General features: G+C 43.0%; 1 protein-coding gene across 1 annotated transcript; it reads left to right on the forward strand.

Moving 5' to 3' along the window:
• Positions 1-4205: 4205 nt before the first annotated feature.
• LOC142844963 (doublecortin domain-containing protein 1-like) lies at positions 4206-156611 on the forward strand. Its single transcript, XM_075963735.1, has 21 exons — positions 4206-4262; positions 92122-92245; positions 99404-99582; positions 101980-102072; positions 105333-105432; positions 108363-108498; positions 110158-110317; positions 114865-115023; positions 116786-116986; positions 118406-118519; positions 122127-122220; positions 124406-124573; positions 126917-127099; positions 130594-130797; positions 132631-132832; positions 136093-136224; positions 136940-137041; positions 142948-143084; positions 144300-144476; positions 153576-153726; positions 155932-156611. Exons 3-21 carry the CDS (start codon positions 99452-99454, stop codon positions 156057-156059), a joined length of 2772 nt encoding a protein of 923 aa, XP_075819850.1. The 5' UTR covers positions 4206-4262; positions 92122-92245; positions 99404-99451; the 3' UTR covers positions 156060-156611.
• The last annotated feature ends 131747 nt before the right edge of the window (positions 156612-288358 follow it).

Below are 288358 nucleotides of genomic sequence, written 5' to 3' on the forward strand. Positions count from 1 at the left end.
CAAATGTCCTACAGCATAAACAAATGTAACAGTTCTTCAACTAATATTCCACAACAGGCTTCCTATTCTCTTGTTCCCTTTCCATGTCTTCACCTCTCCTAATATGTTATCTGCATTTTGCTTATGGATTGATGGTGATTATAAACAAATAACTTAATAAGCTTTGTAAATATTTTCTTTTAAGGTTGACTTTTGTATCTTTCATTTAAATTTTTATTTGGAAATACTTAGTATATAATTTCATTTTTTGCTAAGTGTAATATGTTACAGTTTGCCTTTGTGTCTTTATGTTCTTAACCAACTGAAAATAGACATGTGTATGTGTATATCTCTGTGTGCATCTATAATAATGAGATAGATCCCCTCCTTTTTCTTTTTAATTATAAAATGTTTGAAATGTACAGGGAAATAGGAATTTGTTTTGAGGGGACAGTGATAATTTTAGCTGGTGATTTCAAAGGATTCAGTTTGGTACACAGTTTCAGACTCTATGTTTTTGGGTCTATTGTGAGGCAGAACATCATGTTGGTAGGGGGTGTGGTGGATAGGTGACTTCATGGCAGAGAAAGGAATGTGGTTGACAAGCTGACTTTCTCCCTTTTCCCTTTGAATTCTCCTCAGTCCCCTAGCCCTGGTGATGGTGCAAACCCCCATTCGTCATTGTTGCAGATACATCTGGAGGGGTATATTACCAATCTCTTAGGTTATTCTAAATCCAGCCAAAATAACAATGAAGATTAACCACCACAGCTACAACTCTTATCAGTTCGATATCCAAATATATCATCTTTAACCTAACACCCTTCCCTGCCCTCCAAAGAATCGAGTCCTACTTAGAATACAAAAAGGGTTTAGTTGAAATCAGGAGTTTCTGCCATCTTACCAGTTCCAGCATTATTCAAAAGTAAGCTCAAAGTCTTCTCTCTGATTCATGGAAAACTCTCAGCTGTGAGCCTTTGTAAAACAAAGCAAATGGCATGCTTCCAAAACACAGAGACATAAAATAAATACTCCTAAATGAGAACAGCGGCAGGAGGGCTCGCTCAGCTGCTAAGAGCACTGGCTGTCCTTCCCAAGGTACTGTATTATGTTCCCAGCACCCACTTGTTGGTTTGCAACTACCAGTCACTCTGGTTCCAGGGGGTCCAATGCTCTCTTTTGGCCTCCCTTAGCACCGGGCACACACATGCACTTGGTACACAGATGTGTGTGCAGGCAAAACACACCTACACATAAAACTAAAATATATAAGTCCCTGCAATTTTCTTAAAAAATAAAATGTAGGGACAAGAAAACAATAAGAAAGAATTAGACCACAGTAATACTAAAACCCAGAAAGACAAACATTGAATTTTAGCAGTATGCACAGTATTGTGAGGTGACTGCAGTAGTCTTCCACAGTCCCACTCCTGCAGCCTTCTCGTGTGCAACCTGCACTCTCTCTCGCTCGCTTGCTCTTGCTCTCTCCCTCTCTGGCTGATTCCTCTCATGTCCTTGGCGGATTTCCCATTCTGTCATCACTAGCATCCTGGAGTCTCAGGTATAATGGTAACTTTGTTCTCACAGCTTCACACATTGCCTTCCCACGGGACCCGTATGGGGAATCCCATATTACCCCGCCTTCTAGGCTTATCGTTGGGATCTTGGTAAAAGCTTCCCTGGCTCCATAACTCATGTATTTTGCAGGCTTGCAAAACCAGCATCATGTGATATGGTTACAAAAGCTTAGTGGCTTTCTCTAAGAAAACGTGCAGCATTGCGCAAGCAGGGTACCCTGACATCTCTGTCTTCTCAAAGGAAAGTTTTTTAGATTAGATTACAATTTTATACCCTGGGGTGAAGTATGGGCAATTTCTTATTGTCCTGATGTAGAATGCCTGACATCTCTCTAATAACACTAGTCTCTGTAACAACCACAAGCTCCTTATCTACAACTCTGAACTTTCTCCTTTTCTGACCAAATGGCATGTCTTTTCAAATATGTCTTCATTGCTTTCTAAAAATTATCATTCTTACTGTAAAGACTAAGCACAGCCAGAAATAATTGCCACAGCCTAAACAGTTTGCTGTCTTGAGATAGACTTTACTAAATTATTAAGTTCATAACTTGTAGGTTCAGGCTTACTAAAACTCCAAGTGTTTGTTGAGTACCAGCTTTCTCTAAGACTAAAACCTTCCATTTTGGAAGGAAATGTTTTAAGACAGAATGTGTATAAAGAGGAGGTGAAAGTGAGATACTGCAGAGAACTCAATAAGACAGGAAGTCAACAACTTAAAATTGCTTCCAGAAGTTCCTGAAGCTGAACAGATTCACTAGGCTCCTCCCTCCTCAACAATATATAAACAGTAAAGACTGCTGAGAAAAGATGTCAGAAAAGTACAGCAGCTTATAAGAAACAGAATTCATCCAAACTGCCTAGAAGAAACGAAAGCTTAGCTGCATAGAAGAGGCCCAAACCAACCGAACCACCTGGAAAGGACATTCTTCAATCTGTTGAATAAACACCAGGTCTATTTTTGGGGAGCTATCACCCATGTTTTGGTGATCTTTGTTGATACACCTGTCTTTGAGTTGCTCCTGCTCCTGTAAGCGACTCTTCACATATAATCCTGCAAGTCCAACCAAGTTGGACTGCGGGGGCATTCAAATGTTTGCTTGTGGTGGGCTCCCTATCTGGGTGAGTAGATGTTTATTCGTGTCTTTCCAGGAAAAGTGGTCACAGAATACCAGAGCAAGGACAAAATACAGACAAATTGTTTGTCAGAATGTAACATAAAAGGTCTCTCATCCAGTTTCCAGTAGACTCTTCACAGGCAAGTGTCAGGAAGCCACATTTATCACTCATCAGCTATTCCATTTCAATGCAGCCTCGTTGCTGAGTCCATTATACTTTGGAATCAAGTTTCTTGCATTATCTGAGTTCTACACAATCCCTCTGTATCAGTGAGTGATTTCCTAAATCTCCATCTTTCTTGAATAGATTGGTTTCTGGAAGTATGCATGAAAAACAGATCATAGAGAGTTGAAATGGAAACACTGAGTGGTTTGCAGTGACGAGATTTGACCTAACAAAAACAGTACTCAGTAGGTTCAAGGGTCCCCTTTCAGAAGAATTGTGCTAACATGTTGGCCAAGTAAAAAAGAAAAAACTAATGAACATGGAAGATTCTTTAGAGGAATCAATGTATACTCTTAAAGTGAATAGAAGAAAAGATAGAAGTAATCAGAAGTGTTCAGGGATAAAGAAAATTTGTTTTGTAGAGCTTTGTGTTAGGTAGCCATGATCTCAGGGAGTCTTTTTGGTCATTGGTTGAAGTGAAGATGGAGGGGAAGGTTTGTAAGTAAGAGAAACCTTATATTGAACCCGATACTACTTCCTGCATTTCAGCATCACAGGCCAGTGTTTTGTCCCCTTTGGGGATTGTGCATTCTCTCTGGGTTATTTTCTTAGTCACTTTTCTAACACAGTAAGAACGTACCCACTAGAAGTTGTTCCAAGAAGGAAAGTCTAGCTAGGCCTGCATTATAACAGAGGGGGAATGGTGCCAGAAGTGACTTTGTCCCGCTTGAGAGCCCGAAACAGCTGTGGACCAGTGAGTGCTGTGTGATGAGACCTTCCCTGGGAAGATGCTGCGCACACGTCTACTCACCCCAAATAGGGAACCGACAGAAGACCAAAGTATGGATACCACCAAAGTCCAAATTAGTGAACCAAAGAGTATTATTGGGGTTACTCATAAGTGGTTGAGGGGTTACCTACAGGAGGCGAAGAGACTCAAAGACAGGTGACTCAGTTGATCTAAGCCTCTTCCAGGTATCTGGTCTGGTTTCTCTTTTTTCCCAGGCAGCTGACCTGATCTCAAGAGTCTTCTCTGTAGCTTGGCTTTGTTTATCTGAGAGGCATTCTCATTTTTTATAGCTCACTCTGCCAGAAAGGGGCTAATGAATCTGGCCAGTTGGGTTGGGGGGGGGGGCTTCCTGGTGCTACTTTTTGTTGTTTACCTTCTTGTTTAAGAAACTTCCTGTAGGATGGAATATTTCAATCTCAGATGAAGCTATTACACAATAACCAAGCCGCAGAGATCGGCTGGAACAAGGAACTGGAACAGAGCTAATAGCATTCAAATAGACACCCCTAGTGACCTGTTTTCTCAGCCAGGCCCCACCTCCTAAAGGTATCATAGCACCGCCAGCAGGAGACAACAAACATTCAAAGCATGAGTCTCTAGGGGATGTTTTGGAGTTGAACCATAAAAGTCGGGTGAGTATTCCTTTCAATCTTTTTCTGCTGGCAAGCTTTTCTGAATATAGTCTATTTTTGTTGATCTAAATGAATTGAGATAATTAAAGGACTGTTGATAATAGCATAAACCTTGCTGGAGATGGATCAGATGTATTTTTAGTGTGACAGATTGGAAGGTTCTGCGTTTTACATGGGTGAGGAAAGGAACAGAAAAAATGGAGAATAATTCACAGAGGAACATAGGTCTGGACAGCTAGTGGGGCCGTGTTGAGGTGGACCACACAGTCACTAATAGAACAATATTGCACATCCTCTTGCTAAATACAAGGGTCTTAATACTGTGTCAGATATGTTTTCTCCGTGTATCGAGTTTGTTTTTTCATGTAGCTTCCTTAAATCAATCATTCAACATTAGCTGAGTACTTCCTTTTAAATAAAAGCATCTTTAGAAGGGTGAATTTTTTTAATGAGACAACCAGCAAAAAACAAACAATAACACAACATTGAGAAAACATGAGTGAATAAGGCTTAGTTAACTGCTTGAAGAACAGAACATGTCCAATAAAGAAGTTATATAGGAATGACATGTTGTTTTAATTATGTCATTTAGCATAAATGTAATATGATATGTGTTGCATGTATATATTTATGTATGAAAAATAATAGAAAGTCAGTTTTGTATTTTAATTATATTGAAAATATGTCTAATATTGCACAAAGACCTTTATCAGATATCTAAAAAAAATATATTTTAGTATTTCTTCCCTCTCCTCCCTCTCAATCCCCTCTTCTCTCCTTTGCCGCTTCCCTTTTTCCCTCCCTCTCCCTCTCTAACTTTGGAAGTCTTGCTCTGTAGCTCAGGCTGGCCTTGAACTCACAGTTCCCCTGCAATGGCCTCATGGATGATGGTCCCACAGGTACATGTCTCCATGCATGGACTTGCTTTAATAATTTTTATTTATGCCTGAGCATGATAGGTTCAGGGAGAACCAAGTATTATTCATCCAGGCATGCTAGACATGTTTGGAAAATGAAAGGCATATATTCAATTCTTGTTAGCATTATTGAGCCCTTCTAATAGATTATACACATATTACCTAGTTTAAATTATACAATACCACAATGAGGGAGGTATTATCATTTTGTATACTCATGTGCATGTGTGTGTGTCTAATTGTGGAGGTCAGAAGTCAACACAGGGTTTCTTTTATTGTTCTTATTATTCTTTTAGACAGGCTCTCTAACCATGAGAAAGCTCACTGATTTGCTAGACCGACTGGGATCTGCCTGTCTCTACTTCCTCAGCAGGGGTTACAGATCTGCAGTGTTATGCCTGGCTTTTCCATATACGTTGGGGACTGAAATTCAGTACCCATGCTTGTGTGACAGACACGCTACCCACTGAGCGTTCTTCCCAACTGCTATTTGTTTTATTGTGTCTCACGTGTATGGGGAAACAGGCACAGAGTAGGAAAGACACATGCTAACAGTTACACCTGTACTAAAAGGAGAAGAAGGGACCTCAGCTTGGGCAGCTGATATGGTCTGCAGTACTAACTTTTAGAACAGTGTCCTGACAGCCTCTAGACATGGCATCCCACAAACACATACAGATCAAAGTCATGTCTTTCCACTCAGACATTCGAAATTAGTTTCTTTTTTTAAAAAAATTTTTATTGAGAAAAAAAAAGTTTCCGCCTCCTCCCAGCCTCCCATTTCCCTCCCCCTCCTCCGGCCCTTCTCCTCCTCCCCCACTCCTCTCCCCCTCCCTCTCCAGTCCAAAGATCAGTCAGGGTTCCCTGCCCTGTGGAAAGTCCAAGGTCCTCCCCCCTCCGTCCATGTCTAGGAAGGTGAACATTCAAACTGGCTAGGCTCCCACAAAGCCAGAACATGAAGTAGGATCAAAACCCCGTGCCATTGTCCTTGGCTTCTCATCAGCCCTCATTGTTCGCCATGTTCAGAGAGTCTGGTTTCATCCCATGATTTTTCAGTCACAGTCCAGCTGGCCTTGGTGAGCTCCCAGTAGATCAGCTCCACTGTCTCAGTGGGTGGGTGCACCCCTCGTGGTCCTGACTTCCTTGTTCATGTTCTCCCTCCTTCTGCTCCTCATTGGGACCTTGGGAGCTCAGTCTGGTGCTCCAGTGTGGGTCTCTGTCTCTATCTCCATCCATCACCAGATGAAGGTCCTATGGTGATATGCAAGATATTCATCAGTATTGCTATAGGATAGGGTCATTTCAGGTTCCCTATCCTCAGCTGCCCCAGGAACTAACTGGGGACATTGCCTTGGGCACCTGTGAGCCACTCTAGGTTCAAGTCTCTTGCCAACCCTAAGGTGGCTCCCTTAACTAAGAATTGTGCTTCCGTGCTCCCCTATCCAACCTTCTTTTATCCCAATCATCCTGTTTCCCCAAGCTCCCCCTATCCTCCCCTTCTCACTTTTCTCTCCCCATCTCCCCTTACCCCCATCCCACCCCACCTCCAAGATCCCAATTTTTTGTCCGGCAATTTTGTCTACTTCCCATAGCCAGGAGGATAACTATATGTTTTTCTTTGGGTTCACCTTCTTGTTTAGCTTCTTTAGAATCACAAATTATAGACTCAGTGGCCTTTATTTGTGGATCAATTTGATGTTCTGTATGCTGAACACAAATGTGGCAACAACTGACAAGATTTTGTAAACTATTTGGGAATAAAATTCTGTACAGCACATTTCATGACCGTGTGAGCATAAAAATAAGTATGCTTTTTCTTCAGCATTCACAATGACTCTCAGACATTGACCTCATAAAGGATTTGGGAGGAGTCTTGCTTATCCAATAAGCAATTGGACATTTACTTTGATACTCCCAAGAAATCCAATCTCAGTATTTTAAAACCCCACCTATTAATCCTCCAGAAGTTCCCACTCGCAACATCCACAAACTGGCCAAGAATGAACCTAGTTGCCATCTCTACCCTCCCTCACTCAAGCAAAGTCGATTTATGGGACAATGAAATCCATCTGCTTCAGTTTTTTTCTTGTTTTCTATTGCTTACCACCTCCCCACACTTAACACATTTCCCACAATATTACTTTGCCTAAAGCATAGCTCTTGTCTGTCCCTTCCCTATTTAAATCCACGGATGGCAATGGACAGCCTTACTCAGGCTGCTGGCTTCTTCACGCTGGCCTGCTGTGCCTCTTTCCCTGCCTTCCACTCTTCACGGCCCCTCTGCTGGGTGGATGCTCACTCCAGCCTTGCCCACAAAGATTTCCAGACCAGAGCCCGAGACATCGGGAAGCATTTGAATAAATAATGCACGCTCAAGGTTCTGTCATTTGTGCTTATCTCTATAATTTATTTCTGTGGCTCTAAGTCTAAAACAGTGGTGGGAAGTGAAGAAAAACACAGTGTAATTAGTACAGGGTTAGGAGGAACATGGGGTGCACAGCGTAAAAAGGGAGTCGGGGAAGCAGCAGGGGAGAAGATGATCCCGTGATTGACATCTCAGCCTGACCCGGAGGAGAAGCATGAGTTACTGAGACAAAAGGAGGAAAAGCTCTTGTCTGACAATCTCTAGGGGCAAGGTTGGCGTGAATCTCCTGCTATCAAATGGCAAAGTGAAGATAGTAGAGGGAGATGAGAATTTACAGTTAGTGGCTGCTAGTTCAGGGCCAGCCTCCATATGGCTTGAGCTTGCTGGGAACCCACAGGTCCCTGCCTTGGCCTCCCACGTTTGCTAGCACGCTTCTGTGCCTTCTCACGTGGTACCACTCAAGTGTGGTTAAAACGGAGACTGTGCAAGAAAATTGAAGAAATAGCCAAAAGTTGCTTAAGGCAAACACAACAATCACGGTCTACGACTTCCTGTAAACCGCAGGTCTCAATGTATAAGTAGTTCATTTGGTCAGGATGGAACTCTCTCTGTCATACTCCCCTCCTCTCCTTTGGGGACTATCATTATTGGGCTTTCATCCAATAGTTGGGCTCATAGTAGGCGTCCTTTGCTCCCATCTTGACTCCTGAAAACAACAGTTACTTTAGAACAACATAATTGTTTGATTCATTTAGTCTGTGATATAGCATAAAAAAATCTCCTATGAATAAAATGAAATAAAATATATTAAAATAATTTAGTTCTACGTTGAAAAGAACTATCCAATTCATAACAGCAACTAACGATGGAATATTTTCATAATTATTTCTTTATTAGTCAAAAATATTCCTTTCTCTCTTAATAACTCCAGTTGTGAAGAAAATGCTTTTATTTTGTATAATTTCCGTATCGTTAATATTTGAGGATAAGTCATAGATGGCCTTTAAGTTAAATAATGTTCAGACACGAGATTACACTTAGGAAATTAATTAGCCTGCTAAGCATTGCTTAGAGCGCTTTAAAGAAGTCTAATTTATACACGCTGCTGACCCTGCAAAGGCTATCCACGTCTCCAGTTTGCTCTATGGACACAACACTTGCTGGGCCCTGAAGCCAGTATTTAGGAGCCTGGAAATGCCCTGGGATCAGAATAGCTGCAGTGTGCAAATCAATGGACTGTGGCTGATTCTTTCATCTCTCCGAAGGGAAAGTGAGCTTGGGAGAGCCCGCTAAGCACCTTGTATCGGGCTGTCACCCTCGATGCACCTTGGCTATCCTGGCTGCCCGCGAAAGGAGAAGATGGGAAACAGAAAGTGTATCATTTCATTCACACAGACTTGTTCTGGAAGTGTGGCTGTGATATGATTTCTGTCAGAAGCAATCTGCTCGATTCACCTCTGTTTTTGCTTGGGAACACAGCGCGGCCTGTGTGTTTGCTAACCCTAGGTGCGCGGATGCGCTGCCTTGTCAAGCTGCATTTGTCTCCATTGCCTACCTGCTCGTTGAGCGGAGCTCAGCCTCGCTGCGGTGGCAGGGAGAGCCTTAAGGCTGCGCAGCGCCTGTCTCTTCATGTAATTAACTGTAGCCCCAGATAGAGAACAAAACAGAGATTTTGTGCTGGGAAAGGGTAATGTGTCTAGACAGGACTTTCTAAGCAGTGAAAAGATTTGTTAGCGTTTCTGTTCAAACAGAAGAACATAGTTTTTGCCTCAAAATATTCTGAAGGCAGTGTCGGTTTGCTTCCTAAAAGCAAAGGAAATTTTGGAAAAACCTACTTAATGTGGCTTAAAAGCATCTTCAAAATCCTTCATGATAATGTTAACCTTAATATGCTTTGAAGATAGGGAGCAGAAAGAATCTTCCTCAAATGCAGCCCTGGTTATTGTGTAAAGTGCTAAAAGGCTAAAGGGGCTGATTAACATAGGGGTATTTGAGTCAATATTGACAGATAAACGATCAATAAAAGACAGATGAGAGAAGTCCTCTTTATAGTAGAGTGTTAACTGATTGGTTCTGAGGGAGGATGAATTTAGGAAATCACCATTTATGCTGTGTCTACCAATAGGTGACGCAGAATTCACTAATGAATGTTACTGAGCGTTCATACACAGAGCCTCACAGTATCTCGGCACAGTCTTTATGCATCTGTGCCCTAGTGATTCTGGGTGAAGGACTTTGAGAAGCTTGTTGATGCAGGTTTTCTATGCTTGAAAATGTATCAACACTATCCTCCCCCCCAAATAGAATTCACACATTGTTTTTGGCTTCATCCTAAGTCATCAAAACACAAGTCAGTTTGGTTGCTGTTGTTTTTATCAAAACCCTACACAGACATGGCTTCTTTTTTAACCCGGCATTAGGAATGTTCATGCTGCCTACCAATGTGACTCGCCAGCCGCCAACACCTCATTACTATAGTAAACCACCCAATCAGCACCTGCTTTGATGGGGAGGAGGGCATCTGGCATGGTTACAGTTCAGACTCACTGAGATCCACCAAGATTTCCAAGTCCAACGCAAACATCTGTCTGTGAGCTTAAAGTTCCATTTGACGTCATAGAAAAGAACACTGACCTCTAGGGAAAGAGGGTTTGTCGTTGTTTCTGTGTCATTCTTGGTAAGTTTCCTTTGAAGACGTACACCAGTGGCCATGCCAGTGGAGCAGTGGGTGGCAACTGAAGTTCCAGCTGTCAGCCCTCCAGGAGGAAACTCTCTGACAGGCCAATCTTGGTTAGGCAAGGCCGCGGGATTGCAGACCCCGGGATGTCTTTTGCTTCTGCTGTGCCTTCACGTGTTGGCTGCAGCTCTGTTTCTCTGGTCTCTAGCTAGCGTGAGTAGGATGTGGGGAGATCTCCTCTGCCTGTAATATAGTGTGTTTATCTCTTGGAAACATTCCATTCTACTGGGCATTTTCACCTGTGGATTGTCAAGAAGAGGACTTCTCCCTAAGCTGTCCTGTCTAATTTGATAATAATAATAGCAGCCTATGCAGAGTTTTGATGGATAACAATAAATATAAAAATATGTTTCACAGCAAAGGCCTGTGAATTTTGCTTTAGGAGCTGCTCAGGTTAAAGAATGAAAGGAAAACATTTGAGTCCAGGAGCCAGGATGGTTCTAATTCCCTTAATGCTGAAAAGAGGCAGTCGTGTGCCATTAGCTAAAACAAAGCTTCAAAATAACTTCAGGTTGGGCCAGATGCGTTGCTAATAGTTTTAAGATAAAAAAAAAAAAACCCAGAAAATGAGCTAGATCACAAGGACACATAGCTGAGCTGTCTAACTCATTAGGCTAGGGTTGAAAATACAAAACGATCTGACTGTTGCTAGCTCTCCTTGCTAAGTCTGGTTAATAATGAAAGGTGATTAATTTCTTGCACCAATCCCTGCCCTCAACTTTTGCTGTTGATGAATGGGTGCGCATCCTGGAGACTAACAGTTCAGCGGACCAACAGGTTTTTATGTATAAAAGTTGAGGTTTGTGTCTCCTTTAAAATTTCTTGTAAGATTACCTTTCATCATGAAATGATTGATTCTTTCTTTGTAACCACAGCTCACAACCTGCCAATGCAAGAGTTGACTGAGAAAAATGCCTCTTGCTTGCTCATGATCTAGATATATTGTATGTGCAATATTGGGATGACTCTGTTTTTAATCATGTAAGAGAGACGAAAAACATGTTTTTACCTATAATCATTCACGTGAGAAATGGAATGAAACCTGCCTGTCACTCCTTCGCTGTCTGAAAGATTCTGTTGGGATATATAAGCTGTAGAAGACATGAGTTGGAGAGAGAACAGAGAATAAAGAAGGAGAATAAACCAAGAGAGTGAGTGTTTCTTTTCCTAAACTTCCCTCAGAAAGAAAAGTCTAGCTTACACTGACTCCATGGATTCCTCTCAAAATCGTGTGCTGCTGGAGGTTGGCCTCCCAGACAGTGGTGGATGTAGAAGGGAAAGTATGCTCACCTCAGAAGATGCTGTTGTGTAGCCATAGTAACTCCAAACTGCTTATGAGAAAGAGACTAAAATATTGTAATAAAGAGTAAAAACAGGATCGAAGACAATTAGCCTAAGTTTTCTTAGATATTTTTGATCTTGATTTAATATAGAAAATGTGACGGTGAATAGATTCATAATTTAACACAGTAGAATTAAGCAATCCAGTGTGTATGTGGAAGAGTCATCACTAACCGAGTGAGCAAGGGCACTAGCATGTGTCTCTCACTGATAAGTGGTGATGGGTGTGAGCACCCTGCATGCTGGATAGACAGGTCCTCTTAGCGAGAGCTGTTGTATGTGGCCAAGCATGTCCTTCCGGCTGGCAATGAATGAGATTGGGTTCACTTCACAACTAAGAGAACAATGAGTCCTTAAGCTTCAGTCCTCTGTGGCTTAATCTGCCTTGCCAGTGTTATAAGACTATCTCTGTGTCTTCTTAAGACAGCTTGTTATCATTCATGAGATTGAGATATATACATATTATATCACGAAGTATTTTGAGTTCTCATGCTTAGGAAAATCCATTATCCCCGTTTACTATGAAGACTGAAGAGGTATATAGGAGTCATAGTGTCTAAAGTCTTCATTGAAATTCTGAGGAAATTGAATCCCAGGGGTTCCCCAGCTATTGGGTTGTGGGTAGGACTAGAAATCATAGTTAATTCTTGGTTTCCAAGCTCATGTTGGGTTCACAGGTTGTCACATTGATAACAATAAAGAATTTGTTCACTATCCTGGAAATGAAAGCACAATATCTTTTAATTAGACCACCCATGGAAATTAAATTGTAAGCAATATTTTAAAATATCTTCGTTTATGTAATTTTGGATTCACAGAATTGTAAAGGTGGTATGGGTTCCTTATATCTTTTCATGAAAACTCAGAAAGCAGTGAAAATACAATAGTGTTAATTGTGGACTTTATAATTTTAATAGTTTAGTTTTTCAAATGATTTAATTTGTTACTGTTGTATATGTGAGATGATGTCTCACTGTTCTAGTCAGGCCCTGACCACCGGACCCTTCTGCCTCAGTGTCCCTAATGATAGGATTACAGGTGTATGATCCTATGTCAAGCAAATTTCTTTTTCTGCTTTTAGGCCCCATACACACATATGACACACTACTTTTACTATCCATATTTTCTTAATCTCTTCTAATCTACTGTAATTTATCAACAATTTGTCTTCCCTTGCCCCTTTGATAATGGTCAGATGTTGTATAGAATGCCCTTCTATGTGAGTCTACTAGAAAACCTTTTCATGGTTACACCGAAATGATGGATTAGAGACAATACATTAGAGACATATTAGAGACATATGTGCCATTCTCATTGTAGTATGTGATGGTGGATGCCCTATATTGGCGTCACATCTCTGAGAGATGTTTGCTTTGATCTTGGTTTGCATGGTGTCTGTCTCCCCTTCCCACTCTGAACTTAACTTCTCCTTTGCCACATTTGCTTAAAACAGGCCGTTCAGCCCACTTTCCAGCTAAGAGGAACTTGGATGAAGCTCCTAGGGACTTGAGCAAGAATTTGCTAATGTTAGTTAAGATCTCCTCTGCAAGTTTTGCCCGTTAGCTGAGTGTTCATCACTGTGTTTCACAATGATTAGTTAAGTCCAAGGCTAATTTAACTACCATTATTTTTTGTATTTATTAATTAGATTATTTTGTTAAGGAAGATATACTTATCTCCACTCATTTACTTGAACAGTTTATTATTTATATCCAAACGATTTGCATTTACTCTTTGAGAGATAATCTAATACTATAATTACTCTGATTTGCTCAGGTTGCAAAAGGTGTTAGCCCCTGGGAGCTGCTTTATGTTGGATTCTATTCCTTTTGATGCTCATTGTACTTTCCCTCTCTTCTATTTGAGATCATTCTTTTTTCAGATACTACAAGCTGCTTAGGTCCATCTCATATGTTCCCTGCTACAACAGTAGGATTCACCATTTTGCCAATAAATTTTCTGGTTTGTTTTACTGGAAAAAAAACTATTTAGAAACTACACTCTGAACAGTGAACGTGCTCATTGCTACTGGAGTACATTTCTCTTAGACCTTAGACAGAAACACACATACACACACACTTTGTAAGTGTGTACATTTAGGTTTATTTCTGTGTCTATGATAGCATAATCATGAATTCATACTGCTATGTTTGACTCTAATCCAGCAACTCAGGGGCCTATTCTAACTCGTGTTATTTGGGAAATTATTTGTGACCTTTTCCCCTGACAATTGAGCAAGAAGTTAGCTATATGCTTTGATTGCTGTGCTTGTGGTAAATACATTCCGTCCTGTCCTTTAACTGCATCCTATTCTGTCGATTATGTGCCTCTTCAGTCAGACTTGAATCCAGACCCACATTGCTCTTACACAGAACTCTACTCTGGCTAGTCTGGTTTCTTTGATGTTCTAAATAAATTTAGAAGCAGTTTGTCAAGATCCTCAAAAATATTTGAATTTTTATTCTAATTGACATCATATTGACTCTGTAGATCAAATTGTAAAATAATCAGCACTTAGCAATGTTAACTTGTCTCACTCATAAATATGTTGTATCTTTTCATTTACTTAGATCACTTCTTCTACTGGTGTTTTGTAATTTTCATCGTATAAACACTGCATAAATTTTAAAAGATGTGTTTGTAAGTATTTTATCTTAATATTCTGTGTGATTGCGAGTGAGCTATTCAGTTTGAAATCAGTTTTTCACTGCTGGTCTGTAGGAATATAGTTGGCTTTCATTCTTGATCATGTCTTGCAACCCTGTGAACTCTTGCTAGCTCCAGAAGCTCTGTTGCAGATTCTCTAGTTTTCCATGTAAACTTCCTTGCTGTCTGTGGGAAGGGATCATCAGGTCTTCTAAAATGTTTACCTCTCATACCCGTCTCCCACTGGCCTTAGAAAAGCAACCCCAGTGCCGCACTGGGTAGTAACAATGAGGGAAGAAATCGGTTTCAGCTTTGATGTTAGGGGAAGATCATCACATTCCGGACCAGAGTATGATGTTAGCTCTAGATTTTGTCGTTATGATAATAACATATGATAAATAATTCTCATCCTATTTCTATTTTGTTAAAAACTTTTATCCTGCATGAATTTAGAATTTTAATGGTTTAGAAAACAATTTTATTGTATTTACTTATTTTATTTACTTACTGTGTGTATGGCATGTGCACTGTCATGTATGGGACACAGATGGAGGTTAGAAGACAACTTACAGGAGTCTGTTCTCTCCATGCACCGTGTGGGTCTTGGGGATCAAGATCAGATCCCAGGCTTGGCAACAAGTTTCTCTATCCACTAAATCATTTCATTAGACCCTCAAGTTGAGACAGTATAGCACGTTTCTCTTATTAGTCTAATACAGAAAATTACGCCAACTGTGGTAGTTTGAATGTAATTAACTCCCCATAAGCTCCTGGGGAATGACACTATTGGGAGATGTGGCTTTGCTGAAGTAGGTATGGCCCTGTTAGAGAAAGTGAGTTACTGTGGAGGTGGCTCTGAGGTCTCATATATGCTCAAGCCACACCTAGTGGCTTAGCTCATGTCTTATTGCTGCCAATCAAAATGTAGGACTCTCAGCTCCAAAACTATGTCTGCCTGCATGTCACCAAGTCCCACCATGAGGATAATGGACAAAACCTCTGAAACTGTAAGCCCCCACATTAAATGTTTTCCTTTATAGGAGTTGATGTGGTCATTGTGTCTCTTCAAAACAATACTAACCCTAACTAAGATGCTGACTCTCAGTGTTGAATCAGGATTCCTATAGTGAATCATATCTTACAGAAATTTTGATCACCACTTCCCTTTTAAACATCTGGATCTGCTTCTCAGTTTTTTGTTGAAGATTTTTCCATTTTGCATCTCTGTCCATGTTGGTCTTCAGTTTTCTGAGATTTTGTTTTGCTTGTTTGTTTTTCGTTCCTTTTGCATTTTGAGACAGGGTCTCACTGAGTTGTACAGGTAGTCTTGACTTCCATAGCCCAGGCAGGCATTGAACTTGGGGTTGTTCTGCCTTAACTTCCCAAGCAGCAGGGATGTTTTCTGTTCTTTGAAGATCCTTGCTGAGATTTGGGATTGAGATGATGCTGGCCCTTAGAGACTATATAGGAAGTTTTTTTTTATCACCTTTAATTTTCTGAAAAAGATGATAGCATTGGAGCAGTATTTGGTAGATTTTGAAGTCCTATGAGTTGATTTTTTTTTTCATTTACCAGGAGTGCTCACTGCCTTAAGTAGAGATATGAATGCTGTGTATTTCGTCTTGAATGAGTTCCATGGTTTATGTTATTCATTTAGCTGGCACATCCCGTCTAAATTGTCAGATTCATGGCTGTAGAGCTTCACAGTGTGTATTTACACTTTCAGTGTCTGTAGGATTAACAGCTGTGCAGCCACTTAACGTGTGATATTTTTGTGTATTAATTTTTCTTGTTAGTCTAACTAGACATGCGCTGCTTTTAGAATGAGGCTTTTACCTCATTCATTTTTTTTTTCTGTTATTTCGTTGGTCCGTGCCCTAATTTTTATCATTTCCCATATCTGCTTGCTTGGAATTAATTTGCTCTTCTTTTTATAGTGTCTTAATTTGGAAGACTTAATTATTTACCCTATTTTTCTTTAGAAATATAAACATTGAATGCTATTAATTTCTCTCAGATTTTCTCTTTATTATTTGTGTTTTCGACACTTGACGTTTTTATTTTCATTTAATCATCTCATCTAAAAATTTTTATTAGCTTGAAATATTTTACTTCAAAATATTTTAAAGTTTCTTTTGACACTTTTTCTTTAATCTGTAAATTCTTTAGAAGAAAAATGCAAACTGTGTTGTGAAGGTACAGCATTTAATATGGATTTTTGGCACTTGGTAGTTTTTAGACAACTAAATAATATTTTTATGTGGAATGCCATCTTAGCTTTTAATAAATAAAACATTATTTATGAATCCTTCTTGAAAAAAATCAAAGTTAACTTACCTGACAAAAATAAATGATCAAATTTGCTCATTCAATTCAATTCACTATGAGCAGTGCATTACACTTTAAATGAAATTCAGACTCAGCCTCCATCTTCTTAATATTCCTGTGTATGACGGGGGTTCTGTTATATTCTTTGTAGCAAGACTAACACTGACAATCAAGCAGTAACATTATCCCTAACTCCATTGTAGTAATATGAGCCTTGGGCTGTGTCCCCGGCACCCGGCCGCCGGCATGGCTAGCTTATGCCCCAAAATAATTACACAGAAACTGTATTCTTTTAAACACTGCCTGGCCCATTAGTTCTAGCCTCTTATTGGCTAGCTCTTACATATTGATCTAACCCATTTATAATAACCTGTGTAGCCTACGAGGTGGCTTACCAGAAAAGATCTTAACTTGTGTCTGTCTCAGGTGGGAGAATCATGGTGACTGCTTGACTCGGCTTCTTTCTCCCAGCATTCTGTTCTGTTTACTCTGCCTACATAATTTTCTGTCCTATCAGGCCAAGCAGTTTTCTTTTTTTTTTTAATTTATTTATTTTATTATTTATTTATTTATTTATTAAGGATTTCTGCCTCCTCCCCGCAACCGCCTCCCATTTCCCTCCCCCTCCCCCGATCAAGTCACCCTCCCTCATCTGCTCGAAGAGCAATCAGGGTTCCCTGACCTGTGGGAAGCCCAAGGACCGCCCACCTCTATCCAGGTCTCCTAAGGTGAGCATCCAAACTGCCTAGGCTCCCCCAAAGCCAGTATGTGCAGTAGGATCAAAAACCCTCTGCGATTGTTCTTGAGTTCTCAGTATTCCTCATTGTCCTCTATGTTCAGCCAGTCCGGATTTATCCCATGCTTTTTCAGACCCAGGCAAGCAGTTTTCTTTATTTAACCAATGAAATTAATACAAAACAGAAGACTCTCCCCCATCACTCCATACATTGTCTTAGTGACCGCACCACCTCTTGCTTTAGGACTTTTGCTGTTTCAGTCTTCTTGGAGATTAACACATTTGTCTTCATCAGGCAAGTACATCTCAGCCTAAGGATGCTCCACGAGTCTTTAAAGCACACTTCTGGGAACTGCCAGGACATGAATCATCCATTCACCGTGGAGCAAGGGTGGGCTAAGAGCCTGGGTTGTGGCTGAGCAGTCACTGGGAGGCTGCCCTCCTTCAGAGTTGACTGTAGCCTGGGCGAGTTTGGAGACTTACCTCAAGCAGGCAGAGTTTGAGAAATCAGGTTGGTCCCTGTCTTGGTCTGTGTTATCTCACTTAGCCTGGGTTTAAAGGTTCCCTGGAGGTCAGGATTTTATCCCATGAGTAGCCTGTCTCACTTTGTTGTTGGTCATGAGGTTTTCTTCACAATGAATTGACCATTATTCCGATGGTCACCCTGACAGGGTTTTGATCTTTTTGGATGTAATATTTATAACTCTAACACACAAGTAAATTTGGATTAAAAGGACAATGTATCATTTTATTTTAAGTGAGCTGATGTTTGCCATTTTCATTTCACAGTTAAAATATATTCAGCTGAGGTGGAATTTTGTTGTTTGTTTGCTTGCTTGTTTGTTGTTGGAGATAGGTCTCACTGTGTAGCTTTGATTGATTTGGAACTCATTATTAGATCAGCATGGCCTCAGCTCACAGAAATCCATTTACCTCTGTCTCCCAAGTCCTGGGATTAAAGATACGCTTCACTGTGGTGAGCCTCAACTTAGATCTTATAAAAGTAAGCATAATTTTATTTATGTTTTTCTTCTGGATCCCTAAAGGAAGGCATTTTATAATGCATTATATTTGTGTAAGTAAGATGAAAAGCATATCTTTTAAATTTTATTTTTAATTTTTTTTGCAATAATATTCAGTAGTGTAGAAGAAGTCCAGGTATCTCTTGCTGAATGAATAATACAGAGACCAGTGTACTGTTTTCTTCTTGTTTTGTCCAAACTCTTCATTATAGTAAGTTTGAATTATTAACCTCCTAAAGTTAAAAAAAGTTTTTCTAGTATCATATTTATATGAGAAAATTGATTTTTCCATTCATATTCTGTAGAGAAAAGTTACTTGGATATTTGTTGGAAAAATATTTTCCAAACACACCTCTCTTGGAACTATGCCTAGCAAGTCTTCAAATCCCCGTGAGACAGCTTCAAGACAGGTTTGTTTGGAAAATATTTTTATGCCGGAGAAGACAGAGGCACCAGGAGAAAATGGGGAGGAGGTTTCCACCACTGGGTTACTGTGGCAAGTTTAATGACCTCTGCAATGAGTGACAGTCAGACAGCCAGGTCCACACCTCCTGCTTCCAGCCCTCCTGATTTGTGCTCTGGGCCTTCCGTCTTTCTTTCCAGTTATCATTACTATGTGTATTATTGTGTTTTGATACTCATCTGCCTAATGCTGGCCCTTCCGTGACTGCGCCTCCCTCCTCCTCAAGGAGCAAGGCAGCTTGCTCATGCGTTCTTCTGTCTGCTCTCGAAGGTCTGAGCTTTCATTACAGCCAAGCACCTGCTGCTTCAGGCCTGCCTCCTCCGGGTTTCAGGGATGTCCTTAGTCTTCCCTCAGCAAGCCCATTTGTCATCTGCCTCATCCTTGGCAGCACCTATTCTTATACCAGTGATATTACAGCTTGCTCACATCAGCTTCCCCTCGGATTCTCACTTAAGTGTGCCTGTATTATCCTAAAGAGCTTCCCACCCCAGAGTTATTTTCGAATGGCACAATTTCAAGTCCACTGGCCCGGAAAATGTCACAAGAATGGAAAGTTCTCACCCATGCCACTTGCTTGAAAGTAGGTTTGCCTCGCTGCACTAACGCAGTTAATGTTAGTGAAACTGTCTACCCGTGGCATGTCCCTACTCAATAACCGCTGAAGTATAGCTCTCCCGTGCAAACAGCTTAATGCCATTAGTGAGAACCAAATAAACATGGAACTGTACATATGAACACATGCGTTTTGGTATGACTGTGACCCTCATGTCCTCGGTCCTCTTTAGCCTGAAGTCAAAATAAGGTCACCCAGCAAATGCTCGTGTTTCCTGGCTAAGGGCCTCACCTGCATAGTTCCCCAACCTTTTGTCTGTCATAAGATCATTCCCTAGGTCACCTGGGTTGTTCCTGATGTTTCCTAGTATGTGTGGGCAGTCATCTGGTGGTAGCCTGGTCCTCTGTGAGAGCAGGACTCAGAAGGAAGATGTCCACTCCCCTTCTGAGGAAGTCCCTCCTTCACACCTGATTGCATGATAGATTTGGGGGCTGGCTGGAGGACTCATACTTGATACCTTTTTCTCATTTCCATTATCTTACACTCAAGTGCACACACATTCACACCAGCCATGCTCAACTATTCAAACAAGAGACCCAGGTCTTCTTTGTGCCTCCTCTTCCCACCAGTCACAACTTCCTGTCCATCAAAACCCAAATGCCTAAAGGTTTTCTACTTCACCTTATAAGATTAATTGCAATCTAGGTTTTCTTTTTCATTTTACAGCAACCAATTTTAGTAAATTGATTCTTTATAAGATAGGAAATAACATGAATGTACAATATTATGTATTACTCAAATAATTTTTCCAAGATTTATTTTATTGGATATGTTTAAACAGAAATAATTTATGCTACCTGGTTCTATAGAATTGAAAGGTACGAATATGCTAATTCCTGCTGTGTCAGTGCTGAAGAGAACACATAGCATTTTTTACTGTCTCTTTATAGATTTTTTATTATTTTTCATTTTTTAAAAAATTTTAATTGTTTTATCGAGCTATGTATTTTTCTCCACTTTCCTCCCCTTCTACCCTCTCCCATGGTTCCCATGACCCCGATTTACTGAGTAGACCTTGTCTTTTTCTACATCCCATGTAGATTAGATCCATGTATATCTATTTTAGGGTTCTGGAATTGTGAGTTGTAGGCTGGCTTTTCTTTGCTTTATGTCTAGAAGTCACTTATGAGTGAGTACATATGATATTTTTCTTTCTGGGTCTGGGTTACCTCACTCAATATGATGTTTTCTAGATCCATCCATTTGCCCACAAATTTCAAGATGTCATTATCTTTTTCTGCTGTGTAGTATTCCATTGTGTAAATGTACCACATTTTCCTGTTCCATGCTTTGCTCAAGGGGCATTTAGGTTGTTTCTAGGTTCTGGCTATGACAAATAATGCTGCTATGAACATAGTTGAGCACATGTCCTTGTAGTATGATTGAGCATCCTTTGGGTATATACCCAAAAGTGGTATTGCTGGGTCTTGAGGTAGGTTGTTTTCTAATTTTCTGAGAAATTGCCATATTGATGTCTAAAGGGGCTGTACCAGTTTGCATTCTCACCAGCAATGCATGAGCGTTTGCTTTACCCCATAACCTCTCAGCATAAGTTGTCATCAGAGTTTTTTATCTTGGCCAATTTTACGGGTGTAAGATGGAATCTCAGAGTTGTTTTGATTTGCATTTCTCTGATGGCTAAGGATGTTGAGCATTTCCTTAAGTGTCTTTCAGTCATTTTAGATTCATCTGTTGAGAGTTCTCTGTTTAGGTCTGTACCCCATTTTTAAAATTAGATTATTTGTTCTTTGGATGACAAGTTTCTTGAGTTCTTTGCATATTTTAGAGATCAGTCTTTTGTCTGATGTGGAGTTGGTGAAGATCTTTTCCCATTCTGTAGACTATTGTTTTGTCTTGTTGGCTGTGTCCTTTGCTTTACAGAAGCTTCTCAGTCTCAGAAGGTCCCATTTATTAATTGTTTTCTCAGTGTCTGTGCTACTGGGGTTATATTTAGGAAGTGGTCTCCTGTGCCAATTCATTTAAATGTATTTTCCACTTTCTCTTCTATGAGGTTCAGTGTGGTTGGCTTTATGTTGAGGTCTTTGATCCACTTGGACTTGAGTTTCGTGCGTGATGATAGTTATGGATCTATTTTCATTCTTCTACATGTTGATATCCAGTTTTGTCAGCACCATTTGTTGAATATGCTTTCCTTTTTCCATTTGATTTTTTTGCTTCTTTGTCAAAAATTAGGTGTTTGTAGGTATGTGGATTGATATCTGTGTCTTCAAGTTGGTTCCATTGTTCCTCCTGTCTGTTTTTATGCCAATACCAGGCTGTTTTCAGTACTGTAGCTCTGTAGTAGAGTTTGAAGTCAGGGATTGTGATGCCCTTAGAAGTTCCTTTATTGTATAAAATTATTTTGGCTTCCTCAGTTCTTTTGTTTTTCCTTATGAAGTTGAGTATTGTTCTTTTGAGGTCTGTGAGGGATTTTGCTAGGATTGATGGGCATTGCATTGAATCTGTAGATTGCTTTTGGTAAGATTGCCATTTTTACTATGTTAATTTTATCTACCCAAGAGAATGGGAGATCTTTTCATTTTCTGGTGTCTTCTTCAGTTTCTTTTTCAAAGATTTGAAGTTCCTGTCATACAGGTCTTCCACTTGTTTGGTTAGAGTTACTCCAAGATATTCTATGTTATTTGTGCCTGTGGTGAAGAGTGATGTTTCTCTGATTTCTTTCTCAGCTTATTTATCATCTGTGTAAAGAGAGGCTACTGATTTTTTCAAGTCAATCTTGTATCCTGCTACGTTACTGAAAGTGTTTATGAGTTATAGAAGTTTCTTGGTAGAATTTTTGAAGTTGCTTATGTAAACTATCATATCATCAGCAAATAGTGAGAATTTGACTTCTTATGTTCAGATTTTTATCCCCTTGATCTCCTTTTGGTGTCTTATTTCTCTAGCTAGATCCTCAAGTACTATATTGAGTAGCTATGGAGAGAGTGGACAACATTGTCTTGTTCCTGACTTCAGTGGGATTGCTTTGAGTTTCTCTCCATTTAGTTTGATATTGGCTGTTGGCTTGCTGTATATTGCCTTTATTATGTTTGGGCTTGTTCCTTGTATCCCTGCTCTCTCCAAGACCTTTATTATGAAGGAATGCTGTATTTTGTTGAAGGCTTTTTCAGAATCTAATGAGATGATCATGTGTTTTTTTTTCGGTTTGTTTATATGGTGGATTACATTGACAGATTTTTGTATGATGAACCATCTCTACATTTCTGGGATGAAGCCGACTTGATCATGGTGGATGATTTTTCTGATGTGTTCTTAGATTCGGTTTGCCAGTATTTTATTGAGCAATTTTACATCAGTGTTCATGAGTGAGATTAGTTGGTAATTGTTTTCTTAGTAATTTATTTGTGTGGTTTAGGTATCAGTGTAATTATAACCTCATAAAAAGAGTTTGGCAATGTTCCTTCTGCTTCTGTTGTGTGGAACAATTTGAGGTATATTGGTAGTAGTTTTTCTTTGAAAATCTTATAGAATTCTATGCTAAAACCATCTGGTCCTGGGCTTTTTTCAGTTGGGAGAATTTTGATGATTGTTTCTATTTCTTTAGCAGTTACAGGTCTGTTTGCTTATCTGGTCTTGATTTAATTTTGGTCAGTGATATTTATCCAGAAAGTTGTCCATTTCCTTCAAATTTTTCAATTTTGTAGAGTACAGGTTTTTGAAATATGATCTAATGATTTTCTAGATTTCCTCCATGTCTGTTGTTATGTCCCCCTTTTCATTTCTGATTTTGTTAATTTAGATATTCTCTCTTTGTCTTTTGGTTAGTTTGAATAAAGGTTTGTTTATTTTGTTGATTTTCTCAAAGAACCAACTCTTTATCTCATTGATTCTATTGTTTTCTTTGTTTCTATTTTGTTGATTTCAGCTCTCAATTTGATTATTTCCTGCCATCTAGTTCTCTTGGGTGAGTCTGCCCTTTTTGTTCTAGTTTTCAACTAGAACTAGTTTTGTTAACTCACTAGTGTGGGGTTTTTCCAGCTTCTTTATGTAGGCTTTTAATGTAATGAACTTTCTGCTTTTATTGTATCCCACAAATTTGGGTATGTTGTATTTTCATTAACTTTTAGGAAGTCTTTAATTTCTTCCTTTATTTCTTCCTCAACCCATTGATGATTCAGGTGAGAATTGTTTAATTTCCATGTGTCTGTGGACTTTCTGGAATTAGTGTTGCTTTTGAATTCTATTTTAAGCCATGTTGATATGATAAGATACATCGGTTTATTCCATTTTTTTTGTATCTGTTGAGGTTTGCTTTGTTACATAGTATGTGGTCAATTTTTGAGATGTTTCCATGAGGTGCTGGGAAGAAAGTATATTCTTTTATGTTTGGATGGATTGTTCTATAGATGTCTGTTAAGTCCATTTGAGTCATAATATCTGCTATTTCCCTTATTTCTTTGTTAATTTTCTGTCCGACAGACCTGTCCAGTGGTGAGAGTGAGATATTGAAGTTTCCCCAGTATTAGTATTTAGGGTTTAATGTGTGATTTAAGCTTTAGAAGGTTTCTTTTACATATGAGGGTGCCCTTTTATTTGGGGTATAGATATTCAGTATTGAAATTTCCTTTTGATGTGTTTTTCCTGTGACTAATATGAAATGTCCTTATTTGTGTCTTTTGATTGATTTTAGTTTGAAGTCTATTTTGTTAGATATTAGGATAATTATACTAGTTTGTATCTTAGGTCCATTTGATTGGAAAAATTTTCCCAACTCTTTACTCTGAGGTGATATCTGTCTTTGAGGTTGAGGTGTGTTTCTTGTATTAACAGAAGGATGGAATCTCTTTATACATCCAATCTTTTAGCCTTTGGTGTTTTTATAGGTGAGGTGAGTCCATTTATATTAAGCGATATTAATGACCAGTGATTGCTAGCTCCTCTAATTTTACTTTTCATTGTTGATGATGTTATTGTGCATGGCTTTCCCTTCTTTGGGATTTGCTGCTGTGAGATCATCTATTGTTTGTGTTTTGTGGATGTAGCCAACTTCCTTAGGTTGGAATTTTCCTTCTAGTACTTTGTGTAGGGCTGGGTTTTTGGCTAGGTATTGGTTAAATCTGGTTCTGTCATGGAATATCTTGTTTTGTGCATCTATGGTGATTGAAAGTTTTGTTGGGTATAGTAGTCTGGGATAGCATATGTGGTCTCTTAATGTTTGTATAACACAGGACCTTCTGGCTTTCATTTTTTCCATTGAGAAGTTGGATGTAATTCTGATAGGTTTGCCTTGTTTTTTTTTTCCTTTGCAGCTCTTAATATTCTTTCTTCATTGTATATATTTAGTGTTTTGATTATTATGTGACAAGGGAAGTTTTGTTGTTGTCTATTTGGTGTTCTATAAGCTTCTTGTATCTTATGCATACCTTTCTTTAGATTGGGGAAGTTTTCTTCTATGATTTTGTCGAACACATTTTCTGAGAACACATAGCATTTGAATGAACCTTGAGTGAGCACAGTTTGAAGTGATTTGGAGTTGCTGTGTAATAGAGAATGAGAATGAAAAGAGCATCAGAACCTCAGTGTTCTCCACCATACTCAAACTTCCAGGGAAGGCAGCTGACAGCCAGACTGACTTGGGAGGAGAGGGAAGATCTGTGCCAGTTTAACTTCCATGTTTCCTCAGGATTATGAGTGACTCACCTTCTGGATAGGTGTTTCCATCACATCCATTTAAATACAGAAACCCAAAATAACCACTCAGTCTTCGTCTGACATGGGCTCTCTGCAGGTTCTCTTCTGTTCTTACATTTCTTGATCGTTAAGACACCTGATTCATTACTCTCCTCCTGCTTATGAAATGTTTTCCTGTGCACCTCACAGGACAGTCCTTTCCAATCTCTTTTGCTGCACTGCCCCTGTAGAACTTTAAGACAATTCTGACACCATTTCTGACAATTATGAACCCTCTCAGTCTCAGCAGTAATGCTCCCCTGGGAACCAAGGACCTAACAATTGCCCACACACATACTGAAAAGTTGGGAACTTTCCATCACCTCCCTAAGTCCTTGTAAATGTTCTCCAAATAGAACTCAGTTATTGAATAGGGGCAAGATACCCTTAGGTGTTGACTCAGTTACTGATGTTTTCACTTAGGCCCTGGGAAAGGGGCAAAGTGACCCTCAGATGTTTTCCCTTACCTCATCTGATCTGGCAACCACTCTCCAGCCAATTATTGGTAATAGCCCTTTTGAATAAGCCAATCATAATAGTTAAAGAACAACCCCTAGACACCCCCTTCCTTCCATGGTTTTTTCCTTTAAAAATAGCCTGTACCAGCCACTTGGGGCCTTTCTAGCCTCCCAAATGCTGAAATACCCTGTCATGACTGAATTAATAAAATCCTCATGCTTTTACATCAGCTGTGGTGTGAGAGATGGTCTCTTGGGGTTACTCCTCCTCGGTGATTGGACTCTAGGGTCCAACACCCCTTTGTTTGTAATAAATCTAAATGTCAGAACCCCCAGGGCTCTCCAACCTCCTTCACTCTACTGTCTACATATCCTAGATGTTCTCGTCTGCTTCTGTGTTTGAAAGGCCATTCAGATAGCACTGTATCTCAAACCCACAGCCCCAGTTCCCATATCTTCACATCCACGAATGCAATGTCATACCAAATAAATATTGGGAAGTGCAGTAGAGATTCAAGCTGAACACATCCACATGCTAATAGCATTTCCTTCCCTTAAATATACTCTGCTCATTCCATTCATGTTCCCCTCGGGCAGAATAGCTGAGAATTTCCTTGCTGTCTGTGCTACTTCAGCAATCATAACCAAATTCCTTGTTCACTCACTCTCAAGTTCAACAGGACAATCTGTTCATCATTTGTTATTGTTGTTCAGATCCTCATCCATTTATTTTCTTATCCTAGCCAAGACAGTTTGCTCTACAACAGTTGATAATTAACTGATCTCTGCTTCCTTTACCACCCCTTGGCCCATATCCCTTCTTCACTCAGATTTCAGTTACTGCTTTTGAATGAAAACCACACATTTCCCTCATGCTGGACACTTTTCATCAGGTTGAGAATAAAATTTCCTTACCTTGGCTCACAAGACACTCCATACTCTTTCCCACCAGCTCATCTGGCCTCACTGTCCTACTTCTGATGGGCTTTTTGCCTTTCACCTTCCTCTTGAGCACTGAGTTCTCTCTCCATCGAGAGCTGTCATGTAGCTGGATCTCCAGCCCCACAGGAACTCGGCCTTCCTCCTCCTTTCTCAGAGATCTTTGGTGTGTGAGAGCACTCACACAGTTTCTGTCTGGTATGTTGATTTAATTCTCTGCATAACAGCATTTTCAGATGTTTGTTTCTTGATGATCAACTCCCAACATGAGTAGGATGCGTTTTGTTCATGCCTGTATTCTCAGTGCTCAGGACAATTCCTGAAACTGTAGACATTACAAAATATCTGTCAAGGCACACCTTCTTATTTGTGAATTTTCATTCCCTTAAAACAGACCAAACAAACAAATCCAACAAATAAAACCCAAGAGAAACAACACACAACATCCAGCATCCCGCTTTTTCAGTCATTATTTTTCCTATTTTAAACAGTAAGAGATACCTGGGCTAGGTCAAATCAGAAGGCATGCCAAATGATGAGTGTGTTTGTGTTTATGTTATCTGTAAAAGTTCCTGCAGAGTCCAGAAAAGGGTATTGGACCCCTCAGAGGTAGCTTCAGGTGTTTAAGAGCAACCCAATGTTGGCGGGTACTAGAAACCAAGGTCTAGTTTTCATAGCTGAGAAGCAAGTGCTCTTTACTGCTAAGCCATATCTATGTTCCCTAAAAAATACCATTTAAGAGGTGTGAACCTCATCTGGGAAGCACACTAGAGCTGATCCTGTGGTCGGAGACACAGGTGAGCCAGCTCACATGAGGGCCTGAGGGCAGGAGAATTAGCCCTGCCCCTCACCAGCTATAACAGGTAGGCAACACAGGCAACTGTACCCTGCACCCGACCTTCAAAATACACTACAATAGGCACTGTTGTTGAGGGCAAGTAAGCCAGCTCCTAAGGCATGGGAGTAGAACGGATCCTGCCACTCCCTCATAGTCTCCTTACAGCAATCAAGAGAAAGCACCCTGTTCTTTGTCTGAGCAAAACAGCAGAGCTGGCCTTGGCAATGCGAGTGAAGGGGTTGCAGATCTGGGGGCCGGAGAGCAGGAGAACTGGCCTTGCTGCTCCTTGCTGTAGGCTGCACTGGGCAAGCAGAGGCCATGCTGGAGAACTCGCCTGGGGAGAGAAGATGAGGGAAAGCTAGCGAGCCAATCAACGCAGGCGTCACTCAGGCTTAGGATCAGGGCTATGGGTTGGTCCACCCCCCATCTACTGAATCTATGAACTATGAGCATGTGAATGGGATGAACCTACAGATCCAAAACCAGCAGGGTCTCCAAGACACAAAACAACAGGATGTCAAAGAGGAGCCCCTGTGAGAACCCATTATCGGTGGTGGAGCAGAAACCAGAGGCCTCAAGTCAGACCAACGACTCTAATGGACTAAACGCTAAACTATGTGACTCAATGGGTCACACTATACTTTCCATAAGAAGATTCTTTTATTTTCTGTTTTTGTTTTTATTTCTGTTTTTTGGTTTTTTTTTGTATTGTTTAACTTTTGTTTTTTCATTTGGTTTTGATTTTGGGAGGCGGTTCCAAGGGCAGATCGCAGATTTGAGGAGATGGGAGTAAGTGGGATCGAATGCCTCATGTGAAATCCACAAAGAATCAATAAAAGGGAAAAAAGAAAGAAAAGGGCATTGGCTCCTCTGGAAGAGAATCACAGGCAGCTGTGAACCACCAGAGCTGTGTTGGAAACCAAACAGGAGTCCTCTGCAAAGCAGTGAGCATGCGTAACTAATGAGCCATTCTCCAGCCCCTACAGACCATTCTGGTGTTTTTGTTTGTTTGTTTGTTGTTTTCAGTGCAATATGTCCTGGTTATGAACAGAACTGTTTATTTTCTAGTTACAGTTTCCTGTATTTATATCCCTCCAATTGTTTACTTGTGTACACTTTCTTTTCCTGAAATGAAACTACTAATTGTCTACCAAATTTCTACCTTTTTTTTTCTTGCCTCTTTAAGATTTGAATTCAGTGTAGTCAAAAATGCTAGCTGCTTTGGTGCCCATTGCAGATATAGATTTCCTATGACATAAAAAGTGGAACCCATTATGTGCCATCTTTGAAAAGAGTATTTGAAAGGTATTGACTAAACGATTAGGGGGATATTCTTTGTCATTTGCATCTTGTCTTGCTGCCTCGGACTGCAGCAATGGCTGTGAGGCAGTAGGAAGAAGAGAAAGATAAGGAAATGGTAGAGAGAAAAGAAGACACATTTTCAGTCAGAATAAGTCAATGTCATACCAATTTTGGGCTGACAGTCTCTAGGTTTATGGGTAACAGGAAAGCAACCCAATCATGTTTAATCCCCCATTGTTTGAGTTTTCTCAGTTCACTGCAGCTGAGACTCATACTGATTTCTCGGTCCCAAGGAAAGCATGGTATTTTCTGGAATGTAGAAACTATCAGAAAGTCAGTCTTAGTAAATTGCTTTATAAAATGTTCTTGTTAGTCATGTGACATAATTTGGTGGTGCAGCTTATCCCTGTAAGTGCTGATTTTTCCTGACCTCTATTTTGATAAGAGACTACAGTTTAGAGAAGGGATTTGTGCTCTAAGGACTAACAATCATACATATGTTTAAAACTTACTGACCTTTGACAAATTTCTTAATTTATCCAGATCTTACTTCTTGATATCAGCTCATATAATTTTAATAGCATATGCCTTTTGGAGAGTATGCAGAAATGATGGAAATTATCTCTTGCTTGAGGTCACACCTCTCCATACATGTTATAAGGAGACTGCTTGTTGATTCCCAGCTGCTCAGCAGCTCAGACCCGAAATAATCACACAGAAACTGTATTAATTAAATCGTTGCTTGGCCTGTTAGCTCTAACTTCTTATTGGCTAGCTCTTACATATTAATTTAACCCATTTCTAGTAATCTGTGTATCACCACAAGGTTGTGGCATACCAGCAAAATTTCAGCACATTTGTCTCTGGTAATGGCTCCTCCATAGCTTCTCTCTGACTCTACCCTTCTTTCTCTCAGCATTCAGTTTAGTTTTCCCCACCTAGCTAAGTTCTGCCCTGCTATAGGTCCAAAGCAATTTCTTTATTCATTGATGGTAATTACAGCATATAGAGGGGAATCCCACATCACACACATATATAAATGTGTAAAAGAAAATCACTGGATTACAATTCTAATATTTGTGCGTTTTACTTAGGTAAATAATGCCTTAATTAAACAGATATCATAAATAGGTGTGCTATAAATGGAGAACAAGGAAACTTCCTTATTTCAGTGTTTGAACACGATGCCATCATTTCCTTAGTGAAGATGGGGCGACTTATTCAGAGGGGAGGAGAAATTCACAGGTATTTTAAACTGAAATTCAGAGACAGAGGGTTGCATTCTACTAGGAGTACAGACAAAGTACCATATCTTGCTGAAGTTTTCTTTCCTACTCTTGGATTGTCCTGTTAGTGAAATTCCTGATACCTTTGTGACATTAATTGAAGAGTCACCTTGTGCTAAAGAAGACAATAGGTGATCCAAATATGAAAGGCCATGACCCAGACACATGGGTTCGGATTGGCTTGATCACACTACGCTTGTGGAAGATGTTCCATGAACATTGATAATCACAGAACAAAAGAAAAATGTAAGGCAATGCATTTGCCACATACACTGCTAAAGACATCTGGTAGGCAGGGTACCGGGCAGCTGGGGAGCTGCAGATGCCAGCCTATGATAATCTTAACTTTAAAGTTGAAGAGAGTTAATGGTCCGCATTTCAAAGTTTTCCTAATGCACGCAAACAGAGAGTTTGGTAATAAATGGTTATCAAGCTATTAAAGATGACCCAAGATAATTCTGGCCCTATATCTGCAGCATTCCACATCTCCACCCTCACGATATTTCAGTCAATCTGTATGTATGTATGTATGTATGTGTGTGTGAGTGAGTGTGTATGCATGCATGCGTGTCTTCAGTAGTCTCCATGGAGATGTGGATTCTTCAGAGAACATCAGCCACTTTCCAATGCTGAGACTTGAAGTTTAGGAAGCAGCTTCTAAAGCATTTCTCATTTAAAATGAGGTATTCGTGTTTCTGGCCTGGGGAAGACCTTTAAAGAAGGGATGGCTTCAAAACTGGAAGAGGCATCTCTGTGAGGAGAATTTCTGCCAAAGTCAAGTGCATAGGCTTTGAAGCCTCCTGAAGCTCTCCAGGGTAGCCCCTTCTTATAGGACCAACAGTATTCCTTGCCTGAGTTTGTGAGCTCCTTTCTGTAGTTGTTTTTTCCTTCTCTCATTGACCCCAAACGTATGTGGCACACGTGGGAGCAGCTTCCCCATCATTTGGAGGTGCCAATTTGCCTCTGTGAAGGACAGACTGCCTTTCACATTGCACATTATCCTGGACTTTAAGGAAGCAGCTGTGTGGCAGTCAGATGACCTGCATTTAACCAAACAGCTGCTGCCCAGTCCCCAGTGGAGCTTGTGGGTCATTGTGGATGGAATCGTGTCGTACCCACGCTTGTTTGTGAACGTGAGTTGTTGTGATTCTGAATGATGGCTGCTTCTTCTCCCAAATGGATCATGAATCATAGGGGATGGGGATCTGTGCTAGCTGGTTCAAGGCAAGTCACCCAAGATCAGACTAAATAGATCTGAGGTATAGGAACTGCCTGTTTTTGCTCATTGTTTGCTCATCGGACAAAAATTAATTGTTTTGTAAGCAAAAAAAAAAAAAAAAAGATCTTGTCTCCTTCTTCAGGTTATTTCTGAAGCGAGGATACTGAAGTAATGGCTTCATTACCTGTGCAGCTGAATGGCACATTTACTGATAAGGGAAAGTACCCAATGACACTATTCAGTAAACACACGGGAGCACATGCACACACACACACACACACACTCAGAGCCCTCTCTCAGGGAGCGACTACAACTACGGATTTAGACATCTTTATTTCTGTCTTTGTGAAATAAACTCTAAAATCCATGGAATAAACTCCATTTATTTTTGCTCCCTTTACCCCCTCACCTGTACCCTGCACAGTAATTTTACTCCCCAGGACAGCTTTTAAGATTCTAATCTTGTTCCTGTCCAGCACTTTTCTCACAGCAGTAAGGAGAGGACTGGACTTCCTCCAGTACTGTATGGAAAGGAGAATCTGTCCCTAGAAATAAGAGCACTGTTTATGTTACGATTCCCTTAGCTTAGCCGAACCTCCGATTATGTCGCCCATTCAGATAACCAGATTTTTACCCCCTGTGGTCTGTTTCCATTCTCGGAGAATTGTCAACAATTTACTTCTGCTCTGGTGATTATTTTCATGACACACACAGAGAGAGGGGGAGAAAGAGAGGCACAAATTTTGATAACTGAATCATGTATACAAAACTCTAAGTGCATTTTAAAAAAGATAGGATGCAATAAAATAGTTTTCTCTTAAAAATGGCAAATTGAGCTCCATTAGTACTTGTAAGCCAGGCCGATGTTTAGGTATAAATCACACTGCTAGCTTCATTTCAGAAAGCATGGAGAAGACCTTTATTTTTAGTTCAGAAACTGAAGAATACTATAATGTTTAAAATTGAATAGGATTTTACAATTTGAATGGATCCCGATCGTGAGCCAAATAATCCTATTGCTTGAGTGGGAACTGTACAACATAGAACTAGAATGGATGGACTCAAAGTGGCTGATCAGTTCAATGCAAGAGAAAACCCACAGCGTAAGCCCTCTAACCTCGGGTGGTTTGCACACTCTAGGGCATCCTGTTTGCTCTAGCTCTGCATTCTTGCGATACGCATTCATCTATAAGCAGTGGAACATTGGTGGAAATGTGGTGGTCAATAACTCTTGTTTCCTAGGGGAGACAGGGTTATCTCTTCTGAAACTTGGGAAACAGTGCTTCATCCATGTCCTTATCACTACTGAATGTTTCCAAGGACCAGAGAATATTCAAAGCAGAGACACATTGTTTCGGACTGTGTTAAGTTCCCCATGTATGGCACTGTACACGGGATGCACACAAATGGCCTGTTTTCATCTACTCCTGTTATATTCGAGAAGTCCACGCCCCGCTCTCGGCGTTTTCCAGCACAGCTGTAGTTTAAAGCCTATTTTTTAAATAAGTGATGCTCAATTTGTCTTTGATGATCCGGATGATTCAGGTGAGATGGGAGCACGTTGGGCCCTTATTTGCATAAAAATTAATCACAGAAAAATGTAAATTGATAAAATTTTGCCTGGCTTTTTCCCCCTATTTGAGAAGCCGAGGACGGCTCCCAGAAGCAATCATCTCAGCATGGGGCTGCATTGGATGCTGTACAAATGATCACATTTGTGTTGAATACTCACTCATTTAAATGTCAGCCCTGATGGGGCGGTGCATCAGTGGAAAAAATGAAAACTAAATACACAGCAGCTGAACACTCTCAAACCCGTGGGCACTCTTTAGAGATATATGATCTAATGTGAAAAAATTGCAGATTAATTATCCTTTTTGCAAAATGGTAATTGTTTTAGTATCACACCAGAAAAAAAATCTGCAATTTATTTGGAATCAAACAAAAAACCCATAATGTTAAATACGTCATTACATCATTGTGTTTATTAGAAGCCTACAATTAATTCCTGAGGCTTCTTTGGTCTTTAAAGATGTGTAATATGAAACAAAAGAATGTTGCTATTAATTTTCAGACAAATGCTTATCTTCTGAATGAGTCAGACTCCCATGAGAGAGAAGCCAGGTTTATGGAGTTTGGTAGATACGGGGTGTTCACTTTGTTGGGTTGCTGACACTTATGATAATATATGCATGGATCCCTTTGAAGCAGTGAGGTTTAAATGTGAGGGTTTTGTACAAAGTGCATGTAAGTTTAACGCACCTTGGAAGAAATTTTGGCATCTTCTCATTGGCAGAAGCTTGCAGAACAACCACATTGAGACAAACATTGAAGTTCAAAACCTATTCCCAGAACTCGCCCAGGAGAAGGGTGGCTATACACCACTCAGCTGCATGAAAATTTAGGCATGTGGCTTCTCTCTGTTTGAGATCAAGAATTAGAGACACAATAGTAAGGAAAGTTATAAAACCTTAAAGCATGTGTTAAAATGTGTACAAGCAAGGCCATTGTAACACTACATAAAAGATGACGAATGGCTTTTATTGATATCACCACAGTGATTCTCCAGTTCGCACAGGTTAAGTTTTGTGCTTCCAGCCGGCTCTCCATGGCTTCTGTATTTCTGCTGGTCAGTGTTCTCATATAGACTTTCTGGACAGTGTTACAGCAGCGATGGAGAGGTGTGCTCTATTGGAGCATCCGCTGCAAAGGACTGAAACTCTGAACGCGTCTGAATTAGAGAAGGAAATCAAGGTGAGAACCCGGTGTCTCCACCTGCCAACTTAGACATTTCCTATTTACTTCCTGTTCCTCTAACTTGCCTCAACTCTGGCAACCTAGTCCAAACATTTTTCAAAGCTTGAAATCTTTTTCTTGGCAGAGTTGTTTTGCTGTTAGTTAGCTTAGTGGCTAGTCCTTAAAACTGAAAAGGACCAGCATCTTAGAGACCAAACCTGTTGGGGATATGGACAATGACATGTTCTCTAATAATAACTAGTACCATGAGATATATATTATTCCTATCATTTGCCAATGTCACATTCTAATCTGGAAGTTAGACATTCAAGGCAGCTCTCTGTGAGCCAGACACTGTCTTTGCCTTTACAGTTAAGGATGTCTTTTTAATAATCTGTGAAGCAGAAATAATCTTGCCCTAAGTGTACCATGCCCAAGGTGAAGCCTTGGAGAATAGTTGAGAAGGTGAAAGAGGCACAAACTCCATGTAGAGCCTTCCTCTAGCTTCCCTGCATTCATTGCCCACTGATTAAAGTATGGGCCCAGGACAGCTCCAGCTGCCTAGCCTGGTGACTAGTGTTGACCAATGTTTTAGGAATTCATGTTGAGTGTTGGCTCTATGGTAGACATTGTTCTAGGCATGGGGGACATGCTGAAACAAACCTCCAGACAAAAACAGAGACAAAAGTTATTTCCTGCAGGCCGAGCCCTGTGATAACCACACCAACAAGCTGTGCAGAAAGGAGGGCTGTTTGCTGTAGTCATGGAGAGCTTTGGTTTTGGAGGTAAAGCAATGCACCAGGGAGCAAATGCAAAGAATGCCTTGAGAGGCACCAAGGCAGTGAGAGGCGCTGCGGCTCCTTGTGTCTCAGAGCAAACCAACATCACCTACTTGGCTTGGCCTTAAAACCCTAACTAGAGGTGGCGAGGAAATGAGGAAAAACAGATACGCAGGCACACGTACAGCAAAGCTGGGGGGCAAGGGAAGTGTGCACACTCTGAGGGAAGACCTGCTGCATCTGTAACCCGGAACCCCAGCAATATTCACTTGGTCCACCACCAGCGTGAGGTTAGCTGTTTCCGGAGATCTTTGTAAGCAAACAGTCTCCGGCTGTAGGCAACTGGTGCAGGAAGCTACAGCTGCTAGGTTTTGTACATGCCTGGCATTTGCTCACGCTCCTTGAGGAAGGCTTTGACCCCATCTGAGCCTCGCTCACATGGGGAAATGGCTTAGCCAGTGTCCCATGGTCTGAGGCCTTTGGCACAGCCGTGACTGTGTCAACAACACTCAGGGCTGCACTGACTCTGAGCCTCCTCTGATCCCTGCCAACCAGAGGGAGGGGCTCGTCTCACAGTCTGATTGCAAGCACACCTGACAGTCATTTACTGACAACAGTCCTATCTGTCACCTAGTAACAAGAGAGGCACTCAGACTCTTGATGTGTGGCTGGGAGGCTCGCCTTCTTGAGGTCTGTATAATTTGCCGGCTGTAGCAGGAGAGCTGAGTTTATCATGAACTCTTCCTGTAACCACCTGGACAAGTCTCCCTGGACCTCAAGTGTTAGACCACATACACCAAACAGTAAAATCCTTTCAGTCTAACAACAGAATCATCTGAACCTGACATTAGTAAGCAAACGTTTTCCCTGTCCACCTCTAGTAACAGAAACAAAGAAGACAGACAGACCACACATTCTCTCGGCATGCATGTGTCCCACATCTGACCAGGCCTGAGGGGTGATTCTGAAGTACAAGATTATGCAACCTCCCAGCTATCCAATACAGTAACACAGGCTAATGGGGCAGCTAATCCTACAATAAATACCTACCTCACTTTAAGAGTCCTCTCCTAATCTAGCTTGGAAAACAATTTGATGGGAAAGCTCTTGAGAGATTACTGCCTTCTCCGTGATTGGCAGGGTACCTGCCGGCCTCAGGCTCAGGACACGGGGCGACACCATAATATTGCACTAATTGCAGGGGGTAGGATGGGAGGCTATAGAAGGAAAGAAGGAATCAGTTGCCTTTACAGCTAGAGCTGGTCAGCTCTGATCCCGTAACACAATTCTGCTGGGAGGCGATGCAGCTAAATAGTTGTTACCAAGAAAGTGTAAGTTATGGAGAAAAAGAATCTTGAGTGAAGACATCCCGTGAGTTATTGCTGAAGATTTTAGTCACACAGTAGTCAAATAGAGGTCCACGTCAGGGATTATGGCCTTCATTGGACAATCAGTTTCCACTCTAACTGCGGCTTATATTCTTCAACGCATTTCTACTAAAATATTGCCTAATCTTCCTTGGTGTGACAGTCAGCTCAGGTTGAAAGTCTGCTGTGACGTCTGCCTTCTGCCAAGAGCGAGCTGTCTGCATTCCTGGCTCAGAGCTGCTGACTCTTGTCGTGCTGTGCTGCAGCACAGACAGACTTAGTTGACTGAAGAACGAATTTCACTGTTTAATTCAAATGCATGCAGCTTTGCATTTCAATAGCCGTGTTTAGCTGGTGAAGACTACTAGACAGCCAAACTGCCTGGTATCACTAGCTGTTCCCCTGTCTGTATCCCACCTTCCTACAAACAAGAACATCAAGACTACCTTTTCTTCCTTCTCTTTTCTTTTTTCTCCTTCCTTCCTTCCTTCCTTCCTTCCTTCCTTCCTTCCTTCCTTTCTTTCCTTCCTCTCTTCCTTTCTTTTCTTTCCCTTCCTTCCTTCTTTCTTTCCTCCATTCCTTCCTTCTCTTTTCCTCCTTTTTCTTGTATGTGTATAGGTGTTTATGATTGGCCCCAAGTTCTCATTTATAACAGTCAAGTGTTTTACTACTGAACATCTTACTAGATCTGAGCATCACTTTCTTTTGTTTAGTGAGGCAGGGGTCTCACACATAGCCCAAACATTCTCAACAAAAGAATTAAATTTAAATTTTTAAATTTATTTATATATAAAATATATATATATATGCTTGTGTGTATGTTCTTTGGTAAAGTGCTCCTCATTATCCTCTCTCCTTCCCGCCAAATACCTTCTTTCAAAGTCTACCTCCTACTTCCGTGTCTGTTTTGTCCAATGTTGTACTTTTATAATTCTTTTTAGATTCCCCTAATGCTTAGGAGAATTCTTTTTTAAAATTACATCCCAGCTTCAGTTTCCCCACCCTCCTCTCCTCCCAGTCCCTCTCTCCCACCCCTCCCTGTTCTCAACCCCTAATCCATTCCCCTTCCATTTCAGTTTAGGAAAGGGCAAGTCTCCCATGAGTATCAACAAAACACGGCGTATTAAGTTGCAGTAAGACTAAGCATTTCCCCATGTATTGAGGCTGGGCAAGGTGACTCAGTATGAAGACTAGGGTCCCAAAAGCCAGTAAAAGAGTTGGAGACAGCTCCTATTCCCTCTGTTGGTGTTCCCACAAGAACACCAAGCTTTACAACTGTAATATATACACAGAGAGCCTAGGTCAGTCCCATACAGGCTATCTGGTTATCAGTTAAGTCCTGTGAGCCCCTAGGAGCCCAGATTAGTTGATTCTGTGAGCTTTCCTTTGGTGTTCCTGACCCCTCTTGTTCTTAGAATTCTTTAGGTGTGGTATATATAAATGCTTGATGATTTGTGCTTGTATTAAGACATTTTGGGGAAAGAAGTACCTTCAAATATAGGGATAGAACTCTAACAGTAGCGCTTCTAAATCCTGAGTTTCAGGAATGTCCCACTAACTTTCATCCTTCTGCCATGTACAGAAGTTTCTTCAGTACCTACTGTATGCTGTGAAATATTAGTTTAAGACACATTGCACTTGTTTATGCTGTGGAATGTTTGTTTAATGATGCAGAAACCTCATGCATTCTTTTATGTTACATTTGTTAAAATCTGTGAAACTGTGTTACTTTGCCTGCCTCAAATGCCTGGTTGGTCTAATAAAGAGGTGAATGGCCAATAAGTAGGCAGGAAAAAGGTGGGGTAGCCAAGCAGAGAGAATAAAAAGAAGGGAGGAGCAAGAAGTGAGTAGGAAAGAAGGACATCAGGGCCAGACACCCAGCTACACAACGAGACACAGAAGAAGGAAAGAGAAGATATACAGAAACAGGAAAAGGTAAAATCCCAGAGGCAAAAGGTAGATGGAATACTTTAGGAAAAGCTGGCTAGAAATAAAGTAAACTAACGCTGGACATTCATAAGAAAGAATAATTCTCCATGTGATTATTTGGGAGCTGGGTGGTGAGCCTCCCCCCCCCAAGAGTAAAGAGTAAAGAAAATTTAACACCTGTTGTGTTTCAGATGGCATACTAGACTCTGAAGATGTAGCTATGAGCATGAGGGTTAAGAAATTAGTTCTCACCAAACTTACATTTCAGAAAAGAGAATAAAAATGATCATACAGTTACCAGTGGAGTGGTAAGTGGTACTGGTGAAAACTGTCTGTAACACAGAAGAACCTAATCCAGATGGGTCGGAGACAGTCTTAGAAAGTCTCCTGCCCACATCAGAATGTCTAAGACACTCACAAATACTTAAATACCATGGAGCTTTGAAAGAAGTTCATATTTTTTTTTAGTTGCTTCTCAAATCAGAGTTGAGAGTTTTTAAACGATATAGTTAAAAAACAAGTATTGGCCTAATAATATCTTTAATAGAAATTTTCAGATCTAGTACTATTCCTTTACAAAATGAAATGGAAATATGCATATATAATTTTAAATAGTAATATTATTTATATCAGCCATTGCATTTCTAAATATTCAAGGCCTAAGGCAGTTATGATACAGACTGAGAAGGTGAGAGTGCGTGAGTGAATATATTCACTTTGATGTTTTATATAAACCTAAATCTTAGAAGCACCCTAAGTGTTTAAATATAAAGATTTAGTTATGAAATGTGCAGCATGCTTTCTAAATGTTATTAACGTTTGCGTATTGAAAATTCCATACATGTATACAATGCGTCTTGCTCATACTCATTCCGTACTTCTCCGTTCAGCTTCCCCCTCAACAAATCCTTGATCTCCCTTCCACATTCTTGTCTTTGTAAACAGTGATCCAAGAAGCCCTATTAGTGCCTTACGTGTGGGGGATCATCCATTAAATCATAGACTAGCCACTCCTCCTAAAGAAAACTGACTGCCCCTCCCTCAGAAGCAATCAGCTGCCATTAGGTCTTCAGCTTGGAGTGGGACATCAGGAGCTCCTCCCTGGTGTGGATGAGAATTTTTAGTTCTCTTGATCCCATAGAGGACTGATGAGAGTAGCCATAGTGGCTCTGAACTCATGGTGTAACAGCCACGCCATGTTGACAGACCAGCTTTGCACAGCCTCCTTCTCTTCTCTGTCTTGTCATTCTTTCTGCCCTGTCTTCTGCCCCAGTCCCTGAGCTGAAGGTTGAAGCCATGACATAGAGTTCATTCATGCCTGAGCCCCCACACTCATCCTCATTCTTCTGAAGGGGTTCAATACTCTGCATTAACCATTACCCACTGCAATAAGACATTTCTTTGACCAAGGATGAGAGCAGCATACGACTATAGATATAAACATTAAAATATTTAGAAAGTTTGAAAACATGAGTGTTAGATAAGCAGCATTCCTAGGTTCTCTCCTGGGGCCTGTGACTGCCTGACTCATGGAATTTGGCCATGTTTACTATAACAGGAATGAATGCCTCCTATGAAGCAGACCTCAACCCCGATTAGGAGAGTGGCTGGTTACCCTACAAACAGTATTGCCTCTATTGCAGCATTGGATATATCCTGCCTAGTAGGACATCCATTATTGTAGCCTTTAGGGTTCAGTGCAGGTCACTGGTGTCTTTTCTCCCCCTCACAGTCTGTGCAGCATTTTCTGGCACTGTGAATGCTAGCTAGCAGGAAAAATGTTTCCTGGTCAGTTCAAGATGGATTCCTAGACGTCCCACAACTGAAAAGTGTGCTATCTTCACAGAGAGTGTCTTACCAACTACTTCTGAAGCACGATTAAGAACAACGGTGATATTCTGTCTGCAAAATGAAATTTGCAAACAAATGGGTGGAACTGGAAAAAGTATACTTGGTGACTGGGTGACTGGGGGTTACCCAGACCCCCAAAGACAAATGCTACATGTTCTTTCCATATGTGGACTCTTTCTTCATCACCTCAATGTTTGTTTCCGTGGTTACACTATTCTCTCATTTTTGGTACTGCCAATTTTTCTTCTGCTTGCCTCTTTTGTTTGGTTGGTTTATTTTGTTTCAAGAACATGTTTCATTATCCCAGATTGGTCCAGAATGTTCTACGTAGCTGAGGATGACCTTGAACTCCTAATCTTCCTGTCTCCACCTCCCAATGCTGAATTACAACCATGTACTAATATATTCTGTCCCTCTGCTTTTCTCTTATGAAAATATTTGTATTTAATTCAAGGTCCATCCAGTTAAGCCAAGACAATTTTCCCACCTTAAAGTCCTTAGCCATGTTTGAAATTTTGAATTTTGCATCATCGCGTGATGTTCATAAATTCCGGGGATTGCCTAAGGGTGTCTGTTCAGAGGCCATATTGCACCTGCCACAGATGATAATGGCTATGACACCCTGCAATGGCCTTGAACAAATGAACAAATCTTTATTTTAGAATAAAGATATTGATTGTTCAATGAGATGTTAAGATTCAGTTTTGGAAAACATCTTGAGTAGGCCTTGCAATCCATCTCACACAGGGCATCCCTTGCTGTACTTAGGTAATGTATAATTCTGTGTTTGCTCATCTTGGGTTTAAGGTTTAAGAATTCAGGGATCTTGAGGATCAATATATATTGAATGGGGAACTCACAATTCTCAGCTGAATTTATTTATTTATTGTGTATATATATGAGGATAGTATGCATTGCTGTGTATATGTTTGACTATGAATAGGAGTGTGGGTATGGGTGGGTGTGTAGCATTTGTGTGGAGGTCCAGAGTGGCGACAGGGCATCTTCCTTGGATCACTCTGCATTGTTGTTTTGTTGAAGCAGGGTTTCTTACCAAACTTGGCAATACTCACTGATTCAGCTAGCCTTAGCTAACCAGCTTGCCCAGGGTATTCCTATCTCAGCCTCCTGAGTCCCGGTGCTACAAGTGACCTCCAAGCCTGTCAGGTTTCTACATGGGTTCTGGGAATTTGAACCCTGCTATTGATGCCTGCTCAGCAAATGCTTTATCTACTAAGCCATCACCCCAACTAGCCCCTTGTTTATCTCTTATAGATGGAGCTGCGGGCTGCATTCCTGCCACCTGGCTCCCGGCTGCCTGGCTAGCTTATGCCCCAAAATAACAACACACAAACTGTATTCATATAAACACTACCTAGCCAATTAGTTTCAGCCTCTTATTGGCTAATTCTCACATCTTAATTAACCCATATCTATTAATCTGTGTAGCACCACGAGGTGGTGTCTTACCAGGAAGATTTTTAGTGTATGTCCATCTTGGGCTGGAGCTTCATCATGTCTGCCTTGGAGAGGAGAGGCATGGCATCTGGCTCACTTCCCTTCTTCCCAGCATTCTGTTCTGTCTACTCCACCTACCTAATTTTCTGACCTATTAGACCAAGCAGTTTTCTTTATTGATTAACCAATGAAACAACAGATTAACAAATGACCTTCCCACATCAATCTCTCACTCTTGTATTGTGAGTTCATGTGCACACAGGTGCATGCATGGAGGCATGCACATATGTGTAGGACAGAGAAAACTGTGGGTCATATTCTCTCTAGAGACACCTTTAAGATGGAGTCTCGCTAGTATGGAGTTCAAGAATTAGACCAGAGCCCCAGGCATCCCTCTGCCTCTGCTCCTCTGGCACTAGATCACAAGCATGTGTTGGGCAGTTTTAACAAGGTTTTGGGACTCAGACTCAGGTCCTCATGCTTACAAGACAAATACTTTACTGCCTGAGCCATTCTCCCATTCCTCTCTGCCTGGATTTTAAATCTAGTTCCTTAGTTCATCCATGTATTCGATACATAATCAATGTACCTCTAAGTGGAGCAGTTCTCTCTTCTGAGACCAGAGGACTAACTTCCATTTCCTCTTCATTAACCTTTTCAGCTCCTCAGAGGGAATCAGGGAGCCTTTGGCTAGGTGTCTGCAGATCTGTGCAAACATCATGCTTACACTGAACCTCCCCCCCTCCCCCCCCGTCCCTCCTCTCACCGTCCCCTGGAACTTCATCTATTGTTCCATTCTTTCCAACAAACTGGGACTTTCTTTCTGACAAACTGAGGCTAGAAACTGCCTCACTTCCTTAATCCTTTGCATTATAAATACAGACGCTAAACACATGGTAGATGGTGCTTGCCAAAACCAACTTTAGACAGAGAACCCTTGTTACTTCATTATGTTTATAGACTTCCATTAATATATGTTCTTCTTCGGCTGTTAGAGCTTTCCTACCCTATCTTTTCTCCTTTTTAGATAGCTAATTTTTGATTGACATGGAACCATTACTATGGCCTTCTTTCCTTCTCAGTTTCTTAATGATCTTTGTTACATCTCTTTTCTTGTATCTTTGGCTGACAGAGAACTAAATGGACGACGGATTATCTACAGACTTCCAAAGCTATTTGGAGAAATATTTTTCAAGACAAGGTGCTTTCCGAAAGCTATTCCTCTCTTTCTTCATGTCTGTCAAGTTGCTGGGACATAGCCTGAGTATCTTGGTTAGAATCCACCCCACAGTTCTCTGGGTATGCAAACAGACCCACCTTAGAATGATCCCCAATCCCAGACATCAAGAAACCACCTTTTTCTTCCTCCAGTTTCTATGTAAGGAGCATATCATTTCTTTTCTTCAAGACCATCTGCTATACTTCTTGTCGAATATGTCATTTCTTTCCCCCTATAGTTTGTCTTACATTGTGTTAAAACCATTTTCCATGTGTGAACTCTTTTTGAAATGCTGTGATGTTGAGGCTGGAGAAATGTCTCAGTGATAGAAGACTTGCTGCGGGAGCTTAAAGACATGAGTTCGAATCGCTAGCACGTCTATAAAAAGACCAATGTGGTCGCACATGCCTAGAACCCCAGCACTGTGGGGAAGGCAGAAGACAGGAGGATTGCTGGGCTTGCTGGCCCTCAGCCTAGCTCCAATAAGCTAAGCTGAGGCAGCTTCCTCTGTCTCAAATAAGAGAGAGAGAGCGCGGTAGAGAAAGACAGGCAATGTCCTCCTTTTCCCTCAGCGGGTATGCGTACAGAAACTTGCTCACCTGCACACACACACGAGCATGTGTACAGAGACTCACTCCCCTGCACACACACATACACGAGTTTGTGTACAAAGACTTTCTCACCTGTACACACACACGTACACATGAGTATGCATAGAGGCTTTCTCACCTGCACACACACACACACACGTGCGTGCGTATAGAGACTTGTTCATTCTCGCACACACATGCACATGAGCGTGTGTACAGAGACCAACTCACCTGTACACACACACACACACACACGTGCCACACAATGCACCATATTCCATCCAAACACATACAAGATAAAAAATTATAAATTATAAAAATAACTGTAACTTTCCAGATGGTTGAGCTACTCCAAAATTCTTTGCATTTCCTGGGACGTCCATCTAACCTAGGCACAGGAGGAGAGCAGAGGCTCACTCGACAATATCATCTCCCTTACTTGCAGAACATGGATAGGGAAACTTCAGAGGGTTCATCACAAAATGTGACAGACCCAAGCTATCCTAAGTGAAGCCGACCCAGCAGGCCGGCATCTCCCAGAGTGCTGCCAGCACAAGCAAGCATTCAGAAAAAGAGCTTTTATTTTATTTTATGTTATTTATTTTTCTTACAAATCTTGCACTTGGTAGAGGCTTTACCATCGCTGCAAAGAGAACTTGCTTTTACACCAAGTATGAAACCCCTGAGCACAGGAGATAATGATAGGGTTTTAGAGCTGAATATAGATTACTCCTATGGATCCAGAATCTAAATAGCCAGGAAACTCACCCAACTAGAAAAGCAACACCGAGCAGGTAAAAGACATTTTCAAAAACCAAACTTCCAAGAGATGTTACGACCAGCTTTGTATCCATTTTTTCCTAGACTCAATACATGTGTGATGCTCACGAAATCATTAATAAGCCCTCCCGAGCTCCCACTGCACGACACAATCTTTGAAAAATAACTGCAGTGATCTTTAATTGAATATGATATAGAGACAGAAAAATTATAATGAAATAAATATCCAGTGTCATAGTTGAAACAATTCGTCTTCCTGTAAATCCTAAATTCCTCCAGGTGGATCATGATCATGTATTTATTATTCCTACCTATTAATTGATACTAAAGTCCAGCTTCTCCTTAAGCTAATTATCAAAATAATGTAACAAACAAAGCAAAGGTGCATATGGCATAACAGATGAGGAAAGTTCATATCTGTTATTAAAATAACATACTTAAATAACATAAATGCAAAAAACCCAAAATAAAATAATATGTAATATATGAGCTACTTTCTCTCTGAGCTTTTGAAGCACAGAATAACAATGCTTCATTCTTCAGGGTCTTGTTTCTCCTGGAATAAATTACTTAAAATGAATATCCTAAAAATAATTATTAACTTAAGCCATTATGTTTATCTTTAATAATCAGTGTAAATTGCAAAGTAAATATAGCTTAAAGGACTTCGTGTGCTGTTCTAGTCAAAGACTGAAGAGTCACATTTGAGTTTTCAGGTGTGCGGCTAGTCTTCTAACCCTTGGGTGGGTTCAGGGTCAGCTTGTGCGTGGGCTCTCTTTTTCTGAATGATTTCTCCCATATGTAGAAGACTCAGACCTTACAGTGCTTCTTACAGTTCAAATTAATGGGATTTTGTTGGGCTGTTATCAAATCTCATCAAAGTAGGACATTATTGCTATTTCTTCCACAACCCATTTCTGTTTCTTTTTTTTTTCTTCTTTCAGAAATTGGGCACTTAATGTGGGTCTCATAAAATGAACTCTATCAAAATCCGAGTGTGGAGTTATTGTGTTGTACGGAATCATGCTGTTCACTGTCTCTGAGGAACCAACCGTGTCCTTCTGCCGTAGTCAGAGATGAGTTCTAGGCGATCTAACCTAGCGGCTCAGATAATCTTAGAAACAGAAGCGGGATCAGCTGAGAGGATAACTGTGTCTACGTATCAAGCAAACTGTTAATTGATTTCTGTGAGAGCCATGGCACACGAATCCACATCGGGCATGCTCGTTTGTAAGATGCTCCCCATTTGGGTTGGAGTTTGAGCACCTACTGTTTACTGAATCCGATCCAAATTACATATGCATCGTTTTATTTCCAAGTTCACTGTGTTGTTTGAAAATGTTACTGTGTCCTGAGAGGATATCATGAGAGAAACACATTCAGGTCTATTTTATTCTGTTCCGAAATCCCGAGAGTCTCTCTCACACACATCTATGATCAGTCACAATATCGTAGCTTTGCCAGAGACGCTGGACTCTGAAAACATGAGCCAAAGTGTTACTACTTTCTGTTCTTTCGTGAAAAGCATTCAACAGGCCCCTATGTTGGAGCTGTGCCTAAATTGATCAGGTTAGAATAAATAGAGTCAGTTCTGGACTTCATTTTTGAGAGGCAATATCATCCAACCAAAATATTAAAGAATAGCCCCATATTTTGTTCCTTTTGGCTTGAAAGAATATTATAACTTTGGAAGTTATATAAATTTGGAAGACTATGATAACTTCAGCTGTATTTTTGTGCCTGGAGAAGATAGCCACCAAAGCATTTTAAGTAGAATTTTGCCGTGAATAGAAAAACAGTCCTCAGATCATTGACAACCACACGGAGTTGGTGCCCATGTGTGTTTTCGGTTCGGTTCTTCCATATCTTGGAAGTTTGTTTTAGATGATTCCTTGAGTAGAAATACTGAGGGGGGAAAAAAAGGAAGATGTTAAATAGAAACTTTCCAAGCCAAGAAGCCTGCTGCAAGCTTTGCACGAGACGCTGTCTCCACCTAGTGGCATCTTCTGAAACTGCGGCTCTGAGCATTTTCTGATGCTGGGTTCTAATTTATGTTATGCACATGCACTGTCATTATAGCTGGGCCTGCTAGTGCCATTACAGCTAAGGGTCTGTCAGCGCTTCATTTATAATGCAGAATATTAAGAGGTCTATCGCTTTTACATAAAAGCTCATGCTGCGTTAGAACTCTGAAGTCTAATGGCTTCTGCTCTGTGGGAATGTTTAGCGGTAGATGCTGAACTTGGCCAGCTCGTTTTAAAGATACCCTAATGAGCTGAAGCTACAGAGGCACTACAACCAGAATGACAAATCTTTTTCCTTGCTTGAGAAACTTCAGGAATTGACTACAGAGTGATATTTTTAGAACCAAGCATATCTATAGGATGTAAGCACCGTATGTGTGTGGAGTCTTCACACTTGAAGATTAGATAGTACTTAGTAACTTAGATGTTGCTTCTCACTTGGACAAAAACACATGACATAAACAACTTCAGGAAGGGAAGGCTTATTGTGGGTTCACATTCCAGAGGTTATCAGTCCACCCTGGCTGGGACAGCACAGGGACAACGGCAGGTCACTCAACGGTGGCAGGAGCATGTGTCTACTTGTATCACAGTGGTCAACAAGAAGTGGAGAGGCCAGATAGGGGACAGCCATCAGGACATGACTGTATGGTACTACATCCTCCAGCTAGGACCATGTCTACAAGTTTCCACAACATCCCAAAGAAGCACCGCTTGCTAGGGACCAAATACATTAATCGGTGAAAAACATTCTACATCCAAACCATAATATTCTATGCAGGACTCCATATGCTCATGGTCACCATATACAACAAAGTACATTCAGTCCAAGTCCATAAGCCTCCACATTCTTAACATTCCAACACTGATGTATTCAAGTCTTCAAAGTCTCTACTGAAACTCAAGGCACTCTCTTAACTGTGAGTCCTTGAAAGCTCTAAAAAAATTAAAAAATTAGATACTTGTGATATACAATGGCACAGGATAAACAGTCCCATTTCAGAAAGGAAGAATAAAACTTTAGAAAGATCAGACCAGAAACAAGGTAAAAACTCAGTAAGGCAAGCACCAAGTACTCTGGTTCTGTGTCTGGTATCTAGGGTTTGTTGTAGTCAGCCATGTTCTGGTATTCTTGTGAAGCTGGCCCTCAGGCACTGGTGGCACCCATGGGTTCTCTCTTTGCTGACAGAGATTTCTGTCCCACCCAGTCCTGCAGCTGTTCAGTCCCAAAGAAACACACAGAGGTCTACATTAATCATAAACTGGTTGGCCTATTAGCTCAAGTTTCTTATTAACTAAATTTTACATCTGAAATTAGCCCATAATTCTTGTCTGTGTTAGCCACATGTCTTGGTACCTTTTATCAACGAGGTATTCTTATCTTGCTTCCTCTGTGTCTGGGTTACAACTGTAGACTCAGCCTTTCTTCTTCCCAGAATTCTTGTATTCTGGTTGCCCCACCTATACTTCCTGCCTGGCTACTGGTCAATCAGCATTTTATTTAAACAATGTGAGTAACAGGGTACAAGACCTACAGCAACCACCCTTTTTTCCTTTGGGACTGACTGGCTGCGGGACAGGGTGGGACAGAAATCTCTATCAACAAATGGTGCCAACGTGCAAAACTAAATCCACTTAAAACTTGAGAGAGCTTGGGAAGTAATTCTAGACGCAAAAGAACAGAGTTAAGCATGGCTTCTTGGTAGCAGCATTTTCTCAGGTGAGCTCTGTTTGTTAGAGGCAAGTGCATCTCATTTAAGATAAAATTCCTGACTTACCTAATTTAGCTGCAAAAACTTTGCAGCTGTTTCAAGAGGACCCACCAGCAAACACTTAAAAGGTGTTTATGAATAGCCAACAGCATGCTTCTCGGTGATGGCAGGTACCTTGAAACTCCATAGAGTTGTGATAATAAACATGACACCTGCCAGTACCTCCACCATGAAGCTAGACTCTCAGAAAGCTAAGGAATGGGGTGGATCCAGCTGTCAAAGCCACGGCTTTAGTCCTAGTCATATTGCTTAGCAAATTAAAGACTTGTGTGGTCAGAAAAAGAGATATATAGTAAAGATAGATTCAAAGATGAAGAAAACCTCTAAATGGTTTACAGTGTATTTTAAAATATATGTAGGTTTGGGAGAGAAAAGAAAAAGGATAAGGAAGGACCTGAGAGAGAGAGAGAGAGAGAGAGAGAGAGAGAGAGAGAGAGAGAGAGAGAGAGAGAAGTTGGGTGTGGTGGTACAACCTTTAATCCCAGTTGGGTGTGGTGGCACACACCTTTAATCCCAACACTGGGAAGCAGAGGCAGGTGGATCTCTGTGAGTTCAAGGACAGCCTGGTTTACAGAGTGAGTTCCAGGACAGCCAAAGATACACAGAGAAACCCTATCTCAACAAGAATTAAAAAGAAAAAGAAAAGAAATAGAGTTTAAAATAAAGCCATGTAAAGATGGAAAATACACAGCGTATCTGGATATTGTATGTTATTGTGTTGTCTTTGAATTGTTTGATGACTAAGGAAAAAGCAACAGCTGCTAAAAGATATTTGATAGAATCGGGGGGGGGGCTCTCAGTGAATACTGAAGATTTATTTCTTACAGCCCTTTTATACCCAATGCAAAATTCCTAATCACTGCCCATGTATGAATATATTTACACAACTCTTTTATCTACATGTTTTTTCAAAGTGCCTGCCTTCTTGAGTGATGTTTGCCACTGTCATTCATAGCTATAGGAAGTGGGAGCACAGAGCTCCAGTGCAAACTGAGAAGGGCTATCATGGCATATTAACCTGTTTGTGAGCCAGCCATTGTGAGTCGGCTGAGTCTCTATCAGTAGCTGAGGTTTTGCGGGACTTACTGTCCTAGAATAAAATCCTTACTTAAGATTACCTTCCCATCAACATCAGTAAAGCTAGTCAAATGAAAATAGCTTTAAAGCAAAAGTATTGCACTATCACTTCCCTAGGCAGAGTTCCTCGGCGTGCATGTGCTTGCCCCTATGCAAGGACTCTCTTGAGTACGGGAATACAAACACTGAGGGACGCAAATGTGTGGTATCAGTAGCTCAGATATCATGAGGGCAATAGATAGAGAATAAAACAAGAGTGGCTGTACCGGCAGACTGTGAGTCTTGCATGGGTGTGAAAGGAACTGCTGCTTTACTCAGAAGGTTGGGAGAATGAGAATGTAATAAATGCAATGGTTTGGGATAGCTGGTGTTTCTAAATATCTGGGATATTTGGGGGAGAGGTGTATGCAATAGATTAATATAGAAAAGCTAGGAAGAATGAGATCTACAGGCTTCCTACCTCTGTGCCTGGGGTGGTATGATGTGTGGGGGATAAAAGTGCCACATAAAAATGTGTCAAAGAAACCAGGTTCTTAGAGATGGCCAGGTATTCAAAACAGAAAATAAAATTGATATGAGTTAAATACACATGTTCTTACCATCAGCTTGAGACAGCAGGAGCTTACTACCATCTGGGGTTGTTCTGTAACCCTTGAACTGTATTGTTCAGTCTCTAATTCTCTTTAGACTTCCTTCCAGGTAACTGGATGTCTGCTGTCTTTTATGTAGCTAACCATCTGGGATCAGTATGAGGAAGATGATAGAGAATGTTCAGACAATGCATGCAAGGTTCCGCCAAGGAAAGGGGGGAATGTAAGATGGATGGAAGCTGCATCCCATCACCACCCTGGCTCCTGAGAACTAGCTCCCAGCTTGACGCCTCTTGGTTGGTGGGAAATGTTGTCATCTCTTGGTCTCTGGCTCTTCATGTTTGCTGAAGGATGGCTGAAAAGCTGGGCCCTTTTACATAAGATAGATATTACATAGATATTACATATAGTTTTGATGGGGTTGGATGACCTTAGAAATTTCCCGGTCTCTACAGATCACCATCTCCGCTTGAAAAGTATGGATGGTGTACTGTTTCTGTATCATTTACTCTCAGTAATGCATTAAATTAAGAACTGTCCATAATTTTATCCTTGAGATCAGTTTGACTTATATACAGTGATTAGTCTCCTGCCATAATATTATATTTTATTAATATTGATTTAGAAGTGCTATATCTTTAATTATAAATAACATTGTTGTATTTCTTCTTAAATAACCAGTGACTGAATGTATTATGAAGGTTTTCAACCTGTCATAGAAATAATTAATTGGCTTCCCCTATGCCGTGGTTTAGAATGTTTATATAGCTCAGACATGCTCTTTTCCATGACCTGTTAAATTATGTGGGTGAGAACATGCATGCGTTCTACTTCCTATATCTGTATTTATCTGTATTTCAAGACTGAATAATTTCAGAAATTACATGATTAGAATTCCTCTTGACTTTCTTTTTGCTTATTCTTTGTCTTTCACTTCATTCATCTTGATCCCACTCAGATCCCCATCCCTCTGTATCCACCCTTTGGCTTTACAACCTCCCCCGCAAAATAAAATACAATTTAAGAGAAGAAAAGAATAAAGAAAGAAAACATTCTCACCATGGAAGCTGTAGTGTGACACGGTCAGTCACACAGTTTACTTTCTTGTCCATGTATCTTTGAATGCAAGTGTTTGTGGCAGGGAGTCATTGGTCTGGTTTGAGACCTCTGGTTTCTGCTACGCTATCAATACTGGACCCTTAATGGTACTCCTCTTGGATAGTCTGTTGCTTCCCTGTGTCATGGAGATCCTGCAGCTTTGGGTCTGCAGGACTGGCCCCTTCATGTCCTCCAGCAGATCATAGATGGAGTGGATATTGGGGTGAACCAACTCATAATCCCGGTTTGGGCCTGGGTAGTTTGCTGGGTTGGTCAGTCTGCTAGCTCTTCCCTGTCCTCATGACCAAGGTGAGCTCTCTGGCATTACCCCTTCTAGTTCACCCCTTGCTGCAAGGGGCGAGGAGCAGGGCCAATTCTCTTGCTTTCATGCTCTCGGGGTCAGCTCTTCCGCATCTACATCAGCAGGGCCAGCTCTACTGTGTTGCTCAGCCAAGGTGCGGTGGCCACTCTCCCAAGTGCTGTAGCTGGTAAGGAGCAGGGACAGCTTATGACTTCCGGACCAACTCTGCCACCTACCACAGACAGTAAGGGATGGCAGGGGTAGAGGGCATCTCTCCCCAACCCATACCACCACATGGCAGATGAGGGATGGGGCAGATCTCCCAAGCTCATACTCTCGGGGACTGTTCACATGTACCCCTGTCAATAGGGTCAACTCTACTGTGCTGCCCTGGTGAGGTGCAGGGCCTGCTCTCCCAAGTGCTGCAGCTGGCAGGGTCCGGGCAGCTCTCCTGCTCTTACGACCTCAGGGCCAGCTCTTCCATCTGCCACAGGTGTTGAGTGGGTGGTAGGGCATCTTTACCCCACCCATGCTGCTGTATGGCAGATAGAGAGAGTGGCCAGATCTCCCGTGGTCACCTTCTCAAGACTGGCCTTCCTGCTCCCCTGTCAATAGTGCCAGCTCCACCGTGTTGCCCAGATGAGGTGCAGGGCCTGCTTTCCTGAGTGCTGCAGCGGATAAACAGGAGAGTCAGCTGCCTCGCCAGCTGGAGGCAGAAGGGGTGAGGGAGGATGGCATCTTTCCCTTGCCCCTACTACCAGACAACAGACGAGGGAGGAGGTACCAGCTAGCCCAATCTCTTGCCCTCAGAGCTGGCTCACCTGCACCCCTGTCTACAGGGTGAGCTCTACCATGCTGCCCAGGTGAGGCACAGAGCTGGTTCTCCTTGAGCGTTGCTGCCGGTGAGGGGTTGGGTCAGCTTCCCCCCTGCTGCAGGTGGGGAGGGGCAAGGGAAGGAGAGCAGGTTTTTCTCTCCCATGTTACCACGTAGCAGATGAGAGTGGCAGGACCCACTCTCCCATTCTTATGCCCTCAGAGCCACCTCGCCCATGCCCACAAACAAAGTCAGGTCTATTGTGCTGCCCAGGTGAGGTGTAGGGTCCTCTCTCCTGAGTGCTTCAGCAGGTGAGGAGCAGGACCTGCTCTCCCTAGTGCCGCAGCCAGTGCGGGGCCAATTCTGTTCAGCACTATCCTCTCAGCCTTTGGTGGTTCAGGAGCCAAGAACATCAAGGCAGACGGCAGCTGCATCAAGGCCATGAACCCAGACGTGGGCCCCACAAGCAGCCCTGGCATAGACGGCACCACAGCCATGGGTGGCCATCAAGTTACCCACCTCAACCTGCTCTTAACCGCTTTCACCTCTTCAGATACGCCATGTCCATGGGACACGGACCATTCTCTCCTTCTTTCTCTCTGTGAGGGCCACAGTTCTGAATCTGTTCCATTTTGACCAAAGGTCAGAGTGGTCAGATCTAAGTTTGATTAATCAAGAGTGTGGCTACTCTCCAAAGGCCAGTCCACAGGATGCTTCACTTAGGCCATGGTTATCGGGTGTTTTGAGATGTGAAGAGGTAATTGTGCTTGCTTGCTCATTGTGTCATGGAAGTCCTGTGCCCTTCCCTTTTGATTGGGGTATATAAGAATGTTGAGTAATAAACTTGGGGCTGGTCACTGGGTGGTAGTGCACGCCTTTAATCCCAGCACTTGGGAGGCAGAGGCAGGCAGAGCTCTGTGAGTTCGAGGCCAGCCTGGTCTATAAGAGTGGGTTCCAGGACAGCTAAGGCAGTTATACAGAGAAACCCTGTCTCAAAAAAATAAAAAAAAAATAATAATAAATTTAAAAACAAAACAAAAAAAACCCTTGGGGCTGGTCACAGTACTCCCTTGATGCCCTTCCGACTCTATCTTCTGTTTCTCTCTTCAATCTACACCCCCTTCCTCTGGAACATAGGGGCCCGGACCTATCAGGCACCACACCTCTCCCTCTCTCCCTCCTCCCCCCTCCCCACCCTGCCATACCACTCCCTACATTTGCTCACTGTAATAGTTCTTGTGGCACCTGGCACGCCTATGCTTTCTCCTTGGAGCCCAGGACAGACCCTGGCATGTATGTGGGTCTCCCTGTCCAACTCAGTCTATCATGGAGCCGAGCAGGACCATGCTTCCTCCTAGTTAACAGGGTTCTTATACCAGCAATATTCACATGCACACTCTACCCTCACTTTTAATCTTTTCTATAGCAAATGTTTAGTTTGATTTTCTATTTTATCTTTATTGCAATTTTATTAATCTGTACTTATTTGCAAGAGATGTAAGAATTCTAGTTTTCTTAAAAGTAATTATTTCTCATGCTTAATATTTAAAAAGACACTTACATTAAAAACTAATTTGGGAATTTAAGAAACTATAAACAATTATCATAATTAAAGATTTTGTTACTTTTACTATATTTTTATTTAAACATATTTGTTCAACTATTCTACTGAAGTTTTATTTTCTAAATTTTTTAGTTGTATTTGAATATTATATCTTCCTAAATATTTTCTATGGTACAATTCAAATTTTTAAAAGATAATTATTTAATGGAGTGCTTTATTGATTTGCCTTCTCTAACTCTTTTTTTTTTTGGTTAGATTTATTTAACTTTATTTTCTGTGTACGGGTGTTCTGCTTGCATGCATATCTGTGCACCACATGTGTACAGAGACCTCAGAGGTCTTCAGAGGCCATTGGATTCCCTGGAACTGCTGCTAGCCTCAAATGGTTGTAAGCCACCCTGTGGATGCTGAGACTTGAACCCAGGTCCTTAGGAAGAACAGCCATCTTCTTAACTGCTGAGTCATCTTGCCAGCCCCTCTACTGAACTCACAAACATGCCTTTAGAGTATAAATTTGCTTTGGCTGTAATTCTAGGTATGTCCTATAAGTTTTCACAGACATAGTTTCAACTGCTTACCATATAGCTGTTGGTCATTTTTTTTTCTCCAACTGTCAAAATAGCATTTGGAGAAAGATACCATGCTTTTAAAAATAGTATGTTGTTGATATTGTAAAAATTTGTACTTTCGTGTGTGTGTGTGTGTGTGTCATTTACCGTGATACACGTAAATTAAAGAATGTTTTGTTTATTATTGTGCATGAATGAATGAAAAGTAAGTGTGTGTGTGTGTATTTGTTCATATATGAGGGCATACACATGTCTCCACGTATAGGTGTAGAAGTCAGACTGGGTGTTGGTCTCCCCTCTTACACTTTAGGTGGGGTCTGTCTTGTTTCCTCCTGTACTATGTACTCCAAGGAGCTGGGTTGCAAGCCTCTCGGGGATGCCCTGTGTCTGCCTCATCTCTGTAGCAGTGTTGGGTTTGAAGCCATGGGCTACTATAGAAGTCTTGGGTTTACAGCCATGGGCTACTGTAGCAGTGTTGGGTTTACAGCCATGGGCTACTGTAGCAGTGTTGGGTTTACAGCCATGGGCTACTGTAGCAGTGTTGGGTTTACAGCCATGGGCTATTGTAGCAGTGTTGGGTTTACAGCCATGGGCTACTGTAGCAGTGTTGGGTTTGCAGCCATGGGCTACTGTAGCAGTGTTGGGTTTGCAGCCATGAGCTACTGTAGGAGTCTTGGGTTTACAGCCATGGGCTATTGTAGCAGTGTTGGTTTACAGCCATGGGCTACTATAGGAGTCTTGGGTTTGAAGCCATGGGCTACGGTAGGAGTGCTGGGCTTACAACCATGGGCTACTGTAGCAGTGTTGGGTTTACAGCCATGGGCTACTGTAGCAGTGTTGGGTTTGCAGCCATGGGCTACGGTAGGAGTGCTGGGCTTACAACCATGGGCTACTGTAGCAGTGTTGGGTTTACAGCCATGGGCTACTGTAGCAGTGTTGGGTTTACAGCAATGGGCTACTGTAGGAGTCTTGGGTTTACAGCCATGGGCTACTGTAGCAATGTTGGGTTTACAACCATGGGCTACTGTAGCAGTGCTGGGTTTGCAGCCATGGGCTATTGTAGCAGTGTTGGGTTTACAGCCATGGGCTACTGTAGCAGTGTTGGGTTTACAGCCATGGGCTACTGTAGCAGTGTTGGGTTTGCAGCCATGGGCTACTGTAGCAGTGTTGGGTTTACAGCCATGGGCTACTGCAGCAGTGTTGGGTTTACAGCCATGGGCTACTGTAGGAGTCTTGGGTTTACAGCCATGGGCTACTGTAGCAGTGTTGGGTTTACAGCCATGGGCTACTGTAGCAGTGTTGGGTTTACAGCCATGGGCTACTGTAGCAGTGTTGGGTTTGCAGCCATGAACTACTGTAGGAGTCTTGGGTTTACAGCCATGGGCTACTGTAGCAGTGTTGGGTTTGCAGCCATGAACTACTGTAGCAGTGTTGGGTTTACAACCATGGGCTACTGTAGCAGTGTTGGGTTTACAGACATGGGCTACTGTAGCAGTGTTGGGTTTGCAGCCATGGGCTATTGTAGCAGTGTTGGGTTTACAGCCATGGGCTACTATAGAAGTCTTGGGTTTACAGCCATGGGCTACTGTAGCAGTGTTGGGTTTACAACCATGGGCTACTGTAGCAGTGTTGGGTTTACAGCCATGGGCTACTGTAGCAGTGTTGGGTTTACAGCCATGGGCTACTGTAGGAGTCTTGGGTTTACAGCCATGGGCTACTGTAGCAGTGTTAGGTTTACAGCCATGGGCTACTATAGAAGTCTTGGGTTTACAGCCATGGGCTACTGTAGCAGTGTTGGGTTTGCAGCCATGGGCTACTGTAGGAGTCTTGGGTTTACAGCCATGGGCTACTGTAGCAGTGTTGGGTTTGCAGCCATGGGCTACTGTAGCAGTGTTGGATTTACAGCCATGGGCTACTGTAGCACTGTTGGGTTTGCAGCCATGAGCTACTGTAGGAGTCTTGGGTTTACAGCCATGGGCTACTGTAGCAGTGTTGGGTTTACAACCATGGGCTACTGTAGCAGTGTTGGGTTTGCAGCCATGGGCTACTGTAGGAGTCTTGGGTTTACAGCCATGGGCTACTGTAGCAGTGTTGGGTTTGCAGCCATGGGCTATTGTAGCAGTGTTGGGTTTACAGCCATGGGCTACTGTAGCAGTGTTGGGTTTACAGCCATGGGCTACTGTAGCAGTGTTGGGTTTGTAGCCATGGGCTATTGTAGCAGTGTTGGGTTTACAGCCATGGGCTACTGTAGCAGTGTTGGGTTTACAGCCATGGGCTACTGTAGCAGTGTTGGGTTTACAGCCATGGGCTACTGTAGCAGTGTTGGGTTTGCAGCCATGGGCTATTGTAGCAGTGTTGGGTTTACAGCCATGGGCTACTGTAGCAGTGTTGGGTTTACAGCCATGGGCTACTGTAGCAGTGTTGGGTTTGCAGCTATGGGCTACTGTAGCAGTGTTGGATTTACAGCCATGGGCTACTGTAGCAATGTTGGGTTTACAGCCATGGGCTACTGTAGCAGTGTTGGGTTTGAAGCCATGGGCTACTATAGAAGTCTTGGGTTTACAGCCATGGGCTACTGTAGCAGTGTTGGGTTTGCAGCCATGGGCTACTGTAGCAGTGTTGGGTTTACAGCCATGGGCTACTGTAGCAGTGTTGGGTTTGCAGCCATGGGCTACTGTAGCAGTGTTGGGTTTACAGCCATGGGCTACTGTAGGAGTCTTGGGTTTGCAGCCATGAACTACTGTAGCAGTGTTGGGTTTACAGCCATGGGCTACTGTAGCAGTGTTGGGTTTGCAGCCATGGGCTATTGTAGCAGTGTTGGGTTTACAGCCATGGGCTACTGTAGCAGTGTTGGGTTTACAGCCATGGGCTACTGTAGCAGTGTTGGGTTTACAGCCATGGGCTACTGTAGCAGTGTTGGGTTTACAGCCATGGGCTACTGTAGCAGTGTTGGGTTTGCAGCCATGGGCTACTGTAGCAGTGTTGGGTTTGCAGCCATGAGCTACTGTAGGAGTCTTGGGTTTACAGCCATGGGCTATTGTAGCAGTGTTGGTTTACAGCCATGGGCTACTATAGGAGTCTTGGGTTTGAAGCCATGGGCTACGGTAGGAGTGCTGGGCTTACAACCATGGGCTACTGTAGCAGTGTTGGGTTTACAGCCATGGGCTACTGTAGCAGTGTTGGGTTTGCAGCCATGGGCTACGGTAGGAGTGCTGGGCTTACAACCATGGGCTACTGTAGCAGTGTTGGGTTTACAGCCATGGGCTACTGGAGCAGTGTTGGGTTTACAGCAATGGGCTACTGTAGGAGTCTTGGGTTTACAGCCATGGGCTACTGTAGCAGTGTTGGGTTTACAACCATGGGCTACTGTAGCAGTGCTGGGTTTGCAGCCATGGGCTATTGTAGCAGTGTTGGGTTTACAGCCATGGGCTACTGTAGCAGTGTTGGGTTTACAGCCATGGGCTACTGTAGCAGTGTTGGGTTTACAGCCATGGGCTTCTGTAGCAGTGTTAGGTTTACAGCCATGGGCTACTGTAGCAGTGTTGGGTTTACAGACATGAACTACTGTAGGAGTCTTGGGTTTACAGCCATGGGCTACTGTAGCAGTGTTGGGTTTGCAGCCATGAACTACTGTAGCAGTGTTGGGTTTACAACCATGGGCTACTGTAGCAGTGTTGGGTTTGCAGCCATGGGCTACTGTAGCAGTGTTGGGTTTACAGCCATGGGCTACTATAGAAGTCTTGGGTTTACAGCCATGGGCTACTGTAGCAGTGTTGGGTTTACAACCATGGGCTACTGTAGCAGTGTTGGGTTTACAGCCATGGGCTACTGTAGCAGTGTTGGGTTTACAGCCATGGGCTACTATAGCAGTGTTGGGTTTACAGCCATGGGCTACTGTAGCAGTGTTGGGTTTGCAGCCATGATCTACTGTAGCAGTGTTAGGTTTACAGCCATGGGCTACTGTAGCAGTGTTGGGTTTACAGCCATGGGCTACTGTAGCAGTGTTGGGTTTGCAGCCATGAACTACTGTAGGAGTCTTGGGTTTACAGCCATGGGCTACTGTAGCAGTGTTGGGTTTGCAGCCATGAACTACTGTAGCAGTGTTGGGTGTACAACCATGGGCTACTGTAGCAGTGTTGGGTTTACAGCCATGGGCTACTGTAGCAGTGTTGGGTTTGCAGCCATGGGCTATTGTAGCAGTGTTGGGTTTACAGCCATGGGCTACTATAGAAGTCTTGGGTTTACAGCCATGGGCTATTGTAGCAGTGTTGGGTTTACAACCATGGGCTACTGTAGCAGTGTTGGGTTTACAGCCATGGGCTACTGTAGCAGTGTTGGGTTTACAGCCATGGGCTACTGTAGGAGTCTTGGGTTTACAGCCATGGGCTACTGTAGCAGTGTTAGGTTTACAGCCATGGGCTACTATAGAAGTCTTGGGTTTACAGCCATGGGCTACTGTAGCAGTGTTGGGTTTGCAGCCATGAGCTACTGTAGGAGTCTTGGGTTTACAGCCATGGGCTACTGTAGCAGTGTTGGGTTTACAGCCATGGGCTACTGTAGGAGTCTTGGGTTTACAGCCATGGGCAACTGTAGCAGTGTTGGGTTTGCAGCCATGGGCTATTGTAGCAGTGTTGGGTTTACAGCCATCGGCTACTGTAGCAGTGTTGGGTTTACAGCCACTGGCTACTGTAGCAGTGTTGGGTTTACAGCCATGGGCTACTGTAGCAGTGTTGGGTTTGCAGCCATGGGCTATTGTAGCAGTGTTGGGTTTACAGCCATGGGCTACTGTAGCAGTGTTGGGTTTACAGCCATGGGCTACTGTAGCAGTGTTGGGTTTGCAGCCATGGGCTACTGTAGCAGTGTTGGGTTTACAGCCATGGGCTACTGTAGCAATGTTGGGTTTACAGCCATGGGCTACTGTAGCAGTGTTGGGTTTACAGCCATGGGCTACTGTAGCAGTGTTGGGTTTACAGCCATGGGCTACTGTAGCAGTGTTGGGTTTACAGCCATGGGCTACTGTAGCAGTGTTGGGTTTACAGCCATGGGCTACTGTAGCAGTGTTGGGTTTGCAGCCATGGGCTATTGTAGCAGTGTTGGGTTTACAGCCATGGGCTACTATAGAAGTCTTGGGTTTACAGCCATGGGCTACTGTAGCAGTGTTGGGTTTGCAGCCATGAACTACTGTAGCAGTGTTGGGTTTACAGCCATGGGCTACTGTAGCAGTGTTGGGTTTGCAGCCATGGGCTATTGTAGCAGTGTTGGGTTTACAGCCATGGGCTACTATAGAAGTCTTGGGTACATCCATGGGCTACTGTAGCAGTGTTGGGTTTACAACCATGGGCTACTGTAGCAGTGTTGGGTTTGCAGCCATGAGCTACTGTAGGAGTCTTGGGTTTACAGCCATGGGCTACTGTAGCAGTGTTGGGTTTACAGCCATGAACTACTGTAGGAGTCTTGGGTTTGCAGCCATGGGCTACTGTAGGAGTCTTGGGTTTACAGCCATGGGCTACTGTAGCAGTGTTAGGTTTACAGCCATGGGCTATTGTAGCAGTGTTGGGTTTAGAGCCATGGGCTACTGTAGCAGTGTTGGGTTTACAGCCATGGGCTACTGTAGGAGTCTTGGGTTTACAGCCATGGGCTACTGTAGCAGTGTTAGGTTTACAGCCATGGGCTACTATAGAAGTCTTGGGTTTACAACCATGGGCTACTTTAGCAGTGTTGGGTTTGCAGGCATGAGCTACTGTAGGAGTCTTGGGTTTACAGCCATGGGCTACTGTAGCAGTGTTGGGTTTACAGCCATGGGCTACTGTAGGAGTCTTGGGTTTACAGCCATGGGCTACTATAGCAGTGTTGGGTTTGCAGCCATGGGCTACTGTAGCAGTGTTGGGTTTACAGCCATGGGCTACTGTAGCAGTGTTGGGTTTGCAGCCATGAGCTACTGTAGGAGTCTTGGGTTTACAGCCATGGGCTATTGTAGCAGTGTTGGGTTTACAGCCATAGGCTACTATAGGAGTCTTGGGTTTGTAGCCATGGGCTACGGTAGGAGTGCTGGGCTTACAACCATGGGCTACTGTAGCAGTGTTGGGTTTACAGCCTTGGGCTACTGTAGCAATGTTGGGTTTGCAGCCCTGGGCTACGGTAGGAGTGCTGGGCTTACAACCATGGGCTACTGTAGCAGTGTTTGGTTTACAGCCATGGGCTACTGTAGCAGTCTTGGGTTTACAGCCATGGGCTACTGTAGCAGTGTTGGGTTTGCAGCCATGAGCTACTGTTGGAGTCTTGGGTTTACAGCCATGGGCTACTGTAGCAGTGTTGGGTTTACAGCCATGGGCTACTGTAGGAGTCTTGGGTTTACAGCCATGGGCTACTGTAGCAGTGTTGGGTTTGCAGCCATGGGCTACTGTAGCAGTGTTGGGTTTACAGCCATAGGCTACTGTAGCAGTGTTGGGTTTGCAGCCATGAGCTACTGAAGGAGTCTTGGGTTTACAGCCATGGGCTACTGTAGCAGTGTTGGGTTTACAGCCATGGGCTACTGTAGCAGTGTTGGGTTTGTAGCCATGGGCTACTGTAGGAGTCTTGGGTTTACAGCCATAGACTACTGTAGCAGTGTTGGGTTTGCAGCCATGGGCTATTGTAGCAGTGTTGGGTTTACAGCCATGGGCTACTGTAGCAGTGTTGGGTTTACAGCCATGGGCTACTGTAGCAGTGTTGGGTTTGCAGCCTTGGGCTATTGTTGCAGTGTTGGGTTTACAGCCATGGGCTACTGTAGCAGTGTTGGGTTTACAGCCATGGGCTACTGTAGCAGTGTTGGGTTTGCAGCCATGGGCTACTATAGAAGTCTTGGGTTTACAGCCATGGGCTACTGTAGCAGTGTTGGGTTTGCAGCCATGGGCTACTGTAGCAGTGTTGGGTTTACAGCCATGGGGTACTGTAGCAGTGTTGGGTTTACAGCCATGGGCTACTATAGAAGTCTTGGGTTTACAGCCATGGGCTACTGTAGCAGTGTTGGGTTTACAGCCATGGGCTACTGTAGCAGTGTTGGGTTTACAGCCATGGGCTATTGTAGCAGTGTTGGGTTTACAGCCATGGGCTACTGTAGCAGTGTTGGGTTTGCAGCCATGAGCTACTGTAGGAGACTTGGGTATACAGCCATGGGCTACTGTAGCAGTGTTGGGTTTACAGCCATGGGCTACTGTAGCAGTGTTGGGTTTACAGCCATGGGATACTGTAGCAGTGTTGGGTTTGCAGCCATGGGCTATTGTAGCAGTGTTGGGTTTACAGCCATGGGCTACTATAGAAGTCTTGGGTTTACAGCCATGGGCTACTGTAGCAGTGTTGGGTTTGCAGCCATGGGCTATTGTAGCAGTGTTGGGTTTACAGCCATGGGCTACTATAGAAGTCTTGGGTTTACAGCCATGGGCTACTGTAGCAGTGTTGGGTTTACAACCATAGGCTACTGTAGCAGTGTTGGGTTTACAGCCATGGGCTACTGTAGCAGTGTTGGGTTTACAGCCATGGGCTACTGTAGGAGTCTTGGGTTTACAACCATGGGCTACTGTAGCAGTGTTGGGTTTGCAGCCATGAGCTACTGTAGGAGTCTTGGGTTTACAGCCATGGGCTACTGTAGCAGTGTTGGGTTTACAGCCATGGGCTACTGTAGGAGTCTTGGGTTTACAGCCATGAGCTACTGTAGCAGTGTTGGGTTTACAGCCATGGGCTACTGTAGCAGTGTTGGGTTTGCAGCCATGATCTACTGTAGCAGTGTTGGGTTTACAGCCATGGGCTACTGCAGCAGTGTTGGGTTTGCAGCCATGGGCTACTGTAGCAGTGTTGGGTTTGCAGCCATGGGCTACTGTAGCAGTGTTGGGTTTGCAGCCATGGGCTACTGTAGCAGTGTTGGGTTTACAGCCATGGGCTACTGCAGCAGTGTTGGGTTTACAGCCATGGGCTATTGTAGCAGTGTTGGGTTTACAGCCATGGGCTACTGTAGCAGTGTTGGATTTACAGCCATGGGCTACTGTAGCAGTGTTGGGTTTGCAGCCATGGGCTACTATAGAAGTCTTTGGTTTACAGCCATGGGCTACTGTAGCAGTGTTGGGTTTGCAGCCATGAACTACTGTAGCAGTTTTGGGTTTACAGCCATGGGCTACTGTAGCAGTGTTGGGTTTACAACCATGGGCTACTGTAGCAGTGTTGGGTTTGCACCCATGAACTACTGTAGGAGTCTTGGGTTTACAGCCATGGGCTACTGTAGCAGTGTTGGGTTTGCAGCCATGAACTACTGTAGCAGTGTTGGGTTTACAACTATGGGCTACTGTAGCAGTGTTGGGTTTACAGCCATGGGCTACTGTAGCAGTGTTGGGTTTGCAGCCATGGGCAATTGTAGCAGTGTTGGGTTTACAGCCATGGGCTACTGTAACAGTGTTGGGTTTACAGCCATGGGCTACTGTAGCAGTGTTGGGTTTACAGCCATGGGCTACTATAGAAGTCTTGGGTTTATAGCCATGGGCTACTGTAGCAGTGTTGGGTTTACAACCATGGGCTACTGTAGCAATGTTGGGTTACAGCCATGGGCTACTGTAGCAGTGTTGGGTTTACAGCCATGGGCTACTGTAGGAGTCTTGGGTTTACAGCCATGGGCTACTGTAGCAGTGTTAGGTTTACAGCCATGGGCTACTATAGAAGACTTGGGTTTACAGCCATGGGCTACTGTAGCAGTGTTGGGTTTGCAGCCAAGAGCTACTGTAGGAGTCTTGCATTTACAGCCATGGGCTACTGTAGCAGTGTTGGGTTTACAGCCATGGGCTACTCTAGGAGTCTTGGGTTTACAGCCATGGGCTACTGTAGCAGTGTTTGGTTTGCAGCCATGGGCTACTGTAGCAGTGTTGGATTTACAGCCATGGGCTACTGTAGCAGTGTTGGGTTTGCAGCCATGAGCTACTGTAGGAGTCTTGGGTTTACAGCCATGGGCTACTGTTGCAGTGTTGGGTTTACAACCATGGGCTACTGTAGCAGTGTTGGGTTTGCAGCTATGGGCTACTGTAGGAGTCTTGGGTTTACAGCCATGGGCTACTGTAGCAGTGTTGGGTTTGCAGCCATGGGCTATTGTAGCAGTGTTGGGTTTACAGCCATGGGCTACTGTAGCAGTGTTGGGTTTACAGCCATGGGCTACTGTAGCAGTGTTGGGTTTACAGCCATGGGCTACTGTAGCAGTGTTGGGTTTGCAGCCATGGGCTATTGTAGCAGTGTTGGGTTTACAGACATGGGCTACTGTAGCAGTGTTGGGTTTACAGCCATGGGCTACTGTAGCAGTGTTGGGTTTGCAGCCATGGGCTACTGTAGCAGTGTTGGGTTTACAGCCATGGGCTACTGTAGCAGTGTTGGGTTTACAGCCATGGGCTACTGTAGCAGTGTTGGGTTTACAGCCATGGGCTACTGTAGCAGTGTTGGGTTTACAGCCATGGGCTACTGTAGCAGTGTTGGGTTTACAGCCATGGGCTACTGTAGCAGTGTTGGGTTTGCAGCCATGGGCTATTGTAGCAGTGTTGGGTTTACAGCCATGGGCTACTATAGAAGTCTTGGGTTTACAGCCATGGGCTACTGTAGCAGTGTTGGGTTTACAGCCATGGGCTACTGTAGCAGTGTTGGGTTTACAGCCATGGGCTACTGTAGCAGTGTTGGGTTTACAGCCATGGGCTACTGTAGCAGTGTTGGGTTTACAGCAATGGGCTACTATAGAAGTCTTGGGTTTACAGCCATGGGCTACTGTAGCAGTGTTGGGTTTACAACCATGGGCTACTGTAGCAGTGTTGGGTTTGCAGCCATGAGCTACTGTAGTAGTCTTGGGTTTACAGCCATGGGCTACTGTAGCAGTGTTGGGTTTACAGCCATGAACTACTGTAGGAGTCTTGGGTTTGCAGCCATGGGCTACTGTAGCAGTGTTGGGTTTACAGCCATGGGCTACTGTAGCAGTGTTAGGTTTACAGCCATGGGCTACTGTAGCAGTGTTGGGTTTGCAGCCATGGGCTACTGTAGGAGTCTTGGGTTTACAGCCATGGACTACTGTAGCAGTGTTGGGTTTGCAGCCATGGGCTATTGTAGCAGTGTTGGGTTTACAGCCATGGGCTACTGTAGCAGTGTTGGGTTTACAGCCATGGGCTACTGTAGCAGTGTTGGGTTTGCAGCCTTGGGCTATTGTTGCAGTGTTGGGTTTACCGCCATGGGCTACTGTAGCAGTGTTGGGTTTACAGCCATGGGCTACTGTAGCAGTGTTGGGTTTGCAGCCATGGGCTACTATAGAAGTCTTGGGTTTACAGCCATGGGCTACTGTAGCAGTGTTGGGTTTACAGCCATGAGCTACTGTAGGAGTCTTGGGTTTACAGCCATGGGCTACTGTAGCAGTGTTGGGTTTGCAGCCATGAGCTACTGTAGGAGTCTTGGGTTTACAGCCATGGGCTACTGTAGCAGTGTTGGGTTTGCATCCATGAGCTACTGTAGGAGTCTTGGGTTTACAGCCATGGGCTACTGTAGCAGTGTTGGGTTTGCAGCCATGAGCTATTGTAGGAGTCTTGGGTTTACAGCCATGGGCTATTGTAGCAGTGTTGGGTTTACAGCCATGGGCTACTATAGGAGTCTTGGGTTTGCAGCCATGGGCTACGGTAGGAGTGCTGGGCTTACAACCATGGGCTACTGTAGCAGTGTTGGGTTTACAGCCATGGGCTACTGTAGCAGTGTTGTGTTTGCAGCCATGGGCTACGGTAGGAGTGCTGGGCTTACAACCATGGGCTACTGTAGCAGTGTTTGGTTTACAGCCATGGGCTATTGTAGCAGTCTTGGGTTTACAGCCATGGGCTACTGTAGCAGTGTTGGGTTTGCAGCCATGAGCTACTGTTGGAGTCTTGGGTTTACAGCCATGGGCTACTGTAGCAGTGTTGGGTTTACAGCCATGGGCTACTGTAGGAGTCTTGGGTTTACAGCCATGGGCTACTGTAGCAGTGTTGGGTTTGCAGCCATGGGCTACTGTAGCAGTGTTGGGTTTACAGCCATGGGCTACTGTAGCAGTGTTGGGTTTGCAGCCATGAGCTACTGTAGGAGTCTTGGGTTTACAGCCATGGGCTACTGTAGCAGTGTTGGGTTTACAACCATGGGCTACTGTAGCAGTGTTGGGTTTGCATCCATGGGCTACTGTAGGAGTCTTGGGTTTACAGCCATGGACTACTGTAGCAGTGTTGGGTTTGCAGCCATGGGCTATTGTAGCAGTGTTGGGTTTACAGCCATGGGCTACTGTAGCAGTGTTGGGTTTACAGCCATGGGCTACTGTAGCAGTGTTGGGTTTGCAGCCTTGGGATATTGTTGCAGTGTTGGGTTTACAGCCCTGGGCTACTGTAGGAGTCTTGGGTTTACAGCCATGGGCTATTGTAGCAGTGTTGGTTTTACAGCCATGGGCTACTATAGGAGTCTTGGGTTTGCAGCCATGGGCTACGGTAGGAGTGCTGGGCTTACAACCATGGGCTAAGTAGCAGTGTTGGGTTTACAACCATGGGCTACTGTAGCAGTGTTGGGTTTCCAGCCATTGGCTACGGTAGGAGTGCTGGGCTTACAACCATGGGCTACTGTAGCAGTGTTGGGTTTACAGCCATGGGCTACTGTAGCAGTGTTGGGTTTACAGCCATGGGCTACTGTAGCAGTGTTGGGTTTGCAGCCTTGGGCTATTGTTGCAGTGTTGGGTTTACCGCCATGGGCTACTGTAGCAGTGTTGGGTTTACAGCCATGGGCTACTGTAGCAGTGTTGGGTTTGCAGCCATGGGCTACTATAGAAGTCTTGGGTTTACAGCCATGGGCTACTGTAGCAGTGTTGGGTTTACAGCCATGAGCTACTGTAGGAGTCTTGGGTTTACAGCCATGGGCTACTGTAGCAGTGTTGGGTTTGCAGCCATGAGCTACTGTAGGAGTCTTGGGTTTACAGCCATGGGCTACTGTAGCAGTGTTGGGTTTGCATCCATGAGCTACTGTAGGAGTCTTGGGTTTACAGCCATGGGCTACTGTAGCAGTGTTGGGTTTGCAGCCATGAGCTACTGTAGGAGTCTTGGGTTTACAGCCATGGGCTATTGTAGCAGTGTTGGGTTTACAGCCATGGGCTACTATAGGAGTCTTGGGTTTGCAGCCATGGGCTACGGTAGGAGTGCTGGGCTTACAACCATGGGCTACTGTAGCAGTGTTGGGTTTACAGCCATGGGCTACTGTAGCAGTGTTGTGTTTGCAGCCATGGGCTACGGTAGGAGTGCTGGGCTTACAACCATGGGCTACTGTAGCAGTGTTTGGTTTACAGTCATGGGCTATTGTAGCAGTCTTGGGTTTACAGCCATGGGCTACTGTAGCAGTGTTGGGTTTGCAGCCATGAGCTACTGTTGGAGTCTTGGGTTTACAGCCATGGGCTACTGTAGCAGTGTTGGGTTTACAGCCATGGGCTACTGTAGGAGTCTTGGGTTTACAGCCATGGGCTACTGTAGCAGTGTTGGGTTTGCAGCCATGGGCTACTGTAGCAGTGTTGGGTTTACAGCCATGGGCTACTGTAGCAGTGTTGGGTTTGCAGCCATGAGCTACTGTAGGAGTCTTGGGTTTACAGCCATGGGCTACTGTAGCAGTGTTGGGTTTACAACCATGGGCTACTGTAGAAGTGTTGGGTTTGCATCCATGGGCTACTGTAGGAGTCTTGGGTTTACAGCCATGGACTACTGTAGCAGTGTTGGGTTTGCAGCCATGGGCTATTGTAGCAGTGTTGGGTTTACAGCCATGGGCTACTGTAGCAGTGTTGGGTTTACAGCCATGGGCTACTGTAGCAGTGTTGGGTTTGCAGCCTTGGGCTATTGTTGCAGTGTTGGGTTTACAGCCATGGGCTACTGTAGGAGTCTTGGGTTTACAGCCATGGGCTATTGTAGCAGTGTTGGTTTTACAGCCATGGGCTACTATAGGAGTCTTGGGTTTGCAGCCATGGGCTACGGTAGGAGTGCTGGGCTTACAACCATGGGCTAAGTAGCAGTGTTGGGTTTACAGCCATGGGCTACTGTAGCAGTGTTGGGTTTCCAGCCATTGGCTACGGTAGGAGTGCTGGGCTTACAACCATGGGCTACTGTAGCAGTGTTGGGTTTACAGCCATGGGCTACTGTAGCAGTGTTGGGTTTACAGCCATGGGCTACTGTAGCAGTGTTGGGTTTACAGCCATGGCCTACTGTAGCATTGTTGGGTTTACAGCCATGGGCTACTGTAGGAGACTTGGGTTTACAGCCATGGGCTACTGTAGCAGTGTTGGGTTTACAGCCATGGGCTACTGTAGCAGTGTTATGCTTACAGCCATGGGCTACTGTAGCAGTGTTGGGTTTACAGCCATGGGCTACTGTAGCAGTGTTAGGTTTACAGTCATGTGCTACTGTAGCAGTGTTGGGTTACAGCCATGGGCTACTGTAGCAGTGTTGGGTTTGCAGCCATGGGCTACTATAGAAGTCTTGGGTTTACAACCATGGGCTACTGTAGCAGTGTTGGGTTTGCAGCCATGGGCTACTGTAGCAGTGTTGGGTTTGCAGCCATGAACTACTGTAGCAGTGTTGGGTTTACAGCCATGGGCTACTGTAGCAGTGTTAGGTTTACAGCCATGGGCTACTGTAGCAGTGTTGGGTTTACAGCCATGGGCTACTGTAGCAGTGTTGGGTTTGCAGCCATGAACTACTGTAGGAACTTGGGTTTACAGCCATGGGCTACTGTAGCAGTGTTGGGTTTGCAGCCATGAACTACTGTAGCAGTGTTGGGTTTACAGCCATGGGCTACTGTAGCAGTGTTGGGTTTACAGCCATGGCCTACTGTAGCATTGTTGGGTTTACAGCCATGGGCTACTGTAGGAGACTTGGGTTTACAGCCATGGGCTACTGTAGCAGTGTTGGGTTTACAGCCATGGGCTACTGTAGCAGTGTTGGGTTTGCAGCCATGGGCTACTGTAGCAGTGTTGGGTTTACAGCCATGGGCTACTGTAGCAGTGTTGGGTTTACAGCCATGGGCTACTGTAGCAGTGTTGGGTTTACAGCCATGGGCTACTGTAGCAGTGTTATGCTTACAGCCATGGGCTACTGTAGCAGTGTTGGGTTTACAGCCATGGGCTACTGTAGCAGTGTTAGGTTTACAGTCATGTGCTACTGTAGCAGTGTTGGGTTACAGCCATGGGCTACTGTAGCAGTGTTGGGTTTGCAGCCATGGGCTACTATAGAAGTCTTGGGTTTACAACCATGGGCTACTGTAGCAGTGTTGGGTTTGCAGCCATGGGCTACTGTAGCAGTGTTGGGTTTGCAGCCATGAACTACTGTAGCAGTGTTGGGTTTACAGCCATGGGCTACTGTAGCAGTGTTAGGTTTACAGCCATGGGCTACTGTAGCAGTGTTGGGTTTACAGCCATGGGCTACTGTAGCAGTGTTGGGTTTGCAGCCATGAACTACTGTAGGAACTTGGGTTTACAGCCATGGGCTACTGTAGCAGTGTTGGGTTTGCAGCCATGAACTACTGTAGCAGTGTTGGGTTTACAACCATGGGCTACTGTAGCAGTGTTGGGTTTGCAGCCATGGGCTATTGTAGCAGTGTTGGGTTTATAGCCATGGGCTACTATAGAAGTCTTGGGTTTACAGCCATGGGCTACTGTAGCAGTGTTGGGTTTACAACCATGGGCTACTGTAGCAGTGTTGGGTTTACAGCCATGGGCTACTGTAGCAGTGTTGGGTTTACAGCCATGGGCTACTGTAGGAGTCTTGGGTTTACAGCCATGGGCTACTGTAGCAGTGTTAGGTTCACAGCCATGGGCTACTATAGAAATCTTGGGTTTACAGCCATGGGCTACTGTAGCAGTGTTGGGTTTGCAGCCATGAGCTACTGTAGGAGTCTTGGGTTTACAGCCATGGCCTACTGTAGCAGTGTTGGGTTTACAGCCAAGGGCTACTGTAGGAGTCTTGGGTTTACAGCCATGGGCTACTGTAGCAGTGTTGGGTTTGCAGCCATGGGCTACTGTAGCAGTGTTGGGTTTACAGCCATGGGCTACTGTAGGAGTCTTGGGTTTACAACCATGGGCTACTGTAGCAGTGTTGGGTTTGCAGCCATGGGCTACTGTAGCAGTGTTGGGTTTGCAGCCATGATCTACTGTAGCAGTCTTGGGTTTACAGCCATGGGCTACTGTAGCAGTGTTGGGTTTACAACCATGGGCTACTGTAGCAGTGTTGGGTTTGCAGCCATGGGCTACTGTAGGAGTCTTGGGTTTACAGCCATGGGCTACTGTAGCAGTGTTGGGTTTGCAGCCATGGGCTATTGTAGCAGTGTTGGGTTTACAGCCATGGGCTACTGTAGCAGTGTTGGGTTTACAGCCATGGGCTACTGTAGCAGTGTTGGGTTTGCAGCCATGGGCTATTGTAGCAGTGTTGGGTTTACAGCCATGGGCTACTGTAGCAGTGTTGGGTTTACAGCCATGGGCTACTGTAGCAGTGTTGGGTTTGCAGCCTTGGGCTATTGTTGCAGTGTTGGGTTTACCGCCATGGGCTACTGTAGCAGTGTTGGGTTTACAGCCATGGGCTACTGTAGCAGTGTTGGGTTTACAGCCATGGGCTACTGTAGCAGTGTTGGGTTTGCAGCCATGGGCTACTATAGAAGTCTTGGGTTTACAGCCATGGGCTACTGTAGCAGTGTTGGGTTTACAGCCATGGGCTACTGTAGCAGTGTTGGGTTTGCAGCCATGAGCTACTGTAGGAGTCTTGGGTTTACAGCCATGGGCTACTGTAGCAGTGTTGGGTTTGCAGCCATGAGCTACTGTAGGAGTCTTGGGTTTACAGCCATGGGCTACTGTAGCAGTGTTGGGTTTGCAGCCATGAGCTACTGTAGGAGTCTTGGGTTTACAGCCATGGGCTATTGTAGCAGTGTTGGGTTTACAGCCATGGGCTACTATAGGAGTCTTGGGTTTGCAGCCATGGGCTACGGTAGGAGTGCTGGGCTTACAACAATGGGCTACTGTAGCAGTGTTGGGTTTACAGCCATGGGCTACTGTAGCAGTGTTGTGTTTGCAGCCATGGGCTACGGTAGGAGTGCTGGGCTTACAACCATGGGCTACTGTAGCAGTGTTTGGTTTACAGCCATGGGCTATTGTAGCAGTCTTGGGTTTACAGCCATGGGCTACTGTAGCAGTGTTGGGTTTGCAGCCATGAGCTACTGTTGGAGTCTTGGGTTTACAGCCATGGGCTACTGTAACAGTGTTGGGTTTACAGCCATGGGCTACTGTAGGAGTCTTGGGTTTACAGCCATGGGCTACTGTAGCAGTGTTGGGTTTGCAGCCATGGGCTACTGTAGCAGTGTTGGGTTTACAGCCATGGGCTACTGTAGCAGTGTTGGGTTTGCAGCCATGAGCTACTGTAGGAGTCTTGGGTTTACAGCCATGGGCTACTGTAGCAGTGTTGGGTTTACAACCATGGGCTACTGTAGCAGTGTTGGGTTTGCATCCATGGGCTACTGTAGGAGTGTTGGGTTTGCAGCCATGGGCTACTGTAGCAGTGTTGGGTTTACAGCCATGGGCTACTGTAGCAGTGTTATGTTTACAGCCATGGGCTACTGTAGCAGTGTTGGGTTTACAGCCATGGGCTACTATAGAAATCTTGGGTTTACAGCCATGGGCTACTGTAGCAGTGTTGGGTTTGCAGCCATGAGCTACTGTAGCAGTGTTGGGTTTACAGCCATGGGCTACTGTAGCAGTGTTATGTTTACAGCCATGGGCTACTGTAGCAGTGTTGGGTTTACAGCCATGGGCTACTGTAGCAGTGTTAGGTTTACAGCCATGGGCTACTGTAGCAGTGTTGGGTTACAGCCATGGGCTACTGTAGCAGTGTTGGGTTTGCAGCCATGGGCTACTATAGAAGTCTTGGGTTTACAACCATGGGCTACTGTAGCAGTGTTGGGTTTGCAGCCATGGGCTACTGTAGCAGTGTGGGTTTGCAGCCATGAACTACTGTAGCAGTGTTGGGTTTACAGCCATGGGCTACTGTAGCAGTGTTAGGTTTACAGCCATGGGCTACTGTAGCAGTGTTGGGTTTACAGCCATGGGCTACTGTAGCAGTGTTGGGTTTGCAGCCATGAACTACTGTAGGAATTTGGGTTTACAGCCATGGGCTACTGTAGCAGTGTTGGGTTTGCAGCCATGAACTACTGTAGCAGTGTTGGGTTTACAACCATGGGCTACTGTAGCAGTGTTGGGTTTGCAGCCATGGGCTACTGTAGGAGTCTTGGGTTTACAGCCAAGGGCTACTGTAGCAGTGTTGGGTTTGCAGCCATGATCTACTGTAGGAGTCTTGGGTTTACAGCCATGGGCTACTGTAGCAGTGTTGGGTTTACAACCATGGGCTACTGTAGCAGTGTTGGGTTTGCAGCCATGGGCTACTGTAGGAGTCTTGGGTTTACAGCCATGGGCTACTGTAGCAGTGTTGGGTTTGCAGCCATGGGCTATTGTAGCAGTGTTGGGTTTACAGCCATGGGCTACTGTAGCAGTGTTGGGTTTACAGCCATGGGCTACTGTAGCAGTGTTGGGTTTGCAGCCATGGGCTATTGTAGCAGTGTTGGGTTTACAGCCATGGGCTACTGTAGCAGTGTTGGGTTTACAGCCATGGGCTACTGTAGCAGTGTTGGGTTTGCAGCCTTGGGCTATTGTTGCAGTGTTGGGTTTACAGCCATGGGCTACTGTAGCAGTGTTGGGTTTACAGCCATGGGCTACTGTAGCAGTGTTGGGTTTGCAGCCATGGGCTACTATAGAAGTCTTGGGTTTACAGCCATGGGCTACTGTAGCAGTGTTGGGTTTACAGCCATGGGCTACTGTAGCAGTGTTGGGTTTGCAGCCATGAGCTACTGTAGGAGTCTTGGGTTTACAGCCATGGGCTACTGTAGCAGTGTTGGGTTTGCAGCCATGAGCTACTGTAGGAGTCTTGGGTTTACAGCCATGGGCTACTGTAGCAGTGTTGGGTTTGCAGCCATGAGCTACTGTAGGAGTCTTGGGTTTACAGCCATGGGCTATTGTAGCAGTGTTGGGTTTACAGCCATGGGCTACTATAGGAGTCTTGGGTTTGCAGCCATGGGCTACGGTAGGAGTGCTGGGCTTACAACCATGGGCTACTGTAGCAGTGTTGGGTTTACAGCCATGGGCTACTGTAGCAGTGTTGTGTTTGCAGCCATGGGCTACGGTAGGAGTGCTGGGCTTACAACCATGGGCTACTGTAGCAGTGTTTGGTTTACAGCCATGGGCTATTGTAGCAGTCTTGGGTTTACAGCCATGGGCTACTGTAGCAGTGTTGGGTTTGCAGCCATGAGCTACTGTTGGAGTCTTGGGTTTACAGCCATGGGCTACTGTAACAGTGTTGGGTTTACAGCCATGGGCTACTGTAGGAGTCTTGGGTTTACAGCCATGGGCTACTGTAGCAGTGTTGGGTTTGCAGCCATGGGCTACTGTAGCAGTGTTGGGTTTACAGCCATGGGCTACTGTAGCAGTGTTGGGTTTGCAGCCATGAGCTACTGTAGGAGTCTTGGGTTTACAGCCATGGGCTACTGTAGCAGTGTTGGGTTTACAACCATGGGCTACTGTAGCAGTGTTGGGTTTGCATCCATGGGCTACTGTAGGAGTGTTGGGTTTGCAGCCATGGGCTACTGTAGCAGTGTTAGGTTTACAGCCATGGGCTACTATAGAAATCTTGGGTTTACAGCCATGGGCTACTGTAGCAGTGTTGGGTTTGCAGCCATGAGCTACTGTAGCAGTGTTGGGTTTACAGCCATGGGCTACTGTAGCAGTGTTATGTTTACAGCCATGGGCTACTGTAGCAGTGTTGGGTTTACAGCCATGGGCTACTGTAGCAGTGTTAGGTTTACAGCCATGGGCTACTGTAGCAGTGTTGGGTTACAGCCATGGGCTACTGTAGCAGTGTTGGGTTTGCAGCCATGGGCTACTATAGAAGTCTTGGGTTTACAACCATGGGCTACTGTAGCAGTGTTGGGTTTGCAGCCATGGGCTACTGTAGCAGTGTGGGTTTGCAGCCATGAACTACTGTAGCAGTGTTGGGTTTACAGCCATGGGCTACTGTAGCAGTGTTAGGTTTACAGCCATGGGCTACTGTAGCAGTGTTGGGTTTACAGCCATGGGCTACTGTAGCAGTGTTGGGTTTGCAGCCATGAACTACTGTAGGAACTTGGGTTTACAGCCATGGGCTACTGTAGCAGTGTTGGGTTTGCAGCCATGAACTACTGTAGCAGTGTTGGGTTTACAACCATGGGCTACTGTAGCAGTGTTGGGTTTGCAGCCATGGGCTTGTAGCAGTGTTGGGTTTACAGCCATGGGCTACTATAGAAGTCTTGGGTTTACAGCCATGGGCTACTGTAGCAGTGTTGGGTTTACAACCATGGGCTACTGTAGCAGTGTTGGGTTTACAGCCATGGGCTACTGTAGCAGTGTTGGGTTTACAGCCATGGGCTACTGTAGGAGTCTTGGGTTTACAGCCATGGGCTACTGTAGCAGTGTTAGGTTTACAGCCATGGGCTACTATAGAAATCTTGGGTTTACAGCCATGGGCTACTGTAGCAGTGTTGGGTTTACAGCCATGGGCTACTGTAGCAGTGTTGGGTTTACAGCCATGGGCTACTGTAGGAGTCTTGGGTTTACAGCCATGGGCTACTGTAGCAGTGTTGGGTTTACAGCCATGGGCTACTGTAGCAGTGTTGGATTTACAGCCATGGGCTACTGTAGCAGTGTTGGGTTTGCAGCCATGATCTACTGTAGGAGTCTTGGGTTTACAGCCATGGGCTACTGTAGCAGTGTTGGGTTTAAAACCATGGGCTACTGTAGCAGTGTTGGGTTTGCAGCCATGGGCTACTGTAGGAGTCTTGGGTTTACAGCCATGGGCTACTGTAGCAGTGTTGGGTTTGCAGCCATGGGCTACTGTAGCAGTGTTGGGTTTACAGCCATGGGCTACTGTAGCAGTGTTGGGTTTACAGCCATGGGCTACTGTAGCAGTGTTGGGTTTGCAGCCATGGGCTATTGTAGCAGTGTTGGGTTTATAGCCATGGGCTACTGTAGCAGTGTTGGGTTTACAGCCATGGGCTACTGTAGCAGTGTTGGGTTTGCAGCCATGGGCTACTGTAGTAGTGTTGGGTTTGCAGCCATGGGCTATTGTAGCAGTGTTGGGTTTACAGCCATGGGCTACTGTAGCAGTGTTGGGTTTACAGCCATGGGCTACTGTAGCAGTGTTGGGTTTGCAGCCATGGGCTACTGTAGCAGTGTTGGGTTTACAGCCATGGGCTACTGTAGCAGTGTTGGGTTTACAGCCATGGGCTACTGTAGCAGTGTTGGGTTTACAGCCATGGGCTACTGTAGCAGTGTTGGGTTTACAGCCATGGGCTACTGTAGCAGTGTTGGGTTTACAGCCATGGGCTACTGTAGCAGTGTTGTGTTTGCAGCCATGGGCTACGGTAGGAGTGCTGGGCTTACAACCATGGGCTACTGTAGCAGTGTTTGGTTTACAGCCATGGGCTATTGTAGCAGTCTTGGGTTTACAGCCATGGGCTACTGTAGCAGTGTTGGGTTTGCAGCCATGAGCTACTGTTGGAGTCTTGGGTTTACAGCCATGGGCTACTGTAACAGTGTTGGGTTTACAGCCATGGGCTACTGTAGGAGTCTTGGGTTTACAGCCATGGGCTACTGTAGCAGTGTTGGGTTTGCAGCCATGGGCTACTGTAGCAGTGTTGGGTTTACAGCCATGGGCTACTGTAGCAGTGTTGGGTTTGCAGCCATGAGCTACTGTAGGAGTCTTGGGTTTACAGCCATGGGCTACTGTAGCAGTGTTGGGTTTACAACCATGGGCTACTGTAGCAGTGTTGGGTTTGCATCCATGGGCTACTGTAGGAGTGTTGGGTTTGCAGCCATGGGCTACTGTAGCAGTGTTGGGTTTACAGCCATGGGCTACTGTAGCAGTGTTATGTTTACAGCCATGGGCTACTGTAGCAGTGTTGGGTTTACAGCCATGGGCTACTATAGAAATCTTGGGTTTACAGCCATGGGCTACTGTAGCAGTGTTGGGTTTGCAGCCATGAGCTACTGTAGCAGTGTTGGGTTTACAGCCATGGGCTACTGTAGCAGTGTTATGTTTACAGCCATGGGCTACTGTAGCAGTGTTGGGTTTACAGCCATGGGCTACTGTAGCAGTGTTAGGTTTACAGCCATGGGCTACTGTAGCAGTGTTGGGTTACAGCCATGGGCTACTGTAGCAGTGTTGGGTTTGCAGCCATGGGCTACTATAGAAGTCTTGGGTTTACAACCATGGGCTACTGTAGCAGTGTTGGGTTTGCAGCCATGGGCTACTGTAGCAGTGTGGGTTTGCAGCCATGAACTACTGTAGCAGTGTTGGGTTTACAGCCATGGGCTACTGTAGCAGTGTTAGGTTTACAGCCATGGGCTACTGTAGCAGTGTTGGGTTTACAGCCATGGGCTACTGTAGCAGTGTTGGGTTTGCAGCCATGAACTACTGTAGGAATTTGGGTTTACAGCCATGGGCTACTGTAGCAGTGTTGGGTTTGCAGCCATGAACTACTGTAGCAGTGTTGGGTTTACAACCATGGGCTACTGTAGCAGTGTTGGGTTTGCAGCCATGGGCTACTGTAGGAGTCTTGGGTTTACAGCCAAGGGCTACTGTAGCAGTGTTGGGTTTGCAGCCATGATCTACTGTAGGAGTCTTGGGTTTACAGCCATGGGCTACTGTAGCAGTGTTGGGTTTACAACCATGGGCTACTGTAGCAGTGTTGGGTTTGCAGCCATGGGCTACTGTAGGAGTCTTGGGTTTACAGCCATGGGCTACTGTAGCAGTGTTGGGTTTGCAGCCATGGGCTATTGTAGCAGTGTTGGGTTTACAGCCATGGGCTACTGTAGCAGTGTTGGGTTTACAGCCATGGGCTACTGTAGCAGTGTTGGGTTTGCAGCCATGGGCTATTGTAGCAGTGTTGGGTTTACAGCCATGGGCTACTGTAGCAGTGTTGGGTTTACAGCCATGGGCTACTGTAGCAGTGTTGGGTTTGCAGCCTTGGGCTATTGTTGCAGTGTTGGGTTTACAGCCATGGGCTACTGTAGCAGTGTTGGGTTTACAGCCATGGGCTACTGTAGCAGTGTTGGGTTTGCAGCCATGGGCTACTATAGAAGTCTTGGGTTTACAGCCATGGGCTACTGTAGCAGTGTTGGGTTTACAGCCATGGGCTACTGTAGCAGTGTTGGGTTTGCAGCCATGAGCTACTGTAGGAGTCTTGGGTTTACAGCCATGGGCTACTGTAGCAGTGTTGGGTTTGCAGCCATGAGCTACTGTAGGAGTCTTGGGTTTACAGCCATGGGCTACTGTAGCAGTGTTGGGTTTGCAGCCATGAGCTACTGTAGGAGTCTTGGGTTTACAGCCATGGGCTATTGTAGCAGTGTTGGGTTTACAGCCATGGGCTACTATAGGAGTCTTGGGTTTGCAGCCATGGGCTACGGTAGGAGTGCTGGGCTTACAACAATGGGCTACTGTAGCAGTGTTGGGTTTACAGCCATGGGCTACTGTAGCAGTGTTGTGTTTGCAGCCATGGGCTACGGTAGGAGTGCTGGGCTTACAACCATGGGCTACTGTAGCAGTGTTTGGTTTACAGCCATGGGCTATTGTAGCAGTCTTGGGTTTACAGCCATGGGCTACTGTAGCAGTGTTGGGTTTGCAGCCATGAGCTACTGTTGGAGTCTTGGGTTTACAGCCATGGGCTACTGTAACAGTGTTGGGTTTACAGCCATGGGCTACTGTAGGAGTCTTGGGTTTACAGCCATGGGCTACTGTAGCAGTGTTGGGTTTGCAGCCATGGGCTACTGTAGCAGTGTTGGGTTTACAGCCATGGGCTACTGTAGCAGTGTTGGGTTTGCAGCCATGAGCTACTGTAGGAGTCTTGGGTTTACAGCCATGGGCTACTGTAGCAGTGTTGGGTTTACAACCATGGGCTACTGTAGCAGTGTTGGGTTTGCATCCATGGGCTACTGTAGGAGTGTTGGGTTTGCAGCCATGGGCTACTGTAGCAGTGTTAGGTTTACAGCCATGGGCTACTATAGAAATCTTGGGTTTACAGCCATGGGCTACTGTAGCAGTGTTGGGTTTGCAGCCATGAGCTACTGTAGCAGTGTTGGGTTTACAGCCATGGGCTACTGTAGCAGTGTTATGTTTACAGCCATGGGCTACTGTAGCAGTGTTGGGTTTACAGCCATGGGCTACTGTAGCAGTGTTAGGTTTACAGCCATGGGCTACTGTAGCAGTGTTGGGTTACAGCCATGGGCTACTGTAGCAGTGTTGGGTTTGCAGCCATGGGCTACTATAGAAGTCTTGGGTTTACAACCATGGGCTACTGTAGCAGTGTTGGGTTTGCAGCCATGGGCTACTGTAGCAGTGTGGGTTTGCAGCCATGAACTACTGTAGCAGTGTTGGGTTTACAGCCATGGGCTACTGTAGCAGTGTTAGGTTTACAGCCATGGGCTACTGTAGCAGTGTTGGGTTTACAGCCATGGGCTACTGTAGCAGTGTTGGGTTTGCAGCCATGAACTACTGTAGGAACTTGGGTTTACAGCCATGGGCTACTGTAGCAGTGTTGGGTTTGCAGCCATGAACTACTGTAGCAGTGTTGGGTTTACAACCATGGGCTACTGTAGCAGTGTTGGGTTTGCAGCCATGGGCTTGTAGCAGTGTTGGGTTTACAGCCATGGGCTACTATAGAAGTCTTGGGTTTACAGCCATGGGCTACTGTAGCAGTGTTGGGTTTACAACCATGGGCTACTGTAGCAGTGTTGGGTTTACAGCCATGGGCTACTGTAGCAGTGTTGGGTTTACAGCCATGGGCTACTGTAGGAGTCTTGGGTTTACAGCCATGGGCTACTGTAGCAGTGTTAGGTTTACAGCCATGGGCTACTATAGAAATCTTGGGTTTACAGCCATGGGCTACTGTAGCAGTGTTGGGTTTACAGCCATGGGCTACTGTAGCAGTGTTGGGTTTACAGCCATGGGCTACTGTAGGAGTCTTGGGTTTACAGCCATGGGCTACTGTAGCAGTGTTGGGTTTACAGCCATGGGCTACTGTAGCAGTGTTGGATTTACAGCCATGGGCTACTGTAGCAGTGTTGGGTTTGCAGCCATGATCTACTGTAGGAGTCTTGGGTTTACAGCCATGGGCTACTGTAGCAGTGTTGGGTTTAAAACCATGGGCTACTGTAGCAGTGTTGGGTTTGCAGCCATGGGCTACTGTAGGAGTCTTGGGTTTACAGCCATGGGCTACTGTAGCAGTGTTGGGTTTGCAGCCATGGGCTACTGTAGCAGTGTTGGGTTTACAGCCATGGGCTACTGTAGCAGTGTTGGGTTTACAGCCATGGGCTACTGTAGCAGTGTTGGGTTTGCAGCCATGGGCTATTGTAGCAGTGTTGGGTTTATAGCCATGGGCTACTGTAGCAGTGTTGGGTTTACAGCCATGGGCTACTGTAGCAGTGTTGGGTTTGCAGCCATGGGCTACTGTAGTAGTGTTGGGTTTGCAGCCATGGGCTATTGTAGCAGTGTTGGGTTTACAGCCATGGGCTACTGTAGCAGTGTTGGGTTTACAGCCATGGGCTACTGTAGCAGTGTTGGGTTTGCAGCCATGGGCTACTGTAGCAGTGTTGGGTTTACAGCCATGGGCTACTGTAGCAGTGTTGGGTTTACAGCCATGGGCTACTGTAGCAGTGTTGGGTTTACAGCCATGGGCTACTGTAGCAGTGTTGGGTTTACAGCCATGGGCTACTGTAGCAGTGTTGGGTTTACAGCCATGGGCTACTGTAGCAGTGTTGGGTTTGCACCCATGGGCTATTGTAGCAGTGTTGGGTTTGCAGCCATGGGCTACTATAGAAGTCTTGGGTTTACAGCCATGGGCTACTGTAGCAGTGTTGGGTTTGCACCCATGGGCTACTGTAGCAGTGTTGGGTTTACAGCCATGGGCTACTGTAGCAGTGTTGGGTTTGCAGCCATGAACTACTGTAGCAGTGTTGGGTTTACAGCCATGGGCTACTGTAGCAGTGTTGGGTTTGCAGCCATGAGCTACTGTAGGAGTCTTGGGTTTACAGCCATGGGCTACTGTAGCAGTGTAGGGTTTACAGCCATGGGCTACTGTAGGAGTCTTGGGTATACAGCCATGGGCTACTGTAGCAGTGTTGGGTTTGCAGCCATGGGCTACTGTAGCATTGTTGGATTTACAGCCATGGGCTACTGTAGCAGTGTTGGGTTTACAGCCATGGGCTACTGTAGGAGTCTTGGGTTTACAGCCATGGACTACTGTAGCAGTGTTGGGTTTGCAGCCATGGGCTATTGTAGCAGTGTTGGGTTTACAGCCATGGGTTGCTGTAGCAGTGTTGGGTTTACAGCCATGGGCTACTGTAGCAGTTTGGGTTTGCAGCCATGGGCTATTGTAGCAGTGTTGGGTTTGCAGCCATGGGCTACTGTAGCAGTGTTGGGTTTGCAGCCATGAACTACTGTAGGAACTTGGGTTTACAGCCATGGGCTACTGTAGCAGTGTTGGGTTTGCAGCCATGAACTACTGTAGCAGTGTTGGGTTTACAACCATGGGCTACTGTAGCAGTGTTGGGTTTGCAGCCATGGGCTTGTAGCAGTGTTGGGTTTACAGCCATGGGCTACTATAGAAGTCTTGGGTTTACAGCCATGGGCTACTGTAGCAGTGTTGGGTTTACAACCATGGGCTACTGTAGCAGTGTTGGGTTTACAGCCATGGGCTACTGTAGCAGTGTTGGGTTTACAGCCATGGGCTACTGTAGGAGTCTTGGGTTTACAGCCATGGGCTACTGTAGCAGTGTTAGGTTTACAGCCATGGGCTACTATAGAAATCTTGGGTTTACAGCCATGGGCTACTGTAGCAGTGTTGGGTTTACAGCCATGGGCTACTGTAGCAGTGTTGGGTTTACAGCCATGGGCTACTGTAGGAGTCTTGGGTTTACAGCCATGGGCTACTGTAGCAGTGTTGGGTTTACAGCCATGGGCTACTGTAGGAGTCTTGGGTTTACAGCCATGGGCTACTGTAGCAGTGTTGGGTTTACAGCCATGGGCTACTGTAGCAGTGTTGGATTTACAGCCATGGGCTACTGTAGCAGTGTTGGGTTTGCAGCCATGATCTACTGTAGGAGTCTTGGGTTTACAGCCATGGGCTACTGTAGCAGTGTTGGGTTTACAACCATGGGCTACTGTAGCAGTGTTGGGTTAGCAGCCATGGGCTACTGTAGGAGTCTTGGGTTTACAGCCATGGGCTACTGTAGCAGTGTTGGGTTTGCAGCCATGGGCTACTGTAGCAGTGTTGGGTTTACAGCCATGGGCTACTGTAGCAGTGTTGGGTTTACAGCCATGGGCTACTGTAGCAGTGTTGGGTTTGCAGCCATGGGCTATTGTAGCAGTGTTGGGTTTATAGCCATGGGCTACTGTAGCAGTGTTGGGTTTACAGCCATGGGCTACTGTAGCAGTGTTGGGTTTGCAGCCATGGGCTACTGTAGTAGTGTTGGGTTTGCAGCCATGGGCTATTGTAGCAGTGTTGGGTTTACAGCCATGGGCTACTGTAGCAGTGTTGGGTTTACAGCCATGGGCTACTGTAGCAGTGTTGGGTTTGCAGCCATGGGCTACTGTAGCAGTGTTGGGTTTACAGCCATGGGCTACTGTAGCAGTGTTGGGTTTACAGCCATGGGCTACTGTAGCAGTGTTGGGTTTACAGCCATGGGCTACTGTAGCAGTGTTGGGTTTACAGCCATGGGCTACTGTAGCAGTGTTGGGTTTACAGCCATGGGCTACTGTAGCAGTGTTGGGTTTGCACCCATGGGCTATTGTAGCAGTGTTGGGTTTGCAGCCATGGGCTACTATAGAAGTCTTGGGTTTACAGCCATGGGCTACTGTAGCAGTGTTGGGTTTGCACCCATGGGCTACTGTAGCAGTGTTGGGTTTACAGCCATGGGCTACTGTAGCAGTGTTGGGTTTGCAGCCATGAACTACTGTAGCAGTGTTGGGTTTACAGCCATGGGCTACTGTAGCAGTGTTGGGTTTGCAGCCATGAGCTACTGTAGGAGTCTTGGGTTTACAGCCATGGGCTACTGTAGCAGTGTAGGGTTTACAGCCATGGGCTACTGTAGGAGTCTTGGGTATACAGCCATGGGCTACTGTAGCAGTGTTGGGTTTGCAGCCATGGGCTACTGTAGCATTGTTGGATTTACAGCCATGGGCTACTGTAGCAGTGTTGGGTTTACAGCCATGGGATACTGTAGGAGTCTTGGGTTTACAGCCATGGACTACTGTAGCAGTGTTGGGTTTGCAGCCATGGGCTATTGTAGCAGTGTTGGGTTTACAGCCATGGGTTGCTGTAGCAGTGTTGGGTTTACAGCCATGGGCTACTGTAGCAGTTTGGGTTTGCAGCCATGGGCTATTGTAGCAGTGTTGGGTTTACAGCCATGGGCTACTGTAGCAGTATTGGGTTTACAGCCATGGGCTACTGTAGCAGTGTTGGGTTTGCAGCCATGGGCTACTATAGAAGTCTTGGGTCTACAGCCATGGGCTACTGTAGCAGTGTTGGGTTTGCAGCCATAGGCTACTGTAGCAGTGTTGGGTTTGCAGCCATGAGCTACTGTAGGAGACTTGGGTTTACAGCCATGGGCTACTGTAGCAGTGTTGGTTTTACAGCCATGAACTACTGTAGGAGTCTTGGGTTTGCAGCCATGGGCTACTGTAGCAGTGTTGGGTTTGCAGCCATGGGCTATTGTAGCAGTGTTGGGTTTACAGCCATGGGCTACTGTAGCAGTGTTAGGTTTACAGCCATGGGCTACTGTAGCAGTGTTGGGTTTACAGCCATGGGCTACTGTAGCAGTGTTGGGTTTACAGCCATGGGCTACTGTAGGAGTCTTGGGTTTACAGCCATGGGCTACTGTAGCAGTGTTAGGTTTACAGCCATGGGCTACTATAGAAGTCTTGGGTTTACAACCATGGGCTACTGTAGCAGTGTTGGGTTTGCAGCCATGAGCTACTGTAGGAGTCTTGGGTTTACAGCCATGGGCTACTGTAGCAGTGTTGGGTTTACAGCCATGGGCTACTGTAGGAGTCTTGGGTTTACAGCCATGGGCTACTGTAGCAGTGTTGGGTTACAGCCATGGGCTACTGTAGCAGTGTTGGGTTACAGCCATGGGCTACTGTAGCAGTCTTGGGTTTACAGCCATGGGCTACTGTAGCAGTGTTGGGTTTGCAGCCATGAGCTACTGTAGCAGTCTTGGGTTTACAGCCATGGGCTACTGTAGCAGTGTTGGGTTTGCAGCCATGAGCTACTGTAGGAGTCTTGGGTTTACAGCCATGGGCTATTGTAGCAGTGTTGGCTTTACAGCCATGGGCTACATTAGGAGTCTTGGGTTTGCAGCCATGGGCTACGGTAGGAGTGCTGGGCTTACAACCATGGGCTACTGTAGCAGTGTTGGGTTTACAGCCATGGGCTACTGTAGCAGTGTTGGGTTTACAGCCATGGGCTACTCTTGGAGTCTTGGGTTTACAGCCATGGGCTACTGTAGCAGTGTTCGGTTTACAGCCATGGGCTACTATAGAAGTCTTGGGTTTACAACCATGGGCTACTTTAGCAGTGTTGGGTTTGCAGCCATGAGCTACTGTAGGAGTCTTGGGTTTACAGCCATGGGCTACTGTAGCAGTGTTGGGTTTACAGCCATGGGCTACTGTAGGAGTCTTGGGTTTACAGCCATGGGCTACTGTAGCAGTGTTGGGTTTGCAGCCATGGGCTACTGTAGCAGTGTTGGGTTTACAGCCATGGGCTACTGTAGCAGTGTTGGGTTTGCAGCCATGAGCTACTGTAGGAGTCTTGGGTTTACAGCCATGGGCTACTGTAGCAGTGTTGGGTTTGCAGCCATGAGCTACTGTAGGAGTCTTGGGTTTACAGCCATGGGCTATTGTAGCAGTGTTGGTTTTACAGCCATGGGCTACTATAGGAGTCTTGGGTTTACAGCCATGGGCTACTGTAGCAGTGTTGGGTTTACAACCATGGGCTACTGTAGCAGTGTTGGGTTTGCAGCCATGGGCTACTGTAGGAGTCTTGGGTTTACAGCCATGGGCTACTGTAGCAGTGTTGGGTTTGCAGCCATGGGCTACTGTAGCAGTGTTGGGTTTACAGCCATAGGCTACTGTAGCAGTGTTGGGTTTACAGCCATGGGCTACTGTAGCAGTGTTGGGTTTGCAGCCATGGGCTATTGTAGCAGTGTTGGGTTTATAGCCATGGGCTACTGTAGCAGTGTTGGGTTTACAGCCATGGGCTACTGTAGCAGTGTTGGGTTTGCAGCCATGGGCTACTGTAGTAGTGTTGGGTTTGCAGCCATGGGCTACTGTAGCAGTGTTGGGTTTACAGCCATGGGCTACTGTAGCAGTGTTGGGTTTACAGCCATGGGCTACTGTAGCAGTGTTGGGTTTGCAGCCATGGGCTACTGTAGCAGTGTTGGGTTTACAGCCATGGGCTACTGTAGCAGTGTTGGGTTTACAGCCATGGGCTACTGTAGCAGTGTTGGGTTTACAGCCATGGGCTACTGTAGCAGTGTTGGGTTTACAGCCATGGGCTACTGTAGCAGTGTTGGGTTTACAGCCATGGGCTACTGTAGCAGTGTTGGGTTTGCACCCATGGGCTATTGTAGCAGTGTTGGGTTTGCAGCCATGGGCTACTATAGAAGTCTTGGGTTTACAGCCATGGGCTACTGTAGCAGTGTTGGGTTTGCACCCATGGGCTACTGTAGCAGTGTTGGGTTTACAGCCATGGGCTACTGTAGCAGTGTTGGGTTTGCAGCCATGAACTACTGTAGCAGTGTTGGGTTTACAGCCATGGGCTACTGTAGCAGTGTTGGGTTTGCAGCCATGAGCTACTGTAGGAGTCTTGGGTTTACAGCCATGGGCTACTGTAGCAGTGTAGGGTTTACAGCCATGGGCTACTGTAGGAGTCTTGGGTATACAGCCATGGGCTACTGTAGCAGTGTTGGGTTTGCAGCCATGGGCTACTGTAGCATTGTTGGATTTACAGCCATGGGCTACTGTAGCAGTGTTGGGTTTACAGCCATGGGCTACTGTAGGAGGCTTGGGTTTACAGCCATGGACTACTGTAGCAGTGTTGGGTTTGCAGCCATGGGCTATTGTAGCAGTGTTGGGTTTACAGCCATGGGTTGCTGTAGCAGTGTTGGGTTTACAGCCATGGGCTACTGTAGCAGTTTGGGTTTGCAGCCATGGGCTATTGTAGCAGTGTTGGGTTTACAGCCATGGGCTACTGTAGCAGTATTGGGTTTACAGCCATGGGCTACTGTAGCAGTGTTGGGTTTGCAGCCATGGGCTACTATAGAAGTCTTGGGTCTACAGCCATGGGCTACTGTAGCAGTGTTGGGTTTGCAGCCATAGGCTACTGTAGCAGTGTTGGGTTTGCAGCCATGAGCTACTGTAGGAGACTTGGGTTTACAGCCATGGGCTACTGTAGCAGTGTTGGTTTTACAGCCATGAACTACTGTAGGAGTCTTGGGTTTGCAGCCATGGGCTACTGTAGCAGTGTTGGGTTTGCAGCCATGGGCTATTGTAGCAGTGTTGGGTTTACAGCCATGGGCTACTGTAGCAGTGTTAGGTTTACAGCCATGGGCTACTGTAGCAGTGTTGGGTTTACAGCCATGGGCTACTGTAGCAGTGTTGGGTTTACAGCCATGGGCTACTGTAGGAGTCTTGGGTTTACAGCCATGGGCTACTGTAGCAGTGTTAGGTTTACAGCCATGGGCTACTATAGAAGTCTTGGGTTTACAACCATGGGCTACTGTAGCAGTGTTGGGTTTGCAGCCATGAGCTACTGTAGGAGTCTTGGGTTTACAGCCATGGGCTACTGTAGCAGTGTTGGGTTTACAGCCATGGGCTACTGTAGGAGTCTTGGGTTTACAGCCATGGGCTACTGTAGCAGTGTTGGGTTACAGCCATGGGCTACTGTAGCAGTGTTGGGTTACAGCCATGGGCTACTGTAGCAGTCTTGGGTTTACAGCCATGGGCTACTGTAGCAGTGTTGGGTTTGCAGCCATGAGCTACTGTAGCAGTCTTGGGTTTACAGCCATGGGCTACTGTAGCAGTGTTGGGTTTGCAGCCATGAGCTACTGTAGGAGTCTTGGGTTTACAGCCATGGGCTATTGTAGCAGTGTTGGCTTTACAGCCATGGGCTACATTAGGAGTCTTGGGTTTGCAGCCATGGGCTACGGTAGGAGTGCTGGGCTTACAACCATGGGCTACTGTAGCAGTGTTGGGTTTACAGCCATGGGCTACTGTAGCAGTGTTGGGTTTACAGCCATGGGCTACTCTAGGAGTCTTGGGTTTACAGCCATGGGCTACTGTAGCAGTGTTAGGTTTACAGCCATGGGCTACTATAGAAGTCTTGGGTTTACAACCATGGGCTACTTTAGCAGTGTTGGGTTTGCAGCCATGAGCTACTGTAAGAGTCTTGGGTTTACAGCCATGGGCTACTGTAGCAGTGTTGGGTTTACAGCCATGGGCTACTGTAGGAGTCTTGGGTTTACAGCCATGGGCTACTGTAGCAGTGTTGGGTTTGCAGCCATGGGCTACTGTAGCAGTGTTGGGTTTACAGCCATGGGCTACTGTAGCAGTGTTGGGTTTGCAGCCATGAGCTACTGTAGGAGTCTTGGGTTTACAGCCATGGGCTACTGTAGCAGTGTTGGGTTTGCAGCCATGAGCTACTGTAGGAGTCTTGGGTTTACAGCCATGGGCTATTGTAGCAGTGTTGGGTTTACAGCCATGGGCTACTATAGGAGTCTTGGGTTTGCAGCCATGGGCTACGGTAGGAGTGCTGGGCTTACAACCATGAGCTACTGTAGCAGCGTTGGGTTTACAGCCATGGGCTACTGTAGCAGTGTTGGGTTTGCAGCCATGGGCTAAGGTAGGGGTGCTGGGCTTACAACCATGGGCTACTGTAGCAGTGTTGGGTTTACAGCCATGGGCTACTGTAGCAGTGTTGGGTTTACAGCCATGGGCTACTGTAGCAGTGTTGGGTTTGCAGCCATGAACTACTGTAGGAGTCTTGGGTTTACAGCCATGGGCTACTGTAGCAGTGTTGGGTTTACAACCATGGGCTACTGTAGCAGTGTTGGGTTTGCAGCCATGGGCTACTGTAGCAGTGTTGGGTTTACAGCCATGGGCTACTGTAGCAGTGTTGGGTTTGCAGCCATGAGCTACTGTAGGAGTCTTGGGTTTACAGCCATGGGCTACTGTAGCAGTGTTGGGTTTACAGCCATGGGCTACTGTAGCAGTGTTGGGTTTGCAGCCATGGGCTACTGTAGCAGTGTTGGGTGTACAGCCATGGGCTACTGTAGCAGTGTTGGGTTACAGCCATGGGCTACTGTAGCAGTGTTGGGTTTACAACCATGGGCTACTGTAGCAGTGTTGGGTTTACAGCCATGGGCTACTGTAGCAGTGTTGGGTTTACAGCCATGGGCTACTGTAGCAGTGTTGGGTTTGCAGCCATGAACTACTGTAGGAGTCTTGGGTTTACAGCCATGGGCTATTGTAGCAGTGTTGGGTTTACAGCCATGGGCTACTGAAGCAGTGTTGGGTTTACAGCCATGGGCTACTGTAGCAGTGTTGGGTTTGCAGCCATGGGCTACTGTAGCAGTGTTGGGTTTACAGCCATGGGCTACTGTAGGAGTCTTGGGTTTACAGCCATGGGCTACTGTAGCAGTGTTGGGTTTACAGCCATGGGCTACTGTAGCAGTGTTGGGTTTGCAGCCATGAACTACTGTAGCAGTGTTGGGTTTACAGCCATGGGCTACTGTAGCAGTGTTGGGTTTGCAGCCATGGGCTACTGTAGCAGTGTTGGGTTTACAGCCATGGGCTACTGTAGCAGTGTTGGGTTTACAGCCATGGGCTACTGTAGCAGTGTTGGGTTTACAGCCATGGGCTACTGTAGCAGTGTTGGGTTTACAGCCATGGGCTACTGTAGCAGTGTTGGGTTTACAGCCATGGGCTACTGTAGCAGTGTTGGGTTTGCACCCATGGGCTATTGTAGCAGTGTTGGGTTTGCAGCCATGGGCTACTATAGAAGTCTTGGGTTTACAGCCATGGGCTACTGTAGCAGTGTTGGGTTTGCACCCATGGGCTACTGTAGCAGTGTTGGGTTTACAGCCATGGGCTACTGTAGCAGTGTTGGGTTTGCAGCCATGAACTACTGTAGCAGTGTTGGGTTTACAGCCATGGGCTACTGTAGCAGTGTTGGGTTTGCAGCCATGAGCTACTGTAGGAGTCTTGGGTTTACAGCCATGGGCTACTGTAGCAGTGTAGGGTTTACAGCCATGGGCTACTGTAGGAGTCTTGGGTATACAGCCATGGGCTACTGTAGCAGTGTTGGGTTTGCAGCCATGGGCTACTGTAGCATTGTTGGATTTACAGCCATGGGCTACTGTAGCAGTGTTGGGTTTACAGCCATGGGCTACTGTAGGAGTCTTGGGTTTACAGCCATGGACTACTGTAGCAGTGTTGGGTTTGCAGCCATGGGCTATTGTAGCAGTGTTGGGTTTACAGCCATGGGTTGCTGTAGCAGTGTTGGGTTTACAGCCATGGGCTACTGTAGCAGTTTGGGTTTGCAGCCATGGGCTATTGTAGCAGTGTTGGGTTTACAGCCATGGGCTACTGTAGCAGTATTGGGTTTACAGCCATGGGCTACTGTAGCAGTGTTGGGTTTGCAGCCATGGGCTACTATAGAAGTCTTGGGTCTACAGCCATGGGCTACTGTAGCAGTGTTGGGTTTGCAGCCATAGGCTACTGTAGCAGTGTTGGGTTTGCAGCCATGAGCTACTGTAGGAGACTTGGGTTTACAGCCATGGGCTACTGTAGCAGTGTTGGTTTTACAGCCATGAACTACTGTAGGAGTCTTGGGTTTGCAGCCATGGGCTACTGTAGCAGTGTTGGGTTTGCAGCCATGGGCTATTGTAGCAGTGTTGGGTTTACAGCCATGGGCTACTGTAGCAGTGTTAGGTTTACAGCCATGGGCTACTGTAGCAGTGTTGGGTTTACAGCCATGGGCTACTGTAGCAGTGTTGGGTTTACAGCCATGGGCTACTGTAGGAGTCTTGGGCTTACAGCCATGGGCTACTGTAGCAGTGTTAGGTTTACAGCCATGGGCTACTATAGAAGTCTTGGGTTTACAACCATGGGCTACTGTAGCAGTGTTGGGTTTGCAGCCATGAGCTACTGTAGGAGTCTTGGGTTTACAGCCATGGGCTACTGTAGCAGTGTTGGGTTTACAGCCATGGGCTACTGTAGGAGTCTTGGGTTTACAGCCATGGGCTACTGTAGCAGTGTTGGGTTACAGCCATGGGCTACTGTAGCAGTGTTGGGTTACAGCCATGGGCTACTGTAGCAGTCTTGGGTTTTCAGCCATGGGCTACTGTAGCAGTGTTGGGTTTGCAGCCATGAGCTACTGTAGCAGTCTTGGGTTTACAGCCATGGGCTACTGTAGCAGTGTTGGGTTTGCAGCCATGAGCTACTGTAGGAGTCTTGGGTTTACAGCCATGGGCTATTGTAGCAGTGTTGGCTTTACAGCCATGGGCTACATTAGGAGTCTTGGGTTTGCAGCCATGGGCTACGGTAGGAGTGCTGGGCTTACAACCATGGGCTACTGTAGCAGTGTTGGGTTTACAGCCATGGGCTACTGTAGCAGTGTTGGGTTTACAGCCATGGGCTACTCTAGGAGTCTTGGGTTTACAGCCATGGGCTACTGTAGCAGTGTTAGGTTTACAGCCATGGGCTACTATAGAAGTCTTGGGTTTACAACCATGGGCTACTTTAGCAGTGTTGGGTTTGCAGCCATGAGCTACTGTAGGAGTCTTGGGTTTACAGCCATGGGCTACTGTAGCAGTGTTGGGTTTACAGCCATGGGCTATTGTAGGAGTCTTGGGTTTACAGCCATGGGCTACTGTAGCAGTGTTGGGTTTGCAGCCATGGGCTACTGTAGCAGTGTTGGGTTTACAGCCATGGGCTACTGTAGCAGTGTTGGGTTTGCAGCCATGAGCTACTGTAGGAGTCTTGGGTTTACAGCCATGGGCTACTGTAGCAGTGTTGGGTTTGCAGCCATGAGCTACTGTAGGAGTCTTGGGTTTACAGCCATGGGCTATTGTAGCAGTGTTGGTTTTACAGCCATGGGCTACTATAGGAGTCTTGGGTTTGCAGCCATGGGCTACGGTAGGAGTGCTGGGCTTACAACCATGAGCTACTGTAGCAGCGTTGGGTTTACAGCCATGGGCTACTGTAGCAGTGTTGGGTTTGCAGCCATGGGCTAAGGTAGGGGTGCTGGGCTTACAACCATGGGCTACTGTAGCAGTGTTGGGTTTACAGCCATGGGCTACTGTAGCAGTGTTGGGTTTACAGCCATGGGCTACTGTAGCAGTGTTGGGTTTGCAGCCATGAACTACTGTAGGAGTCTTGGGTTTACAGCCATGGGCTACTGTAGCAGTGTTGGGTTTACAACCATGGGCTACTGTAGCAGTGTTGGGTTTGCAGCCATGGGCTACTGTAGCAGTGTTGGGTTTACAGCCATGGGCTACTGTAGCAGTGTTGGGTTTGCAGCCATGAGCTACTGTAGGAGTCTTGGGTTTACAGCCATGGGCTACTGTAGCAGTGTTGGGTTTACAGCCATGGGCTACTGTAGCAGTGTTGGGTTTGCAGCCATGGGCTACTGTAGCAGTGTTGGGTGTACAGCCATGGGCTACTGTAGCAGTGTTGGGTTACAGCCATGGGCTACTGTAGCAGTGTTGGGTTTACAACCATGGGCTACTGTAGCAGTGTTGGGTTTACAGCCATGGGCTACTGTAGCAGTGTTGGGTTTACAGCCATGGGCTACTGTAGCAGTGTTGGGTTTGCAGCCATGAACTACTGTAGGAGTCTTGGGTTTACAGCCATGGGCTATTGTAGCAGTGTTGGGTTTACAGCCATGGGCTACTGAAGCAGTGTTGGGTTTACAGCCATGGGCTACTGTAGCAGTGTTGGGTTTGCAGCCATGGGCTACTGTAGCAGTGTTGGGTTTACAGCCATGGGCTACTGTAGGAGTCTTGGGTTTACAGCCATGGGCTACTGTAGCAGTGTTGGGTTTACAGCCATGGGCTACTGTAGCAGTGTTGGGTTTGCAGCCATGAACTACTGTAGCAGTGTTGGGTTTACAGCCATGGGCTACTGTAGCAGTGTTGGGTTTACAGCCATGGGCTACTGTAGCAGTGTTGGGTTTACAGCCATGGGCTACTAAAGAAGTCTTGGGTTTACAGCCATGGGCTACTGTAGCAGTGTTGGGTTTACAACCATGGGCTACTGTAGCAGTGTCGGGTTTGCAGCCATGAGCTACTGTAGGAGTCTTGGGTTTACAGCCATGGGCTACTGTAGCAGTGTTGGGTTTACAGCCATGAACTACTGTAGGAGTCTTGGGTTTGCAGCCATGGGTTACTGTAGCAGTGTTGGGTTTACAGCCATGGGCTACTGTAGCAGTGTTAGGTTTACAGCCATGGGCTACTGTAGCAGTGTTGGGTTTACAGCCATGGGCTACTGTAGCAGTGTTGGGTTTACAGCCATGGGCTACTGTAGGAGTCTTGGGTTTACAGCCATGGGCTACTGTAGCAGTGATAGGTTTACAGCCATGGGCTACTATAGAAGTCTTTGGTTTACAACCATGGGCTACTGTAGCAGTGTTGGGTTTGCAGCCATGAGCTACTGTAGGAGTCTTGGGTTTACAGCCATGGGCTTCTTTAGCAGTGTTGGGTTTACAGCCATGGGCTACTGTAGGAGTCTTGGGATTACAGCCATGGGCTACTGTAGCAGTGTTGGGTTTGCAGCCATGGGCTACTGTAGCAGTGTTGGGTTTACAGCCATGGGCTACTGTAGCAGTGTTGGGTTTGCAGCCATGAGCTACTGTAGGAGTCTTGGGTTTACAGCCATGGGCTACTGTAGCAGTGTTGGGTTTGCAGCCATGAGCTACTGTAGGAGTCTTGGGTTTACAGCCATGGGCTATTGTAGCAGTGTTGGGTTTACAGCCATGGGCTACTGTAGCAGTGTTGGGTTTACAGCCATGGGCTACTGTAGCAGTGTTCGGTTTACAGCCATGGGCTACTGTAGCAGTGTTGGGTTTACAGCCATGGGCTACTGCAGCAGTGTTGGGTTTACAGCCATGGGCTACTGTAGCAGTGTTGGGTTTACAACTATGGGCTACTGTAGCAGTGTTGGGTTTGCAGCCATGGGCTACTGTAGCAGTGTTGGGTTTACAGCCATGGGCTACTGTAGCAGTGTTGGGTTTACAGCCATGGGCTACTGTAGCAGTCTTGGGTTTACAGCCATGGGCTACTGTAGCAGTGTTGGGTTTGCAGCCATGGGCTACTGTAGGAGTGCTGGTCTTACAACCATGGGCTACTGTAGCAGTGTTGGGCCTACAGACACAGGTTACTGTGTCCGGCTTCTACGTAGGTTCTGAGGATCCAAATTTAAGTCATCAGGTTTGTACTGCCCTTATGTGACTATATTGAAGTTTACATTTTTCATTTGATGCAAATATTACTAATACTATAAGAACTGTTGAGAAGACATTCTCTGAAAGCAGACTATAATACATATAAGTAGTAACAAATACATTTACTAATTGCAATGATAGAATAATTAATTTTTGGTTTCAAGACAGGATCTTGCTGTGTGGCTTTGTGATCCTCCTGCCCCAGCCTCCTGAGTGCTGGGGTAGCAGGTGTATGCCTTATTGCTTAAAGACTACAGGCTGCAGATTTGCCTAGCAAGTGGAAGTCCCCAGATTCAACGCTCACTACTATAAACACTCACGCATGCGTGCGCAAACACACACACACACACATAATTAAGAGTCACCTAATAGTTTGAAGTCTGCTGGCAATATCATAAATTCCTCCCACAATAAGTGTGTGCACATTAGTTTTCCTTTGACCACCTAGGAGTTTCACTGAATTTTTCGATTTCCACTGGTTCTTCTACCATTGTACTATTATGTATGCCATTGTCATTGTAAATGACTTTGATACTTTGTCTTTTGCCTCAGATTTTTTTTTCTATAATGGCGTTGCCAACTTTGGCTCAGTTTAATCTGTTTCCTTCTTTTTACAATTAGTTAATTTATTTCTAAAACGTTTATTTATATTCTTAGAAATAGCAAATGACCAGACTGGGACTCTTAATTCCAACTGATTCTTTTCCTGGCACATAGCAGATATTCAGGGAGACTCGGACTGTGGAATGACCTTTAACCTTGCTACATCTCGCTTTTATTTTCTGGTTCATTCTAGGTGGACCATAAAGCATAAGGGGACCAGGAAGCCCAGCCAATGGAAACACTCCAAAGCTGAGACCCCTCTGTGGAGCAAGCTCAGGTACATGTGACCAGTCCTTCCCAGTGGCTAGCTTAATGAGGTTGTATGACTTTATCTTATGATTTTAAGATCCGGTGTCTGGTCAGGCTTCTGAAAATGCCATTTTGATTTCAATATTTAAAAAAAAAAATCTTGTTAATTCTGCTGATTACTGAAAAGAGGTGTGTGAATCTTTCACTGTGGAAACAAACTGAGCTGGTTTTCTCTTGTGATCCCCCATGTTTTAATTTCTAAACTTTGAAACGCAGGCCCTAGGCCCACATGTGATCAGAGTAGTATATTTAGTCACTCTTTTCATCATTTCGAAACTGTCTGCTTCTAATAAAAAGATCAGTATTCAGTGACATTGAAAGCATTCCAAAATTTTGGTTGTTGTATGTCTTGTATGTTTTCTTTCCATCATTTTGCATTTTGGTTTTGTATATTCTTGGAATGTATGAGTCCAAGTTAGGAAGTTTGTCTTCTGTCATCCTCTCTAAACTAAAGCGTCTAGCCTTGTCTGTCCTAACTACATGTGGACCTGAATTCCTACTTTCTTTCTGCTTTTTATGCCTTATCTTCCCTTCACCTCGGTCTTGTATTCTATCATGGCTTTTTTTGGGGGGGGGCAGTTTTATTGTAACTATCCTGTGAGTTCTAACTTGCATAAATAAATGACCAAAATGAAAAATTAATAAACATGTTGTATCTTCTCTCAAGTAATAGGATCATTAGAATAGTTAGCTTCAACCTTGGGATTTCTGATATGAGGAATTATTTATTGCCATATATTTAAGTTGTATCTTAAAAGTCTCCACAAGATATTGCCATTTTTGCATGCAGTTGATATATATTTCCACTTATTCTAAAGTTTTCACCTTACAGCTCAGGTCCTCCACCTAAGGTTACTTTCATTCTGGCCTGCATGCCTTTCATTTAGTTAGTGCCTAACAGCGAAGTCTCACCTGTCTAAAAATGCCTCTACTGCACCCTTGTTCTTGTCAGACTATACCCCCAAATTCTTTGGTCCTTACTTGTAAAATGGAGAGAAAGAACTGAGGCATTAAATTAGCTAGAGTTAGATGGATGGACTGCATCTTCCAAAATGACTGGGTTTTGGGGTCCTGCTGCTTCTTGAAATGTTTGGAGAAAAAAGTACTTAGCAAGCAGGGAACTCAAATTAAACACAACCCATTTCACTTCAAGCCTGCGTCCATTTCATTTGAAAGACCCATATTTCCAAGTCCTTCTTCACATAATTGATTTGGAAGTTTGACATTCCTATTGTGGAATTCAAAACACTTTGGGCATGTGTTCATTAATTTTATTCTGGATCTGATCTCCACTTTTTATGTTGTATCTATTGTTTGTTATGTGTTTTAGTGTCAGGAGGAGAATAGGAAAATAGATGTGGTCTTTGAGTCCCAAATCTTACAGTTTAAGGATAGGCTGTAAGAGAAGAGAAAATAAGGCAGAGAAAGAGTAAAGAGAGGGACGAAACCTATGTAACAAGCTTTGTGTTAAAGTAGTGAAGGCTGCCTGTCCAGGAAAAGCGAGCCAGGCTTCATAGCCTGGAGGGGCCTGAACATTGAGTCACAATATTGAATCTAGGAAAAGCATCAAACAATCACTGAACTGAATGAATATCCAGTTACTTTTTTTAATCAAGTTCTTTTAATTTCATGGCAAGAGTTATTCAACACACAGTGATGATGACCAGAAGAGGTGAGAAGCATAAGCCCTGTGGGAAGGCAAAGCTGTCTTCATTGTGTCTCAGGCTGCATACGTGCTGGACCAGAGAGCTGATCTGAGAACCCTTCCAATGCAAATGCCACTTCTGGATACCAATTATCCTAAAAGGAAATTAATAACATTTAATAAAATCTAGTTAGTAAAGTACAAAATTTCATGCATAGAGAATATCATTGTTTTATAACACTAAACATAATAAAAACACAGAGAACTAACACATTCTTTTGGCTTATTCTAAACAAACCAATGGTTTTAGTATGTTTATTTTATTCAGGAATTGTTTAGTTTATTTAGAAACAGTTTATAGGAATGCAGTCTCAGGTTATTTTCTCAAACCTTGAAGAAAAGTTATAAATTGAGAAAATAAGTTTTAAATCTCCAAAGACAAGGAATAATGAGATTTTCCTGTTCAAGGATGACATCATTAGAATTAGCAAGTTTAAAGAGAGTTAAGATTTTGGTTCGTATAACAGGATAATGATCTTAAAACTACTAAATTAAAATACATCTATTCAGATAGATCAATGATAGAAGAAAATTAAAAGTACATGTTTTATTAATCTGATGAGATACGACTTTTCAGTGACCAAAGACAATAAAAGATAAACATGATGGGTATCTGAAGATGAAACACAGGGAGATGTGTCTACACATGGACCAGGAACTCTCTTACTAATGATGTACGGTCTTTCAACATGTCAAGCAAACTCAGAAACAATTTTTAAAAAAGGAAAGGGGGAGGAATGCAACCTTAAATGAACAAGCGAGAGAGACAAAGATTTGATTATTACTCACCGACAAAGAGGGGCCAGTATTGTAGAGAAGGCGAAGTCATCGGTTAGGAGCTCACTTCTGAACCCGCTCATCTGTGTGTGAGATGAGTTAAAGCAAGGGGAATCACCCACTTAAAGGAGCACCAGGGCCCCTCAGGGTTCCCTGACAATGCAGCCGTGCTGGAGAAAGGCCTAAGCACAGAGAAGACCAATAAAGAAATGAGTGGGAAGACCAGAATTTCAACCGAGAAAATGGACGGGGAGAGACAGCCGCGGCCAGTTTAATTAAGCATATTCTTGTTGTCCATCATTATCCCGAGGCCATATTTCTCTATTTGCATGAAGGACTAAGTAGATGTCTTGAATGGGAAAGCAGACATAATGGCAAACCCCTATGATCCTAGCACTTGGGAAGCTGAGGCAGGAAGAGTGTGACAAGTTTAAGAGCACCCCGGGCTACATAGATGATCCCATGTCAGCCAGGACTACATAGTGATGCTTTGTCTCAGAAAAACAAACAAAAGCCAATTAAAGAACCTGTAAGGACAGGAATTAAGATATTTTATTTTTTTGTTACATTTCTTCGTGTGTGTGTGTGTGTGTGTGTGTGTGTGTGTGTGAAGGTTCCATGTGTTTGCCACATTGTCCTATGAAAATCAGAGGACAACCTGTGGGGGTCACTTCTCTCCTTCTACAGTGTGGGTCCTGGGGACTGAACTCAGGTCATCAGCTTTGGTGACCAGCACTTTTACCCGATGAGCCGTCTCACCCTCTTGAGAATTAAAGTATCATAAAAAAAAGGAAGAATTGATGTTAGTAGCTCAGATTTTTAGAAAGCTAATTTTTCATTTCTGGATGTTCCTGTGATATTTTACACTGAGAGAGGGGCAGGAGAAAGTTATCTTTGGGGTTTCTTCCTACTACCTAGAAATCAGAGAACCCACTTGAAGGCAGCAGGGCATCCATGGAGCTGAACAAATGTCCACAGTGACTACCACGGTCAGGGGCAACGTGGAGGCTAAATAAGTCAAAACTATCACACCTCAGATTTGTTCTGCAGAAATATAATTTTGAAATTACTGTGATATTGCTATGATAATAACCAAGGCAACTTAAAAAGAAAACATTTGATTTGGCTTTACAGTTTCAGAGGGTGAGAGTCCGTAATAGTCAAGGATCAGATAAAGGAATAGTTGAGCACTCATATCTTGAGCCGTAACCGTAAAGCAGAGAGAAAACTAACCGGGAATAGGGTTGACTTTTGAAATCTCAAAGCCCACCCTCAGGTATGTCTTCTCCAACAAGAGCATACCTCCCGCTCCCTCCTAAACAGTTCCCCCAAATAGGAACCAAACATTCAAATATATCACCCTATGGTGATAGCCACTCTCATTCAGTCACAGTGAGGTGTAGAGAAACTCATAGTTCCAAACCCTCGTTGTATAAATTGGCAAGCACACAGGCTAACAGTGAGTGAGAATCGTTTCTCTTGTTTTTCCCTTCCATGATTCAAAAAAATGAGAAATATTAGTAATTTTACACTCAAATATCAATGTGAAATGAATCTGTGTTTGCATATGTGATGTGATGTGTGTGTGTGTGTATGTCTGTGTGTGTGTGTGTGTCTGTGTCTGTGTGTGTGTAAACCAAAGAATAACCTTGGGTTTTTATCCTCAGGGGGTTTCTATTTGTTCTTTTTATAGACAGGGTTTCCCATTAGCTTAGAATTAAGAAGCAGGAAAAACTAAAAACTAACAAAAGCAGCATTCAGTTTATGGGGTGAGGAGAATAACACGAAGGATGAACTGTTAGGGATTAGGTAGTGGGCTAGAAATGTAGCTCGGTGGTAGAGTACATTCCTAGCATGCATAAGGCCCCGGGTTTGACCACCAATACCGCAAAATATGCAAAAATTAGGAAGAAGGAAATAAAATAAATTATAAAATCCAAAGCTGACAGACCAGACTAGATGGCACATATACACAGAAACATCCAACCAAAAGACAATCTGTTCTTTGAAAATATTAATAAAAAATATATGCATAGACATACTTATATTTACTTATATGGACATGAGGCAATTCAATTGCCAAGAAGCTTTCTGGAAAGTTCCTAAAGTGGTTGACAAACAAGGATAAGGTAGCTCCCTAGCCAGAAGTAAGCCAGCTACCACTGCTTGGTTCCAGAGAGTAAGACAGCAGGAAGGAGGCTGAGCCAGGTAGGAAGCCATGGCCCACTACCAGTCCTGTCCGGGCCAAACGAACAATCACCAGTGACCTCAGACTGGGAGCCCAGGAATAAGATGATGTATGTCCCAAGTTCTTTCCTTTCAGCCAAGGGAGGGCTCTGCAGACTAGAAAGTTCTAAAGCCCTGCCTAAGAGATTGATGACATAAACAGATGGTACAACATTAAAACATGATTGGACATCTAATCCTCTTTCCTTGATGGGAATGCATGGGGCTCACAAATTACATATCAATTCACATCAAATTCATTCGAATTTGTAAAAAATGAAGTAATTTTAAGAATAAAAGAAGATATACATGTATAGCTGCTTAGGAAGGTAAAGGGATATTATAAATATGCTAATAATTATAGTAACTAATAAGATGGTCAAATTTTTAAACAAAGAATATTAAAAAGGAGTCAAGAAGAGAGCAAAGGGGCTGGTGGGCTGGTTCCCACGTGGCCTAGGGAGAGAACTGCACTTCCTGGTGAGCTGTTCTCTCATCTCTAGCACAGCACTGCGCGCACACTGCACCCTCCTGATAGCAACACAAATTTAATTAAAGGGAGACAGACAACATGAGTGATCCATCAGCCATGGGAAAAAAAGTTAACCCCACAACTCCACCATGGCCTCATTTTTCTAATTCATTGAACTAAGCTCATAACAAACACAAAATTCAGAAAACAAAATGCAAAGAAATATCTTTCAATTCATTTCACAAGAGTAGGAAAACATTGATATCACTATTGATGAAGATCCTAAAAGAACTTTAGATGCTAATTCCATTTACAAATATCTGCAAATATCTTAAGGAAATTCTTAGCTCACTGAATTTAGCAATCTATAGACTCTGAAATACACCGTGGCTGGTTTGAATAGATGTCAGTTGACCTTTATGCAGAAATGTAAGCTTAATTTAAAATGAGAAAATTAATTAATGGAATTGACAAGTAATATAAACACAAATCCATTTAAAGGAGCTTTGTATGGCCCAACATATGCCTAGCACTTTAATAGAGATGCTTCAGATTGAAGCTAAGCTCTCCTCCAGGCTACAGTTTCCGAGCTACCACCACGCCGCATCTTACATCCTAAAAACGAAGTAAAATGGGGCTTTCCTAACTGTACATAGAACATCTGTATACCAAACAAATTGTGAAAAACTGACTTATATGTACAAGAAATGGTAGAGGGTCAACAAAAGCCAATATGCAAAGAAGACAGGATACCGAGATTTACCAGATGCGTGTCGCCAGATGGAGTGTACTATGCATGGCGGACAAACTGACATACAGAAGGGAATGGCACTCCCAAACCAGTTTTCAGGATGGGCATGATGTCAGCAGGCCAGTTGTTAATGCAGGAGGAAGGACAGAAGAAAGAATGACAGGGAGGAAGGGAAGGGAGGGGTGGCAGCAAGCTTGTCTTTTGCTGGACGTCGTCTTTGACCATGCTCTATTCCGTTTACTCTGCTTGCTCCATTTAATCTCTGTAGAGAGCAGTTTGATCCGCAGCCACCCAGTGCGCTTCTGAGCCATCCTTAGTTTCCTTATTTCGCACACTTCAGCTCCACCAATCTTCATATCTGATAAGCACGCTACTACCAATCCTTTGCTGCATGGAGACCAGCACTCTTACCAACAGCGCTGTGCCCCCCAGCATCCAGACAAACAAAACAAAATACCCCAATTGGATTGACACAGTATCACAGCTATGTCCTAAGGCTTCAGCACTGTGGTGAGGTCTTACTGAGTCAGGGTCTCCTCCTGTGAGGTCCCCTGCAGCTCCTGCCTTCATTACCAGGATTTTCATGCTGATGTCTAAGTAAGCCTCTGCTGTCTTCAAAGTATAGATTATTCTGTCCAACTTACAATTTTACTTCTGTTCCCCAAATAAATAATCAGTAATTATTGAAGAGTGGATGAATTAATGATATGAATAAAAGTTTAGTCAAATAATATAAAGTCACTAAACTCCGCAAAGGAAATGTCTGAAATGTGTTTGTTATTACTTCATCATCTTAGTCTGTTTCTTAACACCCCCTCCCACCCGTGTAATCTGCCCTGCCGCCTTGATCAAGTTCAAGATAATATAATTTCAGGCTATTGTAAAATTATTTTTCACGCATTTTTCATTTCCTTCACACTGGCTAAAAATACTTCACACAGAAGCAAAACCAGAGATACTTGAAGTTAACTAACTTCTGCTTTTCTAGAATGTTTCTTTCCTTTGATACTTTTAAAAAAAGATCAATTTTAAATTTAAAAAGTTAGATACTTTTAAAAAAGTGATCAACTTTAAATTTAAAAAAAATCATTGGATTTTTTATGCAAAAAATACCTACAGTTTTTTTTTTTTTTTGGAATGGCTCAGATGTCCAATTTTTGCTGAACGGATGAAGGATTGAAGGTCCACAAGACTCATTATTTATTGTTCTTATATTCTTTCATTCATTTTTGAAGGCATTTGATTGGCCAATAGAAGGTCCACTGGTGCCAAACATCCCTGCCATGAAGAGGCCGGTTTGTAAGACACCAGAGCAGTGTGTCCCTGTGAGACTCCAAATCCTGAGGAACGGAGACAAGGGAAAGAGCAGATCCCTTGTTATGGGCCCAGATGTCTTACCGGGATGGAGATTGCGGTAAGAATAACACCCATTCCAACCGACCTTCCAGAACACTCTCCAACTTCTACAGGTGCCAGTCTTCAGCTTGAAAGTTTTCTGGAAGGATTATATGTTTGTGTACAAAAAAGGGTCCTATTCAAAGATAAAAACAGACAGGGTTTGCTTTAGTTTCTTTGTCAGGAACTTGAGTTGTTCTCTTCTGTTTTCATCCACACATGAGCAGAAGACTGTGTTAGACAGGAGAAGTGGCTGCGATTCAAACAGCTCTCTCTACATTTTCAGATAGTGCTTTTGTTCGAGTTCTACAAGTGTATGTAGGTATAAGTAAATTTACAATACGCTTGTTAAATTTGGATTTTAAATTGCTTCCTGATAACTAGTCTCCTATCTTTGGGTTAAGACACACAGTTCTCTGAAGTATAGGAAAACACTGATCTGCAGTTGAAAGTTACCCTGCAAATAAAGCCATCCCTGACAGCTTATGTTTCTCTACCACTGGAGACCAACCGCCTGCCATATGTTTCTATTTTATGGATTGTGGAAGAGCTTTGATGGGAAGAATGAGTTAAACACATTGTTTCTCATATAATTACCAGCAATGTTACCTCTTGACCTTTCTTCTGAGATATTTAGAATATCTGAGGCTGCTGATAATATTTTAATATTACTCTCTTCACATCGATTAAATATACTTCATACATCACTGAACAATGAGTAACTTTCAGATTGGCTGTCCACTGAACTGCCTGTAAAGATGATAAAGTAAAAAATTAATCTTCAAAGTAAAGTCAAGCCTGAAATTGAAATCTTTGATGCATACATCTCATAATTAGCTCATTCTGCTCAATGTAAGATGTGAGGGTAATGCCCTTAAAGAGAGTGTGACTTTTCTCTCACACCCGAAGCTAACACATCATTTCATTCCCTTTCTACATTGACGCTTTTTTAAATCTTATTTTGTACCTTTAATTGTAATTATAATTATACACAGAAAGCATCTTTTACCTTAGTTTTTAAGGTGCTTAGCTCAGTCATGGAATTCGGTAGTATTTTGAGAGATTAGCAAATTTGAACAGCTATCCTGGCAGAGAGGATGTGAACTGCCCATTGTCCGAATGCTCTGCTCGTAGAACGTGCCGAGCCATCAAGTGTGCAGAGAGTGGCACGTCACTTTGTTCACCCCAAATTACTTTTGCCCAAATAATTAAAATAACCTGACATTCCCTTGACAAAATTATCCTCCCAAGGAGTGCCCAGTCTTCCTTTGCTGACTGAGACAGTTTTGTGCAGGATCATCTATAGCAAGTCCCAGAGCTGCGTGGAAATACTGGCTGACAAAAGGTTTAGATAGAAAGGCACAGCTTACATGAGAACATGGTTAGGTGGCCCCATCTCCAGGATGGACATAGTAGAGTCTGTGTAATGGCAACTTATTGGGCTCTCTTTAATAGACCCAAGCTCAGTATCTTCCAGAAGAAAAGATTTGACTGGCAGGTGAAATGTTTTGCTCACATTCACATGAGATATATTTATTTTTATAAAGTTGATCCGTACATACAAAGTGAGTATGTATGTACGGATGTTTGTATGCATGTGTATCATGCTAGAATAGAAATCTATTTTAGCTCCATTCTGCTCTGGCTACCTGCTATCCTTCAGCTGTGTAACAACCCACTGAAGATGGTTTTGAGGGTTTGCTGATGCTGTTGGCTCCACCATTGACAAAGACTGAGGAAGACAGCCCTGCCTCTCGGTGTCGTGATCACCTGCTGTGCTGTTGCTTACCTGCTGTCACATCAAGGATTAAAGCACTAGAGAGCCACTTTAATACAACCGTTAAAGGCCTACAGGGGGTGCCACCACAGCACTCATGAGTGATTAACCGTATTTGATCCATTTTTCATTTCCTAAAATACAGAACAGGTCTCTGACTTGAAGATTCGAAGGAAGATCTTTAAGCATTCCAATATCTCTATCAATATCCTTTTTCTGATCATCATCATTTAAAATTTGTTTAAAATAATAAAATTATTCAGTAAATAAAACATTACAGAGAAAAATGAATGTCATCTTTAAGTTTCATTTAATTACATTTTGGAGTTTTCAGCACCATGAAAAAAGGTTCAAAATATTGCAAGTAGATTTTCTTTTACAAATCCTTCACAGAATACATGCTTCTTTAGCATGCCATATCATTCAGTATACAGTATTAAAATTTATATTTAATTATAAAACATGAAGTTTAATATTTAATTATATTAAAATTTGAAATTGTATCTTTTAAAGGAAGGCAGATTATTGGCAGCAAATCATTATCAGTTAAGGTCTCACCACTTTCCCACATGTTAAGACACTTTGTCACTAATCAACCATGTCACATAACATGTGCATGCCTTGAATTATTGGTTGCAGAAACGTTAGTGCTGAAAGAAAGGAAAAAAGCCACACTGCAAACTATTCTGAAGCAGAAAGAAACCAGACTGAACTTCACCACCTTTTGGAGAGGTAAATGTTTACTATTTGAAATGCAAGTGTGTTTTCCATGAGAAAGCTTGAGTGGTCACACTTAACAGAGAACACACAAAACATTTCTATACATAAATTGTGAATATAATGATTGTAGACATTTTAATCACATATAATACATTATACATACTACATATAACATATATAGTATATATTGAGATAGGAGGACAAAGCTAATTTATAAAATCTCCCTCAAAAATGCAAGATTGGAAAATTCCAGAAACCAGAATAACAGAAGCCTGGCATTTGAAACTAGATAATCTGAGTCCGGAAGACATATTCATCATAAGGCGTTAGAGGCCAATTGTTTTCTGCTCTATACTTTGATGCTGGCTAGCATGGAAACTAGAAAGAGGAAGGAGTGCACAGAAAACTGTTTGTCTCAGCCCTCTGCTGCTTGCCCAGAAGGGCCAAATTCGGCTCCAAAGCTAGGGCTTCAAAACAGAACAAAGGGTAAAGACAGATTAATTAGCTATTCACCCATCCCTTCTGCTGCGATCCAACTGTCCTAACGCTGGATGTTCCCACAGGAGAGAATTCACTCTAAAAAAAATACGAGTGAGGGACAAATGTTGCTCTCCCACAGGCTTTGCCATAACCACGCTGATATGTAAGGATATCAGTGCAGGAAATGAGAAGGCATTGCATTAGCTGTTGTGGTCTCAGCCAAACAGAAGCAGGGCAATCCCACCCACCACTGCAAGTGAGGGATCTCACCCAGTGTACACCGCTTCATCAAATAGAGCATGAGACGATGTACTTTCTCCTGGCTTGTTTCCTTTCAAGACCACCGCAAGGACATCCCTGGTCTCGATATCTGCTTAATTACTATATGCTGATGTAGGAAATAAGAGTTAGAAAGTTCCGTGCTCAGTCTTGCTGAGGAGCACAAAGTCATTTCTGGCTCACTACAGTGGTACAGGTATCACCAGCAGTGTATGGCAAGACCTTCATCCCAACAATATTCTTTAGAAAATGCATGACCCGACATAACTGTTAGCTCTATTTCTCCCTCCCTAAGGTTTAGGCATAGCTAAAGGCAAGGAAACCTATGCTCCTATCCCTTCAGTGACTCTCCATGAACTAGAACTCAGGTATGCTATTCTAGAATCCAGAATGCCTTCAAGCTGCTCCTGTCTTCTTTATAGGCTCATCAGATCCCCCAACCCGTTCATATACCCTGGCCCAGCCTGAACTCTTCTATTTTATTTTTAATTTAATTTTTTATTTCTTGAGAATTTCATTTCTACCTTCCTCTTCCCCCCAACTCCTCCTCCTCATCTGTCAAGTTCAACCTTTCCTCTTCTTATTGTTTTGCACACAAACACACACACACACACCTGAGTCCCTTTAGTGTTTTTCATATGTGCATGTGTTTAACAATGACAACTTGGTATTGGATAATCTGTCTGGGGGCTCATCCATCGAGAAAACTGATTCTGCCTCTCTCAGCAGATAGTGATTGGCTTATAACTCTTCATCTGGGGTGGGACCTCCTGGAATTTCTCCCACCCGTGTTGGCATGTTCATTGATAAGGTCATTATGCAGGTATTGTTTAAGCAACTATATTATTGCTATACCATGAGTGCTGCATTGTGGTCAGATCTAGAACACACCATTTTAGCAGGCATCCAAGTTCCCTGACTCTTATAGTCTTTCTGCCCCCCATATTCCATGGCATTTGCTTAGGTTGTGCCTCACATCTCCCAAATGGGGCTAGACACCCCACTGTCACTTACTCTCTGAATTTTTCCTGGTGGTGGATCTTTGTAGTAGCCTCTGTCTACTTCAAAAAGAAGCTTCTCTGATGGCGGGTGGGCACTGCGCTTATCTTTGGGTATGAGGTCTAGTATTTAGAGTACAGTTAGAAATTATGTTGGTGTAGGAAAATGGCAGTAGTGGGCTCTCCTCTAGGGTCCATGACCTCTCCAGCCCTAGCAGGTTGGCTAGGTTTACAATACTAAGCATGAATTCCCTCCTATTGAATGGGCTGTTAGTTATCCCCCCCACCATAACAGTCCCACTGAAGGCATCTTACTGGCCAAGCATTTGTTATAGCCAAGGCTTTATAGTTGGATGGGGTTATTAATGCCTTGCAAGTATCTTCTGATATTATGAGAGCTAGCCACAAAGAGGAGGCTTCCATATCAGTTGCAGCTTGATTCCTCCAAGTTCCGTGTCTGAAGTGTGAGGTGTCTTCTGTAACAGGGTCTTACTTTTGATTTCTGAGGAAATCTAGGGCTAGGGCAACAGTCTATGTTGTTTTTAGCGTCTCTTGGAAAACCCTGGCCAACAACTCGAAAAGGGGTTTTCAGTGCCTGGAATAGGGATTTTTGTTAGATAGTCTGTGACTCTTGGGGAAACTATCACCCCACTTTGTATAACTACATCTGAACTATATACATGCATATATGGGTAAATGTATGTATGTTTGTGTTTTCAAGTAAGCCTATAAAACAATATGCTCCCCTTATGGGCTTCTTATACATCATTAGTGTTGATCCTTCTTCCTCTTTCCTTCTGTACTCACCTTTCCCCTCCACAGCCACAGTCTTGTCTGCCCCCCTTTCTTCTTTCTCCCTCTGTAACACCCACACCCTGCTCTTAAAGAACGATTCATGTGTTCAAGTTCAAGCCAATGTCACTTCCTTAGATAAAGCCCCTGCAGGAAGGGATCCACTGTTTTCCTTTGCTCTTGAAAGACACTGACCATCGCCGACAACAGTACCCGCTGCACCATGCTGAGAGTCAGTGGATGGCCTGTCTTCACTCTTGGCTGGGTAGGCGACTCCTCCAGGAGTCAGGAGTGTATGGCATTCATTTCAGTGCCCACAAAATACTGTGTGAAGCTTGGGGGGTGGTCAATGATAACATTTAACCAGGCAAACATCCTGGCTGCAATCACTTCTGGGGGAGGAAGATGAGGAACTGCTTGATGCAGGTGTGGCTTTGGTGACTTTGGAGAGCACATGGAGCTTCAACTGAAAATGCCAAGAAGCATATTTGAGATAGAAGGACGAACATGAGTTAAAGCCAAAAAAATGGCCAGATATATGTAAGACACAGACTGAGAAAGTCTGAATTTAAGTCCACAAACCAGAGTCAGGAACTGAGAGTCAAAAGGACACGCTGGCTCTTGAGTAGCCATTAATGGCCAGGCTTTGGTTTCTTCTGTTTTCTTACGTTACTCCCGCAAGCCGCTTGTATGCAAAATTAATTTCTACGTCTCTTGTTGCAGGTGCACTGAAATTTTAGATTTACCTTTTGCTGCCCGGAGACTTTTCGATGAAAAAGGGAAGGAAATTTTTTCCCTGAATGACCTGCAGAGAGATGAACTGGTAACCAGGGGAGGGTGGGGTTGGAACTGTGAGTAGCTGAGCACACGCTGAGAAAGAGCACCCTTCCGTGCAAGGCTGCCATGCTCACCAAGCTTACTCTTTCTCAGAAGTCCCCCCAAGGTGTCAATCATCAAAAACCAATGCTAACCGATAGCATTGCTGTCTTCCTAGGCAGCGGGTCAGGCTTGTGTGACTCAAGATGATAAATAAATATGTGTTTATCACACCTTTTTAAAAAGGATACCTTTTCCTCCACTACAGAGCCTACGGCAGGCCAGTTATTCACCACTTCTGATTTCTACATCTGTTGCTGAAGGAGAGAGACCCTTAACTCTTTTTGAAGTCTATCTATAGTTATTTAATGATTTCCTTATTAATGACTAATTTCTTTGCTTTCTCAGATTAAAAAAAAGTACACATTTTCATCCCCTCTAATTGGAGTCTAGAGAAAGCTGAGAAATGGAAGGCCTTGCACGGCCTAGTCTTGCCCACCCCCTCCTCTCTGGAATTAGAGATATCTGTGTAGGTGGAAACATTCCTTGCCCTGGCTGATGCCTGAAGCTCTTTGAATAAAATCTCCAAGCTGAGCATGGTGGCTCATGCCGGTAACCCCACTACTCCTAGAGGCTGAAACAGGAGGATTGTTGTGAGTTCAAGGTCACTATTGGCTTCATAGTAAGTTCTGGACCCATCCGATTTGTGTAGGAAAACACCATCTCAAGGAAAACAACACCCATGCACACATATGCGACCAATACAAAATAAAACAACTTGGTTAGTGCTCTGAAGCTGAGAACCTCTTGAGCGTTTGAAAGCCACATTCAGTGAACAGTGTGAGAGGCAGCAGGTGAAGAGGCCTTGCTTTGTTTCGGCAGGTTTTATGTGGAATGCGAACTTTATCACTTCTAAGAGTTTTGTTTGTTTCTTATGTTTCTGTTTGTACATGATGCTGGGGTTATTCGGTTGTTTCTGTTTTCTTTCTCGCAGATGGAATTTTGGGCAGTCAATAACAAAAGATAGATGTAGCCCGAAGATGAGTATAGAGGAGGCACCAGGGCAAAGGGAAGATGGGCGTGAGGAGGGTGGGATGATGGTGTCGGAAGTGCATCTCTCATCACCAGGGTTTAACTCACTGCGCTGTGAGGGGGAAAATTGTAATGGGGCCAATTGCTAGACGTAGTGTCTGTCAGAGAATGGGAAGTCTGATGTTCAAGAAGGGGACAACCTAAGAGGATCCTTCCTGCATCCTCATGCAAAGAGCTAAGTGATGAGTGTATGATGATGGCAAGAGGGGGCACTGGGGTTCTCCTCCGCCTGGGTCTCAGCATGTTCTTGTTCTTCCTGTCTTTAAGGGAATATGTGCCAGGTGTGGTGACATAGTCCCACCCTCCCAGCAGTCAGGGGACTGGGACTGGATGATCTTGAAGCTCAAGGCTAGCCTGGGCTATATAGAGGGACTCTGTCAATGAGGAGGGTTGGAAGGTTGGGAGGAAGGAGAGAAGAGAATGTATTTAAGGGCATTTAAGAAACCGATTCATGGAAGGAGGGACAGTGCTACCTCACTATTATTATCCAGAAATTACACATCAATATCTAGTGCACATTTTAACATTGTTCAATAAGCTAAAGCTACCTTAAAGGAGAAATGTTAATTCTACATCATTTTAATTGAAGAACTCTTTACAGTTTTTAATTAAAATAGAATTCTATTACTTTCTCCCAACCACTCTCAAGTTGGTGGCCTTCTTTCTTTGATTATTTTTATTTTATACAAATATATATGTATGTACATATGTATGTATGTATTATGTATGTATGTATATGCATAAACAAGACCAGAGCAATGGCAATATCAGCAGACATGTTAACATGGAAGGGAACAATTTCATAGAGTCCCATCCCTAGGCAAAGAACCACAGGTAACTCAGGACTACTGAGAGCAGGAGAATTAGCTTCTCCTAGGGATGAGCTCTTATTGGTTGTCAGATTCAGAGTGGCCAGCCTTACAACCATATACACACAGACAGCAAAAACATATCCAGTAGTATGTATGTATGTGTGTTTTAAAAGATCTTGGTTTTTAATTGTGTGTACACTTGTGTATGTTTATACACATACATGCAGTGCCTCCAGAGGCCATAAGTGGGTGTTGTATCTCCTGAAGCTAATTTACAGGTGGTAGTGAGCCACCCAACATGGATGCTAGGAACCTACTCCAGTCTTTGCAAGAGTGGTACATGTCTTAAACTGCTCGCCATATCCCCACATTAGTATTTTGGTGTTTATATAATACTACAAGTCCATTTCTGCAAGGGATCTTAATCTTTTTTTCATGAAAGAGCAGGTAGTGGAGATCTTAGGCTTTGGTAACTATGTGGTCTCTACAGAAACACCAGCCATTGGCTACATGTAAACAAATCAGCAAGTCTCGTTCCCAGGAAATCTGTATTTACAAAATGTACCAGCAGCTCCCATCTGGGCCATGGTCACATTTGGCCAGCTTCTGATTATCTCTTCATTTCAATCCTTCCCCCTTACCTTCCTTTCCATTAAAAAAATTATTTGAATTTTGTTATTTGTAAATGACTATAGACTTATAGGAGTTGCAAAAAAGATGTGGAATGGTTTTGTTTGTTTGTTTTGCTTTGTTTTTTCCGTGGTCCATGTTGTACTACATGAGAGGCTGGCATCACTGGCCAGCCATGGTAGAGTCTAACAACATGCATGCAGTTAAGGCTGTGCCGCCTGCCGGGCACTCTGCAGAACCAGTGCCTTTGTCGGCGGCTTGTTCCTTTTCATTACTGGGTGGTACTCCATGACACTGCAGTTTGGCTGTTCGCCCTCCGTATGGTCCTGACTGCTGGGACTGCTTCTACTCGGAGCTGTTTCGATCCCTTCCACACCATTTCCCAGACGCATCTCTTTGATAGGTTTATGTTTCATGTGGAGAAGCCTGGATTAATCCTGACCTCTCCATCGCTCAACAAAGGAAGCAAGTCCTCCTCAGGAGCCTTGAGTTTGACGTTTCCAAGATTAAAACCTTTTGCAGCTTGTGCAAGGAGGAAGGTAAGCTTTGACGGTACCTTACTTCGATACCCCAACACATCCAATGACATGGCTTTATATTTAAATCATGTTTATTCAAACAGTCCATGTTTGAGCTCTGCATCTTGCTGTTTGGTTCTTTAGCCTCATTCATTAAAGTGTATTTAACATGGTTGCATATTTTATTACCTACTATACTTCGGAAGAGCCAACGGTTAAAAAAAAAGACAACTCAACACGATTCCTCTTATGTTTTACAGATATGTAATTTGTGAGCCCCATGCATTCCCATCAAGGAAAGAGGATTAGATGTCCAATCATGTTTTAATGTTGTACCATCTGTTTATGTCATCAATCTCTTAGGCAGGGCTTTAGAACTTTCTAGTCTGCAGAGCCCTCCCTTGGCTGAGAGGAAAGAACTTGGGACATACATCATCTTGTTCCTGGGCTCCCAGGCTGAAGTCTATGTCTACAATCACTTGTGCTTGTTCGTTTGGTCTGGACAGGACTGGGAGTGGGCCATGGCTTCCTACCTGGCTCAGCCTCCTTCCTGCTGTCTTACTCTCTGGAACCAAGCAGTGGTAGCTGGCTTACTTCTGGCTAGAGAGCTACCTTATCCTTGTTTGTCTACCACTTTAGGAACTTTCCAGAAAGCTTCTTGGCAATTGATAGGTCAGCTGCATGTCCAGAAAGTCAAGTCCATATGCATGTAGCCTTGCGGTGCTGGGAGGGGTCATGTCACAGAGTCCTGATGCTTCCCTAGTGTTTCCACAGTGACACCAGTAAGGGAAAATACAACTCCTTGCACTGGTTTCTGGTATTCTCCACCTTCTACCTCTGTCCCTGCAGGCCAATACTGAAAGGTAAACTCTTTATACACTAAGTAGGAGAGAAAGGCTTGTGGGAAACACACACACCAGTTGCTGTATTTCTTGGCTTATATAGTTGTCATCTCGGGACAGTATGCTGTTTGAATGTCAAAAGCTGTTGTTAGCATCTGGGAAGTCAACTCAGTCAGTAAATCGCTCGTCACTGGGCCTGATTGCCAGCACGCTTGTGAAAAGTCAAGTGTGGTTACAAGAACCTGCCATCCCAGCACTGGGGACAGAGACAGACTCACTCACTAGTCGGCCTAATCAGCCAGGCTCAGTTCCCCGTAGGGAGCCCTGGCTCAGCAAACAGGATGGGCGGCGGCCGAGGAACAGCGTAACAGAATGTGGTTGATTTCTGCCACCCCTACCCTACTCTTGTCTTTTGACTTTTGAGTTTCTCTTGTAATATCTCTCTCTCTCCCTTGTGGACTTCCCCTTTCCCTTACCAAGGTAAGGAAAAACCATTATCCCCCACAGTTTTATACACCTTTCGCAGTACTGGATTTCATGCTTGAGTCTGAATCTCAGAGAACCATCTAAAGACGTATATGGAAAATGCTATAGCTTGTTTGAATAATTGGAATAGAGAATCATTAAATTAACCTCGGAAATACCTACTATTAGTACTTTTGTCTAAGTAAATCTCAAGAGGAAAGAATTAGCAAGCATCCAGTTAAAGTCCAACTTCTTCGTTTAAAGAACGCCCAAAGGCTGAAGGTTTTGCCGTTCATTGAGTATGTGATTTTGAATTCCTGGTGCTCTTCAGTCGTGACTAATATGTCTTTGCAATTGGTTCATTTCTTCTCAGCTCTCGTTTTAGAAGTCCAAAGTGACCTTGTGTCTGGGGGCAAGCTCGTTGTGCATAAACCTGTAGTAGTTGTTGAAGAAGAGAAGCAAGAGAAAGGACCAGAGGGAACTCAGATGCAAAATGATGCTTTAATACCAGGAAATGCTCCCAGAGACGCTCTGTAAGTAAGTCATCACTGTGGCTGGAGAAGGGGCCAGTGCTGTGTGACTGCAGCTCTTCCACCTGAGGCAGTGTGGAGCCCATGCAGGGAACTCAGAGACTTTCTGAAGCTCCATCACTTGTCATACCGTATTCACTTAGTTTCTGACAGACCAATAGAACCAGGGCTTTAACCATCACCTTCCACTCCTTTTGGCGATGCAGCTACATTATCTTAGCATGGTACTTTCCTTTCCTCTTCCTTCCTTCTTTCCTTCCTTCCTTCCTTCCTTCCTTCCTTCCTTCCTTCCTTCATTCCTTCCTTCCTTCCTCTCTTTCTTTCTCACCATGTTTTGTCCCAGTAAACACTGAATCATTTTGAGCCACTGAAATTGCTTTCTGGAAGATCGTCATAACACCATCCTTTTAGGCTCTCTAAGGTCCATCTGTGGACAGTTATCTTACCTTCAGTGCTTCCGTGCGAGCCTAGGCTGACAAGCTGAGTGATAACCTGCCCTCTTATGGCCCTCAGCCCTGCCTGACAATGGCCCCGCTTTTACCTCATGGTCACTTCCATTTGACACATCTCTTCTTGCTGTCTAGCATACCGGCTTCTAATAGGTGACAAACTATGGCCTAAAGATACCCAATGCTCACTGCAGATACTTCTTTCTTTCTGCCTCAGGTTCTCTTTCTTGTCACACACCTATCTGTGGTGACTTCACTAAATTTAGACAGTGCTGTACATGGAGATGTTAATGTCGGGCTTCTTCGCCCAACCTGGGGCCTCGGTGTGGCAAAGGACCCCACCCCCATGCTCTGCATAGGCAGAATAAGGGTATGATGAGTTTACTCCAGACTTGAGCCCAGCGATTGCCAAACTCACTTATCCTTGTTACAAATTTATTATTTTGCCTTTATTAATTTTGAACGTGTGTGTGTGTGTGTGTGTGTGTGTGTGTGTGTGTGTGTGTGTGCGCGCGCGCGTGCGCATGCAATGCATGCACCACACTGCAGGTGCAGAAGTCAGAAGATAAGGACTTACTTCTCTTCTCCCACTGTGGCCTATGTGTATCAAACTCAAGCTGCCAGTCCCGGTGACAGGTCCCTGTACCTGCTGAGCCACTGCTGGCCCACCTTGCTACCAACTTGTAGGAAGCTGGTTTTAGGAAGCACTTTTCTTAATCTGACAAGTGATTCATTCACCTAGTCCAGGTCTCCAAACAATACAGGCACTGGCAAGCAGTTTTTTTGCATTCGGAGAGTTTCTTCTCCCATGTGGTATCTCCTATAAAAGCTAGGGAATTGGACACAAACTCTCCTAACAAGCTTTCCATTCTTCTGAAGAGTGTTTCCTCCGGCCTCTAAATTACCAGGCTGCACTCAGACAAAACAGAGTGAGGAAAAAGGAGTAACCTTCTAGAGCAAAGATCTGCTTTGTGGATCAGTCACGACAAGGCCTGGAGTCCTTAAGGTGTGGGAACTCATAGCTCCCAGCACACAGGGTTGCTGGTTCTTAACCAAACACCCCAGGCAGGTTTTGTGACCCAGACTCTCAAAGATTCCCTGAGTCCAGGTGCCACTGGCTCACAAGGAAGCTCATTCTGCTTTGATGATATACTGACTGGTTTTGTGTCAACTTGACACAAGCCAGCGTCATTAAAGAGGAAGGAGCTTCAGCTGAGGAAATGCCTCAATGAGATCCAGCTGTATGGTGTTTTCTCATTTAGGAATCATTGGGGGAGGGCCCAGCCCATGCTGGGTGGTGCCAACCCTGGGCTACTGGTTCTGGGTTCTATAAGAAAGCAGGCTGCACAAGCCATGTGGAGCAAGCCAGTAAGCAGCATCCTCCATGGCCTCTGCATCAGTTCCTGCCTCCAAGTTCCTGCCCTGTTTGAGTTCCTGTCCTGACTTCCTTCAGTGGCGAACAAGAATGCTGAAGTATAAGCAAAATAAACCCTTTCTTCCCCAACATGCTTTTTGGTCATGGTGTGGCTTCGCAGCAAGAGAACCCTGACTAAGACAGATGACCAGCTCTCAGAAATCTCTGTCCCTTGAACTCATGCTTCCCTGTGATGAACTCTACTTCAGGCTGGCAGACCTTCAGTCCTCACTTATCAATGTACTTGGATGTCCCTCTTTGAACATAACTTTCACTAGTTCTTTGAGCTGTGTCCAAAGACAATGTCTTCTGTATCTGTTTAATTGTGTTTTTAGTTATCTCTTTTTGAGTTGGCATGAAAAGTCATGGGTTTTCATAGTCCATCCCACTATGAGTTACCCCCACTGCCCTCCTCCACCTTCCCTTCTGCTCTGCCATAGTCACCTTCTTCCCAAATGCCCCCGCTGGGCTTCCATGTCGCATATCCTTCATTGCCCTCTCTCATGTTCCTTCCTCCCTGACCGGTAAGACATCTTTGATGACAAAACTCCACGTTAGGACGTCCTTGTGTGATTTCTCTGGAATCCGTCAGTCTGCATCTTTGGAGGATTTAGCTTGTAAGAACTGAGGTGATTTAAGAAAGATGATTAAGAAAGGTGATTCAAGCAAGTTTTGGGAACATGAATCTAAAAGGGACCTTCTCTTCTCTTTTTGAGATTATTATTTGATTCCAACATTGCTTCCTCCCCTTCCCTCCATCCACACCCTCCCATTTACCCTTCCTTACTCTCTTTCAAACTCATGACCTCTCTTTTTATTCTCACATGCATATATGTACATACATATAGGTTCCTAAATATAACCTGCTCAGTCCATATGTTACTTGTATGTATGTTTTCAGGGCTGAAAGGCAGGCTTTTTTAATTGCTGGGTTCTGTGGAGAGATGTGTGCCAAAGCCTGTAAGGAGCAGTGTGGGAAAGAGCCTGGGCACTGGGTCTACATCCCTGCTGATGGGAAGCAAGTACAGAGCACAGAACGTGGGGACGGCCTTCTCACTCCTCACAATATTGCAGAGACTGTCCCTTCCAAATTCCTGAGCTCTGTGTGGAACCACCTCCCTGACTACTCACTCTGACATGTCAGCATCTTCCTGTTCCTCAAATGAATCAATGCATTCTTGATGTTTTCAATTGTATTTACTTATTTGCTTTTGACTAGAATGTTCTTCCTCAATAGCAAGATTCTCTGGGCCCTCAGTTTTGAGCTGGCCTCAGAGAGGAGTCTGGCTTCACTTCTAAAGCACTGCAGATGGCAGCAAAGCAACTCCTCGCTGCAGTGTCCTGTTTTCTTCTACAGGGAAGCTAGCTGTGGCTACTCATTTCCTTGTCTGTTATCGTTCGTTTTCCCAACACAATGGGAGCATAGTGAATGAAGACCTTACCTGTCTTGTTCATTACTGTACCCAGCACAAAGAGTTCTATACCTGGCATATACCAGAAGTTAGATAAATATTGGTGAAAGGAATACATAACTAGTGGAATATGCATCTTATGAATAAGAGATTTGGTTGATTAATTATTTAAACAAGATAGATTTTAAAAATGCTTTCCTAGAATTGACTTGACTGCGTTTGTCTTGCCAGGACTAGCAAAGGCTGGCGAATTCCAAGTAGACTATAGGACACTGTGTGGTGAGGTTGGAGGAGCTGTGTTATCTGTTTCAAACACAAGATGGCGCTGGCGTCTTTTCAACAACTGGGGATATGCTGACCAGGGAAGCTGCCTGGGCTCGGAAAGAGGCCTTGGTTGCGCTCCAACCTCTTACCCATATGCAGCACTGGCCCTGGCATTGAAACGTGCGAAGCCAGATGTATTAACACCAGAGATGCCCTGGAAGACTTCAGTCATTTGATAATGCTGGTGCTTACACCAAATTATCACCACTACCTTGTTGATCGCAGAGAAAGAACTTTATTTACCCAGCTGCATATTAGGACTGAAATATTCATGCTGCTTTGCCTGTGTTTATACCTCCCTCAGCATAACCGTCTTCGTAATGCTGTGGACTGATCTTACTCAAAGCAGATGTGTTCTAAGAACAACCTGGAGTTCAGAATCCACGGATCGGAACAGTGGCTGCTACTCCTGCCCCCTTTGTCTTGAGTTTTCAAAATCACTATTCTATTCTAAAGTTTTCATGTGTTTTTCTCAATTAGAAAACATGCATGCAGCTGTGATTTGAGTCACTTTTGGTTCCTCTATTGAGAGGAAGATTCTATAATATCATCTTCAGAATAAATATCTGCAATCTGGTTATCGAGCTATACTGCTTTGTACAAAATCAGGAGCCACTTAAGCACCAGTGTGAGGAGTGTCATTTCGTGTCCACTATGAGTTGCTCAAACTACTGTTTAATAGCTTTAATAGAACTTTGAAATATAATACATGGGCCCACATTCTAAACTAAAATAACAAAGATAAATGCTGTGGACTATGGCATTGAGGGATTTTATTTGTAGGCATCTACCAATAGAGGTGCATTAGTGGATTTCCCAGTCTAGGCAGCCTATGAAAACATGATCTAGAGAAGTGCCAGTATCCTGCAGGCAGTGGTCAGGCTACAGCTGGAGACTCTGTGAACATGCATCAGCACTCTTAGACTTGACTTTGCCCCTGCATCTTGACAGAGATTCACATGCGAGAGCCCATCTCCGCATGGAAGCCTGTCGCAGGATGCCCAAGTATGCCTGGCAGGACCCTTCGTTCAACCTTGCTGATGGCGACAGCCTTCCAAAGAAAACGGACAAAGAGCTCCTGGAAAATGTGCAGCCCCAAAAGAAGCACAGGTAAAGTTTGCATGGGATTCTTGTTGGAAGGTTCTGTCTGGTCTTAGCTCTCCTCCTGCGGCTACATGCACATTCCCTAACATCTTTCCTTTGGCTGCTGTGTGTGCCCGCGTGCACATTCTTCTCTTGTGATGCTAATCACAGCATCTGTGACATGTAGGATGGACATGTTCTTTACCCCTCAGCTCCTCCTGTGCAGGCTGACATGATGTTTGGGTGTCTGATGGACTCTTTCTACTAAACGGTAGTTCCAGCCACCTTTGACTCCTGAGAACTTAGAATAGAATCGGAACGCTTGTATTCATTGGATGAGCGTGTGGATAACTTACTAAAGCCTTAACTAGGATGTTCTTAATATCTTAAGAAGCTAGGAAAATAGAATTTTTCCTTTTAAACATTTTTGTTCTAGTTGTCATCCAATGAAATGTTAGGAATATAACATACATTGTATTTTTCCACAATCTTTAGATATTTGCTTGATGTTATAGTGGCTATTAGCACATGTGAGTTAAAGAGTTGCCACAGATTTAGCCATGACCATCAGAGCACACACACAGTGGAGGCTTAATAGAGCTTTTGGATTAATATGTCAGTGTATTTCGATGTTGATGATATGTCACACATATGCTTAATGTTTTGTGGTCCTTAAGTAAGAGATTTCTTTAAATCAACTTCCTGGCATTTCCTTATTCTGTAATGATAGTTCTTCGCTGAAATTTTGGAGCCCAGAACCCAGCAGCAAGAAGAAAAAATATTTCAGTTTGCACAGAACACAATTACTCCCTGTTTTCATTCGGCACGCCTCTTCCCTGCCTCCTCATTTTGCTTGAATTTCACCTTTTCTTCCTTAGCTATCCTGCTTTCCATCTGAACTTGCTTTCTTTTAGCTGGCAAGTTTTTCAAATGATCTCTTAAATAAACATTTATTTCTTTTAAAAAATGAATTCAGGATTCTACTTTAAATTTTTTAAATTAACATATCTCTCTCTCTTTCTCTCTGTGTGTGTGTGTGTGTGTGTGTGTGTGCCATATCTGAGTATAAGCTGGTGGAGGTCAAAAGAGGATGTTGGATCCCTGGAGCTGTGTTGTGAGAAGCTGTGGGCTGCGTTCCTGCTGCCCGGCTCCTGGCCGCCAGCAGCTTATGCCCTGAAATAATTACACGAAAACTGTATTCTTTTAAACACTGCCTGGCCCATTAGTTATAACCTCTTATTGGCTAGCTCTTACATATTGATCTAACCCATTTCTAATAATGTGTGTAGCACACGAGGTGGCTTACCAGGGAAGATCTTAACCTGCAGCTGTGTCCGGTGGGAGAATCATGGCGACTGACTGGCTCGGCTTCTTTCTCCCAGCATTCTGTCTGTTTACTACACCCACCTAAGAGCTGGCCTATCAAATGAGCCAAGGCAGTTTCTTTATTAAACGAAAGTAACTCCTCCATCAGAACTGGGGTTAGAGGTGTCTGTGAGCTAAGTGTTGGATGTAGGTGCTGCAGACCGAGCTCAGACCCATTAAAGGAGCAGCCGGCACACATCACTGCTGACCCATCTCTCCAGCCACAGGGTTCTACCTTCCACCCCAGCTTAGAAGCACATTGCTGATGGATGGCCTCACTACTTACTGTTCTTTGGTTCTATTCATCACTGCAAGTTAACACACAGCCCACAGGCAGCTCTGACCAGCAGAACGTAGCATCTCCAGTGCATACACTTCCGGGGCCATTTTCGGGTCACTAACAAGCTTTTTTTTTTAACCTTAGCCATTTCCCAAAGCACAGTAAATTGCAGAAGCTGCAACATCAGGAATTTGAATACAGAAATAGGCAAATCATTAGCTTTGCTGCTCCTCAGCTGGTCCTGGGTGTACAGGGCTGCAAACCCCGATCTGGCACAAGAGTCGTTTTGGTGGAGAAGAAATCTGACGATGGGAACCAACGCTGGACACATAAGGAAGAAAGCAGGTAAACCCGCTGAATTTTGAGGTTTATACACCAAACTGGATGAACAATGGCTCAGTGGTTATGAGCACTGGCTATTTTTCCAGAAGTCCTGGGTTCAATTCCCAGCCCCTACATGGTGGTATACTGCCATCTGTAACTCCCAGACCGAGTGCACGTGGTGCCTTTGCAAATACTCAATGCACATAATATCCATCTAACTGTGAATGAGACCCTAAGATTTCTGCCACGCTCTCCACATAGCAAGCAGGAATATAGTTGAGGAACTGGGTTTTCTATTTTACTTGGTGAAAATTCTTTATTCTTGTCAAAGAAGAGACAGAGACATAAACAAAAAATTTAGGTAAGCTTCACACAACTTAACAACTGCTAGATTAGATAAGACATCATTTATTTCTGAGTTTCACCTAGCCATTGCCTCAAGACTAGATACTCATCTCATTTCTCTTTGTGACAGGAAGAAATCAGATATGAATTCTAAAGTATTCCTAATTTTTAAGTATTTTGGGACCTTTGTTTATTCAATCCCTCTCCCTGTCTCTCTTCATATGGGTATCCTCCCAGTTTTCATTCATAAAAGGAATAAGTGATTTCTAGTCATACAGAGAGCATTGATTCCTGCTTTATCAAATGTATTAGCCTAATTCAGTATCTGACCATGGCTCTATATTCAAAATGATCAAACATTTTCTTGAGAAGATCAGAAAAAATCAGACAATTTGGCTACTTGATTATAGTAAGAAAATATTATTAATCTTGTTGCATATCATAATTGGCCAATGGCTGTGTTGAGATAAAAAGAGGGCCTTGGCCAATTAAGTTTATATTCTATTTAGAGATAAAAATATGAGCTGTTAAATGAGCTTTATTTTAGGCATTCTAGCAAGGGTTTAGAGAAATGGCTCAGCAGTTAAGAATACTTGCTGTTCTTGCCGAGGACCAGAGCTCAGTTCCCAGCACCCACAGAAGAGTGGGCCCCAAACTATCTTTATTTCAAACTCTGGGAGAGCCAACATCCTCTTCTGACCTCTGTAGACACTTGAACGCACATGTGCATGCATATAGCAGACGTGTATTTATTGTGTAAACACAGAACCAATGATAAATAAGTCATAAATTCTAGTAAATATAAAAGTATCAAAAACTGAGATATAGATGGAACAAGATAAAATGTTGACAGTGTTTCGGTTCATGTTTTATTACACATTTCTCTTTGTTTTGTGTATGTTTGAACATTAATTTAACCAGAAAACATAACTTCCTGTTTTTTTGGACTATTCTACCTAAAATTATACTATGACATATCGTGGAGCTCTAGTGAACTCCTCAGCCGTTTTTATAATGTACAGGATATATTTTTATATTATGCAAAATATTTCTTAATGGGAAGGAGCTGCGACTTTCATTGTATTCTTGGAGCAGACTGCCCGTGGTTTGGGTTCTGTGCCTTGAGGGAGACAGAATAACCTTTGGGAGGCAGCATCAGGAATCCTGGCATGGCAGGAAAGGAGTTAGCTCTGCCCCACCATTTCCAGGGTGAGTACAACAGACAGCAGGGAATGGTCATTGGTTGTGTGTTAAGGGAGCTGGAGAGTGATCTGATGGACAGAGCTGTTGGCCTGTTTCTTCACCCCATCCACCAAGGCTATGCTGCCTGTGATGAGGAGCTAGGAGAATAGGCTTTTATTCCCGCAAACGACTAGTTATATGAACCACAATTCACTCATTCAGTTGACACTATGTGTTTATTAGAGGGAAAATCTACCACGATGTTACAGCCCTTAACATTTACAAACTCAAATGTGAGGCACCCAGTTTTATAAAAGAAATGCTATTCCATCCAAAATTGCCACCGACCCTGACACAGTGATGGGGAGTGACTTCAGTTCCTCACTCTCACCAGCAGACAGGCCACCCAGACAAAAACTGAATAAAGAAATCCTGGAGTTCAAGATTATCATAAATCAAATGGGCCAACAGACATCTACCGAGCATCCCACCAAACACTAAAGAAACCAGTTTCTTCTCAGCAACCCATGAACCTCCTTTTAAACTGACCACATATTAGAATACATAGCAACTCTAAGCAAAGTTAGGAAAACTGAACTACCATCCTGCATCCTGACCACCACAGATGAAGGCTATGGGTCATTGAAAGCATTGTTTTAGGGGTGGAACTTCAGCAAAGAACTAAAAAGATCAAGATTCTTGTTCCTCTGGAGCTAGACACCTAGAGTACAAAGATATATGCACTATATTTAGTGGTTCTTTCTGCCTTGTTTTTCTGGATTATAGTAAAGTTCCTGTGATTGTTTTTTTAAAAAATAAAAATAGATTTTTTATATGATATATTCTTAATATGGTTTTCCCTCCCCCAACTCCTTCTAGATCTTGCCCAACACCCAAGCTACCCACCTCCACACCTTTCTGTCTCTCTCCCTTTAGAAAACAAACTAGAATAGAATAAAACAAACAAACTACCAAGAGAAGATGGACCAAAGTAAAAACATATGAAACAAATATAGACATAGACACATACACATTTACATGCACAGAAATCCCATTTTAAAATCCAGAATTTTCTTAGATCTGGATGCAGGCATGACTGAGTGCAGGTGAACATGGCGCGGGGGGGGGGGGGTGACCATGTGACTCTGACTTGGGCAAGCTTGGAAGTGCTTCCGTGGCCGTTGTGAGAGAGATACCTGTGGCTCTGAGTCCTGGTTAGCTAGTTCATTTGTTCTTCTGGGTGCTGGAGAGAAAGGAGCCGAGAAGGCGGTTAAAAACAGGAAGAAAAATTTGCCTAAAACTGTTAGCTGATGGGCTATGAGCAGCTCTGAAAACTCTAGCCATGGGTAATACTAAAGTCTGTTTTAGTCTTCTGGAACTCTACAACTTGACCATCTTGAGACTATCCTGTGTCAAGCCATGGAAATGAGGGGTAGTTGAGGGGATAGTTGGCTGTTATAATGCTTTTGTTTTTCCCTGTTTTGATAGTACCATTAATTGGTACTTACCAATAGCAGAGAAGTATTTCCTTTCTATAAGAAGCATGTGCTTATGAAACTTCCACATGAAGCCCCTATATACAAAAGAGCAAGGTGGAAACAATGTGCCCCAGTGATCTCAAGATAAATGTAATTTCAAGCATTAAGTCATAAGCGGATCTATTCTGGGTAATGTGGACCCTAAGGTAGTGACATCTCAGGGGGTTGCTGCAGGAAATCAGCAATCATCTGATCATTTGAATATTATTGAGTGCCAATATACATGTAAGAAATACACATGTATGAAAACAGCTGAGCCCACAGAGGTGAGGTCTTGCAGGACCAAGCCCTGACAAATGCTGAAGAGGCATTTCAAAAAATTAAATATCCATTTTGGAAATTCAGTGGTACCCCATTAACTAACTATGGAGGAGAAAATGGATTGTAAGATTAGATGACCATCTTTCACCCATATGATGGGCTTTAAGTTTTCTATTTTCCAGAACTTTGTGATTCTTTACAATAAAGGTGTGATGTTTTTATTCTCAGAAAATTGAATAAGCTATCTGAACGTATTTTAAGTCTTTAAAAAATATATTCTATATTATATATGTATTATATATATATAATCCCCATTTTCTCTCTGTCCTTTTATTCTCACCATTACATTTTATATTCAAGGTAGGTTACTTATATTTTCAGTGACAGAAATGCCTTGTCTCTAATGTAACCATGTTCAGAAAAATAGAGACAAAATCCAGAGTAATAATCTTTTGTTTGAATATTCGTTTTAGTTTTTCAAAGTGATATAAGAAAAATGACATGAGGATTTCCACTCAGTCATTTGAAATTAATTTCTCAGGATCTGTACTAGCTCTAAGATCTCTTTCATATTTCAACTGAGGGGCGGAGAAATGGTCCCATGGTTTAGAGCCCTGGTTGCTCTTACAGAGGATGTTGGTTCTGTCCCCAGCACACACAGTGGTTTACAACCATTGATAACTCCACTTTCGGAGGATACAGTACCCTCTGCTGACCTCCATCTGCACCAGGCATGCAAATGGCATATGGAAAAACATGCTGCAAAACACATGTGAAAACAAATGAATAAATCTTAAAAAAAAAAACTGAACATAGGGGCTAGAGAGAGAACTAAGCAGTTAAGAACACTCCCACTCTTCCAGAGGACTAAAGCTTGGGTCCTAGCACAGACATCGGATGGCTTACAGCCCTAGCTCCATGGTGATTAGCTCCCTCTTTTAGCCTCCAGAGGCTTGCACACACACATGAACATATACAAGTATACACACCAATAAAATCTTTAAAATGCTCAACATATATCTTGGGTTTTAGAAAATCTCCTTTGGAAACATGAGAATTTAATAGAAAAATACATATTAAGATTTATTTTATCCGTTATGTGTCTCTCTGTGTGTAGGAATGAGCATATAAATGCAGGTGCCTATGGAGGTCAGAGAAGGTACCCAAGCTCCCACGACTGGAGTTACAGGCGGTCGTGGGTCAGTGTGGCGGCTGGGAACTGAACTTGAGTCCTCTGGAAGAGAAGTATGTGCTCTCGACGGCTGCACCATCAATCCAGCCCCAGAAAAATACTTTAAAAAGCCAAGCAAATGCACAATTACAACTAACGGTTTCCCTTATGGTATTTACTTTTATATGCATTAACTCACTCAACTCCCACAGCGTGCACACTATTCCAGTGCACAGATGGATAAATTGAAACATGGAGTTTGTTAATGCCATACAGTACTAAGAGATGGTCCCAGGATTCCATCACATGCAGCAAAGCTATAAACTCCATTTCATCATCTTCAGTGCTTCTCAGTAATAGCAAGCGTGGGCGATAAAGATATATCAGGGCGGGTTGAATCTAGAGACAGAAAGCGTACCATAATTTAAATAGGGTACATAGACTATGAGGAATTATTAAACATGATAAACACAAACTATTGTTTATACATTCTACATAAATTATTATATGGATAATATCTATATTGGACTATCATAACTTATTTGTTCTGATAAGATGGTGAGACCTAAAGAAAACTGGGTTTCTACATAGCAGAAATGTATAGAAATTCCAATTATATTAACCACAGTCTGTTACATAGTGGGACTAATTCTGTCTTCTTAAGGACCTTTCACCTCGTGAGTAACCCTGACCTTGTACTGGCAGTGTCTATGACCAAGGCTCAGAATGAAGCCCAGGGCTATCCAGTTATCATTCAGGTAAGATACACACAGGCCAACAAGAAGCTATTCCCTTTCAGGAAGCTGCAGCGAGACGCCATGCCCCCTTGTTACAGAGCAAAGGGATAGCTGTCCTAGAATGTTGTTTGGAATGTCACTGTTAAAATACTTTTTGTAATACCCTGTCTAGACTTCAAATTGAGTATGTTGAGATACCTCAGTTGGGTTCATTCTGGTCAATGGTGAATATAGGCTTGCTGGTAGTCAAAAGTGGGGACAGTTATTACAGTCACACACTGGCAAGCAGGAGAAACTGTCCCTATAGATTTCCAGAAGCTTACAACCTCAGGGAGTGATGGCTCTTTGGTGCACCTAAATGTATTGATGGGGAACACAGGCAAGGCCCTACGGCGTAGATATTGGAGGAAGAGACCTTGTCCTTCTTTTGGGAGGTCATGAGCCCACAGTCGTAATTCTGCTAAGAAACTACTTGCAGTACCTCTAACGCAGGCTTCATTTGAGTTTGGGGCAGAGACCCTGAAGCTCTTTCCTGTCACCCCTCCTTAGAACCAAACACTCACAAATGGACGTGTGATGCTCCCTGATAGGCCAAGGAACAGCTTAGGAGCGTCCTAGCTCTGCATCCACCTTCTGGAAGCTGTACCCTGGTTTCCACCAAACAGCATAATCATCTCCACATAACATTTGGTTTATTCTGTGTTTTTTAATGAGGAAACTTGTTTTGCAGTTTGGAATCCCAAATCAGGACACAGCAATCTGGATAGATTCTGAAGTTCGCTTAATTAAGTTTTCTGTCCTTGTGGTAAATAGGAACTAGACATTTGTGCTGAAGACGCAGCACACATGGCCTTTCATGTTTCCTATGGGGGCCTCCTCAACACGGGCCACAGCTAGGTGAAGCCTCACACGGCTGCACATTCCATTCCCTACTCATTTTCATAACAGTTGGAGATATGAATGTCACCCCCAATGTGTCTTAGTTTATAAAGAATAAACTTAATCATAAGGTAATTCAGACTAACTTCCAAGGTATCTTCCCATTATCAGCGCTTCCATTTTATGTACTAAATAATAAGTTTTTGAGAAAACATTCATGTATCTATAAGTGGAAACAAGTCCCTTCAGGTTAATACCACTAGATCCTTTCCTGTTGCTTGAGAATTTAGCCTTTGGTTCTCCAGATCGTGGAGGGACCTCTGTTATCTGACCCACTAAATTAGTGCTAAGAGCTTCAATGCTGTTTATATCTTACCAGGCACAGTAGTTATTATAAATTATAAAGTTCCTTGAGGCATGATATGCTTTCCTGTTGCTAACCTGCCGGCTTATGTCTATTTAATTACACTTGAGATAACTCATAGAATGCTATAATCAAATAACAAAATTACTTTCCAGAATAATGCAAGCAATAGAATTAAAACACATATCCTGTTTCTATTGCATAGTTTAGCTGAATTTCTAAAGCTGGGTTTTAAAAAACTCACTTCCTTTAATATCAATCAAACGCATATTGAGATGTCGACAAATTGTGTTTTCATTCAGTGAGTTGGTGTTTAGGGAGATATTGTGCATGCATGTTGGGCAAGAACATAAAAACAATAGGTAAATTCAAATACAGTTGGAAAAGCAGAAAGTCAAATAATGTTTCTAAAAAATGCTGTTCTGGTCAATATCATAATCTTTTAAATGATCTAAGCAATAATCATTCTAGGAACGTTTTTTTAAAAATATTTTCATGATTTACACACATGTGCACACACAGAGAGACACACAAACACACACACACACCACAGATATGACACATGCACACATGGTCATTTATTCTGCCAACTTATTTATTAGAGGGAATGTTTAAAAAATGTCCTGCATTTCCCTAATTTCCTAAGTATTATTTTTCTAAGAAGAAATAATTAATGTTCCTTTAAAATGTCAGAAAAAAACCACAAAATAGTGTTAAGAGTCAAAAATAGTGGAATTACAAAATTTTAATTAGTTTGTTTTTTGGGTTTTGGTTTTGAGAATCAAGTATGTTTAATGTTATGTAGCTTTGTGTGTAATTCCTAAATATTGACAGTAACTCTCATTTACAGTAAGTTCTGAGTAATTGTATTTCTAAATTTATCCAGTAAAGAACGCCTGCTCCACCATCTTATAAGCTTGCCTGTCTCCTGAGTCCATATTTTGTCACTCTTTCATTTTTTAGAAATACAAGCCATACAGCAATGGGGCTGCCAATCAAAAGTGGCATTACGTGGCAAATACAAGAACATTTATAGCCTTTCACAGCACTGCCCTGGATCGGAAAATCACAGCAGCCAATTCCTCTGGCCTTTGTACGTCATCTGTTACTAAAGAAAACATTGATCAACCTGTAAGTAGTTCTCTCTTCCCAAAGATGGAAGAAAACTAGGGTCAATTAATAAAGCAAGAGGTTTTTCCCCCATGGGAAAGCTTAAGTTCATATAAGGCTGAACACTAATTTGCTTGCTTCAGACAAGGTCTTGCTACAGAGGCCAAGCTGGCTTCTGACTGGCAACCCTCCTCTCTCAGCCTCCAAGGGTGGGATTACAGGTGTGCACCACCGTGCCTGGCATGAATGCTGATTTTTGATGAGATCACTTAGACTCTGGGATTTTTAATAGGAAAGAATGAAATGAAATTATGAAAAGTAGAATAAATTATATCCTCTATCTAAAACTACTTGTTTTACTGTGGAAAATTTTATACATATTCTAAAGTAGACACTAGTACAGTGAACCTTGATTGATGCATCACATTCATTAAGATTTGGACACTTTTGCTAGTCCTAGATATGATACTATTTTACCTCTAATTAAGCATGCAGTTTTATAATTTTGATCATTTTTGACAAAATCATCATGCCATTGTCATGATTAATAAAATGAACAGTGGCATTTGGGCAGTATAATAAACTATTTTTTACCAAATTTTCTAGGTTGTCCTAAAAATTCATTTTTATCGTTGGTAGTTTGAGTCAGTCAAGGCTGAGAAAAGACCCTCAGGTGGGATCAGGTTCACAGCATGGTCCATAGGCAGGCAGCACGCTCTGACTTGGGTACCATTTGACTTGGTTCTCTTTCTCCACGATCTCTGTAAATAGGATTCACAGTAAAGTTGTTGTTAAACTTATGCTTACCATTTTCTATAGAGCCTTCACAGATTGCCATGTGTTCTTCAGATACTCAGGTCTCTGAAGCCTATACCTAACTTCCATTTTTAATGATGCTTTAATGGTTTGAAGGAATTTCTCCTCAGCCCAATACCTGAAAATTTCTCAATGTCTATTCATCTAATGTCATCATTTTGCTTCAAATCAGTCAATTTTATCTCTACATCAATTAGCTAAAGATTTAATAAGAATATTACCTCATTATAATATTTCAGTAGTCAAAAATATGGTTTGAAAGAAAAGGCAGAGGAAATGCATGATTCTTTCTTGCACATCTACTTAATCAACTGAAAAAAATGTATATTCCTTGTGAGGTGGCAATTTGGGTTGAGCTCTGCCGGGCAGCTCTGCTGGTCTTGACAAGGGCTGCAAAAGTGGCTCTCATCATCTTGTGGATTTTTAGTGTATGAGGACTGGAGAGTCCAAGATGGCGTCTCCCACAGGTGTTGACTCTCCAACCTTTCTCATGAAGCATGGTCCAGTGAGTTCTGTGTGACCTCAGGGCTCCAACTGTAGCTACAGAGCCAGGCGCTACAGTGCAAGCTCCTTTCATGCACCTGCTTGCCTCTTATATCAGCTGTCATTGGGCCAATGTCAAGGACATAGCTTGCTCACAAACACAGAGGAGAGAAGAAAAGCACCGTACCTGCTGACCAAGGAACGGTAATATCACCAGTTGAAAGGACATGTGAACCGCATTGGAATGGTTTTACTGTAGCCACCTTTAGAAATAATTTGCTACACTAACAGCCACATGGCTAGTTTTCAAGTCAGTGCCTACCAACCACAATTATTTTCGCATGATGTCAAATGAGGTCCCACCCCAGCTTCATTTTTTACTTGTATTAGTAGCCTTGTTATGAACTCCTGTGAGCTTACATACTCAAATCCAGTCAAACTTTTCAAATAGTTCTTTCTAGTCTCAAATTGCCATTCTTTGAGTCAGTTAGGACATTTATTTTTGCTCTTGCATTTTGTCGATTTTATTCCTTAACTCCAGGATCGATTAGTTTCTGTGCACAACAAGATATCCCTTATATACAAGATGTTATATTGTAGTTTTTTTCTGCCTCCGAAGAGGTACTGGTCATTCTTCAAAGAAATCTTGATTTTGTATAGAAGTTAGGGTTCTCAGTATTGCATAGTCATTGTAAAGTTAAGGAATACTTTTAAATTTTTTAATTACTGGGGCTGGTCAGCTAGCTCAGCAGATAAAGCATTTGCTGGCAAACCCGAAGACCCAAATTCAGTCCATGCAACCCACATGATGGAAAAAGAGAACCAATTCCTGCAAGGTGTCCTCTGACCTCCACCCATATGTACCCTGCCCCAGCATACACACACCAAATAAATAAATGCATGTAAAAACTTAATTATTGAGAAGCATAATAATGCATTTGGGTTGTGGTTTTAATTTAGCATTTGATGATGACAAATGTGTTTTCCTTGTGCTGTGAAGAGTTCTGCAAAAATGCCTTCATGGTTTAGGAGCCCCACATGGAAGCATCTTTTCTGGTGTTTTAGGGATACTGTTACCTCTCACCCGATGGAAAGAAAAAACTGATGCTCTGCCTGGCTTGCGGACAGTCCATGCGGGCAGAGAAGGGGTTGAAACAGCTGCTTCCGGGCGCTCCATTCTTCTGTGTTTCTGGCTCCGAGCAGAAGTCCTTGCCACGAAAGCCATTCAAGGTCATCAGCGTTGCCAAGGTACTTCCCCACTTATCCAGCTGAGCTCTGCTACTGCCCACGCGACGATGATTTGGAAACTTGGGTGCATTTAGATTGGCCTCACATCCAGGTTCACTTCCACGCGTGCACTTCATCTTCCTCAGAGGCACCTTCCCATCCTGCCAACATTGATTCCTTTATCCTAATTGCAATTTAAATTGCATTGTCTTCTAATAGTTCTGTTCAGCCTTTGGAGTGAATGGGGCACTTTTGCTGCTGTAGGCTGCTGACACCTTTCCCTTCTCTTTGTGTAGCCTTTAGGTCAGGAAGTGACTTTGAGTCTTTGCTTAGCACAGCAGCATTTGCTCTATGTGGATAGGAGAAGCTCCTTTTTTATGAGCATGGTGCATTTCAGGGAGGATTTGACACGTTGTTGTTAGTAGCAGTTCAGGCTAGGTGGCAGAATTCATGCGTCCATACCTAATACCATTTAGAAGCCCTAGGGGTGACGGTAGGGAACTAACTCTGCCACATTCTGTGACCTTAATTTTAAATGACACCATTTTAAAAAAGAAAATCCTCCCTTCAACTTGAACAGTGTTGTTGGAGGCTGCTTATTGGTTCCCAGCCGCCTGGCTAGCTTGGACCTGAAATAATCACACAGAAACTGAATTAATTAAATCACTGTTTGGCCCATTATCTCTAGCTTCTTATTGGCTAACTCTTACATATTAATTTAACCCATTTCTATTAATCTGTGTATCACAACATGACTGTGGCTTACCTGCTAAAGTTTCCAGCTTCTGACTCTGGCAGTGGCTCCATGGCTTCTCTCTGACTCTGCCCTTTTTTCTCCCACCATTCAGCCTAGCTTCCCGTGCCTACCTAAGTTCTGACTTGCTATAGGTCCAAAGCATTCATTAATGGTAATCACAGCACACAGGGGTGACTCCCACATCACCTCCCCTTTTCTGTTTAAATAAAAAGGAAGGTTTTAATTTTAACATAGTAAATTACATATAAAAAGCAGGTATCAAACAAGAATTACAATTACAATATTTATATCTACTTTATCTTTTATCATAGCTAAGGAAAACTGTAACTATAATTATAAATTCTTCAACTCCATCAAAGACTCCAGAGGATATAATATTACCAAAGTGAACAGGAAGTGCATTGTAAGCAACTTCCGAAACTCTAGAATTGATAGAGACATCTTGCTACCTGGACAGTCACCCAAAAAAGTTCTTCTGTATTATTGGGGCATCCATCTTCAGCCTACAGGCCCACAGTATCCAGCAGACTTTTTCACAAAGCAGGAGATTTCAAAGACAGTTCTGCCTATATTGGCAGTTTGTCAATCACTTTTTTTCTATGTCCTGCAGAATGTCTAGCAGACTCTTTCATGAAGCAGAAACCCCGAAGGATCATCTCACCTTTAGGCAAGTTCAGCAGTCATTTGTCTGTGGGTCCTGCATGTCCAGTTAAGCAGTCCAGGCAAGAACAGTTTCTTGCCCAGATGGCTAACCAACTCCATAAGAAGTCTCTTCAATGCCCATCTTTCTCTTGAAGTAATTTGGTGCTTCCAGGAGCATATGTGTCTCACGGTCATGAAAAGTACTAAATTCTTAAAACACTTTAAATGCCATATTCTGCAGTCTTTGAAAGATTTGAAGAATTCCTATCCATCTGAAATACTTCTCTGTACATCTGGAAAATCTAACTTACATGACTACAAGCTTGACTACTACAAATGATTCTCTATTTATCTGTATTTCTTAATTATACATTACATTTTTAAATGAGATGTACAATCACAATACCTTAATCAAGAGCAGATATATATATATATGCATATATATACTCTATCTCTTTAAAGACTTTATACTTTTGTTAAAAACCATTTACTTCTTTTCCAAATATCTATACTCTTTGTCTTCTTTCCTCCAAACCTATGCACATTTATCTAACATTGTCACCCATTTTGACGTCTTTTATGTCTGAATCTGTCCTACTATGTATCTGTAATTGTGTATCTGTGTATCTTTATTTTAAAGGAGTGCTTTTTTTTAATTTTAGCTGCTTTTCAATAGCTCAGGGTTATTACTGATTTAGCTCTTACAGCTTAAATTAAACCATTTCTATTAATCTATGGTCTGTTACATGGAGTTACCTTTCTTTCATGTTTATTTTTATTTTTATCGAGCTCTACATTTTTCTCAGCTTCCCTTCCTACCTCTCCCCTTCAACCCTCTCCCAAAGCCCCATGCTTAAGGAATGCTTCTTAAAATGCTAAGTGCTTTTTAAAACTTAAGCTGCACCATTACAAGGGTATATACATTACTACCAGCTTGCCCAACCCAGCCCAGCATGGCAGAGCTGCTTGCTGCCTCTGAGAGCCATGCACAATGCCACATCTCTAGGCATACAGCTGGTCCATGTTGTCACCAAGCAAGCTGTAGCATATTGCTCACAACTCCAATTCAAATGCTTGGTTTCTCCAAAGAGTCAGAGTTCATGCTAGCAGCACTGCCCACAGCCAGGAAGCTGCTGTTTTGAAGGTGCAAGTGGCTGCTACCACTGAGTCAGTAAGACCTCTCTTTAAAAAGCCATGCTTCTGCTTGCTTCTAGCAAACAGAGCCCACCCAAGAAAATGCTGCTACCAAACCTGCCTACCTAAGTTCTGCCTTGTTATAGGTCCAAAGCAGTTTCTTTGTTCATTAATGGTAATCACAGCACACAGAGGGGACTCCCACATCACAGTGTAAAGAACTGGGGATGGGGTGGGGGAAGGGTGGATTTAAACAGCAGAATAAAAAGGAGGTAACACTAAAATGTGGCAGCCTGCCAGCCTGGTGTGCCCCTCAGAAGTCACCTGCCTGTCTCCAGACCTCACTCTTCTGTCTCCCAAAACTGGTTTTATACTAAAGATGGACAGTGTCAGGTTGTAGTAACCTGGAAAGAGAAAGGAAGCAGTCATCTGGAAGCCAGAGGGTATTTGGTTTTGCAGAGGTAACTGGGAAGGACCCTCTACATTATAATAGTTCAGCCAGGGCCTGTGCATCTTGGCAGGCTCCTAGTCAAGACACTGGGGAAAGCTTTCTAAGGGATGTTCTACCCTCCTCCTTCATCTTTCACCAATGGATGACCTCCTTCTAGAGTTGTTCATTAAGAAAGTATCTGTAGTGTTCATATTCCCTTACTTCTATCCCAGGTTCTCTTTGGTCCTGGTCTCCTTTCTTCCACAACCCAAACAAACATACAGCAACATTTAAAGAAAACCAAAGCAAGTCAGAAAGACAGACCAACTGCTCAAAAGTCAGTGAGAGGGCTAGAAAGAGAACTGAGGAATTTTGGCCCAACACTCTTCCTCCTCGACACCAAGTATCTAGAGTACATAAAGAAGACACTATAAAACGTACGTCTACCACATACACACATATGCAGACTTTAAAGGGGGAGTAGAGATATGCCAAGATAACAAAACAGAAACAATTCAATTTGTGTAAATGATTATTTTTTAAACAAACCAGGCTGATTTATCTTCTTATGAAGCTGAAAACACTCTAAGATATTATGAAGAGCGTCTGTCATCTTTATGGATGAAGGCACGCACATGCACTACATCCCACAGTGGCGTGGTACCTTCCTACCAAAAGGCAGTGAAAATAATCGCATACAAAAATGGGGATGGATATCGGAATGGGAAGTTAATTGTGGCTGGAACATTCCATGGGGTAAGTGACTATTAATAAAATGTTGTATGTGTCCTTAGAAGTAATGGTGGTTGCAATTCTGGACAAGAAGTACCTCAAAGCTGAACAGTAAGCATTCCTGTTTACATCCACCAATTTAAGCTAATGAGTTAAAGATTTCCATTCTCCTAGAAAATTTTCCAACAAGATGGCTGGGATTCTTTCTGATGGTTTTTCTCTGAATATAAAGTTAGAAGCAATGTGAAACTAGCACCTTGGTTTTCAAGGGACCCAGAACAAGATGTAAAGGAAGTGGGAAAATGGAACCACCAGGCTATCTTCACCCTCATGGTAAACAGAATGCCTTTTTCCTCCTTGTTCCCTTGCACTGCAAGTTGAATATCACCTGAATGTTTTTGTGTTTTCTTTGGTTTGTTTTTTAATGCCCCTCACTTGGACATTAAATGCCCCTCATTCAGAGCTTCTGAGCATGTGTTTGTTGACAAGGCCTTTCACTTCACTTTTACATGGGGGCTGCTTAAGTTGTTAGAGACTATGTAACTGCCTTAGAGACTGTGCAGTCACGACAGGAGAGCCCCCAAAGTGATAATTCTGTCTCAACAACCCTTCTAATACTTTTAATAACCTATTTTATAGGTTTATACAGTATGGTGTTTTTTATGCCAACTCCTCCCACCCCCTTCTTGTCACTCACCTCTGGGGTTGGAAATAATTGGCTTTTCTTATTCAGGTCTGGAGAGATGGCTCAACATTTATGAGTATTTACTACTCTTGCAGAGGACATCAGTTTGGGTTCCACACCCCTACGGGTAGCCCACACAGTCTGTATGTAACTCCAGTTCACTAGGATCTGATATACTCTTCTGGCTTCCTGGGGCATCTGCACTCTTGGGCACACAGAGATGGACAGCCATAAACATAAAAACAAAAGTGAATCTTTTCCAAAATGAAACTATTGCTCAATGAACCAAGCAAAGTACAAAAGTTAACCCCAAGATTTACCCAAGGCTACAAGACTGGCCTCCTCTCTCTCTTTCTCTTTCCATCTGAGGAAGATGATACCCTCCTCCCAGTACATAGATCCCAGAGATTGAACTCAGGCCTTCTGGTCTGTGGCAGGCATGCTAAGTCTGAGCCATCTTGTTGGCCTATAAGACCAGCTTTTAGATTTGTTTTCCCATCTGCAAAGTGGAGGGGATAATGTGTGAGAGTTTTGGTTAGAAAATTAATTATTTGTTTATTTAAAACTATTCACCCATTTGCAGTATTGCCACTTTATATCTTATAGTGTAACAAAAAGGAAGGAGATGTTACACACTTTAAGTATAACAAAAAGAAAGGAGATGTTACATGCTTTAAGCAAGAATGTCTCGTGGAAAAATGTATCACCCGTATATAAGCTGCTGGGCTTCAGCTTTAGAGCAAGGAATGTTCAAAACCAGGTGCAGCTCATATTAACTTAGAGAAAACAGATGTAAAAATTGCCTGTAATCAGAAATCAACATCCTAGTCATTCAGCATCTGTTTTCTGAAAATAAGGGCTTTACAGATTTCTACAGTGGCTGACAGCTTGTTAAATTTCAATGTCATCGTTATTTTTATTAGTGTTTTTAAAAAATTGTTTTTATTTTTCTGTGCTCTGCCTGCATGCAAGTGCACTTCATGCATGTTTGGAACCCTCAGAGGTCACACAAGGGCACTGGATGCCCTGGAATTGCAGTTATCTGTAGGTGGAAGCCATCACGCAGGTACTGGGAGCAGAACCTTGGTTCTCTCAAAAGCAGTAGGTGCTTGTAACTGCCCAGCCAGCTCTCCTGTGCCTCCTATCCATTACTTACAACTCGTAGTTTGCAGCTTCTTGCAGAGTGCACGGAACGACTTGGACTCACTAGAGCAGCCACCAAAATCTACACCAGAGATGGAACCAACATACTAACTTTGCGTGGCTTGGTTCTGTGGGCCGTAGGTGAGACCCTCACCCAGAGATACCCTGAGACACAAGAGAGAAGCACGGAGTCTTTTGGGACAGAACAGACAGCTGTTCAAAATACAGAAGGTTGGTGAGCTTCTATGGGCATTAGTTGGTGATGTTTATGCTCTGTTATCAAAAAGTTAAATATGATTCATCCAATCACCACAGCAAGGATTTCAAAATTATACCAGGGACTTTTGTAAATGGTTCAAAGGAAGTGAGGTTCTCATAGTGTCCTTACCTTTCTTAATAAGTAAGTAAATAAATAATACATATTCTAGTTTTAGAACTGAACCAATAAATCAATTCACAAAATTGACAACAGTAGGTAATTTAACAACTTTGTAAAGTACTAACATTGTTTTGTTCTAAAACTCAGACCCCAAATCACCTGGGAGTAGTGAAGAAGTTGTTGCTAGACCAGCGCTGCTCTCTTCCCACTGTTGATGGGAAGGTCTCTGTCTTCTACTTTTCTTGCCCTCTTTTCCCTCCCTGACCTTGCTGCGCTCCCCCTGCTCTGTGAAGCCCTAGAAGCTCTAGTGGATGTTTTTTTCCTGCCAGATGTGATACAACAGTGTGCTTCTCAGTGTGAGATTTTCTACTCGGGTCCTGAGAGGCATGGTTTAGAGCTTATAAATTTTGGTTTGGGAGTCAGAATAGCAGGTTTCTAAGCTGAATGACATTGGTCAAGGTCTTGAACTCATCTCTACCTCAGTCCTTGAATCTCTATCTAGATTTACCAATAATCACTTTTCTTACAGACTTTTCATGAGAAGCAAAGGAATTAAATGCTGATTAAAAGAAAAAAACTTATCTTAAAGGGAATAAGAGATAGTTTATTCTGGAGTTCTTTTGAGTAACCAAAGCTAGGGAACATAGTTTTTTGTTCCCCCAAATTCTATGTTCCAACATGGAAGCCGTTTTATGGTTTCACAGGACAAAAAAAAAAAGTCATAAATCAAGTCAAGTTTAAAATACATTGATGGGGCCGGGTGGTAGTGGCACACGCCTTTAATCCCAGCACTCGGGAGGCAGAGGCAGGCGGATCTCTGTGGGTTTGAGGCCAGCCTGAGAAACCCTGTCTCAAAAAATCCAAATATATATATATATATATATATAGATGGGTATATCAGAGATGTGGTAAGCTTTTTTATAAATCCAAGATGCTTTCTTGTGACATTTTTAGCTTTGGATTGGTGCAAGCTAATAATCTTGGTCTGTTAATAGCCTTTTAAATGTTTTTACCTACTGTCCACACAATGTTAGTTCAGACACTAACTGGCTGGGTGAGGAATGGCTGTTCTGGAGGGCTGGAACAAGCCCAAGATAAGATAATTACCCTCTGGACCTGCAGTTCTCCAACCCCTGCACAGTACTGACGTTCTAATTAGTCAGTCCAGCTTTCTATTCAGGAGCTTTTGCTCACAACAGAGTGTATCTGCTTGTGATTTTTGGTTTTTTTTCCTTTTTGTTCTATTAAAATAAAACACTACAGTATGAGAAACATTTTGTTCTACCAAAGATGGCTGGCCTACCAAAAGTCTATAAATTTCTCCCATCTTGTTTGCCCCCTGCTGGATATCAGACATTTCTGTGCCTTGACCACACCCTTCCTTTCTTCACCAGCAGTGAATTAACCAGGCTGTGGGGTCTAGCTCCCACCAATGGGGCAAGACCACCTGAGTCAGAATAAGAACTAAGTGAACCCAATGTACTCGCTCACTCAATTCGGGTCATCTCAAACCTGGTTGCCAAAGTAAATAACCTACAGACTAGACTGTGTTTCTCTGTGCAGTTCTGGGAATATTCTTTTCTAATGGATGAAGCAATTCTAAAACCAAACTATGTTTTTCACAGAGACCAGGAGGTTCAAATCTAGGCACTGGCAGGTCTGATTCACTGGGAAGATCAAGAGCTGTATCTCCCACAGGGCAGTGGCGCTGGTTGTCACCTGGCTGAAAGTTGATAGACAGGAGAGACAAAAGCTGTGTGGAGCTCCTTTAGAAAGGACTCAGTCCCAGCCACAAGAAGAGCAGCTCTCCCAATGTAATGGTATTTTTAAAAACCCCATCTCAGGGCAGGGGAAATGGCTCAAGTGGGTCAAATGCTTGCTGTGCAGGTGTGAAGACCTGGGTTCAGGTCCCCAGCACTCATGGTAGTACACAACCATAACCCTATGCTTGGGCGGTGTGGGCAGGTAAATTTGGGGCCTTATACGGCCAACCTCACTGAAAGATCAATCAGCAATGTCTGTGAGAGAGCCTGTTTCAAAATTAAGATGGATAATGATAGAGGATGATATTCCCAAACCAGCCTCAAGCAGACACATGTACCTACACAGGCAATCATGCCTAAACATATGCACATGCCATATAAATGAATAAAGAAGTCAATGAAAGAATCCAACCCTCTAAGGACATCATGTTGACCATTAATTTTCTCTACTTTAATTTATGAATGGACACATTCAAAACACAAATGGGTAAATATGCACATATATGCATGTTTATGTGCATATTTACTTGAATGAATATTTAATATTTTTTCATATGATTTATATTTGGTCCTTGTGAATATAAACATATATTAGACCAGTGCTTGGCTGGTATCTATCACACAGTCATGACTTTTATTTATTGTAAATGTGTATATTATGTTGTTTGATTTTTCCATGAATTTTAAGAAGCAATGATTTGAACAACTTGTACCTGGATGGTTTTCAAAGCACATGGCTCTCCCTCTACTTAGTGTTAAAAGGGTAATCATCTCAAATGCAGTTCTCTCAAATTCCTCTTAAAAGTCTTCTTGAAGAACAGAGTAGTACATCTGCTCAGGACTGTCAAGAGGATGCCACTCCTCAGGACGACCAGAGGTCCTATCTAAGGCATCCTTTCTTCTCCCATATTCTAAAGCGCATCCTGGGGCAAGGCAGCACCGTTTGTGGTCTGCTCCTGTTTGAAGTTGAGTTTCGGCATTATGCCACTAATATCCACAGAAGAACTTTAAAGAAATAGCTGAAGTGTTTCAGCACGGTGCTTACAGGGCAGGAAGCAGGAAGAACACGTCTGCTAATATCACTCAGCTCTGCTGCAACCCAGCAATGTCACTAAACTTCATGTGTTTCAGTCACTTTTTAAAAAATTTTTCCATTTTAAAGTATCTGGAAGGATGTTCGATTCTTTGGTTGTCTGTGACATTTCTGACTAAGTGTGTGTGTTGGCTCCAGTTTTCATAATAATTAAGGAAGTCATCAATGAAGAAGAAAATACTTTGAGCAAATGAATTCATAAAGGATATTCGTTCATTATTAACTGACAAGACTAAACATGTTGCTTCTTTCCCAGAAAACTCAAAAATGAAAATGGGAAACAGATTGGATTGTTTGGAGGGCATAGATAAATCTTTGCTTGCCCAGATCCTCAAAAGTCCCATTGCAATTTGGGTATCTTGTGGTGAGCCATTTCTGCCTCTAAATGGTAAGGTTTTTCTGTTTTTGCTTCCTTTTAAACAGCATGTCAAAAGAGGGGGAAATTAGCTTTATGTCATGAAAAAATGAATAAAGTGTGTCTAATGTCACCATAAGGATATTGTATTTATGCAGAGAGCCAATCAGTCAATTAATACTTGTGCAAAGACAGCTATATGCACATATTTACACAATTGCTTGTTTTTCTCTTACTGGAATGGCTTATTCTGCACGGAGAAGTGTCTAATTTAGTTGATAAAGAGATGCTTGGTCTATAAGGCGGAGAATAATGGTATCCATTAGAAAATAACAAATGAGTTTAATTCACACTGAGGACGACCTGTCTGCACATTTTCATTTTTAGGAATTGTACCCTTTAGGCAGTAGGTGGATGTTTAAAAAAATGAATGGTCCCAAGCCAGGCTTTCATCACCACCAAACAGTTAGTGGAAGCAGAAAATGAAATATGGCCATTGCATATGGTAAATCTATACAATAAAGCAGTTTTGATCGCCTTCCTGGCCAGCCTCTGTTCCATACAGAAATGCCCTAAGCTTTCTCATCTTTCAAACAAAGCTTCTTTTAACAGCCCTTACCTCTTTTAATTACATCTTTCTAATTCAATCTGTCTCTCGAAGCAGAAAGTTCTTTGTAAGTTATTGGTAGCTATGATAAGTTATTCTTGACAAAAGAACACTATGCAAAACATTATTTCTTTACCGTAGCTCCACAGAACTCAGAAAAATTAAAGAAACAAAACTGGCTAAAGAAGGACCAAATTTTGGCTGATTTAGACACCCTGAGACACAAGATGCGGCAGTTGAAAGGTCAGTGTGGATGAAGTTAGTCATTGTGTTTAATTCCAAATGGAACAACGGTTACCAATAATTCTTTTCTACTGCTTGATACCAAATAGTTAGCCAATACATGCTACAGAAACATTATGCTGTGTAAATTAGAACAAGGTGTAAAATCTAATAGCATAGCCATTTGGTACTGGTTTTATATCTGTAAATTTTATATTAAAAGGAATACCCCATGACTTGCATTTGCACTGAGAAAAGTAAGGGTTGTCTGTCCTTGCGTTTGTAATGCTCTCTTAACTGACACTATAGAAACTTTAGGAATAAATAAAACAAGACCTACATATTTAAGCAAAATCTTGCTGTTATTCCTTGGTATTTTATTACTGGAGATAAAGTTTATTTATGGGACATTTTTCATTTTAGCAATTAGAGCAGAGCAGTTGTGAAATCCTCAAGGTCATGTTCAGTGAGCCAAGGACTCTCTTAATACAGCACGAGATATGCTTTTCATAGTCAAAGCTAACAGTGGCCAGTGTGTGTCCTTGCCTCTCATTCTCCCCGCAGAATCTCAGGTTCCTGACTTCAGACTGTTTCAAGCACTTGAGATGCAGGTGATTGTTCAGAGAAAATCAGTGTTCTGCGGACCGTAGTCTAGTAAGGAATGCATTTCAATCTTCATAATCACAGAATTTTAGCTCCTCATTATAAACATTGGCTTGTGTCTTCAGCCCTTGAGTCTTACTTCAACAACCGTGCATATAGTTCTCAATGTAGAAGGCAGCTCTGGCTTTGGGATAGCCAATATCCATTCCTTACCTGAGGAAGGATTCCAGCTATGAGAAAACTTTTTGTGACTCCTCCAAATGTCTGCTATCCAACTACTAGACATTGTGACCTGAGTATTTGGGGCCACGTCCAGACTCAAGCTGGTATGTCACCAAAGTGCCAACGCCTCTCTAGTCTCCTCTACCAGAAATTCTGCACCATTCATCCAGGCATTCTCTACCAGGAAGCTGCAAGTTGTCCTTGTTATCACCCCCTCTCTCATTCCCCAAGTGAGTCTTTAGAAAATCTTGTCCCCTGTGTTGCATTGAGCACTAGTGAATTCCAACCCCCTTAAGTCAATGTGCTGGTTAGTTTCTGTCAACTTGACAAAAAGTAGTCACCCAGGAAGAAGGAACCCAACTGAGGAACTGGCTCCATCAGCTGGGCTTATAGGGATGTCTGTGGGGCACTTCGTTGATTAGTGACTGGTGTCTGAGGGCCTGGCACACTGGGGCTATGCCACCCCTGGCTAGGTGTTCCTGAATTTTATAATAAAGCAAGCTGAGCAGGCCACAGGGAGCGAGCCAGCAAGCAGCATTTCTTCATAATTAATGCTTCCGCCTTCTGCCTTGAGTTCCTGCCTTGTTTTCCATCTAGAAGACTATAACCTTCAAGCCAGATAAACTCCCCAGGTTGCTTCTGGTCAGTGTTTTTATCATAGCTACAGAGAAGCTAACTGGAGGAGTTTCCCCTGCCTTTATCCAAATTCAAGCAAAGACTCTATGACTGGGTTAGTAGAACGGTTTCTCACTAACTGATCTTCCGGCTTCAAGTCTTCACAGCATCCATCTGATGGTTACCAGCTTCCCTCATGTTGTTTTCCAAAAACTGGGTCCTTTTCCCCTCTCACAGTTGGGAACTAAGAATAATACCGAGCACTGACTCATAATTGAAGAAGGCTTTCCTTCCTGGCCAAGAATCTGAGAAATGGGAGATAAACCTCCAATAAAGTCTTGCAGTTGGGGAATGACTGATAGAGTAAGATAAATGGAGGCGGGTGTGAGGAAGGAGAAGAGTCACTAGTGAGAAATAGTCCTGTCTTTCCTGGGAGCGAGCGGAGATTTTCCTGGAACTCGGGCATCATTTCCTTTCCCTCCTATGATTTCTTCAGGTTGTTACCATAGCAACTATCTACTGTACTGGCACAAGAAGGTTGTCTTTTAGCATGCAGATGGGATTATAATAAAGACAGAGATTGATGGGAGGGACCATTCTGGCAGCCATCAATTTCAGTAAGATTAAAAAAAAGATGTTGTAGCCTACGGCTATACATACCAACCTCAAAGAGAAGCAAGATTACAGTGGCTCAGCAGTCAGACCACCAACTCAGTACTCAGGCACTATGAGCAAGGGTGAGACTCTAGAGTTGAAACGATCGAGTGAAAACACAAAGGTGTTAAGGCAGCCCAGATACACAGGCTACTGAGGCTTCCTAGCCCCCTTCAAAACAAGTCTGGGTTGTCTTCATGTGGGCCTCCATGATCCCACTGTCTATAAGGTCTCTTGTTTCCTTGCTCACTCCACCCATGACTTTTCTACATTTGTCATATGCTTTCAAAATTTGGGGCGCTTGAGAAAATTTAATTCCCTCTACTTCAAGTTTTCCCCCTCGGACCCTCTTGGATTCTCCCTCGTTGTTATTTTTACTTCTTTTCCAGGGGTCCCCCCACAATGCATTCTAATCCTGGGGTAAAGCAGTTTGTCACATCTTGAACTCCACCCCTATGGCCCTCAAGATATTATGGTAATTCTTTGTTCCCGGGACTATCCTCCTCAGATGAGAAATGTTCCACTCTTCCAGTGTGTTCCTGACTAGTTTTAGAATGATTGAAAGGAAAAAAAAATGAATGGAATTTCAATTCATTCACTGCAGGGAATCTTCCAAGCTTTACTGCCTTAAATTTGTAGAAAGCAACATTACTGAAAATAGCATCTGAAAAATCGCCTTTGCTAAATTCTGGTTTTACATTATGCCTCCAACTTTAACTCTAATTTGCAAAAAGACATTTAAATGTAATTTGGTATCAGCCACAGCACCAGCACCTAAACAGTTGATGCTTTGTTTGTTGGTGGAAGGCCATTATGGAGTTATCCACAGATGTCCTTTCTTTTCAGATTCAGTGCTAGTTCTTGTCTTCCCCTAAAAACTGGCATGTATTCTGCTGTTACACATAATTATATGGATTGCTCTCACGAAAAGCCTAGACTAGCTACAAGGATTATCAGAATAAATGGTAATCAAGTCTTAGCTGAAGCACAATTCATAAAAACTTGGAATGAGGAGAGAGGGAAGGAAGGAGAGAAGGGGAGGGAGAAGAATAGTCTCTAAATCATGATCTCTAGGCCTCAGACTCCTAAATTCTGGATTATAGACATCAACCACTGCTTAATTTTATACATCTTGAGGGTTGCCTAGAACAGGAGGCATGAACGTTTGTTGGTCATTGCAGCAAATACTATGTACAAAAAACTATTATCAAGCGAATTGGTTTTCATTTGTAAGTATGATCAGTACTATTAATCATAGTAATTATTTTGTAACAATCTTGTGATTGTGTAGCTTTTGTCAAATAGTTATTGCATGATTAACACATAATAGAAAATAAATATTGATACCTGCGTTTCTGAGAAGAAAATATATTTCCTAACTTGGTTTTTTAAATTAATTAATCTCAGTATTACAAATCAGAGCAAGTATTGCCTTTGCTGCATACGAACCAGGTGGATCTGATAGCCAAAATCCCTTCCCAGACACAGATATTGAAAAGGGTGGGGGTCCCAATAAGGGGTGGAGTGCAGAGAATTGATGAGCAGGGCCATGTGAAACAGCAACAAAGCACTCACACTCTCTAGCTTCTAAGAGAAAACCGAGAGCGGAACAAGAATCCTCTGCTTGTTTTTCCCAACTTTCAGTGGGACAAGACATCTGCTGTCAGGAGAGCTCCACCTCCTTCAGATGGAACAGTAGGAGCAGGAAAGAGTCATGTCCCCAACAGCCTGCTCATTGCTATCCCCCAATCTCATGTCCCTAACAGCCTGCTCATTGCTATCCCCCAGTCTCATGTCCCCAACAGCCAGCTCATGGCTATCCCCAGTCTCATGTCCCCAATAGCCTACTCATCGCTATCCCCCAGTCTCATAGAAAATAAAGTAGAATATGTAAAAACCATAACAAGGAAATGAAATAATTTATACAGTACCCCTTTGCTTGGCTTCAGTTTATGCTATCTTTACATATGTAAATGACAATAGATTATGAAAAAGTTTCCACTGACTGAAGCCTTTTGTGCATTTTCATGAGCATTATGGTGCTAATGTATTTGTTTGCTTAGGACCTCTAGAAGCAAGGTGACAGAACTGAATGCCATGTAATCTAGTTCTCGGGTTCCATTTTTCAGCTACTGCCCTCCAGCTGTGTAAATGAGAAGCAATTGCTCAACTCTGTGTATCTGAACAAAATTTGAATGTCCACGGTGCATTCTAAATATGACATTTGTTAGGGTATAATCCATTAAAATGTATGTTTTGTAAATTAATATTATCTGCACTCTGAGAATAAAATTGGATGAAAACTGACTGTTTTTAAGGATTTGTGTTAAGATTGCTGTGGTTCGAAGCTCGTTACCTAGCGACGCCATCCCTGTGACTTACGGACCGCTCCAATGATGCTCTTCCACATTCACAGACAGCACATGAAGCCCGATGAGGCATGTTGTGTGCTTGCTTCCTGGAGAAGCCATTGCCATCACTTATTTTTATTGCTAGACCATCTCATCAGTTTTAGCTGTAAAGACACACGGTCTTTATCCTCCGCAAGTCCTCAATTATTTTCAGAGTTTTGTTTGTAGCCATCATCTGAGAATCTTCAAATTGACAGGGTCTTGGCAGCAAAGTTGAGACTTTCATTCATTTTCCGGGCTCTCTCATTTACTCACTGGTTTGGCCTCCTTAGAGACCCTTGTGGAACCTTGGGTCAGCAGCTCTTGCCAATGCCTCCTTTCTCAGTTTGTTTACTAAGTGTTGGGAATCGAATCCTGAGTCTTGAGTGTGTGAAGTAAGCATGACAGCACTGGACTGTGCCTTCAACCCTTTTTAATTTAGATTTTTAATTTTTTTTTAATTTTGAGGTGTGCTAGAATTGCTCTAGCTAGCCTGGCTTTTACTCAGACAGGCCTCAAACTTGCCATCCTTCTGCCTCAGCCTTCATGGAAGCTTGGGTTTCTGTTATCTATATACCATTCACACATTCACAGTTCATAGGTATAATCATTTTCTTACCATCTTCCTTCCCTACTGAACTTGAAGTGAGAGCTCACTGAAACAAAAAGTGCAAATTACACAACATAAAACATGGCTTTTTTTATTTCAGAAGTTTAGAAAGCAGTAGGGGACTCGGAGCCGTACTCACCTTCAACTCAGAGAGAGAAAGCAATATCATATAAGCATGACTGAAAATCCTATATAAAGATTCAAAGTGGTCGAGAAGGAATGCAAACATCCTAGTTACCACACTTAATAATTTATGCCTGCAGTTCTTCAGAACACAGTATTCCAACAAATACTTTCTCTTCCTCCAGCTTTTCAACAGCAGAAAGGACTCCGCAGAGGCATCAGAAGCAAATTGTGCTCAGGGGGTGTTATTAGATAGAAAAAAAATGGGGCTCCCATCTCTTCTGTTAATATTATTGTAGAAATACTTAATCCCCAGGCTGTGAGGCTAATTGTGGGGGAAGGCTTGTTATTAGTGGAAAGAACAAAACATATGCTCTGAGACTGGAAGAAATGATGGGAACCGAGTGAGGTCGTGAATTCTATTTGACTAAATTACTGCTGAACCAGATCGCAGATGCTGTGTGGGGGCCAGGTGGAAGTCAGCACGCTGTCTTCCTTTCCATCTATACAGCCACGGCCATTTAAAGCCTACACTTGAATATTGCTAAATATTATCACCTTAGTCATCTTGGCTTCTATGATATTTTTAGCATTTTATAGCCTATTTACTGCCCCTGGGTGGAACAATTTATGCCTGGAAAGTCAGTCCAATTCCCCTAAAACTTTGAAACCTACCTTCAGAAGCAGCATCTTTTCGTTCCTCTTTCCAGGGCGGCGAGTGGCAGCCCATCAGCCAGCCACCATGGTGCCCACCCAAAGCCCTCTGCAGCCGGTAGTGATGGAGGGAGGCTGGACAGAGCAGACTCAAGAGGAGATAAAGCTCATGGAACGTATCCGAGAGACCGAGGTATGCTCCTTGGGGTCCCAGACATTAAGGACTCTGCCCCTGTTAGCAGCATTTGTAAGTATCATCTTGAATTTTTAAATCATGCTATTAATATGCTCTCAGCAGCTAGGCAGTTATGACCACCATAACCATATGCCAGGCAATGAGTTGGCATTTGGAGAGTAGCTATCCCGGAGACAGCCAGCTCACATGAACGTCTGTTTTATTTGAATGGAGACCAGAAATTATGACCTTAGCAAAGATGAGAGAAAGGCCCAGTGGATATGTACAAAGGTAATTACACTAAGTGTAGTCAAGTTGAACCTTATGGCTTCATCGCTCATCATTCCTGAGGGTACTACGCAATATGTAAAAAGAGCAAGCAGCACAATGCCAATCACAATGGAGATATTTAGAAGGAAGAAGATGAAAAAGTGGTTTCGGCCAATTGGTTAATCAGTCAAGATTGCCAGACATAAAACATTTGAAAAGAGAAAGGTCAGCAGTTGAGGCAGGATCGGGGATACAGACTGGGGGAAGCCTCATGCTTCGTGGAATTCTTCATCCAACTCTTGGCCGCTATTTTAGCGGGGCTTATCCAACTCGTGACGTGTGTTCAGTGCAAATTTTAAGTGTATGTCTAAATCAAGGTGCCTGGAGTGAAGAAGCTGACATTGCTAGAGACTTGACTCCTTGCCAAGCTCAGAAGGATCAGTCCGTAGTCAGGGAATGAACAAACAAGCACTGGGCTAGGATATGCTTGAGTAGGACGAGGGGCTGCCAGGCGAGGGCTTGGCAAAGCAGGAAGGTGGCAGCTGCATTTCAGAAACCAGTGAGCTAGGACTTGCTACACACAGTCCCCTAAGCATCGCTGAGCTAGAGAAAATGGAGCTGTGGTTCTGCATCAAAACCTCACTCGTTAATTGCAGAGACGTCTCCTGTAGGAGAAACACCACACGCATGTCCAGAAACATATCACCCTTCATTCCTCAGCATTGCAAATCAGTTAAATGCTTCGTCTAAGTGAGTTTGTGTCTGTTATTACCCCAGTAGCTTCATGGAAGCAAGGGGAATTCACCCAAGTCTATGGCAGGAGAGGTCTGGGCATGCCACACTTATTAGAATAAGTATACATTGGTTGACATTGTGATTACATGGCATTGCTGGCTTCCACCAGATTCCCTTTGCACACCATTCGTTGTCCATATGCAATATTCTCTGGGCTTTCCTTAACAGGCACAACTTTCTGAAAACAAAGAACTACAGCCCAGGTGCTCCCTGACTGCAAGTCAATGTAAAGTCACCCAGCAGCACAGCCTGCACCGGGTTCCGCGTGTGAAACGAGTGTGGGCCTACCAGAACGGAGGCAGACCTGACGATGGTGCTTATGTCTGGGCCAGCACTATTTCAGAGGTAGGTCTAATGTGGATGTCTAACAGGCCTGGAATCAGACCCTGACTTTGACTTCTCTAGGTTGGCAGATCAGGCAAGTTAATGAACTTTTCTCATTTGTCCAATGGGAATAAAACTGCCCTCGTAAGGCTGGTCAGGTCATTGAACAAGCTCACCCGTGTGCACACGTCTAATGCTATCTGACAGGTGTGTGTGTGTATGTGTGTGTGTGTATGTGTATTAGAATAGGACACATGGCCAATTGCACACACTCCAGACCAAGACTACGCTTTAAAATCACTTAAGAGTGGAAGTGGTGGCACAAGCTTCTAATCCCAGCACTTGAGAGGTGGAGGCAGGAGGCGAGGAGCTAAAGGTTGTCTTTAGCTACAATGGTGAACTTGAGGACAGCCAGGGCTAAGTGGGACCCAGTTTATTTTACTTAAAATGGTTTTTCTCATTCATCTTAAATCTATCTCACAAAAGAGTCGTTTCTACTCCCTGTTGTGACTTATTCCCCAGAGATGTTCTTTATGGAAAAGCGGCCGTGGTTCTTACAGAGAGCCTGTCATAGTCTCACTACCTGCTATCCTGGCCCGACAGAATTCCTACTCCCCAGAGATAAACACTGGCTTGAGGAGACAAGCAGCTGCTCCTGAATTGTTTCCAAATTTGAAGAATATAAATCTAAAGTTTGGCGTTTTGGTCTTAGTCTTTAAGTGGAAAAGAAGCAAGCAGCAAGGAGGTTTAAATAGTAGGCATTCCCTAAAGTCTTTCCTGCTGCAATGGTAATGCTAATACTGCTTTGCCTGTTTTCCTCTGGGAAGTGTTTGCATAGACTTTCCTGGGACGAGAGACAGAAATGATGCTGGGGGTAGGGGTGGGGTGCAATAGAAAGGTCTAGGAACTTCACAGAGTTGATGAAGGTTCTGGAACAGCAGAGGCATCTTAGCTGGGCTGGCCTCCAGGGATGCTCCAGGCTCAAAGCCTTTCTTCACGGAAAGACCCCTGAGTGCAGCCACATCTCAGAAGCCGATGGCTACCTTGCTGCACTTGAAAAATGATGTGAAAATGTACAACAGTCACGATGAGCAACAAAGGGAAAATGGTTATTTTCAAAAAAGCGAAAGCCAACTTCCTAGAGAGACTCTGAGGAGTGGCTGTTCTCTTCAGAAGCAGTCAGCCCAGTGCTTGGCTGAGGAGCTCTGCATCTGCTTTCATCCCTTACTGAGTGTAGTAAACTCTATGAGGACAATTAGGGCAGTCAGGGCCAGTTCAAGCTCTGAGGTGTGGATGGGGGTGGGATCGGAGGGAGGTGGGGGAAGATGGTAGAGGGAGGGGAGGGGGAACTGGAGTTGGTATATAAAATGAAAAAAAAATCTTTTTTAATTAAAAAAAAATAAAAAAGAAAGAAACCAGAGTCAAATGTTGATGCTGCTTCCGAGAGAGCACTTAGCCTTGGCAACTAAAAGCAACAAAGTAGTGAAAGACTAGGCAGTGATCAGCCAAGAGACAGAGAGAGGAGCGTGGAGAACAGGAAAGTCGCCTATTAGACGGTGTGGCGAAACTCACAAGGGATTTTCCAGAGATGACACATGGGTCTATCTAGTCAGGAGCTGGCTTTCTGATTCACGTGGCTCTCACTGTCTGGAATGGAAGGCACTCCCTAACTACAGTTCCATGATGGTATAACTTTCATGAACTTTCTATATGGAGGCTACAGTGCTGGAAGCTGGGAAGTATCATTTTAATTTACGTCTGTGAGCAGACATTTATAAACTCTGAAAGCACCGTGTAATTGACAAGTTAACATCAGTAGTAGAGAGTGTGTGCCGCAGGATCTCATTAAATTATGATGTCAGGATGACAAAGACTCACTACACTCAGAGGCAAGTTTTTTAATGTAGATTATTATATTCTAGAACAAAGCAATCCATTATGTCAAAACAAGTATATGTGCTTTAATGACATTCTTGGCAATATTGACTATATTTGACAGGTTTCTTTAATATAAATTATATATTGGTCTTTGTTACTGTCTTTAAATTAATTTTTAAGTTAGCATAAAAAGTATTGGGTTGATTTCTTCAGGGAGTTTTTTTTTCTATTTTTTTTTTGATGGTGGTGGTGGTGGTTTTTTGTTTGGTTGTTAGTTCAGTTGGTTAGTTTTTGGTTTTTTGAGACAGGGTTTTTCTGTGTAGCCCTGGCTATTTTGGAACTCCTTCTGTAGACCAGGCTGGCCTTGAACTCACAGATTCACCTGTCTCTGCATCCAAGTGCTTGGATTAAAGGCCTTCACCACCACCTGCCGGCCCTCAGGGAGTCTTCAGATATGTGTGTTGTACTTTGTTCTCAGTGTTCCCCTCCACTGCCCTCTCTCTCTCTCACCAGGTCATATCTCTACTCCACTCCCCTGGTCCCCGTTCTTCCCAGTAGTCCTGATTTGTTTTCCTTTCACGTGTACTCTTTGCTCTCTCTATCTTCTGTATCCCTTAAATTCCACTACTTCCCTCTCCTGAGCCCCTTCTAGTTCCATGATCTACAAACCTAGACACATACATATACGCATCCTAGTATATAATTTAAAAATTAGATTCCATGTCTGAGGAAACATGCAATACTTGCCTTCCAGGGTCTGACATAAACTTGTTTAATATGATTTCCACTTGCATCCTTTATTCTGCAAATGTCGTGATTTCATTATTCTTTATGTTTGCATAATATCTCTTTGTGCGCATGTGCTACATTTTCTTTATCCGTTCATTTGATGATGGGTGGACACCTAGCTTGGTTCCATTTGCTGGCTTTTGTGAATGTGGAGGTATAAGCACCTCTGTGGTATGCTGACTCAGTTTCCTTTGGCTGTATACCTGTCAATGGAATAGCTGGGTCATTTTGTTCTAATTTCAGTTTTGTGAGGACCCTCCATATTGATCTTCATAGTGGTTTCACAAGTTTATGTTCCTACTGGTCATATATAAAGGGTCCTATCCACCCACCCCCATCTTCTCCAATGCTTGCTGTTATTTTTTTTTTCTTGGTGGTAGTTATTCTTCCTTCCCTGTTGACTAAAGATATAAAATACATTATATGGTATTTGCTGGTCATTTATATTTCTTCTTTTGATAATGGTCTATTGAATTCATTAGCCCACTTTTTGGTGGAAGAATCTAGTACCTCAGTACTGGGGTGGGTGCAGGCAGAGGGCTTGCCTTTGTACTTTCGGGGTCTCCTGACTACCAGTCAGCCTACAGGAGGGATGTTGGCTGTGTGGGTATATACCCCTGCAACACCAGAGGATGACAAAGAGTTGGCTCCAGAATTTGACCCACCTGCTGGCTCAGAGCTATTAAACCCCAGGGGGATTTTCGGATCAGATCTGTCTCAGGTCACTTTTGGTGGGCCTGTTTTTCTCTGTGTACTTCCCAGCCAGGGCCAGCCCCCTGCTACCTTCATCTTTCAGCTCACTGATGGCCTGTACTCTACCACTGCCTCGCTGAGCCTCCTTCCACACAGGTTCTGTGTCCAACCAAACCAAGGCTCCCTATCCTGAGGATGTGCCCTACCCTCAGGTCCACAGGGTAGCCTGGTTTTAACCATACATCCTGTTTCAAAATAGCCCTAGGCCACTAACCTCTGAGTCACATGATGTGATCAAATTGGATTTTTCCCCACGGTGGAACACATCCTACAGCTAGACTAAAGCCAGTGAAGACTGTGTGGGCTTGCTCTGGGTGTAGGACTGACTGTTTCATCCGGGTTACCTTTTGGAAACAGCTTCTGAGTCCTCTTCTTGACTAAGGCTGTGCCATGGCAGCTGTGTTCAGCTTGCTCCTCTGAGTACAGACTATACTGAGTATACCATTGTATATACTATACTGTCTTCGCTCTTTCCAGGACCCTCTACTTCTTTTGTAAATTTCAGAATCAGCTTGCCTCTGTTCCTTTCTTTAGATAAAGTCTTGTTTTTTGTTTTACTCTTCTTAATCCTCTTTCACCAGCTCTCATGGAAGTATCCTCTAATCTGTCTCCTTCTAGGCTGTCTCCTCAAGTTGATAAAGAGTATGAAAATATATCCAGGCTTTAACTGGGTACAGAGAAATAGGCACTCTCACATTGATGGAAATTGAACGTTTAGAGAAGACGCACTTGGTTTTACATCTCCTAAGTAAATGCACTTCTGAATGCATCTACATTAGCTTCTTTGTCACCGTGACAAAATAATGGGCAGGCTCACTTCTGAGAGAAAGACTTGGTTTAAGCACATGGTTGAGTCCATCAGAGCAGAGGTCCATCATGGAGACCATGGTGACAGGAGCATGTACATATTATTTCTTGCATTTCAGCAGATAGGGAAGCAGAGAACTTTCAAAGGCCCACCCCTAGAGCCCTACTTCAGCCAACAAGGCCTTGCTTCTTAAAGATTCCACCAACTACAGCCACCAGTTGCAGAACGGTGCTAAAGCCCATGAGACTGTGGGGGTGGTATTTCACACTTGAACCTTAACCTGCCCCAAGATCATTTCATGAACCTATGCAAAGTTTGTTTGCTAGAGATATTAATCACAGAAGTGTTTTCAATAGAGATAAACTAGAAGCAATTCTAAGTTTATCAATCGGAAATTGGTTAAGTGAATTATAGCACGTAGGAAGGAATATCATAACTCAATTAAAATCAACTTTAAGAGAGAATAAAAACAACAAATATGGCTGAGATACACTAAATAAAATAAACATAATGTAAGGCACACGGAATTAGATTCTATACGCATATACACTGTAAATTGAAAGCAGCGAGGAAGGACTTAACTGCTCTCAGTATTCATTTTTGATTGGGCTGGATCATGGGTTACTTTTATTTTTCTTTCTCATGTGTTTGTATGTTCTGGGTTTTTATGATGAAGTCAGATTGTTCTTCTGTGATAAGGGAACTGATCACCTTCTTGGAGAGGGCTAACAAAAGAGATAAAGGTCGGGTTAGTGGAAGTTCAGTTCAGCCATCAAGGGAAGGAAACTTTATCCCTCAGATAAGGGACAATAATACAAAGGAGTCTGTTGCCACCTCTGACAGACCTGAGAAAGGAGTTGTGCATCAGCAGCTTAGGCAAAGGAAGTGTTGATGAGGAGAAGTGCCAAGCACAGGCATGAGTGTTGGCATTGATGTGGTGTGGTAAGCAGACGACACTTACATCAAGGAGTAGGGAGATGGATGACTGTCTTCTTGGGATGTGTTGTAGTTTTTGCCCTCTCAGGCTTAGGTGTTTGGACACCTGGTCCCTAGCAGGTGGCACTGTCTGAGAAGGTTGTAGAACCTTCAGACACCTGGTCCCTAGCAGGTGGCACTGTCTGAGAAGGTTGTAGAACCTTCAGACACCTGGTCCCTAGCAGGTGGCACTGTCTGAGAAGGTTGTAGAACCTTCAAGAGGTCCCACCTCCTGAAGGAAGTAGGTCTCTGGGGATGAGACTTTATAGATAGCTTGATTTCCTGTTCAGCTTTTCTGACTGTCGTTCTAGCATGACTAGCAACCTCCTGCTTCTGGCAACATGCCTTCCCACTGCTTGCTGAGGGTCCCCTTCTAGCTCTGTTCTTGCACAACCTTTTCTTTGTGTGACTGAAAAAGGGGCTTTGTTGTTTCTTATAAAGAAACCATCCCTGTTAGGTTAAGCCCCTCCTTCATACCCATGTTTAACCTCATGTGTCTCTTTGAGGTTTCATCTTCAAAGATGGTTGAAGTGGGAATTAAGACTGTTAGTGTCTGAGGGCCATGCTGCCACAGGGCAATACCAGTGCCATGGAATGTCTGGACTGAGTTGTGGTTGAGGACCATATCTGGGTCTGTGGTCCTATAGCAGCTGGAGTCTGTGTTGAAGTCAGTGCCCCATATTATCACTGGACACTATGGAAGAGCTAGCCATAGTGGCCTGGGCATGGGGCAACTGGTCTTTCCTCTCACCAGCTGCCTCCGTGTGAGAGCTCCCAACCCTCAGAACTGGCCCCAGTGGTGCAGGCACAGGAGAGCTGGCCTGACCTTCAATGGCCCTGGGAGAACTGCTCCCCAACCCCCACTGGCTCCCACAAGGAAGAACTGGTCTCACCTCCCACCACAAGGAGAGCTTGCCCCAATGGCGTGGGCATGAGAGAGCTGGACCTGCCCCTTGCCTGAGTGGGGCAGTCCTGTGGAGGCCCATACTGACTAACTCAGCTACCATCCTGGCCCACATCCAAGGCTTTGAGTTGGCACACTCCAGCTTCTACTCCATCTATGACCTACTGGGGTGTGTGAGGCGTAGCCACAGGAGCTCCAAGACTCAGGGCAATAGCAGGATATCTGGGAGAAGTTTTGGTGAGGGTCCAGTATTGATGGTGTACCAGAAGCTGGTGGTCTAAAACCAGACCAACAGCTCATTACAATGAACATTTGAAAGTAAATCTGTTCGGACCAAAGGGTCTACTCTGTGACACACCACAGATCCCAAGGCCACTATGACGAATATATGATGGAAAGGCAGGAAGGACAGAGAAGTGAAATGTTTTTCTTTTTTTTTTCTTTTAATTTTCTTTTTTGCGGAGAGGCTACAAGGGCAGAGGGTAACCATGGGAGAACTGAGAAATGAGCGGGATTGGGGTGTACAGTGTGAAATTCCTGAAGAATCAATAAAAAGTTATGTTAAAGAAAAGTTGGGAAGTGACAGATTGCATCCAAAGTTGGCATCTGGTTTCCACACATGGGCACCTATGTGCATTTACACACACACACACACACACACACACACACACACACGCACATGACTGAAGAGAGATGGTAGAGGCTGATATTAGCTTATTTGTCTCAGTGACTTATACAGAGAATATTGACAGGTTTTGTGTTTTCAATCATAGCATTCTGTTCTGAAGAACAATATAACACCACGAGTTCTCCAGGTTTCTTATGAAATTCTGAAGTTTGCTATTGGATGCATTTTGCATGTTGATGAGAGATGCCTTTTTCTGTTGTTTCATGTGACCATCAGACCCATGATGGCATGCATCCGACTTTCCACTTCTCTATGTTTTTTTGTTGTTGTTGTTGTTTTTAGAAAACATATAAGAAGTAATCAATGATATGTTTATTTGTTGCTTTTAAGATTTTTAGATAATTCTTCACCATATCAAAGTTATAACGAGATTAAGTGATTTTTATTTTAAATTTTATGTTTGTTTTTCTTTTAACAACTATGTGGACTTTTTTCTGGTGAAATTTTTTTTTTTATTTTTATTTTTCGAGACAGGGTTTCTCCGTAGCTTTTGGTTCCTGTCCTGGAACTAGCTCTTGTAGAGCAGGCTGGCCTCGAACTCACAGAGATCCACCTGCCTCTGCCTCCCGAGTGCTGGTATTAAAGGCGTGCGCCACCACCCCCCGGCTCTGGTGAAAATTTAAGTGAAAATATTTTCATTTTTGTTGGCTTAAAATGACTCTCTCAGTTTTTGTTTACTGGCTAGCCTTGTCCCCGTAGAACTGCAATGCCGGTTTAGAAGGCACACACTCTTGTAGAGATCATCCTGCTGTTAAGTGGGCTGCAGCACTTTATGCTTTTAAAACTATTGTCAATTTATAACATAGTTTGCTACCTGAAAGTGACAGTTACTCACTATTTCATTTCGCTATCATATTTTACTGCAGTATTATTATTTATTGAATCTTGTAAACAAATCATGGAAGTCCTTTTCCCCCCTATAAAATCATCACATGGGCATTTTGACTGCAGCTGTACAAGACTATTAATCAACTTCATGAAAATTGACAACTTTTGTGACTGACACCTTTCACAGTCAGATTTGTGGCAGTTTTATGTACATAGAATCAGATTTTTGGTCCATCAGTAAAATTGTATAGGTCTTATAAAACAAACTCACATTTTAAAAATAATTATTTCTCTTTGGTTTTGTTTGGGTGATAAATTTTCGTCCACTGTATTTTCTGAATGTCTAATATTAGTAAACAAAAACACTATTAATGCTCTAAAGTTTACTATTTACCTTTTCGTTTAAATGCTCTCGTTTTTATTATTGATTTCGTCGTTGTTTGATTGACCAAAGCTTCCTAAGGATAAAATTATTCCTACCCACTGAGAAAAGCTACTTCTTACACTCTGGAACCTGCTTTGAATGTCATCTCCGTTACAGAGTACATTCTATATCAAGATTTCTCTCATTCGGTGATTCTATGTTTATTTAGTGTTTTGGCTGATAAAATATACAACCTCTACCAATTTTCCAGACCTTCTGTTTGTGAAACAAAGGCTAGGGTCTGGGTTTCCTCACTATTTGTATGTCTAGTTCTTTGGTCATTAAGCAAAAAAAAGGGGGGGAGGGAAAAAAATGAAGCTATTTTGTCATGTCCAGATTCCTAATCCAAGATTTGCTGTATTTATAATTTTGTTAAACACCAAGATGCCTTCATCTGTGAAAAAAAAAAAATAGTGCCTACAAGGAAACTTTCCTGAAGACTTCTGGAGTTCCCTCACTTTAAAGAAAGTCAGCAGACACTCACTGTGTGCCGTTCTTCAAAGCCCTCCTTACCGCCTATGTCCTAAAAGTATAACTGAATGAATGTTTAAGTAAGGATCGAACTCTCTGAAAAGCATTGCTTTAGGGCAGTGGTTCTCAATTGGGGAGTCGTGACCCCTTTGGGGTCATACATCAGATATCCTGCATATCAGATATTTATATTACAATTCATAACAATAGCAAACTTACAGTTATGGAATAGCAGTGAGATAATTTTAGGATTGAGGCTCACCATAACATTGTGGAACTGTATTAAAGGGTCACAGCAGTAGGAAGGTGGAGCACCACTGCTTTAGAGGATTGAGATATAGTTCCTTTGGTAGAGTGCTTGCCCAATATTCATGAAGCCCTGAGACTGCTAACACAGAAACCCAGCCTGGTGGTGCACACCTGTAATTCCAGGGCTCAAGAGGTAGAAGAAGGAGGATCAGAAGTTCAAGGTCATCTTCAACCACGTAGTGAGTTGGAGGCTAAGAGCCTGTGTTACATGAAACCTTATCTCAAAACCAAACGTTGTAATAACTATTTTGCGATATTTGTCATTCAAATACGGCTGTCCCCTTGTGTTTCAGTTGCTGGATGAGTGCACTGCTCGTCTGAAAATGTCCCACCCTGCCAAAACCCTGTACACCTCAAACGGGGAGCTCATTCAGTCCTGGGACAGCATAGAGAAGGATATGATTGTCTGCGTGTCTGCAGGACGTGGCTTTATGACCTCAAAAGGTATGGGTGACACCTCCTCTTTTATCAAGGTCTTGAAGAGTTTAGAGCATTTAGCCTTCTTTGCAGAGTCCTTGCCTGCTGAACTCTGAACACTGTTGGACGATTTTAGTAATCACCCTTCTCATGCGGTGCTATTCCACGTGATGAAGGTGACGTTCACATCTGTGTGTGCCTGAAAAACCATTGTCACATGCCAGTTCTAAGAAATGGCAAAGTTGGTTGTCGCTTGTAAAAGTCGGCAGCTTTCTGTATTCTCAAAGTGTACACCCTGTCAGAACTATATGCACAAGACTTCCTGTCCTGAGAGGCTCCAGTTTATTTGTGAATGTAAACACACCAGTTACTTTCCTTATTGCTGTGACCAAATGCCTGGGGGTAGTACCCACATGGCAGAGAATGCCCTGAAGCAAAGGTCATTGCAGGTCACTTTGCAGCTACTGCAGCCCGGAAGTTGCCCTCAATATCAGCCATGACAGTGAGCACCTTTCAAATGGTGACAGTAAGGAAATGGGTCTAGTGACAGCAGGCATTGGCTCGGTCCCTCTTCCTCACAGCTCAGTCTTTCCTGAGCTTCATAGTGCTGAAAAAGTCATGAGCTTCATATGAAGCCTCCTGGCTTCATAGTGCTCGCTGGGTCTGACTGATCAATGAAGCTATGCCTGCTTCAGGAGAGTTATCACAAAGAGTATCCAACACCCTCCCTCAACACACCACACACACACACACACACACACACACACACACACACACACACACACACAGGAAAATCCAGACTGCCTTCCGGGGAGCAAGTAAATCCCCAGAAAAATCTTCCCCAGTAAAATCTGTGAGGAAGAGGGAGAAAATTAGAAATTCAAATAGTAGTCTCCCTACAAACCTTCATTTTCAAATCTTCAGTTTTATAAGCACCCATTTCTGTGATGTCAAACCTGGCTCCTGGCCTGTGGAAATGGGTGCTCCATGTCGCCTTCCTGGTGAAGGGTTTGTGGCTTCCCCCAGTTGCCTGAATTCTTTCCAGTAAGTCATGACTGTCTAAGCAATATGATTGGTCACAGAAGTGAGTCATGTCTATTCTGGGCAGTATGATTGGTCACAGAAGCAAATTTAATTATTCCTTTAAACCTGATTTTTTTGAGGCCATTTTGTTGTTTCCATGAAGTAAAATAAAAGTATCATCTAACAGGAATCTACATTTTCCAAATACTTGAAAAACAAAGAGAAATGCTTTTGAATATATTTTATTCACTATGAGATGTTTAGCTAATTAACCATTCCACCTGTGACTTTTTTCTGTGACCTACTAGCTAAAGGGTGTGTGAGAAAATAAGACATTCTGACAGTCTCAAAACATGATAATTATTTATTTCATACACAGTCATGCAAAAATTAACAAGCAGATGTACTATATTGATTTTTTAAAATGAATTTCATTGGCAAAACAAAACAGAAGCTTTCTGAATGGCGTCTTTTTCTCACATCCTCAACACTTAAGAATACTTGTGTCCTTTGCAGTAAAGGCCAAATGCTGTTCACAATGCCTGGATTTCCAGCTTTTCAGTGGACTTGGTCTTTGTACCACACTCCAATGTGAGATTCCTATTCAGACATTGTATTGTTTGGAAAGAAGTCTTCTCTAATGTACTGTAAATTCTAATTGGTTTTAGCAACAAAAATCTCGAATCAGAAATTTGGGTAAATGCTGAAAGATCAGAGAGACAAAGGAGCATGCCATAGCCACTTCTTACCCGTCAACTCCTCAACCTGGAAGGGGACGAACTCCTGGCTCCTCCCTCCTTATATTTCTCTCTGTGCCCAGCGGTATCTCTTCCTGTCTCCATCTTTCCTAGTGCTGGGAATAAAGGCATGTGCCTCCCAATTACTAGGAGCAAACGCATGAGATCCAAGTGCTGGGATTAAAGGTGTGTGCCACCACTGCCTGGCCTCTATGGTTAACTAGTGGCTAGCTCCACACTCGGATCTCCTGGCAAGCTTTATTTGTTAGAGCACAAACAAGGTATCACGACACTCTAGTGCCCCTGATTGCACAGACATCCAAAGAACAGCAGCTTGTACCTGACAGTGTGAGCGCAGGAAGTGTGTGATGAGAACGCAAGGATTGCCAAGGGAGCCTGGATGCCCTCACCACCCGGCACGTTAATTCTATACTTGAAGTCTCTAAATAGCTCTGTGCTTTTCTTTGAACAGAAAAGCAGCAGCTGGTGGAAATCAAAGCGAATTATGCCAGAATCCGGAGGCAGCGGGGCCGCGAAGCCACAGACATTGTGGTATCACCATCCATGAAGTTGCTATCTCTCCTGCAGCCACACAACTAATACAAGCAGAGCTTCAGATCTTGTGCTGTATTTTATGGATATAGCTATGTGTAGATTCTCAGGGGCTAGTTATGCCATGACCATTTTTGTCCCTTTTAACCTATACACAGTGTCCCTTTTATTCCCACCATCCGCTGAGATTTGAACCTAGCTGTTGGACATACACTTGAGTGGTGTGTCAAGCGTCCTGAGCTATGCCTCCAGCTCCCTCGGTCTCCTTCAAAGGTTATTAGTTTCCACATTGTATGTGAAGTAGCATTGGATGCCTCGAGTCTGCTGTTGTTGAACAGCAACAAAACAAGACAAATAATGCAAGGAAGATGACTGTCTTAGGTGAATTTTCTTTGAGAAAATAAAAGTTGCTGAAAAGTAACAGAAGGATCAAGGAACATACATGTATGTATGTATATAGCTAGGACATTGATAATAAAATGACTCTTGATCACTGAACCCTAAATTCAAGTGGCATTTTCTGGCTCCATTACTCTGATTTTGGGGCTTCTGTTAGAATCCCTCACATACCCAATAAAACTGGAATGGCTGGTGGCTACCAAAAACACAGACCTCTGTCTCTTCTTCCCCAGTTTTTCTGCAGTTCTGCAGGCCTCTCTCGGGGCAGTTAGGTGTCACTCAGGAAAATGAAGGTGGGTGGTTATAGTGACTGATTGGTAGTAAGAAGTCATAGACTATGTCCTCAATATAAATGCAGGAAGGATCTAAACACAGTATTTCAAAGAAAGTTCATGTAAGGAAGAGGGGTGTGAATATGTGTGTCTCTGAAGTCTGAATGCCACTTCCACAGGACAAGAGGCATTTACCTGTTCATTTGTTCCTGGGAAGAGGAAAGACCATTTAGAAAACAAATAGCCAGTCAGTGTCAGGCCTGAGTTTGGCTCTGTTGCTGGTGGGATGTGTCAGGGAACCACCCCTCCTCCCTGTCTTCCTCCATACCAGCCACAGTTCTGCCGGAACAGCTAGGTGTGTACTCACACAACAGCACAGCCAGGCTCCTCGCTCAGTCCCCCACTTTAAATGGTACAGAAAGGCAATGTGTCATTTCTACTGAAGGGGGCTCTTGGCAACTGTTGCGAAAGGCCTGGTATTTAGTCTCGGTCTGCAGATCAGCCGGGCTGCATGAATAAATCCCTGCTGCCTGGGACACCATGCCGGCCGAATCTCAGGCATCAGGTGAGCAGCAGTTCGCCCCCTGGCAGACATTTCTCGTATGATGTGACAGAAGCAAACGTGGCCCAGGGCAGCTGTGTGCCACGGAGGAGGCACACCACATGATGCTTTTACTTTGCTTTTCTTTCTTCTGTTTTGCTAACAATCCTGAAAGAGAACAAGAAAGGTTAGAGAACTTGCCCACGGCCTGACAGTGGCCCATCAAGACTCTCACCAACTGGGTCTTTCCTTGCGGTGAAATGACTTGATCACAACCCCCATGAAGGAAATAAACCTTTTTCTCTTTTTTTTCAAAATTCTGTGAAAACACATGCATTTCTTTAGGTGCAGAAGCTCCTATCATTTACTGCCAGGGAAAAGTTGCCTCGTTGTAAAAAACGGTATCGTTCGCCCGAGATCAAATGTGCAAATTCTTGTGAAGTCTTCACTGTTGCGTGAGAACGGGCCAGAAGCGAAAATTGATAATATCACACAACGTCCTATCAAGCACCAGGAGACATCGGGCAAAAGCCTTAAGTGAACTTCTCTGTTGCCAGCAAATGGGATTTTAGATGTAACCTAACAGCCATCAACACATCACATCTTCCTAGCGAGGCAGTCACACTCACACTGTAGATGACAGCTTGCCTAGAATATCTGCAGCATTCCTAGTCAGGGCTGACTTCCATAAAGCTAAAACACTCCGGAGTTTTCCCTTCTGATTGCCTCTCTATACTGGCTTGAGTCTAACCGGGAAGCAGTTATTACCCCTCAGCGAGGACTACTGGAAAAGGCTATTTTAACTCGGTGACTTGTCCCGAGCTTCTAATAAATGCAGTCAGTTCCTCTGGAGACATGTTTATCAAATTTAAATCAATTTCATACCTATGTCAGATTTCAGTATTGTTTTTTATCAACTGAGAGGCATTTATTATCAGATACTAAAGCAGAGCCCTCCAGGCCATAGCCTTCCCCAGAAACTTAGTCCCTGTTGGCTCCCCGGGTGAGCCAGGAGTCAGCCACAGACACCTGCACTGGCAATCACCTTCAGGAGAACTAGAATTCTAACAATGCTGATAGCACATAGTCCACAGGTGAGGTTACATGACTGTAACTGAACCTTCCACCTGAGTGCATCTGTGTGCCTTGTGAGACAGGACTGTGCAATGCTTCAAATCACCAAGGTATTTCAATGTAGTTACTACGAATTTCTATTTTTTTCTTGATTGCTCATAATAACTAAATATGATTTTACAAATCAACAAAATAAAGAGAAAGCAAAACCAAAAAAAAATGAAGGTAAATTTGTCCTCTTTTGCCACAAATTCCCTTAGAGACTATGGCCTCTGGGTGATGTGACCTTTCTAGGCTCACCTAGGGACAGCTCTAATGTGCTGAATGTCACCTAGAGATTTTGTGATTTCCCAATGAGCTGTCCAGGAGGTGGCATCATTTGGGAGGATACAATCAGAGCATCCAAGTCTGTGTCATTCTAGGTCTAACAAAATCAGATGCAAATCTTCTCAACAAAACAGAATCTGAGCCCTTGGACAGTGATAGTTGTGTCTCTTAGGCCAGGGACTCCAGTTTCCTCCTGGCTCTGAGCAGACTTTCTTCCCTCCCAAAGCTAGGTAACCTGAACCAGAGAGCAGCAGTTTCATTCTCAACACGATAAACCAGAATTCTGCCTGCATGGCTTCGTGTGGGGCTGCAAAGTCATAAGGAACTGCAAATTAGGTTCGACACAGCCCACTCCAAACTGACGCTGCTAAAAGCCACTGGGTCTTCCAAGTAGCAACAGATATCCCGAGGGTTCCCACTCTCAAGCCACAGAATCTTTTCATTCTCCCAGCCTGTAATGCAGAAGTATTACAGGCTGTCACCCTGTACTACATATGCAAATAGAAATATAGGAGGAGAGAGGAAGTGCTGGTGTCCCCATGCAACTGAGTGGGAGGAGAGCAAAAGAGCAGAGGCCCAAAATTATGCTCATAAGGTAAGTAGATGGAGATTCTGAATTGAATATACTATTGCTCATGGTTCATTAAACACTGAAATCTCAAGGGTTCCGAAGGATACTGTGGTAATTTGAATGTAATTGCCCTTCATAATCTTATAGGCACTATTAAAAGGTACAGCTTTGTTAGAATGGGTATGGCTTTGTTGGAGGAAGTGTGTCACGGCATCTTAGTCGACTTCCTGTTGCAAGATGTAGGACTCTCAGCTATTCCTCCAGCTCCACATCTGCTTGCATGGCACCATGCTCCCTGCCATGATGACAATGGACTGAGCCTCTGAAACAGTAAACGAGCTCCCTCAGTTAAACGTTTTCCTTCTAAGAGTTGATGTGATCACGGTGTCTCTTCACAGCAATAGAAATCTAGCTAACACGCGTACTGACAGCTTCGGGATAGACAGGTCTGGCCAAGCTGTCACGACGAGGTACTCCTTAGTTAATTGTACAGCAGAGGTGACAAATTGAACGCTGACTTTGATGCCGAAGCACAGCTGTGAATGCTGAAAAACGTCAGTACAGCCATGACACCTGGCCGGCCTGGACCAACTTCAGGACCGCCACTGATAGCTGCGTTTCTCAAGGGGCGAGCTTGAAGATGGGAATGTCCTGGGACTCTCGGGTTAGTGCCTCCCAGAGTGTGAGACTTGAATCCTATCTGTTTCCTTTCTATCGCTCTTTCCTCTCCTCTTCTCTACGAAAAGACCTTGTCTTTGGTCTTTTGTCCTCTACGAAACTTCAAGTCTGATATTTTATTTTAAAAAATTTAAATCTAGCCAAGAAGGTGACTTAATTGGAAAAGCACTTTTGCCCTCAAAGCATGAGGATCTAAGAATATGATGCCCAGAACCCATGTAAAAAGGCTGGGTGTGAGCCACAGAAATGACCAGCCTGGAAAGATATCCCTAAAGGTGCAATAGCGTTAGTCCTATCTTGGCAGTCAGTTGGACTTATGGCATGCTCAACAGGAGGAAAGTCATGCCTGGCACCAGAAACCCAGGCAACTACCCAGGGCTAGTGAAGTCATGGATCTCAGAAGAGATCCCACAACCACCACTTTGCTAAACCAGCCTCATTCTAAATACTTATGTGCCCAGATAAATGAAATTTTTCTTTGCAATAGACAGATCATTACAGAAAACCACAACTGGTTAAAATGCAGAGAACAAGGGAGCAATGGTCAACCTTTAAGTCATATATGTACAGACAACAGTAAAGGGACTCATCAGGTTATAGTATGTATCTGTACACATACACACCTGTGTATATATACATACATATATATATAAAATCAAAGAAAAAGAGACTATGAATTTGAGGTGGGGGAGGGACATAAGAGAAAAGGACATATGAGGAAAATGAATGGGAGGAATGGGTGTGATTATGTTAATTAAAACAAAGAACATGTTTAAACCTGGGTTTGGTAGTATGCAGTTGTAATCCCAGTACTGGCGAAGGGGAGACGGGGTTTGTTGACCAGCTGACCTTACCTAATTGGTGAGTTCCAGGCCTAGAAGAGATTCTGCCTGGAAATAAGGTAGACAACTCCTGAGTGACCACACCCAGAGTTTCCTCTGGCCTCTTGCATGTGCATGTACAAACAAGCATGCATACACACATGAGCAGATACACAAAAAGAGATAAAAAAAATCCTCCCCAGAACCCGTGACTGAACAAGGGATGCTTCCCTAATAGTTCCCATACTTTAGTGCACAAGGAAGCATGGAAAGCCTGGTGGAAATGCAGATTCCTAGGCCCCTTGGTAGACGTCATGATTCCAGCGCCTGCATGTGGCATTTTATCCAGCACCTGGGAGGAAGTATGGGAAGTCGCCACAGTTGAAGGAGCTCTGTCAGGAGTGTGCTGTTTACTGTCAGCTGGTGGCCCAAACTGGAAGTCCCAATCTGAAGACCACTCTCCAGTCCCTGCCAGACCCTACGCTGCGTGTGCAGGACTGGACCTAACTGACTGCCCTTGTGTGTGCTCATTACCATTTCCTTAAACAAATAGGGAGATAGTCTTTTATTTTTTAAAGTTGGGTTATCGAGACAGGGTTTCTCACTTAACTCAGGCTAGTGTAGAGCTCATTATGGAAGTCAGACACCCCATGACTTCACAGCAATCCTCCTGCCTCAGCCTCAAAAGTGCTGGAATTGAGTGTTAGCCATTATGTCCGTATTTAAATGGTTTGGGTCAGAACCAACCACCTAAGAGGCTGGAACTAGACTTGGATATTGGGAGGAAGAACGGAATCACAGGCATGACAGCTTCTCATATTAATTAAGCAGGCTTGGTGCCAATAAGAATAATAACAATAACCTATCTCAAAGGTCGCAGAAATAATGTCGGAGTCATGGGACAGACACAAGCAGCACGATAATTTTGAAGTCGGTAAAAAGAACCAGTTTTCTAATACAGTTTTATAAGAAGAGACATAAAGAGAGACCTGGAATGAAAACAGGATTTCTGCTTTCCCTAGTTGAGAGCCCTCCCTCAGTGTAGGAGCTACCTGGGCAGAAAAGGTTAATCCTCTCTAGTGTTTGCCTGGCTCAGTTAGTGTGAATGTCCAAGCCAGTTCTTTAGAAGCCACTTTCTTTGCGAAGAAAACACAAAGAAAATCAGTATTTTAAAGATTTGATTCATAAGTTGTGTATTTAGTCATGCCCGTGTGTCTGTGTCTTTGTGTATTTGTGTATGCCTATGTGTATTTGTGTATGTGCATATGTATGTGTGTGTATATGTGTGTGTGTGCACTTGCTGTTAAAGCATTGTGCATGCAAAGGTGAATATGACATGGGATTTCCATCCCCATGGAGCACATGATGTGTGTGGGTAGGAGACACTCAGAAGTTCTGCACGTCTCATAAAGTAGTTATGTGTAATAAATAAACTGATCAAAAATTGTCCTGTGTCAAAATGACTTAGAGAATAATTAGGGATCGGGTGAGGGGTGAGCACTTAATGTATGACAGAAAGTCTTCTGTAAGTAAATGGCACTCCTAAACAGAGATAATATCAGGAAAGAGCCTGACATGCTCAGAAGATCTGTGTGAGCATTGCATTATTACAGAAAAGTACCTGGGCCGTTTCAGTTAGATGATAGAAAATTCATCTTGGGCTCATAGTTTTGGGGGTGTCAATCTAAGGTCACTTGGACCTGTTGCCCTTGGTCACGTGGCACAGTAGGGCATCACAGAGAGAACACACAGAAAAGCAAAGCTGCTCATCTCATGGCACACAGGAAGCAAAAACAGAAAAGAGCGAAGGTCCTAGTATCCCCTGCTAGTGACCTCATTTCCTTCTCATAGTGTTCACCTCCCAAAGGACGCATAATAATGCCCACTCTGAGCACCAGGCCCTTGGCACATGGTCCTTGAGGGAACACTTACCAAGCTATGGAAGTGTGAAGGAAGATGGAAGGTAGGGCTGTCTAGAAGGGCTAGAAAGGAACCACGAGCCACTCAGAATTTTTAGTGGCCACGCTTTTGAAAGAATGTATCAGATACAGTTTAATACCTCTGTCTTGGTCAATGCACACAGTATATACAAGGTTTTGTCACTGCGCTACACAATCAACATAAAATTGGGAGCTCCGGTTGCCAATAAGGGCAGCTAATAGGGAAGCTGTTGCAGATGTTCAGGGTACAAGTCCCCAAAATACTCCACCTCTTTTTGGTGATGGAGATTTGCCAGGGTGATCAGGGCAGTGAAGATACACAGCAGCCCTAGAACTCAAGCTTCTCGGAGGCCTCTCTTCAAGATGAGCTCTTGGCTGTGTCCCACGGCCATCCCAATATTCTGTTGCTTCTGATAGCTTTTGTTTGGTTTTGTTTGACGTGTGATCTCACGCATCCTAGGCTAGCCTTCCACTGAGGATAACCCTTTTTCATGCCGCAGGACAGCCACAGAGAAGTGTTGATAGGTACGGTATGGTTCACATGAAAAGTTTGTATGATCCACATCTGTGCATATAACTAAAGCTATGTGTTTGAGAAGTTTATGTGAACCTCTACGGCAGTGCCTGACAACCTCAGAGGCGAGCCACATCCCAGTCCTCTGTCTGACTCAGGAACTGAGGCTACAACAGAGGCTGATTTCCACTTGCAACTTTTATTATGGCTGAAACGGGACTCCTACGGCTTTTCTGGCTGTGAAATTACTTACCTTCACTGTCTTCAGGCCAGTCATCAGTCATCGGGATGAAAACAGCCCTATAACTCACCACGGCACACTTTCTGCCGCTAGCCTTTCTCCTCTCTAGTTTCTTTTCCTTTTTAAGAATTGGCAGTTTCATGCATGCGCACGATGTATTTTGCTCAAGTCCACTCTCCTTTCGCTCCCGTTCTACTCCTCCCCCACCCATAGTTCCTCAATCCTTCCCCAAATTCATGTATTCTCCTCCTCTCCATTTTCTTCTTCTCTCTCCTCTCCTGTCATTGTCATAACCTACAGAGCCCACTTGTTATTGCCCCTGTGTATACATGGATGTTGTGGTACCTGCTGGAGCGTGAATAGCCCTGGTGGACCACATCCTTCAAGAAAGTGGGTTTTCCTCCCAGCAGCCATCAATCGCCAACAGTTCCTCAATGAGGATGGGGGCTTCCTGGCCACCTGTTCCCACCGTGCTTGGACTTTGTCTGTCTTGGAAGTCCTGTGCATGCAGTTACAGCTACTGTCAATTCGTATGTGTGACTGCCCATTGCATGCAGAAAACACAGCTGTGCTATAGACATCCACTTCCTCTGGCTCTTACGATCTTTCTGCCTCCTCCTCTGGGAACAATCCCTGAGCATTGAAGGAAGGGGGCGTTATATAAAGGTAACCTTTAGGGCTAAACAGACCAGTGTGGGTCTCTGTGATAATTACTGTCTACTACAAAAAGAAGCTTCCCTGATGAGGGCTGAGTGATCTGTTCATCTATGGGTCAAACAAGAATCAACTTAATTCTGTGCCCATTTCGTTACAAGTGTAGCAGCTGGGCTCAACTTTCTAGAATGAAAATCACCTATGCCACCCTCTGCATGAGGGCCTGCTTGTTGGGGTTTCTGTCCTGCAGTTCCCACAGGCTTTTAGCCCCAAAGAATCACACAGAAGTCTACATAAATTATAAACTGATTGGCCCATTAGCTCAGGCTTTGTATTAGCTCTTATAACTTATATTAGCCCATTATTCTTGTATATGTTAGCCACATGGCTCGGTACCTTTTTCAGCAGGGTAGATCACATCCTGCTTCTTTGGTGTCTGGACAGAATTGGGGGAAATGGGCTTCCTCCTTCCCAGAATTTTTCTCTTCTCATTGACCTGCCTCTACTTCCTGTCCAATTGTCCTGCCTATAACTCTTGCCTGGCTACTGGCCAATCAGCGTTTATTTAAAACATAATTGACAGAATACAGAATTGTCCCACACCAACCTTCTTACTCTAAGTCCTTCAGGAGCTTCTTGTCCACACACTGAAGAACAAACTCCCCCACGGCACTCCAGGCCTTGCAGAGCCTTGGATCAGCCATCTTGGCTTTGGCCCTTTGCTCACAGGGTTCTGTGAACATCCTCACTTTCCCCACACGGCACCTGTTCACATTCTCTTCCTGCAGCTCTCTCAAGCCATGTTCCTTGACTGCTCCTCTGACACAGCAGGGACGGAAACTTCCTTTACCCCAGTAGGCATAAGCTTTTTTTCCCTGATCTGAAAACCCCTTTACAGTAAGGTCAGGCTTATTCATATTTGGGTTTCTAAATATCAAGAGCCTGAATATTTGTTTTGTTTTGTTTTGTTTTGAGACAGAGTTTCTCTGCTGTCCTCAAACTCTCATTGTAGACCAGGCTGGCCTTGAACTCACAGAGATCTGCCTGCCTCTGCCTCCCAAGTGTTGGGATTAAAGGCGGGTAACAACACCACCCTGCTGTGAACGTTATTTTTAACATAGGATGAACATTCGTTAAATGAATGTGAGATTTACGGTAACTTTTTGGCTAAGAAAGCTTTTCATTTTATTTTATTTTTCCAGGCACTGCTATGTCTGGCTTTGAATATGGAAAATGTACTGGATGAGAATTTGGCTTCCCAGGAGACTTCCTTCTCCTCACATGAACAGATGATCACAGTACCCCGTCAGAGCAAGTCAGCTCTGGCTGGTGAGACACTATCCACTGGCTACACGTCCTTGAAAGTAAACCAAACTCACGCTGCTTAAGCTTATGATGCCTTCTTTACCGGCTGTACCAGTTGACGCTCACAGTACCGGCCTGATAGACTGGAAAACACACGGCTCCCGTCAGGGCCCACGTAGATTCTCTTCCCAAGCAGCCTGGCTCGGAAGCAAAGACCTGTCCCTCCCTTTCACAAGCCCGATGATTTGTGGCTGAGACGGGAGGAGCGGCTCTCTGAACCACATGCCCCCTGGTGCAGGCAGGCTAAGGAAAGATGAATGGCCGTAGAAGACAGACATCTGAATGTTTCGTATTAAATTAGTCCCACAGAGCACCCAGAATTCTCATTCCATAAATCACGAGGTAACATGGACTCGCTCCCAGGTTAGATTGCTGTGACTTTGGCCTGCGGTGTCACAGATAATCTGAGAACAGTTAACCGTTTGTCTGAAAGAGTAATCATTTTCAGCATATTTACTCAGTAGTGCTGAGTGACCCAGACTGATCTCTGCTGCTAGAAACAGCATGTAAATGGGAGTCAGCCAATTGGAGAGATTTCCAAAAACGAGTATCTGTTCCTTCAATTCTCGGTTGCTCTGAAATTGCCATGCACCTATTCAGGAGGCACCCTTCAAAGGAGTAAATATGAGGGAGCCCAGTGCGTCCCCACCCCTCCGGTAAATTACAGTCCCAGTGCCATTTTTTTTAAAACCCATCCTCACCTGTTACGCTCTACAAATCACAGACTTGGAAAGGAGTTGATTGTGCCAACACATGTTTTCCTCAATGGCCAAGGTTAATTCTCAGAAGGGTTTACGTGTACTTGATCTATTGTGAGCCTTCTGTTTCTGAGCTGACGTCTGTTGCTGTCTGGGACACTTCATAGACTGTAAGGAACATTCGCCTGCCCTTCAAGAGACCATCCAACTCACTGGTACTCACTGGCTGGGGGTTCTGTCTGCAAGGCTGCTGCCTCTCTCAATTAGATAGGCTTTAAAAGTCTGGTTCTGGTACAGTGGTGAGCTGCAAGGGGTCTATAAGAGCAGGGGCAGCGGTCATTCCAAGTGGGTCTTAAAGTCCTCTCTCTCTCTCTCTCTCTCTCTCTCTCTCTCTCTCTCTCTCTCTCTCTCTCTCTGTAAAGCGTTTCTACAGAGGGTCACTAGATCTGTATCTACGGTTGCATTTGCCCTTAGAAGCCCAGCCTAAATGTGCAGAGAACCACGAAAAGAAGTCATACCTTGGCTCTGTGACAGCCAAGGACTCTAGAAGTGACTTCAGTGTGAGATGTGACTATGGCCCACACTTGGCTGTTACAATAAAATATCTGAGGCTGAGTGATTAATAAAAAACAAAAAAAACCCATAAACTTATTTCTACAGTTCTGGGTGCTGGGATGTCCAAGATCAAGTTGAAGCCATCTGTATCTGGTTCAAAATTTTTCACTTTGTCTTCACACGGCATAAGCCCGGAAAAAAAAGGAAAATCAACTTTCTACTCGTTCTTGTAGCTGCCCTCACCTAGTTATGAGAACAGAGGCCCTGTGACCGACATGCTTCCCAGAAGTCCCACCTCCTAGTGCTATTGAGGGTTAAATTGCCAGCACACGAATTTTGCATGTTCAGGTCACAGCAGTTGCCACAACATGTGTTAAGCCACCTTGGCAGTGTATTGTCTCACAATTCTGCAAGCGAGAATTCCAAGGAAAAGGTACAAGCAAGGCAGATTCCCTCTGAGGACCAAGAACGCGCTCCCTGTGTATCCTCTGATTCTCAGTGCCCTTATCTTATGATCTGAATGTTTGGGGCTTCTCCCCAAATCACTAGTGTGATCCTGTTAAGCGTGGGACCTTTGGAGATCATACTCCTGGGGATTAGTGCCCTTATAAAAGTGGTTTCAGAAGGCGACCTTCCCCCACACTCTCTGTGGGACATAAGAAGATAAGCCATCTGGGAACTGGCAGGCAGGCCTTCCCTCACCAGGTGAACTCTACTGTCCCTGTGAACAGACACGTCCCAGCTTCCAGAAATTTGAGGAAGTAGTTTCTGTGGCTTTTAAAGTATTCCATCGCAGGTGTTTTGCTACATCACGGAAATAAACCAAAACAACTGACATTGTCTTTTAAAATATCACCCTAATCTCTCTCATCACTATTTTAAATGCCAGGGTCTGAATTTCCCACTTTGGTGAAGACCCTGGTTATTTTGGCTATTGGGGGCCCAGCATACTCTGGTTATGCTGGCGATCAGTACTCAGCATACTCTGGCGCGGCCTCATCTTCACTGATTACACCAGCAAGGGTCCCTTTCCCAAGTCAGGTGACCTTCTGAGGTGTTGAAGATCAGGCCCTCAGCATGTGGATTCTGAGGGGACACGGTTCACACCCACAATAGTAGCAAAAGATCGGAGTTCTCCTCCTAAGCACTTTGCCCTCCCATTAATCATCCTGGTGGCCTCTCTTTCTCTTTTTACATTTTTATGTCTTTCTTGTCTTTCTTGTCTCTCACTAACACCAGAGTCTGATATTAATGGAAAAACCATTAAAAAAAAAAAGACGATTATCTTGCAAGGCAAAGTGAGTGCACTCAGCTGTAAAAGGAAGGCTTATCGATCAATTTCAGTCAAACCTTGCTTGTCTGACACTTTGCAGTTAAGGAATGTGTTTTTATTGCCTAGTCAGATAGTTCAGGTTTCCGGTTAGTCTTACCAAAGACGCTTTTTATAACACTGACAAAATTTTATCACGGAGCTATGAGAACAAAATTAGATTTCATAACTCACATCGGGCCTTGAAGCAGCTGCCCCTATAAATTTTACAAATTTTATCAAGGCTTTAATGTTTCTAGTCTGATAAGATTTTTAAATAGTAACTTTTACTGAACTTCATGTATATATTCATGTGTATAAGTAAACGCATATGTGTGTGTGCACATAGAGAGAGATATGTCTTGTTTTCTCTTGGCCTTACAGAGAAGAAAGCTGTGCCTGTCTGCTTCTGGGCAGAAAACGCACAGAGGCCAATTACTTCGATGGGTGAAGATTCCCTAAAGGTAGACAAATTTACTTATGGAAAGCAAAGCTGCCATTTATCTAAAAGTTTTGATCTTAAGATTTATCTTCAGACGAAATGGATTTTTTCAATAGTCATATTTGAAGAATCAACAACATCGACAGATCAGTCATAGTATCTATACGTTCTGAGTAAGCCAGATCGTAATTGAGAGCGGTTTTGACCGCAGAAATTTTCCATTTGGATGAGATCCTACATACATTCCTAGGCTTTTTAGTCTGTAGAGTTAACTGCTGGCAGAGCAGATGCATGTATACTGAATGAGTTTTTTGTATTCCTAGCCGGGTAGCAAGCAATGAGAGAGTACAAATCCTTGGTTTTATTTACTCAGACCCACAAAGTCTTCTCACAATTATCAGCTCTATACCAGTGCACTGGGAAGGGATAGTTCTGTCATCTGCTACCCTTGGGCCGGACCTGCCTGACACTTAAATCCCTGATGAGAATGGAGAGGATCTGCCTACTTTATGGGACTTCCGCTCTGTTAGCCGCTCAACTACAATCCTGAGTTCAGCGCTAGCCAAACGGTCCTTTCTGCCTCTCAGAGGCAAGAAGCACTTCTCAGAACTGTGCAAACACAAAGAAGAATCACCGGCATAAACTACATGTGTTATTCATTCATAAAACACATCTCTATGATTACACGTTTTGGCTTCAAGTATTATGTCTAAGGAAACACAAGAGAAAAGTTATGTGATATCTCTTACAAATGATTGAGCAGCATTTAAAACATCAACAGGCCACCACGAAGCAGTTTTCAAGCCCTTTAGGTTCCTATACTCCTTCAAAAACTTTGAAAAGTCACACTTAGGAAATGCATCTGCAGAAAACATAGTGTTTCTAGAATATAGTTTCTCCGGGTTCAAGGAGCCACCTGAAAGACGTTCTATGAACAGAGATCCTGATAGAGAAGGTTTCTCTATCATACTCTGATGTTTGAGACAATTAAGTATCATCATAGCTTGTGACTTATTTAGTATATAACATGACAACATATAAGTTCTGTATCTCTTAAATGGCAGATTTCTAGATACATTTCAGATGGAGCACACATCAACAAGCTATGATGATACTCTAGCATCTTTGGGCAAATTTTTTTCATGTGAGAGAGAAGATAAAATGCTAGCTTCTTCAAATTGTGTTGTTAATTTGGAAGCAGTCCTTGACGACAACCTTATTAGCTAGAAGGAAAAGAAAGATAATTAAGTTGATATTCTACACGACCAGGAGGCCATTTTCCTGGCCATTCTTCCAGGCAGAAGGAAGCATGATATTTATCAGGAGAGCGATATTCAGAAGAATGAGTGACTGAGAACTTCCCGAGTCTGCATGGTAACCATTGCTCTCTGTCTGGAGAAAATGGGGCATCTTGTTTTGGGAACCCCAACTACCTCCCCTTAACTCTCTTGTTTGGAGCTTATTTTTTCTGAGTTAGTAATGCTGACTAACCACCCAAGTATCTTCCTGATCATCTTATTCAAAGTCAGGTTTATAATTACTGGACTTTCTATGTATGAGAAATCGTGAATGAATTACCTCCTGGATCCTTTAAAATTATGACTTAGAAATATTTTAGAACTGTAAAATGTTTATATGAAAAAGCATTATGGGTTGTGGGCCAACATCACTGTCCATGGCTAGAGTTCTCAGATCAGTTAAGAGCACTAGCCTCAGAGTCCACAATGCCTTGCATGGTTATTCTGTCTATTCTCTTTGTGCTCAGTGCCCCACAAAGAGTCTGGGGCTCTTTCAATAGAGTAGGTTCTCATTAAACCTGTTGGTCCCCAAATAACAAACTAAGTTCCCTACTCTGCTTCTTAACTGGAAGATATGCTTGTTTTCCTCTAATTCAAAACTTTCAACATCAGATCAGAAAAACTTAGTGATGGGGGATTCCCCCTGTATGCTGTGAATATGTTTTATTACCATTGGTTAATAAAGAAGCTGCTTTGAGCCTATGCAAGGCAAAATAGAACAAGGCAGGGAAAACTAAACTGAATGCTGGGAGAAAGAAGGCAAAGTCAGGGGGAGAAGCCATGTAGCCGCTACCGGAGACAGATGTCTCCACTGGAGCCTGACAAAACTTTGCCAATAGGCTATGACCTTGTGGCGATGCACATATTAATGGAGATACATTAGTTTAGGATATAAGCGCTAGCCAATAAAAAGCTAGAGCTAAAAGGCTAAGCAGTGATTTAATTAATACAGTTTTTGTGTGATTATTTCAAGTCAGGGCAGTCGGGGAACAAATTAACAGCCTCCACCAACAGCATAGAAAAGCACTTTCATGTCTTTTTTCTTTTTTTTTTTAAAGACAAACAGTATTCAAAATCTTGCCTGTATACTAGAAAGGAGAAAAAGATTTTTCTGTCTTTTTGTTCTTGGCTTAGACAGACTTCTGTGACAAACAACAGATGCAATGAAACAAAACCAACTCATTAGCTTTTAGCCCTTGGGTATGAAAGGGGGATAACCAAAGAATGTGTGATTTTCAAAGGGGGAGCCCATTGCATGCTTAAATCTCATCTTCACCTGAAAAAAGAAAAGAACTAGGGAGAGACCAATTGTGGTGATATTTTGTTTGTGTTTTAACACATAAAGCTTGTCTGAAGGACAGAATGCAGAGCTAAGCCACTAGAGGCCAGACAGTAGTGGAATACACCTTTAATCCCAGACAAGAGGCAGACAAATCTGTTAGTTCAAGGCCACCCTGGGCTACACAAAATTGATCCAGTTTAAAAGAAAAATAGCTCACACAAACGTGATCCCAGAATTTGGGATCCCATGTCTTTAAATCTCAGAACTAAGGAATTGGAGATGGGAGTGATGTGGCTGGGCAGAGAGAGGAATGTAAGGTGGGAGGAGACAGGATCTCAGTGCAGTCTAAGGCAGCAGTCTGAACCAATATAAGGGAGATGAAGTTATTCAGTTTTAAGTTGTATCATCTCCATTGTCAAAAATCTATGAAGCACCATCACAGTGCTGGAACACTGTAGGCAGAGGCAGGAGGACCACCTGAGGCCAGGAGTTCAAGGTCAACTGTATCCCAGCATCCCTCTCAAAACAAATAACAAGCAAATAAACATATTGGACGTCTTTCTCTCCCTGTTTGGGAGAAGAAGGCACATACAGGAAATTTCCTTTGCAGGTGTCAGTTTCCTTATGAAAAAGGTAACTTTATCCTGACTTCATGGTTTCCTGATGTCTCCCTGTTTTCCATGCCTAATTTCTCAGAATAATCCATTTGCCAAAGGTGGGTTTGTCATTCTGGTTCATATGGATTCAGAAGTATAACTAATAATTGTGGTGAGGGAAAGCCCAGCTTGCCTTCCCCTGCTGGGAACTAAGCCCAGGGCTTTGTATATGCAAATATTCTACAACAGAACTACACCACACACCTCTTTCATGAACCACAGGTTGAATATACAGCTTTCTATCTTACCAGAATGCTAATGCAGGAAAAGGATGTCTCAGAGACAGGAAGTGAAGAGTCACCATATCCAAGGTCTTATTTAACACCAGAAAATTTAGGGAGTCTTTTTGTGGTCATCAGATGTCTCCTCTTGCGATTCTTATTCTCATTATTAAAAGAATTTAAGGATAGACTCAAACAGATATTTGAGGACAACGTTATTAGCATTTTTAAAGAAAACCCAGGGCAGACAAACTGTAATTCTCAGCAGCTCCACTGCCAGAGGAGAATGGAAAAGAAAAAGAAAACACATCACACTATTTGAGAAAGTCTGGCCTAAATTTCAGCTGTATGGTCTATGGGGTGGGGAGGGGAGGAAGAGGGGAGCTGGAAAAGTTAGGGATGGCCAATGTGTTAAGAAAGCATGCTTAGACAAGAGATAGAAGAAAAGGATAAGTTATGTTTTTCTAAGTATTTCAGAAAAGTTTAGAGACCTATGAAGCAGCACAACTGTATTCTGCTGCCTACTCCACCAGGGGAAGGAAAATTAAAATTTCTTGGTAAAGGAGTAATTTTTCCACCCAGTTCTCTAGAATATTTTTTTTTCTCTGAGTAGTGGTCTTTTTGCCTGGCGATTGATGAACCCCCATTAAGTCTCCAGCATGCCAGAGATTTCTTGATCAGAATATGATAATGGTTTTCCTTTAGTAGACTATTCCTGCTGCTGGATTATCAATGCATCAGAATTGTGTGTTTTCTTTTATCTTCATGTACAACCTCAGCCTTCACACAGCCACCACACAGCTCTGGGTATTGTAGGGATAAATTACCTGACACACCAGTTGAAAGGTGGAGCCTTGTGATTCTCAACCATGAAAGAAAAAGTAAATTCTGTCGTTGTGAATTAACAAACAAACAAAAGCCAAAACAATAAATAAATAATAAATTAAAATAAGTGTCAGTATCTGGTAGAACTGTGATTTGAGAAGCAAGCACTCTGTCTACCCTAAGGCAAAGGAAATCTCCATAGCTTAGCCCACACTGATGAAATTCATTTGGCATGCCAACAGTACTCTGGGGGCTGAGGCTGTAGTGGTGTATAGTGCTGGACCAAACACACTCTTAGCTCTCTGGAACATTACTATCATAGTGAAAGCAGAAGTTCAATTGAAAGGACAGCTAGCAAATGGGTAAGTGACAAAGTTGGAAGTGTCTGCCAAAAGATCTTACGCTAAAGTTCACTCTCCATCTGGTGTGCTGTCGGAAGATGAAGGAATCTTTAAGATTTATGTGTTAGTAGAAGTCCTGGTAGGAGGAAATTTCAAGATGGGTCCCTAGAAGGGAATACTGAGGGTAGCTGGATTTTTCTTTAGGCCACCAGCTCATAAATAATGACATGGAAGCCAGGCGGTGGTGGCGCAAGCCTTTAATCCCAGCACTCGGGAGGCAGAGGCAGGCAGATCTCTGTGAGTTCGAGACCAGCCTGGTCTACAAGAGCTAATTTCAGGACAGGCTCCAAAGCCACAGAGAAACCCTGTCTCGAAAAACCAAAAAAATAATAACAATAATAATAATAATGACATGGAGACTTCTTATTAATTTTGAAAACTTAACCTTAGCTTAGGTATTTACCTAACTAGATCTTATAGCTTAAATTGATCTGTTTCTATTAATCTATATTCTGCCATGTGGCTTTACCTTTTTTCAGTATGGCTCACCCAACTTGCTCCAAGTCTGCTGGCAAAAATATACATGCCTTGATTTCTCCTCCTCTTCTTATTTCTCCACCAAAATCCCACCTATTCCCTCCTGCCTAGATATTGACCATACTATTATTAAACCAATCAGAAGATGCCTTAGGCAGAGACACATCTTTACAGTGTACATAAATATTCTGCAACATTTCCCCCTTTTTCTAATTAAAAAGGAAAGGTTTTAACTCTAACATAGTAAAACTATAATCACTATACAATAAGAACAATTATCTGTTAATATACCATCCACTTGCACATGAAAAATTCAGAGAAAGTACTATATTATCTATCATATCTTAGTGAGTCCAAATTTTTATTTCCTAAACCGCTTTTTTCATAACTTGCTGTACCAGGCTTTTTCTTTTTGGTCACCAACCAGTTCCCAAATCATGACATGGAGACTTACTATTAGTTTTGAATGCTTAACCTAGCTTAGGCTCCTTTCTGGTTAGCTCTTTGAACTTAAATTAACCCTGTCTCCTTAGCTTCCTTTTGCCCTGGGTCTTTTTACCTTTTCTTTCTTACTATCTTTATATCTCTCTGACTTCTTGCCCAGGGTATCTTCCTTGTTTTCTCCTCCTTCTCCTCTTGTTCTTCTCTTCTCTCCCCTTTCTAGATTTCTCCTCCTATTTATTTATTCTCTCTGCCTTTCAGTCCTACCTATTCCTCTCTCTATTGATATTCATTAGACCAAGCAGGTACCTTAAGAAGGCAAGGTGAAACAAAAATAGAACATCTTTACATAATTAAATACACATCCTTATATCATTAAACAAATGCAGCATAAACAAAAGTAACACATTTTTACACACTTAAAGTAATATGCAGCATAAACAAAAGTAACATATCTTTGCCCAGTTAAAATAATATTTTCCACAACATTTCCCCCTTTTTGTCTAAATAAAAAGAAAGGGTTTTACTTTAACATAGTAAAGCTATATGCACTAAGAACATTTATCGAGTAAGGATTACATTTACACTATCTAGTCCAATTTTATTTGGCAATTTCAGAGAAATCACTCTATTATATATTCTATCTTGATGAGTCCAAAGTTCTGTACCTAATTTGCCTTCTATCACAACTAGGAAAAACTGTAACTATCTAGTCTTCAACTTCATTAAAGATAACTCAGAAGGAAAATAGTATTACCTGAGTTAACAGGAAGTGCAGTGCAAGCCACTTCCAAACCTATAGAAACAACAGACATCTGGCTGCCGTGGCAATCACCCAAGGTTCCTCTGCAATGTTGGGGCATCTAGCTTCAGCCTATAGGCCTAGAGTATCTGGCAGAATTTTCTATGAAGCAGGAATTTTCACCTTATCTTGTTGAAGTTTGAAAGTCTTTTTCCTTTGCATCCTACTTGTCCAGTTTCTACAGCATACTGTCAGCAGGCAAGACAAAAGCAGTTCCTTTGCCCAATGGCTAACTTTGTCACAATGAAGGCAAACTCCATATGGAGTTTCTTTGATGTCCATTATCCTTTTATGAAGTAGACTGGTGCTGCTAGGAGCAGACAAGTCTCTCACTGTCATGAAGGGCCTTAGGTTATTAAATTCTTAAATGGCATATTCTGTAGGTCTTTGAAACATATAAGACAATCTATATCTAAATATATCTGTTTAACCTTGAAAACATACCTAATACAACTACAAGTTTGATTATTATAGATGACTAACTACTAACCTGTATTTCTTAATTATATATTATATTTTTAAATGAGTTACATAAGCATGGTGCCCCAAAGTAAGAGTAGGAACATATGTACAGTATAATAAAAATAACCTTAAATTTATATTGGCATACAAAAATCCATACCAATGTAAAATATTTGAGATAAATAGTGTAGGAGGTCCTTCTGTATTTGCATTGCTTTCATTGGTTGAATAAAGAAACTGCCTTGGCCTTTTAATACGGCAGCCCTTAGGTGGGCAGAGTAGACAGAACAGAATGCTGGGAAGAAGGGAAGTGGGGCAGACGCCATGAATCTCCAGCCTGAGACAGACGTAGGTTAAAATCTTGCCAGTAAGCCATAGTCACTTGGTGATACACAGGTTTAATATAAATGGGTTAATCAAGATGTAAGAATTAGCCAATAAGGAGCTGGAGATAATGGGCTGGGCAGTGTTTAAATGAATACAGTTTCTGTGTGGTTATTTTGGGGGTTAAGCTAGCTGGGCAGTGGGACATGGCCCCCGCACCTCCTACAACAGATAAACTGCTGTATTTTTATTTTATATGCCTATATCCCCACTAAATGATGATAAACAACCATAACAAACTAAATGACCAAAAATCCACCTACCCCACTTCTTGGAAATGTGGGCATTTTCTCTCTGAACTGCTTCCCATTGTCTGTGGGCAAAGGAATCTTTTTAGGGAACCTGTAAAAATTGAAATAATAGTCAAGTCCTAGAAAAACTAGCTATAGCATTTATTGTCCAGCCTCTGTGTAATGAGAAAACACAAGGCTTATCTGCAGTTCTGGATAGAATAGTCTATGAGACTGCACCATCTCAATCAGCAGTCATGATGCTGTTCTGGATGTACTCTGAGAGGTTGGGTCATCTGGGCCACCCATTTTCATTGGTGTTTGGTCCCCTTGCTCTGAAAACACACAAACTCTCTAACATGGCAAACATATCTGCATTAATACAAGTATGGACCATGCATTGTAGACAGGGCAACCTAAGATGAATTTTTTTTTTATGTTTGAACAGGTAAAATATATGTCACTTGTCTTGTAGTTTTTCTAATATTATTTCTTTATGTCTGTAGCCAGGATTTTCAGGGGGTCTTCCTGATCAAACCTGATCTGTATTAACAGTATTAATTGAACAGATTCCATAGCCCTTCATTTCCTGGATAAACAAAACCATAACTTCTTCCACAAAGGAATACATTTTTTTTACTTCCATTTTAAAGTGAAGGCATTCCTAAAGTACACAGGCCAGTTTGATTCAGCAGTCCCTTCCACAGTTTCATTTCTCCCAGCAGCTGTTGTTTACTTTATCACCATTCAGAAAATTGAAAGTCAATACAACATACAGGATCCAGACTCCCTGTATATTTCCCATCTCTATGTGGCTTCTTCTTTTTTAAATTTTTTTTTATTTTACTTCTTTTGTTCAAGATTTTACTTTATTATTCTTAAAGTACATATTTTTTCGATGACTGTATTTTCTTTTTTTAAGCCTATGTACATTTTTAAACACACTATGATCACTTTAGAGGTTTTGAGTTTTTTGTTGTTGTTTCCATTTGAACCTGCTTTACTGTGCATCTCTAGTCTTTTCTATCTGCATGAGTAAACCCTTAAACTGCTAAGCAGCTTTGTGTTGGCAGCTCTGGCGGCTGACGTCACCCTACTGGGGTCCCTGAGAGACAAGCTCTATACCTCCCTCCACCCCACCATCTGGCTGAGAGTACATTTTTTTAACCTGGAACTGTATTCAATTGCCCTTACTCTGGAATTGCCTACCCTGTGGCAGGTTTTACTTCACTTTATTGTTTATTGATTTTTATTGAGCTCTATATTTTTCTCTGTTCCCTTCCCTGCTTCTCTTCTCCCTACTTCACTTTTTACTTTTACTTAATGTACTGTTTAAGTGCTCTGCTGTATGGCAGTGTCTTAAGGAGCCTTATCTTTTATTTTTCCTTTCTTTGTTTTTCTTTTTTCTTTTTTTTTCTTTTTCCTTTTATTTTTCTCATGCCCTATGTGGAAATTCTGGCCTCACATTGGAACGCCAAAATGTACCAGGCTTTTTCTCTTTAGAGGGCCTCCCCCCAATTCCCCAATAAAGACACGGAGACTCATTCTTAGTCACAAATGCCTGGCCTTAGTTTAGCTTATTTCTAGCCAGCTTTTCTAACATAAATTAGCCTGTTTCTTTTTCTATGTTTCGCCTTTGGGCTTCTTATCTTTCTTTATTCTACATGTCTTTCTTACTCTGTGGCTGGCAAGGTGGCTGGGTGCTGGCCCCTGGCATCTCCCCCTCTCTCTCCTTTTTCTTTCATTCTTTTGTTCTCCATTTCTTTTTGGGCCATTTGCATTTGACAAATTTGGTGAGAGTACTGTATTATCTATCCTATCATAATGAGTCCAAAGTCTTATACCTAAAGTACTTTATATCATAACTTGTATCACCATCCTAAAAATATGTTTTAGACCTAAAAACATTTTTTAGATAAACAACTTAAGCTTTTATGCTTCTCAAATTTATAAACTTTACATTTCTTATTAAATTTCTTCTCTGAATTTGGTAACAAGGAAAACTGTAAAACTATAACTCTTTTGGTTCCAACTCCATCAGAGATCCAAGAAGGATGTAATATTACCTGAGTAAACAGAAGTACAAAGCAAGCAACTTCCAAAACTATAAAAATGACAGAGACATGTGGCCCAAGGTTCCATTGCAATGTTGGAGCATCCATCCTTAGTCCATAGGCCTAGAATCTCTGACAGACTATTTTGTGAAGCAGGAATTCTGAAGGATTGTTCTACCTTGTGGCCAAGTTCAGCAGTAGCCTTCTTTTGTACCCTGCTTGTCCAATTTGGATAGCATACTGTCAGCAGTTCAGGTAAGGACAATTTCTTGCCCAGATGGTTAGCTTTGTCTTATTGAAAGCAAACTCTATATGGGGGTTTTCAATGCTCATCATCCTTTGAGAAGTAAATCAGGAGCAGACATGTCTTACCATCATGAGCCCTTTGTTAACAAACCATTTCAAATGGATTATTGGTAGGTCTCTGAAGTATGTGAAGACAACCTGTCTATCTAAAATATATCTCTGTATGACTTTGAAAACATACCTGACTACAAATTTGATTATTATAGGTTACTAACTACTACTAATCCTATATTTCTTAGTTATCCTAAATAATTTGTAACTTTCAAGTACTAGAACATTGCATTTTTAATGGGCTGTATAGATACAATACCTTAAATAAGAATAGAAGCATATATTTAGTATAACAAAAATCTTAAATTGCATCAATATACAAAAACTCATATCAATATAAAGTATTTGAAATTGATAGTTGCCTTCCTAGCCTATATTTCTATAACTGGGACCTTGTCCCCTTCTTGTTGTTGCTTCCTGGTCTCTTTGAAGTAAGCAGTTTTCCCCCTTGACCTCCTTACCTCCTTCTGCATCTACTATATCCCAGAACAACTTAGCCAACTAACAATTGACCCAGCTGTCAGAGACCAGCTTTGACAGGGATCCCACTTAGCAGGGTAGGGGCATGGGGATTAGAAAAGTAAGTAAAGAGAATGAAGATGCCAGTGAAAATAATAAACAAAAACATAGGTTAGCATCAGGAGGGAGTTCCAATGAATACTGAAAATTCTCTGTGTTTAATTTCCATTTGCTTAAATCCCCTACCCCCAAAAGGTAGGGATGGTAAGATTTAAAAAAAAAAACTTTATTAACATTATACAAGGAATGAAAAGACCAGTTGAAGGATTATGGATTACATCCTTAGTTAAATATTCTGTTGCCAATACAAGACAAGTAAGGCTCATACTCTAGACCAAAACATTCTGTAGGCACATCACTCTCTGGGTGGAATCCATTGTTATCTCCCTAATAGAGTAGGGATCTAGTTGAATCCTTAGACTTTTATTTGATGTAGAAACAGATCTATTTCTTAAAACCTGAAATACCAGGTCTGGAAGGCTGTTATACCTCTTCTCTGAACTGCTGACAATAACCTTGAAAGAATAGAACTCTCTGATCTAAATCAGGGTGGAATGGATCCTTGACCTTTGTTTGATGTAGAAACAGATCTACTTCTTAATACGTGAAATACCAGCTTTGGATATTAGCCACACCAGTTGTCTGAACTGTTGACAGTAATCTTGAAGGAACTGAAGTAAGTACCAACTCTCTGACCTAATTTGTCACTGTTGTAGAAAACCAACACAGGAAGTTGGTCCCAGAATGGGGCTGTTGATGTGACTACACCTGACTTGTGGTTGAGAGGACTTTGAATTGATTTTTGACAAGAATCTGGACAACATTGAAGAATCAGATCATGGGGGGCATGAAAGCTGTAATGGGTGACTCTGGGAAAGGCTCAGCAGCCTAGAATGCTGATAGGAATATGGATAGGAATGACTCAGCTCACAGACGCGCAGGTAGAAATGAGGATTATGCTGGGAACCAGGTTCTAGGCAATTTTTATACAGTCTGGCAAAGAATATGTCTACATTTGTTCCAGCCCTGATATGTTGGATAAATCCAGTTGAAGGGTGACATGCTAGTTCATCTGGTGAAGAAAGTTTCAGCATCAGGCAATAGCATAGATATTTCTGTTGTTCTTAGGAGATTTACTACCAGAACTGAGAGAAAAAAATGCAGATTAGAAGTCTTTCCTAAATTTAAAATTTGGCAAGAATTTTGTATAAGGTTCTAAAAAAGAGTATACAGTTGCCAAAGAGACTGACATGATTCAGAGTTCAGGGCTTTGCACTGGGTAGTGGGAAAGATGCCCTGAGAACTCATCAGGAATTTCAAAGGACATGGGTTCAAAGATATCAAAGTATTACCCTTTCCGTCGATAAAGAAACACCAGGGCATCCTGCTCACACTCCATAGAATTGGTCCCCCATGGTTCATTTCATCATGTTTAGCTGGCCTGGGATTCCGAGGATACTGGATCTGGAGTTTGAAAGGGTCTTGTACAGATCACGCCTGTGGTTGACCTAGATGTTGTCCATATGCTGGTTTGGCAGGCATGCAGAATGCCAGAGTTATATGTTCATCAGGCTCCTTCCAAGATTTCAAGAGAAAACATGAACCAATCATTGTATGGAAGAGTTACTGTCCCCACTAGCATTTCCTGAGAGGGCCCCGAGAGTGAAGCTAAGGATGTGGTAGAGATCCCTGGAAGTCAGAGATGCCAGGAATATGGGATGCCTGCTGAAGGAAGCTGCACATGATGGACAGAGCTTGTCTGAGGAAGCAGCTTTGTGGGCTGCAACTGTCAAGACTGGTGGGACATGGCTACCTAAACCCTTGGGAGTCCATATTTTACCATTGTGTACCACAATATCAGACGCGGAAATTTGTATTTTTTTTTTGCAGGCCTTTGGTCTCACTTTGATCTGATCTTTCATTTTAATGCTCCGATTCTTTTCTTTTGGATAGGAGTGTTCACTCTATGCCAGTATTCCTGAGAAGTATGGAATTTTTTCTTTTTCAGTGACTCCAAGATAAGTCTTTGCTTCGAGTCCAGGAGCCTTTGGAATCATATTTTTGAGAAATGTTGAAACTGTTAAGAATTATTAGGTAATTCTTGCAAATGGACTGAACATAATTTGCATTTAAGATGGTATAGATTTGTGGGGCTAGAGGAAGGGTGTTATGTTGGGGGTCATTCTTGATAAAAACACCTCTTACCAGGGTAAGGTTGTGGGGATTTAGAAATATAAGTAAAGACTATGAAGACATGTAAAAATAATAAAACATAAGTCATAGAATAGTACCGGGAGAGTGGTCCAGTGAATACAAAATTCATCCACATTTAATTTTCTATGCACTTTTATACCCAATACAAAAGGAGGAAGAATGCAACAAAAGACTTCTTTAACATGACACAAAGGACAACTCGAACAGTTAATTGCTTTAACACTTTGAAACATCAAATCATTAGCATCCTGCAGTTTAGGCAGTGAAGCTGCCCTAGACCAAGTCACCTGAAGGCAGATATTCTCCATATAACCTCATAATACAAAAGAAAGAGCAGAAGTACACTTGTATATCCTGACCATCTGTCAGGATGGAATGAATTTACTTGTATAAGCCATCTTAATGTCAAAAGAACCAAGTAAACACATCCTAAGTCAGTATGTGTAGCTACACTTGTCAAACATTTTGAGCAACATCCAAACTCTCAGACTATCAGACAAAGTAACAACAGGCTCACATTTTTGGGCCTCCACAGTGCTATAGTTTTAACCTGAAGTATGCCCCAAAAGCTAATGTGCTCAAGTCTGGGCCACTATTATTTTGTATTATTGGGGGTGCAAAATCTTTAGGAAGTGGGGACTAGAAGAAATTTAGGTATTAGAAACTCTTGCAAAGTATTTTAGACATATATCACACACAGACACAGACAAACACACACATATCCCATCCTTCCTTCTTTTCTAGCTGCCATGATATTCTCCCTTTGCACAAGGGAGTCAATCAACTATAGACTGACTAACATCTTTTAAACTAGAGGCCCAAATAAATCCTCCCCCCTTTTCAGATGATCTTCCTGGGCACTTTATCATAACATACCAATCTTACTAAGAAAACAGATAATAAAAAAGGCTGTGATGAAGAAAACAAAAATACTACTTAACAGAATAGGAAGTACCAAGACACATTAATATTCACATGCAAAGTTGGCAATAAAATACTTGTGAAGTGAATGAATAAGGGAACACCAAACCACCATATCACTTGCTACAGTCACTGAGAGCTATTTGCTTCCTTGGACTACAACTGGGACAAAATGGCCTTGGGATGCTCACCTGTCCTTTCGTATTCTCAAAGATTGACTGACCAACAATTTCTGGCTCAGCAGAAGACTTTCAAACTATAGATGTCCTAGATGCAGGTGGGATAAAGTATAACAGATGTTGAGGTGTCTCTAGGAACTTATCTGTGTTTACCTTTCTTATAGATTCATCCTTACCTTTGGCAGCCTTACTGTCATCACTAGGTTTTCAGCTGGTGAAGGAGTGGCCCAATTAGTTAGGGAAGGTGTTAAGACTAATAAAAATTAGTTAGTTGATTACATCTACTTATTGGACTCTATTCTGATTGCACAGGTACATTCATTTTTTAATCAATATCGCCACCACCATCACCACAACCATAATCATCATCATCATCATCATCATCATCAGCAGCAGCAGCAGCAGCAGCAGCAGCAGCAGCAGCAGCAGCAACAGCTTCATTTTGCAGATTTGGAATTTGTGGTTGTAGTGGAGTGGGCAGGCTGCGTCCTGCCACCCAGCTCCTGCACGGCTAGCTTTACCCAAAATAATTACACGGAAACTGTATTCATTTTAAACACTGCTTGGCCCATTAGCTCTAGCCTCTTACTGGCTAATTCCCACATCTTGATTACCCCATTTCTAATAATCTGTGTAGCACCACGAGGTAGTGTCTTATCAGGAAGGATCTTAACCTGCATCCATCTTGGAGAGGAGAGCAATTGCGTCTGCCTCACTTCCCTACCTAATTTTCTGTCCTATCAAAGGCCAAGCAGTTTCTTTATTAATTAACCAATAAAAGCAACAGATATACAAATGACCCTCCTCCATCATGTGGTGGTTTGAATGAAGGTGGCCCCCATAGGGAGTAGCACTATTTATTACAGGTGTGGCCTTGTTGAAGAGAGTGTGTCACTGGGAGTGGCTTTGAGATTTCTAGTGCTCGAGCTAAGCCCAGTGTCTCTCTCTCTCTCTTTCTTTTTCTACTGCCTATGAATCTAGATTTAGAACTCTCAGCTCTTCTACAGCACCATTTTTCCCTTTTCACCCACCATACTTCCCATCATGATGATAATGGACTAAACTCTAAGTCAGTCCCAGTTAAATGTTTTCCTTCTTAAGAGTTGCTGTGGCCATGGTCTCTCCTCACAGCAATTGAAACCTTAACTAACACAAAACCCAAGTCTCCTGGCAGAGATGGGGCAGAATGAAGTCTGATGCTAAAAGCATAGGTGCTACACTCCCATGGTGACCATTGCCATTTGGTCATCCCAAAGTGTTTGTTTCCTGGGTGTCTGGGATGTGCTAAGACCCCTGTATGAAGACAAATGCCTACACAGTGTTCTTTGGATTAAGCTCCAGAGACAATTTTTTTGCTGCCACTCTCTGAGTTTCCAGAATCTCATTTGCTCTGTGAACGAAGGTAAAACTCCTGTTGTCTCCAATCCTGAAGCCTTCAGGCTTGCTGTAGGGACACATTTGGTTTAGATTAAGCCCAATTGACTGAAGTATTGGGGCGCAACCCCAAGACACGTGACCTCATCAGGCATCACTTGATCTGGCCCAACTGCTCTTTCTAGTAACAGAGCACCCCAGTCAGTGGTGAGGACAGGGTCTGGAGAAGAAGATCAGTCAGGTTTAACAGCCACATGTCCACAGCTGGATGGAGGCTTTATAGACTAAAAGGAATGGGTCTGTAAAGCCCAATCAGGAGCATGTGTTCTCTTTTATAGAAGTTTTTTTTTTTTGCTTTTTCTTTCCTTTTTTTTGGGGGGGGGGGGCTGAATCTAAATTATAGAGATTTTAATAGCTCTGGTGATTAGACAAACATGCAGTCAAGTCCATTATGCCCTGTGTAATGTCACCCTCCCTAGGGCTCACCTCCTCTACTTGCTGGGCTCCCCACATGAGACTCCTTCCCTTTTATTTTGTACCATGGGGAACAGTTTTCTTCTGAAAAGATGCACTATTCCATTGTGTGACTCCCCTCACTCAGGAGTTGGACTTGTTTTCTCAGGGGTTTCATGGTTGTATATTCCAATTGTGGAAGAAAGGCACAGAGCAGTGTCTGGTAATCCACTTACAACTTCCTGATGCCTACTGTATGTGCTGAGGACAAAACAGTCTCTGCACAGTGCCTAGCACAAGATGAGCATCAAAATCATCCATGACCTTAAAGAGAATAGATTAAAGTGCCCAGACTCACTGCTAAGTAGTGATTTTGGTTTTGGCAGAATACTCCCTTTCTAAAAGTTCCCTGGAAGACCTTTCATTCTTTTCCACTCATATTCTGTAATTGTATTTTAATAGTAATATTTTATTCCATCTTTATATATGATCTTCCTGCATGGAATGGGTGCTGTATCTTGAGGTGAGTTGGAAAGCTTGAATTTTTCTTATTGTTCTTTCCCTCAGAGTCAACACACACACACATACACACATATACATACATACAGACCACATCACACATTCAAACACATACCACACACACAGTATACCACACATACACACTACACACACACACATACACACACATACATACAAGCACATCACATCACACACTCAAACAAATACCACATATACACACCACATGCACACTATACCACACACACACATACATACACACCACATCACACACTCAAACACATACCACACATATACACCACATGTGCAATATACCACACACACACATACATACACGCCACATCACACACTCAAACACATACCATACATACACACCACATGCATACTACACCACACACTCAAACACATACCATACATACACACCACACCACACACTCAAACACATACCACACATATACACCACATGTGCAATATACCACACACACACATACATACACACTACACCACACACTCAAACACATACCATACATACACACCACATGCACACTATATCACACACACACGCACACACACACACACACACACACACACACACACACACACACACACACACTTTTGATTTAAAGCAAAGGACAGCAATGATGTCTTACCAGAACGATGCAGTTTATGTAGTTAAGAGATTGATTTCATTATATATTCATATGCATGTTTCCTCAGGGGTTTAGATTGAAGCTATTATTACCAATTTGGGGAGAATTTTTTTTGTGAAGATAATCTCAAAGAAAAGTTAAATAAAACTGTGTGAGTTTTATTTTACTAAAGTCAACTTTTCAAATCTGTGTCTAAGTTAGCTATTTTTGCCCTAGAAAGACATAAAAGTTGTCCTCTGAAAGACATTTTAGAAGACTATGAAGTTAGCCCAATGCCATCAAGGGGGGAAACCATCTCCCAACAACATAAAATCCACTGTTCAAATGATGGTTATCATTGGGTTCACTGTGATTGGCTGATTCTTGTCTCTGTGTGGGGCGAATATCAGCTAACAATCCATGGGCACAGTGGTTAAAACACATGAAAAAGCCAGCAAGATTTTTCTAAGACTAACTCTAAAATATTCTGTGCAGAGGTGTTAAAGGATAATAAGCTGAGCATTTCTAATGGCTTCTCACCATTTACCACGCAAATAAATCTCATTTTAAATGTGTTTTCTAGGCTGTAATGACAAAAATGTTAGATAGTTCCCTTAAACTCAGGAAGACAGATTAGCCACTTAGAGGGCAGAATCCGTCTTGGTGGCCAGTTTCCTCTCAAAGAGAATGTCGGCTGCATGCACAATTTTCCGTATTCCTCTCTCTCCTTGGGAGAAAGGCTGTGGGAGGAGCCTGGTTTCCTATGTCTTTGCTTTCGGTCAGAATTGATTCCAGACGTGGGAGGTAAATACTGGAAAGAGAGTGGAAAATAAAGTGGAAATGAAAAAAAAAAAAAAACCCTTGCAGCCCTTTGTGTGTTGATGACAGATGAGGTCGGCATTTTCAGTTTAAGCAATGGACTTGTGGGGCGCTCGGAGGGCACCTCAGTCCTGTAGACATTTGACAAAAGAAAGATTCAGCTGAGTATCAAGCTTGCCTCCATGCCTTGTGTGCCTAAGAGGAAACCAGCTGCCCTGATATTAACACGTCAACATCAAATGTATACTGGAGATGCTCTGTAAATAAGCCGACTTCAAGCCTTTCCTAGCATATTCATAATTTGTGCATTCGTGGGCATTTTAAAATCTTGTACGTGTTAAACTTACCATGGTTATTTCACTACTTGGAAAGATATGAAAGAAGCGTTCACAGTGTATAAGTCCATTACAATGGAGGAAGTGGCAGCAGAGCAAAGCGCCTGTGACCCAGACAAGGTTCTAAACGTGGATTCTGATACTTTCTTACTTACGCTGAGCAATCTATTATTGGTATCCATTTCCTTAGTTCCAAATGAGTACTGAAATTTTAGTATTTGTTGCAGATGGCTTGTGAGAGCCAAATGTCGTGTGTATAAACGCTAGCCTAATAGCTGAATCAATAAAGTCAAGTCTACTACCCTTTTGTCATTTTAGAAATTCTGCCAGAAGATGATGCCTCGTCCAGCATGGTGTGACATCAGTGATCACAAATCATTGAAATGTGGTTTATAAGCCGTTTATAGCCTTTCTCAATGCCCACCATCTCAACTCACATTGCTACTTCCGTAAGAGTTCTTGGTTTACAGGTTCACATTTGTTATTGACAGCATAAGCATCCAAACAATCTCATGGAAAATACGAGGAAACTCAAGTAATTGAAGAAGCAGAGGAAAGGTGGAGAATTGAAACAAGAAGCCCACAGAGCAGAAGACAAGAGACTTAGAACCCTGGGGTACCCCAGATAGCTAGTCAGCTGAAACAATGGCTTCTCATTTAGTCCTAGGTCATTGGTTTAACGTTCAGTGTCTAGGAAATCCTACCTTATCAACTCGGCTCTTTATATGCTCAAAGCCCAACTGTATTAGGAGATGGAAACAAAATATCTGTAAATAAAAAATATGTCTGCGGATTCTTTCCACCTCAATCACGGGTTCAAGAGGGAGCTAGGCAACCATGAAGACGGGATGTAAGAAGAGACTACTTTTGTTACCCAGCTGCCCAGACCCAAGTAATCACATAAAACTATATTAATTACAGCAATAATTCAGGCATATAATATTCCTAGCTAACTCTTACATCTTAATCTATTTCTATTAATCTATGTATCACCATGAGGCTGTGGCTAAGGTAACTGGTAAAGTTCTGGCATCTTTCTGCTTTGGTAACTACAAGGCATCTCCCTGACTCCACCTTCTTTCTCCGTGCATTCAGTTTACTTTTCCCACCTGCCTGTATTCTGCCCTGCCATAGGCCAAAGCAGCTTCTTTATTAACCAATGGTAATAAAACATATTCACAGCATACAGAGGGGAGTCCGACATTAAAGGAAAATGCATGCTGTTGGTCAACAGACATAAACAGTCCTCGCTCCTTATCTGACCTGTGATGTAGTTTTACTTCAAGCTGCGTGCTCTTAGGTACCACGACTATATCACATATTCCAGGTTTTAAGAACTAGGAAAGAGTTTCTCTTGAGTGAATCTGAGAGGTGGTGGTGGGCCTGTGTAAATACCGTACAACCCAGCAGGAAAAGGCAAGAGCAAGGAAACACGGTTGACTGCTTTTGCACTTCTTTCTTCTAGAACTCCTTTCTTTGTTGTCTTTTTCCTAGAATCAGACCATCTCAAGATTGAAGGAACATGGAACCCTTATGCAACGCAGCTGTTTAGCTGATGAAGAAAATGTCCCAACTCCTCCCGAAAGTGAACACATTTCGTCCAGATTTAAGTATGTCCAGAAGTTTATCACCCTCCACAGCAGCTGTTTTCCCTCTGACAGTTCTGAGGAACATTGTTCCTCACACTGACTCAAAAAGCACATGGCTGTGACTTATATGCATCCGAACAGGCTAGCTCTGCATTCAGAGTTGCAGCGCACACGCTGAACCTTCTTCCAAATAAGAAGTCTGTCTATCGAAGTCTAATGCAATCTTCCTCTAAAGTTGTAACCGTCTCACTCAGTCCTTGGGCAAGATGGTTTCATAATACATCACCTGGAATTTTTCTTGAAAATCTCTTTCATTTGTTTTACATACCGTGTGCTTTTCAAAGCAAGAGACACTCAAATAAGTTCAATCTAGACATCGTAAAAGTCACGATAAAAGTAGGTGCCTGAATTGATTAAATACTCATTACATGCCAGGCATCGTGATTCTTTGTCTATTGCATACATTATGGCAGTACTCCCAGAGATCCTGTTATTCTCATTCACAGATGAAAAAGCTGAGCTTGGAAGTATAGTCACCACTCAAATTCCTGCTGCGAGTAGGCAGTAATAGTGGGATTCAGGCTGGTTGCTCTGAAGATGAAACCTCACACTCTTCCCACTTCTTAATAGATTAACACAACTACTAGCTAGACTTTCTCCTCCTCCCTTTGTCTCCCTCCCCCCTCCATTCCCTTCTCCCCACTCCTATTCCTTCTGATCTGTTCTGACTAATGTTACAGCAACCCCTGGGAAGCTCTCCGGTAGTTTGCAGTATGGCTGTATTGCCTGTACGTTTTCATTTTCAGGGAGCATATTCATATACACTGTGCTGCTGAATCCTCACAGTTAAAAGCACATCGAAAGTAGTTTGCATGTAAGACAAGTTGCACATAAACTCTTACTATTAACTCCATATTACTCCAAGTCAAGTTGCTGTTGGGTTTTGTCAAATAGTTGGGGAGGCGTGAAGATACTTACCGGAAGGTGCCATCAGATCTGGAGGAGAGCTGGCAGTGTGAGTCTTACTGCCCTAATCACAACCGCAAACGCAGGAGGTCCCTACCACCTCGTCCTTCTGAATCAGTTCCATCCATCCTCTGCATCCGGATGTGCACCAAGTGTCAATTTGGTGGGCATAGATGCTGTTCTGCTCCTCCCAGTGTGGTTTGTTTGTGTGTTTGTTTATACAGTGTTGTGTACTGGGGCTTTGTGCGAAATGATTGGACTTGTTCATAGAAAATGATCAATTCTCTACCCAGTTACAGGTGAGTCTAAAAAATATCTTAGAGGAAAGAGAAAGAGGGAGAGAGAGAGAGAGAGAGAGAGAGAGAGAGAGAGAGAGAGAGAGAGAGCACTTTTAAGATTTCTAGATCTCCTAACAGTACTGGAACTCGGGGATGTCTAGGCAGGAGTCGCCCATCCCCCATAGCACAGATCTCTTACTGAAGCAGAATACTCAGGTCTGTTAGGCTCCTCCTCCAGGACTGCCAGAGGAACCGCTACAAAGCATCCTGAGGTGGTTCTTCTCCTGCTCCCCGGGGCAGAGCCTCAGTCCCAGCTGCTCTGCTCATGTACAAGACTTGGAAGACAGTTTTGGAAAGTCAGCTTTTACTCCATGTAGATGTGTATTTGATTTGTCCCAGACCGAAAGAGTTTTGAAGCAGAACGTAAGTTTAAAATTGTTGTCTGGAGCTGAACAGTCATGGCACATCCCTTTTAGGAGGCAGAGGCAGGCGGCAGATCTCTGTGAGCTCGAGGCCAGCTTGGTCTACAGAGCTAGTTCCAGTGCGGTCAGGGCTACATAGAAAAACTGTGTCTCAAAAAACAAAAAACCAAACAAACAAAATTGCTGCATGCTTTGAATTCTCAAAGCTTGGTCTTCTATTTACTATACATCATAATCACTTAAGACAAAACAAGCTACTTTTTCTCATCAATTTCTCTTTCCAATAATACCCACGATAACTTGAAATTTATGTCTTTGATATATGTTCATATATTCTTTTAACTCTCCCTTGGCCTAACATTTAAAGATAATTCCAAATTTCAGTTCCTTTCAAGCGGAACCTATGCCAAATAAATAATGTCATCTTTCCAGCGTAGATATTCCACCAGCTAAGATTTGTCACTTGAACCTTATATTAAGGAAAGGAGATGCTGGATGACACTCCTCTATGATCGGTTGTGTTTCATCCTGCACACTCCATATTGCCCACTAGGTGGCATCTCAACACACAGAAAATCGGATCTGTGTGCTGGAGGTAAATCCACCACATGATTTTAAAAATGGGTTTTAAATTGCATTGAACTATACGGTTGTAATAGCGGTGAAACTCTCGGCATTTTGTGAACTGGAAAATTCGCCGGTGAAGGAACTGTGTTGCTGTAGTAGGTGAGGGGCACTCTCTCTGATAGAATCCCGCTGCTCTTTCTGATAGAGTACTGTTAGGAAATTATATCCCGAGATAGGAAAGTTGGTGCAGCAGCACACTGTGAGGTAGGCCGAGTGGCCTGTGTGGCTGATGAGAAGAAATAAACCACCAGAAAATGGGATACAAAGAGCACCTAAGAATTTAACAGACACTCGGCGTTGTTCTGGGCCAGATTTAGAAAAACAATGAGGCCCTTGTCCTGGCCTGTTCTGTGCTGCTGAGACAGTATCACAAACTGGTTAATTTATAAGGATCAGAAACTTATTAGAATGGAAATTTATTGGCTCACAATTTGGCGGGCTGGGAAGTCCAATATAAAGCCTCCAGCATCTGGCAAAGGCCTTTAATGTGTATTATTGCAAAGCAGAAGGTGTGGGGGGAGGGGGTTGAACGTAGGGTCTGGTGCATCTTAGGCCTACACATTGCCACTGAACTGCCCCTCCAAACTTAAAAACCTACCTTGCATATGACAGCATCAAAAGTCTCCTGCAGGACGGAGAAGATCTCATTGCCTAACCCCTTTCTAAAGTCCCCCTTTCCCAGTGCAATTCCAACGGAGATTCAGTTCCAGAGTTTTGCAGGTTACAGACATGCAGACCTCAGAGGCCCTCCTCGTCCAGCACCAGCACTCTGACTTCAGGAAATGAAAATAGTCAGGGAAAAAGAAGAGTGACGTCAGAACAAAATAGACCCAATGGGTACATACCTCTTCGTGGGGAATGATGGAGATCGTCTCCCCTCCACCCAACTCCCTCTCAGGGTTTTCTGTGGTTTTACAGCTACCCTTTGCCTTCTGGATCTCTGAGCTCCTCTCTGCATTGTCTTAGAATTCTGCCAAGTCTGTTTAGACAATATCCATCCATGTCCGACCAGGCAATGAATTCTGTCAGGCTGAATTGCCAAGCCCCTCTCCCTTCCCTCCTGGCCCCTCCTCCCCCTTCTCTCCTGGCTGTTTTCTTATTTTCCATCAAGAGCTACACCCTGCTTCGGGATTATATGTTCCTACTCTTGCTGACATTTGGAGTTAAGTGCCATCTCCTGCCTCCCTGAGAAACCCCACCACAGAAGTCCTTCCAGCTGTTCTGGTGGTCTTGGTAAAGTTCATCTTCTCGTCCTTTACTGTCTTAAACCGTCCGTAACACAGTCTCTCAGCCGCAGCCCTTATTATCTGTTACGATCTATACATTTGAACAACAGCACTTTTCTTTTGATCTTTTGCCATCTTTGAAATTTAATAAAAATCATTTCATCATCTGTCTGTGTGCTTTGTAAAATATTTACCATTTTCATGTAATAAAATTTCAGCCTTTCCAACAATTTGACCCTTAAGATCACGGAATTTTATTAGGGTTCCAGTGCTCGTGGAAGCACGCGCTTTTGGCACCCCTGTGTCAGTCATCCTTGCTCCTGTCACGTGAGCCTGTACTTCCCCATCTAACAGTTGGCCTCCTGTGGACCGCGAGCTCTGGGATGGGGGTGGGGTAAGCTGGCTATCTTCTTCACCACTTTCTCTTCAGGAAGGCATACAGTAGTGTCGGGTGCTTGGGAAACCGTTACTGAATAAATCAAACTAAACACCCAGGGAAGAAAAATGCATGTACTGATCTCTAAACTAAGGCATAAAGGCTGCTACAAAGGTTCTCTGTAACACACAATCCAAGGTTACTCCTTCACTCCGTATTCCCACAGGCTGCAGTCTCTTCCAGTGAGGACTCCCATCCTGGGCTTCAGATCATCACCAAGAGCAAATTTCATGCAAAGGCTACCGCCCAGAGGTAACTCCTGGCTGTATAAGTCAAATCAACGCATTCTATTACGTTACCATTAGTTGACCACCAGCAGACAAGAGAATGGAAGTCTCCAGAACAATTTAGTTTTCCTCTCATTGGTGTTTACCCTACATGTTTTCTCTTTTTACTTTAATGCGATGTGTGTGGATGGACACACAGGAGATAGTCTATCTTATGGAACAAAGATTTTTCATAATCTTTGTCACAAAAAGACAATATTGTGAGTGTAGGACCCAGCCATGATAAGCTTAATAGGAACAGACCACCCAAAGGAAGTTCTTAACTTCCAACCAGCAAGACCAAGTCATGATAAACTTAACGGAGGCCTGAGTCTCAGTAGTTTACCCTGAGGCAATACCTGGATGCAGGAAGAACCACAAACTGAGATTACCCAGGCACCACCCAAGAACAGAATATCCGAAGGAAATTCTTCACATTCCAACTGTTGTAGATAGGATCACCTCTACACACTCACCAGGACACCCCTAGACAACTGTCAACCAATCAGAAGTCCTGAACCTTAGAAATCCTTCGCCCTCACCCTTATTACTATAAAAAACCCAACTCTAACTGAGCTTGGGGCTCTTCATTTATTCCAATATTTTGGGCATGCAGAGAGATCAAGTTTGCAAACTTGTATAAACAAAGGCTCTTTGCTTTTACATACGGGACTCTGTCTTCTTGTTTGTTTTTGGGAGACTTCACAGATCTGGGCATAATAGAGAACAGGACTGAAGCGTCTGATGGATGGTATGGCAGGAACTCTCATGAATGAGGGTTTTGTCATGGGAGGATCACAAGCTGAGGTCCCAGCGTTATAAAATCTGCCTTGGATCCCTGGCTCCACCACTTCCTGTCTTGAGACCTTGAGTCATTTATCTGACATTTTCGGAAGCTGTATTTTAAGTGTAAAAGTGACATCTATTTTTCGGGATTCTTGGGAGAGTTAGACGAGATCACGTGCTTCCATTTTGAGCTGCCGGCTGGCCCAGTGAGAGCTCAGTCAGCACCGAGCATCGTTGCCAACCTTGGTTTCCATCTGGGCGTCTTTTCTTAGAGGTTCTCTCAGACATTGACAAAATGAGTATCCCATGAGTTTCCCATGTATTGTTTTGGTTGTGTCTCTTGGATTCGTATGGCATAGTGAGGTGGACCAGCCCAGAAAAATGCTTTCTGAGAAGCCTGAATGTGTAAGTGTGATCTCTAGGACCCATGTAAAGGTGGAAAGGGAGAATTGGCTCCACTGAGTTTTCCTCTGTCCCCCACATGTGTGCTATGGCACATGTGCTCACTCCTACACACACACACACACACACACACACACACACACACACACACACACAGAGAGAGAGAGAGAGAGAGAGAGAGAGAGAGAGAGAGAGACACCAGCAGCACCAGCAACAACAATAGCAATAATTATAATAACAAATAAAAATGTTTAAATGTTTCTGAAGTTATCGCTGTGGACAAAAATAAATGTACAAAGCATATGCAATATGGTATGTTTTCCTTTTTCTTTTTGGGCTAATATTTCTGAATTAGATTGTAAAATTAGTTATCCCTTCTGTTTCTTTTTTCATTCATTAGTCTATTCAACAGCTATTATTGCTTACTAGTAGGTTTTGTGTATTTGGAGAAATATCACTGAAAGTTTGTCATTTAGAAGGAGGAATGAAACATACTCACCTCACTTCAGGAAGTGGGAGAAAGCAATAGGAGTCAGAAAGAGCAGACACACCACACTGGAGTTCAGAGTGGAGAATTGTCGACGTTTTAAAATGAACATTCAGAAATGTACAACCAAGCCAGAAACCTCTACTCTTGTGCTGAAAGAACTCAGAATCTTGAAAAATGACAGAATTGAAACGATGAGCAATTTTCCAAACAAACCACGGCCACCAACCAGAAAACAGACCCACGCACCACTTTCCTCCCAAATTGTTCACTGGGAGAAAGAAAAGCCTATGGTAATATCCGTGTAAGTATTTTGTTTGTCTGCTTTTTTGTTATTACCATAACACTTGGCTTCCAAAGACTGGAAACAGGGGTGAGCATACTTAGGGTGATGCCTAATTTCCCATATTAATTCAGACTGTATCAAAAATATGTATTCCATGCCCAGCAGATGAGTACATGGATCAGGTACTAGATAAACATAGAGATAAAATAGATGTGTGTTGTTTACCTTCTCATTTCTAGCATGCAACATTGGAGTCCATGGGACAGACGCGATAAGATGGGACCAGATAACTACGGCACAGAAAGGTTAATTTGGCTCGTCTATGAAGTACCATGCAAAAGATCGGTGGAAGTACAAGTCGTGAGGTTGAAGGGATTCCTGGCTGAGGATACTAAGGGAGAATATACAGACCTGTGTTTAAATTCCAGCTTCCACCCAGATTTTATCATTTACAAAAATCACAATAATTATAGCAACTTCAAGTTATGGTTCTGACCATGAAATGAGGCCATATAGTTTAAGTGTTCAGCATACAACCTGTTGTTTCTGGGCAGGTGTGGTGGCACAGGACACTAACCTCCTTGCTCTTCTGCTAATCCTCATTCCCAAAGCTTGAGTCACCAATTCTGCTAAGGTCTCCCGCCCCTCCGGTGGCTTGCACCACACTTCGGTAATCTCCATTAGTTTCAGAAGACCACGTGAAGATTTCGTTTTGCCTACAGCATTCGTTCTGTGTGTGTTCTTGGCTGAGGTCTGAGAGGCTGAGCTTTGATTAGATTTCAGACCAGAGATTGAGTTCCTATGAACTCCACTGAGAGCAGGAAGAAGAATGGAGTGACAGAGGGACCTGATGATCTTTGACCTCAGCCCATTGATGGCTTTTGTCATCACTGCTGGTGGCTGCTCTGAACAAGAACGCATTGTCTCTCTGTCTATTGTGGACTGGCCTTTACAGTTAGTCTTCACGGGATGTAACCTTTAATCAGAGATATGTTCTTCTGCCCAGGGCAAAGGGTGGCTGGAGAGAGAAAGAGATGAAGCAAGTTAGCCGCCACTCTAGAGTGGGGCTTGAGGAAGAAACACTAGGGAAAATGGCTACATTAATAAGAGTTAAAAATTAATAACCATAGAGTTGGGAATATGTATTAAACATCTACATTGGTTGTTGCATTTAATCCTGTCAAGCTGCTCTGCTTTTCAGAATAAAAACCCCTGAGATTAAGTGTCATGGTTTTATTTTTTAATAGTCAATTCGCTAGGTGGACCTATGTTATGTCTTCTTCCGAGACGATGAATCAAACCATCTGAGACTGTAGCTACTTGTTGGTATAAGCCAAAAGTCAGGAAGAAGTTGAAACCTAAATTGACTCCTGAGTCCCTCTTCATCTCTCTGGAGTCAGGAAGCAAAGATGCCTGTGTGCAAAGAGCACCGCCCCCCCCCCCCCCCACCAGCATTTGCCCTTCTTCGAGATTTGGGTCAGGTCACATGTCTTTGCAATGCTTTCCTTGAAAGAGTTTCTAGAACCTTCTGATCTCTCCTTTGGAAATCATTTCATCCAAATCATTCCAGGACCTTCTCAAAATAAAGCAAATCTTACTCTTTCCATTTCACAGATGAAAAAAAAAAATAGTTGAGAGAGGATTCGATCTAAGAGTGCATTTCTGGAAAGGAACCGAGTCTAGATTCAACCCGTGATTCATAGCCGGTAGCTACGTCATTTCTGTGTAATATTGATCGTCCTCCATTAAAGCAAACTTTCTTGAACTATCCACCAAGTCTCTATTTTCTGTCTTCTTCTTTTGCATGTCTATGTGGGTTAAAAGGGTTTCTTTTTCATTAATCATTAATCTCAGTTCAGAGGTTGGAAACAAAAAGTAGAATAAGATGTGAAAAAACAATCTTTTAGCATGTATTTTGTATATGTTATAGAGATGTAGTAATCAAAGAGGTGACTTTGAATTTTAGCTTCTAATGGCATCTTTAACAAGAATAGTAAATTCTAGAAAACTAACAAGACCGATGCAGTAGACTTCAAATTCATATAAGCCGTAACCTGTGGGACCCTGCAGCGGGGAAAGGTTCTGGCATCGAGGGCTCTGGTGCACATCAGGCAGAGTTCCCCGCCCCCCCGACACCCCAGTGGTTAACTTTCTGCTTCCCTCACAGACTTGACAGAGATGGGAGAGTTCTCCTTCCCCGGCTTCTTACCAGCTTTCAGCTTGGTGACAGTTCATGTTTGAAGCTTTCATATTCTGGTCCCCCAGACCCTGAAGACATGCCTTAGATTGCTCTTGCTGACAAATAATATATAATATAGTTGACAATAATTTTTAAATCTTTTTTTTTTTTTTGGTTTTTGGAGACAGGGTTTCTCTGTGGCTTTGGAGCCTGTCCTGGAACTAGCTCTGTAGACCAGGCTGGTCTCGAACTCACAGAGATCTGCCTGCCTCTGCCTCCCGAGTGCTGGGATTAAAGGCATGCACCACCACAGCCTGGCTTTTTGTAAATGAGTTGCCAGCAAATTTGTAATTTGGGGAAAGTTATAGGAGATGGGGATCCTGTCTGTATTTCTCTGAGAGAGAGAGAGAGAGAGAGAGAGAGAGAGAGAGAGAGAGAGAGAGAGAGAGCAAGAGGAGAGTCAGTTCCAATAGTTTTGGGGGAAGTACAGTTTTCTTTTGTACAGTAGCTGCCCTGTTTCCTTGGTTAATTACCTTTTGTCGATGTTTTCTTTTGATTCTTTGATTCTTGAGGCTATGGAAGTTCAAAGTAAAAGAAGTGATTTTATCTTGAAAGTGTGAAATCTTGTCATATTTTTCTTTGATTAGTGCCTGGGGCAGAGTTTCTGTTTTGTCTAATTCACATCAAGTCTGGTTCCCAGCCCTTGCTACTTTGGAGTGGTAAAACCAATTTTACCTGGATAATTAATAGGGCCCTTTGCCCTTTCAAAGTAAACGCTACTTGAATGTTTTCCATGGTGTAGAAAATAAAAGGAGAATGGGAGGAGAAGGGATTAAAAGACTTCTGACCTCTTACATAAAGCCAATAAAAGCCTTGTGAGATAATACTTGCAGTGTGTGAACCAGGAAACAGAAAGTGATAGACGAAGGAGACATTGCAGGAAGGCATGTATTTCTGAGTCCTGGCTCTGGGGAGGAGAGAGAGAGAAATGCATCTTCTAAGAATCTAGCACAAGTAGCTCATATTGTACCAGACTTCAGACTGACCACAGGTAAGAATACAATTTCCCCAATATGTCTGACAGAAAAACCTAGAACTATTACTAAATCCAGACCTCAGAGCATCACTGCGGCATCTGTTCTCAACAGCAGATACAGCGACAACAGCAATAATGATGACAACAATAATAATGATGATGCATAAGGAATAAACAATTAGGATTGAAAACCAACTTAAAAAACAAATTGTAAAATATGACCTGCTAGGAGAGTTACCTGACACAAAATTTAAAATGGTATTTAGATTGTTAAACAAACGAACAAACAAAAAACTACTAATGAAAATGTAAAGAGCACCAAGTGATGGAAACTGGAGGAAATTGAGGCAGTGGAAGACAGATGGTAATGATGGATGATCCCTGGAGTTCTAGAATTACTAAGAGAGACCAAAGATGGACAATATTCAGTGGGATAATGGACATCATTTTCCAGAATGTATGGAAGATACTAACCAAGAGAGACAGAAAGTTCAGTGCACTTTATACTTCATCTGTGGAAGGTCAAACACAAAGTGAAAACCTTGAAACTTTCAATAGAGATAGCGAACTGCCAAGACCCAATCATTCTGGTGAAAGCATATTTAGGAGACAAACAGTGGCACTGTAGTGCTGATGGAAAAATCACTGTTGTTCTTAAATTCAGAAGTCTCTCAAATTATATATTTCAAAGAAGGTTGTCTTCAGGTTAGAACAAACAAGCAAGAACTCAGTTTTTGTCTTAATACACAAACCCTCACAATAAGACTTTCTTTTTTTCTGAGAGAATTAAAACAGTTATCACAGAAAAATCCCATGACTTCAGAAGTAATTTCTAACAGTGAACATGTATAAATATGGAGAACTAGAAGAAAGCATTGGTGCAGAAATTGAGTATAAATCTATTGGGCTATCCCGAAGACACAGTGGAAAGCCTCAAAAATGGCATAAACATCAGAAGGGAGATGAAATAGGGTTAATGAACTAAACTTCAAGTGAAGTGACTCCCAAAAGAGAGAAATACCAATTTCTATAACAGTTACAGACAAGTTATAATGGCACCGTAGCAACTTTCCCACCCCCAAAACCTAGTTTTTTTACTGCCAGCTCCCAAATAATGACATGGAGACTTATTAACTATCAAATGTTAGTCTTAGCTTAGGCTTGTTTTCAATTAGCTCTTAAAACTTAACCCATTTATATTAATATACATTCTGCCATGTGGCTTGTTACCTCTCCTCCACACTGCACATTTGAGTTGCTCCATGTCTCACTGGTGAATCCCTGATTCTCTGATTCCTTCTCAGAGTTCCTATTTTTGCTCAGAAGTCCCACCTATCCTCTCCTCCCTAGCCATTGGCTGGCTGTCCAGCTCTTTATTAAACCAATCAAAAGGTGCCTTGGCAAAGACACATCTTCACAGTGTATAAAAAGACTAGCCACCATACCAAACCACTTGAGAAGTTGCAGATCTGGGGCCTTGTTACCCCCTGAATGCTTCTGTATGTTATTCTACAAATAGGAGTAATGAACTAATCATTGACACACTGTGTCCTTTATCCTCCTGCCCCCTCAAAATGTCTAATTATTTCAATGTTTTTTTCTCACATATGTATGTGTATATGTATATATGTGGGGTGATATGCAAGCCTCTTGGGGTATGTGTGGAGGCCTGAAGTTGACATTTGGTTTCTTTCTCAGTTCTTTTCTGCCTTATACTTTGAGGCAGAGTCTCTCACTGAACCTAGAGCTTCCTGATCCCAGCTAGTCTTGCTAGCCAGCTTGCCAAGGTCATTACATGCATTCTAGACATCCTAACTATGTTTCTTAAGTTGCCCGGAAAACATTTTACTCACTGACCTACCTTTCCAGCACACTAGCACGCAAGAGAAAATGAATCTGTTCAGAATCCCATGTTGCATTTAGTCCTCATGCTTCTTCTCAGACTCCCATGGCCTTGACACGTAAAAATTGTGTGATGGTTACTTTGTAATCTCTCATTTAGAATCACCTGATGTATCCTTGTGACCAGATACATTTTTAGCAGCAATAGTAGAGTTTAGGCAACATCACTGGTCTCCTCTTGGATGGCTGTGGTTTCTACAGATGTGACACTGGAGGAATATGTCCTGGACTAGAGTCACTGAGGAAAGATAGTTAGTAAGTCCTGAATGGAAGTTATAATGAAGCTGTACAAATAGTCATCTATCTATCTATCTATCTATCTATCTATCTATCTATCTATCTATCATCTATCCATCCATCTATCCATCCATCTATCCATCCATCTATCCATCCATCTATCCATCCATCTATCATGTATGACTGAGCATGTATGTACACATATACCATGACGCTCATGTGGAACTGAAAGGACAATTTGCTAAAGTCATTTATGGGCCCAAAAGTCATCAGGCTTGGTTACAAGAGTTCTTACTCACTGAGCTACTGCCCTCACTTCTATCTATTTTTATTTTGAGACCAAGACTCACCCTGTGGGGTGAGACTCCTTTTTCTGGGTTCTCAAGTTTCTCAGTGAGTAACTAAATACTTACTGCCCAACCTGGTTTCTCATTTGGTTTTCTATGTATTTTTTTAAAATTTGGATTATTCATTTAAATTGGTATAATCCATTTTTTCATTATTCTGATATTGAAAATTGTCTTTATTTTTTATCAATGAGTCCTACCAGGCTGGCTTCATTTTTTTTTTTAGTCATTTTCTGAGTACTTGTTTATTTTATAGCATAAAAAGGATTTTCCAGGCTCATCTTGTTCTTTCTTTCCAGCCTCCATAGGGTTTCTCTCACCCTGTTCTGGCTCCCAACCCCTCAGAGAGCCAGGCTAGGCTGGGTGATTTCATCACCCTCCCCCCCTAGCTGCCCTCCCACATCAGCACCATGAACCAGAGTCTGTTATTCCACCCCCTCGCAGATGGATATTTTCCTGTCCTGCTGAGATCTCTTTCAGAGAGACTATGCCCTAATCTCTATACACATCTCATCACCTTTTTCTTCTACAATGTTTCCTAATCATTTTGAAAAAGCTCCAACATCTTGTTCCAGTCTCCTCCAAAAACCTTTCTGCCCGGATGCAGCTCAGTATCCCATTCCAGGTTCCTATGACAAATGTGACTGACTCTGCTCAGCCCTATGGATATCTCCTTCTCCCAGGGGTGCTCTGCCACATCCGCCCTGGTCAAACACTGACCTTGCTGGGCCTTTCTAATGGACCTAGAGGTCAACTGAGTGGAGTGTAATGAAAGAGGAAGGAAAGGCAGAAAGAGAAGAAATGGGGAAGGAAGAAAGGGGAATATGAAAAAGGTAACTGGAAAAGAAAGTAGGAAAGGAAGGCATTTATATTTACATATTATTAAGTAAAAAAATACATGGTATGTTTTTAGAATGGTGTCTCAAAGTATAGTGTGTGGCATCTAAATGAATAGAAAAGAAACAGTGAAGAAGGAAAACCAAATCCATCCAAAGAAGGCAAGAAAGAGTGAAACACTTAGGAAATAATAACAGACACACAGAAAATTCTACATTGCCCAGGAGGTAGTGGAGCACACCTTTAATCTTAGCACATGGGAGGCAGAGGCAGGCAGAACTCTGAGAGTTCAAGTCCAGCCTGGTCTACAGAGTGAATTCCAAAATAGCCAGGACTACACAGAGAAGCCCTGTCTCAAAAAAGAAACTAATAATAATTAATAACAATAATGGTAGCAGTGAAGAGGAGGAGAGAACAGCAATCAATTACCAGTTATCAGGATCCAGGCTGGCTGTTTCTAGATTCTTGACCTCTTCTTCTAAGAATGGAAATAAAGGGCCGACACAGAGTTGCAAGGAACTTTTATTCAAAGCAAAGCTATAGGAAGGTCAGATTCCATTGCAGGAGGGCAGTGGTCCAGGTCAGAGAAGGCACTCAAGGGCCCTAGGTTACTGTCTGGGATCTCCTTTCATGGGGGCTAAAGAAAGGAGGGCCAGCTACTAAAGACTGTCGTTTGGATGGTTCTCTATTTTGATTGGTTATGGCTATATAATCTACTGCAAATATCCCCTCCCACAAAACCTCGGATTGTAATCATCATCCCATCCAGTTTCACACAAGCATGAGATGGTAAGTAACTGATTCCTTCTGAAAGCTTGCTTGAAGGCACAGCTTTGCCTTACGGTGCATGTACCCCAAGCCAGTTGAGGCTGGATTCTTCTTTATTCTTTTATGCAGACATAGCAATAGTATGATCAAATAGCATCTGATTACGTTTGATTGCCATTAGGGAAGCAGAAACTTCCTCCATTGTTTAGAGAGCACTGTTGTGTGCAGCTTGGTGCCAGGCTTGCTTTATGATATTAGCATATTGCTAAGTGTTGTTTAGGGAAGAATATCTGTGTGAGGCATACGCACGTAAGGCATTATTACAAGAACAGGGTATACATCCGTGTACAGATCGAGATAATCTGGGTTCTAGCGTGCTTAACTACTCTTTATGTGCTCCTGCCTCAAAGCTACCAAAGCCACAAAGATAAAAGCCTTGTGTAACCTAGCACTTGGGTGGTCATGACAACAGGACTAGAAGTTGCAGGTCATCCTCAGCCGCATAATTTAAGGATAACCTGTGCAACATTCTCATAGTCCTGCTCCAAAATCAAGCAGCCAGCCAAGAGATATAGAATAAACAAGTAAGAGTAAGCTGGACATAAAAACAAAATCCATCTAGATCCAGTTCACGATAGCCTGGCCTGAAACATTAGTACACAGAAAGTTTGAAATAGTCCCTGGCCCTGCTTCTCCCGCAAATGAGTAGCTTTGGTCTCTTGCTCTGGAGGAACAAGAGGTAACAGAGTCCAAGTGATGCAGAAGGACTGTGCTCTGGATGGTGACCACACATAAGGCCCCCTTATCCTGGTGACAAGATTTCCTCCAGAGAGCGGCGAGGAAAGAATAAGATGAGCCTCAAACACCATTCGTTGTGTCGTAATTACTTCATGTTTGTGCTCAAAGAAAGAGCTTGAAGCACAGTAGGGATGTGTCAGAAGGGCACAGGAGCCAGTGTGCAGGGTGCCACTTCCAAAGCCAATGCGATGTCAACACAGAATGAGAATTGTGTCTTCCCTGGAACACCTGGCTTCTGTATGCCTTTGGTCCTTAAGAGCTGAGGCTGCTGGACGGTAGAGGTACTTCCCAAGGGTGTCAGTGACTCTGTCTCTTTTCAGGCAGTCCACAGCAGAGCATGGTCTACTGCTATGGCTCCTCTTTTTTACGGTTTCAGCTTGTATGGGTAGTCATGCTCTTGACCTGCCCCCTCTCTTCCTACCTACCCTCTTCATGGTAGCGCCCCCTCGCTGTTGTTAATCTTGAAATCCCTTCCCCATTTCTATTGCATTTCTCAGATCACCTACCATCTGTGCAGGCCATTGCTTAGGTTAAAGTCCCTCTGTTTAGATGTTGAAAGTGTTTTCTGTTTTCCTAATCAGACTCTGACTAACACCACACATAAACACTGGCAAAAAGGATGATGTAATTATGTCACCATTAGACTTTCAGACAAGGAACATCAGTGAGATAAAAAAAAAAACATAGCATAGTTACAAGCTTTATGCCATCTAATAGCCTTCATATATATAACAAATATCAACGAAATTGCGGAGAAAAATGGACAGATCGCCATCAGATGTTGAACACATTTCTCTCTGTAAATTGATAGCTCATGCTGTCAAGGGGGGAAATATGTAAAATTTGTGAAATATAATTTAAGAATTCATCTAGAAGACATATATAGTCCACCACACCAGGACCTAGGAAACATGTATCTTACGCGAACACACATGGAACCCAGATCACACTTTTGATCATAAAGGAAGTCTCAAAAAAATTTCAAAGACCATCAAATGATTACATTCCCAAGCACAGCACAATATGTTAGAGATCACTAACAAAGAAAAGGTTAAAATCACCTCATACGTTCAGGAGAGAAAATCCACCTGGGTAAAAGAAGAAATTCCAGTGGAAATCCAAAATGCTTACAATTGAAAAATAATAGAAAAAGCAATAATTTCCTGGAGGAAATGGAATGCCTTGTATATTTCCTCTAATGAAGGCAAATAATACAGAAAATTAAGGACTTTGAGTAAGGATATCAAAATAATGTGAAATTGGGGAAAGAAAATATTAACAATAAGAGCAAAAATTGCAATAAAATATATGACTAGATTGATATATTTGGTGACATTAAAACTAAGAAACTATATTCACCAAACACTACCATGGCATTGAAAAAATAAGTAAAAACACCCCAACTATCACACACTAGATATGACATCTTAAGATACACTAGCTGTAAGAAATAGTGTTCAAAAACATGAATAATTCCCATCAGTACGTAAGCAACCCAACAAAACAAAGCAAGAGAAATAGACATCTCCAGATAAAAATTGTGCATTGCTATAAAGTGCATTGGCCAACGAGAGAATGCCTTATTCAATTAGGAGCTGGTTGTAAATTTCCTGAATTCAATGATACACATATACACCAATGAATGTGCTCGAATATGTCTGGGGAATCTTTTAAATAGAACGTATTTTTAGGGCAGTTTTAGGTTCATCCCAAGATTGAGTTGAAGTTAGACAACTTATCAGCGTGCTCGTGTTTTCCGCTCTGACGGCTATGTATATGAGCAGAGGCCATTTGATTTCTTCTTTCCCAGGCTGGACACACGTTATCTCCTTTTCTTGTCTTCCTGAATTAGTCCAATGTCAAAAGACAGTGGTGATTCCAGGCATTTCTGCTTTGCTCCTGACCTTCGCAAGAAAGCTTTGGGAATTCCATTATTAAGATTGATAGTTGTTGCAGATTTTTGAAGGCTTTTGTTGTTATTGTTGTTTTATTTTTTATCAAGGGGGGGCTGCTTTCCTCCATTTCTAGTTCAAGGGGAGGCTTTATTAGAATAAAGTCTCAGGTTTTGTCAGGTGAGTCTTTTAATCTATTTGTAGAATCATGTGACTTTTTTCTTCATTAGAATATTGACAGGATAAGTTACAGGGATCAGCTTCTTAATATGGAGCCCACTTTGTATACCTGGGATAAATCCCACACCTGGTGTATAATTATTTATACATAGTTGGATTTGATTTGCTGATGCTTTGTTGGGAGTTTTGGTTTACGTTCCTGAGAGCTGATTTCTTTCTTATAATTCAGTTTTGGCATTGGAGCATTGCTGGCCTCATAAATGAGTTAGAAATTATTCAGTTTGGAGAAGTACTTCCACCTAGAAAAGACTGTAGAGAATTGGTATAATTTCTTCCTTAAATATTTGTAGAATATGTTAGAGAATTCATATGGGCCAGATTGCTTTCTGTTTTAGGAAAATAGTCATTATGAACTCAATTTCTAGAATATAGGTACACTTACCTGGGTTATTTATTTCTTCTCGTGTGAGCTTTAACAAAAATATTTTTCAAATAATTGCTACATATCATATAGGTTTTCATGTTGAGGGGCACAATGGTTTTTTTATAATTAAGATTATTTGAAACAGCTCATATAACCAGCAATATTAAAATAACAAAGTAATTATGGACTAGTAAGTAGCATAGTTAGATAAAACATAAAAATAAGAACTCATGATCTACATTGGGGTTCTTGGTCTTTTTGTTTTGTTTTCCGTTACCATGTCCTTCTGATATTTTAATTATTTCCTAACAACTTGCCTTAGAGGAAATTTTAATATGACAAATGTGGCGGACTTCTTGACCGGCGAGGAAGAATGACCACCACATCAGGATTCTACTCAGATCACGCTTTACTGGAGTGCCCTTGATTGATGGGGAGCAGGAAAGGAGGGGGCAGGAAGTGAAGGGGGCAGGGAGCTAAGGGGAGAGACAGCAGGAAGCGAAGGGGGGGAAAGCGAGAGAGAGCATAAAGCAAAGGGGAGAGACAGTAGGAAGCAAAGGGAAGGGGGTGCACTTAGGCAGCTGCTTAAATAGGGAATTGGCACACGGGTCGCCCTGTGATTGGCTGCCACCAACAGCTGACACCAGACCGCATCGGGATAGGCTCAAGAATCTACATCCACCGCGCATGCGGGAAGCGGGGAGCGCAGCTCTCAAAGCCATAGCCAAATATGGAGTTGTTTGTAACAAACAAGACAGGATGTCGGCGCCATCTTGTAATGGCGATCCTGTCCGGCTCACTACAGTTCCCCCTTATTGTTTGTAAGCAATGAGCACAGGACTAACGTCATCCAATCTGACCCCCACCTCATGATGTGTTGGTCGATCGAGGATGGAAGATATTTTCCATGGACACACCTTCCCCTGTGTAATGGGTATTCGAGAAACCCCGGGGGTGCAAAGGCTGTGTCGCAGGAGTCTACATCCGCACACCTACCCAAGTGCAATGGATCGACAGATCTCATGGGGAGCATAGGCTGTGCATGATGGAAGCCCTAAGCATCTCTTAGTGCTGACAACCGTATCTGGGGGAAGGAGCCACACTCCAGGGTAGCTAATGCCTGAGAGATTATAACCTTATCCCAATATAGCCTTATCCCTATTGGTCTGGGCTCGAAGGCAGCAAACCAACCACAGACACAACACACAGCCACCCAGGCAGCTTGCCAAAAACATGCCCACGCAACAGAAAGCACAGGGACCCTTTCTCTGTAAAGTTACGTGCTTCTCCTAAAAGGGCCACTTTAGACTTATACATTAAAAATGGTAAATCAAGGTTTCTATTGGTGGTAAAAATCTGGGGAAAACTGTGGCATCATGCCAAACAGGCATCGCCTTTGGGAAGGCTGACAGGATTCCCCTTCAGTGCTCCGCCTTCCCATGGATCCATGTCATCAGGGATGTCTGCAGGAACTTCCTCCGGAGACTCAGCCTCATCCTTAGGAGCTTCCTTGGTCATGCGTGTCAGCCGGCTCGGAACCCAAAGCGGAGCCTCTTGGCCCTGTGGAAAAACACATACAGCTCCCCTGGATCTTGCCACCACAAGATCCGGTCCATACCATTTGTTATCCAATACATCTTTCCACATCACATATTCCTTTTGTTCCATAGGGCCTGCTGCATGCTTTTCAGCTGCTGCAGTACCCGACTCATTCAGGTTTAAAAAGTTAAGTGTGAAGAGAGCAAGGGAGATTCTTTCCCTGGGGGAAGCAGATTCAGCTATTCCCCCTTTTTGTTTTTGTAGAATTTCTTTAATATTTTTGTTGGCTCTCTCCACAATACCTTGTCCTTGTGGATTGTATGGAAGACCCGTAATGTGGGCCACTTGGAGCTGTGCACAAAAGGCACGAAATCCATGGGAGGTATATGCCGGGCCATTGTCTGTCTTCAGGCGTAGGGGTTTTCCCCAGGCAGCCCAGACCTCAAGGCAATGTGTTTTTACATGAGTCACCTTTTCTCCCACCAGGGGCGTGGCATGAATAATGCCCGAAAAGGTATCCACTGATACATGTAAATATTTTAATTTGCCAAAATCAGGCAGATGGATAACATCCATTTGCCACAACGCGTTAGGTTGCAGCCCTCTAGGGTTGACCCCAACATTAGGGGGGTATAAAAAGGTCACACATGAAGAACAGGCTTTAACTATTTCTCTGGCTATCTGTCTGGAAATATGAAATTTTTTTCTAAGGGTATTGGCAGGCACATGCCAAAGCTTATGAAAATCTTGTGCTAATTCTACAGGGTCCAAGACGACCAAAGCCATGGACCGGGTAAGGCAGTCAGCCAAATCATTGGCCTCAGACATGGGTCCTGGAAGCAAAGTATGAGCCCGAATATGCCCAATGAAAAAGGGATTATCTCTTTGTAAAATGCATACTTGAATTTGACATAAAATATTGGAAACTGTACTTGAATTTCTAACAAAGGCAGCCACCTCCAATGAGGCAACAGCATTCACCACATATTTAGAATCTGAAAATAAATTGAAGGGTTCTGAAAATCTTTTAAAAACTTCCAGCACGGTCATACATTCCGTGACTTGTGGGGAATCAGGTCGAAAATCAAGCAAAATGGGATCCCTACCTTGAATTACTATGGCACCTTTGCCAGTTTTGGAGCCATCAGTAAAAACAGTCAAGGCGCCGGGCGGTGGTGGCGCACGCCTTTAATCCCAGCACTCGGGAGGCAGAGGCAGGTGGATCTCTGTGAGTTCGAGACCAGCCTGGTCTACAAGAGCTAGTTCCAGGACAGGCTCCAAAACCACAGAGAAACCCTGTCTCGAAAAACCAAAAAAAAAAAAAAAAAAAACAGTCAAGGCCATATTAATGGGCTTTTTAAAGGTAACCTTAGGAAAATACACTAAGTTCCTTTCCACAAAATTTAATAGGGGATGTCTTGGATAATGATTATCAATAAGGTTAGGAAAAGCGCAAACCAAAACAGCCCATTCATTTACTGTAGCTGCCAATGTCTCCACCTGTCCCTTGGTATAAGGAATAATCAATTTATCTGGCATGGTTGCAAAAGATGTTAAACAATGTTTTATCCCCAATACCGCTTGAGAAGCAACCAACTCGGGATAATATTGAATGGCTTTGGTACCTGAAGAATTACCATGGATCCACCACAAGGGGCCATCTTGCCATAGCACCCCAGTAGGGTAATGTGCAGTTTTTAAGATGCATAAGAATATGGGCAAAGCAGGATCGACTCGGCACAATTGTGCCTTAGTCATTGCTTTCTCCACCTGTTTTAAAGCCTTTTCAGCCAAGGGAGTCAAAGTTCTGTTCGAATTAACATTTGGATCACCTTCCAAAATAGAAAACAAGGGCAACAACATTGCCCGGGGGATGTTTAAATACCCCCTAATCCAATTAATATCCCCCAATAATTGTTGAAAATCATTAAGTGTCCTCAAATGATGGGTGCGAATGGAAATCTTTTGAGGGGTCACCGTCAAAGGGGATATAACTGCCCCCAGAAATTTTATAGCAGTAGTCTGTTGGATCTTATCTGGTGCCAAGACCAGGCCCCAACATGTAGAAAAATGAAAATAGATCTACATCCATCTCCATGTACAAAACTTAAGTTTAAATGAGCCAAAGGCCTTAGCATATAAAAATTATGTTGAACCTCATAGAGAAAAAATTTTTGAAGCACACTTTGCCACATCTCAAACACAGCCTCAGTGGCACAAACATTTGGAGAAACCATAAATTATATCTCCTGAATTGAGAAACTTTTGTATAACAAGGCTATATAGTGGGAAAAGATCTTTACTTATCATAAACCCATTTTAAAAATATATGAAGAACTCAGGAACTTAGTTATTAAAAATTTTAATCCAATAAAAATATTTGTTATAGACCTAAATTGAAAACTCTCAGACGAACTTAAAAATGACTGAGACATTTAAAAAATGCTTAAATATAATATCCTTTAGTCCTCAGAGAAATGCAAACCAAAACTCTGAGATTTTACCTTATCCTTGTAGAAATGACCAAGGTTAAAAATTACTGTTAACAATTTATGCTTAAGAAAATGTGGGTAAAGAAAAAACTTTATTGCTGGAAGTGTAAACTGACATAGCCATCTTTGGATCATACATCGTATTGAAAAACCTGAACAAACCAGACTCTCCCAGCAGGAAGAGAAGAACCAAAAATCCAGGACTAGCCTATGCAGCGACCTTGCATCAGGAACTAGCTGAAGACAAAACCAGACTGCAATTCTGATAACAATCCCAAGAAACAGTGAGTTTCCTCCTTGTGATTATCAGCTTGCTGTGTTTTAGGAATTAACAGATTACGACCTTGGGAGTGGTCCCAAGGCAACCACCTGTGGATATTTTGGAATTTATGACCCTCCTGGACCATTGGGCTGTGGCCTCTTTTTTCAAAAATTCTTTCTCCCGGTATTCGGGGTCAAACTCCTCCCCCGCCAACCAAGGCCACGTGCACGACCTCAGCAAGGATGGTCTGCCGCGAGCCATGCGGGGGCTTGCGCCATCCCAAGACCCGAGTGAGAGTTTCCCCAGCATTGGGAGTCTCCCACTATGTCTATTTTTTAAAATTAGGCAAATATCTACCTCAAAACTTAGCAATACCCCTTTTTGGGCCTAAATACAAAGTTGTTTAACCACAAGAACATGTGCTCAGCCGCTCAGCCTTGCTTGGAGGTGTGGCTGAGCAGAGCGGCTGGGCCCGACCGTTTAAGCTGGTGAGCCTGCGCTTCTATGCCCTGAGGCCCACGCTGGGAGTGGCCTAGCGTTCTAGCCTTGTCGGTCCTCAAGGCAGGTCCTGTGTTTGTAGCTTTGTAGACCCTCCGTGCTGCTTGGCCTTGGAGCCACAGCTGTTCACATTCTACAAAATCTGGAGGCCTTGGTAACTCGAACCAGAAGAATATAATTCCCTTCCTTAGCATATCTTGTTTAGCGGCCAGATCTCTACCAAGCCTATCATAGGATGACACATTAAGATTGCCAGAGGCGGCTTTCTCCAGTTCTTCCTCCTCCTGAGGGTCTAACTCCTCCTCAGACCAATCCAGGCCCGCAAATTCCTCGAGCACTGGATAGAGGGGACCTCCCCTCTTCTCATTAGCCTCTCTTTTAGAGAGGATTGTATCAGGATCCTTTTCTTTTACCTTTTTTCTTTCAGGCCTATCCAAGTTTCCTCCCTTTGAATCTGAATCTGAAAACCTGTTCTTGTGTTTAATGCGGGCCTTTCGCCCCTCTCTCGGAACGTCCACGTTGTTCCCCGCTCTGAGGTTGCGGCCGGACTTACGGCAGTGCAACCAGAGACAGCAGGCCAGTACCAACACCACAAACGCCACGAACACGAGACCAAACACCCAAGAACCCACTCCCGCAAACAGCATACTTGGGGAGACTGAAACCAGCATACTGGGAGAAACTTACCGACGTCGCCACTCCGCGTGTTGAGTTCAGAATCCTCTTCGGCCCTTCGCCTGGCGACCGAAGTTCCCGGGTTTCAGCACCAGCTGTGTATATTCCAGATGTGTTCCAGATGTGCATATTCCAGATGTGTCCCAGATGTGCATATTCCAGATGTGTTCCATATGTGCACATTCCAGATGTGCATATTCCAGATGTGTTCCAGATGCGCACATTCCAGATGTGTTCCAGATGTGCACATTCCAGATGTGCGCATTCCAGATGTGCATATTCCAGGTGTGTTCCAGATGTGCACATTCCAGATGTGCGCATTCCAGATGTGCGCATTCCAGATGTGCATATTCCAGATGTGCACGTTCCAGATGTGCGCATTCCAGATGTGCATATTCCAGATGTGCACGTTCCAGATGTGCATATTCCAGGTGTGTTCCAGATGTGCACATTCCAGATGTGCATACTCCAGATGTGCGCATTCCAGATGTGCATATTCCAGATGTGTTCCAGATGTGCACATTCCAGATGTGTATATTCCAGATGTGCGCATTCCAGCTGTGTATATTCCAGATGTGTTCCAGATGTGCATTCCCATTGCGGCTGTTTGTTACTGTTAACATGCAATGCTGATGATTGATCGGCTGACGGGTGATGATGCATGTGGCCAGTACTCCCTGGTTCGATCCTGGGTTTCAGCACCAGCTGTGGCGGACTTCTTGACCGGCGAGGAAGAATGACCACCACATCAGGATTCTACTCAGATCATGCTTTACTGGAGTGCCCTTGATTGATGGGGAGCAGGAAAGGAGGGGGCAGGGAGCTAAGGGGAGAGACAGCAGGAAGCAAAGGGGGGGGAAGCGAGAGAGAGCATAAAGCAAAGGGGAGAGACAGCAGGAAGCGAAGGGAAGGGGGTGCACTTAGGCAGCCGCTTAAATAGGGAATTGGCACACGGGTCGCCCTGTGATTGGCTGCCACCAACAGCTGACACCAGACCGCATCGGGATAGGCTCAAGAATCTACATCCACCGCACATGCGGGAAGCGGGGAGCGCAGCTCTCAAAGCCATAGCCAAATATGGAGTTGTTTGTAACAAACAAGACAGGATGTCAGCGCCATCTTGTAATGGCGATCCTGTCCGGCTCACTACAGACAAATTGTATATTTATAAAATGTGTGTTTATGAACTGGTTTTATATCTATCTATATACATACATACAAAACATTATGAAATATAGCTTCCATACTTTCAATCCAATTTTCCCCCCTTGAGGATGCTATCACCCCACAATGAGAGTGACTCATTCCTCAATGTGGATGGATCTTTAAAGAAAACATTATTAAGTTTAAAACAAACACTATTAAACACTATGTTATTTAGTGTTTACATTAGTTATATTTCGTTAGTTATATATGTGGTAAAGTTAGAAATAAAATCAAGATTATAACAAATATAAAATTCCTTAATTGCGTTTACAAGGTCAGTAGACCAAGGAATGGATAATAATCAAGACGTATTGTAATCGGCAGTGGTCTCTTAAACTATTGGGCTAGTACAAAAGGGCTTGAAAATGTTAGTATTATGTAAAACAGACATATTTGCTATTTTACTTACTTTTCTATTGTTGCGATAAGACCACACCCAAGGCAGTTTATGAAAGGAAACACTGACATTTTTAGAGAGTGACATTTTTGGTGCCATCACGGCAAAGGGCATGGCAGCAGGCGGGCACACACCTAGGACAGTTACCGAAAGCTCACATCTTGAGAAACAGAGAGAGCCAACTGGGAGTGTTAGCAGTCTGTTGAAATCTCAAAGTCCATTCCCATTGACACACCTTCCCCAACAAGGCTATATGGCTCCTAGTCCTTCCCAAACAGTACCTCCAGCTGGGAACCAAGTATTCACACAAATGAGCCTACGGGGGCCGTTTTTCATACAAACTTCCACACTCTGCGCTCTTTTGCAAACATGGTATAAAATAATGAAAACGTAATATACCGTGACAGGTGTCTGTAAGTAGACACAATGACACACAGCATCAACCACTTACAGCACTCAGAGATCGCCAGAGCGAGGAAGCACATGGCCATAGCTATAAAGGGTATGTGGGAGTTTTCCTATTAACAGAATTTAGATACAAGAAATCTTGGACATTAGAGACTTTAGAATACTTAAGTTGGAAGAGATGTGGGTTACTGATGCCTGATAAATGCGGAAAGATTAAAACCACAGCAGATGTTTCTTCATGAGAGTCGCTTTCACACCTAGAAGTAAAATCCGGTCTGAACCTTTCTTGTAAATGAAGTTACCAGTCCACTTTAGTGCTTCGTGTTCTAATCCGTGGCAGCACAAGTTCCAAGCCCCCCTGTCATCTCTATCTGCTCAGCCTTCTTCCCACTTGCCCTTGCAAAACTGTTCCTTTCTCAAAGTTCAAGATTTTTTTAATCCTTTCAGGCAAGGCTTCGCTAATTAAAGCCCAAACAATCTGAGAAGTAAATGAGTATTTGGGGGCCCTGGGCACCGTTCCATGGCCCTGGATTTACCGTTGTCATCTGCTAACACTCCAAGCCTGCTTTGTTTAAAGCTGAACCTCCATAAATGCCCCCCTTTTCACTTTGAGACTCTTCCCGCCTCTTGGCTCCGGTTAGGCTCAGCTCAGCCCCACCCAAAGGGAGCACTTCTTTCTCTGCTCACTTGCTTTCCCTTTGTAAATACTTGGCACACATGCCAGACACTCAGCTTTGCTGCCACTTCTGGTGACTCGGTGAGTATAATGTCTAAGGCTACAGACGCAAAGCGCATGTTAAGTGCAAAGTGCAAACTCGCGATGAAAGAAAACAACAGGGATGCGGGAGTAACTCTTGCTGGACTGCCTGAGCGTATTTTGTAGATGACTTAGTTCACCTTTGCCTTCCCCACTCCCGACCCTCAGGGCCAGCGTCCATTCTGAGAAAAAAAAATGCTAGAGAAAGTAGGAAGTCGCTGGTGTTGGTAAGGGATCATCAGGAAAATGGAATCTTTGGGTGCTCACTTTGTGCATGACTAACAAAGGGCGTTGAAAATGAGGAGAAATGACAGGGACCCAGGGATGTCCTGACCTCTGCAGGGTTTAAATGCCTTGATTAGACTTTCTCATTTCCTCTGTGACAAGCCTTAACTTTTTAATCTTTGATAGGCAGCATTTTCATTTAATGACTTCCCATTGTGGTAAGTGAAAAGTAATTGCAGCGACATGCTTAGCAAATCAATACGGAAGGAAGGCGGAGGGTCCGTTATGTGGATCTTCCTCGCCTTTAAAAGTCCCAGGAGCTCGTGTTTATATAGATGGACAGAGGTTTGTTTTTAAAGATAATTATTTATTATGTATACTGTGTTCTGTCTGCATATATTACTGTGCACCAGAAGAGGGCAGCAGATCTCATTACAGATGGTTGTGAGCGTGGTTGCTGGGAATTGAACTCAGGACCTCTGGAAGAGCTGCCAGGGCTATTAACCTCCGATCCATCACTCCAGCCCCTGAACAGAGTTTAAAAACATGCAAAGTTTTATCTTTTCTCTGCCTTGTTCAGACAAAAATCGAAGCCTGCCTGATGGGCTTGACCATTTTGTCTATTTATATCTAAGTATTAGTTGTCTTTGGAAAAAAATGATGGACCTCTACATAAAAAAGTGGTTTCTTCCCTTACCTCTCAAAATAACTAACTAACTAAATAAATAAATGAATTCTGTCGTGTTCACTCTGATGCCAGCCAGCTTTTGGAGTTAGTATCCTCTGTCTACTTGGAAAATAGCTCCTGTCTCTTGACACACCCCACCCCTGGCTATGCTAATCACCTACCGGTTTGGGGCCTTTAGTTAAATTCAGGTTAACAACTGAGCTGGCCTGGAGTGGTGGGCTTCAGTCACTTGTATATCCTATTTGGATTTTAAAAGTAAACAGAGTAGCATCCAGAGTCAGTTGAATTGGCTCATCTTTTTTAACTGTTTGGACTCAGATGGATCAAGGCCTCATCTCATAGGCCAGTGAACCCACCTGCAGTAAACAGTCTCAGCCTTGATCCTCCTCCGGGTGATCCTGGGGTTCTCAGGGAGCCCATGTTTCTTGATAGCATTCGCGTTACTTCCTTTATTTGGGTATTTACATTCATGTCATCTCCGTGGACAGCGGGTTTTCCTTTTAGGATCACACAGAAGTTAAGGGCACAGAGTCTGGGGTCACTCAGAGCTGAGTAGGTCTGGGCAAATACTCATTTGCTCTATGTTAGCTTCCTTGTATATCCAAGCAGGCTAAGAGGATACTTCTACAGGTTATTGATAGCGTAAAGTAAGCATGAATGGGTAGAAATGAAAGGAGAGAAGCTCCTGCCAGCTCTGGCTCTCCCAGCTCCTACCTGTCCCGAGGATGCAGGCAGCTCCTGGTGTGCAGATCAGCAGTCCTGCTAGTTCAGACGTCTTTGCTGGAGGATCAGAAGCTCAAGGTCCCTTTAGCAATTTAGTGAGAACTTGACTCAAGATGAAAAGGGAGAAGGGTCCGGGCTGTGGCTCACTGATGGTGTATCTCCTAGCGTGCTTGAGTCCTAAGCTCAATTGTCGTATTATAAAGGGACACAACCTTCTGCTATCCTGAAAAAGCCCTTGTAAAGACAAGGGTTTACCTAGTCTCTCAGCAACAGGAAGTGGGTCTTCACAGCTTAATGAGGAGCACAAGCCTGCTCTTCTCCTTGGGGTTTTAAGAGTCTTGCCAGGGGATTTGAGTTCCTTTCTTTTAATCCCTTCCTCAACTCTTGTCCCCCTTTTCCCTTCCTTTAAGCCCCACCCCCGCTGTGCCTTCACTTGGGCTCTCTAGGCTCTTGAGACCCTCTGGCTATTTTCCTGAACAGCACAACAACGCTCTACTCAAATGGATAGCTCAGGCTGCTTTTCAGAAGCATTAGTCCTTACACCCTAGAAAGATTGGGTAGCCCAGGCTAGCCTTCAGAAGCATTGGTTCTTATACCCTAGAAGGACCGGATAGCTCAGGATAGCCTTCAGAAGCATTGGTTCTTATACCCTAGCAGGACAGCCCATGTAGATTCTTTACAAAAAGAATCTTCCCACTCTCCAGGACTAGAAACAGCTTCTAGCAGCTGTGATTTGCAAATGGATGATTCCTCTCTCTATTCTACTACTACAACTATTATTATCAGTAGTAGTAATATTAATAATAATAGTAAACTATGCCAGCACAGACAACTTCCAAAATTTCATCATAAGTTTAGTAATGAATCTATTTCCTCTTCAAAGGACTTTCCCAGTCAGCTTCTTTTCTGAGAAAGAAAAGAAGATCAAATTAAAAAAAAAAAAAAACAGAATCAAGTAACGTAATCTACATAAAGCCATTATAATGGTGCCCAGCACTCATGAAGTCCTTCACTAATGGCAGCTGCTGTTGTCTTTACTAGTGAACAGACTCCCCATCACTGCTGGTTTCTCGCCAATATGACTGACCCATGGTATCAAAGGGAGAATGTGAGTAAGCTTAGATTTGTTCCCAGGTTGGTTGTTGTAAAGTTGATCTGCTTTTTTTGAATCCAGCACTGTGTTAGTTAACTTTCTAACTCTGTGGAAGACTTCCCCCATATGTCAAAGTTCATCATCTGTTTCTTTCGAATCAAGTGATGTAGGTGACCACAATAAAGTAGTCCCACACTGATCAGAATGGAGTATAATAAAGGGTTTTTTATGTTTTTTATTTAGGGGCAGACTCACAGATCAACAGTCCTCTGCACGAGCGGGGGACAGAAACGGAATCCAGGAACCAAGAGAGTGTGCACACACTTCTCCATCTGTTTATACAGTACCCAAGACCATTCCTAAAGTGGGCCAGCATCTCAAAGGCCATTGGCGGAAGGAGTTCCCCCAGCAAAGCACTGTGTTAGTTAACTTTCTAACTCTGTGACAAAATTCCCCCAGATAATCAACTTACAGGAAAGAAAGGTTGATCTGTGTTCACACTGTCATGGTCTCAGCCCAAAATTTCTTAGCCTTATTGCTAGGACTGGCAATGTCAAAGTAATGGCAGGGAATGTGCCTAGTCACAAGGTGGACAGGAAGAGGGATGGGCCTGTAGCATGATTAATAAAAACCCAGAGACAAATATTGGGATTCAACCTAAAGACCAGAAAAGCAAAGCAGCCAGCCACTGGTTTGTACCTTTACTTTAGTCCAAAAATGGCGATCCTGCCTCCAGGAATCCTCAGAATCAGACTGAGACTGAGAACTGTCTCCTCCCATTTTATACTCCTCTCTAGTGCTGGGATTAAAGGCACGCATCCTACTGCCCAGTTTCTATGGCAAACTAGTGTGGCTGTTGGGATTAAAGGTGTGTGTCACCACGACCTGGTCTATAAGACTGATCAGTGTGGCTGTTTTACTCTCTGATCTTCAGGCAAGCTTTATTTATTAAAAACAATTGAAATATCACTACACGGCAGGGTCCCTGCATCCTCCTCTAGGGCATGCCTTCAGTGATCCTCCTTCCTTCCTTTAGCCCCTACTGGTGAAGGTTCCTGCACTCCCTGGTAGTGCCAAGGTGAGGCCCAAACTTTTAACACACAGGCTCTGCAGGGGCACTTCAAACTAGCAAGGCTGTGCTCATTAATAGAGAGTAAGCTTTTATTTTTGATTTTAGAATTAAGAGATCAGAATAGAAAATTTGATCGATTAAATTTTTTAAAAAATCTATAGGTATTAAAAATTTGGGAAAATTTATTTGAAACTTTAGACACAGAACTTTTACGGATGAGGTCCTTCCTGCAGACAGCAGTGAGCAGTGGTGGAATTCTCAGCCTGTGATCTCCAGTGTGTCGCAGGCTCCACCACTCTTTGCTTCATCACTTTAGCAGCCTCCGAGATGTACAGCTGGCATCATCTGAGTTAAGTTTAGTAGTTAACCAATCCCCCCTTCACAGGGCCCAGGAAAAAAAAATATCTGAAGACTCTGCTGCTCCATCTCTCCGGTGCTACGATAACAAAAGGTACAGATCCCTTCCACAACTTCATCTGTAACAGCTGCTTCGGAACCGCCTCCCTGCTGGCCTGGCCACTGTCAAGTAAACTGGATTGAAAGACCCTGTGAGTTGCTCAGGTTGCTCAGGTCGTTTGCTCTGAGAGCTCTATCCAGGGTCTGAAATGTCTCTAAACATGCCCATGGCACAGGTCTGGACAGCTAAGGAATCTGTGGTCACATTCATGACAGAGCTGCTTAAGACATTTTCCAGAGAGCGTTTCCTTGCCTCGCAGCAGCAAGACGCTAACCAGCCTCTCCAGCTCCAATTCCCACAGCTTCAATTCATCCTGGATTCAACTGACAGAGTAATCTGCTTCCAACATCGATCTTATTACAACCTTCACCTGCTCAGGACCCTACAGAACCTCCCTATTACTGCTGCGTCCAATCCACCCTTTGCAGTCCGGCAATGTAGGCCCTCGTCAATTATGCTGTCCCTGGTGGAACATGTCCAGCCTTATCACAAGTCTCTTCTTGACACAGTTCTTCTGCTACGGATAAAAGTCCAGGCTGTTGGACCTTCCAAATTCCCATCCATGTTCTGCCGGCCGGAGCCATCTCTAGATTTGATATCAATCAATCACACCTTCTTCTTTCTTTATTCTCTTATCATGCACATATTTATTAAGTATGTGTTCTTGAAATTAATTCAGTTTTCATCCTTCCTCCAAAGACATAACTTTTTTACAATAATACACATCCCTTCCCAGTTTGTGCTCCTAGAAGATCTCACTAATCAACTACAGTGCAATTTCGATATTTTCCCTCAACATTAAGGTCCAGGAAAGCAGCCACATGCAATTTTACTGGGATATGGCAGACAGTGTAGCATGATTTTAATTAGTCTTATTAAATAAAAACCCGGAGTTAGGTGTTAGGGGGTGAGAGCTGAAAGATCAGAGAAGCAGAGCAGTCTCACCTCCCTGAATGGTCAGACCAAATAGGCAAAAGCATGTCTTTACGAATCCTCAGGTTGAATTGGCCTGAGCTCTTTGTCTCCTCCTTCCTTATATTCCTCTCTCCACCCAGTCATATCACTTCCAGTGTCCACCTTCCTAGTGCTGGGACTAAAAGTTGTGTGACTTTCAAATTCTGGGATTAAAAGTTTGGACCATCACCACCTGGTTCTATTCCTCTTTTAGACTGGGCCAAGCTCCTGTAGCCCAGGGTAGCCTTGAATTCCCAGAGCTCCATCTGCTTCTGCCTGCCGAGTGCTGTGTTTAAAGGTGTGTGCCGCCACTGCCTGGCCTCTGTGGTTAACTAGTGGCTTAGCTCTGCAAGTCACTTGTGCTTTGTTAGATCACAAACGATATATCACCACAGAACAGTGTGTTTGTGATTCTTTTAAAAAACATTAGAACATCATTAAAATAATAAGTGATAGAAAGAAGAAAATACATCAGGAAAATTGAGGCAGGAAAGAGGGATTTTTTTATTTTATTTTTTCCCTGAAATTCACGTTCCTATATGTAGTACGAGTAGGTCATGGTCAACATAATCACATTCAAATATTGGGGATATACCTCAGTGGCTAAACATTTGCCCAGAATCCACATGACTACAAGATATAGACCTGCAACACACACACACACACACACACACACACACACACACACACACACATTGGTTTGTTTCAAAGGCTGCCTGAACTCTCCTGACAGTATTCAAATGGCTACAGCCTTGTACATCTTGCTAATTTAACAGTCAATGAGAAAGATGTCCCAGAAGCCTTCCAGAAGACAAGGACAGTTTCTTTGTGTCTCACTGGATCTTTTTGAGTCATGGGGTCATCCTTGTCCCAATACTCTTACATGTGAGTATGTATAAAAAGACAAAATATCGACTAAAAACTTGGTTATGATTGGAACTTCTGGTCTGAGTGTTCATGAAAAGTAAAACAGAAGATGTAAACGGTTTGAAGGACACTGGGTATTAATTTTCTACAGGATATGTGTGCATGCCTACTGTTGTGACAATATCACAATGAACGAAGGAAATTTAATCTTATGACTCTTTTTTAAATTTATGTATTTTATGTTTGAGTGTTCTATCTGCATGTATACCTTTATGCCAGAAGACGGCATTAGATCCCACTACAGATGGTTTGAGCCACCACGTGGTTGCTGGGAAATGAACTCAGGACCTCTGCAAGAGCAGCCAGTGCTCTTAACTGCTGAACCACCTCTCCAGCCCCCTTATTTATTCTCCATTTGGGGATGCAGAAACAAACAAATGTGAACATAAGACATCAAGCAAAAGTCACTGTACATGAAAACTGGAACAGTGATGTCATAGAATAAGGAGTTTAGAAGGGATGGCTGTGACTATATTACATAGAGTGTTTTGATGTGATGCTTGAAACTGAACTAAAATAATTGAAGGAGAAAGTCGGACAGAGGAGCAATGGGGAGGAAAGAGCATCCCACACACAAACACAGTATCTGGTGAGCTTGAGAATCAGTGAACACAAATGGAATGGAATGAACAGGGGAGGATGGGTCTGTGTTGAGGCTCTTTAAAGGGTGGGAAGTGGAGACAAAGAACTTACATTTTCGGGTCTCGTGGGACATTGTGAAGGTTCTTGACTTTTCCTGGGAGTGGCATGGCAAGCCACTGGTCAGTCTGGAACCAATGGTACTATGAACTAACCATCTTAAAAACAGTCATTTTGTTTCTCATAGTCATTGAGGCAGATTGGGAAAGGGTGACTGGCTAGAGGCCCATGAACAATTTGGAGGGAGAAAATCTTGGAGGCCTTGACCTGGATGACTGTGAAATAAATGGCAAGACGTAGTCAGACTTGGTAAACATTTTGAACACATTGAAGCAGAGAGGCCCTGAGAAATTTGGTGTGGGGGTGTAGAAAGAGGAAAGACGGGAGTCCTTGCAAGAAGAGAGCAAAGGAAACATGATGCTGCGTGACAAAGAGTGAGGGAAACTAAGCTGTAGTGTTAGATATTTTAGATGTCAAGAAAAGTTCACCAGAGCATTGATACAGGAGTCCCAAGTTCAAAATGGAGGCATCAGTTGGCAATTCTAGCTCAGGAGCTGTAGGCATCAAGATAAGGGAAGCCACGAGAAGAGACAAGGAAATCGGCGGAGTTTAGATACATGGATGTGAAGTCTTCTCAGGTCTGACTCTGCGGCCTTCCCCACAGGAACTGAGTGGATCAGTGTACCCAGCAGCTCTCCTCACCGCACATCAGGAATTTCCTCTTGTGCTTTGACTTTTTGTTGAACTCCCATAGTCCTCTTTTGAACAGGACTTCCCTGCTTCATTTTAAACGCTGTGTTTTCCATGTGTCGTCTCCTAAATACACGGACACATCAGGAAGGTCAACCTATACGGACTGCCAAAGCAAATGCTGAGCTAGCCAAAGACACAGCTTGGGTTTATCTTGGACTGTCGGACCACCGTGGCCTGGCTACCACATCCTGTCCCTGCTTGGGCTCTTGGAAGGCATGGGAAGGCCAGTTAGGTCAAATCCTCATCGGAGGCCTCTGAGTATCTGAGCCAGCATCCTCTGATGGGGGCCAGACCCTCTGAGGGACTGGCCTCCTCCCTGACTGAGGGCTAGCCTGATTAATCTGGCGCCTAATCAGACTCCTTTGAAGGCGGTGGAGGGGAATGAAGGAATGGCACACCTGTTTCTACTTGACTCCAATCCTGAAATAATTCTGCGGCTCCTACGAGATTTGAAACAAATTAAATCTGAAAGGGCAGAGAGGGCGACTTTGAACGGCTGGCTCTGTGGAGAAGTGGGGTTTTGATCCAGGAAATGGCTGCACTGAGCCGTGGCAGCTGGTACGGCGTTAGCGCAGAATGGCGACTGTGGCCATCTACAGTGGCGTCTTCTAACCTGTTATCCCTGGCATCAGGCTTCGGCTTTCCGGCCTTTGACAACATAAGAAGGTTATAATGGCACGACACAAAAAGCAACTGTCAAGAGGGGACAACGTTCAGCGCTATTTGTGGAATCTCAGTGAAGACCCATTTGGCCATAAAGGGAAGCAATGACAGGCACGATTCTTACAGCCCGTAGGAAGACTATTGTTGGGTGGGACAGTTATCGTCACTTCCATCAAGTACTAAGGCTTGGAGAAGCCTGCTGCTACCAGTGAGGCCGGAGGGTGCAGGGCAGGGCTTCCAAGCCAGAGCTCCGCTGGTACTTATCTTTCAAGTGGCCCTGGGGTGAGCGTTGTCCGAGGAGTCCCAGGCCTGCCTCTGCAGAGCCTGAATGGTCAGGATGTGGGGAGAGGGAGGTGGCAGTAAGACAGGACTGTTTTTCCAACTGGACCGAAGGTGATAAGAGACTGTCACTGCTGGCTCTGGATAGTATGGGTGCCTTGCTCCTTCCTCTCGGCCCTGCAGCCACAAACTCTTCCTAAGTATCGCTAGGTGACAGGCAGTGGGTTTCTGGTTTGGATAGGGGGCCTCTTTGTACTCACGGCCCGGTCACTTTGATCTTCGCTATAGACACAGCCAGATGTGATCGGTGTGGCAACCTGTTTCCCTGATCTGTCGCCAGTGAGGGCTTTAACAGAGAAGCTGAGCGATATGAGGCCGCTGCTTTTTAAGGTATCCTTTACTAATACCCCTTGGCAACAAAGTCTTCTTGCCTGGGACCTAGGGCAGCTGATTAAGCACTCGTGTTAGTCCAGGTCTGGCCAAGGCTGATTTTTAAGGCCTCCCTTCATCCTTCGCAGGGAAAAAGGAGCTAAAGACCTGATTTGCCAGGCCACTTTGACCTTTGCTTCCCGATGCTTGAGGGCTGGAACGTTTCAATGAGGCAGAGCCCAGCGCTCGCTCTAATGAGGTTTGCCAGGACCTGCTGTTTGATAAGGGGTGGGTTCGGTGACTCTCAATTTTCCTCCTCACTGATGTTCCTGCGGCCTTTGATAACTCAGATCACACACATGGGGGTGTGCCTTTCATGTTCTGCAGCCCCATGGGCAGGGGTCTGCGGAGCCATTATTAATATGCACCTCAGTGTGGCTGGGGGGGGGTGCGGGGAGTGGGGATGGATGGAAATAAAGGAGCCAAGGCTGCCTTTTACCAGCGCTCAATAAACCCATCATGCATGGCTGTTAAAAAGGAGAGTGCTTGCCAGAAGGGGACCAGGGAATGAACGAGAGTCACTTCCACAGGCATCCTAAGATCAGAGCCATTTGCTATCATCTTAAGTCTCACCCAGGCCAGGCTGGGATCTCTCCCAGCACCCTGTTTCTTTATCAGACACTGTTTTGGTGGGAGGGTTGGGGTTGGGGTCAATTGTAGACAAGTTCAGGGTCATTATACAGGGCTGGAGACCAGATTTAGAAACGGAATAGCAACCACTTCTGTCCTGCATTCAGGCAAGATCAACTATGCAGTCGTCTCTTCTCTCTGCAGCGAAAGTTTTCCACCAGTATCTCCCTCCTTTCTCTGTTTATATTAAGGAGCTATTTTTGGGGGGTCACTGTGAGCATTGAGGGCAAATCCCCACTCCAGAGAGAGGATTTCTCAGGAGATCCATCCCTGGAGGGAATGACTTAGGCAGCAAAAGGGATCCGCTCCATCCTAGTCCATGGTGCATGTTTCACGTCCTTCTAAAGTCGACTCCTCTGCACCTAGCTCACTACGTTTCTGGTGGTGACACCTAAGCACTTGATAGTGTTGATATCGGAAGCTAAGGAAAGAACATACGAAATTCCTAGCTGAGCACTGCTGGGAATGATGGCATTTGAATCTGAGTCCTTTCCCACCTGAGATCTCGCCTCCTCTGATCTATGTTCCTCATCAGCTGCTGGCACAAACTTCCAAAAAGGCAACTCTCATTATGCCATGCCTGCGCTCACCGCCCCCCATGACTCCCTGTTGCCTACAGAATAGTCTGATTCATCCAACTGGTCTCGGCCTGCCTCCTCACTCTTTCCCCAGTAGCTCCTGCTAAATGTGTGATAGCTTGTGCTCTGAGGGAGGAAAGGCAGGACATTATGCAGGCATATGCATACTCTATCTTATGATAATGCTGTGTTATATAACAGATCGTAGCAAGCCCACAACCTAGAAATAGTAATACAAAACTCCATTATAAATTCTGTACCATCAGTTTGGATACAGTGAATGCTTTCGTTCATTTTTGCTGACCCCTCGTGTCTGTCGTTAACCTAGCGCTGGAATTAATGAAAATGTGTACTAGAGACACAAACATCAGGTGATGATTCTTTTAACATGTAAGACGAGATGAAAACACTGGAACTTCGCTTGTCCATCAAAAGTGTGTCCTCTTTTCTGTGTCTGAAATTCACGAATATCAAAAGAGCAATTCTTCAGCATCTTGCGCAATTTACAATGCAATGGCTTTTAAAAATCACTTGCTACACATTATCACTTCCTCTTAGATGATAAAAAAATAAAAAATAAAACAAGCAAAAAAATAAAAATATAAAAAAATAAAAATAAAACAAGCCAAACCCTGAATGGTAACATCTGTCCACCTCTAGGCCACCATAGTATCTTTCTAAAAGATACAAATGAAACATTTCTACCTTCTCCGTGTACGTTAGCTATAAATAATGTAGATAAAAGTAAATCAGCTTAAATGCTTAGTGACCTGAGTTGCATGCTTACTGCAATTATTTTAATATAATTCTATTCTAAAATCAAACCACTTAATTTTTATAGTGGCTGCATTAGCAACCATGTTATGAATTTCCTGACATTTTAATGATTGAATGTTGCAAGACAGCTCACGTTACTGCTCCACTGCATTTACCCATAAGGCCTAGCAAAGGCTAATTAACAATCACGTAGGGAGTGGGAATAAATGCAAGGCTCTGCTAGTTTCTTCTCTGTCTTCTCCAAATAGTCACCCTTTTCTCCAGTCACAAAGGGAGAAGCATTGTTGGCCATCAATTGTTTGTTTGTTTTTGTTTGTTTTTCACTGTTGTTCTTTAAAATGGTGGTCAAACCTAGAATTTTCTTTAGGAAAACTTACTCGGTCTGTGAAGTTCACGTGGGATTTTCCTACCACCTTAGTCCTGGGTGAACATGGGACTGAAGTCTGACCACAACTGGGGCAGAGTGGACTGATAAGCAAACCAGTGAATCCAAGAAAATGGCCACAGGCTGTTTCCTAGACTTCCTTCCAGAGAGCTAATGCCCTGTTCTAAAGAGTACTTAACTGGTAAGTATGAACTGCTGGGGCCCTACTGACCACTACCTAGGAACAGCCTACCTGAGTCTGAACCCAACAGGGAGAGAGGTTCTGGGTAGAATGGTCTGACTCCCAGATCTGCTTGGGCCCCAATGTTCTCATTTTATGAAATAGAATAATACTAGTGCTTCCTGTGAACCGTATGAATTAAAATGTATAAAATACTCTACCATTTAGTTATCCAAAATTATCATCCATTTCTTGCCTAAACTAGTGACTTTTTTTTCTACCAATTGCGGTTATCATACACACCCAAGAAGGGAAATCCATGCCCAGCAAAATCTTAGTCCCCTTTTGAGGAAGGGCATGAGCTCTTTGTTAGTCCTGGGTTCTCTTTCTGTCTCGGTCCTTTTCTCAGAATCCATGGCAGAATCAATCAGATCCCACACACAGTGCAGGCATTTAAAAACTATGAGTGGATGAGAATTTCAGTGTCCTTTGGATTAGTTGCTGACTGTTGTGTAACAATCAACCCCGAAGCTCACCACCTTAAAAATAAACATTTGTCATTTTTAATAGTTTCTGTGGTCTGTGAATTTGACAGAAAATTGGATGGGCAGTTGTCCTGTGGACTCTCACAGGAAGTCGAATCAGAAGAAAACCAGGACTGGAGTCCTCTGAAGTCTCTCTTCGGGCTAGAGGGCGTTTGCAAGACAGCTTGCTCACAGGGCTGGCAAATCGGCCCTGCCTCTTGATAGGGAGCCTGAGTTCCTCTCCAAAAGCTTTCTTCAGTGACTCACAACATGGTGGCCAGCCTCCCCTACAGTGATGATCCAAGAGTAGGTCAGACATTGCAGTGATTTCTGTAACCTTACTCCTGAAAGTCCTGAGACAGAATAAAGAAGAATATACTATCCTTTGTTGTGCCTATGCACAGTGGCTCCCTTTGAGAAGATAGCACTCCAAGATGGGAATACCAGCAGACAAGGCTGATGGGGAGCATCCCTACAGATTTCAGGAAATCTAAACACCCATCATTACTCTTCTCTTTAAACCAATAGAGAAGTGAACACTAGTAAGTTGCTTCTCATCTGATGTACAGATTCCTGCTGCTAGTGGCTCAAAGAAATCTAAGTTCTATACAATGAAAAAAAGGTAACTGATAGAAATTGAAGTATGGAAAGGCAATGAGGGAAGATGCAGGTAAGATGATTCCTTGGCGTCTTCAAACTCAAGAACCCTCACGTTTCTCTGCTGACTGCTGAACTTGCTCAGTGACAACATTCTGGGGTGAAGTGAAATCACGCATCTGTGGGCAATCCATAGCCTCTCCTAATCTCATGGATGTCCTGGATGAAGATGAGGATACAGTCCATAGGAGAAAGTCTAGCCGAGAAGGCTTCATTGCTCTTGAGGAAGTTGGCAGAACTGCTGTCTCCACCTTCCTGTCCCCTGTGGGTATCAGCACCCAGGAGGAAGCAGGCTCCTTTTCTCCTGAGCCTGGTAGTGCTCAGATACCATGCACACGCCGTGAAACTGGAAGAGGCTCAGTCTGGAATCTGCTATCCTTCTCAGCCTTCTTTCTCTCTTTGCTCACAGGACTATGCATCTTCGAGCTGCCTTTGCTTGTCTGCACACACAGGGACAACTACAACTTAAGATTCACACGTAACATTCAGAAACGTGGAAGCCATGTAGCTTTGCAAAACTCCCCTGTATAAAAAGATTCTTCAAATTCTAATCCTCTCTTTCCCCACCATGAATTTCAGGTAAAGGAGTTCAAGTTTTTTTTGTGTGTTTGAGGCTAATTTTGGAATTTGGGAGGTAGGGCCTGGCTGATTGGGCATGTGCATTGAATATTGTTTTATTTTGCTTCTGAAGAGTCAAACTGAGATCTTCTGTTTTCTTTTTAAGTAATATTTTAATGAGTGTATGTATGATATATGGTACCATGTGTAGTGATGAGGCAAGCAGGCCTGCTTTTCGTCCCGCCCAGCTCCTGCACAGCTAGCTTAGTCCCGGAAATAGTAACACGGAAACTGTATTCATTTAAACACTGCCTGGCCCATTATTTCTAGTCTCTTATTGGCTGACTCTCACATCTTAACCCATTTCCATTAAATCTGTGTAGCACCACGAGGCTGTGGCCTACCGGGAAAGATCCTAACCTACGTCCTTCTTGGGCCAGAGATTCATGGCGTCTGCCTGACTCTGCTTTCTTTCTCCCAGAGTTCTGTTCTGTCTACTTTACCCACCTAAGGGATGGCCTATCAAAAGGCCAAGGCAGTTTCTTTATTAACCAATGGAAGTAACACATAGACAGAAGACCCATCAACCATGTGTCATAAAGTCGCATTGTACGTTGAGCACTCTCTCCTCCATAGCCTCCCGGCTTCCCTTTTCATGCCCCTTCTTCCCCAGTCATCCTTTCCTCACCTAGGCAGACTCACATGTACATTGATATGTATGTGTATTATAGATATGTTCATGACTATATATATATATATATGTATATAAAATCAGAATCCATAAAGATGTGATATTTGTCTTCCTAAGACTGACTTCATTCACTTGATTATCTCTAGTTGCAACCATTTTTTTTCCATTCAAATGCCATAACTTCATTCTTTTTTATGGCTGGGAAAACTCTGCGTGTGCACACACTATATTTTCTTTATCCATCCCTCTGCTGAGGGACCCCTACGCTGGTCTCACCATTTATCTGTTGTGAACAGTGCTGCAGCAAACATGGATGTGCAAGTGTCTCTTCTCAAAACACTACAGAATGATCTGCCAGCTCCACCACTCCTGGGGATTGAATCAAAGGACTCAAAGTCAACATATCCTAGAGACCTTAAGCTGAGGATTTCTCCCAACCTCCAGACACCTCACCCCTCTCCAGGCATAAGAGACATGTTTGTATAAGTATTTGATACATATTTAAGTGCACATTTTAGCATCAAGTGTGAGCTACACTGACGGCATTAATGACTTAATGTAAGACATGCCTAAATCACCGTCTGCTACGACTGTCAGAAGTGCCTGTAGTGACCTTCTTGGTTGTCAATGTGACTACATCTGGAATTCACTAAAACTCAAAAATGTAGGGGCACACCTGTGAGGGATTTTTTGCTTAATTTGAGGTGGGATGATCCACTTCTAATCTGGTTCTTCAAGGCAGGAACTCACACCTTTAACCCAGATCATTTGCGCTGGGAAAACCCACTTCTGATCTGGACCACACCTTCTGCTGAAAGCCTATATGAGGACATGGAAGACAGAAGTCTTTTCTCTTTGCTTGCTTTTACTTCGTTAGCTTTTTAAACAACAAAAGATTTTATTGTTGGATTTTTCCAAACAAAAATTCCCAGAAGGTTCTACTACTTCAAATATATAAGATAAATAGAGATTGTTTTGCTATCTTTCAGGAGAAGGTTTGCAATGCTATTTGATTGGCTCTCCCAACACCCATCCACCTACTAGAGAAGCCACCAAATAACACAGTAGAACCAAGAGCCATACAGGACAGAATCTGAGGACAACTGCTATGGACAATGAGGACTCTCTGTACTTTTTCTTTTGTAAGAAAGTGAACATGTGGTGTATGCTTGTATATGTGTGTGCATGTGCACATGCATGCATGTATGTGTATGTATTGTATATTCATGTGTGTTAATTGGCATTAGCAGGGAAGTGAGTTAGTAAGAGAGACAAGTTAGGAGATTATTGTGCTCATCCAGGCAGGGATTATGGGAACCTAGGCTCTGGGATCATAGAGACTCTGTTTAGAATTTTGTCACCCTTCCCAGACGACTTGGCATCCCCTTGACAACCTTTCCTTAGCATGAAGATAGCCAGCGACAAAGGACCATGAGTTTCCTCATGACCTGCTGGTATTGTACTTCTCTGAAGATAATCACGGCTGGAGGACAGCCTCTGTTTGTCATTTTCTTCTATGTTTAGTGGGGGTGCAAGCAGAAAACTCTCCAGTAGTAGCAGGCCTTTCAGGTTTGAGTAACTTGGTGTTTATGAGGCTCTTAGTGGGCGTCAAGCTTTAGACTTTGTAGTGGGGCTACAAAACAAAGAGGCCCTTACCCTCAAAGAAGCAATGTGTCTTGAAGGTCCTTCTTATACCAGCATCATTACAATATAGCTGTGGGACACCACTTAAGAAGTAATGAGGTCAGCCTGATTTTTGAAGCTTGGGGAAGCCAAAAGAATTCCTTTTTTTTCTCCTTTATACATAAACAAGTTGAATTTTATTTTGTTTAAAGACGGCCATGGAAAGATGCTAAAGGAAGAGCGTTGTGGGAAGAATGGGTAGGATGAGTATGCACTGGGCCCTGAAAGCTTACCTTCAGCCCCTACTTATTTAATAGCTCAGCCCATCACGTGACTGCTAGCACAGCTTTGAACAACAGGACTTCTGTTAGTTTAGAATCCAACTACTCCACACACTACCTAACCTATTACTGACTTGATTTACTGGTCAGTTAACTGAGGACAGTGATGTTACCTGCCTTATAGGGTAAGTATGAAAATGAAATGTATCCATCTAACTGGAAAACAGAGCAGATTCTAGGTGAGACATGCCCCAGAATGTTGTCCTGTTCTCTCCAGAATTCTTGGAGCATATGACGGTTATAAATGGCAGGTGGTAAATTCTACAAGAATTTCAGAGATGTCTTCATTTATCATTAGAGATGGCTAGATACAGAGAAAGAGAAGTGCAGATATTTCCTTGGGTGCCCATCTTCACCCTGGAATGACTCGACTTTGGTGTAATCTGTGTCCTTTTTGTGGTGGGTTGAGGTGTCAGATAGCCTATTCTGTCCTGCCTAGGTTCCCAAGGGCCTTTTCCGAAGTGCGGTTGAACAGGCTCAGGAGCAAATTGTCCTTTGCCTGGCAGTCGCAGTTCCTGGCACAAGGACTGTGGATTCCAGAAGAAGCCACAGGGAGCCGGAGCCTCTCAGGGTTGGCATGCCTTTGAAGCTAAAGCCTTTGGACATTTGTGTTCTTTGATAGGGGCCAGAGGCCACTGGGCTGAGCAAGGTCACTGCTATCCCAAGCATGAGGACAGCATGGTCTTTTAGATCAGGAGCCGACCTGAAGTCCTGGCTTGGATCCCTTCGATAGAGAACCTCGGGGATCAAGTGTGTCCCAAATGACTTACTATGCTGTGGTAGAATGAACTTTGAGTCAAGATCCTCTCAGAGGCAAGAGTGATAAGTAGACATAACAACCCAGCCTGACTCCCCAGACACTGTATTCTAGAGATTGACTGTGGGGATCAAATTAACCCATGAGTACACAAGTCTTTCTAAAATGGGAGGCTGGGCTGTGAATGTAGTTCACCTGGTAGAGTACTTATGTCCCCTGCAGGAGGTCCTGGGATCCTCCAGAACAGCAGGAACTGGGCGTGGTGGTATATACCTGTAATCTTTGCACTAAATAGGTAAAGGCAGGGGACCATGGGCTGTTGGTTATCTTTAGCAGTGTACCGATTTAAGGCCAGTCTGAGCAAGATAACCTATCTTAACAACGACAAATGTCAGGCTGAGCTTTCTGAGTGTTGTGAACCCTTGCCCTTCCACCCTTACCTGTGATGGTAATATCTGTCAGCTACTCAACCTCTTGTCAATCACTAGTCATATTTTATCCATTCCTTCTCGCATGAGTTTCAGAATATTTACCACTTCATCAGTGTAATCTTATTTGTATCTAGGATTGATTTGAATGCTCTTCCTAGGTCATTTAAAGAAGAGTCCTTTGTGCTCTCTCTCTCTCTCTCTCTCTCTCTCTCTCTCTCTCTCTCTCTCTCATGCACGTGCATACAAGTGTGCACTAGAGATTGAAATCAGGGCCTTTCACATATTAACCATGTGTTCTGCCACTGAACTATACCCTTGCCCTTTACACAATACTTTTTGTTTGCTTGTTTGATACAGGGTGTCACTGTGTACCCTAGGCTACCCCTGAGCTTTCGTTCACCACGTCTTTTCAAATGCTAGGATTGCAGGTATGTGCCACTGTCCACATTATTTATTATGCTCTATGAAAATGACTTTTTAAATTGGATGTATGACAAGGTTGTATAAATTGCTCAGGGATGGGTTGTGTCATAAACCCTGTAACTGCTACAGCTCTGGACCAATTTGAGGATGCATGTTTGATTTCAGTGAATGGATGAATGGGTGGCTAAATTTTGGTTAGCCAACGGTTTGAGGGTGACTCCATTGTGGCTTCTCTATTACTATGGCCAAGAATGCCACTTTCCCCACTCACTCACAGCAGAGTGGGAAAGACTGGTGTTTGAGTGGGTAGAGACCATGAAAGGTTAAATCAGTAGGTTGGAGGGGAGATCTGGAAAGAAGGAATTGCCACCCCTTTTGGCTTCTTGTGGAGGCTGATTCTGGATGTGGAAATGAGACAAGTTAAACTCACATTCAAGAATATTCATAATGAAATCAAGCTACCTATTTCTCAGGAAAAATTACCCCTACTTATACCAGCTAAGTTGTCTGGTAGTTGTACCAGAATAAACACTGCACTTGGCAAAATGCTTCCCTTGCTCTCCTCTTCCCCAGAAAGGTATGACTTTCCCAACCCTTCTCTTAGAATAGACTCCAGTATCCTGATGATAAATGATGGCATCGCTATTGATCTATTTTTAAATGAAGGCCAATGCTCCATCATACTCCAGTGGATCTTGTCTTTGATTAGGAAAATCTAGATCAGTCTTGCTTCCTCTCCGGCTTTAGCAGACCTCTTCCTCCAACTTTTCGGTAGAGATGGAATGAGCAGGCTCTATATTGGGACCCAAGGACCTTTGCTCTAAAACTATAAATAGTTCTGTGACATTCGACAAGCCACTTAGTCTCCAAAGCAGATTCTGTGTTTTCAAGCAGGTCTTTGATTCTTTGTAGGATTTACTCAGACCAAATGTGAGGCCCAGAGTCATGATTAATGTCCCATTTTCTTATAGTCATCACCTCAGACATTGTATGGAAACCTTGATGGGTTTTTTTAAATCTATGATGTTTTTAGTAATCATCATTATTGTTTTCTATATCAGTTTCAAATTTAAAACCTTACTATATCTCAAGCCATTATTTTGAGGCCCTATCAGTGGAGGTCAAGGGTGAAGGGTGTGGAATGAAGAAACAACACCCAAGTTGACAAGATAAGAGGCTGTCCTTGAAGAAACACAGGTGTGCAGGCTTCTGAGAGCAGAGGGTGTGGTATAGATGGAGTTAGTGAAAGGCACCAACTCCTGGAATCTCAGGAGAGCCGAAATCCAGCTCTAAGTCTCGGCACCTTGGCTAGAGGGTGCATTAAAGCCAGGAAGAATTGCTGAGATGAGGAAAGACCAAAGCAAGGAAAGAAATGGGCAGGTGTGGCTATGCCAGTGATCTACACTTCTTGATTCAACGAGGCCTCAGCTTCTCTAGCACATTTGAACCCTGCTTATGCTCTTGGCCTATAGCCATTGATGGGCGAATGTGAATCCAGGTCTTTAAGCTTCTGGCTGGTGAAAAAACAGGGAGTTCCCCCAACCTCCTGGCACATGGGAGTCTATTCCCAATATCCCTTGAGGATCCAGTCAAATGTTGGCTGATTCAGGTTCTCATGTGCCAATCTTGTTCCCTTTTAAAACTGACAGACCTTCGAGCTGAACGTGTATAGAAAGTTTGCTCCATTGTGTCGTGATCAATCAGGTGTTCATCTGACTAGCTCTTGTTTCTCCTCAGACATCTTGCTTCTGATAAGCCACATTTAACCTTATCCTAATTTGTGCCTGGCTTTCCTAGGCTAGACAGGTACATCCAATGCATTCTGCCTTCATTTTCAGATTAGCACTAAATTGGGCATTAAAATATGGCCACATATGTAAGAGCACCTGCATTTAGTCATCTTCCCATTTTCAATTGCTAGCCTAAAGTCTTGGCTCTCATATGTACTTAAAGCTGACATTGTTAAATGCATAAGCACATCTGAATTATTTATATTTAGGTTTATACAGTCTCCAGCTGCAACCGTATATTTCAATATCTTTAAATTCCACGTTGCCATCTGGACTAGATTGCTGCTAAATCAAATCAGATAAACGTTACCTTTCCACTACCTCTGATTTATATCAACCGTTCATTTCCAAAAGCACAGCCCTGTTAAATCCAATCTACTTTCAAAAAGCTTATAAAATTAACTCCATTTTGAGGGTTTGATATGCTTTCTCTGAAGCTTCATCTTTGAAAAAGGCCATTTGGGTAGCCTGAAAAGCAGTGTGCAGCCGGCAGAGCCAGGAGAAGGAGATTTCGTTGATTATTGTACACAATAATCAAAATCTTCTGGGCCTGACTTCATCCAATTACTCAAGACTTTTTCCCTAATCAAGTTATTGTGAACTGGTTTCTAGAGCACAGAAATAGAATGTGCAGGCTTTAAAGTGTTAGGATGTTCCCTGTGATTTAATCTGGCATCTCTCTGAGCTCAAGGAAAGTATTAGCCGAATACTCAAGAGTTAAGCAGAATGATGGGACTTTCAGAGTTATGTCTTCACGTCTGCTCTACATGTACAAACACTCTTCTCACCTAGAGAACAAAGGTGAAGGTTTACACCAAATACATTATAGTCAGTCCCTTTCCATCAGAGAATTTCAGGTCCACATTTATTGGTGAAACAGCGATGTTCTATAATTTGTTAATAAATGTAGTCAAGGAAAGTAAATTACCAGGTTCTTTTAAACTATTGTACTATGGGCATTTATTCTGTATGTTGTGCGTATGTGCTCATGCATGCGCATGTCACAACATGCATGTGGAGGTCAGAGGACAGTTTACAAGTGCAAAGTCCTTGGAAATCAAAATAAGACGGTTAGGACTGTGGCAAACACCTTTACCCACTGAGTCATCTAACTGAGCCACCAAGGTGTGTTAGGAAGAAGGAAGGAAATACAGAGGGAGGGAGGAATCTAAGCCTAGAATACACTGAACATCAAGATGAAGGCCAGGGCTGGAATGGTGTGCACACGTTGCCATTATTTCGATACAGTCATCTGAAGACCTGCCTGCCGTTCACGTCTTCTGCCCATGCAATTCCGAGTCTGGGCTCAGTTAGCGAATCTAATGACTGGAACATGAACTTTTCTCCAAGCCGCTCTGCCGGATGGATCTGTGCTTCATCACTGTACACTTGAAATGATGTCATAAACAGTCACATTTTAATTCTTCCTGCAGGTCCTAAATGGGAGTAGGGAGCGAGCCATGGACGAAAAGTGGTTCCCATGTGATATGCTAGGCCTGAGGAGCTGGATACAAGTCCTAAGTGCAGGGATGGAAACCCATTCTCTCTCGGTATGACTAATGCTAATTTTTCCTGTACAAAAAAGAAATATCTCTCTTTTTAATGGTAAATTGCCATTTATTGTAAATGTGCCATAGGAAGGAAGCCATAAGTCATTATTATTGGCCTATTATGATTCATTCTACTTTACCCTGAATTAAATAAAAATGTGCACATTAAGATAATACACTTTTAGCTCCAATGTTCTTTTGCTGGAAGAGTGCCCACTAGATTTTTCCAGTCTTACCACTCTGGGGGCTGACCCATCCCACTGTAACCACTGATATTCATCCCAAGCACAGGAGATGGCTTGCAAAACTCTGTCTTAATGGCCTCCGTTCTTTGTGCGGCATCCAAACTTTCATGTAGACCATGGGGAAAGTCAAGCCCTTAAGAGTTTTGGTGTTTTGTGGGAAAAGGAGGAAAAGCCTGGAAAGAAACTCATTCAGCTGAACGAAGGTGAATACATTCAGGGAAGTCGGGAGGAAATCATTCTTCTCAAAGGAAGGAAACATCTTAGCTGAGAACTCTTAGATGAAAGAAAAGAGAGCACGTGCCATTAACTCTTGTCCATGTGATAGTCTTGGTTGTGAACGTGAGTGGGTCTGGAATCAACTAAAAGATAAGCTGGTGGCACAGCTGTGGGAGATGTTCTCAGTCAGGTTATCTGAAGCAGGAAGACGCACCGGAAACGTGTATGGTGTCTTCCGGGTAGATGAAAGAAGGTCTGAGAGGCAGACCACTCTTTGCCTCACTGCCTTTGTATCTTGCTGGTGAGTTCATCTATTGTTTCTGCTGCCACCGCTGCTGCTACCTTAGTCCTTGACTGATTTCAGAAGACGGCTTCTTGGGCTTCCAACATGGACTGAAGTCCACTGGCTCTCCAGGAATTCTCCAGGCCTTCAGCACCAGGTTCGGACTGCTGAGACATCCAACCTTGTGGACTGAGCAACTGGTGAATTCTCAGACTCCTCAGAATAAAGACAGTCATTGTTGGACTGCCCAGACAAATATAATAAATCACATTTTGATATTCATTCTGTCAGTTCCGTTCCTCTAGAGAACCCTGACTAATATACTCCAGTTAAGAAAAACAAATATGAATTGTAAGTTGAAAAGCAAAAAGGGAATTCTCCTGTGGCAGTTTAACTGTGAAATGTCTCCCCTGGGCTCGTGGTTTGAATGCTTGGTTCCCATCTGATGGTGTTACTTGGGAAACCTGAAGACAATTTCAGATTTGGGTCAACACAGGAAGTAGACACTGGAGAGTGTGCTCTGAAGATTATACCTGGGCCTCATTTGCTGCATCCCGTCTACATGAACTCAGAAGCTCCACAGTGCCCGCCCGCCATGACAGACTGAGCCTTCTGAAACAATGAATCAAAAAAAGCCTTTCTCCCTTAAGTTATTTCTGTCTGGCATTTATTCACAGAAACAAGAGAAGCCAACTCGACCTAGTTCTTTATGTATTTTCTTTGAGAGTTTCGCTCATTTATATAGTATATTTGGGTCATATATACCACTCACTTTCCGTGCATCTTCTTCTATACCGATCTCCATTGCATACTCTTTTCACCTTCAAGATCTTTCTCTCTTTTTAAACCCATTGAATCCAGTTAGTGCTGCCTGTATGTGCACGAGAATTTGGGCCATCCACTGGAGCATGGCCATCAGATAAGGTTCCCATTCCTGGGGAAAACAGACTCTCCCTCTGCCAGCAGCTTCTTTGTTATTTAAAGCAAAGGTTTTTGCAGATACTCTAAAGAAGGTTCCACAGTGGTTATCGCTGAGAGGGACAAAGGTGGTTTCACCTCCCCTTTCTGCCTGCCAGGTCTGATGTGGCCGCAAACAGTATGCATTTCCCACTTAACCAGGCAAATCATATTCCAAAGCTAATCTTAATTTATCTATATAAATTTGCTGATTTGCATTTAGTGTGTCGATTTGCTATGAACTTTTGACAATGAAGAAGTACCAAGCAAGCGTCTTGGCATCAGTTAAAACCAGATTTTTGCTTGGTGCCTCTTACTTTGTAGCCCACATGTTGGATGTGGACGGGGAAATGGTGCCAGCACCCCTTTCTGTCCAAAGAGCCAACTTCTTTGTTCCAAGTCCAGAAGACAAAGTGCAAAATACATGAGCATGAGTGAGAGAATGGGAAGGCAAATTTTAGCACACAGAAGGAATCAAAGGTTCTGGCAAGGTGGCTTGTGATTAGTTTGATGGTGATGCTTCCTGTAAGGAGAGATGGGAAAGAGGAATGGAAGGATAGAAAGAGAGGCCAAATGGTTTGGAGCAACCATCCAAGATTTGTGTCACCTACAAATGTAGAGTAAGCTTCCAAAGAAAACAGACAGTACATTGCCATGAACTAATATCAAGTATTACTAAATAGCACAAAATGTTCTTAGAAGAGAGAAACAGAGGGTAAATAAAGGACAGACCAGAGAAATTACTGTAAGTATAAAAGTGTGTGTGTGCCAATTAGTAATAAATATTGTAGGAATAAAAATAGCCCTCGGCGTGCAGAAGGAAGGTTACGTGGTAATTAAGGAAATTGAGAGGCTTATTGGACATCTAAAATATCGGGAAGGAAGATAATGAAAGCATAATTGCAGATAAAAATTATAAGAGTGTCAAAAATGACTGAGGAGCAGTGAAGTTGCAAATGAAATGGAAATCTCAAAGCCACGCAGATAACATATTACTCGGGTCTTAATTGCTATAGGTAAGAAAGAAAAGGGGAGGAGTGATGACAGCGGAGAGTGTCTTTGAGAGCCACTCACCAAAGGGCAGATCACAAAGTGACAGCCCCAGACAGGGATGAGAGACAATTTATTCGGAGGTACTCATTTTCAAGATAGCCCGTTTTTAAGAACATAGTCGGCCTGGGTGTTCTGTTGCCGTTTCCCCTCACGGATGCTATCAGGTTAAAGCATACGAGGTTACCGATATTTGATTGTTATTGAACTGCAAATTTTGTATGCCTCCTTTAAGACAATGTGCAGAGTCCCAAAGGCTTTGTTCTAAGATCCATTTGTGCAGGATCTCCTGAGTTTTTGTGGAAAGCATAATTTTGAGTTAGAAAAATGTAAGCACGACAAGTCCTAAGCTGAGCTTTTCTTTGTCCTGTTTTAATCTCTCTGAAGTGGACATCTGTGGGCACCCACAGTGCAGTGTGTGCCACTTGCATTGGCACAGAGGGTGCCTGCCACCTCACCTAGTGATCTAGTCCTTTCTTTTTCTCTCCTCTCTCTCTCCTTCTCTCTCAGCTGAGGATGACCTCAAATTTGTGATCCTCCTGCCTCAACATTTTAAGTGCTTATATTACAGGAATGAACCTCTGTGACTATTTATGCTGTGCTGGGGATCATGGATCCTAGGCAAGCATCTTAACCACAGAGCTACATCTGCAGCCTATCAGAGACCTGAGAACCAAAATCTTTAGACTTACATTTTATTCTTTATTATTATTATTGTTGTTTCTACTGATATGATGAGTACAACTTCAACTACAATGACTATGACTACTACTGTGTGTGTGCATGTGTATATGTGTGTTTGTGTGTGTGTATATGTGTGCACATGTGTACACATGTGTGTGCACGTGTATGTGTGTATATGTGAATGTGCACATGTATATGTGTGTGCATGTGTATGTGTGTGTGTATGTGAGTGTGCATGTGTGTATGTGAGTGTGCATGTGTGTATGTGTGTGTGCCTGTGTATGTGTGCGTGTGCGTGTGTGTGTGTACCTGGAAGGGGGATGAACAGGTGCTCGCATGACATGCAACTCAGGTAGGGATGAGAAGACAGCTTTCAAATGTTCATTCTTTCCTTCTACTTGAACTCCAGGAGTGAATCCAGTTCTGTAGGTTTGCAAAGCAAGTGCTTTACACACCACACAAAGCCATATGACAAGAATAAAACTCTTTGTTTCAACTTAAAAGTTGAGAGCTTTGGGGAACGGCACTTTGCTGTATGCAACTACATGATACAACTGAGGATGGGAATGGTAGACGACGGAAGGTATCTTCCTATTGCATTCCCCTTATATTGGAGAATAAATAAAATAAACCACCAATATTGAGCATCATTAAATGAATCTGATTCTGCCTGATGGATTTTAATAAATATTTACATTAAGGAAAACATTTCACCATCCCTCAAGGGTTATTACAGAGACTAACAAGACAAGACAGCTACTTTTTAGCAACAGCCAAATAATTGGTATTTGATAGAGTTGTCTGATTCACTGATAATTAAAATTATAAATGGGTCTTGTTTGGACTGACTGATTATGTTCATGCTTGGGTGACTCTGCCCTTTAAGTACTGGGGCATGTAATTAGACCCCTCTTTGACCTTTGGCTATCACGGTGACCACATCTAGACTGTGACGTCTTTGGCCTAGATAAGCACTTAGAACCAGATGGCATTTTCAGACAGAATTAATATGGGCTCAGCTTACCATGCCTTGGCTTGTCACAGACAGCAGAGCAAAGGACTTGGGGATGTCAGGTCTTGGACACTGTAAGCTACTGTGTCTTATGTCTTACTTCTATTCCCCGAAAAGGTGCCCAGAGGCAGACGACTCAAATTCATTTTCCATCATTTCTCCTTCTTCTTTAAATCATTTTCCCACAATGTGGAAAAATAAACTCATGAAGATGCTGCCATGTGCATGTGTCTCCAGCACATGACTTGGTGCCTCTGGGAGCTAACAGAGTCGCCCGTATGAAATTATCAAATACTCAACCAGCAATCTTCTCATCTATGCTGGATTCCCTGCATGTGTCCAGACTCAGAACCACAGCCTTTTAAGAGTTAATTCCCTGTGAAAAGAGTATGTCTATTCCAACCCTTTCATTTTAAAAAAAGGAGGAAACCGAGGCACACCACGGCTGGAGGTTAACCAGACTATTAAGGGGCAGCAGCTGATGGACAAGGTCAGAGCCAGAGCTCAAGTGTCTTTTCTTTACCTTTGAACTTTTCCTCCTTAATGGTAACCTTTAGCTGGCGAGGGACTGTTCTTTGTTACAGAATCATAAGCTGAATAGTTCCTTCTAATTTCTCCCTCTGCGTTTTTTCAATATGACATTTTCAAGCATTGTATTGCTAGCACAGAGTTGCAGTTGTTTTATAGAGACGTTCCGTAGGCTGTCTCATGATGGGTCCCAGAGTTGCAGTAAGCTTCTAAACCTTTCCACAAGCGAGCTTTGAGCAGTAATTCATTTGCCTAAAAATCAGCCCCATCTTCTCATCACCAAAGTTCTGCTTTTTATTCTCTGAATACTTGTTAATATTGCTTATAACAGTGAAGTGTTTACCTAAATCCAAAGTCGAACCGAAACAGCAGTTAGTGCTATCGCCAAGAAATATTTTCTGATCAGAATGCAGGCACATGGAATAGTCACTGCTGATCACCTTCCTGTGTCCTGATGTTTTCCTTAAATATAATCCCATACTTATTGCTTAAGGGAGACATTGAATCATGTCATACGAAATTTGTCAAATCTATTGACCAATCAACAGTGGCTGACGTGTGTTTTAATCCAACCCATATTCTGTATGTAAGAGAGAATATTGCTCGAGAGTTGTAGCAAGAAATATCAAGGTTTATATCTGTCACAGACATGGCCAGGGAGCGAGTGGAGCATGAATTAGATAATATAAAAGGCCTTTGGTGGGATTTCTGAGCTGAAAGGATGCAACTGGCTCACATTTGCCAATGGCCTCGCTCCTCTAATGCCACCTCTCTGTTAGGGACTAAATGCCACTGATTATGGCAATTTGTTATCTTGACATGGAAACAGCTAAATTATGATCCCGATGAAATTATAGTAGGTGCATATGTGAGGCAGTAATTAAAATCCTGATGAGGACAAGGGTTATGTCACATGAGAAGTCCAAAATGAAAATCATATTTTAAATATTATGATAATGAAGTCACAAAGACCACAATTTAAATAATCATTGAAATTATTTCTGGATAATTTAATCTAAGTGCCCAAAATTAATTTATCTGAGTGGGCATTTTATTTCCTATTTTTAGATAAAATAAAACTGCAAGTACTAACTAATATTTTAAAAAAAATCCTCCTAGCTACTGTAGATACCAGTGTGGAGATTTTTCAAAACCAAAACTGATGTGGGATTTCCCTCTGTATGCTATGACTGCCATTAATAAATAAAGAAACTGTTTTGGACCTATAGCAAAGCAAAACTTAGGTAGGCAGGGAAAGGTAGGTTGAATGCTGGGAGAAAGAAGGGCAGAGTCAGAGAGAAGCCATGGAGCCACCAGAGATAGATGCTGGAAACTTTAGCCAGTAAACCACAGCTACGTGGCAATATACAGACTAATAGAAATGGGTTAAATTAATATAAGAGGTAACCAACAAGAAGCTAGAGCTAATGGGCCAAGCAATGATTTAAATAATAGTTTCTGTGTGATTATTTCGTGGCTGGGTGGCTGCATGGCTGGAACCAACGAGCAGGCCCCTCCTCCGACACAAAAAAAACCAAAATAGATATGCCATATCACCCAGCCATACCACTCCTAGGTATTGAACCTTAAGTCAGCATATGGCAGAGCTACTGAATTCACATCAATGCTTATTGCAGCTCTGTTCACAAGAATTACTTGAGGAACCAACCTAGTGATCCAGTAGCTGAGGATGAGAAAATAAGGCATAGTACACACTGGGTGTTTTTTCAACCTTAATGAGAGCTAGAGTTATGCTATTTGCAGAAATATGCATATAACAAAAGACATCTGTACTAAGTAAATTAAGCCAGAAAAACAACTATAATAGGGTTACTCTCTCTCTCTCTCATATGTGTTTACTATCGGTATGATACTGATACATAAATTCATGTACGGACACAACACACACCAGTAGAAGAGCAACCCTCCTGGGAACAATGGGGACTGATGGAAGTGGAAGAGAGGAAAGGAGAGAGGGGAATCAAGTCAACGCACAAGAAAGTATATGGAAATGTCCTTCTGTATTATTATGTTATATATTTTTTCACTTTGAGTCAGGTTCGTTCACTTTCGTTGCTAATTGGACACAATTGTCCATATTGTAGGACCACAGAATGGCCTTTTCAGCACATATATACTCTTACTTGTCTTGTTCTGGAGAAAATACCAGATAAAATCAATTGAAGGAAGGGTTAATTGTGACTCACAGTTCTAGGATCCAGTCCATCCTGGTGGGGTAATCATGGCAGCAGGAGCTGGAGGCCTCTGGACACATTGTATCCACTGTCAAGAAGCAGCAAGAAAGGTGAAGAAAGCTCCTTCCCAGTCTGGTTTCTCCTTTCCATCCGTTGGGTGGCCCAGCCCATGGAATGGCCCAGTCCACAGTTAAACTGAATTTCCCCACATCAATTAATCCAGTCTAGATCATTTATTATAGGCATGCCAAGAGGCTAACCTCATCCTTCACATACTTGGCCAGTGGCTTGCCTTCTAGGACTTTCTGTCAAGTTGACAATATAAGCAGTCACAATATGTAAAACTTTATGTATCATCTCAGAGTAGTTGACACACGCATCTCCAGAAAGTTTTCATTCCCTGGGTAGGAAGAGTTTCAAATCCTTTCTTCTAAGACTTTGGATATATACGATTAGCTTTTGTCAATCATAATTATCTAGGATGTTGGAAGCTATTCCTCCTGTGTCCTTGGGCCCACTCCACACCCTCTAACTTATCCTTGCCCCTTTCCCTCTCTAGTGTGAGCTCCCAGTAAGCAGGAACTCAGCTTGGCCTCTGCGGTCAACCGTGTGAGCGTCCAGCTCTAAGTGAGCATGCACGGGATCAGTCTCCCTGTGTCTGGCTCATTTCACATAACGTCTTCCAGGCTCATCCACCCATAGAAAATGACAAAAAGTTTCTTCTTTATTCTCTAGCACTGCTCTATATGCTGCTTCACAATTGACCCACCGGAGACCCATAAGCCTTCCAGTGACACCAAGTGTTCAGTATTCAACAATAATTTCCAATGGATCTGCTATAGGTATGACTTACTTAGTCTACGAAATTTCAAATTTTTCACAGTCATAATTTAATTTTGAAAACCAGATCCTATTAGGTGATTGGCTCTTAATTCATTAGATACCAACTTCCCTGGTTGCTTTTTAAAACACACGAATAAAATACTGTTGAAAAATGTTCATGAACCAAACCCAGGCAATGATTTACCTTGAGAAATTTCATCATTCAACAAAAAAATGTTAAGACACACTCTTACTTATATGTATCCATATGTACACATGTACACTTATATGTTTACAGGGAGAGTGGCATGCATTTTGTCTGTAAAGATAAAGTCAACAGCACAATGAGAAAGACCTATGCCCTTTAATCTATGCCTTTTAATAGTTTTATATTTTCTTCCATATATTAAAACCACTTTATAGTTTTAATACAGTTGCTCTGATACTTAATAATCACTTTTGTTTTATTTGTCATTTTGCTCATTTTCATGGAGAGGCCAAGAGTGTGATGGTCAAGACTGTAAGAGTGTCTTCATTGATTTCTTACCACCTTATTTATATTTATTTATTTGAGACAGCGTCTCCCTCTGAACGTAATGCTCACCAGTTTCTCTAAACTGATCAATCAGTGTGATAGGTACTCAACTCAGATCCTCCTCATGCTTTTGAAGAAAGCACTTTACCAACGGAGTTAGCACCCTAGGCTGTAAAGATCAATTTTACAGGTTGCCAAATTTCAGTTCAGATCAGTCTTCTTTCTCATGTATTCTCTTCTCAGTGCTCCACCACTTCATGTTTAGCAACAGATCTGAGTATATAATATGGGTGATGGTGAGCTTAAGTTACTTTCTATAACTTCCCAGCAGGCAAATGGGTTCAGAATCAGATAATGGGTTTGGAGTTTGACTATGTAGTGGTATGAAAAGCAATTATTTTGTCCTGCTACATTCTTAACACAACACAGGATAGATAGGGTTTACATACATACCCTAAACAATTTATCATGAATCTGCATTTTCTACCTAAAATTAGAGCCACATGTTAAAAGCAAAAGGCTCAATCTTACAAGATAGCCCCCACTTCAAATGGTAATCACAAGTTTGGGTCTCTGATGCTACTACATCCCTAGTTATAAAATGGGTTTTCCCACCATGTCCCTTGAGTGTTTTCTAGGGTGGCTAGAGTGGCTCCAGAACTCAGCGAAACTCCTCGTTTGCATTTAATACAAAGGGTATCACCAAGGATTCAGATGAGGAGAGTGAGGTAAAGATGGTCCTGAGTACAGGATCTTCTTTTTCTTGGGAGTTTCATGCACCACAATTGGCAAGTGCACATGCTTACAAATCAGAAGTTATACAAAGTCTGCAGCTTAGTAACATTTATGGAAAGTTATTATTAACTCAATCTCCACTTCCTCTCCTACCTCAGAAGATGGCACTGAGACTGAGTTCCATGCTGCTAACATGGATGGAGCTTTTGGTAACTTCTCCATCCAGGAAGGACTTAGGAAACGTCACCTCCTTAAGAAATGTGAATCTTTTATGGTCTACAACGTCAAGGGACTAAGATCTGGAGTGAATGGCCACATATTCAAATAAAAGATACAGACAGAATTCTTATTTGTCAGGAATTACAAGGTCTCTCAGAATTCTCTGCCAGCAACCAAGAGCAGAGAAACACACACACCCCATACTCTATATCACTATGTTCCAGTGTGGTGGTTTGAATGAGAAAATGAGAAGCGTCTCCATAGACTCATAGATTTGAATACTTGGTCCCTAGTTTATAGAACTGTTTAGGAAGGGTTAGGAGGTGTGGCCTTGCTTGAGATGGTGCATCTCTGGGGATGGCTTTGAGGTTTCAAAGGCCCATATCAGATCCACTCACTCCCTCCCCTCCTCTGCCTCCAAGTTCTGATGTGAGCTCTCAGCTATTGCCTCAGCACCATGCCTGCCTGCCCGCTACCATGTTCCCCAACATGATGGTTATAAACTTTTCTGAAACTGCTAAGGAAGTCCCCCCAGTTATATGTATTCTTTCATAAGTTGCTTTGGTCATGCTCTCTTGGCCTCTTCACATGCCTTGGTCTCTTCACAATGATAGAAACATAACTGAGATATCCAGGTTTATATATGAAAATATATGAAGTTCCTTCAATTTTCTATTTTTTTATTCACAAGATTAAAGTTATCACTACCTCTGTCTTAGTGGCCAGTGTAGAAATGAGAAGCAAAAATGCAGATAAAATGCCTTGGAAGAGGGAGGATGACTCTTCTAATGCCAACTGATTCTCAGCTTGAAGCCATAGTCATGGAGAAGTAGAAATGATTTAATTTAAATTTTTTCCAAAGGATGATCAGAAATCTTTATTTTTTCAAAATTAAAGTTTAAAAATAGTGTCAGAATGTTTCCCTCTGTAAACATAAAGTACATGATAAGTGCAGATTGGTCAAAAGCAGAAGGAGAATGACCCATACCCTTTAATCTATGTACTGTGATAGTTTCATATTTTCTTCTGATCTTTCTTCCATGCATTAAAACTATGTTTATAGTTACTCAAATGCTATTTACTTTTATTTTCTATTTGTTATTATATTTTATAATTTCTCAATTGCTCTTCACTAACTCCTATATAATCAACATTTAACTTCCACATGTGTTACCTATAATTTAATACAAATTTTTACATGCTTTGGATGCTAAATTTGACTCAAAATTCCCATTTGTGTTTAAATAAAGAGCTTTAGCCAAAGCAAAAAGAAATCTGTATTTATTGTCTCTTTCCCAAGACTGGTTTCCAGAAACAAGGTTTGTTAACGAATGGCAGAAGGACTTCACTTCACCTTTAGATTTATTTTCCGAGGTATTCTTGACAGGTTTTTTGGTATTCTTTTAAAAGTTACTTCGTTCTCCATGGTGGAAATTGAATTGGGGATAAAATGGTGATTAGTAGCAACCACTGACTGCTAATTGACTTTCTTCATACCTGGGAAAATAAAGTTTAGAATTCCCGTGGGAACTCTGAGGGAAGAAGGGATGGGGTAAAGACGTGTTCCGAAGGGTGTTTCAAGGGCAGCTGCTGCAAGTCTCCCCACTGCAAACCGCAGCACAAATCAGCTCACTTTGAACAAGAAAACAGCACACACTCAACACCACAGTGTCTTTCCCAGTAACATTATCCCTCACATAGCCTGGTACCTACAGTTATGTGGACCATGAACTCAGATCAGTCAGTACCACTTCCATATAACTGCAGCTTAAAAACATTTTCATGTTCTAAGCTGATCATGGAGAAATCAAATAAGTTTGCCTACATCAAAGAGACTTCCCTTGTGTTTTGTCTATGACTTGGCAGAAAAAGGCCATGAACTCTGCCCATGTTTGTTTTTGTTTTATTTTTTTAATTTTTAATTTAATGTTGTACTGCCAAAACAAAAGACATGCCACAGCTGTTCTATGGAGAGATTTATGCCCTGTTCTCCTCTCCCCTCCATCTGTCTCCTGTCTGGAAAGCAGGCCTAAGAGGTGGACGTTAACCCACGTGGTACGGCGAAATGGCAGCGCCTATAGCAGCCTCTAAAGCTTCCGGTTCCTGTTTTTTCACATTCTGCTGGTGGACCAGGGTCAAGTAATTTATTTAATTCTCATGAGTTTTTTCTTTATGTAGGAAAACTAGGAAGGATGGTGTTTTCCAGGGTTGCACTGAAGTTATTGCAATTAAAATGCCCATGTCTTTAACCATCCAAAATGGCAGAGCCCTTCGCCTTAGTTTTCACATTCTGTTCCCCTACATCCGTCACCTACCCTGCATCAAATATCCATCTCTCTAAGTTATTTCTTGGAGTTCCTGGCAGATCAGCATACATTTTATTCATTCCTTCAGCAAATGCTGATTAAGGTCATGATTACCTACATGCCAGGCATTGGAAACCAATAAACAAGACAAACAAGGTGCTTGTTTCTGGAGTTCTTTTTAGAGAGAAGATGAAGAAACAGTGAAGTTGTTTAGGAAGTGATAGATACTATCACAGAAGGACTTCCTCTTAGGCTCTTTTACAAGGATTCAACACGGACCCTCTCTTATCAAAGAGAACAAAGCTGGGCTAGTGTTGTAACTTGGTGGTGAGCTCCTTGCCCAGGATGTATATATAGTCAGTCTTCAGTACTGCAAAAGAAAGAGATGATGGGGGACATGAGAATAAGAGCTTGCTGTTTGAGTTCTGAGCAGCAGCAAGCCCTATGTGAAACATTGCTATGGTGACCAGGCCTTTACATATCTTAACAACAACTTACAAAGGCAAGGAAAACAGTCAATTAAAATCCGGCTGAAAATAAGAAAACCTGCCTCAGGGAATTTTGTAAAAACATTTTTGGGTGTGTGTGTTGAGGGGGGGAATAGAATGTTATTTGATTTACTCCCAGTTCAAAACAATTTGGATTTTTTTTTTAGAGGCCTGAGCACCTCAGGGGGCCGTCAACTAGACTGCAATAAGTCGGTGACTAAGCCCCTATCCTTAATGAAGCTCCTTTGCTCGAGGTCCAGGGACGCTGGCAGCACTCTGCCTGGTAATTTAATTTCTTTCTTTTTTTCACCATTTAAAGCCATCTTTACAGGTAGAGACAACACACTCCCCTTGTGCCTTAAATGATGTTCAAGAGGAAAGCAGCCTCGTTTGCACAGCCTGGGAACCCAAAGGCATGGATCATCTCCGAAGCCCCCATCCTACACAAACCAACCCTTGGAGGCTGCTGGAGCTGGGTTGCCTCAGTAACCAGACTGCCCAAAGCTGTTTTCAAATTGTAAGACCCATAAAGTGAAATTTATTGCACTTTGCTGTATTTTACTAGAGTTAGAGGGTTCAGATAAAATTTACTGGGTAGTTGTAAAGCTCCATTGATAGGAAAATGAACTGTTTTCACAGGCACTCATACAGGCCGTTTTGATCACTGCAGTGAATCCAGGCCTTGCCAGAAGGCTTCCCTGCTGTTTCAGTTTAATTGAGGACAGGTAAATAGAACTGCAGCTCTCAGCCCTGGGCCAAGGCTTAGAGGATTAATCTGACCCGTTAGTCAAGGGCCCCAACCAATAGCTTCTGCTAACACTCACTGTCTGAGACTGAAGGCTTTCCTATCCTTTCTGTTCTGAAAAAGGGGTGCTGAGCAAACACTCTAAGACACTGCTCACCAGCCAGGTGGTAGTGGCGCACACCTTTAATCCCAACACTTGGGAGGCAGAGGCAGACAGATCTCTGTGAGTTCGAGGCCAGCCTGGTCTATAGAGCAAGTTCCACGACAGCAGAGAATCTTTCTACAAAAAACAAACCAAAACAAAACAAACCAAAAAGACTGCTCACCAAGGAGGGGAAGGGAAGGGAAGGGAAGGAAGGAAGGAAGGAAGGAAGGAAGGAAGGAAGGAAGGAAGGAAGGAAGGAAGGAAGGATAAAGGAAGGAAAGAAAGGTTGGAGGAAGAAGGGAGGAAAAAAGAAGAAACAGAAGAATGGAAAGAAAGAGGGAAAGGCAATACTCCAAGCAGGAACTCGATTGTCTTTCTTTTGTCTTCTGTTTTCTCTTCACAGCCCTGCTGGGAAGTAACCACTCCCCACGTGAGTCAGCCCTGTGTGTGCTCCTGACACAGTAAGGCCATATTACCAAAAGTGTAGGACGGCCCACTAATATCATGTAAAAGTGTTTTAGGTGAGCTGTGGTGGATTCATTTTTTTTAACCGTGATTTATTTTTACACAGTAGAGATAAATATCACTATTTGTCCATAACAGTAACAAAATAATCCATTTTAAAAGATAAATACTTAGTAAAAAAAATTTCAGTAGGGGAAATGGCATATGACATCACAGCAAAACTCAGGAAGTGATTCTAAGATTACTAAGCGTCGCCTTAGACAAACTGTAAATACCGGGGAGAAACATAGTTTTATTATCTTTGTTTGTCTTTCGTTCTCCCATGATCACCACACTTCTTGAGGCAGGGATGAAGTTCTATGTTCTCTATGCCATCTCATTTCTTCCTTGGACTCTAGGAGGAGGAGGAAGATGTCTTGCTCTGCCTCGCAATCAGTCCTGTGGCTGACTCTGGTCATTGAAACGGACGCAGAGGGGGAAGTGTGCCATGTTCATGCCACTGCCTCAAATGCCATTGTCCACACATTCTTCTTCCTTCTCTGCTTCTGGTGGTGGGGCTGCAGAGGGTCTAGCCTGAGCTTAAAGCCTCCTAAGTAATGTCAATATAAGAGAACCTAATAATACCACAAGGCCAGATGACACACACACAGAAAAGCCGTAAAGTAAGATATTGTAGAGAACAATAGAGAAACAATTGAAACAAAAACTGGAGAAACAGAACGAGTTACCCATGGCCCTTAGCTCTTGCCAAGGCCAGAACTGAAATTCTGGAGGTACAAAGTCTAGACCAGCATGACCAGTGTATGCAATCCAATTAAACTTAGGAATGAGATTCAGTGGATGAATAGAGAGAACAGACCAAGATGGTAAGGTGAGCCACAGTGGGGCTTGGACCAGAGACATGGCTTCATCCTGCCTCCTGCAGCAGCCTGGGTTGTTCTTTCCAGAGACCTGCACTAGGCTGATTCTGGGACTCTTGACTGTGCTGCAGAAAACTGCAGAGTGGAGTAGAGTTGGAGTCTATCATGGAGAAATTTCTCGTAGATTTAGGCATGAGGGTCAGGAGAGGGAAGAGTGCTCGAAGATAAGGGAAGACACAGCCAAGCACAGGTGTGGCCTTCTCAAGATGGAGCATCACTTGTCTTTTCAATGGCCATTGGTGACTTCTGAGGTTATATCTTAAAGGGCTGAAGGGAACTTAAATTACAGGCTGGTTCTCTACTGCCAAGAAGGTCACAGGGGTTGGAGGCAAAGTGAGGATGTTTTTACTGCAAACGGAGTCTATAATCTTGTCTGTGAGATGCTCAGAAAATTTCAGGTTCCTATCTAGAAGAGGTGCAGGAGCATACAGGAAAGACGCAAGTCATATATGTTCAGGTCTCAAGCATAATTCTTTTTGTTATTTTAACACTCACGTTTGAAAACATCTCTGTGGAAAAGGAATGCTACCCTTGTATCTACAATCTTCACAGAAAATGTTGTTAGCTGTTGAATGTTTGACTCTCAGCTGGCCAGAGACTCCAGACTCCAGAAGCCCCTTCCTTCTTCTGTCCTCTTAATCTCTATTTTTCTATCACAATTCAATATTGGTTTCTAGTCAACATGCCAGTGAGGCAAAGCACTTCAGTACTAACCATGTTTTTTAACTACCTCATTTCTTACTAAAAATAGTTCTTTCCACTTTATGATTGGAATTTACAGTATTGAGGGGTTTCTGTCTCTATTTCAAAGGCCAGAGTAACGGCAGAGCTGACTTGTCCTCTTCCTAGAGACCAAGAGAAAAATGCCATGGTGTGGAAAACAAAGAAAAACATTATCCCTGCCTAGAGAAGTGTGGTAATCAAGGAAAATGAAAGACAAAACATTGATAATGCAACTCCATTGTTCCTAGAAATCAGCAAATGGTTGTTAGAAATTCAAGTCTGCATATCAGAAGAGGTCAGACCAGAGAAGAAAGACCTGACCTGGACTGGAGATATAGCTCCGTGGATAGAGAGCTGACTTGGCAGACACAAAACACTTGCCAGGATCCCCAGTACCAAACAAACCCAGCATGGTGGCAGGAGACTGTAATCATAGTCCTTGGGGGATAGGGACAAGAGGGTCAGTTATTCCTGGTCATATTGCTTTATATAGTAAATTCAAGGGCATTCAGCTAAATGAGACAATATCTCAAAAACAAAAAAACCCATATATAGAAACCACTGCCACCAAAAAAAAAATGTATAATGAGAAAACAGGTCAAGTTCTAAGGACAGAGTCACAGGATGGAGAGAACAATGATGGCCATGCAGAGACTTGGTCTTGTTTAAAGAGACGGAGGCACTGAGACAGGAACTCCCCATGAATCAGGACTCCTATTTAAAGCCAAGGCAATTCAATCATAGAGCAATCTTTTTAATGCCCATTAGATCTACGTCACCAGGCTAAGTGCTATGAGATTCTGCACGTAAGATTCCCACTCTTCCTCTACCCAGGAAGAACATCCTTCCACCTGTAAGTGTGAAAATAAAGGAGCAGAAGAGAGAAAAATATGCACAGTCAATTTCAGAACTGGCTCTGCCTCGGCACCCTTTGACACCGGGTATTCACAGAGGACCGCTGTGATCAAATGGATTGGATGAGTTTGAACCAGCAAGTAGGCAAATCAGTGAAAGCTTCTCCACTGAACTGCCCTGTGCTCATTTTAACCCAACCCCTCCCTGGCTGCTACTGCCTTTCCCTAAATCAACCGTAATGGCAAAATGTCCTCCCTCTTACCATCTAATTTTTCTCAGTTTTAGGTTAGATCCATTTTGTCATATTGAAACTAAAAAGAAAGGCAAATGGCTTTTTAAGCTACAAGGACCACAAAATAGCATTAACGCTGGACTGGACCTTATGGGACATTGTATCCCAAACTCCTTATTTTCAGATGTGGAAAATGAATCAAAGGGAAAATAATGCAGCTCTACAGACAGCTGCTGGCTGAGCCAGACTGGGAGTTAGGACCCGGCTTTCAAATGCAGCTCTTTCTCTACTGTACCAAATATCTTTATCTATAGGTTACACGCAGAGACACAGCCAGACTCTTAGTAAATAGGGATTTTAAACATTTTTCTTCTGTATAGAAAGGCCTGCCATTCCTTTGACCACATTGGATCCCTTAACTTAAGGCCAAAACGTGAAACAATATTGGACAGAGGCCGCCACTAGCAAGCCAGGATTTTACAAGTGCTACAGTGTGTTTCCTGGAAGGCAGCTACGCTCACCACTGTACTACCAATGCCGCACCTACAGTGTGGTCCTATAATGCCAGAAAATCCTTCTGGATTTTTACATGGGAGGGTCCTGATGAGAAGGATGGACTTAGAGAGAGCATCATAGAAGATCAATATGATTTTCTTACTTTAATCCCGGACTCAGTAAAGTTGTACCTCGTCTCGTATTTATCCCCTCTAATCACGTTAGTGGTGGACATGATTTGTACTGCGGCAGTAACAATTCTTGGGCATCTATTATTAGGTGGTGAAAGCTCCCCTGAATCACCATGGTGTTGAATTAAAGGGGAAATGGCTAGAGAAATTCACTCCTGGGCTGAGAGATTATATGTCAAGCTGTAGCCTAAAGTGAATTTTTATAGCTAAGTTATAAACCTGTGAAAATACTGAGACACTTAACTGCAGCTGACATCTTTACGATAAGATCAAGAGAAATGCCACCTTTAGAAACTACCGGATTCTCTCTAGCGTTGGAGCAGTTGGGTGGGACACATCTGGGAAATGAGGAAGGAAAGCTGTGCAGAAAGAGGAGCTGCACGTACTTCAGGCCATTGCATGCACAAGGAAAAGAACAGCTGGAACCAGAAGGACAATGGGGATGGGAGAGAAATGTAGAGAACAATAGAATCAGGGCATGGAACCATGTGAATATCATATGATTATAGATTTAAGCTATTAAAGACTGTTGGAGAAACTATGAATCCATGAATCAATAATGATATATATATTAATTCATGTTTAAAGAGAGGCAGAGAAAACACTCTTCATAATCATATAAAAACTTGATGGATGTGGCAAAATCATCATTTGGTGACTATTACAGCAGTAACTGATTCAGTTAAGAATCACTGCATTGGCTGGAAATATTGGAAGAATGCTAGACAAGAAAGCGAATATTTACATATTTTCAAAGCAGCTCCAGTGAAAGCCTTGCAAATCACACAGAGAAAAATGATAACCTTCCAGGAAGAGCAGAACTTAACTTAGTGATCCAAGTGTGATTCATAATGGTGGTGATACAGACTTCAGTGCTCCAAAGACACAATACAGCTTCAGTGTTAACTCTATTCCCGAAGGTTTCACCTGCATTATGTCATGGAGACCAATGGCAAACTTTACTCAACTTCACCAAGCAACTGATGCTCTTCACAAAAATTAAAAATATTAAAGGAAAGGGGGAAAGAGAAAGAATTCCAGTATTCTAAACTTTATCTTAATGTTGTCTGAACAGATAGGGTAAATAAATGATCCTAAACAGGATCTTGAAGTGTAGTGAGCCGGACAGGATCGCCATTACAAGATGGCGCCGACATCCTGTCTTGTTGGTATTAAACAACTCCATATTTGGCTATTCCTTTGAGAGCTGCGCGTCCCCGCTTCCCGCATGCGCGGTGGATGTGGATCCTTGAGCCTATCCCGATGCGGTCTGGTGTCAGCTGTTGGTGGCAGCCAATCACAGGGCGACCCGTGTGCCAATTCCCTATTTAAGCGGCTGCCTAAGTGCCCCCCTTCCCTTCGCTTCCTGCTCCCCTTCGCTTCCTGCTATCTTTCCTCTTTGCTCCCTGCCCCTCTGCTTCCTGTCCCTCGTTTCCCTGCCCTCCCGTTTCCTGCTCCCCATCAATCGAGGGCACTCCAGTAAAGCGTGATCTGAGTGGAATCCTGGTGTGGTGGTCGTTCTTCCTTGCCGGTCTAGAAGTCCGCCACATTGAAGGACAAACATAAACTTTGATACATGACCTTGATAAAATTTGATTACAGTTCACAGATGAGCTAAAGGCATTCTACTGATGAGGACTTCTTGGGCATAACTTTCCTGTGGTCATGAAAAAAAGATCATACTCGATTTTACAACTCAGGGGTTAGAGACTATCATGTACCACTAATTTTCAGAATAGCTCTGAAAAACCTATATTCATGGAAAGAGAGATAACAGAGAGGGAGAAAGGAGAAGGAGTGGGGACTGGGAGAAAAGGCTGTGCGTGGGTAAAACAACATGGTGGGAGTCCACTGAAGAGCAGAAGAAATTTTCTGCAGTATTCTGTTAGTACTTATATAGATCCAAAGTCATCTCCAAACTAAAATATCATAAAAGAGACAGAGTGAAAGCAATGAGTTATTATTACAGAGGAAAGTGAAGGAGAAAAGTATTAAATTTAAATAACAGATCATAAAGAAAAGAACAAACGAAGACAAGAAATATATCTTCTCTAACAGGGAACTCTGGGTTTTGTTTATTTGAAAGCATATATCAGGCTAGTGAGGTGTTTCAGTAGATAACAGCTCTTGCTGTCCAGCCTGAGGACCTGCGTTCAATCCCTAGGACCTACATAGTGGAAGGAAAGAACTGATTTCACAGGTAGTACTCTGACGTCCATACAGAGGATATGGTGCATTCACACCCCACACAAATAGAAAGAAGAAGGAAAGAAAGAACGTAGAAAGGAAGACAGAAAGAAAAAGAAAGAAAGAAAGAAAGAGGGAAAGAGGGAAAGAGTGGGGGAGTGAGGGAAGAAGGAAGGAAGGAAGGAAGAAAGAAAGGAAAGAAGAAAGGAAGAAAGGAAGGAAAGAAAAAAGTAATAAAATCCATATATTAAAAGCATATTGCGAGGCTCTTATAGATATCAGGACCTAAGAACTCCCTATAACAAGACATGTTGGCTTTCAAGAGGAGAGTTTTGACTCACAATCATATACGTTTTAGACCATGGCTGGGCCCACTTGTTTTGGGCCTGTTGCAAGGCAACACATGAGGGTGGGAGCATGTACCAAACAAAGTTATTCACAGTGTGACCAGAAAAAGAGAAAGAGACTAGATTCTCACAGGCCCCCTACAGGGCACATCCCCAAGGACCTAAGACTTCCCGCCCAGCGCCACCTCTGGAAGAGTCCACCACTCACTCAGAGCATCACTCTGGGGACAGAGGCTTTAACACACAAGAAATTAAGGAACACTTATTATTTAAATAACAGTAGAGGCTTTGCTTCAGACAGCACCCTGTGGGGGACTAGACCTTTGTCATCTGCCTGTTTCTGCAGCAGAAGTACCATGCAGAGGCTTTTGGGAAGAAATATTATCTAGAAGACATGGGGCTTTGACCTCTCTGCAGTTTCTGTGGTATTCTAGACACTGCAGTGCTGTAGAAACTTCTGGATGAATGGGAAATGATCCTCGGATAATGGCCTTAGGCTCCCAGAGGCTTCAGACTGTAGACATATACTAAAATCTCAAAACAAAGTGAGGAATATCAATTTCGATGCAAATACCTTCTAATTTGTCTTCTGTTCCTCTTTCTGAAAAGCTTTCTTAAGCAAAAATGGAATGGAACATTCCAGAAGGGGAGAGCCTTCAGGCGTAGCTAGCTGGTTTCATAAAGAAGTCGCCGTGTCTATTGCTTTCTTCAGTCACTTTCCTGTCTTCTGGTTTCATTGGCAGGCGCCTGCTCTCCACATGGCATTCCTGAGTAGTTCTGAGTTGATCCTTCATTAGCATGGCCACACAGCACAGTGTGCTGAGGACAAGCCCAATTCATAGCCATGCCAGTTATTTTTAGGTTCTGACATCCCCTTTCACTTCCAATCGTCTTCCCTTGTAGGATTAATCCTTCACCCTGCTGTTATGGATCTCAGGAGGAAGGATTGCAGGAACTCCATGTTAACACCACAGAAAGGTCCCTGAACCTCATGACCACCTCTGAAACAATTACTGTCTTCAAGGGAAGATTATTCTGACTGGCCAATGGGGGCCATATGCTCATCTCTGATATTGACAAGTTAGGTGTGTGTAATCAGTTACCCCATTTGGGGGAACTTGGCAAAGAGGCTGAGCAAACTGCATTTTAAAAATTCATATATGACCACTATATCAATGCACCCGAAACCCTGCTCATGTTTTATGGAACTAGCTGCTACCACTGCTTGCAGTTGTTTTCCTTGGCTTCCTCTCAGAAGTCAATCATAGGCACAGATGAAGGCTTGGATGACACACAGGTGGACCTGAATCTTCCTTAGATGGTCTCTTAGCTCAAAGTAAATGTCCTCAGACACTCATGTGCTTTTTAAATGAACTAAGCTTTAAAAATGGAAACAGAACTGATGTGAAATTGATTTCTCATAGTGTTGCCATGACAAGAATACTTTTTCATCCCTTTGTCACACTTGTAGAAATCGTGGCAGACCACATATCTTTTTGACCAAAATAATGGAAGACAAATTATAGCTTTACATTTTTAAATTCCATGTTGCCTCCCCTGCATCTGTGAACCTGAGTGGTGTATCATTCTTCTCCCCTGGTGTACCACTGTAAGAGACAAAGAGGTAGACAGGTGGAGAGAGAGAGAGAAAACATAAAGAAAATACAGCTATCCGTATTCTAATGTCTCAGAAATAATGGGAACTGATCGCATCTCATTCCTGACTCTTCTTTATGACTCTGCTAGGGTTCAAATGTTCCCTCTCAGAGTCATGTGCTCAAAACTTAATCCCCAATTGGACAGTGCTGGGCGGCATGGCCTAATGAAAGAAACTGAGTCATGAAGGTTGTTGTTTTCTTTCCAGTTACCATAACAGAATATCCTGGCAAGATCAGCTTGGGGGAGAAAGGAGTTATTTGGCTTATAATTCCAAGTTATATTCTGCCATTGTTGGGGAACCAAGACAGGAACTTGAAGTATCTAGTCACACCCACAGTCAAGAGCAAAGAAAGAATGAATGCATGTATGCCTCTTCACCCATTGCCCCTTTTCCACTTTTACATAGTTCAGATTCGGCTTATGAAGAGATGCTACTCATGCTGTAGAGGGGGCCTCATCCCACCTTAATCAACCCAATTAAGAAAAACACATAGCTAATCTGCTCTTGGTAATTCCTCATTGAGACTCTTTTCCCAGATGGTTCTCAGTTCTTTGACAGTCAATGCTAGCCATTCCAACTGTACTCTTGTGAATGAATTCCAGTCATGTTGACAGTCAACGCTAGCCATTACAACTGTACTCTTGTGAATGAATCCCAGTTGTATTGACAGTCAGTGCTAATCATTACAACTGTACTCTTATGAATGAATCAAGGCCATTAACAAAAGACTTTGGGGTGGATTAATCCTGTGACCTTTGACTGCCCTGTGAGGAGCAGCATCCCTCAACTCTAGAGGGTGCAGCTTTCAGTGCACCATTCTAGATACAGTAACTGAGCCCTTAGCATAACCTGGTGGCAGGCACCTTCATCTTGGACTTCCCACTTTCTAGAATTAGGCAATACAGCGTCAGGTATGTTGTCACAGCACCAAAAAACTTAGTACAATGGATTATAAAACATGTTACAGACTGAATCCCCGTCAAAATTCATCTCTTGATGTTCCAGTTCCAGTATGACTTTATTTAGAGATGAGCCCTTTAAAACAGTAATTAAAGTAAAACAAGGTAATGAGAGAAGATCCCTAACCCAAAAATACCCGCTGTTTTTAAAGAATAAGAGACCTAAAGTGTGTGAACAAAAGGAAGGACTAGTGAGGGCATAGAGCAAACAAAAAAACTCCACCATCTGTTCATTTGCAAATTGGATAGAGGAGCATTGCCAAAGCCCGGTGACTGGTAACTTAATTCTGAACTTCCCACTTCTAACGCTGTTAATTCAACCATTAGTCTATACGGTTCTGTTTTGGAAGCTCAAGTGAAGTAATATAAAACATATATTTTAAAGAAAATAAAGATTATATAATAAGCAGCATTTTTATCCTTCCTCATTTTTTAACACATTGGACCTTTTTTTTCCCGAAAATACTCAAATTTCTTTGAAATTTGATTTTTGAAAGGCAGTATTATTTTCATCACAGAGGTTTAGTCTTTTAGTATTATGAAATGTGTGTTTGATCTTAGATGTGGGATGTCCTCTGTATATGTATTGCTTTTATTGGCTAATGAATAAGGCTGTTTCGGCCAATGGCTTAGCAGAGTAAAGCCAGGTGGGAAATTTAAACAGAGATAGAGAGATATGTAGAGAGAGTAGGTGGAGTCAAACAGATGCCATGTAGCTGCCAAAAGAGACAGATGCCAGAACTTTACCCATAGGCCACAGTCTCTTGGTGATATGCAGATTAATAGAAACTGGTTAATTTAAGATGTAAGAGTTAGAAGCTTGGGCTAATAGGCCAAGCAGTGTTGTAATTAATATAGTTCCTGTGTAATTATTTGGGTCTGGGCAGCTAGGAACGAATGAGCAGTCTCTGAAAACATGTTTTCAGTCCCATTTCCTGAGATGCAGTTCCAGAACTTCTTGGGATTTCCAGAGAAATATAAGAGAACCACCTGTATACTAATGACAGGGGTGGTGGCTGGGAATCTTGGATAGCGTCAGGATGAAGGCTGTGTGCTAGAAAGACCAAGGCATGATTCAAGGGTTGGAGGTTGCATCTTCTAAAGAGAGGACAAGAACCAAAGGTTAGACTGCCCACCAAAGGCCAATGATGGAATTAATCACGTATATGTAATAAAGTCTCCAAAAAAAAAAAAAAAACCCAAAGCCCAATATTCTGGCGAGCTTTGGGGTGACTGAACACAGGCAGCTTCCCAGAAGGTAGTCTACCCGGAGAACATGCAGAGGCTTCTCACTCTTCCCACCTCCCTTACTCCAATTCTCTCTGATTCCCACTCTCCCCACCTCCCTTGCTCCAATTCTCTCTGATTCCCACTCTCCCCACCTCCCTTGCCCTGATCCTCTCTGACATCCTTCTTAACAGATGAGCGGACACAAAGTGTTCCCGTAGGTTTTGTGAGCTATGCTGGATGTTGCATCTGATTTATCGTTACTCAGACAAAAGCAGAGGTGATAGCTGTGTACAAGGGGTGTCTGGAAAGCCACGTTATCCTGTGGGGTTGAGCGTTCAACCTGTGAGGGCTGAAGATAACTCCAGGGAGAGAGTCAGAGTGCAGCTGATTTAGAGAATCCCCACTGCTCTGTGCTAGAGAGTTGGTTGCTGTGTGCAGGAAGTCCCCTCTCATGCACATGCTCAAAAGGTGTCAGAATGAGAGAGAGAAGGGGGTGAATATTCGTGTTTTCTCTGTTTCCCAAAAGCCTTGATGTACTTAACCTGAGCTCTAACAGAGGGGCTTCTGTGAAAAGAACAGGCAATTTTTCTATTGTAAAAAATACTGCAATGAATTCACGATACAGTTATTATAAATTAGAATTGTCCTGGACCTGCAATATTTTATTTATGGTACAGGGAAGGAAAAGGTTAAAGTCTTGACATGAATGCCAAATTGCTTCCCCAAATTCCTGAAGCACATTCTCTTTCCATACACGCTATTTCAGAGTCCGTTTCACTGAGCACTTTCTATCCTGAAGTAGGATTTTTAAAATTACCGATTTGATGGGTGAAGCCTTTTCTCTTATTTGTGTCCTAATGCACATCTAGGAGATTTTCCTGTTTATTCATCATTTGGCTTTTCTTTCTTTTTGTAAGCTGCCAATAGCCTTTACCGTTGATTCTTTACTGTTAAAAGCACCCTAACGAGTTACAGCGCCATCGTTGTAAGTTTTTCCTTATGTACCCCAGGCTGGCCTCAAGTCTGAAATGTAGTAGAGGGTGATCTTCATCTTATCCTCCTGCCTTCACCTCCTGAACGCTGGGATCACAGGCTTGAGGCCCCACACAGTGCTTGGGGACCAAGCCTTTGTGCATGCTGAGCAAGCTCTCTGCCAACTGAGCCATTTTGCCTGGTGTGCTATGTGCTTATGTTACAATCTCTGTGTCGCTAAAACTCCGTCCCCAGGGAAGATGTAAGCAACATCTACCCCTCCTCCCAAGGTCTTAACAACAAGCCCAGCATCATTCCTCTGAAGTTCAGTCTGGGGAATCAATGAGTTTATTGGGTTTCCCTATAAACTAAGGGGTCCTTACAGGGTATGGGCAGTCCTCCGCAGCCAGCTGTAGCTGAAAAGCCTTACCCAGCAGGCATGCGAGTGTCCCCAGTGGCATAGACTCGGTCCCTCAACCTCCAACCCCAATACCTCTTACCTTACCGACCTCTAGCCCTGGATGCCCTCTGGCCCCTCCCCCAGGTCACATGCAGTGTTGCCGGGTGATAGAAAGCAACAGGGTCTAAGGCAAGAAACTCCTTTCCTACCCCACCCTTCTCTGCCAGGATGTATACCGGCTCAGCTGGGACAATCTTTGCAGAGTCCAGGGTGGCACATTGCTGAGCCCACAAGCATAGCAGTTGCTTGTCAGTCATTTTTAACTTAGGTTAGGTTGTCTCAGACTCCCTTAAGCAATTCCTGTTGAGTGGAGGCCAGGAGTTGCCCAGTCAACCTCTAACCTGTCCTTTGTTCTCCAACTCGAACATCTACGGGGATCTGGCAACACTTTGTGTAAGGTAGGACCCGAATTCCCAGTCACAGAAAGGACTCTGCCTTGCCCTTCCAAAGCTTGCTTGAAATAGCTACCTTATTTAAAAGGCGCCGTTTTAATCTGTGTCATGACAACACCCGGAGGCTTTGGCCATGATCAATAATTAACTTTCTAACTGTTGCAAGGAATTCATCTTTTGTTTCACTACGGAACTGAGAACCCATGCCAAATACATCGTGTTTCCGAATCATCCGACGCTCGTGAAGAAACCTATACAAACTGGGCCGGTCTTAACCCTACAGTAACTCTACATAATTCCATGCCAAGTTATGCGTATCCGAATCTGAAGTCCTAAAGAGTCTCCTTTGCACACGGCTCACATATTTAAATAATTACAGCAAGGCTTTTTTTCCTGACCTGTTTATGATTGAGCAGACATAATCACATTTGAAAAGAATGTTGTTTATGCAGATCACAGCGCAGAGAAAAGTCAAAAAAAAAAAGAAAGAAAAGAAAAGAAAAAAAGAGAAAATTGAGAAGCCCTTGAGTGTGACTAAAAGAACTCCAGTTTATAGTTTAGCAGGTTTGTGTTCAAATTCTACAACCCCTTGGAAGCATGGGCTGAGTCGCTCTAATTCTCCTGCGTTAATGTTTGTCTGTGAGGCACAGTAGAGTCTTAGTAGATTACTCTGGGAGTTAACAAATCCTGCTTTCAAGAAAGGCATACTTAAGACCCAGAGAACCTGCTAGAACAGAATTTGTCCAGCAAACAGGTTTTGGTTAACGTGCAAGATACTGGAAAGCACAGAGTTTAGGTACCCACAAAAAGGACTTCCTTTTCCAATCCGTCATGTACCCACAGAAAGGACTTCATTCCCTGGTCCATCATTCTCAATGCTTCTTGATGTCTCACAGACTCCCACCTTTCCTCACACTACATCCCGGCCTCCCCAGGTCTTGAGTGTGAAGGGTGCAGCTGTTCAGAACACAGGCATCCCGGCCAGCTGTGTATAAGCTCTTGTCTGAACTAGCGATCACCTGACCCCAGCCCACACCTCTCGAATCAGCATCTTCTGAGCGGAGGACAGGTCCTGCAAGTGGAATTTTTTTTTTTAAGATAACAACCGCTGGACAGATGTGAGAAACTGTTATTACTCATCTTTAAAAGAGCAACCCTGGTGCGTGCAGAAGGTCTTCTGGGAAATTAAAAGCACTCACTTTCACAGCCACAGGCTGAATGATCAAGAAGCAGCTTGCTTGGATTCTTGTCTAATTGTATGGTTTTCATGAATAACATTAAACATGAATAGGAATAGGCCAGAAAATTATTCAGTCCCCTTCAGTTTTCTCTCCCTGTCACATGGGGGGGGGGGTGTCTTCAAGCTTTTCCTGCCCCAGCACCCACGACCCTGTGAGCCATTCCTTTTTGAGAGTAGCTGTGGCTCTAACCCCACCGTCAATGTGTGCAGCAAACTTCAGGAGTCTTTAGATGCAAGATTTTAGAAACATACTAATTATGCAACTGTAGGATTTCCCCCCATCTCCTAGAATCTCTCATTTTATTTTCTTTTGTCTTTTTTGCTTTGTTTGTTTGCAATGGAAACCGTTGGGCCTTGGCAAATTATTGATCAGGGTGTTACAGCTGGCTAAGGTCCTGTGCTTCCTATGGGCCAGTCAAATGCTTTGCTTCTGGGAAGTGGCTCCTGGACATAGATAGAAAACGGCCAGATCTGATCCTCACCGCAGCTTCTACCCAGAGGGTAGCTCTGGCTCTTCTCAAAATTCTCTGTCATTTTTTTTTTTTTTACTTTTTGAGCCACCAAAGACCTTTTTAGCTAACACATTATTTTGACACTGGATTAGCCAGTAACAACCACTGTTTCTTGCAACCAAGAAATTTATTCTTCTTCCTGAAAAAAATGTGGCTTCTTTTCCCCCAGAATTTACACAATAGCATCAAGGAAGGCTCCCAGCAGGGATGGGGCTAGCGAAAGCTCACCTTCGGGAGAATTTTACATTCCCAGCTGAGGCCTTGATTTCGCCTGGCTTTATAATTCTTCTTCAGCCCTCCTGATGTAGTCTGACAGTTTGTGGAGTACTGTTTCTCCATGATAAGAAAGCATTTGCCTTAGGGAGGAGGGAGAAGATTGAATGGAAGTGTTTTACATTCACTTGAACTACAATTATTTTGCTGACACAGGGCAAGGTACTAACAGGGTTTTGCTGTTGGGGAATTAAAAACCATTTGGCCTATTTCTTGTTCAGATATTTCTCATCCGTAGTATTGTAGCTTAAATGCAGTAACATGTGGCTAAGGAAAATAATGAAAGTGTGCACCCTGACCTGTGGGAATATTCAAATTCCCAGCTGATGGCGATTCCTGGGGAGTTCTCTTTGGAAGGACTCTGCCTTTACCCTTTCATAGTCTCTTCCGGTGTTATCAGCCTTACCCTCTCAAGTCTTCTTCCTCAGACTGTCCTGCTGGATAGCAGCGGGTCTCTTTTCTAAGCAGCTTTTTGAATTCCTCAAAGATATTTTTTTAAAGATTTATTTTTATTGCTGTGTATGAGCAGGTGCTTATAGGTATCCATGGGAGCCCGAAGAGGACTTCTGAGCCCCCGAAGCGGGAGCTACAAGCCAATGTGAGTCACCTGGTGTGGGCCAAATGGAGGGCTCGTAATTTGAGGGTACTGTCTGAAGCACTTAGGGACATGACAAAAAGCATGGGGGCAGAAGCACAAATCAGTGGCCCTGGGTAGAAACATAAATATTTGGAAGAAGTTTGCCAACGTAACACTCTATTTCTAGAAAGCTCTCAAGCCGATACTTCTGGTCCTTGGACCTCACTTTGGATAAGAAGGTGCCAAGTTGTCTTCTGACTTCTCATCTCTAGCCTTTGTTTGGTTTTTTTTTTTTTTTTGTTGGTTTTTTTTTTTTACTTGAAACTTTCAGCTTTTGCTCTCAAGCTTTGTTTTCTGTCCTATGAACCGTGCCCGTCACCTCATTACGGCATCCTCCGTACCTGTTGTTGAGCTTTTATTAAACGCCACATTCCCTACGCTTAACCTCATGCTATCGTTACTTGTGCTCAATCTCTACCATGAGGTAGAAATTGCCTTCTGAATCAGGTTTGTGTGTGCGATGTAACAAGATACCTGAGGAAACTCACTTAAGGATGGAAGCCTTTGTTTTGACTTTCCTGTACCTCTTTCTGCTTTTCTTCAGGTTGGGCCCCCAACCCATAGTTGGAGTGGGTTTTCTTCCTCAGCTAAACCTCTCTGGGAATGTGTTCACAGACATACCTGCATGTGTGTCTCTGAGGTGACCTTAAGGCTGTCTTGATGGTGAGGGTGAGCCATCCGACCTCCCTAAGGGCTTCAGACATTTGCAAGGAAACTGTGAAGAAAGGATTAAAGGTGATTCTCTTGATTTCAGTCAGCTGACAAATCTTGGCTCTTCCCTTGCCCCAAGAGATGTTCAACCGTCAATGGAAAGCTGAGGCCATTTAGAATCAAGAACATGTCCCATCTCATGAAAAAAGCTAAAGTCACTGAAAGGTCTATGCTATGGAAGAGTGTGAGAGCTTTGGAAGCTGGTGGAAGTAAAGATGGAGCTTCCCTTGCCCAATAAAGCAGGAGGTACCTACATCTCTTTGGCAATACAGAAGATGCTGACCAGAGTTCCAATAACCAGTAGGATCCCTGGAAAGACTGGATGCTGAACACTATGGTTCCAAGTGGTATCAAAGGGTGCATACAAGCCAAGCATTATCTGGCTTCAGGGGTGCAGGGGTTTGTCTATGCTCACCGTGGTGGTGTGGGGTGTTATGTATCTGACTTTTCTCCCCATCGAGTATCAGACCAGCATCTAGAATCCCTGGAAAACTCTTAAGAGAAAGTCTCATATTCCATCAGTTTGAGATTCGGGGACTTGAGATCAAATTTGAATGGATCTCAAGAAGCAACATAGCTCTTGTAAACCAAACTGGCCTTGAACTCACAGAGATCCACCTGCCTCTGCTTCCTGAGTGCTGGGTTTAAAGGCGTGCGCCACCATCACCTGGCCCACTTTGCTCTTCTTAAACCTCAGCTGAGGAGCCTTTAAAGCTACTCCTGTTTGGCTCACTGTGAAATCTTTGACAAGTGTTTCAGCTTCCTGCCATGGCTCTCCAACATAAATAACGCCAGTTCTTAGGCTGCCATTCACAGAGCTGTTCTCCCTAGGGTGCTGAAGTAAGTACTCAGTGGTAGGGAGACCTTTAGTCTGGGGGAGATGTGTGTTCTCTACTGAATAGTGTTCTCTGTTCCTCAGCTTCCCGTCTGTAAAATAGGGGTGTTAGGAAGATGACCTGTCCAAAACTTTTAATCCTGCTATGCTCCTCTTACTCTCTTCATCTTTAGATGACTCCTCTGTGTTTGTTTTTTTTTCTTATGTGAAAAATCATGTCTAACTTCTGATCAGATAAATACAGATTACAACAAAAACGAGGTAGTACTACATAGCTGCCTACTGGATCCAGTATGCGCATGGGCCAATGACTGCTCTCCTAAACTGCTAATGAATTTCTGGACATTGCTAATTGGAACAACGTCCGGGCAAATAGCAACACTGGGTAGCATCCAAAGGCCCGGAGCCTTGTCTGAATGCCCTCACCGTATCAGTTCTCCTTCTGATTGTATGGTACGAACTCATGCATGTACACATGCGTCAGAACATGCGCAGGGGGCGCTCACACCATCAGTGTTCGGGGCAACACTGAACTCAAAACAGCCCGAACACCAACTGATGAAAGAGTGAACACAGGAATGCGGTATGCCCATTCAATATATTCAATATAATACTCTGCTGCAGATGGAAAAAGTGTGTGCGGAGGGGTGGAGGGGCGACAGATGAAAGAACAAATGTTACAAGCATGAAAATAATAAAACACAAAAGAATGCCTGAGGCATGATTTCATTTATATGGAGTTTAAAATGAGCAAATTGGGAATACACACAAAGGCATAAGACTTTTAGAAAGACAAGAAAAATAATTACTACAAAAATTAGTGATTTTTTTTTCAGCAGGGCAAGAAATGTGTTGTGTTAAAAAAGGAATATGTATGAGTCTTCTGGGATGTTGTCAATATTATTAGGTGGACCTCATCTGAGAGTTTGTTTGCTGGTGATTTATTATGCTGATGTTTATGATTTATGCACATTTCTGCATACGGGTTGCATTTCACGTTTTAGAACATTTCAATTATACTTCAGGAATGTTAGGGAAATCCCTGTGGTTGTATGCCTGCTGTCCTGGGATCGAAGTTTCCATCCAATAGTTTCTTCCCTGGGTCTGACCAGCAGCAGGATCTATGGGATAAAAACGTTTTGGGTTCCATAGAATCAAGCAGAGAAATTTGGGTTCATAGCTTTTCCTTGAGGCTTGGTGGGAGCTTAGATTTCTGTAGAATTTTAAATTGAAAAATGGAGTTCCATGATCTTAGAGAGAGATAGGTGCTATAGATCTGTGGTTCCGAGAGGAAGCATACGCCTGCTCACAACAGCATACTGGGGGAGATTCCCTCTCTCCTTTCCTTGAGAACATCTGTCACCTGCCACGTGCTAGAGGGTTAGCCATGTGGGTAGAGATGTTATTTGTGTCTAGAATGTACCCATGAACTCAGGCTGGGCCTCAGAATAGGAGAAGGGAAAGTACCATTCATGTAAGGAGTCCCAAGCAGTGAAGAGGAGGAGGACGAACACACGACATCCAGAAAAGGGCTTCATATGCATACTGAGGAGGCAAATTTGGAAATGGGACAATAAGAGCAAGAAATGTACTCAAGAGATTCTATTTTTAAGGTAAAACTTTAACCTAAAAATAGCATGGGAGGATGAAAATCTAGGCTTGGGAAATGGAACGAATACTTTAAAGCATTACAGAGATGGGAACCATGAGGGAAAGAAGAGAAGGCTTCAAAATATCCAAGTATGACTAACAGAAAACCTAGAGGCAGGGGCTGAAGAGGTGGCTCATTTACTGGATACACTTGTTGCTCTTCCAGAGGACCTGAATTTGGTTCCCAACACCCACATTATAACTCACAGCTGTGTCTGTAACTCCAGTTCCAGGGGATCTGATGTCTTCTTCTGGCCTCCTTGGATACCTAATACACATACATACATGTGAGCAAATACTCATGCATAAATAAATAAATAAATATTTTTTAAAAAAGAGAGAGAGAAAGAGAAAGAGCTTGAAGGAGAAAAGAAACACCAATATGGAAGGAAGGCAATATTTAAATCCCCCAATGGAAAAGACAATTTGAATCTTAAGAGCAATAAATCTCATTGAGCTCCCATTGTTATTTGAAACGAAATAACAGATTTTACAGGGAAAAACAATCCTTCTGGCACTGGCACATGGGTGATCTACTGACTTGAGAATGAAGGATTTACAATCGCTCAGCTACCAGGAATTTGGGGAGATGTTTATGTGAATGAAAGAGTTCAGCAAATGCAAGAGCTCATGGCTCCTTTAGAAGGAAGAATTCTCAAAAATAAAACAAGTCACAACAGAGAACTCAAGATGGGAGAAAATAAAGAAGCAAGAAGCCTTGCCAGGCGCATACCTAAACAGCTGTCTGAGAGCATTAGTATGTTAGCCTCTCGAGGAGCCTTGAAATGCAAAGATGTGTTCAAGAAAAGACTTAGTCATGAATTCAAACTAAAAAGGCCACTTAGAGCATAATCTGAGTGGTCAGAGGTGACAGAGATGGAAACCAAGTGATAGCAGACAAAGCAGAGAGAAACAGATCTTCATGAGCAAAGTTGGAGCTGGAGACACTTCATTATATAGGAAAAGTATTCGTTCAATTAAAGCTTTCCAGAAAGATGCTGAGCACTGAAGCAGTGGAAATGTTTGTTTGTCTCCCTTCTAAATTAATGCATGGGAATTGAGATACAGGGTTTGGAATAAGTTTTGCTGATTAAGTTAGCAAAGAACGAAAGAGGGAGGGAGGGAGAAAGAAAGGATGAAAAAAGAGAGAGAGAGAAAGAGAGAGAACCAATATTGTCATAAACTGTATTTGGAGCTTAAAAAAAAAGCTGTTGTTAAACTTCCTTATATTTTGAATATACTTTTCCCCATCTACTTACTTAGTATTTTTGAAGTCAATTTTTATAAATTACCTGAAATAAATACATTTTAAGAGACTTTTACTTTCCTTCTCAAATTTTATGTGTATGGGTATTTTGCCTGTGTGTATGTCTATGTGCTGTGTGTGCCTGCTGCCTGTGGATGCCATAAGAGGGCGTCATATCTCTTGAGGCAGGGGTTGCAAACAATTGTGACTCACCATGTGGGTTCTTGGAATCAAACTTAGGTCCTTTGTAAGGACAGTCAGTGCTCTTAACTACTGAGCCATCTCTCTTTCAAAAAAGGAAGGAAGAAAGGAGGGAGGGAAGGAAGGAAGGAAGGAAGGAAGGAAGGAAGGAAGGAAGGAAGGAAGGAAGGAAGGAAACTGGAAAAGAAAGCATGATTTTTTTTTCAAAAACATACAGACTTTTGATGTTTCTTATTTAGTTTTTCACTTGGATGGCCTGTCCGTTTCTAGGGGTGTAGTGTTAACATCATTAAATATTAGTGTATAATCTGTATAGTATAGTCTGATATGTTTGTTTCATAAAACTGGGTATGTTGATAATAATAGGAAATGACCTTCCTGCTTTTTCTGACTAATTCTGATTTCAAGTCTACATTATCAGATGTAAGTGAGGCAATTCCAGTTTGCTTGAAAGCCCCATTTGTTTGGAACCTCTTTTCCCCCCGTTTCATGCTAAGATTGTCTTTGCCAAAGAGAGGCATTCCCTGAAAGCAATGAAGAGCTCTGTATAACTTCTTAATCCAGTCCTCTAGTCTGTTTATTTCTACAGGAAAATTGATATCATTAACCCTCAGTATTTATTTAAAGGTATGCATAAATCCCTGTAGTCTGCTCTATATGTTCTTAATGTTCATTTGCTTATCAACGATTCTACTGAGACGTATTCTTTCTAGTATTCTTGTGGATGTGTTTGCCTTCTTCCGTGTGTAGAATTCCATAAAATAGTGTCTATAATGCTAGTTTAGTGGTCAGGGATTATTTTAGTTTGGGTTTACTAGGGAAGATTTTCATTTTTCCTTTGGTAATAAAGGATCTTTCTTGAATATAGTAATTCTTTTCAGGGCTTGGAGTATATTGGTCCATTCTCTCTTGGCTTTCAGAATGTCTGTGGGGAAATCTGCTATTATTCTGATGACTTTGCCTTTATTTATGACTTGGCCCTTCTTTCTAGCAGTTTTCCGTGTACTTTGTCCTGTTTCCCCAATGTTTTAACTATAATGTAATGAGGCCAATAAATTCATAGTTATTCATCATCTTTAGCCATTAGGGAAATGCAAATCAAAACTACATTGAGATTTGATCTTACTCGAGTCGAAAGGGCTATCGTCAAGAAAACAAACAAGTGCTGGGAGGGAAGGAGGACAGACAAGGAACATTTGTTGACTGCTGATTGTGATGCCTATTCTTACGGCCAGCATGGAAGTCAGACCATTGAGATTTCCCAAAATTTAAAAATAGAACTATATGACCTAGCCATATCTAGCCATGACTCTTCTAGGTGTATACCTGAGGGAGTCAGGGTAAGCGTTACTGAGATGCTGGCATGCCTCTGTTTACTATGGCACTGTTGGCAGTAGCCAGATTGTAGAATGATGGTGGGATGAAGAAATAGAGATGATAGAGGGGGAGTCAACCAGAGATGGAAACAGAGACAGAGTCAGAGATAGAGACCGAGAAAGACAGAGACAGAGTCAGATAGAGACAAAGATGGAGACAGAAAGAATCAGATATAGAGACAGAGATAGACAGAGTCAGAGACAAAGAAAGAGATAGAGACAGCATCATAGATAGAGACAGAGTCAGAGATAGACAGAGTCAGAGACAGATACAAAGATAGAGACAGAGATAGACAGAGAGACAGAGATAGAGACAGGATCAGAGATAGAGACAGAGTCAGAGATAGACAGAGTCAGAGATAGAGTCAGAGACAGATACAAAGATAGAGACAGAGATAGACAGAGAGACAGAGATAGAGACACAGTCAGATAGAGTCAGGAATAAAGACAGAGTCAGGGGTAGAGACAGTATCAGAGGTAGAGACAGAGACAGGGTCAGAGACAGAGACATTCAGGGATAGAGACAGACACAGAGAAAGACAGAGAGTCAGGGATTGAGACGGGGAAAATAAAGGTAGAGAGAATTCAGTGGGGAAAACACTGAGGATGTTGAAGAGGAATGGAAGGGAAAAGAGGAAGATAAATGGAAATAGGGTTGATATGATCAAACTATATTATATTCATACATGAAATGATATGATGAAACCCCAGATATTGTATCATTTACATATGCTAATAAAATGCTTTTAAAAAGAGCTATATTCAAATACATTTGGGGAAATATGACCAAAAAGCAGTCACTAAGAAAGTTTTTGATTAAACAAATTGGCAAAACAATACAAAAAAGAGCAAATACAAATAAAGAACTACAGAGTTATAACCAGGTGATTAATTTAGATAAGAGCATAATTGTTATAAACATTTATGTATCAAGAACATGCAGCAGCTGAATAAAAACCCAAGTCTGGCAGAAATGCAAAGTAAATTTAAGTGCAACTGAACAGTGCTTTCTCCAATGTGGCTGCCTCAGAATCACGGTTGAAATAGACAAAAAAAGAGAGCATCTGTAAAACAACTGAACAATACAGGTCTGTAACACTGAAATATAAAAATGCATCATGTAGAGGTCTACAGATTATGAAAAAAAATTAATCTATTTGATCAAATATCAATCTAAGGCCTATGGTATGATAACGTGATAAAGTTAAGAAGTGACAGTTGTAAAGACACATGACAATGTATAAATAATCTGTATCAATAAGGAGATCATTCAAGAACTACAGTGATTGGCAATTGAATAAAAATGAAAGCACTCCATTAGACTTGAAGTGACCTCCTGAAGGTCACGTCCATCAGACTTAGTGTGACCATGCTGAAAGTTCTGTCCATCAGACTTGGAGTGACCTGTTGAAGTTTGTGTTCATCAGACTTGGGGTGACCATGCTGAAAGTTGTGTTCAGGAGAAAACGTATGGTCTTCAACGCTTTTTTTTTTTCATTAAAAGGGAAAGAGTTAAAAAAAAAGAAAGGTGGTGAGAAAGGAATTAAATAAATATTAAGAATTTTTTAAATTACAAAATTATTAAGGAATTAGAGGCAATTAACAGGAAAAATCTATCACAATAGCAAATGGAAGTTAGTGAAGCTAAAAGCTAAGACTGGGTGCTGGGGGATGATGGCTCAGTAGGTAAAGTTCTTGCTTTGTGAGCAGAAGACCCACAAGTAACTCCCAGATGTCTTAAACAGCTGGGTGTGGTGTTGCCAATCTGTGTCCCCAGTATTGAGTGACTGAGACCTATGGATGTCTGGAGCTTACTCCTCAGCTATCCCGGTCTTCTGGATGAGTTTTGGGACAATTAAGACCTTGTCACAAAGCACAAACAAGGTGGAACACACCTGAAGAACTGAGGATGTGTTTGTCTTGTGATTTCCATATACACGTATAGGTGTGTGTGTGTGTGTGTGTGTGTGTGTGTGTGTGCAGCTAAAGCTGAATATCAAACAGAATGTGTTCTCAAACGCTGCATCTTTGAAAAGTTCTGAAAAGCAAAATAATAAAGTTGTCTTAGTTAGAATTTCTATTGCTGTGATAAAATAACATGACCAAAAGTAACTTGGGAAAGAAAGGGTTGATTCACTTTACAGCTTGTGGTCCATCATCCAGGGATGTCAGTGCAGTAACTCAAGGCAGGGACCTGGAGGCAGGTGGTACAAAGGCCATGGAGGAGTGTTGCTTCATGACTTGATTCTCATGGCTTGCTCAGCTTGCTTTCTTATAGCACTCAGGACCAGCTTCCCAGGAATGCACTTTCCCACATTAGTTATCAATTAAGAAAATGCACCACAAGCTTGCTCCCAGGCAAATCTGGTGGGAGCATTTTCTCATTTGAGGTCCCCCCTTCCCAAAATGACTCCAACTTGTGTCTAGTTGCCACAAAACTAGCATGCACAAAATGCAAAACCCCACAAAGCCATTAAGGAAAGCAAAAGAATACAAGAATTTGAAATGAGGTAGAAGACAGGATTATGGGTACAGAAGATGAAGATCATGCTGAAAAGGGGGGCAGAGAACTCCCTGGTGATGAGTAGGAAAGGCGTGAGTTCCTTATGTCAGTCTATCGTGCAATGCCTGACGAATTTAATAACTGTCATCTAATGTCACCACTACCATTATTATATTGTTATTGCTACTAGTAAACAACTGTCAAATACTTCTGACAGCTCAGCAGAACATAAGTCTTAAACTTCCTCTCTAAAAAAAAAAAAATCAAATGACAAGAAATTATCAAAATGTTAGCATTATCTCTATTCTCATCTAAAACATTGCTTGAATGTACTATATCTTCAAAGCTCATTCAGATTCAGTGAGACACTGGATATGACCTCTGCCTTCCCCAAATGGAAAATCTTTAGGCTCTGATAGGCACAAAACTCACCAGTATAAGCTCTAGATACTAGGTGTCAGGAGAAAGAGGAGAAACTCCGCAAGGAGGCCGTGGCAAGAAAGAAATTGTTGGTAGCTTAAAGACTTGAAAAAGGGAGAAGGGAAGGTTGAACTGCTGGACTTCTAAGAGAAAGGGGGAACTAACTCGTAAATGAGCCTGTTTGGCTGAACAAAGGAAACTAGGAGGGAAAGAAGATAAGAGAGCTTGGGCCAGATGATGTCCAGCCCCAAGTCTTAGCCTGCAGAACGCAATTCTCATCCTGTTGGCTTCGAAGAGTCAGTGGAGAGATTTGAGTTTGTGCGTGATGTCATAGATAGTGTTCTTCAGAAGGATTAAGACAACAGTGTGCTTGGTGGACTTGGGGGTGAGGAGGTGGAGACCTGGCCTGGAGAAGACACACAAGTTCAAGACAGAGACCACTGTCATTGTTCTATGCTTCGCTCCCTGTATCCCCAATGCCCCAATCTAGAGACATCATTTTCTCCTCACTACAAATGAACAAAACACAAAGTGACTTCAGAGACAGAATGTCGGCCTGAAGCTTGACTGGTGTGGCCCCTAATCGGCCACACACTCCAGCTCTGCACTGCCCTGGGTTGACACTACAGTGGCTCTTGGTGTTTGGCGACATCTCTCAGTTCCTTCGGAGAAGCAGCCCCAGAAAAGAAGCCCTCTTCATGCGCAGCTCAGAAGAGAGAACCTTTTCAGCACAGGTCTACCTGTACTGATACTAGCGAAATGGGGCCGCGGATCTCCCGAGGTGAACCTGGCTCTGCTTCTCGGCGAAGCATAACTTCATCTCACCCTTCCACTCCCCTCCTCTCTGCTTGTGCCGGCTCCAGGAACACAGAGAGTTAACCTTTGCAATAGGATTTGCTCCTTGCAACACGGTGTCACCCACGAACAGGGTGTATAAGGCGTCTGTGAAACGAATGAAAAGAAGTCCAGGAATTCAGTTAATTAACCACATCAGTTTCTTAACGTGATCAATTTTAATTAAACTGAATTTTAATAGAGATCTGTGTAGTCTGTGGAGACCAATTGCTAATTCTACAAAGCATGTGGTGCTTTTCAGTTCAGGTTTGCTCCCATCTAATTAATATGGATAGAGCATTAAGCCTTTTTGGACTCTGGTGGTTTTCATTTCATGACTATTAATGATTTTAATGAACTGGACTAATTCAGTAGTTTTCATCCTAGTGTTTCAGGGCTTTGTTCATCACAAATTTCAGGTTTATAATTGGTTTCCAGGTCTTAACAGTGGTCATTGATCAGCTTCAGCAGTTCCTTTAACAACTCAGTAGGCGCGGGGACTGTTAACCCTTTGCCACCCGGAGCAGAGTTGCACAGTGCCTTGCATGTTCAGAGCAAACCGACCTGGGGAAGCCACGGGACAGTTGGCGGACGTTCGCACAGGTCAGGGCAGCAATGTGGCAGCTGTAAATTTACAGCAGTCATAATAATCAAGTAGCCGGGGACTGCTTTATTCTCGAATATTCCAAGTGAGGAACGCACAAACCAGGCTTTCTGTCTACTCATTGGCCCCTGCCAATCCCTGGCAGGCATCTTTATCAACAACCAAACAGTCAGGACTAAAGAATAAGAAAATTAAGAGCCGATGAGAAACAGAAACCGGCAGACAAGGCTGCAGGGGATGCAGACTGGTAGAAGCTAACAGAGATACAAAAATAGTCACGGGTGGCTGAGTGTTTGTACCTTTTCCCCCCACAGGGCGGGGATCTGGGCTCACCAGTGGAACGCGGCTGGTGGTTTTCTGCCTCCTAGAAAACAAGTAATATTGCTGCCTTTCATTTAAAACAAAAGGCATAACTTTAAGCGTTGTGTGCTCCTTAGAATGGTTAATAGACCTTTTGTGCATGATCTTCCTCCGCTTCGGAAATTGGCAGGCAAAGGATATGCAGAGGAGTCTAGCCCACATCACCAAAATGGCGGAAAGCAGAGAGTGGCAGAGTCTCTGATTCCGGCATCTGTGCCTTCCAGTGCTTCTCAGTCTTTCTAATGCTGCGACCCTTTAATATGGTCCCTCATGTTGTGGTGACCTCCAGCCATAAACTTATTTTTGTTGCTACTTCATAACTGTAAATTTGCTACTGTTATAAATGGTAATATATACCTCTTTGAAGATAGATGCTTGTTAAGGGGGTCGCAGCCCACAGGTTGAGAACTGCTCGAACGCTCTAAGAAAGAGTCGCACAAACTCTCAAGTGCCAGCTTCCAGAAGTGATGAGTGACACTGTAGGAAGCTCTTCGAAGGCTCCTTTGCATATTTCTACACCAGCTGTTTCCCCCCTCCGTCCCTGGTCCAGTGAGGGAAGCTCAGATGCACTTCAGTGCTCCCGGGACTTGTTTCTGATGGAACTTGTTTCCACCGGGAACCTAAAACCCAGCTGGAATCTTCACAGGTACTTCAGTTACGAGCAAATAAGAAAACTACCTTTCTCACACGGCGATCTTGTCTAGAGAGGGTCTTCTGAAGAGTGACTTTTTAATATTATCTCAGTGTCCTAAGTAGAGACTCAAAAGATTCTCAATTAAATGGAGGCCACCAATGTGATGTTGAAAATAACCCAAGACAAAAAATTGAATTTCTTTTCTATTTTCCCCATCCCCTTTGCTTTAGCTGTTTTCTTTGACAGGTTCCGTCTCTGCCGGCTGAATTCTCTCCTGCCGGACTCTCTTTTTAAGGAAGTTGCCATTGTGACTGAGCTTACTTTACACCTCTAATTCCTGCTTATCTCTCAATCTTTTCCTGCCTTGCCTCTATCCCACGGAGCTGCTGAAATGCTCTGTCATCTATAAAATGGTGATAATGTCTTCCTCATAGGGTCCGTGTGTAGATTAGCGCACTTAGCAAGGTGCCTTGGTCAATTATGGTTATTATTGTCACTCAAATCACCAATGCTCCTGGGATGGACAAGTGGCTTCAGTCTCTCTCTGTTGAGTTATTGGCAGTACTTCATACTATAGACCACACCTCCTCAGACTCTCCTAAGAAACCACTGAGGGATCCTTCTGATCTTTCCACAGTGATATATGGAAGGTGTTTGGTCCATCATGCACAGTTCTAGGCATGAGGGATACCATGCAGTTCAGAAAGGCTGAACACATTGGTATGCTTTGAGTTTTAATTTGTTTTTTTTTTCAGATGAGAAAAGGAAAATACGAAAGGCTAATCTATTTAAACAAGCAGCCATCATAACAGAGTTAGCATCTTTAATTCTTGCTTGCTTCTCTGTCCTTTCTAGTCTTCTGCCAGGTACTTAAATTGTTCCCAACAGCAGTCGCAGGGTCTTCCACATGTCAGTCCTCACAGGGTGGGCATAAATATCTCCATTTTACTGGTGGACATCAAGGTTCTGCATATTAAGTTTCTCTGCCAAGGTCGCGAGGTTTTTACGTGATAGAACTTGTATTTAAACAGAGCAATCTGCCCCAGGGCTCAGCCTTTCAAACCCAACTTTGCTTACAATGAACAGAGTAAAATTTACAAGGAAGGAAAGAAAAAAAATCCGTTTAAGATGAAGTAGCCATGAAAGTCCCCTCAGAGGAGTTGGTAAGTGAGCAGAGAGAGCCGCTCTGACAACATGTGAGAAAGCATGAGCTATGAACTGAGCTGCCCCACCCACACCAGAGACACAGCATACTGGACCTTGCCCTCTTGTGTGACTAGAACAAGAACTTTCAAGTGGAAGACTGCTCGGGGATACGATTAAGACTCAGAAAGGACCTAAGGGCAGTGTCTGCTTCCACAGAAGTTAAAGAGAGGGTGTCCTCTCTCCACCACAGGCCTGAAGTAGAGGGCATGTCGGGGCCGAGTGGAAGGTGACCATCTGCCACCTGGAAGGACGTCCTCACCAGGAAAGGAGCTGACCAGAACTTGATCTTGACTTCTTAGTTCCCACTGCCATGAGGAAAGAAATCTCTGCAGCCTAAGTGACTGCTCAGTCTGAGGCGTTCGTCTGGGCAGCTTGAATAAACTCAAACATCAAATGAAGTCTTGGAGCCTAGGAGGATCTTGCTTCTCAGGGGCTTCATAAAGGAAGACAGAGATATCACCTGAGTGTGGGAAAGGATGGGCCTTTGCAAGAGGTGCTGCGGGGGAGGGGGGGTTGAGGGAGTGAGACAAAGAGTGTCTGACGTAGGGCTCGCAGGTAGAGGGGAAGCTTCGCTAATAAAATGAGAGGTATCTTTGTACACTGTAAATATGAACTGCTTTGATTGGATAAGAAAAAGTTGAGTGACTGATATGATTGGATAAGAAAAAGTTGAGTGACTGATAGCTAGGCAGCACAGATTAGGTGGGGAGAACCAGACTAAGAGAATACTGGGAAGAAGAAGGGTGGAGTCTCGGGAGTCAAGAGGCGATGCCATGAGACATAGAGTGAGCAGGATTGGAAGTTCATACATGAGGTAAATGAACCTAGGGACAGCACACAGATGAATGGGAAAGTTTAGATGATAAGCACTAGCAAAAAATGAGCCTAAGTTACCAGTTTAGCATTTATAATTAATATTAAGTCTCTGCAGGGTTATTTGGGGAGTGACTGATTGGACAGAACGGTCCACCTACAAGTATCTCTACCTAGGCAACCAAAGGAGTGAGAAAGAGAACCTGGACTCCGGGGCAATGTTTTTAAGGTAGCAGATATTCTAGAATGTTTGTTGCAACGGCGTAGTGAACAGAACATACAAAAGAGATTGTATAGAGAAGAGATAATTCTAGAAACAAAGTCATTGAATAGAGGAGAGGGGCTATCCTTGGATAGAAGAGATTATCCTTGTACAATCATGGGATGCAGAGCTATAGATAAACGTGTGAGTGGCAGGTTAAGCGGTGCAGACACAGAAGGGAAGTGGGGCCTTTGGGTGTACCTGCAGGTAGGATGGACATTCTGGTAATGTTGCTCTCTGTTACACTAGTAATATTCTATTAATAGGACCTAGATTTTGGCCATTCCTAGCCAGACACTGTTGTTTTTATCTTTCTCCTGGTCCAGACAAGGAATTTGAGTTGCAGAGAAAATTAGCAACTCAGTCAATGGCTCACTGAGATGCTGATTGGGAAGACTGGGATTTGAACTGAAATTGTCTCTGTTGGTTGTTCCTGATTTTCTGAAAATAAAAAAGGAGGGAGGAATGGAGATCATGATCTTATCAAAAATAAAAGGAAGTTGAGTAATGAAATGTAGGATTTCCAAGGGGTCCTGTAGACTTTCTTATCATTTGGAACATAAATTTGCAGGGAAACTATTTTATGGTTTTGTTTTATTGATTTTGTTTTGCCTACAGCTCTACTTAAGTGCTCAGATTTTAGACTGGGTCTGAGTTTCAAGAAAAAGAGAAAAAGAGAAGACAGAAAGGGTATGAGGATGGCTGGCTAAATGGTGGGTGGAAGGATGGGTGAATGGATGGATGGATGGATGGATGGATGGATGGATGGATGGATGGACACATAAGTATATACATACATAACCACACAGGCTGATAGGGTAGACAGAGATTTCATAGTCATCAATTGTTAACTCAGACTAGATAAAAAGGAAAGAGAGGCCAGAGATTGATGAGGAGTAATGAAGCATCTAGAAAGAAGTGGGTTTGGTAAGGTAGACTGGATAATTAAAATCAGTACTCAGATAAAGATTCTAATGAGAGGCACTTGACATTACAACTTTTGGAAAGGGTGAGATTCATAATTTCAAGTCCTAGAGTCATCCTCTAGAATGGAGTAAATGAGGCTGTCGATTAAGAGTTTACTGCCAGCGAGATGGCTCAGTACTTAAAGGTACCTGCAGCCAAGCCTGGTGACCGAAGTTCAATCCCTGGCACCCATGTGGTGAAGGGAAAAGCCCAACTCTCACAGATTGTCCTTTGATTGACACCTTGTGCCATGCGTACTCCCATCCAAACACAATAGACAAATTAAAACATTAAGAAGATTTACAAAGATTTGTAGGAGGCAATAAGGCAGGACATGAATATTAAATTTCCAGGAATAATGGTGGGAGTAACAGGAGAGAGAGTCTGTAAGTGGGGTGCTAAAATCTTCCGAGATTGAGAGGTGAGCAGGGGACAGGCGGCTGTGGCAGGAGAGGGAACAGATGGTATAGACTCATGCCATCTGCTTTCCAATTGCCAGGAGTTCTGAGGATGAAGGAAGGGACAAGTGTCTAGAAATAGCAGCAGAGCAAGTCCAAAGCCCATAGTCTCCCGCTTCCACTCTCCAGCTGAGACTCTGTTTACTGTTGTACCTCACTCCCCATTCCCAAACAGCACACATATGCTGTCTCTTCTGATGCCTAAGTTGAGGTAGGGTACATTGACATCGGGCTTTGGAAAATGAGCATCATGTCTCTGACCCATATGCATATGGGCACATGCACACACATATGTGAGCTCATACCTTTATAGAAGCAAACGTGCGCGCTCGTGTGTGTGTGTGTGCGCACACACACACACACAGTTTTCTGAACATTTTTATAAGTTCTGTATTTTCCTTTCTAAAATCTTGCAAAAAAATTAAAATTGGTCTGTAATGTTTGAAAGTCACTCTTCATGGGACTTAGATTCTTTTAATCTTGAAACATTTTCTGTGTTCTTGGGAATAGGGAACATTTTTTATTTTTGTTCCTTAAGAGTGGATTTTTTGGCCGGGTGGTGGTGGCACACGCCTTTAATCCCAGCACTTGGGAGGCAGAGGCAGGCAGATCTCTGTGAGTTCGAGACCAGCCTGGTCTATAAGAGCTAGTTCCAGGACAGGCTCCACAACCACAGAGAAACCCTGTCTCGAAAAAGCAAAAAAAAAAAAAAAAGAGTGGATTTTTTCCCCATTTTCTTCTTATTCAGTTATGTTTAAATGTGTGGGAATCTAATTTTCTTATTTACTTTTCTTCTTAGTGTAGAAGGAACAGTGGCCTGCATTCCTGCCGCCCAGCTCCCAGCCACCTGGCTAGGTTAGCCCCAGAAATAACAACATACAAATTGTATTCTTTTAAATACTGCTTGGCCCATTAGCTCTAGGCTCTTACTGGCTAGCTCTCACATCTTGATTAACCCATTTCTATTCATCTGTGTAGCACCACGAGGTGGTGGCTTACTGGGAAAATTCTAACCTGCTTCCATCTCAGAGAGGAGAGGTATGGTGTCTGACTCACTTCCCTTCTTCCTAGCATTCTGTTCTGTCTACTCCACCCACCTATGTTCTGACCTATCAGGCCAAGCAGTTTCTTTATTAATTAACCAATGAAAGAAACACATAGAAAGAAAACACTTCTATATCATCTTATATTGTATTTTTTACTCCTTTTACTATAAGAGTTTCAGATTCGGGGATAACTTTCAAATTACTATTAGGTTTGGTGCTTCCTTAACACATGGAAAAAATAAATATATATGTATTTTTTTTTTTAAAGAAAACAGTACTGCAGATCAAACTCAGGGTTTTGCTCATGCTAGAGAGGTGCTCGACCACTGTACTACATCTCCAGCCCCATAAATTCAGAAATTTAAAGTGCAGACAGTGAATCGTGTTCTCATACATCACTGTGCCGCACCTCACCCATTCACGTAGGAGGCAGTCATCTCGCTTTCTTGAGCTTTCAGAATAAGGGGTCAGAGTTTTCCCCCTTTAAAACTTGGTCTCGTCCAGGCCCTTGGACTTCTGTGTATGGTTCTACCTACATTCTCTCATGTGGCTTTAAAATACCCATATCAGACATCAGGTTCATGTCTGGTCCTATGTTCTGGTGCTGGACCCATCTTAAAGACCAAACTTTGGTTTCCTACTTCATTCCTGCTACCCAAGCATTTATTTTGAGTTCAACTTGATGACAAAAAAAAATGTTTTTGGGTCAGTAAGATGGCTCAGTAGGAGAAGGGTGCTTATGGACAAATCTGATGACCTGAATTGGAGCTGCGGGATCTACATAGTAGTGGCGAAGTGACTCTGGCCATCTCATGTGTGTTTGTGTGGGAGGGGATTGTGCATGTGCACACACACACTCTACAAGTTTGTGGAAGGACAAGATCCTGGGCAAGGGCAACACACTACATTTGCTCTAGCTTAGGGCAAACAGCCATTCTCCGTGATGTGTCCTTCATAGACAGGATATCACCCTTCTACCTGTTCTCTGTGTTAAATTTTGACACTTCCTTCTTCCTGGGTCAGTGTTATTGGCCAAATTATCTGATCTTTTCATTGCAGTCCTTAAAAGCCTTTATTTGGCTGTATTTTTCAAAATCAATATCATTATCACACCCAAAGTTCTTTAAAAGATGATCTCAATTATCACGGAATGCTCTGAACCCACCCCACTCCATACAACACTCCATGGAAGTTTTAACCTCTAGTACCTCAGAATTTGGGCTTAAAGGACAGGGCCTTTTTCTGGGTGGTGGTGACTCACTCCATTAATCCCAGCACTTGGGAGGCAGAGGCAGAAGGGTCTCTATGAGTTCGAGGTCAGCTTGGTCTACAGAGCGAGTTCCAGGACAGCAAAGCCAGGGAAACCCTGTCTTGAAATCCCTCCACCCCCCAAAAAAGGACAGGACACTTTTTAAAAGTGATTTCAGTTAAATAAGATCATAGGGATGGCACCATGCCTGAGTGCTTCATAAGAAAAAGGAGAGACATTGGTGATGGGTGCACATAGACAAGTGGCCATCTGGGGACATGGAGAGAAGGCAGTCAAGGACAGAGACCTGGGAGAAGCAAATTTAGTAACATCTTTGTCACGGAGTTTGAGCCTCCAGACAGAGGGGAATGCATGTCTGCTGTTTAAGATAGTCATTCATGAGAGTGTGGTCCAGCAGCCCCGGCACACCAGTGTAGAAGGAGCAGGAGGCTGCGATCCTGCCACCTGGCACCTGGCCTCCTGGCTAGCTTATGCCCCAAAATAACAACACACAAATTGTATTCATTTAAACACTGCTTGGCCCATTAGCTCTAGCCTCTTACTGGCTAACTCTCACATCTTGATTAACCCATTTCTATTAATGTGTGTAGCACCACGAGGTGGTGGCTTACCGGGAAGATTCTAACCTGAGTCCATCTCGGAGAGGAGAGCAATGGTGTTTGCCTCACTTCTCTTCTTCCCAGAATTCTCTTCTGTCTACTCCACCCACCTATGTTCTGACCTATCAGACCAAACAGTTTTCTTTATTATTTAACCGATGAAAGCAACACATAGAAAAAGACCCACCTACATCACACCAGCACACCTCCTGCCTCTCCAGTCATAAATCCACTATTTTCCTTTCCTGTGCCCAGGCCAAGAGGTGCTCTTTATGTCCCTCAACTGTACAAATTACCCTTCCCAAGTGGGGACCCCAAGGACTTTTGTAGTGCTCACCAGATGTGGAAGGCTGAATAAGGGTTCTGATAGCAATAGTAGGAACCTGTGAAGCCATAAATAAGCAAAGGATATGGAAGTGGGAAGACTCTCCTGGATGATCCAAGTGGTCCCTAAATGCAATTATGTGAAGATGGTAGAGGGGGCATTTGATGAAAAGGGAGGAACTGAGTGGATATGGTCATGGGAGAGTATGGCTAGTTAGAGTAGGTAGAGGATGGAGCCAAAGCACACGGAGAGCCTTCAAGAGTTTGTGAGGGCAAGGGCCCCTTTTCTCTCCTGGAGACTCTAAGAAGGACCAGCCTGCTGACACCTCAGTGAATTTTTGGCATGAAGAACTCTCAGGGAATAGATTTTTGTTGTTTAAATGAATCAAGAACACAGAGCAGTGTAACATTGGCCACAGGAAGCTATTTTTCTGGTTGCTTCTTAAGAGTCAAATTGCCTTCTGTTTCCTAATAGGGTTTTGCAGCTCCTCATTCAGCTTTCTGGGGGAAAAAAGTCTGCTCTATTGTAATTCTACTTTACTGGATTCCTTTTAAGTTTACAATTATTGTTGTCTTTTTAACTTAGTGTGAGTGTGTATGTGTATGTATGTGTGCGCACGCGTGCATACGCACCAGGGTTTTAATGTGTCAGGCAATGGCATTGTGGAGTTAGTTCTTTCCTTTCCTTCTACCTTTGCATGGTTTTAGAGGATCAAACTCAGGTCATCAGGCTTGCACAGCAAATACTTCACCCACTGAGCCATCTCACAAACGCTGAAGCCTTATTCTTTCCCAACTGTTACAATTGCACAGAAAGTTGCAAGGCATACCTTAGTGTTAGCCGTGCTTCTCCTAACCTTTGACGATGCTAACATCTTGCATGACTGTGGTACAATATCAAAAGCAGAAAGCTTACTGTGCTATGTTCCTTCTAATTAGGCTGTGGTCTATATTTGCTTCTCACCAGCCATGCTGAGTTTCAATTATATTTTCCGCTAGATTGTGAGTCCTTCAAAGCTTGAGACTACATAGTTACTTTATCTTCAGAACATGTCACAAACACTAGGGTCTCCGTAAATGTTTTTAGGATAAATGAGAGAATCAGAATGAAACGAAGATAAATTTAAGCTTATTTACTTATATTATTTACAATCACAATTGTACCCTGGGTAGAAGGCAGGATATACACGGAACAAAAATGTTCAATGTCATTGCAGTTTTAGCAGAATTCCAGTCCTATACTCAGACTTTTTAGTGCACATTTCCCCATTTGGAAAACCTTACACATGAGTTTGTGTTACATAGTCTCTACATCATGTCAAACATGAATTTATTTTAAGCAACAATCTAATGATTAAACTAATAAGATTATTTAGTAGGGGGCTAGAGAGATGACTCCACAGTTGGGACACTAACTGCTTTTCCAGAGGACTGAGATTTGATTCCTAGTGGCCACAAGGCAGTTCACAGCTGTCTGTAACTCCAGCTCATGTGGAGTCGACACCCTCTTCTGGTCTCTATGGGCACCATATGCATGTGGTGACTACACACACACACACACACACACACACACACACACAGGTAAAACACCCAGACACATAAATAACCTTTATAAAAGAATATTTATTCTTTTTAGTTAGTATTCTGTTAAGATTTTCTGAAATAGCTGGAACAGAGAGAGAGAGAGACAGAGACAGAGAAAGAACGGCAGGCAGACAGGAAGGAAGGCAGGCAGATAGAAAAAAAAGGAAAAAAGAAATAGAAACAGAAAGAGGAAGAAAGAAAGGAAAGAAAGAGAAAGAAAGAAAGAAAGAAAGAAAGAAAGAAAGAAAGAAAGGAAGGAAGAAAGAAAGAAGAAAGGGAAATCAAATTCACTGGAACAGCACATGGTCTTCCATGGACACCATTGGGAAATGAAACATTCCTTTTCTATTTGGCAATTTAAAGTCAATTATCTGTCTTATTTCCCTGCTAGGCTGCATTTGTGGATTTAAACTATGTACAAATCATTCTGTGATGCAGGACATCTCAGCCACAGGTCAGCACAGGTGAGGCTCTCCGAGCCTTGGAGGAAGAGCAGGGAGAGAGCTCACTGTCACCTGTGCCCTGCAGCCATGACTGACCTTGATCTCTAGGTCCTCTGAGGGGACTTCTGGAAGAAATGGGAGAAAAATGACATTGGCCACGTCCCCCGGGGTAATGTTCCTTTCTTTGGTCATCAGTGCTTTTTTTCCTACCCCTATCCTCAGTTTCTGAGTGACAGTGACCCTAGGTTATGAATAAGACTGATGCTCGCAGATTTGGCCATGTCCCCAATCCACGAGCTGCTTCACGATATAGCAGAATCTATCCTAGTTCAACACTGAATCTTCTGCTCTTCCTAGAGTTTGTGTTAAGCAGTGACTTTCCTTTTGGCTGCACATTAGAATCACCTGGCTAACTCCCGAACTTCCCAAATCCAGCCTTTAAAGAACATTGAGTCTCTACCTACACATCTAAAGATTCTCAACGTACTTCCAGTATGCAGGAAAGTTTGAGAATGAGGGAGCGACTTGAAAATAGATGGACAGAAACAAAAGTGGGAAAAAAAATCTCTGAAGAGTCACAGAAAGGACCTGTGTCATAAAAATCCCACAAGAATCCTTCAAGTGATGCCTGATAGTCCCACCACCCGCATTTTGTCTTTAAGTCTAGGTACCAGTTTTGCAGAAGTCTACTGCTAAAGTGTGAATAATCACTGCTATATATAGTATGTCACTATATGATTGTCCCAATCCAGACTAAATCCTGTCCTGATTAACAGTTGCACAACTTTTGTTCATCAAATTTGTGGTGGAAACCTGGAATAGATAACTCATTTGGTGGCATCTTGGATCAGACTGCTCCACCCTGTCACCTGGCAGCCTTAAGAGGCAGAAACAAAAGGTTAAGATGAAAAAAATAGTGAAAAGTCTCCAATGCAGATTCAAAGTTTAAGAGCACAAAAGCCTGACTTCAAAATAACATGGAAAAAAGATTATAGCTATTTTAATGCTCTTTAAGAATATAGATACTTTGTGTTCCTCAGGGTTGTGGGATGTTGTCCAGGTGATTCTGAAACTCAGCCAACAAGGAAGTCAGTGCTTTGCTCAGACTCCAGAGCGGATGCATCCAGTCCTGTCTCCTGGCTGATGAAGATGCTGATGGAATCTTAGTTCTCATAAATACAAACCTCTTGTTCTGGTCAGAGGATGTGGCTGTCTCTTCATCCGCAGACTATTTAAATAATACTGAAAGAATTATGGTTCACAGGAGACTAAAAGCCCGGACAGTGTCCAGATGCGGGATTATAGTCCGAATGTGGGAAGATTTTAGAAACCTCAACTAAAGAAAACAAACTACCTATGACTTTGTAAGATTTCCCAAAAGCCCCTCTTCCCCATCCTACCCCTATATCCTTCTAGAATTGTTCCTTCTTCATTGGGATATAGCTCTTTGTTTATATGTTTTTATCTCCTAGACACAGGCTAGTTAGTTGTATGCTTATCCCTGACAAACTATGACACTCTTGATGGTAATAACTATGCCTTATTCTTTATTTCCTGATACTTGGTTCATGGTAAACATCATTCTTCTGGCATCTTTTGCTAACTGGTGTGTGTGTGTGTGTGTGTGTGTATCTTAAAATTTCGTTTAAGTTTTCAGTTGGCTGCTCCACAGCACTGATCAGAAAATGTCTTGAAGTACTGAGAGCCAACATCAGCATATTATTTTATAGGAGGTAAGAACTGAAAGTTGAATATTTCTGAACAACAAAACCAAGCAGATTTATCAATAGCTGACCTACAGTAAAACAAACAGCCAAGGACAGATGGGTATACAGAAGAAGGGGAAGAGGGAAGTAGAATTATGTTTGCCGAGAAAGGCAAGTGAATTCTGAACCAGGAAACAATAATCATTGGTGCCACGAGCATGTCATCTCCGAGTTCATGAAGCTGAGGCAGGAGAATTGCAGTTCATGACCGGCCCAGGGTGTGGAATGAGACCCTGTCTTAAAGCATAACACAATAACAAAGAAGCAAACTACAAAATCTCCAAACATGAAATAATAATCATGCTTTAGGAAAATGTGAGCAAAATATGTAAAAATAAAATGGATATTATTATTAATCAGAAGAGAAAAGGCTATGCATAGCATGGGGGTGCATCCAGAATAAAGGGGGTTTTGGACTCTCACAGCTTTTCAGGTGAGACATTCCATGCCAAGTAAGTTAACGGGGCTAGCCTACATGCTAAGAGACAAGGGGGCTAGCACAGTAGACTGTAAACTCTTCCTGTACTCCTTAGGTAGGGGCAGGGCTTGTTTTTGTCCAAGGCCTGAGAATTCTAACCAGTTAGAGCAAGAGCCTGGAGGTTCTTTGTTCCTAGGGGTTGGCTGCAAGGGGGTGTGGCTGATTCCTCCTGGGCTGTAACAGCTGGTCTCTTAAAGCTGTAGCATCTTAAAGGGACAGGCTCATGAGCTAACAAATAGTTCAGAACTGGAATTATAAAGATAGGAGCACCAAAGGCGAGTAGATGGAGTTAAAGTACTCCAATGTCCTGGCGCTTCCTGTGACATGCTAAAAGTCTACGTTTATTTTAACTTGTCATAAATCAAGATTGTATGCTATTAAAAGAACCAAAAAAAAAGAGTGTATAATGAGCAAAGACACAGACTCAAAATACTGGATTTATACAAAAGGGGTCAAGAAAGAAATTATTCAGTTGAAACTAACAGAAAACCAGTGGATATTCACCCTAGAATTATGCACTCTTCAAATATGCCAATTTAAAAATTAAAATGATCAAACTCAATAAAATCAACTATAGTAGATACTGCTAGCCCTTAAATCAAAGAACACTGGAAAACTACAAACAACGTGCCAATCTGGTCACAAAACAGCCTGAAAGGATTTAGAAGTCACAGTCCAGGATGTCCCCTGTCCTGTCCACAGACCTGGATGCCAATGCTCAGCGTGGAGACAGTTCTATGAGATAAGTGCTTTTCTGGGGTTTCTCTCATTTACGGCTAACACAGTAAGTGGAAACTCACTGTCCCACATTTCTTACTGACTCCCAGTTCAGAGTGGTCTCTTGCACAGAGCAGGTCATCCTGTGGAGCTGTGCCCAGGTGTAACAGAGCATCTGAAGCGCTTTCTGTCTGCAAACTGAGAAACATCAGAGTCTGTGATCTGACCTGACATCTGCCAGCAGCTCAGCCCCAGAGATGGAGGTACAGGCCCTCAGAGGTCTCCCTCTATTTCCTTTCCAGGGCCCTTTCACCCTCTCCCTAATCAAAGATTTACGACTGGAGAACGGATAAAAGAAAATATATGCAAATTCTAAGTCCAGAGAGTCTTCTGGACTATATTTCCACCCTTCTAACAAAGTTTATGGTCAAATTCACCTGCCTGAGTCAACAAATCTGGTGGGAAACTTTGAAGTCCTTGCCTACCAAATTCCAAGGGCAGGCAGAGAAGATGCATTCATATAACACTGTCAGCTACAGATCACACGAAAGTGAGAAACATTTAAACTAATTACGGAAAGGTAGGCTTTGGAGGGCTACCCGTGTGGAACAACTGGAGCAAAGCTACCCCAACTTCAAAGCATCATGGCCCCACAGAATTCTCCGACATGGTCCCTGCGGTCGCACTGCCTAGTCACCGTTCTCTGACAGACCTGAGCCGGAGGTGGATTTGATCTCCAGGTAAAGCGGAACTAAGGCAGGAGGCATTAGTCCCAAGGCATTAGAATTGAATTGCAGGGTCAGTCACGTCACAGCAAGGATAACCCAAAACATCGTCAAAGCCTCTGGTCTATGCTTTCCTCTCTCAAGTGTACAGGCTTAGACATCTGCAATTGCAGCCCATTCCAGAGTCTTCCGCAGTCACCGCCCTTCCCCAAACAGTACCTACTGAACACTAACCGCCCTTGTGGCTCATGGGAGACTTCTTCATCCCAATCTGGGCAGAGCTCTGTGACGTCCGCATTATTGTTCTTACTGCTCTGTGATGACAACACTAATTCTTAAGAAGGGTTGAGGTAGACAGGGGCCAGTTATCAAACTCCTGCCAGACACGGGGTTGGACTCTGGTTGCTAGACGACAGCACCGCTCTTTCAGGCTTGGGTCTTACTGACTCTCTGGGCTCCTTGGTACCCACTGGCTTATCCTTCCCAGGCCAGCCTGGTGTTGGAGTCTTTTTACAGTCTCTGTAATCTCCAGAACCAGGACAGACTTCCGTCTTCGCCAGCAGTTACGACTTCATGTCCGACGTGCTCCACTCTGACTGCTTCGCTGTATCTCAGTTTACTCCCACCCTCTGCCCCCTGTGTTACAGTCTGCAAGGTGGTACACACTGCCATGTTGGACAGCCTGCCCTGGCTATTAGAACGTGGGGCTTTTGCCACCCCTACAGACACTCCTCACTCCTGAGTCTGTCCCCACTGCAGCGGTATGCAGACACCTGGAGATGGTCTACCCAGAGCACAGCATCATTTCGTCGTGAACTCCTCATAGGCACTTCCGAGAGTGCCCACCCTAGACCAGCTCATCAGGCCCATATGTGAGACTACTGCAGGCTGGAAGATAGGAACCTCTGGTCTTCCCTTTGGATTTCTGCTGGTGATTTTTTTTTAATTTTAAGTCATTTAAATAATTTGCAGATTTTACTTCAGATGATTTTCTTGATGAGATACCCCCTTTTGTTATTATTATGTTAGAATAGAATATTATTGTGCTAGAATTAGATAAAATTTCTCAGACTTAGCAAGAAATGTCACTCGAAATGGAAGGGCCCACACAACAGAGTGGAGAGGGAGCCTAGATTTCCCTCCGCGAGCTGCTTGCCGTTCCCTGTTCATTATGTTTGATAACTTTGCGCTAATGCTCACAGGACTGTCCTGTGGACTGAGGTCCAAAGGGCAAAAAGAATGTGACATCCTATTTGCAGCTGATAACAGGAGCCACCTCATAAAAGAGGACCATGTGACATGTTGGCTTGGATGGTCACCAGGGTCCCTTACAGTTGTAAAACTCTTAAGTGGCCAGCTGGGAGCAGCCCAGTGTGATGGGGTGAAAGGTGAAGGTACTAAGAAACATCATCCGTGGCCCTGATCATTTATCTACTGCTTATTGATCTAAAGAGATATATTACTGCTAATATCCCAGGAATAATTCCAGGGTCCCTTGAAACTCTGCTATAGATTTTAGTACCGTGCGAGGACTTATTTTCTGGCCCATGTCCATAAAAACTCACCTCCCTTGAGATTCTTGGTTGCAAACCACGGAAATCAATGCTGGCTACTTCACAAAAAAAAAAAAAAAAAAAAAAAAAAAAAGAATTTATGAGCAGAAAGGGTAAGTTTGCAGAAGCAAGAAGAATCCGGAAGTCCAAGCATAGAAAACAGGACCCAAAAAGGGGCTCTAGATTATGAAGAGGAAACTCTGATGCAGGAAATATCTGATCTTTAAGCCACACCCACACTGGGGATGACAACCCTTTTGATGTTGCCTTTGCCAGAGTCATTGAAGTGTTCTGAGACTCAGCATCCCAGAGTTCCCTGCTGAGTTCTGTCTCCTGCTCCACCAAGGACATAGTCTCTTTGACTTCCACAATGGGAGACAATGAGAACTCCCCCTACCCTCCCCCATCAAGCTACTTGCAAAGAGGACTCCACCCAAAAGGAAAACTGCAGAGGAGGACCAAAATACAGCCTACTGTAGAATGGCCGCATCTGGGAGTACTACCGTGTGTGGTTCACAAGGGTACATGAGCTTCAAAGTCAGACAGACATGGCCCTGTCCCTTCCTGGCTGTGGGACCTAGGGATGCTCCTTGGTACTTTCTCCCTCTGATCAAGGGATTACAGGGCAGATGTCTGTGCAAATCTGGCCTCTAAGTAGGTTTTATACGTTTACTTTTCTTGAAAAGAAGACACTCTTCATTTTGTCTCTCAAATAATTTGTAGCTCGGCAACTTTTCTGGAAGCCTTTGACAAAGAGTCTTTGAAATGAGGGAAGGGCATGAAAAGCAGAAATTAGTAGCTGCAACTTGAACCACGTTCCACAAACAGGGAGCCAGGGGTCTGAGAGATACTTCTGTTCAGCAGGTGTGCTGAAGAAGGGGGATACGTATCCTTGGACTGTCTAACTGAATGTTCTTCCTCTCATAGAAAAACCTACCCCACATCTTTCACTCCTGCTTAGGATGCTGGGATATCTCTGATTTTTTTTTTTTACTCTGAAACAAGTATTTGCTTAGAATGAATACTGTGTGAGAAAGGATCAGTGTGGTAACTTCTTTTCATGCTGAGCTTGCAGGAAAGATCAAAGCGTCCTTTTCTTCAGGCTGAACTGCTCAGGCATCTAAAGGGGCCTTTAGGACTTTAGATAGAAGCCACCATAGTACAGGACACGTTCTCTTTATAGTTCTGCGGGTCTTTTGAAAATAATGTAATACAG

Source organism: Microtus pennsylvanicus, chromosome 2 (genome assembly GCF_037038515.1).
Source record: "Microtus pennsylvanicus isolate mMicPen1 chromosome 2, mMicPen1.hap1, whole genome shotgun sequence".
Lineage (NCBI taxonomy): Eukaryota > Metazoa > Chordata > Mammalia > Rodentia > Cricetidae > Microtus > Microtus pennsylvanicus.

Bases quoted from the DNA above. Each gene is read 5' to 3' on its own strand.
- LOC142844963 (XM_075963735.1), top strand. From the start codon at position 99,452: ATGAAGAGGCCGGTTTGTAAGACACCAGAGCAGTGTGTCCCTGTGAGA. The intron at 110,318-114,864 runs GTAAGTAAGTCA...GCATCTTGACAG, and splicing joins AATGCTCCCAGAGACGCTCT to AGATTCACATGCGAGAGCCC. The intron at 144,477-153,575 runs GTAGGTCTAATG...CTTGTGTTTCAG, and splicing joins GGGCCAGCACTATTTCAGAG to TTGCTGGATGAGTGCACTGC.